Raw genomic sequence first — 288358 nt, 5'->3', positions numbered from 1 at the left:
TCAGAAGGCTTCTAGGGGTGCTTCCTGGGCAGTGCTGCACACTGTGCAGTACTGCCATTCAGTGTTTCCATCCTCTGCATGCAGACACTGAACTTTCCTCATAGATATGCATTGATTCAATGGATCCTTATGAGGAGATGCTGATTGGCCAGGGCTGTGTTTGACTTGTGCTGGCTCTGCCCCTGATCTGCCTCCTTGACAGTCTCAGCCAATCCTATGGGGAAGCATTGTGATTGGCTCAGACCAACACTTCTGATGATGTCAGCAGACAGCAGGCAGTTCATGGACAGCGGCAGCAGCTGCAGACTTGAATACAAGTAAGATTTTAATATATTGAGGAAGGCAAGGGGGGCCAGGTGGGTCTAGATGGTGTTTTTAACACTATAGGGTCAGGAATACATGTTTGTGTTCCTGACCCTATAGTGTTCCTTTAAAAAAAAAATTTTAAATAAAATAATAAGAAGAAAAAGATAGAAATGCATTTCCAAAATTATATACCTCTGTTTAAACATTTCTTATTAAAATAAATATGTTCTGTATAGGATAAATATTATGAGTTAAAATGGTTACATTCTGGGGGGTGGAGCCTAACTGCCGATCTAACCAGACGCATCTGGATAGAGTTCTGGGAAAACTGAACCTATTTACATACTTCCAGCGACCAAAATCGACTACTCAGCATCTACAGTTCTACAGCACTCACACCAACCGTGGGAGCTCTAACTTAACTCACTCGAGGTGGTTTTGCTTACTTTCAGCGGTTCCGGGCACAGACAGAGTTGCGGACTACTGCGCGTGGGCACGAGGGAGGCTGCCGATCCCTCTGCCCTTGGACTCTCTGCTTGTTGCAGTAACCGTTGGGGCATTCCTCTCCTCCCCCCGCCGGTGAGGGACATCCCGGCACCAACATCTCTGGTGCTGTCGAGCCTGGAGGCAAGCTTGCCCACTTCAGCCACAAGACAGGCCCTCCCAATAAGATGGTGGATGTCCCCTACCTCCTCTATGGTGGTGACCAACAGCCACAAGTCCTGACTGGGCTGGACGGGATATCAGTCGCCAGTTGCTAACTCTCGTCCCACAGCGAGAGCCTACCCCTACTACACCTCCTGAGACAGAGGCTTACTCTAAACATGCCAGGAGGCCTACCAGTGAAAGGTCCAGGAAGCCGCGCAAACCCTTGCCTCACGCAACGACACAAGATGAACCACGCCATTACAGCTACCTGAGATCACTAAGAGCAGACGGATCCTTGCAGCTTCAGCAGTTGTCACAAAGGCAAGCACACGGCTCCTACTACTCTTATCTGACCAGACAATCCACTAGATACGGGCTGGTGCTTCTTTGACCCTCTACTACTGACCGGGACTGTACACTGCCTCTGATGGGAATCGGCTAGATGGTTTTTCCATCCCCCTCCTCCGGACCCACGCACCAGTAACCAGACCAGCTAATCTAGCTTGTTGTTATCAATAATTTCTGCTGACCAAATGTCTAGTGCAATTGTTAGGTATCATTGTTTTCTTCCTTTGTTTGTCCCTTTGTTGCATTGTGCTAATCTTGTTTTATTACTCTTCTGTTATTATTTATTTTTAAAATATTTTACCAGGAAAAATACTTTGAGATTTATCTCGTTTTCAAGTATGTCCTTGGCATGTCATGGGCATTGTGCCCTCAACCTAGTTACATTTATGCAACCAGTGCCTTTGCCTCCAATTCTAGCCAGTTAACATTCTATGATCCAGCACTGTGTTTCTCTAGCCTGAATAATTACTATAAAATGTGCAGAATAAGCTCTACTATTTTGTTTTCCCACTACATGTTTACAACTGTTTATGTCGCTTACAGTATGAAACGCTGTCATGTACCAACCATGCACAACAAAAATAAAGAATTATATAAAATGTAAAAAAAGAAATAAAAACATTTTGCTAAAAAATTGTTACATTCTGTACATTTTAACAAGTTCAAGCATTTTTTAAATGTAAGTATATTTTTAATATGTATTTGCAATATACACTTTAATTCTCATTTTGGATGTTAATGTATTAAATATATACAGATATATTACGCACTTTATATATCACATTGTCTTGTATGGAAACTGACACTTTGTGTGGGCGTAATACGCCCCTTACTTGGTCGTGTGATTAATTAAGATGGTATAAATTAAGTGTGGTTTGGGAAGGAGTTTACATTGCTTGAAGCACCCCAGCCCTCTCTAAAATGAGTATTTCATAGATACAAACTCTTGGGATCCTTTTTAATCCTCAGTGTTGTCCCCCGCGCATGCATGACTGTAACGCACCACCGTCCGTTTCTGGCAGCTGAAGGACCAGGAGTTGAAGAGGACTGGTTGGAAAAACATGGTGGCGCCCATGAGGGATAGCTTCAGGTAAGTATAAATCACCTTTCCCTGCACCCCCGGGCCACCAGTCTAGTGTCGATCTCACCGTGCAAAGAACCCAGATGGTGACAGAACTGCTTTCATTTCTCACCTTTTATCTTTTTTTAGTTTGAGACCATAATGCTTATGTAACTTGTCTTTCCCATTTTAGTTTTAGCAAATATTTATGTTATATTTCTGTGTCATGAACCCCCCTTTTCCCCTCTTTTCCTGTCTCTTCAGACATTAATTTATTTTGACTATATTTAAAACACGCCAGTTATCTAACTGATCTGAAGGCTGCATACGCTTACAGTTACGGGAGTGTGCTGTATATGTGTGTCTGAGGGTGCTGTGTGTGTCTGAGGGTGCTGTGTGCAGTGGCGTACACATGACCCATGGGGCCCCGGTGCGAAAATTGATCCGTGGGCCCCCCCCCTCGCGCTTACTCTGCGCGGGCCGGGGCAGCAACACATGGCGGCGGGCACCTGGTCGCAGGGGTTGCGACCGCGGTATGTACGCCACTGCATGCAGATGCACACACACTTAAAGGACCACTACAGACACCCAGATCACATCAGCTCAATGAAGTGGTCTGGGTGTCAGGTCCCTCTAGTTTTAACCCTGCAGCTGAAAGCATAGCAGTTTCAGAGAAACTGTTATGTTTCACTGAGGGTTAATCCAGCCTCTAGTGGCTGTCTCACTGACAGCCGCTAGAGGCGCTTCCGCCATTTTAAGACACTGAACGTCCATAGGAAAGCATTGAGTAATGCTTTCCTATGGGCGGTTTGAATGCGTGCGCGGCTCTTGCCGTGCATGCGCATTCGGAGCTGAGAGGCGGAGGGATCCCCAGCGCCATGGGAGTCCGGCGCTGGAGAAAGGTAAGTGCTGAAGACACACACACACACTCACTCTCACGAACAAATGCATACACACATTTACTGATAAAGACACACTCACTAACAGACATACATACACACTCACTTACTTACAAAACATACACTCTCACTGACAAACACACACTCACTAACAGACATCAAACAGACTCACTAACACACACTAACACACACTCACACTCACACACTAACACACACTCACACACACACACACACACACTCACACACACACTCACACACACACACTCACACTCACACACTCACACTCACACACACACACACACACACACTCACACACACACACTCACACACACTCACACTCACACTCACACACTCACACACACTCACACTCACACACACTCACACACACTCACACTCACACACACTCACACACACACTCACACGCTCACACTCACACACTCACACTCACACACACTCACACACACACACACACACTCACACACACACACACACACTCACACTCACACTCACACACTCACACACACACACTCACACACACACTCACACACACACTCACACACACACACTCACACACACACTCACACTCACACACACACTCACACACACACACTTACACTCACACACACACTTACACTCACACACACACACTTACACTCACACACACACACTTACACTCACACACACACACTTACACTCACACTCACACACTTACACTCACACACACACTTACACTCACACTTACACTCACACACACACTTACACTCACACACACACTTACACTCACACACACACACTTACACTCACACACACACACTTACACTCACACACACTTTTTTTTTATTTAATCCCCCCAGCCTCCTTACCTTTTGGAGTGCTGAGGGGATTCCCTGGGGTCCAGTGGTGCTGCTGGGCTCCTGGGGGGGCCGGTCACCCGGCGGGCTGGCTGGTCCTGCGGGCGCGCGAGGGAGCACTCTCCCCTGAGTGCTTCCTCTTCAGCTCCCTCGCACGCCGCGTACTGATACCGGCGCCGGAAGATGACGTCATCTTCCGGCTCCAGTATCAGTGCGGTGCGCGAGGGAGCTGAAGAGGAAGCACTCAGGGGAGAGTGCTCCCTCGCGCACCAGCCGGCCGCCGGGTGTAAGCAGGGCCAGCCTCGGGGGGCCCGGAGGTGGCCGGCTCCTGGGCCCCCCAGGAGAAGAGGCTGGCCCAGAGCGTACATACCGGGTCGTAGGGGCGGCCGGGCCCCCTGGTGGGCCGGGCCCGGTCGCAGCCGCGACCCCTGCGACCCTGGTATGTACGCCACTGGCTGTGTGTGTCTGAGGGTGCTGTGTGTGTTTGGGGGTGCTGTGTGTGTTTGGGTGCTGTGTGTGTTTGGGTGCTGTGTGTGTTTGGGGTGCTGTGTGTGTTTGGGGGTGCTGTGTGTGTTTGGGTGCTGTGTGTCTGGGTGCTGTGTGTGTTTGGGGGTGCTGTGTGTGTTTGGGGGTGCTGTGTGTGTCTGAGGGTGCTGTGTGTGTTTGGGGTGCTGTGTGTGTCTGAGGGTGCTGTGTGTGTTTGGGTGCTGTGTGTGTTTGGGGGTGCTGTGTGTGTGAGTGTGAATGTATATTTTATTTACCTTTAGCCTGGGGGGAGGAGGGGTTCCGTTCTGCCTGGGAGGGGGGGTTCCGTGCAGACCCGGTGGAGCTGCTGGCTAGAGCTCCGCCGGTACTCTCTCCTGCCTCCCTCCCTCTCCTGCCGGCGGCCGCCTAGAAGTGTCTCTGGGCTGGTGAGGGAGATCTTTGATCTCCCCACCGGCCCATGGAGACACACAGCAGGGCCGGCGCTCGGGTAGCGCTGGCCCTGCAGAGACTGGCAGGGGAGATCCTGTGATCTCCCCTGCCGGCCTCGGCCCCACGGCCATCGCAGCCCACCGGGCATTTGCCCGGTGTGCCCGATGGCCAGTCCGGGCCTGCCCATGTATCTCATTACTTCTGCCCCATGTGTCTTATTCCCCCAGTCTCCCATGTGTTTAATTTTCCCAGTCCCCCAATGTGTCTCATTCCCCCTGCCTCCCCATGTGTTGCATTCCCCCAGTACCACCATGTGTCTCATTCCCCCACCCATTTCCAATGCTGCTCTCCCGCCGTCCACGACTCGGTCACTCTACAGAGTCAGCAGGATCTTGTTCCCCCTAATGGTAATGCCAGCCCTGGACTTAGAAGGAGCCAGGTGTTTTGGGAATAGTGGCAAAAGGAAAGAAGTCTGTAGCAGGAATGAGCGCTCTGATGAATGTGTATACATTGCCATTTCACCGAAATGCCATGTTCACATTTGCCAGAAAGAAAAGGGAGCCCGTCATTGCATGACTACATATGGGTGGATGGATGGTTGGATGGATGGGTGGATAGACAGGGGTCAGACCGACATAGATGGATAGATATGAGGTAACAGACACTCCTGATGAAGTAACATTTTTAGAGTTATTCCCCAGAGTGAGAATTCTGAGTCAATTTAAAATTTAAGGTCAAAATAGCCAAACTGGAAAAATAATTCTCTAACTCGGTTATGCTTCCAATTCAGTAACTGGCCATAAATTAGAAATTCCCTTTGAATTCCCTTGGAATTCTCCGTTTATTGAATAACTGTGTTTTGAAGATGAAGGGAACACTTTAATTATATTCTTTGATCTCATAGCCAACTTTCTGATCCGCTTCATGTCAGCAGCGCCTCTTAACCAAGTCGCTGCCAAATCACTAAACTGAACTCACAGCTTAGAATTAAAACATTCTAAACCTTTATTGGAGTCATTGCGCTCAGTAAAATGTAGGTTCATCATGGATTCACCCACTGTTGCCATAGGGGCCATTTACAACTTGCCTTTTTGTGTTATCATTGTTTCACACTAATAGACAGTGAATCTGTCTAGCTAATGAAAGCATTAACAGGAGACAGGGAAGGGAAACTGCTATTTCATGCTGGACAAGGGCCCAGAGAAAGGATTATTGCTGTTGTAGACTTGGCTGTTGTGTTAGCCGTGCAATGATGACTTATGTTTAGATCTTCATCTTCCGTGCTGGAATGAGGCACCATCACTGGTAACAGTGCTCCCAGCTATTGACATGATAGTGTGTCTTACGGATATTTGCAGAAAGGAATGTATCTGAATTGCAGATCAATCAAGTTTTTTGTGGGCTACAAATCCCATAATTCTGCCCAGTCAGAGTAGGCTTTCTAATTAGACGAGTCAGGCGGCTGTCTCAGACCTCACACCTATTAGGGCCATGCAGCTACCTAACTCGCCTGTACAGGCTCGGACTGGCCCTAGTACAAACTGGGCAAAGGCCAGGCGGACTATGGCCAAAGACTGAGGCCCATAGGGGAGATCAAATGATCTAATACAGACCCTATCATCCTGCACCCACAGCCACTATCACCCATGCACACAGAATAGTTCCTATCCCCACTACAACACATTACAAACACACTGCAGCCTCTATATAACCCCACACAGTAGAGCCCTATCAATTATCCTTATATACACAATAAAGCCCCGGTATTATCCAGGCAAACTCTACATCCCCCACCATCCTCCCAAATGCATTACAGCCTTTTAAACACTCCATTAAAAACATCCCTCTCCACACACATACAAGCAATGCAAATAACACCATTCACAAGCAGTCCTCTCCACACACATACAAGCAATGCAAATAATCTCATTCACTAGCCACTGTCTAGACACACACATCACAAGCACCACCCCCACCCCACACAATACTACCAGGGCGGGTGCAAAGGTTTTTGGCTACACAGGCGAAGATGCATTTTGCCGCCCCCCTCAAAATATGTATCTTCACCTGTGTGCCTCGCAACCTCTCTTTTAAATTTCTCTCCCCCTTAAGTGTTATATATCTCCTCTTGAATGTATTACCCCTTTGTGAGTGTGTTACACCCCCTTTAGTGTATTATATCACCACTTTAGTGTATCATACACCACTTTAGTGTGTCATACACCACCCTGTATCTCTTATTTGCCCACCAGCCCCTTCCTGTGTCACTGTGCTTTAGTGTGGGGGATAGGGGCAGAATTGTGTGGGATAGGGACTTTTATTATTATTATTATTATTATAATATATATAGTGCCACCAAATACTGTGGTTATGGTGGGAGGGTAGGGGCAGTATTGGCGGGTAGGCACTGTGTCTGGGGCAGCAGTGTGGAAGACTGGGGCTATGGTAGGAGGGAGGAGACAATAGTGTGGAGGAGTGGGGCTTAGAGACACACTCCCTCCCCCTACTCCCTACCTACCTTCTGCTGAACTGGGGTCCAGTGGGCTGCCTCTGAGGGAGTTCCGCTCTATGTCAGCATTTCCCGTATAGCTACCTTGTGTGCCCCGCAATGGTGCATTGGAGTCGGAATATGACGTCACATTCCGGCTCCCAGGACGTCTACAGGGCGTGCAAGGGAGCTATACAGGAAATGTGGACATAGCGCGGAGCTCCCTTGCTGACGCCCTCCTCCTGCACAAGCCAGCCGAGGTACTGGCGCTCGGCCACGCTACAGGAACTAACTGGAAGGAGAGGAGCTTTGTGCACTTCTCTCCTGTCATTCACCTGGATATTTTCCCCCACCGGCCCAGAGCGCCCTAAGGCAGCCGCCTGTGCCGCCTTATGGTAGCGCCGCCCCTGAATACTACATAGACTTCCCACACACACACCATCATAAGCAACATCCATCACATGTGCAACCTCGTAAGAAGCTTCCAAACACATACAACAGGCAGCCTCCATGCACACACCACAGGCAGCCTCCACGCACCGGCCCAGAGCGCCCTAAGGCAGCCGCCTGTGCCGCCTTATGGTAGCGCCGCCCCTGAATACTACATAGACTTCCCACACACACACCATCATAAGCAACATCCATCACATGTGCAACCTCGTAAGAAGCTTCCAAACACATACAACAGGCAGCAGTGGTTTCGAAGCAACAGTCATATTATCAGATAAGGGATGAAGAGGAAAAAATGTAAGTGACTACTTAAAAGATTATTATTTTCTTGTCACATTATCACTGCCGAAACTGTGGGATTGATTTTGTAAGTTCACCTTAAAAAGAAAAGCTGTCAGCGTCCCCTTATTATTATTATCGCCATTTATATAGCGCCAACAGATTCCGTAGCGCTTTACAATATTATGAGAAGCGGGATTTAACTATAAATAGGACAATTACAAGAAAACTTACAGGAAAGATAGGTTGAAGAAGACCCTGCTCAGACGAGTTTACAGTCTATAGGAGGTGGGGTATAAAACACATTATAGACTAAGACACTATAAATTACTGCTGAAATTTTGGACGTAATCTGCTCAACGTCCAACGTTTATATGCTAAAGAAAACACAAACACAAAGTAGGTTTCTATTTGCTTCATTTACATTTTTTTTTTTTTAGTAAAGTTGATAAATGGAACATCTACCCCATCTTAGATGATTTAATTTTTAAATTATACTTGTCAACTATTCAGTGAATATTCACTTTCAAATGTCCTGCTAGAATTGCACTAAATGGTTTCCTTGAAGTCTCTATAACATATTATCCATCCACATGTGTGTGCAATTGTTCTAAGCTTGTCATACTTTTCTCCATGTGTGATGAATATAGCCCCATGCAGCGTGCGTCTGTACGAATCAGTGAATCACTACAGACAGTGATGGCTAATTTCTGACATGTAGCCACTCCCATGATGCTCTGCAGTCATAAGTCAGCAGTCATTGACACAAAAAGAAACATGCCAGGGATTTCTCGAGAACCATGTGGATCCAGTTTATAAACTATTTTAGAGATCTGCAAGAGAAATTTAAACTATAAATACTACTAGGAAAATGTGAGTTAAAAAAGAAACCAGGACAAACAAAACATAAAAAAAGATAATTCAGAGATAGTTTGGATAAATCTCGATACTCCTTGGTTCTGATTTAATATAAAAGGTAGATTTGGGGGCATGCCTGGACCAGGGAAGAACTGGCGGTAAATTCCCAGATGTAGAAAAACCCTCTGCTTTGCTGGATTTAATGGCAATAGCATTTAATGTAGTTCTTCATCTTTGGGAAGACCACCTATGGTCTAAACTCTGTATACTATAAAGCATATATTGCATAGCTACTAAAGAAAATAAAATGTATTATACATTGAAAGGATATTCATGAAATAACAGAGCACATTCATCATCAGCTTTTATGTCGTAATTAACACCTTCATCGTCATCATCTCGGAGTTTGGCAGTTTTTGGCTTTCTGCACATATTTATATAACGTAAGTTATCAAAATTCCCACTTTAGGGAATAATTCTTTGTGGGAAAATCTGTTAATAAGCCAGTTCACACCAACAGTTATGAGGTATTAGAGAATTTAGGAACATGAAGAAATAAAAGTAACAGGAGAGGGGTCTGATTCATAAAGAGGGACTGCGTTTTCTAGAATTGAACATTACATTTGTTTGTTTTTTATTATTAAATCAATTCCAGTAGGATGAAAGTGGCATATGAATAGCAAGTGCTTAGTGGTGAGACCCCATGCTAAAGGTTTTTCTGAAGCGGGTGTTTAGAGAATAGTAGACTTGGAGATTCATTTTAATCTTAAGTGCAATTCAGCTATGTTTGGGACAATGGGTCAAATTCCTGAAAGCCGAGCGGAAATGTGCAAACAAGCCACGCAATAGGTGTACATGTTCATTTAGATTCATGATTGTGAATTATGCCTGTAGCAGAAAATAAAAAATAATAATAAACAACAAAAAAACTAAACTAAAATGGTTTTGTTTGTTTTTCATTTACAGATCAAGTGAGAAGTGAACAAAAAAAGGGGGGGGGGGTGAGCTGTAAAAAAACAAAACAAACAAACAAAAAAAATATTGCAAAACACATACATAATATATATAATGCATCTAATTTGCAGTATAATGATTGGTCTATTGCAAATCAGGTTTTCACTATCAAAAACAAGTCAAGAGCATAGACCCAAAATCAGATGTTTTTTCTTGCTTGTCTTGTTAAACTCATCTAGCAGTGTGAAATTCTTGTCTATTATTATTATTTAAACGTGCAGTCTCTGCATACGTGTTATTTGATGGATGTCTTTTACGATTGATAACTGCTCTGTGGATGGGACGATATCCTTGTTATGATTTGCACATCAAAAATAAAGAATATTTTTGGGGGCGGAGCTAGCAGCGGTGCTGCACGGAGGCAAAATCAGACAGCTCCGGCTGACTAAATCAAATCTCGCCTGAATCCAAGCCCACACACGCCATTGGTCAACCTAACACCCAGCAAAAGGCACAGGAGGTACACCCACACCGATTGATGCCCCTTTTTCTCCCCAAAAATGCGCCCAGGCGGAGACGCAGGCACAGGGCCTACACCACGCTAAAGACCCCAGACTGGGGAGCCCTCCTAGGCGGAGTATACGACCACTGGGAAAAAGCTGCCCGGCTCACCACCAGAACACGAACCGGTGGCCCAGATGCCCGCCATGGGACGGCGATCACAGAAACAACACCCTCCGGCTGTTCACCAAGACATAGGAGCCCTGTTCCAGAAACAAGCGCCGCCAAAGATGGCGCCCACGGAGAGCACCCCTGCCTACACACCGGCCAATACACCCGAACAACGGGACTTACAGAAGAGGGGTAAAACACTCCCCACATCTCAAATACCTACAGAAGCCGCAGAGGACGCCAGAGGACACGACCTAAAAAATCCTAAGATTTTCACAAGGTACTAGCAGCCGAACTCGCAGTACTGAGAGCAGACATGCAAAACACAGCTAACAGAGTGAGGGCCACTGAAGAGGACATAGTGGACATCCATGCTGACCTCTCCCAGGTACATACAGAGGTACAACAGCTTACCAAGTCCCACCAAGCACTAGCCCTGCAGCTTACCTCGCTAGAGGACAAACACAGATGCAACAACGTCAAAATCCGTGGCATACCAGCCACTATCTCACCCGACGAATTGCCTCATTATGTGAGACGGTTGTTGGCAAGCATCCTACCCCAGGCCATTGCAAAGAGATTGGCAACGGATGGAGCGTCCAGGGCCTCACAAAATACAGACCGAGACGTCATACTGCGCTGCACTACATCCCAGGACAGGGGACGCATCATGGCAGCACTGAAGGGCAAAACGCCGCTGCCATTCGAAGAAGCACAATTGACCTTTTACCAAGATCTGACACGATCAACCCTGCAATGGCGCAAAACACTGGCACCGCTCACCACACAACTGAGAGCAGCTGGCGTAAAGTACCGCTGGGGAGCACCGGGAACCCTCATAGTGTCCCACCAAGGACAAACTCACACCCTCACCTCTCTCTCCGAGGCACCATCACTTCTCACAGCCCTGGGACTACCAACACCATCATCAGCCCCACCGAGGCCCACCTCTACGAGGGTCGGGGACCCTGCCACGACCAGACCATTCACCCCAAGAGCGGCAACCGAAAATCAATCCGCAACCTGACAACACCGGACAGTCGGGAGGGTCATATTGATACTGACTGAGAGAAACCTGAAGCCCGCCGTGGCAGCTAATGCCCCAGTTACCGTTACTTATGTTGTTAAAGTTTTTATTTTTAACTCTGCTAACACCTCCAATTGACTTCTTATAAACCAAACCAGGAGCCCACTACGCAAGCTCCTTTACCCCTAGCAGCAACACTAACAGGCGAGACATCCCCCCCTCCCCCGCTATGCCCCTTAGGTTAGGTGTACCAAACGAACCAAGTGTTTACACAAGTCGGAACACACAGATCCATCAGGGAACTCACCCCCTAGATTAACAGGGCCTAATAGGCCCCCTAAACACTTGGCCCCTCTTCCCCTCAGTGATAAGCCTACAGCAAGCAAACTCCCTGGTCGGCAACCAACCAGTGTAACTAGCACATACCAACCACCTCCACCAGAGAGTTTCACTTACCAAGCACAACACCTAAGGGCATGTCACTTGCTATCACCTACTACAAGCACCTACTCAACCCCTGTCCTCCTACTCAGCCTCTGTCCCTTTACTCAGCCCATGTCCCTTTACTCAGCCCATGTCCCTCTTCCTCAGCCCCTGTCCCCTTCACTCAGCCCCTGTGCCTCTCACTCAGCCCATGTCCCCTTACTCAGCCCATGTCCCCTTACTCAGCCCCTGTCCCTCTTCCCCAGTTGACTCTTGTTTGTTGTCGAATGATTATTAAGATTACATTAATAGAAAACGGAATAATAATAAAATTCTTATCTTCAGAAAAATTAGTTTTGAAAAGAAAACGAGAGCTTCTTACACTGCTTCGCTTAAGAGAAAGACGAATCAGCTTCATATACCGATTCAACAGACGGCGAGAGCAAAGACGACATTTATGCTGATGGCATCACCGAAAAACAGTGTCATGATTTATACGCACATTCAGACAATGACAAGTTGGAGTTTGATGGATTTGAATAGGCCGAACAATGTTTGTGCTATTTTGGAGGACATGAATAAGAATTCCCTGTAATAAATTACTACCTTAGCATTAAGATTCGTTACAGTTAATAAATGAAATGTTCCTGTTCATTATTGCTAATTTTTTAATCCAGTTTTTAGCTGACATGTTTGATTGTTCCAGGATCTATACCTAGATAAAATCTGACAAAATTATTAAAATAATAGAATTTCATAACTTACTCTCGACGTATCCACGAGTCATAGCATATTTCACAATTGTTGGTCAAAAAACTCCACTCGATTTATAGACGAGATTGAGTTATAGATGAGTATATACGGCACATAACAGACTATCAGACTATATACCACACAGTCACTATATGTACAAATTACTTATTGGTGAAGAAAATACCAAATACCATGTGAGAGAGAAATACCAAATTTTAAAAAATCCCAACGTTTCCGCTGAAAGCCTTTATCAAGGAAGCATACAAACTCAGGGACTATTGTGTGTTCGATATATACCCATAAACGAACAAATAACCAGCATGTATGATGGGTGGCCACCCACTGTGTAAATCCCACCCATCCACAATCACATGATAGTAGATGACAGAGTTTACAAACTCAAAATGCTTTCCAGAGTAACGGTGCCCCCAGAGGCCAAAAGTAACCCAAAATAAAAGAAAGCAAAACAAATAAATAAAAAGAACTAAAATCAAGTGCCACTGCTACAGAATAAACCAATAGATCCATGAAAGAGAGAAAATAATAATAAACAATAATATATATATTTTTTTTTTAAAAGACAAATATAATAATGAAAGACATAAACAAGGAATGGTAATAAAATTAAAATGCACAATAGGTACACATAGGGAATACATGATTTTATTAAATATATAATGCTATTATTTTAAACACACCTGAGTGAACACAATGTCTCATAGTCTATCAGATATCCAAATAGAAACAATAATCTACCATTATTTGATACACTGAAATAACCAAGAATTCTAAGAACCCCAAAAAATCAATTCTAGAAGAAAAATATAAAAAAACACAATAGTAAAAAAATAAGAAACAACAAACAACAAACACAGAAGGAGGCAGCAAGAGAAATACCAAAATAAAAAAAAATAAAAAATAGAACATATCCAAAAGACTATTAATCCAATATCCATCCTATCTAAAAAGGATTAAAGTTGGATTCCTCATTCAAACCATGAGGAAAGAAGGTGTTTCATTTGTATATCCAGTGTAGTTTGGAACCCTTGAGAGAATGTATGGAACTTTTGTGTTCACCTATACAGACAGTGAAGGACCTCTAGATCTGGCCAGACATATACCACTCTGCAGGAAAGGCTGGTAGGGAGACACGAGTACCAGGAGCCTTGGCCAGTGTCCTCTGTTTCTGCAGCTCTGCTGTTAAGACTGACTGGACTACAGTTATAGAGGGAGTAAATCTCAGTGCTGTTCCAGGTCCTCCAGTGTCTGTGTGTGAGGCTGGACAGGAAGTGGAAGGGATCACTGCCCATCTACCACTAACAGCCTCTCTCACAGGAAAAGTCTCATAGTACAACTTTAACCGCTCTCAAGCCTTTTAACTACTTAACACTAAACACCTCATGTAATTAAACCCTCTCTATCCTTAAACCCCTTTTTACCATAACCAATTCAAACATTATATTAAACCCTGCATGCATTTACACAGCTGCATACTCTCATGTACATAATACATTACGAGCAGAAATATACACATACATACATTTATACATATACAGTTGTCAAATATAAATATGTTTTTAGGCCTGTAATGTCCAGTTAATAAATTCATTATACTTATTTTATACCTTATTTTGAGGTTGGGGAGCGCCTTAGAATTTTGTGCCTATAGGCACCTGACATGTAAATCCGGCCCTGTCTACACGTAGCTCCTACACAATGATCTGTGCTCTGTGCCATTCCCCCACCCCCCTATGCCACAGCTGGGGCTTAACAAGTGATGAGTAGGGGAGTCACGTGTGGATGGGGGACTAAAGGTACTCCTGCACTATGCCGGCTTTCTATGGGGAAAAATTGGAAATCGATCAACATGGGATTTTTTTTTCTGTTTTTTTTCTGAAACAACAGACATAGGAACATATAAAGAGGAGAACGTATAGATCTCAATTACTGTGGGCTCAAAAAACAGCAGTGAGATGACCAGGTGCCTTTCAAAACTTAGGACAAAGTAGCCGAGCTTGAAATAATTCTTCAGCTCATCTGTATTTCCAGCTGAGAAAATTGACCTAGATCAGATTATTTTAGCCGACATTTTGCAAATTAGTTTTTCTTTCACTACAAATTGGAATTTATTAAATAAACATCTTAATGCTAAGGTAGTAAACGGTGAATTGTGTTAAACTGAAAATATAATTGCTAAAATGCTTAAACGAAACAGCTGGAATTTTTTTCTATTTTGGCCTAATTTGTTTCAGTTTAGTATTTAACTTCCCACAATGCATTTCTTAAGGATTTGCTCACTAAATATTGAATTTTAGTGAATCAAACCCTGAATTGGAAAATTACAGCTAAATTAACCAAGATGAGACTATACCTGATCTGCCTGGCCTGAATTATGCAGTTTATTTATTTTTGTTACATTCTTTGTTTTGATTATTTAGGGTTCAGTACAAGACAAAGGATGTTGGTAGGTTAATGAGACATATCGTTAACATGTTTGTCATGCAGCATTAAATCTTACAGGTAGGAACTTAGAGGGCACAATAGTAGAAGACTGGTGTTACTAACAGACCATAGTGTCGTATCATTGCTAAAGTGGTTGTGTTTACATTTGGCCCAAGGCCTCGATGTCTGGGAGGTGGTATTCCCTCACCATGCATAATGCCAGTGTGATGAAGTCGCTGCGTTCATATATGGCCCGAGATCTCGTAAGGGAGAGAGAGAGAGAGAGAAGCGAGAAAAAGAGCAGAAAAAAAAGAGAAGAAAAAAAAAGGGAGAGGGGTGGGGGTAAGGAGGAGGGGAACCCCCACGATTCAGTTTCATTTTTAATTCCCCACAATTCTTGGTTTACCATATAAACGCCTACGTTGTTTATTAGATTATGCACAATGAATTGCATAAACTAATCGATTCATTCTTGATTTGCCAAACTAATTGATTCTTTCATGCAAGGATTAACAGGAATTTGATTCGTTCAGCAAGGCTGTACAGGATTTGTGTACATGTCTATTGTTTACCGAAATAGAAACATAGAAACATAGAATGTGACGGCAGATAAGAACCATTCGGCCCATCTAGTCTGCCCAATTTTCTAAATACTTTCATTAGTCTCTGGCCTTATATTATAGTTAATATGCAGATTTGATTTGAGATCTGTAATATTAGGCCCGAAATAGCAAGAAATCTAGGTCAGAAATCTTGGCCCAAAATTTGCAATTTCCTTATAAATTCTCCCCAAATCCTAGTTTAGTGAATAAGCGTGTCTGAATGGGACACTTATAACCTGGGGGTAGTCACATACGTCCTTATTGTAGTAAACTGAATTACAGCCAAGATATCAAAGCTGTGACTATACGGAGTTGGAGATTTTCCCCCCAATCAGCTAATATAGTCCAAGCTTTGTAATTTAGATTTCAAATTGCCACAATAGAGGCTTTAGTAATTAACCCTTTCGACTGTAAGCTCGTTTGAGCAGGGTCCTCTTCAACCTATTGTTCCTGTAAGTTTTCTTGTAAATGTCCTATTTATAGTTAAATCCCCCCTCTCATAATATTGTAAAGCGCTGCAGAATCTGTTGGCGCTATATAAATGGCAATAATAATAATAATAATAATAACAACAACCCTGCATGTTATATCACTGTCCCAGACAGCCTATTCTACAACCAGTCAATCCAGAGCGAGTACATACGGTAAATGTGGATACTCTAGTAGCTAACTATATTCACGTTTAAATAGTTAAAATAATTAACAACACAATTGAAGCAAATAATTCAGTTGACAGACATATTAAGCATTTTTGCATCTATTTAATAAATAGTTAAAAAGTATAATAGTAAAATAAATGACAGAATCGACGAACCATAAAACACAGATTCTCAAAACATAAAAGGAATACATTATTTAATCCACACACAAAAACAGCCACCACACCCACCAGAACTTCCTTAGCGAGAATGTTACTAACTTAGAATGACACTTTCCAGCCCTGCCCAAACCCACCTTTTCTTCCTGTTTGTTTGTGCAACCTGCCCTTTTATTAACCTTAAACTGTCCACGATTAACCCTTTCAGGTTAATGCACTAAAGTGTGCGTTTTTAGGAATTCAACGTGAAAATCAAATTTACTCCAAAATAACCAAAGTGGACGTACGGCTGACTTGTACATTGTTTCAAGTTTGGCTTTTGTGGCACAACATTTTTAATTACAATTTTAACTTAAAGTTTTTTGTTTTTTTTTACTAAATTGTGAATTGTCGCAAATTTAAATCTGAGTGGCAAAATTTAGACAAAAATCGCTGATTTGGGGAAAAAAAGCAGCAATAATCAGAGCTTGGAAAGTTTAGCTGGAATTGTGCAATTTAGACTTTAATTCTGTACAGTATGGAGTTTAACGAATAACGCTACAAATTCATTTAATCTGAATTTCCCATTGTAGGCCCAAATAACTAAAGTGGTAAAATTGTGTAAATCGACTATGCTTCCTGATTGACTTTTTTGGCCTACAATTTTACTTTGAATTTAATTAGAATTCCTGACAATTCACACATCAGTGAATAACTCTGAAAAAAATCTCTGAATTATTTTTCCTGAAACTGTAATTTGTGTTTCAGATCATTAGAACTCAGAGTTTAGTGAATACATGTTAATGATAGAATCCTGAGCATTTATTGCAAATGTAACCTAGAAGGAACTAAATTATCAAAGCAAGTAACAGTTGGCACAGAATTAAAGAAGCTCTCATAGGCTCTAACAGGATTTTATTAACAAAATGAAAAAAATTGAGAAGCTTAAAGAATTATAGGGTTAGAAATTACAACTGATAAAATGTAGCCAGATTAAACAGGAATCTGTGAAACTGTGAATGTATTTATAACTGTGTTCCATTTTATTATAAAATTAGAATTTTGCTCAAGTCTGGCTAAGAATGATGAGAATTGCAGTCTACAGCTGGTGCAATGTAATTATCTGCTTGTATCCCAACAGGCAGATGGACATATTTTATTTTACCTTATAGCCACTGTTACCATTAAAACTACAACTCCCAAAATGCACCACGAGGCAGACTAATTTGTTAATGATTTATGATAAACTCAAAATAAATGCAGCTCACTTATATCCTACCCTTGGCCATTTATGCCTACATCTTGAAAAGGTAATGTTCAATTCTCTGTTTAGTAAATAACTCCCAATACCTATTTAAATAGCCCAAATCGTCTGTCAATATGTTGTAGCACAGTAATTAAACGGTTTTAAACTAATTAGCAGAGTAATTAAACTAATAATTATTTCTTAAATCTTAAATTCTGATACTTTGTTGCAAATAAAAAATGTAAAGAATGTCTCATTAAAATCATTGGTTTAACATCTACACAGTATCTGCTAAATGATATTAATATGTTAGCAGATACTGATAGAATGTATGATCTATAAACCATTTAATTGATCAGCAATAATGTAACGAGGAGGGGAGATTCCCTGCCTAACTCCTTTATCGAATTCTCACAGGACCTGGTTTAATGACACATACGCTCATACATAGATTTACACAATACACAATCACATCTACACATATTTACAGACAGACAGACAGACAGGGTATGGGTTTAGGTGTATTGTAAGAATGGCTCCAAAACTACTTGGTTTAAAAGATGCGTTTACAGTTAAAAGCAAAGGATGAATTCATTATTCAGGTAATGATTGTAGAATGCTGAGACTATGTGAGACTGGCAGCATGAATGAGATCCAGTGATAATCGATTGCAATACCTATAACGCCCAAAGCATGTTATGGACAGATTCTAAACACAGAGGGAGGGGGAGAATTTAACTATTAAAGAGCAAGGAGGGTGATGGGGCAGTCTCATAAATTCACCTCTCTATAGTGAGTCTCACTGATTCATCATATCTCCTGCTCAGTAATAACGACACATGGTAGATATAGGCGTTATATGTGTGTGGATGGGCAATATATAAACACAAATATAACACAACGTTACTATGTATTTCTTATTATAACTGAGCAGATCAGAGATGGAATCCGCTAATCTACTTGTTTGTATTTTACATTTTATTATTTTGTATTTTTTTATTACAATGTCCATGTGCACACTGTCAGTGGAATCTCCCGTGCAGACAGTATACATACACTGTGAGCTATGAGCTTCGAAACCCAACTAACAAAAGTTTCACAATATTCACAGGGAGTGTTTTAAATGTTACAATTTGGTTCTAGACTAGTTTCCATGGATTTACAATAAAAATTAAACAATTGCAAGCAAAGAAATGTCTGTGCATTTTAACTGTAATAATTCAAAGATCTGTCTCTATAGGAACCCTGGAATATTGAATCACGTATCAATACTATTTCATAAAAATATCAGTCGTTACACAGACTTGTTACTGTCAGTCAGCATGTAAAGCTGTTTTTAAAGAGTTAATTTAAAGCTATAGTGTCAGGAATACAGATTGTATTCCTGGCACTATAGTGTTCCTTTAATCCCCTTTTTCGTTGTTTTTTTCTGCAAAGTAAAATATTGTTATATAACATGTATATATCTATCTATCTAGTTAAAGAGCTGAAGCATTATTCCCTAACTGGCCGACAGGGGGCGCAGCAGATTTAGTCTTCATTCCTCTTTCCAGTCGAAGATAAATATACAGTATGTGACGTCTGACAGCAAATTAGCATTTATTACTTTAACTCTTCACGTTCGGGATCATTTTAATCTATTTTTTTATGGTTGATTTTATAAGTATATGATTTTTTGTTTATTTCTTTTAAGACTATTTTTTATGAAAATAAAAAAAATTCAAAGCTATACGAGTATACATTTAAAGAGCAGTTTTCAGATTGCCTGCATATAACTCATCTCGTTAGCTATAAATAATTTATATGCGTTTGGTGAATTAGTGTGAATTTTAAAAAAAATCAGACGTTGTGCTAAAATGATTATTATTCAAATTTTAGGCCGGGTCGTCAACAGTGTAACTTATTGACTAATAATCGTTCACAGAAAAATCAATTGAAACTGGTACATTTAGAATAAATATTATCGTACGTGAATGATAAACTGATGAACTATTTACATAATAAAATGACAGAAAGATTAATCTAGGTTATAGATCATGCAATATCCATAGAAAATATTATTTAACAGTTGCATTATATTATTTTTTAGGGTTATTGAATATGTTGGAGAACTGTTGTGATATTGAGAGAGATGTCTACAAATTCATAAAATTAATCATTCTCAAGTTTTAGTCATATTGCAGTTATAATAAGACAAGTTATATATGTGATAGCTTTAATTATTAAGAGATATAATTGATTGACAGCATTATCATTTAGTTTTTCTGTGTGGTTGTTTTAAACAGTTCACCATACAGATGTGTCCCTTTACTGTACAGAGGTGAAACGAATCTCTGAGCATTATATGTATTGTAAAATGTAGCAATCTTATATTTATGTATCACTTGAGTTTGTCTCAGATCAGGACTGCATACTATTAGCACTCATTATACCACTGTAAAACAAGTTCAATCTTTCTACTTACCTGATGTCATTAGGTTTGGAAGGCATTTAATTTATTATCAGAATATTAAGTATTACAGAATATTAAGTATTAAACATACATTTTTAAAAAAAATGCTAATTATGTTTGCTTTTATTTTTTTTAAATCTACCTCTCAAACACTGTTATACCATTTGTAATTCTCGGTATAGTAAGAAGTGGGTGTTAAACTTTCATAGACCTAAAGAGTAATTCTTGGGCAAAGTGTTAAATGCACAATTGCAAAAATGACATGCATCATAAACGTTCCATTGGTTGCTAAGGTGATTGCTCTACATTTAGAACGTTGGCCAGAGATTGCTCCCTAGAATTCTAGCTCACAGAGTGTTACATTATATCGGAGTCAGAATGGATGTGTCAGCACAGAACAGCCAGTACAAAATAACAAACACGTACAAACCAATTGCATCTGGAGGTAGAATTCGATTTTTAGGCTGCTAGTTATTAATGATCTATGATTTGGAGATCCTAGGCTATATCTATCTATCCTTGCTGTGTGTGTACTGGTCTCCTATTCTTTTTCATTGCTGTTTCCAGAACCCCTTGTATTAGATTGTGTGCACACTGTATACTTGTACATGGATACGTCACGGCGATCAGCCTCCATTTCACCAAGGCAAATCATTAAACACATGGGCTTCCATGACAGCAATAAAATGTGGGATTGATTGGCGCATTGCACGCCCTGTGTACTCGATTTAAACGTGTTTACGAGGCTGGCAGTGTGACAATGCTACACAGAATACACAGAGCTAGCCAGTCTGCTCCATGTCGGTGTTGAGAAGAAAGCGATCTTAAAATGGCTGCTGTGCACCTCCTGTGTCTGTCAGCACCCAGCAAAGGGCACTGCCTGGGATCACTAATACAGACTGGGGGCCGGGGGACACCCCACAATCAGCCTTTTTTTTTTTTTATAAACTAGTAAAATATCTATTCTTATTTATACAGATATCATACATTAATAAATAATATTATATATACATAAATAATATTATAAATAATTATAATAATATTTTATTTCTCTCTCTGTAAGCCCATAAATTGTAGTGACAGATATAAAGCCCAGGACAGCTGTACACACAGGCCAGTAACAAAGTGCTCTTTGCAGACAGGTGCTAACTTCCCGAGGGTATCTGAACTAGTGTAGGGAGCATGTCTGCATCGATTTATCCATCATCAGCACTAAAGCATGCCTTGATCACAGGCTCGGGTTATTATATATCTGTATACTGTGTTCATATTATCACAGGGATCTAACGCTGCTCCTATTATATAATGGGGTGCAATTTTATTCCAAGGGTGCCTGCTTCAAACATCAGCTAAAAGTATTTACTAGTTAGTGTGTCCTGGTTAGTACAGCGAGGTCCATCATGACATTGGGCAATACACGAAAAGCGCTGCCCTGTAGTATTTGCAATTTATATGCTATAAGTGAATAAATCAATTGATTAATCAATGATGGATCTTAATTAAACTGATGTGGATCTCTCACTTGCAGATCAAAAAATTAACACTGTACAAGGCACGCAACTTTCTGCCAATATATCTTGTTAGTTATCATAAACATGTCAATTATTCTATGGGTAAATAAACATGGTCCATGAAACCCTAAATCGCAATTGTTTATTTTATTTGAAATATATTTTTAGAGATCATATTTGGCTCTGTGGCTTTTTACTAGAATTTCAAAAAAACTTTTTATAGTTCTGTCCCCAAACGTAATTCAGTTTAAAGGGATATAAACCAGGTCACGCGTGGAAGCATAGTTGAGGATAAGTTAATCTGATCGTCTTGATCTGATGTGTGACTGTTATCTGGTCATGTGCATTTTTAGTGTGTATTTCCCTTTGATGTGCACACTAGCAGTGACATAGCCCATGTGCCCTGTTCAGCTCTATGTACACAGCCAGCGGGCGATATTACTATACGCTGCTCCAGCCCGCCCTGGGGGGCAGTTCGATGAGTGGAACGCCGGGATACACAACGTTCCATTTTAGAACGCGAGCCTGGATGGCCGCGAGGGGCCCTGTGAGCTCCAGGAAGGGGCCGTTTTCGCGGCGCTGGCTCGCATTCGGGGTTAAATTAGAGACGAATAAAGCGAGCCAGAGAGCTGTCTGGGAAAAAGCAAAGAGAAAAAGGAGAGGAGAGGGGCCATGGCGCCTGCGCAGAGTGCCTCCATGTGACGGTGCTGCTTCCTAAAATGACAAGGGCCGCTTTGTTAAGGCCGCAGGCTTCCAAGAGCCTCGTAATTCTCCTTTAACCCGCTGTGTGCCGAGGGAAACCGCAATTCGTTGTTTAAAAAAAAAATAGATTTTAAAATAAGTGTAGGCGGGCTTTGCAATGCCATGATCCCACCTGAGTGGGGTTTCCACATAGGGCTAATCATTAAGGTACAAATAGTCGGCAATGCAAAGTGAATTCTAAATATAATCACCAGCCGAATTGGGGAAATCAGATCGGCTGTTTTGCCTTAGAATGTGGATTTCCTTACTAAACATATTTGAATCAATGGCCCTGGCAGTATGTGCTTCCTCTATCTCAGAAACAAAGTATATTATTCAGAATATTCTCACATGGAAACCATCAGAGCTTGACAGAGACTCAGCCACTGTTTGTTTCCCACTAAATATCCTTTATCTGAGTCTCTGCTCGAGTTCAGTGACCCATGTGTAAGGCTAGCCTTTCTTGCTGGGACTGAAACATTATGTTCATAGTTCCATCCTAATGTCTGATTATTTGGATTTTATTCTTCCTACAAACTATGTATACATTTATCTGAACTTCCCCCAACAATAAGCTGATGAAGCAAATTTAGTGTCCTGTAGGTTTGTAAATGATCCCTTTTCTTTAGCCAATAAAAGTATCACTTATACAATATTTTGTTTTTTTTCTTTTCTCTGTGTGCACCAGTTATATATATATATATATATATATAATTTTAATATTATAGGTGTTTGTGAACTATGTATCCTATGACACTCAGCCAGCGTTCAGGCCTACGTAAACACTTGCAACAATTAAATTAGCCAATCACTGATATTCATATAACCAGTAAGGGTTACTGGGCTCATGTCATCGCATCGTCCAGCAGTATTATGGTTAATATAAATATTTTAACAATATATTTTAAATTCTGCTTTCCTCATTGCAATTCACTCTTTGAATGCACCGCAGTTGTTTCCTAGCGTGAATGAACACACAACCATGACACTTTTTTTCACACACCTGAAATCTTGTCAGACATGTTTAGATGTAACCAAGTACTAAAAATAAACTTAAACTTGTGAAATAGTGTCACTGTGACGCTGTTACTTATGCAACTGCTCTCTATTGTTACAGAATAAAATACATATTGTTCTAGAGCTCTTAAACAATGCGATTACAGAACATGTGCTATCAAATCTAACATAATGTATTAATAAGATAATGAGAGCTTTACTCAGCTTTACTATACATAAAACCAGATAAGACATCACTATTACTCAAGCCACTAATGTTAGGAAAATGTAGCAAATATTAACATAAAATGTAAAATAAAAATGGTGATTCGGTCTTATATAGGATCGTATAAAGTACACCTATTTGGGGTAAATCCTTGTATTTCTAGAATTAAAAGAGGATTCTGTAATTATTCACAATGAACATTGCTGGATGTCTGCGTTAACAGACATAAAAAAAAATACAAAATTATTGTAATAAAAAGTTCATCTTTTGATTGTAAGCTCGTTTTTGGCAGGGCCTTCTTTTATTATTATTTTATTATTTATATAGCGCCATCAGATTCCGTAGCGCTGTACAATGAGTGGACTAACTGACACGTAATTGTAACCAGACAAATGGATGCACAGGAACAGAGGGGTTGAGAACCCTGCTCAATGAGCTTATTCTTCACCTGCTATTCCCGTAGGTCAAAGATGTTGTTTACTTTGGTACGTTGCAGCTATATGAAGCTATGTGAAGTATTGTAATTATCCATGTATCTCACTCCCTTTTATTTATTTATTTTAAGGCAAGTAGTTTCTATTTTTCATTGCATTTTAAATAAGTATGTTTGCAACAGTTTACGCACAAAATAAAATTAGGATTCGCTTATGTTTTTAAAATCTTAATTCGAGGAGAGGAAGAATTTGTTTAATAAGCTCGATAGACAAGGCAAAAATTACAATTATTTAAATTGATATTTTTTTCCAATTATTGTGAAATGTATACATTTCTCAATTAATTGAAGTTAGTGTTCTTCCTTAAATACTGTGTATGCATACATGTCGATCTTTCTATCTGTACTGGTATTTGATGCATATAAATGTACTGATTTGAAGCTGAAGTGATAACGAATGTCCAAGCGGGATCGCAAGTTACAGTTTAGCGAGCAAGCAGTTAGTTTAACATATTGAGAAAAAAGAAAATATTGCTTTTTGGGGGCCTAATCCAATATAGTTACAAAATTACAAGTTGCAACACTTAAATGTAACTGTTGGGAATTTCTCAAAAGCAACATAATTGTATTATATCATAAATAAAAAAATAAAGTCTGAAAATATCTGCAATAAAGAATAGCACATCTCGGTTCAGTTGGAAAAAAGCAACAATTTATCCAGAGCACATTTTTGGGATCCTTTGTGTGAATATTTTTAAAACTGAATATTTTAATCAACAAGATAATCATTTTCTACAAAGCATCATGTTGTTATTTGGATGTTAAAGTCTGATTTTCATCCAAGTCTCTTGAACAGTATTTTCTAGACTAAGCATTTGGTTTGAAATGAATTGTAATCCGTCTGTGATTTAGACATCCAAATCCTATAATTCCGAATCACTATATAACCAAGTTAATTTGATTTGCCGAAAAAAAAAGCTATATTTATATTTTAAATAGATATATCATATTTTTATGGTTGGAGTTACTGTTCTTCCTTTGGTCACTATTTTCACTTGAACTGTGAACATAATGGGAGGAAAATGTGCCTGTCAATGTACTGCACAATATGCATATTATTTATATTTTGCAGTACACTAGGCCTTTTTCTCTCCCTGTTTAATTATCCGAGTCATTTTTCCTGTAACGATTGCATGGCCAAAAACCGAAACACCATATAAATGAATATTGGACCACCCAGGCTCAATTTTTTTTCAGACAAATCAGTTTGGCTAAACAAAATAGTTTAATTGTGCACAAGTGTAGAATGTTATAGACAGAAAGATGGGCCTTGAACATCTCTTTTAAGAATAAACTCGATCCCCCCATCCTCAAGTCAGTACCCTCTGAACATGCATTGCATTTTAAATTATATTCATGTAATGAATTGCCAAATTTATTGAAGATTAAGGTGAGGGGTAAGGTAGGGTAAGTGTAGAGTTGGAGTTATATGATGCATTTAATAATCAGGACTGATATATGACTCTATTTTGTGTTTTTTTCTCTTTAGTTGCACTGGGTGTATAAGCATTTTTAAAAGCAAAAGTGCTACATGTCCCCCCCACCCCCACCCCCACACACAAACACTTTTTATTCTAACATAATGTTTTTTTAGCTATACATATAGGATATTGAAAGAAAGCCATGTCTGTCCTTTAAAAAGAACAATATCTATGGTTGTACTTAAAGGGACACTATGGGCACCCAGACCCTTTTATCTCTTAAAGTGGTCTTGGTGCAGTGTCCCTGTCCCACTTAATCCTGGAATGTAAAACATTGTAGTTTTTGAGAAACTGCAATAATTATGTAGCAGGACTAAGACTGCCTCTCGTGGCTGTCGACGTATCTATCCTTCCTGTTAAAATACTTAAATAAATAAATAAAAATGGATGCAGCTCAAGGGAGAGGATGAGAACAAAGAGACCACATAGAGACCACACAGATCAAACATTAAGTCCTCCAACACATACAGATCAGGCACCAGTGACCATTACTACCAGTGACTTTTATTTGCCGCAGAGTTCTTCATATGCATGCCCTGCCGTGGCCTCTCCATGTTGCCCCTGTGCTAACTTTCCTCTGCTAAATTTCAACATGATGTATCTCCTATACAATAACCGACTTGTATATTGGTTTCTCTTTTGTACTAACCTATACTATTGGACACTTTCCTAACTGATATGTATTCTCACTTTAATAAAAACAAGTTAAAACAACAATATAATTCATAGTGTGACTGACACTGTGCTACGCAGTGCTCCTAATCACAATTTTAACGTTAAGGGCAGGAGATGACGAGATAGAGGCCATGCTATTCACTCTCCCAGATCAAATTAATTGTAGCTACTGCTTAGGAGTGCCACTGAGACCGATATCAGACAGACTGTGACAAGTGTGACCCAGTGCTGCCCTAAGATTAAAAGGACCCCAGACCTATCACTAACGCTAATTTAAAATTAAAAAATAATTTCAAGGCTGAAGACTGAAATTGGAAGATTCCTAACTTGGGTTGGTCACATAAATCTTTCACAGCCATGCACTGAGAGAATTGTGCAGTCGGGATATTGCTGAAGACAAATTGGGTAATTTTCCTGCGACCGCATACACTGCAGTGTGAAATTCACTGTGAAAACACAACATATGTATGGGAAAATTGAAAAAAAAAAGATATAATTTTAAAATAAAAATAATATCCCTACATCATTGTATGCTCATTGTAAACCAAGACCTGTAACTGTTAAATATTTTTAAAAATCGAGGCATATGAGGTACGCCAAAAAATAACCAAAAATGAAAAGTCTATTTTGAGATGTTTTTTATTTTATAGGCAAAATTTTAAATACTGTGGTATCAACAGAAAGACCTCTCTGTCATTTACAGAAATAGATGCACAAGTGCACTAAACGAGACAGAATTTAATTATTGCTGTACAAAAATATGGGAAAATGCTCTGATCCGAGGGTAAAAAAATAATCCTGGCCCCTAAGGGACTACAATCTAGAATGCAGTGAACTCTGAATCACCCAAGGATTTGGCTGTAACTGATCAATATTTAAAGCCTCACCATGACTTGCCCTGTCATCATTATCATTTCTTTACTCCTGGTGAGACGTAACAGCAGCAAACCCAAAACACTACTCTAGAATTACGTCTTTAGAGGGTTTTTTTTTTAGCTCTCTTGTCCATTAATTATTGAGTCATTGGAACACACCTGACCAAGAAACTTCTGATCAGCCAGTTGTACAATAATTATTATTGTAGGTCTATGTATAAATATTACATGCATGGTTTATGTATGTCAATACCCTATAATTAAAGCTGATGGCCAGGACTTAATCCTCTTAATTATTGCTTCATTTAAAATTCAGTGTGCAGGAGAACAGGGGAGGGGAAAAAAACAACAAAACTCGTTACGCTGTCTAAATGCTTATAGAATTCTATGTATATCTAAATAATGTGAGTGTGTATATTCTTCAACTAGCAATCCAATTATTTGGCTTTCAATACTTGAGCATGGATGTTGTTTTATCTATAGAATCACAACAGAGACACGTGCCCACACCTTGTCCTAATATTTCTATATTACATTTTCATTACCATTGCATAATCTGTACAATATGTTGCTGGTTTATAAAAAAAAAACCTATGATAATACAAAAAAAATCTCATTTTAGGAAATATTTTAAACTACCCTAAAAACTATTTTGGACATTTGATCCCCACTGGCAAACTGATTTAGTGAACCATTCTTATTACAAGTAATATCTTATGTCGATGCAGAACATTTAATGTGAAGCAGATCCCTAAAATTACAAATAGTCTGTAAATTGATTCTCTCCATATTTGGTAAAACATAAAAACCTATTTCATTTTTCTAACTCTTCCAATTCCTTAGCATGTTCCATGCTAGCGCTTTGTATCACAGAAGCACTCCAAACATATGTTCTAAACCCCTTTGCAGGATTAGTTTGGTACATGTCATTATGGGAAGGTGAAAGGTCATGGCCACTACAAGTGATCTGTTAAAGGGACAGCCTCTCGCCGCATTGCTAACTCTAGAAGTAGATGCCTCTGTTTAATCCAAGCCTAGTTAAATAAATAAACCCGGACATTCCCTCCAAATAAAGCGTTCTCCACTTTAAGGCCTTATTAAGAATATTTAAAATGGGAGGGGAATCGATAAGAGTCAAATATTTGTTTCTTACGGATACAGCAACCACCGCAATTAAATATCGTCATGAAATATATTTTCACACGAATTTTCATTGTAATTGTATGCGAATTGGCCTCTGATTGGCCTCGTATGGTGGTTGTCCCTTCACTGATTGGATTTAAAGCTGCAATAATCAGAACTTTGATTGGATTTTATACTGAGCAATCAGAATTTGGATTGCATGTCAAGCTTCAGTAATAAGAGGTTCGAGGAGTGTTTGTAATTCAGTAAAATCGCTCCTGGCTGGTCAAAGCGTTACTGTGCTATTAAGGTATCCATTTGCAAATAGTTTTAGCGCTGATGTAATCACTGCAGTGAGCAATTATCGCAATTATGGGTTTATTATAAGATTTTTTATTATTTTTTTTTATTCTTTATTTTTGTAGTGCAGGTGATTACATACAGCTTGTCATGCCACAATAGCATTTAACAAGAAAGTCAGGATACATAGCTTACATGGTATAAGGCATTGAGTTAGTCTTGCACTATTTATTTTTATTTTTTTTAATTCTTTATTTTGTCTTGACACGACATGTTACATACATGGACTTGCACGGATTAAACATGAGTTAGCGTGGTTCTACATGGGTTAACAGAAAAATAACATGTTTTGATACAATCATTCAACGGACATGCCATGGGATCTCTGGAATCACATTGTGAACATGTTTTCGTGTTGATAGTTATTATGTGGCTGTTATATATTAACATACAAATCTGTAACTCCGGTCTGTGCGACCCAATCGTGTCTTGCTAGTGTTAGGTAAAGTTCGCGCCCTGCCTATGGCAAGTCACAGGTGTTGTTAATGGCTATACAGCCGTGTCCCTCTTCCGAGGTGTCAGTTGTCCGTATGTCCCATGTGTCTGCTCCCATGAATTCATTACGTTGGTCAAATGTTTTGATAATTCCAATTAAGATTGGAGGAAGAGAGAAAGATAGTGAACAGATTGAGAGAGGGGGATGGTGTTAGGAGGGGAGGTGGGGGGGGGGAGGGTAGCGGGGGATCCACTGCCGGTGCCGATGAGTTGCCATCAGGGCCTGGTTATGTATTAGTTACTCAGGTCGGAGTTTTCCCAGGGTTCCCAGATCTTTTGAAATGTTTTTTGGGTGCCCCTTATTCTAGCTGTCAGGTCGTCCATTAGGTGGACTTCTTTTAGTCTGTTGATGACCCCTGCGATAGGCGGTGTGCCTGGCTTAAGCCAGTCTGAGGTTACTGCCCTCCTTGCTGCTAGGGTAATCTTATGGAGAAGCTTTTGTTCCTCTCTAGTCCAGCCGTCCAGAGTCCTACTTAAAAGGAATAGCCAAGGGTCGAGGTCTGGTGCTCTGCCAAAGACCCGAGTCAGTAGCGTCTGTACCTGTTTCCAAAATGTGATCATCTGTGGGCATTCCCACCACATGTGGACGTACGTCCCCCTCAGTCCGCACCCCCTCCAGCACTCATCCGTAGACGTCTTGTGCATTTGGTATAGTTTAACTGGTGTAGTGTACCTGCACTAATTTTTATAAGGGTATAATAACAGGTTTATAACCAAACTTGTGAGATCGATCTAGAATCCGATTACAACATCAACATTCCTGGTAGGTGAGGTTATCTAGATATTAGGTGAGGTGTGTTAATACAAAAGGTTATCGTTATTCTATTCCTGCTTTGTTTTGGAGCTGCTAAGTAGGATGTGTTCCAGTTTGGCTGCCCTATCTGTGTGTGTGGAATATGCCTTCAGCCACATAGAGGTGAGATCGGTCTGGGCCTAGTGAATTGGTCATCAGGCTAACTGGCAGTGAGACTAGTTAGAGGTGTGCTTTAAAGTAAGATAAGATAAAATAAAGAGGGTATCACTGAGGCTGAGTAATGCTCCGTCAGGTCAAAACAGAAATATAAAACAACGTGTTTACAAGACATGCAACAAAATCTTAATTCAGGATGTTTTTCAACTAGGTATGGTTGAGCTTTGAGTAGTCAGTACCCGGACCTATCCCCCTCTCAGTCCACTTCTATTCAACCGATGCCGTCTCTGGAGGCTTGGTAGCTGCTTCCCACTGAAGGGCAGTCCCTCTGGGGCTCATACTCGTACTCGGGCTGTTGGTGTGTCTTCCACCCCAGTCTCGGCTTTTGGTTAGGATGTGTTCGCAGGGCTGATCTCTCCGCTGCTTGTCTGTGGTGATGCTTTGCTTTTGGGGCCCGCTGTTTTTTCCTCCCCGTTGTCTGGCACGGGCGCTTCTTGTAGCTTGTGTGGATTAGAGGCCGGGGGGTGGGCTGGGTCATAGTGCCTGAAGGGTCGCTTGCTGTTCGGTGCGCCTGCGGGAGTCTGCTTGGTGGTGGGTGAGGTCGTCTCTGGCGACACCATTTCTGTGCTCCTTTCTCCTCGTGGTGTGCGCCTTGGTAGCGTGAGCGTGTAGGCATCATTGGCGGTGAGTGTACCTCTGGGTCTTGTGCCAAAGCTTGTCGGTCATCTATTTTTCGCCAGAAGGCCTCAAATATGGCGTTTAGCCATGCCAGTGTGTCTGTTTCTTCTTTTATGTCAGGTGGCCTGGTTACTGTCGGCGCCAGTTTGGGGTTGACGGGCCCCGTCTGGGAATGCTGCTTCGTTGCTTGGGCGGACCCTCTTGGGACCGGGATGACCCCCGCCGGTCCAATGGGGGGGGGGACATGGGCCCTTAGTCATGCTTACTGCCGTGGCAGACTGCAGGGAAGCGGCCGCCTCCCCCGTGCCCGCCATGCTTGTCGGAAAACTGCTTTTAACACTCACACCCAAACAATGGTCGAAGAACTGTACACTGACCTTTTTAATATTTTTTAATCCGGTGAAATAATGCCGATTGGTGTGTATAATATTAAACTGTAAAAAAGTGTTTTATTGAATAAAAAGACAAAATTCCTATCATTACATGTAGACCCCAATCTACTGCCCTTTATGTTATACTGACATTTACTGAAATTCCAGAGCAGGCAACACTGCTTTTCAATGTGACACATTTTCCCATAAATACCATAATCCTCCCACGTTTGCTGTATTTTCCCAAGTTTATACCTATATTGCATCATTCTCCATGTGGTTACATCACCCTGTATGTCGGGCATCCCTCATTTTGTCATATTGTGCTCTTTAATACTCTCCCTCTCTCTAGATATATATTTGTATATAACAAGTCTTTTTGTGCAAGTTTTTTTGTGCACTTAATCACACACACACACACACGTGACCGCTCCAGGCCTATGGTTTCAAATAGGCCCAAAGCAGCTGTAATATAAATGCTTAGTTTTTATGTATTCATATGAACTATATTGTAGCCACTACAGTGAGTATCACTTTCTATGTATCCCAGGTGTCTTTTTCTATGTGTTAACAGCTCCCCGGTTGCTGCTTAGCTCTCAGTCTGACTCTGTACTAGGTACGATGGCTGTGTTTTCATGTTGAGTGCACAGCCTGAAAAGCAACATAATTTTAATGTCACATAAGTGAGTACCCAGAAGCTGCGTGGACCAATAGTAGGTTTGCAATATGTCATACAGCACTGAAACACTAGAAATATAAATTTGACTTCTCTCTCATTAAGACCATTTACATATTAAGCTTAGGACCTTCAAAATCCTCAACCCAGCACTGTTATTTCATGTCTTGCTACCACATACTGGCGGTGAGCGGATGTGATCCAGTCTGCAGCAGCACCTTTGGGCTGCTGTTTGGGGGGCTTGTGGGGGAGTCAGGGGGAGGGAGGGCCGGGGTAGCTAAAGAGAGGTCTTGAGAGGTCCAGCAGATTGCTATATTTATTATTTTTCTTTTTATATTGGGTAGCTGCTGCATGTAACAAAATAAAAAGACCTAAACAGCGCTTTCGTCTGTCTCCACCTCTGTCTGTAGGTATCCAGGGTAAAAGATGTCCACATCTCGGTTTTCAGCCCCTAAAGCCCTCCCAAACCAGGTCTTCTGACAACAGCATGCAAACTCTAAAGACAAGACATACAACAATGAAATTTGACAGACCGGAAATAATCTTTTCACCTCTTCTCTCTGGCCTTAGATCAGCTAATATTTGACTTTGCAAATAGAGATTATAGTTTGCCTTGTGAAACCTGGTTTTAGGAGTGATCTTCTGATTTGAGTTGTTTTTTTAACTTCAAAGACTGGTTCCCACCCAGTTTTGGAATTTACTGAAGCAGCAAATTGTAATGAAAGTAACCATCACTGAGAATTTGGAAGAAATTTTAAAACATACCTATTGCCTGCTGATATAATTTATTATTATTTATTTTATTGCAATTCTTTGGAATTCAAAACTAACACTTGAGACAAATATATTCTTGCGTTCAGAAATATTAGCCGTCGAATTTAAACTAGCCATCAATGACTGATAAGTGACTATACTATTTTTTTTTTTAACGTAATATATGTTAAATCTTGCAGGTTGTGCTTTTGGAAAAATCATTTAAACAATTTGAAATAGTCTGAAAGTACGGTATGAGAATTCAGCCATATGTATATGCAATATGGTACCCACAAATTAATATTTTTGGAGAATCCCTATTGATACTCACTGTCATCATTGCCACCTTCTAGGGGAGCACAGTTATTAGTGTCTAAAAGGCACAGAAGATGCAGGTATAGTGGGGCAGTGCTAGAGGGCAGGTAACAACAAAAACACGAAGCATGCTTATATAGCTAAAAATCTAAATCATGTTCATTGTGAACCAGTCCCAATTTTCCCCCCGCTCACAGAAGACAGACTGACAGACATCAAGAACACTTTATCCATATGCCAGTGAGCAGGGAGCTCACAAACCTGGGCAAATGACAGGTCCATATAAACTTTAAAAGGTCATAATTTCCAGAGAAATAGTATATGTCTTTCAATCATTCGTTGCTCTGCATAATGTCTCTCCTTGGCTGGCAAGCAGCGGGTAGAACTACTGTCGCACTGTCAGGTCATTAGCCAGGCTGACATTCTATGCCTGGGGCAGTTATGATCTTACTGAACAAGGCTGTAATAGTGCTTGTAACAGCCGTTGGAGGAATCAAGCTGTACAGGGCCTTCCAGGATGCACACACCAGGACCGAGCCACACTCTTTTGGCCTGTATGACACATAGGAGTTTTCATGACATTTTTGAGCCTGCTATTACTTGTCTTCCTGACTTGTCTGATGGACTAGTTGTTTTGGTTCGGTGCTTTTATAGTGAAGCAGACAGTCATCTTCAAGCCACTGCTGAGATTTGGAGGGGGTTGTTTTAATGATTCAATGCATACTTTTTGGGGATCTGTTTTAATAATGCAATCCGTACAATTGGGGGATTTCTTTTGATAATGCAATATCTAGTAATGTTTATAGGGATGATATTGGAGGCCGAAGACCCAAATGTGTTTTTTTTTAAGCCCTTGATCTCTACAGGTATTGAAGGGGCAGTAGGATAGTTTATTTATTTATTACATGAAGCAGTTCATTCTCAAAGCAGTCTCTGATATAAATAAAAGATCACTAGTATAGTTCTCCTCCAGGCTACTAAAGGGTGAGGGGATGATGCCTCCAGCTGATAGTCAGGAAGATTGCTGGGCAGAAGGACTGCCCTTTACCCCTTCTCCATTGATTATAGTATGTCCAGGCAGAATTGCATTGAATACCTGACAACACAGCTTATTCTTGTTTCTGGCTGTTGTTTGGTATTTACATCCAGGCTTTAATAGTTGGTAGCATTTGTGTGGAGAGGTTGGCATATGACTGGCATAGAATAAACCCTGACTACATTTGGAGGAGGAGCTGGTTTTGATTATCAGTTAAGCTCAAGACTTAATTCTTGGATAGTTTTCCACCTATGAGTTTCTAGCAATGTTGCTATGGGAGGCCCAGCAATGGGAGGTATCGGGGCAGTTGTTTCTTGTTATGGAGGTTGTGACATCTGAAAATGAGCCTCACCCCTGCATTCATTATAGACTGTAACATTGCAAGTTGGGAATATGTAAGACCACTGAAAAGCGGATTACAGTAGTCAAGGCAAGACAGGACAAACATGGATAAGCACCTTTGCCGTATCAGGTGTTCAATAGGGTCGGATGCTCGCAATGTTTTTGGGATGGTAGCGGAGGGATTTGGCGATTGATTGGACATGAGAGGTGAAGGAGAGGTCGTGAGCCTGCGAAGTAGAGCAGATAGTAGCGCCATTGATTTGGAGGGAAACAGAGAAGGGAGTAGCAACACTTGAGGGAGGGAAGATTATAAGTTCTGTTTTGGACAGGTTAAGTTTAAGGAAATGAGCAGCCATCCAGTTGATGTCCCTGAAGGTGTTTACTGATGACTGCAGGATGAATGGGACAGTGATCATTACATTTATAACATGCTGGTTGATATCATTGGTTATGGAATCAGTGGGAAAACAAGTATGCACGGACCTCTAAATGATCCTTCATATTGTGCAGGTCATACTGAGAGATGTATGATCCAATATGTTACAACTCCAGGAGCCTCCACTTGTCAATGCTACATATTGCATGCTCTACGTGAGGACCATCAACAAAGATCTGTGAGTTTTGTGTGGATAAAAAAGGCTATTATTAGTACTTCCCCGCCAAAAGTTTCGAGCTCCTCACGGCGTTAGTTTGGAACTGTTTTGTAATTATTTTGATGGTATCCACTTCAGTCGTAGATTTTCCCATTCTGGTAGATAACAATTCAGTAAATATCCTCTTCAGTTCGGCCTTGAAACATATTGAATATGAAAAAAGTTTACAAATATGCCTCTAGACACACATACGTATACACACACACACACACACACACACAACCAGTGCTATGATTTGATAAAAAAAATAAAACAAACAATATTGTAAAATATATATATGATGGTAGTCACCGTCACTGGTGATGGAAGACAGACACTATGTGTGGGTCCCCAGATTTCTTTTGTGTCTTAGTTACGCTGTGCCCATTATTGGTGCAGGGTTTGCTGAATGTATTGCTTGCCATTGCCTCTCCTCCTTTTTCCTGTCCTATTGTTTCCCCAGCAGGGCGTTGTCCCAGGAATACTGCCAGAGCAGTTTAAACTAGCTGCCCTGTCCCTCTTCAATCTCCTATCAGCCCTTGCTATTGTCTGACCCCACCCTTCCTTATACTATAGTACTCTATGCAGCCTATTGTATGTAAATGAAGCTATTAGGGACTTAAAATATGTGTGCTATGTTGTTATTTTTTTTTTTTTTAACTTTTACCAAGTGTCGTCTGGTGTTTGGTCCAGGGTGGAAAAGGCGACTGGGTCTGAAGTGCTCCAGGGTCCTTGATAGCTACAAGGAAGCGGACTTGGCGGAGGTACTCGGTTGGAGTACTGGAGCTCCATCACAATATATATACACACACACATATATAGAAACGCAGTTGACAGATGGACACCAGAATGTTAATTTTAGCAGATTTTGTTTGGAAGGTTTAGACCCAGGAGAACATGGGAGATAATCTAACAGTGTACTTATTTAAAAGGATTCTTTTCTTGCCATGTCTTGTATGCATTACACAATGCTTTACATTACTAAAATGAAACAATTTCACATATTTGCGGTGCAGTGGATCTATTACTGTGCGGCTATGATATCCTGGGCCTTCTCTAACAAATGGAAAAAACAACAACTATACTCTTACTATGTGGGCAAAGTCTCAAACCAAAATTCCATGCACCTGTGATATGTTACCTTTATTCCAGGAAAACGAAAATGTCTCAATTTAAATGTGGTTAAATCTAATTACTTTTCCATGTTCTACAGTTCTTGTATTATTGAAAATTTCCATTGTTATCACAACTGAGAGCAATGAAATTGCCCACAATTTCCGGTGCAGGTGATTAGACTTTGTGTTCTGCCCAGAATGAAGATTTTCGTCTATTTCTTGCTGTACTGACAGATTCTACGTGCCACAGAACCTTTGTAAGATTTGACAAGCCTTAGGGTCTTCTTAAATCTGACAATTGAGAGCCTTTCCAAAAATAACCAAACTCTCAACCACATCAGCTCCCACAGGGACAAGGAGCCGAACACCACTTAAAGCCATCTATGACTTAATAGAGATGGATGAAGATGAGGTGCAGAAGCAATTGGAGAACCTGTTTCCTTTCTCCAGACCTGAAGCAGTTAACAGTAGCATTCTCTCTTACAAACACACATTGTTCATTTTCCTTACTCTGGGCAAATTGTATTGATGTTAAACAAAAGGATTCCACAATGTCTAAATCAAATTACCCCCTAAGCTTAAGGTTTTCTGGTTTTGAATGGTTTTAACTTGCAATTGTATAGACAATTATATAAAAATTGAATGTGGTTACAGTCATACAATTACATTCATTTATTTTATTGCAAGCAATTTAAAATGATATATGTGGATTCCTTAAAAGTTCTTTAAGGCCAATTGCAAAGCATTTTGATCAATTACCTTACACTATGTAAATGGGATTTTTGATGTCAGTACATTTTCTTCCGAATTTAAAACGGTATCACTATAATTTACAATAATATACAGTTTAATCCCTTAACCGCCTTGTAGTTTTCATAAAATAAATACATAAATTAGTAGCCAAGAAGTATAAAAAAATGTCCACATAAAAATAGATTTGAAATTGCTAGCAGGATTAGTTAAATGAAATGTGAAAATTGTATGAATGTTTTATTTGCAATACATACATGCTAGACATTATTTGTTATAGACTCTACTGTATGTCTTGACTTGATATAATTCATACAGGTTCCAAAGTATTTATGAAGAAGCACAAATACCATTTTAGTAACCATATAATAGGAGTAATACTGACAAATAATTATTGACAAATAGCTGTTCACGTTCAATAGCTGACCCTGCTTTTATTATAGAAAAAATGTAGATTCCCCAAAATACCATCAGAATTTAAACATTGTACGTATATGTGGGCATTATAGCCATTTATGGTAAACAGAGTTTACCAGGCTAAAACCAGACACCTTTATTATATGGGGCATTGCTGGTTAACAGTGTGTGTGTGTGTTTTCATATACATATTAAGCCCTGGGAATTAATTAGGGCACTAAGCATCCTACCTGTTACTTCTCCTATAACATGATGTGGAAGTATCTGCAGAGTCCCCCCTATAGGCAACAGTCAGCTAGTAATAGGCATGATATGACAACTTGATTGTAAGTTCCCACGGGAATGGGGTCCTCAAATCCTTCTGCATTTGTCAAATTATGTTCTCTCTCTCAGAATTATTGACTTTTTACTTGTACCAAATTTTACCCGGCATGTGTTAGTACTTTATAAAAAAAAAGTATAACCATCATCACCATTACATGAATAGAATCCTTTACTAAGAGTTTAAGATGGATCTACCTTTGGATACGTAAGCATTCACTACCCCTGTGCCTCATAGCCTACACCTCTGACCCATCACTCCAAAGATGGAATAATAACATTGTCACCTATGTAAGTGAAAGTGAAAAGTGCATTCATTCATGCTAAGAAGACTTGCAATTATTTCGACCAGGATTGGTCTATGTCAAGCAGAAGACAGTGGTGTAATCTAATAACATAGTAATCAATAGAGATGTCCCGAATAGTACGCTGGCGAATAGTTCCCGGCGAACATAGCTTGTTCGCGTTCACCACGGACGGCGAACATATGCGATGTTCGGTCCGCCCCCTATTCGTCATCATTGAGTAAACTTTGACCCTGTACCTCACAGTCAGCAGACACATTCCAGCCAATCAGCAGCAGACCCTCCCACCCCCTGGACAGCATCCATTTTAGATTCATTCAGAAGCTGCATTGCTTTTTTTTTTAGACAGAAGTGTGTTATATTTGAGCATGCTAGGCTGAGCGTGCGTATATCATGGCTAGTTGCACTGAGGGACATGGCTAGCTTGGTATCCAACCTTGTGCAAATGGGGAGTTTGCGGTTGTGCAAATGGACTGTTTGCGGCACGTTATTCCAAACAATTTAGGAATGTTAGGTGATTTATGCCCTTTATGGATTAAAACCAGACTCTCCATCAACTATGTAATTTTCCATGGGAGTTTTGCCATGGATCCCCCTCCGGCATGCCACAGTCCAGGTGTTAGTCCCTTTGAAACAACTTTTCCATCACTATTGTGGCCAGAAAGAGTGCCTGTGGGTTTTAAAATTCGCCTGCCTATTGAAGTCTATGGCGGTTCGCCCCGTTCGCGAACATTTGCGGAAATTCGCGTTCGCCGTTCGCAAACGTAAAATTTTATGTTCGAGACATCTCTAGCAGTCAATGTTTGTTTGCATTGTTGCCATACATTGACAGGTATATAGTACACCTAACAAGTATTGCTACATCTGAACTGCCTGATACTACATGTAGATGCTTCTACTCGGATATATGCTCAAGAATTATGAAAATCTGCTACTCACATCTCTGGAACCCTACTTTAATTCTTCTCTAATAATTCCACCCACAAGACTAACACAGGATGAAGGTATCTATCTATAAAAACCCTTGCAGATCCTAATCAATCATTTTCCCTATTGGTATTATTGCATCCACCCTGAAAGCAATCTGCCGTAACCCATGTGTTACCCATTACCCATAAGTAAAAGTGGAAAAGGAATGGCTGGAAGGCACACAAAAGTTACCATATAATTTAATGCCAACAGTTCAATATCTCTCTAAAAGATTTCTAATTCTTGTAGTTGTTCTATAATAAGGAAGAATTGAAAACAAGAGAGAAAAATACAGCAAATTTATGAGTATAATATATTCACCCCATCTTGCATCTAATTTTGTATTTCCAATAGTCTGATTTACTTTTTTCCTTATGTTGTTTCTCTGGTATCACTCTACTCCCCCACATACAAACAACTCACCACCCTTGATTGAATTTCCCATTGTGTAATGTTATGTTTGGTTTCAAAATAGGCTTTGTCAGTGGTAAATCATCTTTCCCCGTGTTATTGTAGATTATTTCACTGAATTTGTCTTCTGCGTTCTTTGCTAAACATATGGTAATTAGTCATGGGGGTACATCAAAATAAGGAAAAATTGTCTCAGAAAATAATTGCACATGACACAATGAGTTGTAGACAGAACCGCAGGCCACAAACTTTTTCAACATTTAGCCAGTCTAATATCTACTTGTTTTTTTTACTTTTCTTTCAGCTGTAAGTAAATGGCTAAAGGGGATGCCCTAGACCAGGCATAGGCAACCTTCGGCACTCCAGATGTTTTGGACTACACCTCCCATGACGCTTTGCAATCTGAATAGTAGGAACTATCATACTGCATTACGCAGCTCTTATCTGTGGCCTTTAGATACAGGTCTATCTCTTATTTGCTTTTCATCTAATACTTTTTCTATAATTTTTTTTTTTTTAAATCAGACACAAATTGTATGTAATCCAATGTATTGTTTAGTGTCTTGGAGAATTCAATGCCTTAATCCCCTAAACCCATCTGTCTCTTCCAGGGGAGCCATGAGTATAAGAGGTGGGTTTCAAACTGACCATTAGCGTGACCCAAGTGTGTGCAAATATGACCAATGCTGTGACCCAGGTGGGCGCAATGTTTCACAGTGGAGAAATCCAAATCGGTGCCATGCTGTCTATTGCAGTTATATCAGTGTACCATTCCAGGAATCTCGGACCAGTTACATATCCGAATTGAAAAATAATTGGGGGGTTGGAAGTGTAATGTTGTGATATAGCTCTCATAAACCAGGGGTCAGGTAGTCAGTAAAGAGGGCAGAAATAGGAACACAGGAAGGTTGAATCATGGTATCTCCTATTCAGGAACTCTGGGACACAAGTAGAGTTACAAAACTGAAATGTAGAATGTTCTGTTGAGGCAGAGGTCCCTCCAAATAGGAATGGCTCAGGCCAGTCATTCTAACAATAGGCAGTTTTTCTGCATAAAAAAACCCAAACCATAAAATATGGCTTATACCAAGTCATCCCTGGTACAGGTACCCTAAATTAATCCTCATAGTTGTATTCCATTACGGCATGCCCTTCCACTACGGGTTTAGTCGTACAGCTCAGGAGTAAAGTGCAAGAGCAATTTGCTGTCAAGTGCATCTTGGAACAAAAAGGGCGTTGGGGCATGAAATGGGGCATGAAATGCAGGAAAGGTGCATTTGGGGCCACTGGTTTGGGAAAAATTGCACAGGAGTAATGAATTAGGGAAACAGCGTTTAAAAAAATAGGTCATATGGCATTGTGGAGATTCATTGGGAGAATATAGCTCTCCATGTGTTGAGGTCTGAATTGCACCAGATCAGCACAGATATCTCTAGTAGCAGGAGCATCTTAGCCAACAGAAAACAGATTTAGTATAAGCATCATATAGACCTGGAACAGGCTTTCATGATTACTCTCGGTACCTTTCGAGGCACCCTATGTATGTGTTGGATCTGCAGCCATCCATAACACTTGTAATGTAAACATTAAAACGTCTTAGGGTTAGGGTACAAACAGTGAGGTTCAGTTGGTATTTATTGATGAGAGATGAAAATCCAGAGACAAATTAAATTAACCTATTGTTCCTTATAATAATCTTTGTGCCTTATGACTTGAACTATAAATATATATTTAATACTCACTTGTATTTCAGAATGGTTGTCTATCTGTTTCTGTTACCAGTCATACTGAAAAAATATAATTATTTTTATATTTTCCTGCTAAATTCATTATTTTTTACCAGGATGATAAAAGTCCACTAAACGCATTATATCTGGGAAATCAGCCTCAATATAAATCCCCCCCCCCCCCCCCCAACTCATTTTAAAAAATAATGTATTTAATGCCAGGGTCTCTTCAACAAACAAACTAACTATTGCTGCCTCATTCAGCAGAAATGTGGAACTTTCCTATGAATGCAACAGGCAAACAACTCCTAACCCAAAAAACAACAACAAAGAAATACAGATAATATATGCTGATGACACATGTATGATAGGAAAACACAATGCAGAATACAATAATCATATTTAGAGGTTTTTTTTTCATCCTCACACAGTATTGGGAAATACATCTTCCAGGCTGCCCGAGATTCATATGATTCAAGCTCCTGGACAGCAGCTGCAAATTGTGGCTACCGTCTCTAAGTCCAAACCCTTTCATACTGGATTCACATCATGTATGTCTAAGTGCTGCACAAAGATTGACACATGTCACATTGTACTATAGATTTTATCTCATGGTGTGATGTCATACTGTGCTCTGTGGGATTTGAAGACACAAAGCTACTTACAAAATGTTTTCAGCTCAAAATGGCAATCTTCTGCGAACAAGTGTTTTATAGTTACTGGCAAAGGACTAAGGCCCAGAATTAAAACCTGAATGACAATAATATTACACATAAACCAAATCATTAGTCAGCTGACACATTTGTATTCAGTTACTTATTTTTTGGCCAATTAAAACTATAAAACATATACATTCTTTTTTTTATAATTACATCTCACAAAGTCTATTGAAAGTAAATAGCTTACTAACAAAGTATTGGTATTGGAACGGAGCATTAAAGGGACACTATAGTCACCTGAACAACTTTAGCTTAATGAAGCAGTTCTGGTGTATAGAACATGCCCCTGCAGCCTCACTGCTCAATCCTCTGCCATTTAGGAGTTAAATCCCTTTGTTTATGAAGCCTAGTCACACCTCCCTGCATGTGACTTGCACAGCCTTCCATAAACACTTCCTGTAAAGAGAGCCCTATTTAGGCTTTTTTTATTTCAAGTTCTGTTAAATTAAGATTTTCTTATCCCCTGCTATGTTAATAGCTTGCTAGATCCTGCAAGAGCCTCCTGTATGTGATTAAAGTTCAATTTAGAGATTGAGATACAATTATTTAAGGTAAATTACATCTGTTTGAAAGTGAAACCATGCAGGCTCTGTCAATCATAGTCAGGGGAGGTGTGGCTAGGGCTGCGTAAACAGAAACAAAGTGATTTAACTCCTAAATGACAGTGAATTGAGCAGTGAAATTGCAGGGGAATGATCTATACACGAAAACTGCTTTATTTAGCTAAAGTAATTTAGGTGACTATAGTGTTCCTTTAAGGTTTCATTATGCTGGATTTTGTGTGTATATACCTCAGAAAGTGAGAGATTTGGACATTCTGTTTAGTGAAAACAATCATTATTTTTCATATATACAACATTACTCTCTGTGGCTTATATAAAACAGCAAATCCATCAATATAAGCAAAACCATAAATACATTCTGTATGTTTTATTTTATTTTTAACTTTTCCTCTCCAAAATTGTTATATTTAATTTGAAGTACAATATATTTTAACAAATATCTTATTTTTATGTATGAACAGGTTTACATAATTACCAAAATAAAAAGGGAGGGAATACAGCTTGAGGCAATTATTGTTATGTCATTTGTAATGTGAAATCGTATAATGCACCAAACATATCATATACAAACAACGTTTTAATTTAAATCTTTAAACCTGCTTTGTTAGATCTTAAAGTTTAAAGGGAAAATTGTGGTAGGAAAACAAAGTTGTGCCCACCTCTCTCGCCTAGAGGTGACGGTAAACCGTACAAGGTAACTATCAAAGTTTATAAAAAATGGCAATAATTACAATTGCAGCGTTAAGGGGACAGGGACACTGCACTTAGACCACTTCAAGGAATTGAAGTGGTCTAGGTTCCTATAGTGTCCCATTAATGATGCTATGTGTTGAAGCGAGAAAAATAATGACATTTACCAGCGCCACTATTAGCCCGTTTTAGTGGGCATGATCCAGTGTTAATTTTGGTGGCAAATTTCAGTTTATTTTTAGTTACAGTCTTTTGACTAAAAAGCCATTTATGTTTTAGTCGTCTTTTAGTCATCAGAATGGTTTTAGCCCACTAAATCTCCAGTAGATTTTAGTCAGCACAACTAAAATCTAGTGGGTTTAGTTAAAGCCTCTGTCTCTTTTGCCCATTCCCCTGCCCCTCTGTCTCTTTGTGCCCTCCCAGCCCCTCTAGGTATCTCTCTCCTAAGCCCTGGTCTGTCTCTTTTGCCCCTTCCACAGCCCCTCTGTGCAGTGCTAATTTTGGCGGCAAATTTCAATTTAGTCATAGTTTTTTGACTAAAATTTTTTTTTTCGTTTTTGTCGTATTTTAGTCCTCTGAATTGTTTTAGTTTTAGTTGACTAAATCTCAAAGATTTTAGTCGACTAAAACGTGACTAAAATTGTTAGTCGACAAAATTAACACTGGTATGATCCATGTCCTTTGGGAGGCCTGCTATGGCTTCCCCACTTCTGGCACAGCTCTCTCCCCATTCCCCCCACAGCCAAACAGTAATCTATACATTTGCTAGCATCATATAGTGAAGAAACCTGAAGAGAATTTGCCCATGGTAAGTAAAACATGCTATGACTGGTACCCTTTAAGTCGTTGTCACACGTGTAATTTAAGGCAGGAATCAATGCATTGTCTACATATAAAACACATACAAGACATACTCCTTTTATTTATTTATTTAAATTAATCTGTGAACAGTAAGTTAAGGCGAGTTGATAACTGACTTGCAAAATTATGAATATAATAAACAAGGTGAAAACAAAAATACCTGGCTCAGCAGATAAACTACTTTTCCCTAAAGTTTATTTAATATGTGTAAGCCCCATGCCAATAACTGTATAAGGGATACTCTGTGTGCTTCTATCACTTCCACTGGGATGTTAATTGAGGCATTTTTTTTTTTTTTATCATTCTAATATCAATATAGTATTTTCTCTAAATACTCCCATCACTAATATTGTGTCTTTTATTTTGGTGTAGCCAATTTCATCTTTAATTTTATCAGATCCTTAATGTTACCTCCATTCTGATATCTTTCGTCATGTTGCTATTTATTGTTCATCAAACAGTGAGGGGACATCAGCTATTGTCGTAGGCCAATCCACATTTAAAGACAGAATTGAAACATGAAATAAAAATTACACATGTAACATGTGTGGGTTGGTACCTTGGGCTGTGGATGCTGAAAATATGCATGGCTCGGATGATTTTTTTAATACTAAAATATTATGTCCTTTAAATGATTATTTTTGCTGAATGCAATCTAAAACTCTAGATAATAAAACCAGGATTATTTTATTTTCCTAGAGGATATGGTACTGTACACTTAGGCCTATAAGATCAATGAAAGTTACACATTCAATGATTGGTTTAATGGCACGAGCCTTAAATCGGACTTGTCAACATATACACCTGAACTAAACTATGATTTTGCCTTCAGTCAATGATATCTTTTTTATGCATATTTGTTCAACATTAGATTTGTGGAACCGTTTTTGTTGTTTAATAAATAAAAGATAACATTATTATTAAAAATACCCATTTCTCTGTTAAAGCAGCAGGTAGAAACTCTTATTGCATTCCAAATACAATTGTTATTATTTATAAAGCACCAACAAATTTGCAGTGCTGTACAATAGGTGGACTAACAGACAAATATTTGCAACATGAGGAGTTGGATACTCAGGAACAGAGGGTGTTAAAGGCCCATGTGCAAATGAGTTTAATTGCAAAATCAGATCTGTTTTGGGTAACCTCCAGTATACAAAAAAAAGATATAACTATAATTTATAAAAATTCTCATGATAAGAATTTGATGTGCTACAGAGACAGTAAGAGTATTAAGCACTAAATGATTAAAAAAACACACATTACACAATTCTGAGTGTGCAGTTATTTAGAATGTTTAATTAAAAAGGTTGTGACTTGGATTAAATAACTGGCTGGTAATGTTCCACTCTCTCCAGAAGGGTCTGTGAGTATCCAGGAGAATAATATCTTAAAAAAAATAAAAATACAAGAAACAGATTACCGGTAAGTTTTTAAATATATTTAAAATATACGTACATCGGTCATGTTTTCTCACTCACAGAAAGATAAATTACTAACTTTCAAAGGCTTTTAAAGTGTACATGTCATGGTACAAGACTGTTTATGTGAAATTAAAGAAAACAAAAAAACAATGTACACATTGTACAGGCAAATCAATAGATTTGGAGAAAAACCCATTTATAAACATGTTTCATCCTCACCTGGCAAGCACCTCTTTGGCATAGTCAACATTGACCTCTATGATGAGTAATTGACAGACAGGAAGAGTAGGAGAACCTTTCTACAAGTAGTTCTCCTACTCTCTGGCACAGCAACCACACCTGTAGTGTTATTGTTGTGGTTACTTTCTAGCAAGTGTGTCTAAACTCACTTAAAATATTGTTTTGAAAAAGAAATTATAGTCTGATCATTTCTTTGTCAGTGGGCAAACGTTCAAAACCAGCAGGGGATAAAATACTTTTTTCCCTTACTGTGTGGGTGTATATACATACACATATACATACACCGTCACACTAAATAAAACCTAATAGAAATATTTTACTGGAGCTTTGCTTTTTGTAATGATGGGTGTTGCAGATGTGTCGCTCTGATTTCCTGTGATGCAAAACATGTTAATGGGAATGTTTAGAACAGGTAGATATGGGAAAGCATATGGTATTTGTTGGTGATGGGTCTATTATTAGGAGGTATTAAGCATAAAATATGATAGGGGTTTATATTGGCATAGTACATATTAGGACACAATGATGGTCCATGACAGTAAGGTGAAAGGGATTTAAGTGTTCACAGAAATGTAAATTATATTTGTGCAAATTAAAAAGTGGGAAACAGGGAGAATAGATCTACCTTTATCTTGCCAAATGACAGGTAATGAGGCAGTAGAATGCTAAAATGTAATTCTCCTTATAAAATAGACCCTTTCCCACTTATAAAATATGATATATTTTTGGACTAATCATAATGTGATTCACCTATCCGAACAGGAAAGCTCTGTAAAATGTCAGTAAAAGGATGAAAATTTGATAAAGGCACTGTACAGAAAATCCTCCATACCTGACAATCTCTTCGGGGTAACAGTTATTGATCGTATTGATGTACTCCTGCAGAGGTGAGCCGGGATCTGCAGATATCTCTTGAATCTTTTTCAGCCCACCACTTGTTACAAATAGACGCCTTGCTTTGCTGTCATGTGGAAGAACCTTTAAATAAAATAAATTCAATATTATTCAAGCGCACAGCAGAAGCAGCAATCTGCTAAGCAGGCCCTGCTGCAAAACGGGATAATTTTTTAACCCCTTAAGGACACATGACATGTGTGACATGTCATGATTCCCTTTTATTCCAGAAGTTTGGTCCTTAAGGGGTTAAACTATTATTATTGTGCAGACTATTGGATGACTGCCTGAGAATCTCAGGACAGTTACAATTAAATTAAAAGTTTTTTTTTTCTTTTTAATGATCAAGGATATACTGACAACAGATGAAAAGATAGGAGCCCCCGAGGCTAGCTAGCACCATATTCTGGCAGTGTGCGTTAATGAAAGAGAAAGAGGAAGCAGCGTGTAGTAATAAATGACACTGTGATGTCAGCACAATATGAAGGCCTCACCTATTGTATTGTGTCATGTTCTGAGAACCTCATCCTAAGAAAGACACAGGCAGAGCGAAGACCATACAGATGAAAGGTTAAATGAAAGGAAATATTTAAGACCTAAATGACAGCTGAAAGAAAGAAAGAAGTTAAAAAAGAAGGAGAGAAATAAAATAGATCAGAGGCCGAAGCAGAAAGTCTGGTTAAGAATAGAGAAAAAACACAGTATGAAAAACAAACAAAGCAATGTGATTAAAACATCTGTCTGAGCATGCATTGCTAGTCTAGGTAATACAAGCGATAAGGCAGGGGAGACTGTGGGACATAAATAAATAGAAACCATTGCGAAAAAAATCTCCAGGCATATTTAACCCTTTCCTTCACAGTATGCATACAGATAATGGAATGGTTTGGCTTGTACACTGGACAGATGCCTTTTTTCAATTTACTTAAGAATTTCTCTTTAAGAAATGTAAATATATATATATATTTTTTTTTTGAGAATCATGGCACTTTTTTTATGTATTTTAACTTAGCTGGTTAGACAAGGTTATGGCTTGAGCTTCACAATATCAATAAGATACATTTGCTTGGTTCATATTACGTTAGCTAGACTACAGTATGCTTATTAGGATAGTGAATACGCTTAAAACTTAAAGCATGTTGCATTATATTTTTAGGAAAGGTAAACTTTTGCATATCAAGCTTAGCACAAATTATAAAATAGTTTCAGCAACGGTTAGATCAGCACATCATTTATAAGGTGAGGCAGATGAGTTACTGGGATAGGTTAACAGACTGACTGCTTGCAAGTTGCTAGTTCCACCAGATTAATTTCTAAGGTATATCTTAGTGGAGTTTGAAGAAAAAAAAAAAAAAAGAGTGAGTAAGAAGGAGAATTAGAGTGCATGCTGTTAAACATGGAAATAGTGTGCAACCACTGGAGTTGTGTGGGTTCCTGCAATCTTAGATGTTAATGTTAGGCATCACAATGTTAGGCCGTACAATATGGATGCTGTGTATGTTGGTCTGAAATTAATGAAAATAAACAAAATAATTACACAGTAGGTTCTATAACTATATGTGGTGGACAGGCACCATGCCAGAGATAAAGTCCCAGTCTCCATTCAACCTATGCCCTGCTGAGGTATAGCAAAGTCCTTGCCTGGTAGACTTTGCAGGCTTGGTAGCACCTGAGAGCATCCATGGTTGTAACTTATGCCCTGCAGTATCCGCGCGGGCCAGCTCTCTGCGCTCCGATCTTGTGGGGAGCCGAGCTTGTGAGACTGTGTGCCGCGGGGTCCTTGATAGCCGCAATCCGCTTTTTTTTATGCCCTGTCCGGCAGGTCCCTGGTTCTTCGCTCGGGTCCGGTCAGGACACGGGTATAACTTGCATAGTGAATGTAGCCTTGCTCTCCCCGTTTTGCAGTGAAACACTTGTGGGGTAAAACGATGGGCTCTGTGTGTCAGTCGTGTGGGTTTTGGCTGGGGCTTTGCATTTTGTCTTTTGCCCGCTGGAAGATGTTGGTTTGAGGGCTTGGAAGCTGTTGTCTTGGGTAGGTGGTGTGTACTGGGGTCTGGGGCCTGCGATGTCCTTGTGGCTGGGTGTGCTGTGGGATGGGCAGGTTTCCCATTTTGTGCACCTTTTTTAGTAGGCCCCTTCACCATCCGTAGTTGGACTTCCCTGCCTCCTGGCTGTGATTTGATTGTGGTTGCTGAAAGTTGTCGCTGCAGCTTCAGCCAGAAGTGCTGGAAGATTTTCTCTAGCCTCCTCAGGGAGTCCGCAGCGGGGTCAAGCGATCTCTGCGCCGGGCTTTCGACACGTGGTCGCCAGGGACCGGCATCCGCCATTGTGGAGCGGCAGGATTAAGGCAGTGCCGCTTGACAGTAGGGCGAGTGCGAGCAAAGTCTCTGAGGGGACCGGGTTGACCCCAACCGGTCTAGAGGGGGGGGGGGGGGGTAGGAGTGCCACAGATCCGGACCCTGTCCTGAAGCACAAGGGGATTGGCCGCTTCCCCTCCGCTCCGCTCCAGGTAGGCCGCAGCAAGGATCCCAGGGTCTTGGTAGGAGAAATCACACGGGTGATGTATCAGTTAGCTTCCCTGGGTTCCCCTGACCTTAGGTACGTTCATAGGCTTGCTTGGCTGCCGTTTCTGCCGGATTATAGCGCTTATTTTAGCTAAAAAGTCAGGAGCTCCAGCATACTGCATCTGGCTCGCTCGAAGGTCAGGCTCCGCCCACCGAAATGTAAATATTTAACATATTATATACTACTTGAACTATTTACCCACACAGACACTTAAAACTATCATAGGACTTAACGCCTGCATACATGTGGTTCATTGCTGGAAGTTCTGTATTTTTCCAATTTATTGTCAGGATTGCATAGTTTTATAAGCTGAAAAAATACTTTTGTCCATCTAGTTCAGCCTTTTTCACATGAGATTTTGCTGTTGATCCAAAAAAAAAAAAAAAAAAAAATCCTTCTTCACCCAAGAAGGGCAGTGATAACACTATTATTATTCCACATATTAACGTTTTACAACGGACACAGGCTTGTTTTATATTTCCTCTGTATCGATAAAACCAATAAAAATTTCTATACATAAATATTATGTTTTTGTAAGTATTTATCCAGTTGCTGTTTAAAACGTCTGTACTGACTTGGATAAAACCACCTCTTATTGTTCTTACTGTAAAGGCCCTTTTCCTTTGCTTAGACTAAATCTCTTTTCTTCCACTCTAAATGGGTGACCTTGTGTCCTATGTATAGTCCTGTTTATGAATAGATAGGATGATGTTACACAGAAGGGTTTATTCCCTGTTGGTTAAACGGGGAATTGTAAATTGCCAAATATCCTACTTACCCTGACTGGAATCCTATTCATATTATTTGTCCATAAATGCTATTACCTCCCCAACTGGACACCGTATTCACAACAGGTTCACAAAGTGAAATTAGATGGAAAACCATTCTTACATACATACAATGCCTATATTTTACAATGATGTCATTAGTTCGTAGTTGTAGCAAATACAGTTTTTTCCAGAAACCGGTTAATTTTTTCATATTTTTTGTGTGTTTGTTTTTGTAATAGAAATCATCAGATATTACATAGCATTTTACAATATGTTGTAGACTGTTGCTAACTAAATATGTAGTAGAAATATTTTGAAGGAAATAACGAGAATACATATTTTTTATGTTCCTACCCCAATGTATGAGAAGAGAATGCGACATAATGTTTTTTTTTTTTGTTCCTCTCTGCAAGGAACAAGAGGTCATTAAATGAATAATGATACTATAGGCTCACTAATAAAACTGAATGTTGCAAGTATAAAACAAATCTGTATTTAATGAATCACTTTCGCCAGCAATACTTTCTGCTCTTCAGCGTTAAAGCAGCGTGAAGTGAATTGCTTTCTTATGTGTTGCAGATATATTCTGCATTGATGGGATTAAGGTACGTGTAAGGTTAAGGGCGCTGTCAAGATTCTCCTAGAACAGGCCCCTCTTACTGCTGGGATCCAGGATTAACCCTTAGAATGCCATTAACCCTTAGAATGCTGTTCCTCTCTAGCATTCAAAGGAATGAATGGTCGACCAAGGCACATATAGTAAACATGTTTTGTTTGTGATGATCACAATATAACGGTCATTAACTGCCTATCCGGTGGAGAGAAAATACTATGCCACATACTATATATATATATTTTTTTAGCTTCTGAAGAGGGAAGACTTTATAAAAAGGGTTCTTTAATCTCATGCAATTTGCTGTCAGTTTGTTCATGGTCCTATTGCTTTAAAAGTCAGCGATCCAAAAGGAAGTTCTTTCCAAAGAATAAACTTATTTGAGTAACAGACTTTAAACTTATGTATTTTCCAATTGGTGTAACATACTAAGTATTAAAATACAAAAACAAATGAGTATCCAAAAAGCAAGTTTTTAAAGGAGCACTACAGGGTCAGGAACACAAACATGTATTCCTGACCCCATAGTGTTAAAACCACCATCTAGCGCCACCTGGGCCCCTCATGCCTCCATATATATTGCAAAATCTTACTGTATTCAAGCCACAAGCTGTAACTCTGCATGCTGTGTGCCTAAAAGAAAACAAGCAGTCTGATGACATCAGCAGAAGTGGTAGCCTGATCCAATCACAATGCTTCCCCATGGGATTGGCTGAGATTGACAAAGAGGCAGATCAGGGGCAGAGCCAGCATGATTCAAACACAGCCCTGGCCAATCAGCATCTCCTCATAGAGATGAATTGAATCAGTGAATCTCGATGAGGAAAGTTCAGTGTCTGCATGCAGAGGGAGGAGACACTGAATGTGTGGATGCATTTTAGGCCGCCATGACCCAGGAAGGATCTCTAACAGCCATCTGAGGAGTGGCCAGTGAAGTTATCACTAGGCTGTAATGTAAACACAGCATTTTCTCTGAACAGACAGTGTTTACAGCAAAAAGCCTGAAGGTAATGATTCTACTCACCAGAATAAATTCAATAAGCTGTAGTTGTTCTGGTGACTATAGTGACCCTTTAAAGCGAAACAGATCTATATACACAGACACATACAGTAAACTAATTTATTAGTATTTGACAATGCTACAGGAAATGTACTAATTTATTAAAATAATTTAATTAAAAACGCTAACAAGGGAAATAGGTATAATGAGTAAACATGCTTCTGACAGTTGAAACTTCACACCCATAAGATGGAAAAGTTGTAATTAAAAATTATTTAAAAAACAAAAAGAAACGCTCTGTTTTACTAGATGTATGAACACAGCCACATCAGACCACTTTATATGAAGCGTTTACACCAGGAAATGGCCACATGGACCGGTAGTTTTAAGGTGAATTAGGACTGAGTGCTTAGGGTTAGAAGATATAGGGAAAGATGTTTCAAGCTAAAGGAGCACTCCAAGCATCATAACCTCTAAAGTGTGCTGTAGTGGTTATGGTGCCAGATAAGTTATAATAATAACATGTTTGTAAATGTTTCTACTTCTTACACTAGAAGGGTGCCAAGGCTTGCTGTAGTGGTTATGGTAATTGGTGTTCCAATTCAAGTTAAGGGTAAGAGAATTAAGGTTACAGCCCTGGCATGGTGATTTAGACCTGGAAGGCAGTAATCCTCCTCTGCCAGGTCACTTTCTTTACTCCTATTCTTCCTCTTGGCAGTATTGCTGTGTGTAAGGAGAGGAGTGGGTGTTTTGTAATAGAAACAGGAGTAAGGAGACCGGGCAGAGTTATACCTGCCTGTCAAATTTGGATCACTATGCTGCCTGGCCATACCGCTATTCAGTCAGCACCAGTAAATGATAATGGGCTAGTTGGAGACATGATCTGATCTTCCCACTTGGCCCTCAGCCAGAGATAATTAAGAGCCAATGAGGCCAGTTTAGGCCGCATTTATATCCTAGATAAATGAAACTCATTGCTGTGCTGCAATATGTAACGTATTAGGATTCCTTTATTAGCAATAGTCACCTTAAGTAAACTAAATAGTTATACCAAAAATATATGTGTGCTCCAGGAAAGTTCATAGAACATAAAAGGTCAACTCCCATAAACATAACTAAATACCATTCAGGCCTGAAGAATAGATGGATGCAAACAGTTTGACTTCTTACACTGGAAGGCCTCCAAGGCACTAAATGAAGTAATAAATCATGGCAAAAAAAAAAAAAAAAATGATGTCAGCAGGTTAAATATTGTATACTGGGTACTCAAAATATAGAATATTAAGAGAGAGAAAAAAAAGAGAAGCAGGTGGGACTATTCAAACTCATCTATGATTCACACATAATGATGCAACTGGCACCAATCTAATTAGAGATCCCTGAATTAGAGATTCCTGAGCTTGCCTACCAAACTGCCGAGCAGTATAAAGAATGGATATGCTGCTGGAAGAAAATCCAAGAATAAATCGAGGAGAAGACCGAAGAGTAACTATATCACCATAATTTAGTAACTTCTTAATGCTAGAACACATATATTACATAATGCCAGTTAGCCCTTTTCGTGTACTGGCGCACACCATGAAGATGTGATATATAACCTAAAAGTATGGCAAAGCTAATAACCTTCCTATAATTCATTCATATCTGAGGAGCCACCATACCTGTATGGCTCCGAGAGAAGCAGTCCTAACAAACTAGTTGTCACAGAGTTCCAATTTTTTTTCTTCCATAAAGTTAAAGGTGAAAGAAAAGGGAAGCGGGTTCAGGAATGAAAATTAATTAGCTATGAAGATTTTGAGTCACTTACTTTCTTTGAATTTAATGAAATCAGTTGTACTAAGATAAACACATTCCTAGTTTTTAAACCATTCACTGTTTTTAGGGGGAGTAGGGATGGGAAGTTGGAGATAATGGCATAAAACATTAAGTCTTTAAAAGGTACATTCCAAGCACCAATACCACAAGAGCCGATTATAGTGACTTTATTGTGGGGTGCTTCTCCCCCTTCCTCCCCCAGGGGAGCTATGGTAAGTGAGAAATTGTTACTATTTTAGATACGTGTTTACTGATAATTGAAAATTGATAAATAAAGGTTCCTAACGTCTATGCAATTTAATTAGGTGAATAGTATGGAATAGACAAAGCCTAACAAGAAGAAAACAAAAAGACCCTCCCAAGTAAATCTGTATTCATTTTAACAACTGTTTTAGATTTCTCTTAACTAAGGGGAAAAATAGATTACATGTGAACGCCTCAACAAGACGGTCATTCATTATTTCTGGCTAAAAATTGGAGAAGAACAGTCGGATGCTACTGCAGTATTCCTGTTTGTAACAAACTACTGGCAGTTATCTCCTGCCATTTAACATTGGTTGCATTCTCTTAAATTTATGAAGCGTCAACATATTCAGAGCCTCTGTACAGTGAGGAACAGAGTTACATGTTATAATGGCAGAGGCACACAAAAGATAATGAGCGTGCTACCCATAACAGAACAACTGTGACCTATCAAAACAAAAGGGATAATTAACCTAATTTAAAGAGACACGGCAATATCTTTTGCCACTCAACGGCTTAATCACCGTACAAAGACAATATCATTACCAGCTTATTTATAGAGAAGCAGCATAGTCTGTATGTATAATGAGATTTTACATTCATGAGTCACAGTAGAACATTTGATGACACAGCTATGTCACAAGTATCTCACAGGGGTTAAATTTCATTTTGCTCAAATCAAAATGAGATTTCAAAATCTTTAGATTCCATTCTCTTGCAAGCATAAAACTCAAATTTTCAGTATGTGTGGATTTTTAAATTTACATCTTATATTTCTAAAAAAAAGCTGTATGGTATCAAGTCTCATGTTAAGGAATATGTTAGTACGTTATAAAAGAGGAATAATAAACAATGAAGCAGGAAAAACGAACAGACATTCACATTCCTTCTGAGATGCAATTAATCGATTTAACTCCTTCACGAACAGAATGCAAACACATCACTGCTTTAGGTGCAAAACAAAATCTATTCAGATAAAAACCTTTGTTTAGTGGCACTGTATATAATGTTACTCCTTCCACCTCTTGCACAATACTGGAGTGAACAATGTGTTTGGGCTCCTCAACAGATTTCTGGGAGGAGGAGGGAGTAAAGAGGGCTCTGGGCACAGATTAGAGAATAACTGCAGGCTACAGTATGAGTCTGCTATTCTGTGAAATACCGATCGCTAGTTCTTGACAAGCAACTGTATCTACTGTATGTGGATACTGTGCCTACATGCAGTCACAGACAGACATGAACATTCCTAACCTACCATCCAGACTTAAATACTACTTACAACCGCAAAACACTTCATCATCACTTTGTATTTGGGTCACTCTTTATCCGCAGTATGGTGTGTCTGTGTGTACGTGCACAGTTACTGTATATTTGTTTTGACGTTTACTTTGTATGTGAATGCAGCACTGTTGTTGTGTGAGTAGATTAGGTCTGTGTATGTGTATGCAGAGATGTTTGCATGTGGACTGCCATTGTGTCTGTGTGTAAATACATGTGCATTGCGGCATATGTGAATGTGTGTGTGTTGAGGGAAGCTACATGTTTGTATGAAAATATAATTATGTTTAGAGTTTTGAATCTGTATTTAAATATATACATGTAAGGTTCTGGGCGTGCATGTCAGTATGTGTATGTAGTATGTGACTGTAAATTTACTTGGGAGGTTTTGTATCTATGAAATGTATGTAAAAGTTATTTGTATGTAACTATGTATGCAAGATAGTGTGTGAGTGTTTGTGCAGCCAGACTTATCTGTAAGTATATTTTTGTAGTTTTGTGTATATATGTTGGTTGTGTTAACATATATAAACATTACGATAGACACAATCACTTGTATGCAAAATGCAGGCATACACCTAAAGGCACATATACAAAATACAAAAAGCGGATTAAAAAAGGTACATGGAAAAACACAAACACACACAAGAAATTAGAGATTTTTTTCAGCAGATACCCCTTCCTACCTGTACATGGGTAGCTATGTTCCACAGAGATGCAGACAGACCAATAAAGAATTAATTCTTCTCTCTCTACATCTCATGAACCCTCTGCTCTGTATGAATATCAGTGACACGATAAGATCTTCCCTGCCTGTGCAGATAGACATGCTACATACAGCCTCTCTCACACTCAGCATATACCACTGCACCACAACATGATTCTGGAGAGGGAAGAACTGAGGGGGAGGGGACAGCATTTGTGTATGAAAACCTGCAAGATATTTAGAACAGTGTACATTGGAACATGTGCAGCAGTATATCAGAAAGCACATGGATCCATATTACTGTCAGACAGCCTGAGTATTGCCTACCCAGTTTGCAACATCTGCTTCTATTTTTATTTTTTTTAATTATTGCGGGCGATTAAAAAGATGGCAGTTAAAATCTGCCCACTGCAAGCCACAGTTTCTCCTAGTAAACACTGATGAAGGAAGCCATTAATACTTATCTCTGCCAAATGAACTTTGTAATGTTTTCTGCCTTGAACAATATAAGTTCAAAAATTCCCCTTTTACAACTCTATGATCCTTCCCATAATTCCTCCACCTACTGACCGTTTTTTAATCTGGGGTGATTGGCTTCATAACATTCAGCACATAAGTTGATTTGCACTCAGTTTACCGTTTGTGTTTTGTAAGAAATAAAAGATGTGATGCCAAATAATAATTATTAAAAACATTAAAACACACAAGATTTAATTAGCCAATAAGTGTTTTCGATTTTGATTGAATCCAATGAAGTTGGTAGCAGAAGGCCCAGAATACTCTGTATCTACATATTTGAAAAGAAGCAAGATATGGACTTCTACCAAATGAAGCAAAGAATGCAGCAATGAGACTTTCCAGAGTATTTTTGGCGTGAGACTCTAAATAACTTTCTACAGAGCCATTTTTTATGTATTTGCATCTGCAAGCAATGCATTGTATGGACAACCTAAAAAGGTTGTGAGTTCACACACTCCCAATTATTTGCCTAATACCTCAATTAGATCTTTACAACCCTGGTCCAACTTATCGCCCTATCTGCTGCCTGTGTTTTACAACTTCTGCTATCACTAAATCTGTTTGACTTTTATTGCACTCCTGGAACAAATTCACACTTTTTCTCAGTCCAATCTGTTTTAACTCCGTTCTGACCAAAGGAAAAACCTCCATCCTTTGGCATACTTTGTTTTATTTACAATATTGACTTTACTAATACCGGCCTTCACTCCGCCTGCATCTTCAATTTTTAGAGGACTCTGTTTAATCCTAATAAAGCCATAAAGATTTTTGGAGGGACAAACAAGTCCTTATCGAAACGGTTCAGTTAGTAGTTTATTTTTGTTGGACTTTATTACTAGTTTTAGTATTGGGAATAAACCAGGAAATATGACAATATTTACTTAAAATCTCTATTATATTATTTCAGAAAACAAAATGATAATAAAAAATAATTGCTTTAGGTTTTTTCACAGGACTCCCAAATTAAATATAACACACACACACACACACACACACATTTATGGAATCTATATATATATATATATATATATATATATATATATATATATATATATATACATATATGAGAAGGAAAATACCGGGTCCGGCACTCAAGGATTTTCATATGTTTAACCCCTTAAGGACACATGACATGTGTGACATGTCATGATTCCCTCTTATTCCAGATGTTTGGTCCTTAAGGGGTTAAATATGAAACATATTTGGAAGTCTGTGATTGGACAGCCACAGAAAGTCTGAGCAGGGATAGAAAGGGAGGGCTTGCAAAGGCTGCAGACAAGAGATCTGCAGCTTTTGCAATCTGTTTGTAAATATATCCACAATTTATGCACAATTAACCTCTTAAGGACGGATGCAATTGTACAAGTTCAAAACAAAACCTTGAATTTGCACTCTATGTCTGTTCAACCGTAATTCACCTCTTTCATCAGTCCTGATGAAAGCTCCCTAGAGGAGCTGAAACTTCGATTTATCCTTTGCAATAAATGAAGATTTAAACATATGAAAATCCTTGAGTGTCGGTATTTTCCTTCTCTTATGGTTCAGCCACCAGAGCACCAGGTATCTTTTGTTTTGTTATAGTTGGAGTGCAGGGGCTTTCTATATATATATATATATATATATATATATATATTTTCCCTCCACCAAATACATTTTCAAATATCAACATAAATCAAAAGGTTGCAGTCATGTATTTGTATTGCCCAATAAGCAAACAGTAGATTTTCTAATAATACATAATAATAAAGAGAGGTGTTTTTCAGTAAGAAAAATGGTGCAGCTGCAACATGCTTGTTGCCTTCTAATAAAAGAGGTTAGTGCAAGATAAAGGACTCCCACTGTCCTTAAAACACGTCCTTAGCATGATATTTAAAAATATAAATAAAAAAAAATAAAGATCAGTCGGAGTATGATCGTAGCATTTCTTAAATTACTTAATTCTGTGCCATCCTGTTCTGTATCGAACTCAAAATACTGGAATGGAAGAATTGTAGGTCAATGACCCCTTAAGTTAAATTCCACTTTAATCCAGTTATACAATACAAAAGAAAAATAAGAGGCTTATGGTTACACTTTTATATAATCTAATAACGATTAGACCAAAACAGGCACACAGAAAAAAACGTCTAACTTCAATACGTCTCAAAGATTTTCAGCTCAACTATTTTAACCTAAAAGTTGCAGTTCCCTAGTAAAATCCTACAAGTTGCCAGTATAATGAATAACCGAATGAAATCATGACATACCGTGTCTTTAGGAAGATCTCCAGCTGTTTCAGAACTACAAAACCTTATAGTTCTCTGACATGGGGGTTACCTTTAGCTACCCCTTTCTAAGATTCCTTGACACGACCATACCCAGTGGTTTATTTTGGGCGTCATATGCTAGATATGTCAGATGGTTACAAGTCCATATCTACCGTGACAACGGAATATGGAATAAGATGTCATACACTGAACAGGCTACTCTTTTTTTATCAGTGGATATTTAGGGGAATTGTAATTATTCTTTTTTTTGTATCATTTTCTTTTTGATATCCATTTATAAAAGTCACCTTTATGTTTTTCCTACCAGTTTGTCTCACCCACAACAAGAAGTACCGGTATATATTATTTAATGTAGTAAATAAGAACACAATAATGTAATTAATTAGACAGTAATTACATGTGTTATATTCTTCCCTAGTAGCACATGGAGTGATGGAGGTTGGCATGCACAGAAAAACAAACATGAAAATTGTGCTCTGGGATTCCACCCTGAACCTGGCTGCATGTCTCGATCTAATACAGGCCTCTCTATGAGCCATATTGGATGGAAGCCACTTTACACATTTAACCACATCCATTCCTATGGGGGCATAGAACACAGTGCACAAAAAAAAAATCCTTTTCAACTTTTCTGTAATTGAAAGAGTTAAGTCATGTTTGCTGCCCTGGTTGCAGCTGTAGTCTGCTGTTACCTAATGAGACAAAAAAAAGACTCCTTTAATAACCCATCTTTCTTTATTAAAGAAATGATTTCATGGCCTGCAATGCCCCAAGGCAGCATTCCACTTGTGTGGAGTGTGCATGTGCACAGCCCAACAATTATTCCGAGTTCATAACTTTCAGTGCCTCATTAAAACAGGGAAACCTAGCACTGAGTTTTTGTGCTAAGGGAAGCATTAAATCTTCACAGTGTTTTCACTGCTGAGAGCCTACCTGAAAATTGCACAGCTGAAGCTTTCAAACTCACACGCACTGCAGAGCAAACACAGCTACAATTCTACACGTTTTAGAAGAACATTAAAAGGGACTCTCTAAACTTGTGCTGTTAAAACTTGTGCTGTTATTGCCTCACAAACCTTATGTACAGCACTGTGCAATCGTAGTGATTCCTAAATAATGATAATAAAGACTACAGCTTATTGGAGTGGTTAGAGTACAGGGATGCTATGCAGCTCCTCCAGTTAAAGTTTAACTGTTTTCAAGTTGTTTGAAACAAATCAGTAGGGATTGCACCATATATACAAAACACTTCCACAATTACAGACAGCAAAAAACAACCACAAACAAACCCAGAACATTTCACCTACACAATGATGAACATGAGGTTCACTGAAAAGGGCACAATTGGGAATTCAAATTAAATGACACTGTGCACAGATTATGAATAAATACCAGTCTTAACCTCCCTGGCGGTATGATTATGTCAGGAATTTTGTACCAAAAGCGGTACCATTTTTTTGCATGGAAATTTGGTGTTATGTATTGTAGGCCAGTAATTACTTTCTTAAACCTGACCAAAAGTACTCTCAGATGTGATAAAGTTCGAAACATAAAATCATGAATTATAATCTAATAAATAATATACCGGTTCCCATTTTCTGTTCCTGGAAAACTTGCTATGCAGAGTAGCTGATTGCTGCTCGTTGTAGCGATTTGTCTCCGTGACAATCTTTTCAATGACGTCATCTGTGAGAAATAATTTTAGGTATGCCAAAGGATCATTGTGCTCAACGTCTACCTTCATCCCAGGTGATCCAGTAAATGGAAATCTTGGCGGCGGTACCTCATCCATACCGCAATCAATAAGGCACCAAGTGCGCACATCACTGAGCTCGGGTGCAGAATCGTCGCTGTCGCCACTTCTCTGGTCACTGTCAGAGTCGGATGACGACTCTTGCCACGAATCGCTATCGCAGTCGCTCAATTCTGCAAGGGGCTCTGTGTCGCTGCCGCTGTCACTCATCTGATCCAAACCCGCTTTGGAGATGCTAAAGTGACGCTTTGATGCCATGGTAAAAAATTTATTTTATGGGCAGAAATTACAGCAAAAAGGGCAGGCAGGGCAGTGTAGGATGATCAAAATTCAAATCTGAGGTGATACTGTGTCAAATCTGAGGTGATACAATGTAATCTGACCGGATTTCACTGTATCACCTAACTTTATGTTTGTGTGTCACTTTTATGCTTGAAACATTTGAATTACCCGCCCAGTTCCGCCCCCATGAGCCTCTGCGGCTCACAGAGACGGAACCAGGAAGTCAGATGGAGGCATCCGCCGGGGCTCTCACCGGCAATCACAGCGCGGGGACATCGCTGGATCGCAAGGAGAAGGTAAGGAGACTCCGCTGCCAGCTCTGTTATCTACCCCGAGCGTGACTCGGGGTTACCGCTTCTGGCAGCGAAAATTAACCCCGAGTCACGCTCGGGAATACCGCTAGCCTGGTTAACATTTTTTAGATTTAGTCGACTAAAACCAAAACAATTCAGATGACTAAAATAGGGCTATAACTAAAATGGCATTTTTGTCAAAAGACTATGACTAAAACTAAATTGAAATTTGCCGCTAAAATTAACACTGCACAGAGGGGCTGGGGAAGGGGCAAAAGAGACAGACCAGGGCTTGGGAGAGAAACACATAGAGGGACTGGGAGGGCACAAAGATACAGAGGGGCTGGGGAAGGGGCAAAAGAGACAGACCAGGGCTTGGGAGAGAAACACCTAGAGGGACTGGGAGGGCACAAAGAGACAGAGGGGCTGGGGAAGGGGCAAAAGAGACAAACCAGGGCTTGGGAGAGAGACACACCTAGAGGGACTGGGAGGGCACAAAGAGACAGAGGGGCTGGGGAAGGGGCAAAAGAGACAGACCAGGGCTTTGGAGACTGACACACCTAGAGGGACTGGGAGGGCACAAAGAGACAGACCAGGGCTTGGGAGAGAGACACACCTAGAGGGGCTGGGGAAGGGGCAAAAGAAACATACCAGGGCTTGGGAGAGAGGCACACCTAGAGGGGCTGGGAGGGCACAAAGAGACAGAGGGGATGGGGAAGGGGCAAAAGAGACAGACCAGGGCTTGAGAGAGAGACACACCTAGAGGGGCTGGGAGGGCACAAAGAGACAGAGGGGCTGGGGAAGGGGCAAAAGAGACAGACCAGGGCTTTGGAGACTGACACACCTAGAGGGACTGGGAGGGCACAAAGAGACAGACCAGGGCTTGGGAGAGAGACACACCTAGAGGGGCTGGGGAAGGGGCAAAATAAACATACCAGGGCTTGGGAGAGAGGCACACCTAGAGGGGCTGGGAGGGCACAAAGAGACAGATGGGCTGGGGAAGGGGCAAAAGAGACAGACCAGGGCTTGGGAGAGAGAAACACCTAGAGGGGCTGGGAGGGCACAAAGAGACAGAGGGGCTGAGGAAGGGGCAAAAGAGACAGACCAGGGCTTGGGAGAGAGACACATAGAGAGGCTGGGAGGGCACAAAGAGACAGAGGGGCTGGGGAAGGGGCAAAAGAGACAGACCAGGGCTTGGGAGAGAGACACACCTAGAGGGGCTGGGAGGGCACAAAGAGACAGAGGGGCTGGGGAAGGGGCAAAAGAGACAGACCAGGGCTTGGGAGAGAGACACACCTAGAGGGGCTGGGAGGGCACAAAGAGACAGAGGGGCTGGGGAAGGGGCAAAAGAGACAGACCAGGGCTTGGGAGAGAGACACACCTAGAGGGACTGGGAGGGCACAAAGAGACAGAGGGGCTGGGGAAGGGGCAAAAGAGACAGGTGAGGCTTTAACTAAACCCATTAGATTTTAGTTGTGTCAACAAATTTTTAGTAGACTTAGTCGACTCGAATCTACTGGAGATTTAGTCAAATAAAACTAGACAAGAACTAAAATAATGCAGATGACTAAAACTAAAATGGCTTTTTAGTCAAAGGACTAGGACTAAAATTAAATTGAAATTTGCAGACAAAATTAACACTGCTAAATACCTGAACCGTCATCATGTGTCCTTATATAAATGTGTTGTGTAACCAGCATCCTACACTCTTTTATTGTCTTTTGGAGTGTACTTTTCTGTTCACGGATAGAGCAACACTAAAGAGTACTACCCTCATGTTCTATTGTGGCCACATAATTGCAAATTTAGATTTTTATTTTTTTTAGACCTGGGCTATTATGCCCTAAAATGTACTACTCTGTTACCGATTCACCACAGTTTATGGTTTGGGAAACATTTGTGTGTCTTCGAGCAAGTATTTTAATTGCTTATGTAGTGCTAGCCAAGATTTTTCTACCCAGAGGGCTTGTTTTAGTGACTGCAAATCTGGCAAGCATTTCATACTTACATGACACTGAATTTGGCAGACGCATGAACTATGATAGATATTTGGGGCGACAGCAATTTGGACCCCTGGTGATAAGTGTTTGATAAGGGCCACTTAAGGGGAAGCAACCTGCCTATATCAAAATGTCCAACTGCAGGGCGCCTCTTCATTTATTATAACTTCATTAGTGTTAACTGTAGAAGTCATCATATTAAGTATATAAATACAGAACACACAATGAAAATAAAATTAATATGATTATCAATAACATGCAAATCTCTATGGAAGAGTATTACAGAAATAATGTCATTAGCAAAAGAACAATTATTTAAATCAGAAAATGTTTTTAGAAAGAGCACTTTACTTAAAGCACTTTAGCTTGCTGAAATGCATTATGTGTGAAGAGTGAAAAAGAAAGAATGAGCAGAATACAATAGAAATTGGCACGTTTATGAATTAACATGGCTTACACCCCCCCCCTGTCTTTCCAGCAGAAAATAAGTCCTGGTAATTCTTGTGTTGTTTTGCTCAGTAGAGCTAAACGCAAGAGGCAGATATTGCCCTGCCTTTGGAAGTCTGTGATTGGACAGCCACAGAAAGTCTAAGCAGGGATAGAAAGGGAGGGCTTGCAAAGGCTGCAGACAAGAGTTCTGCAGCTTTTGCAAGAAGTTTTTAAATATATCCACAATTTATGCACAATTAACCTCTTAAGGACGGATGCAATTGTACAAGTTCAAAACAAACCTTGAATTTGCGCTATAGGTCTGTTCAACCGTAATTCACCTTTTTCATATTAAATGCACCCACACTTATTATATATAATATTGTTCAGGAGAAAATGGGCTTTAATGTCACACCAAATATTTATATAAGAAACAATTAACACCTTTAAGATATTAACCACAGAGAGAGGGATAAGCCTATATTACCTCCATAAGATAACCACAGGGCCAGGACCAGCACATAATGTACACAGCAGCCCTGAGCTGGAAGTTGTACATTAGATGTGCCAATTAAACACAACTATTCACACCATCCTTCTCTGGTCTTTGATAAGCTACAGGAGATATGGGTATCCTTTCAGGGTGGATTGTTTGCTTAAATTTAAAGCAGATATGTCAATTTTTACATATTTCACAAAGAGCCTCGAAACGGACAGATTTGGTGTGGGTTCTTCATGCAGCAGGTCTCTTCAACTCTTGGTGCTTTAGCTGCCAAGAGCCATGTTTGTGCTATACACTTGCACGTGTGCAAGAGTACAAGACTGTACTCTATGGAGGATCCTGCAAGACTGTGGGATTCACCATAGACAATGTCTGAATCCCACAGCCATTTGTGACGTCTGCTGGGAATGGACAAAAGGAGACAGAGGAACTCTTTTTTTTTTTTTGTCAACCCGGCTTCACCATGTCTTATGATATCTTTGTCCATGATATCTTTGGACTGCAGTCTTAATCAGTATTTCATAAAGATAGATTGAAAAATGACAGATCTGTTTTAAAGGGTAGTACCTCACTAATAATAATTAGAGGGGATAGTTCTACTCGTATTTTCTTTTTCTTATGTTTAGTTTATCCCTTGAATTTAAAAAATAAAACTGAGGCCCATTCGTAATTTTTTTGTCATATAATAATCTAGATTTTTTCTAAAGCTGTATTATTTGACAGTTGTCTGTGCTAAATACAGAAAATTACTTAAAAACATTTGACTGTATCAACACATGAAATCCTCACTGTATCCATGGACAATCACATAACAAATGTAAAGTTCTTTTTATGTTCTAAGAAATTATGCAAAAATGAGGGCACTGATTTCCATGCCCCACGTTTAGTATTTTTTAGAATAGAAAACCTTGATAAGCCTCCCCGTTTGCATAGAGAATTTTTTATTTTTGCAAAAATTACAACAACAAACAAAATTCACTTAGATTTTTGTTTTACCATTGCTAGAGCCATGCCATGGGAATTATCAGGAGCCATGGGAGTGATCCGAACCAGGTCATCCATACACAGACTGCTGAAAGAGTAACCCTTCAACAGAAAACCACACAGAGAACTCTGCCTCGAAATCATGATGTATATATACAACTCCTGAGGTTTTACTGTAGGTGAAGTAAATGAAGGAATTGAATAGTTTGCACTGTGCCTCATTGATCTCTAGCTATAGCCTCGGGTGCAGTTATTATTCACGTAAAACAGGAGCATTAAACAAAATAAAAAATTTTTTTAGAACTTGAGAGAACGATACAAACGCAGAAGCTCCAAGTATTAAAAAAAATATATATGTATATATTTTTTTCTCGTTAGTTTATAACACAATTTAACTGTAGTAAAAATACTTAGCCAAATCTTAATGCTGCTTGAGAAAATTGTGCTATATATATATATATGTAATTAAAAATGGAATTCAAAGTTGAGTTGTGATACTGGGGTTAAAGATACAGGAGTGCAGATAAAAGACAGGTCTGATAGAAAATAGACACCATTCTTACAGAGGGGCCTTAATATTTTGTGTAAGGATCACAGAGTTAGGGGGAGAGAGATAGACAAACAAACAGTGCAGGACATGGCACAAGAAAGAGGAGAGTTCAAAAAATACCATTAAGTACACGAATCCATATACTCACATTCAAGAATCCAGAATATGCATGAAGGCATATATATGCAACCTACGCACAGATATACATACATGCGTTGTATGTATGTATGTATATGTGCCTACTGCATATGTATATTGTTGCCTAGTTAATTGCCCATATCAATTCCCAAATCCTTCTTGTGTGTTATCCCTAATCCACGTTGCTTGTGCATTCTTTACCCCGAAGTGCATACGCTAGTTCAGTTGGCATGAGCATCCGCCATCTTATGTGGGACAATGCGTCCTGTTACTTCCAATGAAGCCACAGCTTCATTGGCCCAAGGCAGGTGGGTGCCGGGACACCCCTCACTGGCTCAACTGCCGAGATTCCGCTTTCAGGTAGGGCAGTAACAAAGAGATCAGCACCCTCTCAACGCCTCCACCACCCGGTAGGCCGCTGGAGTGTCCACTGTGTATATCCCTGCTACCATACGGGAGGGCAACATTGCTCTCACAAGCATTAAGGAACCTGTGGCAACAACAGGCTGGAAAAATGCAAGCCAATATTCCCTACAAGGGTCAAATAGAAGATTCTGCACGGAGCCCAAGCGACGTGCGACCGCTCAGCATGGAATTTAGGCCCTGTCACCCCATAACTTTGGAATTTTTTTCACCATTAAATTTTATCTGCCATTTGAGTACCCAGTCGCCCAATCTATCTAAATCACTCTGCAGCAAAGCAATATCCTGCTCACATTGTAATACTTTACATAATTTTATGTCATCTGAAAATGCTAAAACTTGGCTTTCAATGCCTATTTCAATATCATTTATAAATATGTTACATTTAATTAATTGTAGATCTTTAATAATTTTCATTATTTCTTCAAGAGCTGGGTTGCAATCATATATATAATAATTTCAAATTCCAGCACTTAGCCCAATCAAAAAATACACAAAAATATAATGCCTGGGTGCAATACTGCAAAAGATATACATCAGAATGTATATATATACATATATATAAATACATTTGTATCTTGTAATACCTGTTTTATTGGACTAACAGAATTTTTTAATGACAAGCTTTAGGGAGAAACTCTCTTTCTCAATTCTGAAGCATTTCTGAACAAGACGACACATAGAATAGCAAATGTGTAAAATATGGTTCACTGCCTGTATAATTCCTATGCAAGTCCCAAACTACTACACATGCGACTACACATGTCTTAACTAAGCACACCAACATGTCAGTTCACCTAAACCAGCCTACTGGTTCTCTACCCACTATTGTGACATAACTATCTCTTACCTTAATATAAAAATGTGCCTGAATACTAACTGATACTCCATGGAATATATGTTGAATTCCTATGTATTTTGAAACTGCTGTTGTGGCGAACTGAAACAATTTGTTAACTTGTGCACAAAAAAAATAAACATTATAACACCATTTGTTTACAGACATACATTCATAGAATTTGTCCTCACACATCCCACACGACTATTTATCCTTTCTATTTGCGAGACGTCGCTCATCATTTATCGTTTGGGGAACTCAGCTTTTCTCCCTTATTTTACTTATTTATGGCTTATTTATCTATAAATGTTAACCATCTTTTCAATCCTTTAGTTGCTGTAAGTTTACAATTCAGGCTAATTCCTTCTTCCATTCTCAACTGATACGTTATTTGATTTTAAATATATGGCCATGTGGGAATTTCTTGATTTTTCCAATTTCTTGCCAAATAGATTTTTGCTGCTGTCAGTATATGTACAAGTAAATATTTAGCGATTTTATCCATTTTAGGCCAGGTAAGATGTAAGATAAACGATTCTAAGTTGTAATTTATCTGAGGGAGCTCCAAATCCCTTAGGAGATATTTAATCATTTCCCAAAATCTTTTTCATTTATCACATTCCCACCATATATGGGGGAATGTGCCTTCTAAGTGGTCACGTCTCCAGCAGGTGTTAGATGTTACAGTGTACATTTTTTTCAATTTTGTTGGTACCATATATATTTTATTTATATATATATATATATATATATATATATATATATATAAAATCCATTGGTGCCCTGCACACACACTTTCAAGTATATTTATTGATTTAATGCCGGGTGCATCAAAGCCATAGCCAAAGATAATAATAGAATATACAAAAGGAAGGCTTGCACTCACGGTCTGTATAATGAAATATCTTCTTTATTCCAAAATTTTAAAACATTATATAAGTCATCGACGTTTCAGCCATCTATTGTGGCTTTCATCAGGATCAGTTTAGCACCCTGCTAAACTGATCCTGATGAAAGCCACAATAGATGGCTGAAACGTTGATGACTTATATCATGTTTTAAAATTTTGGAATAAAGAAGATATTTCATTATACAGACCGTGAGTGCAAGCCTTCCTTTTGTATAATATATATATATATATATATATATATATATATATATATATACATACAGACACACACACACACACAGCGGTGAATTTGCCGTGAGGCAAACAAGGCATTTGCCTTGGGCAGCAAAAACGTCGCCCCTAAATGCCCAATGCCTGTTAATTTGCTACCAATTTGGGAGGATGTGCTGATCACTAGCCTGACCCCTTGTATTTTTGTGACCAATAGTCTGCCTTGCTGTGTAACTATCTATACATAATGCTTTTTTTGGTTTTAGATGATTGATATCACAGTGGTAGTCAAAAATAATCTATTTTGTGTGAACAAATTACAAGGTTGAAATATAAAAACAAATACATAAAAGGAAAATGTCTTTACATATTATTTTTTTTTTTTATAAAATGTTATAACCAAGGACTAGTATGAAAGCCAGCTGACACATTAAAGAAACAAACATACATTATAACCGTGGATTTGTAACTTGTGCTATCCCTGGACTAGCTAATGTTTTAATATTCAAACTGTGTTAACACTTGCAAGTCATTTTCCTAAAATTCTCATCTGGCAAATTACTCACCATATGCAATGCAAGGCGTGTCTACATTAACAAAACACTGTGAAAAACTCGTGGAGTCTTTCTAATCATGTTGAGACAAAGTTACACACATCTCTTACCTTGCTGAACTGTCCGACAACATGCTTTAGAATATTGGGTGGAGCATCATGCAGTAGAGGTTCTAGGGCTGGCAGATGGGTGCACTTCTGCAAGATATTCTTCAGAGCCTTTTTTGCCTGTCAAGATAAAAACACAAATTAACTAACTTAAAAGGACACTAAAGTCACCAGATCAACTACAGCTTATTGAATTTGTTCTGGTGAGTAGAATCATTACCGTCAGGCTTTTTGCTTTAAACACTGTCTTTTCAGAGAAAATGCAGTGTTTACATTACAGCCTAGTGATAACTTCACTGGCCACTTCTTAGATGGCTGTTAGATACCCTTCCTGGGTCATGGCTGCCTAAAATGCATCCAAACATTCAGTATCTCCTCCCTCTGCATGCAGACACTGAACTTTCCTCATAGAGATTCATTGATTCAATTAATCTCTATGAGGAGATGCTGATTGGCCAGGGCTGTGTTTGAATTGTGCTGGCTTTGCCCCCGAGCTGCCTCTTTGTCAGTCTCAGCCAATCCTATGGGTAAGCATTGTGATTGGATCAGCCTATCACTTCTGCTAATGTCAGCAGGCAGTGGGCAGGTCTAAATGAAACAGGGACAAACTATGCAACTGCAGGCTTGAATTCAAGTAAGATTTTACTATATTTTTATAGTAGCCATTATTGTACATTGCAGAAACGCTTACGGTCAATCGACACTTACTGTGACAATTCACCAATCTTAGTAAATCCCCACTGTGTAGTTTTGAACGGACAAATTAACTTGATTGAGATTTAAGAAATATCTCTCATCCATATCCTGCTTGTATAATTTTGGCTGTTGTGAGTTTTTTTCACACCATCTGCCAAAGTGATCTTGGTGCAAAGGCTGTGTAAACTTGGCTGTTTTGAAATAGTTAATTTTTTTGAAACATCAGGTCATATGGATCAAGTTGGCCAAGATAGCTTGTGTGATACTATAAAAGTAACAGATATTCAGTGTACAATGAATGATCTGAACAAAACACAAGTCGAAAATTATAACTGAATCATGCATCAATCAGTGAGGACAATGTTGTAATAGTGTATGGAAAGGAAGATAAAAAAGGTTTAACCCCTTAAGGACACATGACGTGTGTGACATGTCATAATTCCCTTTTATTCCAGAAGTTTGGTCCTTAAGGGGTTAACTGCAAATACACGATCCTCATTGTTTATACGATTTTTCTTTTAGCACCATATAGGTGTTTTGTGTGTGTCAGGGGGACGACGACGTTATACTAAACTATGAATGTGGTTGGTAATGTTAACAGAGACAATATGGGGTCCCAACCTACAAAGTTACTCTGGTTTAGGGTGCCTGGAAAAAAGAGCAAATTGGAGATGAAGAGGATTAAATAAGGTGGTGAAGTGGATATTAAATACAGTGTGGAGGGAAGGATCAGGTAGGAGTTGGAATGTTCAATATGAACAATAGGTATATATAGCTCAAGTAGAAATGTCTAACACAACAATAATGCGGCTTCTTCTATGTCACTTGGCCTGAGATAATCCAGGGCTCCATTTATAAGTGCAGCAGTCAGAGAAAAGCAAGGATGCTATTATAGTCTGGGGTTGAGAGCATAACACATTTAGCCTGTATGCTGCACCAGGCTCAGCCAATATATGCCCCCCTACCCCCCTCCCTACCAGTCTTGGCTGACCTCACTGAACCCCTATTTGACAAAGCTGACACTACAGCAAGCATAGAAACAAAAATAATGGAAAGGCATCCTGCCGCCCTCCCCAAACTGCTGTGCTAGACCCAGGCCTTCTTGGCCTAGTGGAAAATAAATCACAGGCCATGCGGATTTAGAAAGAAATGATAGTGAACTGAAACGAGTATTGTGAATAAGTGTATATATGAAAAGAGCAGGTTGAAAGCATTAAATTAAAATCTCACAATCAGCATCAGATACATACGAGATTTCATTATTAACCCTATGTGGGTAAGAAACATAAACAGCAAAAAGAAAAAGACTATGTATATATCTTTGTGAAGCTCAGAGATATATAGAGATTATTTATATACCATATTATACCATTGTTGTAAACTTCACAAACATCAGCCCATTTACAAACAACATTTGTATTATATGCTGATAAAACATTTAACATTTATAGAAAATATTAATGATTTATCTGACCACCAATCAGAAGTTCACAGCTTCTATTATGCTGATCCCACCAAGTTAATGACAGACTAGGATTCAACTGACAAAAAAGGAAAACATGTAACTGTTTCATGGTTAGAAATCTTTTAAATGTTTGTATTAAAACTTTAGATATCCACTTTCAAATGCTTTCTTAATCATCGCAAATAAATCCCAGCTGCTTATTCCATAGAAGACTTAGCTTGCAAGAGGCTTGCCAAGACTAGAAAGGCGAGGGGGCACAGATTGGTTGATAGGGAAAACTATCACACAGGAGAAACTGTCAGAGTTAAAATGGGGCAGAACATTTTCAGCGGTCATTTCTTTTTTTGCAATTAGATAGTGTCCCCATGTGACCGTAGCCATGTAAGTAGTGGTACTAAGAAAGAAAACATTTGATTTACATACATGTCAATACGAAATAAAGGGGTATCGTAGTATATAATATGTTATTATTGGACAATTTCAGTTTAAAGGGATTTTAATGTTATGTTAGTTATTTTCCATTTTTAACAAATATGTATTGCTGAGGTGTGAAAAATAATATAAAATGTAGAAACCACAGCACTTTATCCTGCAAGTGGGTTTCTGTATCTTGCCTTTGACCTGGGTACTTGACAATTAGCATAGAGATACAATGTGCCTGGGTACCTGACAATCAGCATAGAGATACAATGTACCTGAATACCTGACAATCAGCATAGAGATACAATGTTCCTGGGTACCTGACAATCAGCATAGAGATACAATGTACCTGGGTACCTGACAATCAGCATAGAGATACAATGTACCTGGGTACCTGACAATCAGCATTGAGATACAACGTACCTGGGTACCTGGCAATCAGCATAGAGATACAACGTACCTGGGTACCTGGCAATCAGCATATAGATACAATGTACCTGGGTACCTGGCAATTAGAATAGACATACAATGTACCAAAGTACCTGACAATCAGCATAGAGATACAATGTGCCTGGGTACCTGACAATCAGCATAGAGATACAATGTGCCTGGGTACCTGACAATCAGCATAGAGATACAATGTGCCTGGGTACCTGGCAATCAGCATAGAGATACAATGTGCCTGGGTACCTGACAATCAGCATAGAGATACAATGTACCTGGGTACCTGGCAATCAGCATAGAGATACAATGTGCCTGGGTACCTGACAATCAGCACAGAGATACAATGTACCTGGGTACCTGACAATCAGCATAGATATACAATGTGCCTGGGTAACTGGCAATCAGCATAGAGATACAATGTTCCTGGGTACCTGACAATCAGCATAGAGATACAATGTACCTGGGTAACTGACAATCAGCATAGAGATACAATGTACCTGAATACCTGACAATCAGCATAGAGATACAATGTACCTGAATACCTGACAATCAGCATAGAGATACAATGTGCCTGGGTAACTGGCAATCAGCATAGAGATACAATGTGCCTGGGTACCTGACAATCAGCATAGAGATACAATGTACCTGGGTACCTGACAATCAGCATAGAGATACAATGTGCCTGGGTACCCGACAATCAGCATAGAGATACAATGTACCTGGGTACCTGACAAACAGCATAGAGATACAATGTGCCTGGGTACCCGACAATCAGCATAGAGATACAATGTACCTGGGTACCTGGCAATCAGCATAGAGATACAACGTACCTGAATACCTGACAAACAGCATAGAGATACAATGTGCCTGGGTACCCGACAATCAGCATAGAGATACAATGTTTTCCTGGACAGTGCCTGGACTAAACGGTTTGTTATTTGCTTAATCTTTAAAATAAATCGATAAGAAAACAGGGCATCATGTGAACAGAAGGGTAACACAAGTTATGGGTGCTTTTCAATGTTTTATTCAGCTGTTTTATATCCAGTGAAGTGACTGTTCCACTTTAAGATATGCTTTTGAAAGTATCCTTCCTTTACAAAGTCAAAAGCAGCCATAAATATTCTTACTGAAGTCAGATAAATTAAATCAGAATAAACCCAGAAGGAGAGTAAAATGACGTTTACATTTTTACATTATTTGCTATTTTATCCCATGCAGCAAGGCTCCATATTTACATGAGGCACGGCGTCACTCAACTTGTAAGTGACTATTGTATTATACGGAATAGTTACATGGGTCCCGATCTTTGCCAGATGTTCCTTCAAAACATGGATCGGAGACTCAAATGACAGTAAATGACGTGCAAATAACAGTAAATGAGTATATCAGCTGGTTAGCAAAGTTTCATAGTGAAAAATAGGGCAGTTATGAGAAGCCTTGAGTGATATATGAACGATTCTTTGGAAACAGCATGTTTCACTGCGATAATGTGATATATAGGTCATGCAGCTCAGAACTTGAAAAAGGACTGTTAAAAATAGATCAATAAAATCTATTACAAACTCGGTATATGTAAAACTATGAGGAAAATATATACGCTGCTATTAAACGTGCTGTTCCCATACAAGTCAAGGCAGTGTTTGTTTCTACATACTCCCTTCTATATGCTTTATATAATACAGTACTTTCAATGAGAGAGGGGCTAGCTGTACGTTATGAAAGCATATACATCTAAACAGGGTGTTTACTCCTCTCCACGCTCAGTCTGGGGACACATACTTACATTCCCAGGGTTAATATTTCAAATCTAAAATATTAAATAGTGATTATACATGCAATCTTTTATGGGTTGACGAACAATATTCATTGACATAAAACTGCAAGCAGGTAAACACAGCTTTTGGTGCTTCTACAAAGACCTTTCAATCATCGTGAGTTTGATTTGGTTCATACATAGTGGGGTCATTTAACCAATCTCCATGTGTCCCATAGTTGCCATGAGTCAATGTGAATTTTATTGGGGGAGAATATGGGGCCAGGGTTCCGTTCAAACGAGCGTTGTGCATCAATTTCGGACAGTACCTCTGTAACAGAGGGAGCGGCGTTTGATTTCCAGGTTCTTGCTATTATTCTTTGCGTTGTCAGCGCTATATTCATGATCAATTTCATCTTGCACTTTGGTATAGTGGCCGGCAAGTCCAGGAAAAGGTATGTTTGAGATGAGAATGGGAGTGTGCACTTCACTAACTGTGCGATTTTGGAGTGTATGGCATTCCAAAAGGGTGGGAGGACACTACACTACCACCACACATTTAGCGCAGATCCCACTTCTGATTTGCATCTCCAGCACAGTGGGGAGGAATTGGGGTATAATTTGTGTATGCGGCTGGGTACCATATACCACCAGTAAAGGGTCTTGCAATGTTGCTCTATGTGAGCTGCTGATTTGATCAGCTTCCTAGGTAGGTTAATAATAAATTCCCAAAAGTTTTTGCGAGTATGTGCAATGCAATTCATCTGCCCAGTGCATAGCCGGGTTGGAGTTTGCAAAATGTAGGTATTGCGATAATAATTTGTAACACATGGAGATTGGATTACATGTTGATAGCAAGGATTGATTAATGCACATTTGTTCCCACTCTGTGATTTTGGCTGTGGAGGTCCGTGTCAGGGTATCTCGATTGGGAGCACTTTTTAAAAAGGACCATAATTGAACGTAGGAGTACTGTGAGAATTTTGGGAGGGTGTATTTATTCATTAAGGGTTCGAACTCAAGAAGAGCGTGTAAATGAAATAATTGGTAAATGTGGGAAACACCTCTCTCGGACCATGGTCTACCATTGAATGTAGGGACGAGGTATGGGAGGGACGCTAGTGGTGTGGCGAGGGAAATCTTAATGTGATTGCAGAGACGGTCTCTAGACTTTTCCCACACTTGGAGAAATAATCTAATATTCTGTAGAGAAGTCGGAATTATTGGGCGCAGGTGCTTTGGTAACCACATTATATTGAAGAGCGTGTGTGGTGATAGCAGGCAGTTCTCTATCTGTACCCACTGGGGGTGAGACCTTGACAATAGGTGCGGGATGCTAGTTGCAATGACAGTTGCATGAAAGTAAGTTTGTATGTCAGGTAGTTCTGGTCACCTTGGGCAAAACGACCATATTAAATGCCGTGATTCGCTCTGTCCAGGACAGAAAAAATGTGTTCCATTTCTTTAAAAATAACCTATAGGAATACCAAGTTTTCACATAATAGCATAACATAGGTCTGTAAGATTTTTGGTGACTGTAATGCCCAGATACTTGATTGTATCTTACCTCCATTCGAATTGGAAAGTTCGATGTAGGTGGGAAAGGGTAGTCTCCGGCAGGCCTTTCAGCAAAGGTTATGTCTTAGATGTGTTAAACGAGTAGTAAGACACTCGCCCGTATGCCTTAATCATTTGCATAATGCTAGAAAGGGATATCTTAGGGTTAGTAACATACAACAGGATGTCATCCGCAAACGCACTGACTTTGATCTCTTGTTCGCAGATTCCGACCCTGGTTATATCATTTTTAAGTTTAATGGATTCCAATAATGGTTCCAAGGCCAGGATATATAAGACTGGGAAGAGGGGGCAACCTTGCCTTGTACCGTTTGTGATTTGAAAAGGGGATGAGAGGAACCCAGCTTGCAGTACTTGTGCCTTAGGGTTAGCGTATAGCGCAAATGTTTTATTTAATTTCTAAGTGCTACTTCCTATTGTGTTTTTATACCCCACTTATTCAAGATTGTTGAAGAAGTTCTTTGAGGGTTCTCATCAATCTATTCTTCCTGTAACATTTTGTATTCTTAGATTTCCTGCATTGTCATATTGTAAAGTTTTGAGGAATATTTTGGCGCAATACAAATGACGATGATAATAACAATTATGATAAGTGGCTGGTCAAATTTCAGAGTTTCTTTTTTTAATCTCATAGTATCTTTGCATACTGATCTTAACTCAATTCCCAGAATCTCTGGAGAAGATGGTCAGGTTTTCATGGTTTAAATCTCATCCCCTTAGTATTGATGGCGGTCATTCTCTGAGAATTTTTAACCAGTCTTAGAACCTACAGGAAGATGGTCACATACTCTGTGTTTTATCTCCAGTGTCAGAGCCTCCAAGATTACTGTAACAATCTCCATGCCATTACTTCAATCTAAAAACGTAGGCCGGGTAGTTACATCGTCTGGGTTTTATTCAGTACAAGAGCTCTGTTATGTTGGCTGCTAGCCAAACTCACCTCGGCAGTGGTCCTTTGTGAAAATAGTTTGGGTGTTCAGTTGCTCACTTAATTTTCTAGCCAAGACATGCTCTAGACCAGGAATCTCAAAATCTGCTTCCCTTCCCCCACTGATGTTGATGGCGTACAACACCTAGAATTATTTGAATGGAACAAATGACCAGAGAATCTTGGGAGGTGTAGTTCAGCAACACCTAAAGAGCCGGAGTTTGAGATGTGCTCAAGAAACTTTTGGTTTCTTACATCCAAATTTTTTCTTTTTGTATTTTGTGTCTTATACTGGATTTGCAAATACAAATTCACCTTGACTATCACCTAAATGATCGTTGACTGTTAAAAACCTTACCTAAAAACGTATTTGGGGCTGTTTTTTGAAAGGGGTGAGTGCCAAGGTCACATATTGTGTATATATTATATACACACACACACACACACACACATATATATATATATACACACACACACACACACACACACACACACACACACACATACATATTATATATTTAATACAATGTTAAACAAATCTGCACACCAGTCAAGCCATAAGACTTGCTTTTCCCACAGAAATCACACAAATCTGTAGTGATGTTACTACTGGAAAGGATTCTGGGTGGGCATATGCAAATTAGTTTAACAAAGAATCACATTTTTGCCTCCTTCCATTATATTTATATATAAATCAGATATTTTAAAAAATGAAAGGTATACAAATTTTAAGTAAGATTGGTGTTACATGGCTGTAATGTTTACAATTGTAAACGTTACAGCTCTGAGGAATCGATAGTTAATATACCCAAGCAGTGTTGGAAAGCTAAATAGGTGAAGTAGGCTATAGTCAACGAGTTGGATGGCAGGATATTAAAAAACAAAACAATAACAACAGTGAAAAAGACAGACTGATCGCCAACTTATATTCTAGACATTACGGTCACTAGAAGAAAAAAAAAATTGCATTTATTAAAGGGAAACTCCAGTGCCAGGAAAACAATCAGTTTTCCTGGCACTGGAGGGTCCCTCTCCCTCCCACCCCCCAATCCCCGGTCACTGAAGGGGTGAAAACCCCTTCAGTCACTTACCTCAGGCAGCGACATGTCCCACGTCGCTGTCTGCTCCTCCCCCGTCGCTCCACCTTCTTCCTCCGTCGGCCAGTGGGCGAGACTGATCCCGCCGCACCCGAGGAGAAGGCGCAAGAGACTGCCGCGGCAGAGGGACCCACTTTATGAAGCACTGCAGGCTCGCTTCTTACCCCGCTTGCGGCCACAAGCCCGTACTGCCCACCCACAAGAGCGGATCTCCCGACGCCCTCGGACCAGACACAAGATCCCCGACCAGCAAAAGGGACGCCGTTGGCGGCAGCAAAAATCAAGACGGGCTGCTAATGGGCCCTGTCCGGAGATGTGTCCCAGGACCATCAAGTGGATGAAGATGGGGAGAAGCCCTCAGGGAGAATCAGGGGGGCTACCAGACTTGCCCATCTTTACACCTACTGCACTCTGGTCCCTCAGCAGACGGTACATCGCTTCCTTAGAGGACTGTATCCTGCCAACTGTGGGCATAGGCTAAAAGGGACTTACTCACAGGGACTGTTTATGTATGTGTCAACTGTCTTCCAAATACCTACACAGTGTAGAGCTGTCCCACTCTTCTATTCCTTAATAGGAATATACATTACCTAGAAATGTTTAGCCTGACATAACTGATACTAGTAGTTAAATGAGCTGGTTGCAGCATGGGTGTACCACTATCCCAACTCTTCATGTCAAGATAATCCTTACTCTGGCAAATTTATTTTCAGTTCTTCGTTTAGACATGCAAACAAAGCTTGAATGGGCTTTAATATAAAATAACCCTATGTTTTAGCTAAGCTACTAGCCTAATGAGAATCTATATACCTGCCTGTTCTTTTAGCTTGATCTCTGTTATTAATATAAAATAGTGCAGCATCTATGACATTGTGTATCGCTTTAAATGTGTCTCATGATATCTCTCCTTCGTCTATGTCATTTATCCAACTATTTGTATTCAACTGCACTACAAAAATAAAGAATTTAAAAAAAAAAAAAAAAGCATTTTTAGTCAGAGTTTATAAAGTAGTATAAAAAGTAGTGTGGAGTTTGTGAGCAACGCTGTTCTTGTCACACAGGTACACGATATCTGACTATATGGTGTTTACGTCCAGAGAGGAATGGGCTTCTTATAGGCCACAGATAATTAATGTTATGGTAAAAGCGTTGAACATTTGTAAATTATCTGACCCACTATGCTCAGTCAAGAAATTTGTTTAAATATATATGTGATTCCAAGTATAGCGATCAAGATTGACAACCTTCAATCTATCCTGTCAGCTTTACACAAATGTAACCAGATCTGTACTAACCATCCAATCACAGCTGCAGCATCAACAGAATAGCTCTTATGGGTACTGACAAAATGATGGGCTCCTTCAAAGCTAGGGTGGAGTGGTCTGCAGATTTGCAAAATAATATAATTGATTGCCTGCTTGCATACAGTTCTTGGAAGGATAACAATAACAGAAAAAAATACATTACACTTTCAGACAACTACTAGATCAAATATTTTGTAGACATATGTAAATGTTCTACACATGTTTTTGGTCTGTTTTTTTTTTTTTTTTTTTAAAGTAAATTAAATTGAAGTGACATTGCATCCTTGCAGAGCCACTGCTTTGAACTGACAATTAAAGGGTTAAAATAATTGTGATACCATCACAGTAGCATGTTTCCCCAATAAAACAAAGTGAAATTAAATCGTATATTCCAGAAGATTACACTATATATTTGGAAACCTCCAGAGAAAGGGATGAGCCAGAAAATCCTTATTAGCGTCAGTGGAGATTTTAGTCTGATACGGCCAATTGTATGAGGTTTAACCCTCTGTGCCCTATTGCAGGGTTATTCACTAAGTCAAGTGAGATTTAAAGTCAATTTCAAATTCAAGATCTAAAAAGTCAGCTATGCTTCCAGTATGCCTAATTTGGCCTTAAATTTGAAACTCAATTTAACTTCTCACTTTAGTAAATAACCCTAACCCATTATCTGAAATAAAAATAAATAAAAAGTAATTATTTAAATATTGAGAAATATTGTTTATGCAATGCTAGATGTCAGTCAGCATAAAACCTGATCGACTATAACAATTGTCAAAACTTCCTGACCACTGCTAAGTATGAATTTTCATCTTTGAATAGTTAGCAATTATGCCAGTAGAGCATCGAAAAATTGCACTTTTATTGACAAGCAGGTTATGTCTATTGCTTCACCTTAGTTCGCTCTCTGGCAGTGAAGGGGTGAAGGTAGCTGGCTGCCAGCGGGAGCAACACTAGCTGGCACTATTCAACTTTTCCCACATGGCTCTGTTAATACAACTAAGCATGATCTATAACAGTCTGTTATTTTAGCACTGGATAGAGACAACTGCTCTGAATTTTGACAAATAAAGTGGTTGTTTTAATGAGGTGGGCATGTATCCACTGGGAACCCGAGCAAAGACCACCAAAATTACTTGTGATGTGTAAGTCAGAATTAAATCCAGGTGTGGGGTGGGGGAGGAACAGCTTGGACAAGCATATGGTTTTAAATGCTGAGTAAGAACAAAAGATTGGACTGGAATATTTAAACACATTATGAACATAAGAATTAATAAAGAAAAAATGTACGTGGTTTCTATTTAGAGAGACCGAGAGGTGGGTATATATATATTTATTTAAATATATATATATATATATATATATACACACACACACACACACACACACACACACACTTGAAAAAGGTTGGGAACTACATATACAAAATTGTAGATTCCAATTCAATTCTCAATTACTTTACAATTCTGGCCTAAACAGGATGGGCCAAAAGTTAAGAGTAGGGTTTGAGGAGTCAATAACTTTCTCATTAATGAACCAATTTCAGTGATATTACATTCAATGAATGCTTAAAGTATGGAGATTTGTTTGACTAAGTATGGAAGATGATATCTTTTAAATGAGCTCCATTTGCCGCCTCGCAAAGTCGGGCTCTTTCAGTTGTATTGTTGATAACATTAGTTAATGTATGAGGCTCTAGCGCTCGAATTTCTGCACGGATATTCTCCTTGAGCTGCTCAAGTGTACGCGGTTTGTTCACGTGCACCTGCTCCTTCAGATATCCCCACAGGAAGTAATTGGGAGCTGAAAGGTCAGGCGAATGTGACGGCTAACATTAAAGTGGCAGCGTTAAGCGCTTTGCGTCAAAATAATGAACCTGCCATTTTATAAATAAAATGCCTCTATTTTACTCATTGCTTCTTATTACTCATGATGAATCTCAAGATCCCAAGACTATAATATGTGCCTGTAAAAAAAATATATTTACCTGTCAAATCCTACTCTGAATTGTGGCCCACCCAATAGCAAATCAGCTGCCAAAGCATGAAAAATGTACAAATTCGTAATAGTATGCACATAGCATGGCTAGTTTCCAAGTGTCAGTAAAAAGTCAGAATTTAAAGGCATAACATGAGAGTGATTAACTTCCCTGTTACTCTGTTACTGTGTTATTTACCCCAACCTAGTTTTATAATGCTTTGCAGTAGTAACATCACTGTAGATTTGTGATTTCTGTGGGAAAAGCAAGTCTTATGGCTTGACTGGTGTGCAGATTTTTGTTTAACATTGTATTAACTATCCACAGACTTCAGGTGGAAGGGGCTTTCAATCACATTTTTTTCCCCACCAAAACTGCTTTGGTTGTTGCTTTGCAAGCACTACCAAGCCTCAATAAGCAAACCAGTAACCAACCTGATGCTGATGATTTGCATTAACAACGAAACAGCTGTCCATGAAGGGTTTACTGGCTTTGCATCTTTTCCCAAGTTGTGTTTTAAAGCTGTTGTTTACAGCAAACACAGACTCAAAGGAATCCATGTTTAAAATGGAATGAGGCTAAAATGTGATTAAACTAATTTGTATATGCCAACCCAGAATCCTTTACGATAGTAACATCACTGCAGATTTGGGATCTCTGTGGGAAAAGCAAGTCTTATGGCTTGACTGGTGTGCAGATTTTTGCTTAACTATATATATATATATATATATATATATATATATAGTACAGATACCTTACATAATAGGTTTACATTACTTTCAAATGTTGATGTTTTATTCAGTAAGTTGAAGTGAAATTAAGTGGTCAATATATCCAATTAAAACTTTAATTTGAATACAGACTTGTTTTTGAGAGGAAATGCAAGATTGCACGTACAGACACACAACAATAACCCCTTCCCAAAAAATAAATTAGTTGTGTTTTTAAGTCTTCAATAGAAAAGCAGGCAAAAAAAGTTTTCATTCTCAAGCAATTTCCATCTATTTCGACATCTATGAAGAAAGGCACGAGGGGTCATTTTCCTCCTCTTATAAATTGGACCAAGTATTGAAATCCCTTCAGCTAATATGAAATCTATGCTTATATAGCCCTCAATGCTTTGACTGGTGCAATGAGGGAGTGTCATAAATAATTTTGCCAAGGGGCATCTGGGATGTAAATCAATCCCTGAACGAATGTCTTTGATTTTATCTTAGCTCATGCCTTGAAAAAGATCTATGGATGCCTGTGAAAGTGTATCTCTTTATTCAAAATACAAGTGTACAAAGGACATTCAAGATGACGTAATACAGTATACATGCTGCTTTATTTCTTATTAGTTTATTATTGATGCCAAAAGATTAATGCATATCTTATTGTATCGCATTGATAATACTACATACTTGTAGACTGGAAAAACAAATGAACTAGCCATATCCCTTAAAGGCATGAAGGGTTTTAGAAGTTTGGTCCAAGGAAACCTGGCCAGCAGAAAGCCACTTGGAGATAAGAGTATTTCTGCTATGCTGCTAGGCAACACATCGCTGACAAGCCTCACACTGCTTACAATACTGACTGTTTTAAAGGAGAGGTTTTCATTATACAACCGTCATTGCCAGATGGGCCCATAGCACATTTTAGCAGAGCAATATGCAGTGTACTCTGGGAGCATCATGGTTAAAACTGCACTGCCAATATTAAATAGAAGATTTAAATTAAATCTACTAATGATAATTATATTTATTTGTAGAGAGCCATAAATAAAAGCAGAGCTTGATCCAGTTCTTAAATGTTATTATAAACCGGATTTCAACATAGGCAAACTAACAAGGTGGAGATGGCCACAATACTGGTGTGTTCTCAAAAATATTCCATGGTTACACATGGGTGTTGTAATTATTATTATTAAATGTATTTGTTCTAAATAGCCATCATATTCTGCAACAATTAGAATGACCTACAAGTAAATTTAACAACAGTCTAGCTCTCATAGGTATATACTTTGTACCCTTCCCCCCTATTTGTACATGGACAATGTCAGTATTGGGGCTATGGTTAACAGAAATATACAAAATGGTGTCTCATATTATCCTAAGAATTTTTAAATTTAGACAGGTGTATAATTAATTACCCTGAAGTTACAGGAACCAGAAAATGTGAAAATACAACCAGAATAGATTTTTTTCCCCTGTAAATTATGTGTTTATTTCTGAACTGTATATCAGATGTTTTTTTGTTTTTATGCCCTACTTAAAAACTAAGAAGAAAATAATTAGAATTTAGGGATTTTGAAAGCTAAACCACACATTGGTCCAGCATAAATAAAGAAATCCATGTATATGAATTTAAGTTAAACTGAAGATAGATATAAAAAGTAAGTAGCACGAGAGGTGAGAACAGACAACAGCTCAATTAGCCTACCCTTCGGTGGGTCCCCTGCTCAGATCTCAAGCTGGTTTTAGCTCATATTGTGCCATTACAGAGAGAACATATCTGAAGTATATCAGACTGGTCCCACCCACACGGGTAGTCCAGATTCAAAATGCCAGCAAGTTCCCTCTGCACGAAAGATACGGCAACCCCAGACGATCGTTTCAACCTTGTAAGGTATCATCAGTGAGGTATAGCCAATATCCCTCTCAGCACAGTGAGGAAGGGATCCACATCTGGATTACCCTTTAAACTTAAAGAGAGAAAAACAAGTAGCAAGAGAGGTGAGAACGGACAACAGCTCAATTAGACTGCCCTTCAAACCAGCTTGAGATCTGAGCGGGACCCACCAAAGGGCAGGCTAATTTGGATAATGTTTTTGGCCTTAAATTTGAAATTCACTTTGAATTTCGGACATTTCTCCCTTTAGTAAATAATCCTGTTAATCTTATTACACAAAATTATTCTTAAAATTGTAATTCATTTTGATAATTGGTGAAAGAGAAAAAAAAAATAATAAAACACAATTTGTATTACTAAATGAATAAAATTCTAGGGCAGTCAAAGGGAACATTCAATGGTTTTGAAGCACAGGATTGCACTTTACATATACGTATTGATACTGGATTTTCAGATGAGAATTTAGAAAGTAAATCCCACAGTTCCTTGTGTACCTACGTTGAAAAAGCTTACAATAGTTAACAACAGAAGTGCAGAGAATATGCAGTTGACATCATCACAGTTATAATTAATAGGGCTATCTACCTTGACTTGCAGATCCTCTGAGCTGTCGGTATCCATGTAAAGGCTAAGTAGTTTTGGTAATACATTCGCTACAGCAACAGCACGTGCATGCTCCGGAGTGTGTCTCCCAATCTGGCCCAGGGACCAGGCAGCAGCCGCCTTTATGTGATCCTCGGATTCTTCTGACAGGCAGATGGCTAATTGTGGTACCCCCTGCAAAGTTCAACACAATTGTTCTTAGTGAAAGGCCATGCAAGCCAAAAGCTACTTCTACTGAGGCATTGTAGCTAAAGATTAGTTTAAAAAATATATATTTAAAAATAATATATATATATATATATACACTACTACAGTCATTAAATCATAATAAATGCTTTTTAGTATGCTCTCTATCTGAGACACGGTAGCAATGTGTACTCGCTCTTAAGTGGTTGCAGGCCTTTTTCTACTTTAAATGTGAACAGCTATAGGTTACGTTCATTTCTTTTTCTACCCTCTAAGAGATGTGTATTAGACTGTTATTCTGAATAATCCTCTCACTGTGCTGGAGAGGATAGATCTAATGGCTGCCGAGGAAGATGACCATTTGTTTTCGCTGATAGGAATGTGTTTCCTTATCATGCTATTATAAACACTTTACATTGAACAAAAGGGAGTCTGAGTTACTGGCCAGCAGCTTTCAGATTAACAAGGAAGAACACAGGCTTCCAGGTGAAAGGATTAAAAGGCAGAGCAATTGTTGATGAAAAAAATAATATTGAGGCTCATTAGTCGAAGTTTAGCCTATACACCCACATTTCATTTTCCTCTTAGGATGATCTCCCATTTGTAACGCTTCCCTTTGTTAATAGTCTTCCATTTCCATTAATGAAAGGACGGGTAGTCTCTGTGTGAATAGCATCCATCACCCTTTATAATTACCATGACCAGGAGACTCTTTAAAGAATTAATTCTTTAATATTTTATCACAAACATTCTGGGTAAGGCCCACCAGTCACTTCTAACATGTTGTAATCACTAATATGATGAGAATGCATCATTAAATCATTGATCTAAAGGGCTGCGCTCGGCACAGAAGGCCATGCAATTCTGCCCCTTCCCTCAATCATTCATTCATTAACATGATTAAATGAGAAGGATATTGTATTGATTAGATTAAGATACGTAGATTTAGATAGCCAAATATAAAAGTGAGTTGCATGCTGGTACATGAATAAGAAAACCAATTAAATATACCCTTATTGTAACCTTCACCATTCCATAAAAAATATAACTTTTTTGCACAAGTAATTCACACATGCAAACATTACAATTTTAAACAATTCCGAAAAATCCATAAACATATATAAATCACATAGATTTAATGTATTTAAATAACACAACTGCTTAAGATTCTTTCAACAATCCTACCGGTGGGCTTCTTCGTGGTTACTTTCTATTGGGGAGGTCAATAATGGACATATAAATGTATCTGTCTATTTGCACACGTTATATATTCTTAATATATATTTTTACATTTTATTTATATTTTTTTTTATATGTATTTATTATATCTTAAGACATTTTAGGTCTGGAACCTCTGTGGGTGGTTCAACATACTGTAACATAATCAAGTGATTTAGATACAGCAGTGAAGTGCCATGTACTTAGATACCAAAATATGTCTAAAGACTGTGGACTTGGCAATCATCAAAACTCATATCTGAGTAAGAGAACACATGCGGGTGGCTAAAAATAATATAAGTATATACTGTATACCAAACCTCAGCTATTGAGAGAGAGAAATAATTAAGGGAATACTGCCAATATCGAAACAGTACTGAGGACATTATATGTTGCCTCAAAGGAAATGATTGATAATTTTGAAATTTGATGGGACACATTCTGGAGACAGTATACACCAGGAGACTAAAGGTTGAGTGGTTGATGGATGTCTCCAGGAGCCAGAAATTGTATTTTACTTAACTTTATGGTTAAGTAATTTAGTTAACATTTTTTTTTTTTTTTTTTTTACTTGTATATCTCTCCCCCCCACCTCCCCCTCCCATTCGTTATTTCAAAGTTACATAGACATGTTGCAGTTGGGGAGAGTGAGACACCACATTGTTCTCTCCTCAACCCCACTTCCAGTATTTTAGTAAGCTGAGAACCACAGCTGTAGCCATTGAGTGCCACTCCCAGTTACCTCAGGCAGCCCTGTACATAATGTACGCAGGCCAATTATTAGATAACTGCAGTACAGGATGATATCACACAGTGCAATATGGCTGGTTTGTATCGCACACTGTGATATCGCATTATACAATGCAACATCTGAAAATACCATCTGCTTCTTAAAACATCGGACAGATTACGGCATACATATATCTAACTATAACTTCCAATGTCCACACCCCTAGTTTACATTAAAGGTAAAATCATCTTTCATTCCACCATTAACTATGCAAATTTATACATATTCTTCTATCCACTTTGTTACTTTCCAGACACTTCCCTCCACCTCTGACAAGTTGATACTACAAACAGATTCCTATTACTCACCTCCCCCATACCCTCAGATTCACCTTATTTAAAGGAAGAAGACACTAACTGTGAAAGTTAAAGAATAACTCAAAAGGTATGGCAAGCTACTGTATGATGGCCTAACGAGAAGAATAGGTTTGTCAAATATAAAAATAAAACCACACATGGTAAGAGAGAAACCATATGTACTGTCCATACATATAATGTGAGGGTGTGTTAGTGTGTTGGTTTGGCAGGTCACCAGATAATTACCAGGATGTTTGTAAGTTCTGCTTTCTTTCTGAAAAGTGCTGAAATTGGAGTCCATGTGCTCAGTTTGATAAACCAATTAACAGTTTAGGGTTCGGATCTCAAAGAAATGGACACGATTAAAGGATTTCATGCCGGGAACATAGGAGTTTCTTATACTGCTGGGCAGTGCTTTCAGGCCATGGAGGATTTCTATGCATCAGTAATCTGACTATTCTAGCGTGTGTTGATATTGTAGGTTTATTCAACTCCGACAGCTGTGCATTTCAAGTGAATAAAATACAATCCCTGTAACACCGCAGCATTAGATGGGCGAGTTTCTAGGCTTCTCCTAGAATGCCTTGCCAAATATGCAAATGAGCACAAACTGCATTGTCACTCTTTTGGTTTTTCTAACGAAAAGCTGTGTATAGAATAGCAGCCTGTTGATAAGAGAAACTGAAAAAATGTGGGTAGGAGATCTGAGAGTGACAATGCTCTATGTGCTCATTTGCATTTTGTTCAGATAATTGTAAGCCTGCTGTGAAAACACAACCATTCAAATCTGCTCTGTATAGTGCAGGTATTTTCCTTGCCTTACTATATGCAGATGTTGCACTTATTTCCACATATTTTATTATTTAGTTAAATCAGTAAGGAGCTTATGTTTCTTTTTTAGACAAATACGGTTAAATCCCATTTTTAGCCTGCTATACAACATTTCTTGGGTTTCAACCAGGCAGCGCGATAAGATCCAATTCTGCAGAAGGTACGATTAAATAAATTGTTCATTGCAAGTCATACAGCAAATTCGATCCCATAGGTATCTTCTATCACACCAAGAAAAGATTAATGTAGGATCTCTCCCCAATTTTTTTTTAAAAGTTGATGTTTAATTACTTTACTGTGGCACTCATACATAACACTGATGAAATCAGGTTGTTCCTTGAACAGGATGCAGGGATGATAATGTTCAGATGTAAGGACTAAACATGTAGAACAATGAGCAGATAAAATACAGCTAATTTCTAGATAGCTGAATGCAGAGTCATTGCTCGACAGACATGAGTCTTGGTAAAAGCCACTGATGATTCTCCATCCTAAAGCTAAAGGGAATCAACAAGTCATGCGTGTGCTGCTCCCTCCCACATGGTGACATGGAAAGGGTGAGAAAAGGCCTCTTGAACTTTATGGTAATTCTGGATTAAACATCCACAAATGTTACTTCCATAGAACGGACCCACATGCTATCTGTAGACAATCTTGCCCTATTTATGAAGGTTAGGTCGAAAGACAGAAAGAGGCACTCAGGTGAATCAGATGTATCCAGATTCTGCCTTGTGTTGCAGGGCTGCTAAATATTCTTAGTATTATCAGCTTTCATGTTGTGGTTTGCACAAGGTCTATTTAGTGTCTATTTCAATATTCAAAAGAAGTCAAAATGTTTTTATTTAATATGACAGAAGCTGAATATTCAGTCAACTTATTCTAGCAGATTGGAGTTCGATTCATTTTGCACCAACATCGAGCTCACATCCTGGGAATCAGCAAACCAAGCGAAAAAGAGCTGTAACATGGGTAAACTCAGGCTGAATTTGTCAGTTTCATTAGAAAAAAAAAGTACCTGTTGGTTTTTAGCTGAACTTGGCAGAAAACTGGGTAACTGAAAGCCTAATAAAGTTCAGCTGGAAACTGAGCTGCCCATAGACTTGGCAAAGAAATGAACAGAGCATGAATTGCACAAGGATTACATTAAATACCCAGTCCAAGAGTGTTTATATTACTTCATTTCAATAAATACAAAGTAAATTGAAGAAAATTGAAGATTTTAGCTAACAATCACCCCTCCCAATGAAAAAACAATACTATTTATAAAGGCTGTCACTTACAAAACAATTAAACAAAATGTAATAAGAACAACAAAAAGCAGACTGAAAATATAACTGACCTTGAAACGCATTTTTGGGTTATACATTTTTTTTTTACAGTTGTAAGATCGTCAAAATATTGCTGACAAGCAATTACCTTCTAGCACACGATAGATATTTCAGGATCTCCTTCATTCTATTATAGCAATTATCAAGTCACTAGGCTGCCTCTGTTTTTTGTTAGTTTTTTTAAAGAAAATTGAACAAGAGTTACTCATTTGTTTATTCTGTACTTGGGGATGAGGAGCATTGGCTCTCACAATAATGTTTGCGATCTCAGCATACTAGCAGGCATTGGGTAACTGTTTCCGACAGTGTATTAAAGGGATTCTATATTGCCAGGAAAACAAACGCGTTTGCCTGGCTCCTGGAGTGCCCCCCTCCCTCGCACTCCTCTCCCTTGGGGCTGAAGAGGTTAAAACCCCTTCAGCCACTTACCTGAATCCAGCGCCGATGTCCCTCGGAGCTGGGTCACGCTCCGCCCACGTTCCTTCCCCGCCGACGTCAGCCGGTGGGGGAGACCTAATGCGCATGTGCGGCAATGGCCATGTGCGCATTAGATCTCCCCATAGGAAAGCATTATTCAATGCTTTCTTATGGGGAAAATCTGACGCAGCAGGTCCAGGAATACGTCCAGCGTCAGATAGCGGACCAAAAGTCCGGAAGCCCTCTTGTGGCTGTCTCTTAGACAGTCACAGAGGGCAGGCAGAGCTGTACCGTAAACATTGCAGTTGCGATAAGTGCAAAAGGGTCACAGCACCCAGACTACTTCAATTAGCTGAAGTGGTCTGGGTGCCTACAGTGTCCCTTTAACATATGAAGTATATTCGTTAGAATGCAATATGACCCAAATTTATTTTTCTAACATACATTGCAGAATATGTTTAAAAAACATATATAGAATACAAATGGTCTTGCCTTATCTTAAGCAACACATTAGATTAATATCTAGCACTTTCATATACAGGAATGGATTAAAATGGTAATTTAATATCTGAAAACAATATTAGGAAACATCTTTCTTAAAATAAAAAGAAATACATTTAAAAAAAACAAAAAAAAAACACACACACACACACACAAAAACTATATGAAAACATATGGACCTTGGAGACGATGACAGCCATTGCAAGGTTCTCTGAATGAGCAGCAACGTAACCCAACATCATGATCCCAGGAAGGCGAACGTTCCCTGTGCAGTTTCCAATGCAGTCAATGACGGCAGCCACTCCCCCGGCATTCACTATGAGCTGGGACAGCTGCAAGCAAACAGGAGAGAAGTTGAAATCAAGAGGAGAAACACAATGAACATCATTTATAAAGAGCAACTCAGGGCCAAAGTTCTAAACAGGGAGTAATTAGTAGGAATATTCCACCCGGTCCTCATGGTGATTGTACCACTTTTAAAATGTTGCCCACAATAGCTCTATACAAATAACCCCTGATGTGTTGTGTGTATAAAAAAGCAGTCATGGGCCAAAGTGCTAAATGTTCAGAAATCCCCGTAAAACGTTGTACTTTTCTGAGAATACAACACATTTAGCACTTTCCCCCGTACATTTCTTCGTATTCTTAATAATATATGGCCTAACATGCCCCAAGCCTGATGAATTGCATGGCAAAATAGCCACATTACAATAATGCTCAAATGTGGCAATTTTGCATCATTGTTGTAATTTATATAGATTAAAGAATCATTCTTCTATATAGAAAGTGTCTTTCTTTTTATACAGTGTCTCTACATGTGTGACCGATTCTCTGTTTCTAATACGTGATAGGTGTATTGCTTTAGAACGCTGAGTTTGTATAATGTGAAGATGCACTGATTCCCTTGTGTATTATAATATTTTGAAACAAACAATTTTTACAGTGCCTTAGAACAGAACAAGTGATGTATCACATAGCATAATTATACACACTGATAAGGAAGAGGGTTATTATCACTAAGCGTTCGCATAATTCATCATTTTAGTAAGAGCTTTCAAAGATAACAATATGTCCCACTTTGAATCCCCATATCGAAATAAGGCTTGCAGTGCCACCAATTATTTGATTGTTCTCCAGACTTATAGTGCTTCAATATGTTGGCGGTTAAAAAAAACAAAAGTAGTAATAATAATAATCATATGTTCTACAGTGCCTAAACCTTTTGTTCCTAAATGACCCAGTAAACTGTTTGAAAGTGGTCTCTATATAACCTGAGCTAATTGATTAATTTAATTTTGCCAGACTGTAGGTTATTTATTAAAAAACATTTTTTTAATACAGTAACACAAATATGGGAGGACTATGATGATCCCTTTTTTTCTCAGATTTATAGTGCTTTTGGCATAAATATGTAATATAGAAATAAAATAAAAAAACAAATTAACAAATGAAAGCTGGTGAAGTTAAAGAAACAGGAGTTTGATTAACAGAAGAACAAATAATAAAATAAAGTATGTTCGTAGAATTATTTAGTCTTTTTTTTAACATGCAAACACAAAAAAAAAACACACAAAAAAAACAGAATAAAATAACGGACTTTTAATCTAGAGACGGGAAAATACTCATCAGCAGAGATGCTTGTTTACATGTGATGTTAAGAGAGTAGCAATTACACTGCTCTGGAAAAGAAATTGTATAATGCTAGTTATCAAGAGGTCGTGACCCAGCACATTTGCTGCTGATGCGTGAAAACATACAATATATAAATTATGATAATTAAAAATAACTGTCTGGCTCCTCCTGTTGTTGGTAAGAGAAAATTAAGATTACAATAAATTAAAGCTTCAGAAGGAAATTTCTAAACCGATTTCATCTTTGTAATTCATAACCCCTTCAGGACCAGGGGTACAGCAAATCCTTTTATATCAGGACATGCCTGACATGTCATCGGTAAGGGACCATTACACTGGATTTTCCCCTTAGGGATAATAAAAAAGAAATTACACTATTTTATACTTACGGTATTTGCAATTCGTTATTTCACCAAACCAAAAGTACTCATCACCATAGCTAAACAAAAGCTCAATATATTATAGTGTCAATAACAGGGTTATTTACTAAAGTGAGAATTAAAAGTCAATTTCAAATTTAAGGCCAGAGTAGTCAACCTGAAAGCATAGCGAACGTAGAGAATTTTTCCAGTTGAGCTATTTTGCCTTTGAATTTAAAATTCACTTCAGTTCACTTTGAATTCTTGCTTTATTAAATAATCCTGTGTGTGTTCCTTTAATTTCACATTTATCATGTTTTTCCCCAAAGTTTATTGTAGTCCATTTATATGTGTAGGGATATTAAATACAGACATGTGTGCAATTTGGCACAAATGTATGTTTACTGGCTCAGATGTCAAAAGCACTGCATAAACAAAGAAATTAAAGTGGCTTCTGCATTGTCGTGGGGTGTTTTTTTGTGTAACCGTCATGTTTATTCAGCAAAACATGGCTAATCATCAACAAAGGCATGCTTTAGTAAAACATACTTATGTGTGCTGGCTGTCTTGGACACTTTTTACTAAACATAACCATTGCAAAAAAATGGTGCAACAACAGAAAAGGACTACTAACAACCCCCCCCCCCCCTCTCCCCACAAAACAAATAAATTAATTAAAATACATAAAGTTGTGTGGCCTGCACCAATATAAAAATAAATGAAAAACTCAGACAATGGAAAGGCAGGGCAAATAGTTATCGATTATTTCATATAGCATAATTCTACATCATCATACCCATTGCATGGTTGTTGCTAAATAAATTGTAAGTCAAGGATTTTGTTTATTTAGGGCTATTCGATAACGATATTATAGTATGTGTAATATCTTCATACTTTGGAAGCTTAAGCAGATCTATGCATTTCTATTACAGCCAGCACAAAAAAAAGAAAACCAAATTAAGAGCGAGACAAAATGGTTAGCGTTTTTTATTTATACATCTCACCCAGTATAGTAAGTGCTCATTAGCCTCGCAGAATCAACACGTCTGCTATCAACTTAGCAACAACCCTTGAGGGCAGGAGGTCCCTTCACCACAGCCCACAGAAGTCATGCTGAGTCACAGTGCTGCGACTACCAACAAAAGGAAGGATTTAAATATCCCACACGTTAATTCATCTGATGATGACTCACATAGAAAAGGATTAAAGTATCATTTTAATTTGTAGTTAACTCCCACCTCCCTCCACACCTCCCAATGATGTACTGAGAACGTTAATCAATGCTGTATTATATGTTAACCCTACGTGTCGCTAATTTGAGCATGTTACCTCAGGAGTGTGTCGTGCAATTTCTCGGATTAGAGTGGCTGCATTTTTCATTACATATTCGTCAGGGTCTTTCAGGCATGTCAATACAACTGGAAATATCTCGGCCTCAACGACCATTTCTGCTAAATCCACAGAATGCTTTGAGATCTGACTGAGGGCAGAAAGTACTTGTCGCTGTGATAAAAAAAAAAATATATATATATATATATATATACACAAAGTACATGTTACTATAGTTAAAACATGGCTCAAAGGAAAAGGAAGAAATTAACTCAGTAGGTAACAACTCAGCTTAATGTCTTATTTGTCGCTCCATTAGACCATGAGCTCCCACACTAGTGCTTGTTTGCAGGGGTACAGAATTTAGGGATTTTCCCAATCATATTCCAAAAAGGAAATCAATCAAATACCCCCACTGGCAGGTATTTGAAAAATCCTGACACCAGTAATTTAACATTCACAGCTGAAAACTGTAAGCATCTCTCAGCCATTTATCTACAGCCATATAAATTAAGCACTGGCACTGCAGCTGTAGTGAATCATGGGGAATAAAGTTCCCAGTAGCTGCCATGCCAATGCATCCATATGCAGTTGCTGATGTAGAAAAATCCATCCAGAACCATTATCCAAGCATGTTCTTTAAAAGGTAAAAATGGAAAAACAGCAGTTTTAATGTAAGAGGAATACTAACCGACTGATTCAATGTTCATAAATTAAAGGTCACAAACTGAATCAAAGCAAGCAATCAAGTGCTGATTCTCACATATTTTAATTCTGATTTGTTTTCCCATTCATATGGTATACGTAAAACAGCCTAGGTTAGAAATAGTGAGTTCCATGAACGACAATGATAGGTAGTCAGTAAATATATAACTACGTGTAGTCACTAAATATATTTGTTTCTGCTGTAAATCTCCGGGTTTTGAGAATTATTGTGCGCATTGCTTATTACTTACTGAATTTATCATTATCAATACTTGTTTAAATTAAATGTTGGGTGTATATTAAAAACATTTTCCAGTTACAAAAATAGGCCTTTTTTGTTAACAGGATTCTTAAAGAACCAAGTCTTAAACCTGCATAATGTACTCCTAAGTGAATGGAAAGAGAGAGGGTGACACTGCTGCTTTAACCCTATATGTACCAGAATAGCATTGTATTACACACTGCTCCGGAGGCTAACACTTTACACTAGTAAATATGTTATTAAATGATCTGTCTTTAGGAATAGATTTTCATGGCAGAGTTTAGAAAATTAAATTTTATGGGCTCTATATAATGTCACTGCTGTAGAAAATATATCTAGTTGTAATATATTTACACATGCACACACAAACACACCATCAATCAATCAATCATATCATAGTATATGCTACAGGGTGACAGACGGATTGGGAACGTAAAGACCGTACGGAGTACAAAGGAAAATCAAGAAAAATACCTTAAGTTTAGCATCTGGATTGAGAATCATTTGAGCTAAGTGGGCAATTGCCCCAGCGTCCACCACGGTCTGTGCTAGCTCTGGAGAATGCTTTGATAGATCGCTCAGGGCTGAAGCAGCAATCCTTTTCAGTGCAATTTCTGGCTCCTGGATACAGAGGACGAGCAGAGGGACAGCTCCTGCATCCACCACAGCCTGTGACAGTTCTGGGGGTCCAACAAGAGGTAATTAAGTAAGCATGGGTGACTGACCCTTGTGCAAGCCATTTTTCACCATGACAAACACAGCAAAGAAAAGAGGGCAGAGTACTCTCAGTCTGGATATCTGCATTTCAAATCAGCCCTCCCAGTTCCTGAAAGCCATGTGGACCAATCCATGGCTGAATGGAATACTGGTCAATAGCTGTACTTCTCTATACATGCACACATTTGAGGTAGATTAGGATGTAATAGTTTGTTATTCTACTGGAGAAAAAAAAAAAAAGTAAGCAGATGTCAACTGTTTAAATCCTGACTAGCCTCCAATAGGTTAGCATTTTATGCATGGATAACTGAGCAGTACAAAGAAAGGTTATTTCACACAGTATAATAAATAGAGGAGGGGTTATCTCGCCTATTTAATAGATTTAAAAATCTGCATCTTATCATCCAACTAGAATCTAGATAATATATTCATTGTATGTTTTTGGATTCAAATAATTGAAGTGAAAAATAAATTCAGAGAAGGCTAATAGTGCATTTACTGTCAATATGTTTGTATGAATAAAAGTGTTCTATTTAGAGTCTTGGTTTTTTTTTGTTTTTTTTTAATCAACATCAGAATTCCTGTAGAGATGTTTAAATTAATATTTTGTAATGAAACAATTTACTTTTGTGTACAGAGACAGTGTACAAAACCAATAACACGTGTGCTATAAAATTAACATTATATTGTTATTTAATGTCGGTTCTCCTCTTGTGATGGGGTATATACCGTAATTAATAAAGAATAAAACTGCAGGCACTTTTTTTTTGTTTAAGCATTTACAAATAATTGCATTAAAGTAGCAGTTAATATGATAAATATTTTTATTTACAGTTTGGTCTAACAAATAAATATTATGGTGTGTATAACATACCGTAGTTATCCAAGAAAAAAAAAACTACCGGTAATTTAGCCACTTAAAAGATAGCAGTGTAATTTATATGTTGAAAGAATATGTACTTACTCAATCTCTAAATACATATAGATGACGCACTAGATTTACATTTGAATAAGAATATGTTGATTACTGAAATTGGCTATTATTATTATTGTTATCATCATCGCCATTTATATTGCGCCAACAGATTCCGTAGCGCTTTACAATATTAGGAGAGGGGGGATTTAACTATAAATAGGACAATGACAAGAAAACTTACAGGAACGATAGGTTGAAGAGGACACTGCTCAAACGAGCTTACAGTCTATAGGAGGTGGGGTGTAAAACACTAAATAAGTCCAATAAATCCATATATCCCTGATTGCAACATAACCTTAAAAGTCTTTGGAATAAATTACTGTTTATTATTGCAGTGAAGCAAACTTCTAAGAGATAAAATGACTGGTTGTGAAACTATACTAGCTTATTACTTAAAAATATGAGTACCTTATATCTGGGGAAAGAGAAAACAATTTATTGTCTTTTTTCATGGCAGACTTACTTGATCTGCCCTGTTTTTCTTACGGTTTTATTATTATTTAAAAAGCGCCAAACAAATTACGTGGACCTGAAAAATGTATTGGACCAGATATAAAAAACTATTTAATGTAGAAAAAAAAGAAATAAATAAAAAAAGAAAAAGCTTTGCTCCTATTCAAAGATGTTTAACAAATAAAAAAAACCAGCTTATAGAATCTAACATTTCCAGAAATGTTCTATTAGAAACCTCTATCTCGGCTTTCATTTTAAAATGAAGCATGTACAGTGAAACTATCTGAGCAACTGTTCATTGACTAGCTAAGAAGACTAAAAAAAAGTCGTGCGAGGTATCACCAAAATACATTATGCTACATTATTGAGCTGGACAAGGGTCAGACAGACTATACATTTATAAAGGAATGGAAGATTTTACTATGAGGTTTAAATGGCAAAGATGGATTTGTTTACACAAGAAAACTGACGCCAAAGAAGGGACATGATGGCTATTAACAAACCTCATCCCATGTTGCTAGAATCCATAATTACATACACCAGTTGTATCTGTTCACAATAAATCAAGGAAAGGCCATGTGTAGATGGAGATATTTTTTAGTTAAGCAGACACTGATGTTTTTTTTGTCCTGTGTTTTAGATGTATTCACAAATTGCTGCAGGGCTTCAGTGAAAATGCTGTCTCATTATCCCAAAGGTGAGGTAATTTGAGTAACTAAAGTGAGTGAACCACAAAGATTTTCAATGATAGGTTGTATGTCAAAAGGACTGTGCATTTTTTAAAGTAATAGCCAAATTATCCAATTACTACTTCAAATGGCAACTTAAAATAGCCATAAAGGGCAAGAGCTTACACATTCTAACATTAGCTGCATTGCATGGGGACTCAAAATAAATTGCACACATACATTATATATATATATATATATATATATATATATATATACACACATATATACACACACACACATAAAGACAGATCAATTGATATAGACAGATAGAACAATAATAGGTAAAGTTCACAGTTTTGCAAAATGGCTTATTTCACATATTTAATATGTGAAGTATTTATGTGGTTAAGGTACGATTTCATGTAAACAAGAGCCCTAAGTGTACAACACAGATAGATTATCCATTCAGAGAAAAAAAATATCCACAACTACCAAAACCACTGCTTCGGACGCCAAATTGTTTTACATATTTAGAATGGATTGACTCTATACTTCAAAAGGAAATTAAAAGCTTGCTATGCATTTTGTTCCAACTTTAGAGTCTCCTTTAGAGTCTTCCTTCCAACCTTAGTTGAATATTGCCTTCAAAACATCCCCTGATAAAGAGAAAGGATACTGGCTGATAAAACCAATTCAGGCAGTTGGATCTGCTCAATGGAGGGGGTCTAGCTTCTCCCCCCTTTTTCCACTTCTCTTCATTTTGATTCACAATAGGATAAACATGCGGGATTGTAACTTTTCTAATTAAGGACTTAACTGCTGTTCACAGCCCTTCTTTGTGTTTTAAATATCTTTCAAACACTTAACTACAACTATCTAAACTCAAACACATTTATAAATATTTGGTATTTTGTACCATAGAGAGCATCAATGCTAAAACAAAAGCCATTTAGGAAGATTGCCAGCAGACATGAATACGAGGTAAAAGCTATTTGCTTTAAGAATAGGCAGAGCAAATTATTGGTAACTTTGACTAACACTGTCATAAAGCACAGGAGCAAAGTCTGAACCACAAGATGTGATTGACATCTTATTCTGTGGGTACCGCTCCTATCCTGTTTTGCTGTGTAAAATGTGCATAGTGATCAAATTATCTGCAGCTAGTATAGTTACATCCGTCTACATCCTCCTTCTGAAACACTTAAATTAAAAAAAACAAAACAAAAAAAAACACACTTTGTGATTATGGAGCTACGCAATGTGTATTTATTTACAAAGTATATAAAGTACATCCCTTGTTTCTCCTGATTAACCCTCACATTGTTCTACATTTACTATTCATTACAGCCTAGGAGAGTTCATTTTTTTCTGAAATTACTATTGTCGGAATTAAATCTGGAGAGGCATACTCAGCCACTCACAACCTACCAGAAGCATTAAACGAAGAATTCAGAGCCAACATGCACATATCAGCACCATTAGAATGAACGCTATAGATCCTGGTGGCTTTGGTAGCAGCCCGAAACCAACAATAATTTCAGTACATTAATTCACAAAATGAAAGGGACTATCCAGGCACTAACACAACATCTATGTACTCTTTGGCTGTTGGCCTACGTAATTAGCTGTGTGTATTTGCATACCCAGTATTCTATCGTGGCCATACCTCATTTGTCTAGCCTCCCTCGTTCGAAAACACTTCCTTTGTGGCAAAACTCCCATAGCTGTTCATGTCTTCCGATAGCACAATAAAGGTTTATATGAGTTATAGAGCAACTAACAGCCTCCGTGTAGCTTTCAAGAAGAACGCTTAGAACTGAACTTTCCAGAAACTCCTGTTTTCTAGAGATTTATGGGCTAAAATCAGCACTTTAAAAACTTCCGTCGAAAGTTATTGAAGTTTTCTGGTTGCCGAATAATTAATCATTAATGTATTAATTTTTGTTATAATTAATTGAAATGCTGGTAATTTTGTTTAAATGCCACAACTTCAAATGAGAATATCCTTTCATCATGTATTATTTTGGACTGGATGTTTTGCATATTTTCTAAATGCATTAACTATACTGTGTATTTAAAAAAAAAATGGATCATTTCTGAACTGAAGTGCCATTTAAATGAAAAAAAAAAAAACCCAGTGAGAGCAGTGGCCCGGAACAAAGACATTTTTAACAATGCTTATCCCATATACCCACCACTACATATAGATTTTCACTACTGAGCACAATATGAAGATTAACGAGAATTGTGGAATTCACATTAAAGTGGTAAGAACATGAAAAAAACTTAAATTGTTGCAAATTTATGGTAAAAATGGAGGCGGTTTCATGCAATGCAGGAAACAGTTAATAATTTGTCTAATGAACCCAAATGGCATAATAGTCGTAGTTTCCTATTCTAACTCTAATACAGAAGGGTAGCTCCACACAAGCAGGGTCTGTTTACTACATGTAACACAGGAAGTGGACAATCCCTTTAAACAGGTTGGTCAAACACTGGACGTTTCTCGGTTACAATAAAACCAGCTAACTCTTTTCCAAGCATATTAACCTATATAAAAAAAAAAAATCTCAAAAAGTTATTGTTTTGTTAAAGTATTTACCAGTAAAGTTATATTTTCATTTCAATGTATTTTGCTATGTGTAGTTTGTAGCTAGGTGCTGAGAATATGCAGTAACCCCATTTTTGTCTCTCCTTTCATGCTGTTATCTTAATGTGGAATGTGAACCTGTCGCCTAAAAACATTTACATTAATCATAATGTATCAAATGAATAATCAAATAATCAAATGAAGCATGAAAAAAATATCCATCTGTTGTGTTTACTTGTTCAGTAGTTAAGTTAAACTAAGGCTCCATTTTCAGAGAGAAACTGCAGCGGTGATTTATGCAGATTCACCACTTACAGGTCATCTCTCTGTCACTGCCTCTAGCACCAATAAAGGCATTCTCTAACCACCACTTATCTTACTGCATATATGGGCCCTTTACACTGATCAGCCACAACACTAAAACCACCTGCCTAATATCGTGTAGGTCCCCCTCGTGCTGTCAAACAGCTCTGACGCATCGAGGCATGGACTTCAAGACCTCTGATGTCCTGTGGTATCTGGCACCAAAACATTATCCTTAAAGGGACACTATAGGCACCTAGACGACTTCAGCTCATTGAAGTGGTCTGGGTTCAGTGCCCCTGTCAGTTTAACCCTGCAATTGTAATTATTGCAGTTAATAATAATCTGCAATAATTACCTTGCAGGGTTAACTCCACCTCTAGTGGTTGTCCAGCTCCGCTAAACATTCAGCTCAGCTGAAACCCTATAGCAAGCATTGATTCAATGCTTTCCTATAGGGTCGTGTCCCCCACGGCTGACGTTGGCAGAGCCTGATCCAGCGAAGCGTGACATGGCCACTGAAATAAGTGACAAAATGGGCTTTAACATTTTAAATGCTACAGGGACAGTGGGCACTGTAGGTACTAGGGTAACTTTGTGTTTTTAGTACTATAGTTTACCTTTAAGTCCTGCAAGTTGCGAGGTGAGACCTCCATGGATCAGATTTGTTGTTCCAGCACATCCCAAAGATGCTCAAAAGGATTCCTGTTTGGGGAAATTGGAGAACAAGGCAACACCTTGAACTCTTTGAAATGTTCCTCAAACCATTCCTGAACAATTTTTGCATTGTGGCATGGTGCATTATCCTGCGGAAAGGAAAGATGCCACTGCCATCAGGGACCAACATTTCCATGAAAGAGTGTACGTGGTCTGCAACAATCTCTAGCTAGGGCAAAGTGACATCCACATGAATGCCAGGACCCAAGGTTTCCCAGCAGAACATTGCCCAGAGCATAACACTGCCTCCAGTGGCCTCCCTTCTTCCCATTGTGCATCCTGCTGCCATCTCTTCCCCCAGTAAATTACGCACATGCACCCAGCCATGCACCTGATCTAAAAGAAGACGAGATTCATCAGACCAGGCAACCTTCTTTCATTGATTCATGGTCCAGTGTTTTGACGCTCACGTGACCTTTGAGGGTGGTTTTGGCTGCAGACAGGGGTCATCTTGGACACTTTGAGCAGTTCGTAGATGCACTGTATATTCTGACACCTTTCTATCATGGCCAGCATTATGTTTTTCAGCAAATTAAGCTACAGTAGCTCTTTGATGTGCTAGGTGGACTAGTCTTCGCTCCCTAATGAGCATCAATGAGTCTTGGGTGACCATGAACCTAAAGGTAGTTCAACGGTTGTCCTTCTTTGCACCAATTATGTATGTACTAAATATTGCATACTAGGAACACCCCACAAAACTTTCCATTTTGGAGATGCTTTGACCTAGTCATCTAGCCATCACTATTTGCCACTTCTCAACGTCACTCTTTTCACGAAATGAACTGACTGGTCATTTGCTGCCTAATCTATCACACCCCTTGACAGGTGCCATTATAAAGATATAATCAATGTTATTCACTTCACAGGTCAGCGGTTTAGTTGTGGCTGATCAGTGTATGTTACTTGTACTAGCACCAAATGAATCAGGGGAAGTATGAGAGAATTATGTTCGTGTTCATGAATGTGTAACATAAATGTCCCATGTTTGGAATGAAGAGGACACAGTAATGAAGCTTTTAGAGTGGAATTATTGACTTGGTAGGTTGCTTTGTATCAATGCAATTTTTAGACTGTTGGATTTGAAACCTAATAGACCTCAATATTCCAGGCTCTCCGTTATCTCAATGCACTAATATTCGCCAGTGATCTTTTCTACACCTTAGCCAATTTTTATGCAACCTTTGTACTGTGATTGCTTTTAGGTGTGCAGATCTATTGATTCCTCTCAGGACACAGACCATATGGTCACTGTCCATTTGCCAAATACATACACAGGAAAGAAATTTTATTTCAATTTTATGGTAGACATCATCCATAATAACTAACATCAGTGTGGCGGTTTATCTTACCACCTGTGGTCAGGTGTTTGATTTTAAAAAGGTAGAGAGCTACAGCTTTAATAAATAACTAAAAGGATATTTAATATTAAATGTGATGTGGTTTGCCTTAATAAATATTGATAGGAATAATCCTACAGATAGCAGTGTTACCACTGTAAGGACAATTTGTACATAACTAAAGCTGATAATTACACATCCGTGAACAATAGGCATTGTGTTAAAAGTTATAGTTCTGTGTAAAATTAACTACACACTTAAATAGACAGGAAAACATTGCTAGTTGGGAGTGCACAGATTTTGAAGTTCTTGAAACCCCTCTTCAATTCTATAAAAACCATGTATTTTCTAGTCCATAAATATGCACCATGTGTTTTTCGGTTGCATTCCATAGTACAGAAAAGATCAATGTAAAGTACAGCAGATAGGAGTCATCACTTGTTATAGTCTACAATGGGTTACTTTCCATCTGAGCATAGATTACTGGTATAACCACAGTGGTTATTAACCCAGTCCTTAAGGCACACCAGCGATCCAAGGTTTGTCAGTATTCCCATTGTAACAAACTGGGAAATGTCTAAATATTGGGCTGCTGTTGAACAGAAGATTAGGTTGGAAAGCACTGACAAAGGCTGGGAAGGATTCCCCCAGTCAAGTGAAAAATTATACAAATGATCATCATCGTATTGCAAATTCTGCCAATATGATGGTTAAAAAGTAGGAATATAAAACAATAAAATAAAATAAAAACAAACATACTTAACCTTTGAAGTTCCTGCATTGCCTGCAAAACATACACAGCATCTACAGTGAGCTCAGCGCAAACAATGAAATGGCTCAGCCAGTCAGCATGTTTTCATTATGTTCAAAGGAAGCAAGCATATCCCACACCTCTGTCCAGCCAGGATTTATGGAACATAGTTATGGTGCAAGGAATGCCCTCGCAATTCCATTATAAGCAGTGGAATTGTTTTAAAATAGTTTAACTGCTTATCTGGGGTCTGCAAGGTAGTGCTCCCCAAATCCTTTACAACTGGACCAGAAGGCTTAGAGCAATCAGGAGATCAGCTGCTCACTCTCATCCAAAGGGTAAGTCTTGCACCACTGGGCTTAGCTGACTCAAGAGAGATTACAGCTCTTACTGAGCTGTAGTAGAGGTATGGAGCAGTGCCCAGCAGACCCAGGTACGAAGTCAAACTATTCTAAAATGGTCTGACTCCTTACAATGAGTTTGAGCCAGGGCACACCTGGCACCAAAATGACGCAATGTAGTGGTTATGGTGCTTTGATTGTTCCTACCCATTAAGAACCAATGATCTATTGAGTTGCGACACATTTAACCCATTCTACCAATTTTTTTTGTAAATCTTTATTTTTGCAGTGCTTATAGTAATTACATGCTTACATATGGTACCCCAACGGCATACCAAACGTAGGTTTCAAAACATTTGTTACATAGGGTAATAGATGAACAGAGCACTTTTTTTTTTTAGTTAATACAAATGAATATCAATCAGTTAAGAGCATTAATTTAACATTTACGTTGAGTGTCCTCGCTTTAGATGGGTGTACATGCTTTACTACGGTTGCTATTGTAAGTAATGATGTCACACTATGGGTATTACAGTAAAAGGTATAGTAGGGCACATAAGATTCTGCAGTGATGGCTACTGGAAAACACGGTAAAACTACACCATAGGTTACATGCAGATTAAAGACACGCTTATGTGGAAGATCACGTTAAGCTAGCTGGCAAAAGCATCTCTGCAGCCCAGATAACATTATACCATGCGGTAAGCAGGGAGACAAGAGTGGTAGCAGGCTTCTTTATGGTAGCCCATCCAGAATCAGTGAGGGGTGGCATAACTGGTTAACCAAAGCGTGAGTTGGTGAGAGTTCCTGCAGGGGGACGTAGAGAGAACAGGTATTACTAGTCCACAGAACAGTCCCATTTGGCCCATGCCGGTTCCTGGCTTGTAGGTCTTAGGTGTCAGTCCGCTGATGTGCGCCCCGGGTCCGCTGGTGGTCGCTGTGGGCTGGCGTCGCTACGTTCCCTTTGGTGGCTGCCCTGCTGTCTAGGGCCGCTGGTCTTCGGCCTGAGGCCTGTGTAGGTGCTCTTGCCTTTTGCCATTGGGCCCATCACCCTGTCCGTGGGCCCAGGCTTCCGCCGGGTCGGTACAGTAGTCGGTCAGTTGTTCGGCTAAAGGTATCAGTGCCGTAACAGCAGGAGTTTCTTCGGCTTCTCCCTGGGTGTATGGCAGGCTGTGGGGGGGAAATTCCTCCCCTGTGAGCGCCCGGCTCAGAAGAAGAGTGAGCGGGCCTCTAAACGGTGGCATGCATAGGTGTGGTAGTTGGAGGGTGACATAAGTCAGGGGCATCTCTGGGTGTGTGGGACCCTGTGTGGCATTACCCCTCATGCAGGAATACAGGAAGGCTGTTGGTCGGCCTGTGCTCGAGGTAGCTTGCTGTGCTCGCATGGCCACCGCCATCTTGTGTGTTGGTCGCGGGTTACCCGTTATCCGTGTCTCCGAGGGTAGAGGAGTCTGGCTCGGTTTGGTTTGGACCGGGATCACCCCTCCCCGTCCGGTGGGGGGGGAAGCAGGACCGGGTCCGCCGGCTCTTCACGCGGGTCGGGCTCCGTCGGGCGGGATAGTGCTGCGGCGGCCGTTCGCTTCACTCACCGCCAGCATGGGTCTCGCCTGGTGCAGCGGGCCCCATCCTCCGAGGGACTAGAACTGCGGGAGCAAGCCTCACCTCGGCTCGGCAGCCCGGTTACATCGAGGGTCGCAGGTAAGTAGTTGCCGGGATTTCCCCTTAAAAGTGCGTTTTGTTGGCTATTTGTGGCCCTATGTGCAGGAGCCGAGCTGTCCTGCGACCGCTCAGCTCGGCGGCCCGGCCCCGCCCCCCATTCTACCAATTTAACCCCGTTTAAAATGATACTATAAGTGCCAGGAATACAAAGCTGGAGTCAGACTTGGGCTGCAACGTAAACATTGCAGTTCTCTGGAACTGCAATGTTTAACATTGCAGCACTAAGGACAATAGGGACACTGTACCAGACCACTTCAATTAGCTGAAGTGGTCTGGGTGCCTATAGTGTCACTTTAAGTCACGGATACATATCATAAGTCTTTTTTCAAAAGAGAAATAGTGCCTTCTTTTGATACCCCATTTGTATAAATAACAGCATTAAATATGAATAACATTCAAAAATTGAAGAAAGGGGTAGGGGAGGGAACATTTTGTCTGTTTTGCACTTTTCTACACAAGTGCAACAAAAGAAAACCAACTCAAAATAGATTCACTAATTATTACTAATTGTTTAAATGTCCAATACGTCAAAGATTTCAATACATTTTTAAAAATTATAAAATAAATATTGGGGCAGGCTCAGAATCGCAGCGTCTGAGGACAAACACTCAGCAGCGGTGATTTAGAGGGCCACGTGCGGAGCTCACGTCGAGGGCTGCACACAGCTCATCTGTCCATCTGGTGACACAAATTGAAGCCCCTGTTGACAGAGTGTCCCTCACGTATACACTGATACCTATAGCTCCCTGGTACCAGGAGGGATTTAATCATTATGGTCTATACCATCAACAGTCCTCAAGGATCGCATGATGTTCTATGCCATCATACAGTGCAGAATTTAAGTGGTTAAAAAAAAAACCAAAAAAAAACCAACAAATGGTATATAATGACTAAAAATAATTCTAGATCACAAATCATCAACATAGGAACACAATTCAGCATTTCATGACCAAATATTTCCCATTCTTTTTCGTCTAATTTCCATTGTGTATGCTGTCTATTAAGTGTCCTAATCTCATCTAAAAGAAAAGGATAACAGAGCACACACTTTTGTACTCCCATTATGGGTTTATTACTTTTTCTTCTCTTGCAATAGAAAATGTCCCCACCAGCCTTATTAAATGTTATTTCAGCTCATATTGTGAGAGTTGGCCCCTGGCCAGCTTCTTGAGTAGGTATAATACGCTCACACAGGTGTAAAATCTCTGGAGAGTTCCAGAATGCAGTATCACAGAAGGATACAATCACATTCTCTGACCTCTGAACTGTGGCACAGCAATTCTGGAAAGCTGTAGATTACCATAAATACCCAGAGCGGACTATGTAGTGCAAGAGGTTTTTTCTTTCTTTTGCAAAAACGCAAATGAGATTAAGCCTAATCCCACTGTTTCTTGTAAAGTTCATATCCATATAAAACCTGTACCCAGTAAAACCACTTCTTCAGTCCATCAAGCTTGCAAATCCAACAAATATCTCGTTTGTAGCACTGTAACAACAGGTGTACTGTGTGTCTGTACTCTGTATAACAATTGTTTCCACTTTATTCTGTACCTTATGATACAGCATTGCTACACTGCGTTCATTAAAAAGGAACTGTCACTTTCGGGAAAATTACAGTTCTAATTTCTCTCAACGTAATAAATACAAAGGTGTTTACTGGAGTTTCACAGTAGTAAGTAAAAAAATGTTTTAAAAAAAATGAACCTCTAGATGCAGCCACCCCCATCTTCATGTGCTATATTGTGCAGGTATTATTATTATTAATATTATTTATAAAGCGCCAACAAATTCCGCAGCGCTGTACAATGGATGTACTTAGCAAAATGCCATAAGAATCCTGGGCTGCTCATCAGGCACTTTGTTCGCATTTGTTCTCATGGCATACAGAGTATGAATTCACAGAGAACCGAGTAATCTGTACTGTATGCCATGCAGGGCCTTGGCATAGAATGTAATAATAAACAATGAAATAAGAAAATGAAAACAAGCTTTTTTAGGCACAACAAATAGCTAACTAAGAAATTTTCCCAATCACTTACTCTTCCCTACTCTTTCTTTTAAATTTATTTCTAATAAAACCATAAGACAAAGTAGGGACTACTACTTTGTCTTATATGTTTTCCTACGCTTGACTTTCTTAGACACTGGGCAGAGCTACAGTGTCAATCCCAATAGCCAGTGACAGTTGCAGGGAGTGGGTTCTGTCTATGGAGGATCCTGCGGTCTCTTCCATAGACCTCAGTGCTCCTGGCACTGCTGAAGAGCACCTGCCCTATTGAGGAAGATGGTTCAGGGACAGGTTTAGGTATGTATTATTTATTTATTACTGCTATTTATAAAGCGCCAACAGATTCCGCAGCGCTGTACAATTAGTGGAGAAACGTACAATATACACAGACAAATACAAGTATAACTCAGATTTCCCTGCCCCCCACCCCCTCCCTTACCAGACCACTGGAACCCCAGCTGTAAAGTCACAGTCTGCAAAGTCCTCAGAGAGTGACAGTTCCGCTTTAAAACCTTTTGAAGCACTAGTGCTTTTAAAGGAGACGGTCACTTCCCAGAATTTTACATAGTCATTATATGCAACAAAGATGTGTGTAGTGAGGATTGGAAAAAAAAATGAAATCTAATAAAGAGTGGAACGATTTATGGTCTATGGTTTATGTAAGTGCTATTTTAAAGGGATATGGAAAAAATGGCTTCTAATTTATTTGCACAGATTGCAGAACAGAGTTTTCATATATATTTTCATTTATTTATAAAATATTTGACCAGGAAAGATGCATTGAGATTTGTCTCGTTTTCAAGTATGGGTCCACAAAACATTGCATCGTTACAATAGGGTACAATAAAATACAAAAACAATATTAATACACAATATATACAAAATTTTACATAGAATAGGTAAGAAATATATAATCAACCATGACAGGTGCATTCTGTTATATATATATATTTATAATTTTAGATGTAAATTGAAGATTTTTCAATTCTAATGAGCATATTGTGTTAAGTATTGAATAGAACTGGGAATGGGAATTGTGAAATATGAAACATGCATTAAAATATCCACACCTAATGTGGAGAGCTTTGGATGCAGAAAAATCACCCAGATTTGCTCGAACCACCTCAACATTTTTTAGCAAAAAAACAGACATTTATTCATAGCCTACTGGCACTACAAATGCTACAATAAGCTGAAGTAGTTATTGCGCTTAAGTGCGTCTATCCTTTAATGTAAAATTATTGCGGCATGGGGATAAGGTACCAACCTGTAATCACCCCAGTAAGCCTGTGAAAATAGTCATTATGGGTTGAAAGACAGTGGTTTGATAGCAGAGAACTCATGCTGGGGCTACCTCTGAGCGTACAGTGGAATTTAAAAACTATTAGATTGTCTACGTCTATCCTCTGTCCGTACTCCCACTCTGATGCTCCCCACCAAAACTTCTCCAGGGCTGCACCTTTTCTGTGGAACTCCCTTCCCTGCCCCGTTAGACTTTCACCCAGTCTCCACTCCTTCAAGAAATCTTTGAAAACACTTCAGGAAAGCATATTAATTAAACTGTTAGCGGGTTTTCATCCACCCCCCCCCCCCCCATGACTCCTCTCCTGCAACTGTCAAAAATAACCTACTAAGTTCTCAGTGAATACTTTTCTAGCAACCTATTTCATTACCCCTACTTATACCCTTTGTGTCACTATACCCCACTGCCTCTAGTATGTAAGCTCATTGAGCAGGGACCTCAACCCTCTGTTCCTGTGCGTCCATTTGTCTGGTTACAATTACATGTCTGTTAGTCCACCCATTGTACAGTGATACGGAATTTGCTGGCACTATAGAAATCATAATAATTATAATAACAGCTGTCAGTCGTCTGGTCAGAGGTTGATCAGGACTATGGTTGCTGCTCTTCTTCCAATTATTGGAGTGGTGATGCTGAGCTCCTTAACCCCTTAAGGACCAAACTTCTGGAATAAAAGGGAATCATGACATGTCACACATGTCATGTGTCCTTAAGGGGTTAAAGATAACACTACAGTGGATACTGATGATACACAAAGGTGGATACCCAAAGGTTCTTCCAGCAACAAGTGCCAAAAACTATTTGTGTGTCCAAATTTGTGTTTTCAGAAAGTTTTTTTTCTTTTGTGGTCATTCTGACACCTTGATTAATCATTGTTGGATATATTCAATTTAGTGTATTTTAAAAAATTCATTAAAAAAAAACAAAAAAAAACATACCTGCATTATGTCTTGCAATATAACCGAGAGCCCAGGCTGCAGCTTCCTTTACTCCTGGGTCAAAGTCTTCCAGGCAAACTACCAGTGTATCCACAGCTCCACAATCCACTATGGCTTGGGCTAACTGAGAAGAGTGTTTGGCAACTGATCGGAGTACAAATGCTGCTGCTTTTTTGTAAAAGCGCTGTGGAGAAATAAAATTGTAAAACCTTACATTGTGGTGTTTTTATTTTATTTTTACAAAAGAAGACATGGCTTTCATTGTCATGTGCTATGATTACACTGCTTTTCAGTGGAAGATATCTTGCTGTGCTCAAAAGCCACCGACTGGTTGAACCGAAAAGGAACCTATTGTCAAAAATGTTATATATTATATTTATAAAGCTCAATCTCTAAATAAAAACCTGCAAGACTTTAACAGCATTCTGTTACCGATCAGCCTATATAGCCTGGAATAACTCAAGTCTATACATGACTCTACATATCTTGTTTTATCATTGCATTCATATCTATATTCCACCTTCATATTTCCCCAGTGATTATCTTTAATATGTTAGGCTGTGTGTAGTTCCCCCAACTCCTACTGTTTCTATATGCCTACATTTAATGCAGTGTGTACTACATATAATGATTTATACCACGCTTCCTAATGTCTGGTGGGGGGGGGGGGGGGGGACAGATTTTGTTATTTTTTCCCCCCCAAAGCCCTTTTTTTGCCAGAGAAAATGGGGAAAGAAAACAAAAGTACTGAATATATGCTTTTACAATGATAGATCATATGTTTATGAAGTGGTGTTCATATATTTAAATTGCCAAAAATGTTTCCAAAAACTATGTAACATGAAGAATTTTATGAAAGCCGTACGGCCAACTCGCGCTTGCAGGACTTCTCACGGATGGCTACCTTCCTATGGTATAGCCTGCCTACCCCCAGACTCTGCCCTAGTCTTCAATCATTTAAGAGGTACCCCCAGAGTAACCTCTACCTCACATACCTGTCTCTTGCGCTCTCCTAAAGGGCAGCACTTTATTCTCTCCTCCAGCTCTGCTTCACTCCCACCTTATTTGATTGCTATTTCCTGTCCTAATGTGTTTTATACCTCACTTCCTATAGACTGTAAGCTCGTTTGAGCAGGGCCCTTTAAAACCTATCGTTCCTGTAAGTTTTCTTGTAATTGTCCTATTTATTGTTAAATCCCCCTCTCATAATATTGTAAAGCGCTACGGAATCTGTTGGCGCTATATAAATGGCAATAATAATAATAAATCCCCAGAGACCCAGAAAACGGTGCCACAAATATATCAGTGATCAATGTGTGTGTTAAAACCAGCAGCTACTGTTACTCCTCCAAATTAAAAAAGGCATGGTTCTAATAGATAGTTATACCTTCATCATCTGTGTTTCAGCCACCAACAGCCATTGCTAGAATTTCCTTGGTCTTCCAAGCTCTCATTTCCATACTAAGGAAAATGGATCCTGTGAGCTAATATACAGTATACTTTCTGTACTAGCAAAACATACTAGATAAAGCACTGGTCTCTTTAAGAGTAGTATTTTAATACACCATTAGAAAAGTACAAGACTTGCTCATATTGACGTGTGTAGATTAACCCTATCGGTAAGGCCTTGTCTGCATCTCTCAAACACATAGTAATAACAGATGCCATGTTCACTATGATTAGCGAGATTATAACCCACTGTATATGTGCTAAAGTCGCATGTATAAACAAAGAAGAGAATGCACACCAGAAACCAAAGGTAATATCAACTTGGTTTAATTACCCAGCAATTGGTCTAAACATATAAATTACAATAACACATAAAGTGGCAACAAATAGGCAAGATACAGCAATCAACAAAAATAATATTACCAAAGTTCTCACAAGCCTAATAGGGCAGAAACACGAATCCAGAAGAACCCCTCAACGTTTCGGCACCACCTGGTTGCCTTTATCAAGGTCGTTCATGTGTTATTGTAATTTATATGTTTAAACCAATTGCTGGTTAATTAAACCAAGTTAGATATTACCTTTGGTTTCTGGTGTGCATTCTCTTCTTTGTTTAACTATTGTTTGTGTTGGTATTAGAGGGAGTACCATTGAGGAATAGCCCCCAGGTTGTTATAGTCTTTATTAACAAATAGTTTCTCCATACTGTGTTTATTGTATGACTGAAGTCGCATGTATAACAGAGTTATGTGAAATACAGGGCCCGGTTTCCTACAAGGATTTAGTGTCCAGCCATCTTGCAGACTGCACCGTTATTGAATTCATGCCAGTTTAGAATTCTTTGATGAACAGTTTATTCAACGAAGCCATAATAGAAACAGTTTCAGTGAATAATCTGGTCTATGAAGCCGGTACTCAAGCAATATATCGGTTATACGGTTATAATAAATTACAAACAGCGAATCAGTTATGATTTGTTCATCTGATCTCATGCATAACATTTAAGCTATACTACCTTTCAAATGTCTACATGATAAAATCAACTGTCACGCTATAGTTGAATGAAGCCTCATGACCAATAAATAAAATGTGCATTTGCACCTCAACCCCCATTCCCATAGCCACACCTCTACTAATCACAAAACACTTTCTTGATTGGCCTCAACATCTGTGTAATGTTGACACAGCTCAGCCAACAAGAGATCAGTGAGAGCTGAGCTGCTCCATAGCCAATCACTGTCCTGCTTTTTTCTTATTAATTGTATAGTATATCAAAGCCGAGCTAACGGGCCAGGTAATGACAGTGAGACATCAGCGCATAGTGATCTCTCATTGGATACACTGTGTACCTTCCAATGAGGCACAGGTTTTGTGATTTGCAGCCAAAAGCTCTCAAATGCAATTAAGTTGTTTTTAATGGGTGTCTTTTTAACACTGATCATACAAATTGTCCATGTAGTTGGTGGAAATGGTAAGATACTAAAGAAAATATTCCAACATCAATGGACTCACACAGGCCCTGCTATGAATACTGTTTGTCTACTGATCTTTAGTCTATAGAGAATTTTCTGTGAGTTCTTTTCCATCCAGTTCCACCAAATGATTATACAAGTTCATGTTTCATCTGAATTGCTTCTTTGTCTCAGCATCCAAAACACTTAGAGCTAGGAATAAAACAAGGCTTATCGTGTTACAATGCAGATATGTTAACGGACTAAGTACATGGATTGAACATTTCAAGATTTTTTTCCTGAATTTCTTGAAGCAACAGCAGCAGCGACTTAATCACGTTAACGTTTTTAATATGTTACTGCAGTCTATGCAAATGACATAGCAAGCAACCTACCCAGACATTGGCAGCCCTTGGCATTCCAGCTGATGTAGATCATAGTGGCGCATGGCACCTGGCATGACATAGGTTACCTCTCTTTGAATTCATCCTTTAGTGACCTTATAATCACAGGAATAGTTCAGGACCACATGTATTAGTAAATTAAAAGCAGGAAGTCAGTTAGTTGGCTAGTCATGCGCTTTCTCCCCATTTCGCAGTTATGACTACATTTGCACTATGACTAGATAGCTTTAACTTTGCGGCAGTACAAATCCCATGATGCTCAGACAGCATTCGATCAGCCAAGTACCGTGGAAACATAAGTCATAACAGCCAGACCAGCTGTTTCTCTCCTAAAGGGATCTTCAGCCTAACTGTAGTCAGTATTTCTGTATGTCAGACCTTTCCAGTAAGAACTGATTGCCACAAGTAAATAATTAAGAGCAATATAGCTCCTCTTGTACACTTGTTCCTCTGCTAATGGGCAGCCAGCTGTACTTTATGTGGAGAAGCACAGCACACACTGCCCACCTGGTTAAGCGCCTCCAAACACAGGAGTCAACAGTTTGTTAGGTGGAGCATTACTAATTACTCAGGCAGGCCAGTATTGTTACTTAATGGAACTAGTAGCTAATGTTCCAAACTGCCTTGGTCCCTTACAAGCATATGATAGGCAGCCTGGCTCTTTGTATGTGCCACCAGGAATCACAAATCTCAATTCACCTCCCATCAGATACATGCAGATCCTTAGCTCAAATCTGCATGTTTACAAATGTATATGTGGATAGATGCTTGTTTAAATGGATGTATGCATGGGTGTCCACGTGATTTGTTTTGTTTTTAAATAAGACTTTTTAGGCAGTAACAGCAGCTATTCTGTATGGTGCATTAGTAACATCACATCCCTCCTTAGACTTTAATTAGAGCAGAACAAAATGTATTTCACATTTTATTTTGAAATAATATGTATTTCACATTATACTGAATATAGCTTGGTTGCTTCATCTAAGTGTTGCTTCTAAGTGTGTGTGGTTGGAGATATTCTGGAGATAAACTGGAGGTAATCTGAGTTATTCAGCAGGATAACTAAAAAGGTAAAATTTGTTTGATTTAAATTATTCACCTCATTGGAATGGCAGACTTAGTTCAGTGTAATAGTTGCTATGCATTTGTTTCACGGTCCACTTTTTGGAGGTTTGGTTGTTGTCTAATCTGTAGACAGTTCTCTATCTTGCGGCAGGAGATTGTATTTTTAAAGTCTGAGATTTGTAAATTATCTGGTAAACAAACTCAGGCTGGAACTGCTGCAAAGCCACTGCCGCAGAGACATAATAGGAATGGCAGATGGATCACTGTAGGATCTGGTAGACTTAGAGTTGTGGATAAAAGGCATATTGCACAGTCTGTTGCTCTACATAATTCATTTTCTGCACTTTCTGAGTGTAATGGTGTTATGGAGACAGGCACTGAGGCTAGTGGTGTTGTGGAGCGAGGAACTGAGGCTAGTGGTGTTGTGGAGAGAGGAACTGAGGCTAGTGGTGTTGTGGAGAGAGGCACTGCGGCTAGTGGTGTTGTGGAGAGAGGCTTGGAGACTATGGTGAGGCCTAATAGAAAGCAGTTGTTGTTGGGGGATTCCATCATAAGAGGTGTGGAGATGGACAATGGTGGTCTTGTGAGGTGTCTTCCCGGAGCTACTGCTCACAGAGACAGGAGACGTATCTGTAATATTGTTAAGTGAGCAAAGCAGGAAGGGGAATTGGATGTACTTGTCCATCTAGGGACAAATTACTTGGCTTGCAATGAGGTTTCAGAGGTTAAGGAAGTTTTTAGTGTTTTTTCCAATGATATACGGCAGGTTGCTTCCACATTGTCATTCTCTGAAGTTCTGCCTGTGCATAACACTCAGAACGACAGGCTGATGCGTATTAGGGACTTTAACTTGTGGCTTGGTGAATGGTGTCGGGAGCAAGGATTTGGCTTTATTTCTCATGGTAGCTCTGTTTGGAATGGAAATAAACTGTACAAAAAAGATGGTTTGCATCTTTCTCAAAAGGGAACAAATGTTCTCAGTGAGCAGTTCAGAGGTTTTGCTCGGATGTATTTAAACTAGGAGCGGGAGGGGGGGGGGCTAAAGGGCGATAAAACATCAATCCAATTGTCCCCCAAAACAAGGACAGAAGGTGCCTGTAGCAAGTGTGTTAAAAAATGATAAGCTTAGAGTCATGTCTGCAAATGCTCGCAGTTTAGGGAATAAGATCCATGAACTTGTGGCAATAATGGCAACTGATAGTGTAGATTTAGTCGCTGTTACGGAGACATGGTATAATGAGAAAAATGACTGGGACATAGCAATACCAGGGTACTCTTTATATAGAAAAGACAGGGAAGGCAGGAAATGGGGAGGGGTGGCCCTGTATGTGAAGGATAGCATAAAATCTAGCCTAATAAAAGTTAGTGAGGTGAACATAGAGTCAGTTTGGGTTGCGTTAGAATTTGGTAATCACACAGTCATTTGTGTAGGTGTGATTTATAGGCCCCCAGGACAAATTGAAGAGTTAGATAATCTACTAGTTAAGGAAATAGCTAAAATGACAATGAAGGGGGAAGTTATCATCATGGGTGACTTTAATCTTCCTGATGTGAATTGGAAAACAAAAATAGCTGCTTGTGCCAGTAGCACACATATTCTAAACTCCCTACTGGGATTGTCTCTAAAACAAGTCATTGAGGAGCCAACTCGTGAAGAGGCCATACTAGATTTAGTGTTAACAAATGGAGATTTGGTATCCAATATTACTGTAGGTGAAAGTTTAGGATCCAGTGATCATCAATCAGTGTGGTTTAATATAAGTGACTGAGTCACAAAACACAAAAACAAAAGTTTTAGACTTTAGAAAAACAGACTTTTCTAAAATTAGAATATGTGTAAAGCAGTCATTATCAGACTGGACCAATTTAAATGGCGTCCAAGAGAAATGGGATTATTTAAAAGTTGCACTACTGAAGGCAACAGAAAATTGCATTAGGCTTGTCAGTAAAAGCAAAAAATTCAAGAAACCACTGTGGTACGCAGATGTGGCCAAAATAGTAAAAAACAAAAAGTTAGCATTTAGTAATTATAAAAAAAACCAGAGTGAGGAAGACAGAATAATCTATAAGATTAGGCAGAAAGAGGCTAAGCAGGTTATAAGAGCTTCTAAATCACACACAGAAGAGAAAATAGCACAGTCAGTAAAAAAGGGGGACAAAACTTTTTTTAGATACATAAATGAGAAAAGAAAAGTAAAACAAGGATTAGTTAGATTAAAAACAAAAGAAGGGGGTGCGGAGCCTGGCTGTGAAGCTGATCAGACGTGTAAAGCCTGAGCTCCTGCAATAATCGAGGAAAATTGGCTTTTTACGCCAAATTATGGGACTTATCAGCCCATATCTGCACATAGACACAAGCAGGGGAGCCCAGCAAGCGGAATCATACCTTTCTTGACTATCCACATTGACAAGAGCCCGAGGCGCCTGTTGCGGCCTACTAGGTCCCGGACAGAGGAGAGGCGGCCGACCTCCTCGCGATCTGGCTCTACAAGCGGACCCGCTGCACTCCTATTCCCCCCCCCCCCCCCCCGGACCGGTGGGGGTCATCCCGGTCCTACCATTGCTGTTAAGCCTGGCTTACAAACTACTTAACATGGCAAGCGAGAAACGGGATACCCAGAGCAAAGCCACAACATGGCGGGGGCCCCTTTTCAAAGATACACGTGGCACGAACCCCCTTCAGAAGACTCCCAGCGATGCAATCATGGAGTTTCAATGGCGACTAGACCTCCACTTCCAAAGCTTCTGGCGCAAGCTTAAGCACCATATGGCACAAGCTGTAGCTAAACAAGGGAGCAGAGAACGGGGAGTCAAGCAGACGGACACCCAAAAGCCTACCTACAGCGAAAAGCACCGTAGTAAAACGGTACAGCCTGTACATAAATGCAAGTATCGACCGCACAGGCAAAGGGCATCTACTTACTCGTCCCATCGTACAACAAAAACCTGCCGAGACTGGAGCAAAGGAAGCGCCGAGCGGCCTCACAGCAGTCAAATAAACGCCTACCTCCACAGCGGATTCCAACCCGACAGCAGAAGCTCATAGCTCTGGCTTCGACACAGGCCCCAAAATGGCGGCGCATGAAGAGGCGCCCATCGCTTCTGAAGCATGCAGCACTGTTGAGAACGCAGCGGCTCCCCAGCCCTCAGTCTCCTGACGCACCACTGGTGATACTGGGGATCTCGACCCGACTGAGAGACTCTGCCATCTGGCCGACCTCGATGGTGGGTGATATGCAGCCCACGTCCAAACGGGACTATGCTATGCCTCTGGAGGGTATTGGCTGATCGGGACACTCGAAACGGCTGCGGACTTACTCGTCCCATGCCTTATATCGTCTTTATATGTAACAGATGAGAACCTATTGTTTTTTCTTGTGTTACCCATTTACTTTTATATTATTTTCTATAATCTACTACTCAGACCACCTTTGTTCGTTAACACTGAGGTCATACCTCACATCAGGCACAAACACTGGGTCCCCCCCAGACGCCTTATCCCCCAATCATACTCACCAGCGGTCTGCTATAGTTATTGCTTCTGCAGCAACTCATAGGCTGATCTGATTAATGTTTAAGTGGCAACCCCTACTAAACTAGAGCAGGATGACCCAATAGGACAACACATACGTGTAAGTTATCTTGCTTTCTGCTACTATTCATTTATAATAGGCTTCACATAACGCTCATGAAACATAGCATGTCACCTTAAGGCCTACCGAGACCAGCTAACAGTGTAGCATCATCCTGACTAGCCAAGCAGCCAGAATGTGCACCTTATTGAGTTGCATCGCAGTTAATCTGTTTCTAATGTCTACCATAATGTGTATGCTGATGTCATTGCTGGCCACCCTGGTAGCTTACAGTTATGTGTGTGTACCTAGCTTGTTCACGCTGCCGAGGCAATGGGCTATGTAACTCTGTAACTCAGCTCATGTTTAAATTTAAATTTACTTATATATTTTCTTTTCGCTAGCTTTCTCCTATGTTTTTCTGTAAGTTACATACATAAGTATTCTCAGACAGACTCATAGCACGCAAGCCTCCTCATGCAGAAGGTTTTAATTAGTTGATCCTCTTCACATGCTAGCCTAGAGGCAAGCACGATACACCCCATAAGCTGAGGGTACAACTCAGCGTGGTCCAACCTGTTGACCTGCCGCTGATACTTCCTAAATACCACCTTTTTAGTTAAACTATACCACTGTTGACTTTACACTTTATGACTTTTTACGTTTATAGTACTTACCACATGTACTGCCTAGGCTTCTTTAGGCTGCTTAAACTGTCACATTGTCATAGACGTATCCAGGCCAGCACAGTGTCACCAGCCATGATACTATAAGCATGCCTCGTTAACTGCTGTGTTGTTTTCTAAAGTCGTACCGCAATTAAGCTTAAAGGTGTACAATTCTTGACCCCCAACGAAAATGGGCATTGGTATAGCCTATAAGCCATCACTGGTCAGCTTATTGTTAGACGACAAGTCACGGCTTTGACTACTTGTTTTAACACCCATATCACAACATACTTGCGCTAGATTACTATAAAAACTTTGTTTTAACCACATATGTTGATCTGTACACGGAAGTGAAATGCTGAACTATTATAAATAGTTGTGCCTATAATCACAGACGAACATAGCATGTAAACTTAAGACGGGCACAACCTAATAATCATTATGTGTCACACACTCCTAGACGACAGCATGCAACTCACTAACACATATACGCCAGTAATGAGTACTGTTATCCTGTTTAGTTTATTTTACTATTACTTCACTTTCTATGTACACTCTCATGCACAAGCCATGCTCCCCTCATATGTTTCTTCTCTACCTGTTTCTCCATGACATGGGCAATATGCTACCATATTTAAAACCAAGCGTGAACCTGAACTACTGTTTTTGAATACTATAAAAATGTGCCTGTATATCAAATGCCATAACATGTCATACCAATGTTTACCTATTCTACCGGATGTCGCTGTTGTGGCACACGCCGGCTGTTTGTTCATTCCGTGCACAACCAAAATAAAGAATTTAATAAAAAAACAAAAGAAGGAAGGTATGTAGAAGAGAATAAAGGTCTAGCTGACTGCCTCAATGAATATTTTTGTTCGGTATTTACAGATGAAAATAAAGGAGAGGGACCTCAGTTAAGAAAAAGGATAAATTAGTTATTTATTACACCTGAGTTTACAGAGGAAGAGGTTCTATTTCAACTGTCAAAAGTAAAGACAAATAAGTCAATGGGACCTGATGGAATACACCAAAAGCTATTAAAAGAGCTTAGTGGTGTGCTAGCAAAACCATTAACAGATTTATTTAACCAATCATTGATAACAGGAGTAGTCCCAGAAGATTGGAAGAAAGGTAATAGGGAGGAGTCGGGCAACTATAGGCCAGTAAGCCTTACTTCAGTAGTGGGGAAAGTGATGGAAACCATGTTAAAGGATAGGATTGTTGAACACCTAAAAACACATGGATTTCAAGATCAGAGACAACATGGGTTTACTTCAGGGAGATCATGCCAAACTAATCTTATTGATTTTTTTGATTGGGTAACTAAAATTTTAGATCAGGGTGGTGCAGTAGACATTGCTTACCTAGATTTCAGTAAGGCTTTTGACACTGTTGCACATAGAAGGCTTATCAATAAACTGCAATCTTTAAGTTTGGATTCCAATATTGTTGAATGGGCGAGGCAGTGGCTGAGCGACAGGCAACAGAGGGTTGTAGTCAATGGAGTATATTCGAAGCTTGGGCTTGTCACCAGTGGGGTACCTCAGGGATCTGTACTTGGACCCATTCTCTTTAATATTTTTATTAGTGATATTGCAGAAGGTCTTGATGGTAAGGTATGTCTTTTTGCTGATGATACTAAGATATGTAACAGGGTTGATGTTCCAGGAGGGATAAGCCAAATGGCTAATGATTAAGGTAAACTAGAAAAATGGTCATAGTTGCGGCAACTGACATTTAATGTGGATAAGTGCAAGATAATGAATCTTGGATGTAAAAACCCAAGGGCAGAGTACAGAATATTTGACAGAGTCCTAACCTCAACATCTGAGGAAAGGGATTTAGGGGTGATTATTTCTGATGACTTAAAGGTAGGCAGACAATGTAATAGAGCAGCAGGAAATGCTAGCAGAATGCTTGGTTGTATATGGAGAGGTATTAGCAGTAGAAAGAGGGAAGTGCTCATGCCATTGTACAGAACACTGGTGAGACCTCACTTGGAGTATTGTACGCAGTACTGAAGACCGTATCTTCAGATGGATATTGATACCTTAGACAGAGTTCAGAGAAGGGCTACTAAACTGGTTCATGGATTGCAGGATAAAACTTACCAGGAAAGGTTAAAGGATCTTAACATATATACCTTGGAGGAAAGACGAGACAGGGGGATATGATAGAAACATTTAAATACATAAAGGAAATCAACACAGGAAAGGAGGAGACTATATTTAAAAGAAGAAAAACTACCACAACAAGAGGACATAGTCTTAAATTAGAGGGACAAAGGTTTAAAAAATAATATCAGGAAGTATTACTTTACTGAGAGGGTAGTGGATGCATGGAATAGCCTTCCAGCTGAAGTGGTCGAGGTTAACACAGTAAAGGAGTTTAAGCATGCGTGGGATAGGCATAAGGCTATCCTAACTATAAGATAAGGCCAGAGACTAATTAAAGTATTTAGAAAATTGGGCAGACTAGATGGGCCGAATGGTTCTTATCTGCCGTCACATTCTATGTTTCTATACATAACAGAGTAAAAAGTATGTTCTTCTGTTCATCATTTCATATCAACTCATAGACTTGGTTACAAACAATTCTCCAGGAGAATAAACTGTGCAAACAGACTATCATGCTGTATGTGGTGATTGGTTTTCAAATGCCCTGCTGATATACTACCATGCCTAGCAACAGAGCTTTAACATGTTATGTTATGGTGGTCTGATCCACACTGAAAATGTACTTTATGCTGTACCAGATGACAATCAATCATCCGCAATATTTATTTAAATTATTTTTTTTTTTATACAAGCAAATATGCTTACTAATAAAGCCTCTGTACTATTTAATAATACCGATAATACACTGCTGTGGTCCAGAAAAATGTAATGACTATAACCACTGCAACATGATGGGAGGAATCCCTGGTGTCGTCCCACACAAAAGAGTCAAACCTTTTTTAAACAGTTTGACACCTAACTGGGTTCCCCATGCACCGGTGAGCCATCCTTTTCTCATTTCTCTGATCTCTTTTAAGCAGAAGTTCCGCTAGTTTCACATTACCAATAACACACTATAAAAAAAAATGATTTGAAGATGTTTGGACAAGATTAATTGGCTGGGAGCATCAGATGAAGGTCTCAGACAATGAAGTCTAAATAAAGACTAAATTATTATTTCTACTATTCATTGCAGACACACTTCTCCATTTTATTGTCTTGTGGCTTTTCCATACATTTTCAATTTATAGCATTAGAATTGATCAGAGCTCTCTTTTGGAATGTCCCTGCAATGTACACAGCTCCTTCCATGGTTTTAATTAATTAAACCACCGTCTATGAAACGTTCAGTATATTATAGAATCATTAATTGAGTAACATAAAACATTAGTCATTAAACATCAAAGTACAAATATTTGTTGATAGGAAAGGCAGCAAAGAAAAAAGCAAACAAGAAAAAAACCAAAAAACAGCTATTTCACAGCATTTATAATATTGCACAGAGAGGAAAAATAATCTCTCGACTCCAAAGGTCATTTTAAAATATTTTCTTTTATGGCCTGTTTTACAACAAACGCTTTCATGTTGTGCTTAGCTGCATCTATTCTGGAGTAGTGATAAAATTTAATTTTATTTTGCAACCACAAAATATGGTATGTATCAGGATTCCATATTTTGCCAGATGCTGTATTTATTTAAAATTCTGCTTGCACTGGTAACAAAGAAAAGAGAAATCTTCTTAAGATGTTTTACTGATGTGAACTTCTTGATTAAAGGGAATAAAGATACTCTCATGCTAAGCAGGACAGAAACATAGAATGTGACGGCAGATAAGAACCATTCGGCCCATCTAGTCTGCCCAATTTTCCAAATACTTTCATTAGTCCCTGGCCTTATCTTATAGCTAGTATAGCCTTATGCCTATCCCACGCATGCTTAAACTTCTTTACTGTGTTAACCTCAACCACTTCACTATACCATGCATCCACTACCCTCTCAGTAAAGTAATACTTCCTGATATTATTTTTAAACCTTTGCCCCTCTAATTTAAGACTGTCTTCTTGTTGTGGTAGTTTTTATTCTTTTAAATATAGTCTCCTCCTTTCCTGTGTTGATTTCCTTTATGTATTTAAATGTTTCTATCATATCCCCCTGTCCCGTCTTTCCTTCAAGCTATACATGTTAAAGGACCACTATAGGCACCCAGACCACTTCAGCTCAATGAAGTGGTCTGGGAGCCAGGTCCCTCTAGGTTTAACCCTGCAGCTGAAAACATAGCAGTTTCAGAGTATGTTATGTTTACACTGAGGGTTAATCCAGCCTCTAGTGGCTGTCTCACTGACAGCCACTAGAGGCCGCTTCCGTGATTCTCATTGTGAAAATCACAGTGAGAAGACGCTGACGTCTATAGGAAAGCATTAATAAATGCTTTCCTATGGGAGGTTTGAATGCGCGCATGCAGCTCGTTTCGCATGTGCATTTGGCACTGATGTAGGCAGGAGGAGGAGCTATAGTGGTCCTTTAAGTTCCTTTAACCTTTCCTTGTAAGTTTTAAACCATGAACCAGTGTAGTAGCCCTTCTCTGAACTCTCTAAAGTATCAATATCCTTCTGGAGATACGGTCTCCAGTACGGTGTACAATACTTCAAGTGAGTTCTCACCAGTGTTCTGTACAGTGGCATGAGCACTTCCCTCTTTCTACTGCTAATACCTCTCCCTATACAACCAAGCATTCTGCTAGCATTTCCTGCTGCTCTGTTACATTGTCTGCCTACCTTTAAGTCATCAGAAATAAATCACCCTAAATCCGTTTCCTCAGATGTTGTGGTTAGGTCTCTCAAATATTCTGTACTCTGCCTTTGGGTTTTTTACATCCAAGATGCATTATCTTCAACTTATTCACATTAAATGTCAGTTGCTACAACTGACCATTTTTCTAGTTTACCTAAATCATTAGCCATTTGGCTTATTCCTCCTGGAACATCAACCCTGTTACATATCTTAGTATCATCATCAAAAAGACATACCTTACCATCAAGACGTTCTGCAATATCACATTTAAAATATTAAAAGAGAATGGGTCCAGGTACAGATCCATGAGGTACCCCACTATTGACGAGCCCATGCTTCGAATATACTCCACGGACTACAACCCTCTGTTGCCTGTCACTCAGCCACTGCCTTACCCATTCAACAATATTGGAATCCAAATTCAAAGATTGCAGTTTAATGATAAGCCTTCTATGTGCAACAGTGTCAAAAGCCTTACTGAAATCTAGGTAAGCAATGTCTACTGCACCACCCTGATCTATTATTTTAGTTACCCAATCAAAAAAATCAATAAGATTAGTTTGGCATGATCTCCATGGAGTAAACCCACGTTGTCTCTAAACTTGAAATCCATGTGATTTTAGATGTTGAGGTTTTGCTAGTACACCACTAATCTCTTTTAATAACTTTGGGTATATTCCATCAGGTCCCATTGACTTATTTGTCTTTACTTTTGACAGTTGCAATAGAACCTCTTCCTCTGTAAACTCACATGCAACAAATGACTAATTTGTCCTTTTTTCCTAACTGAGGCCCCTTTCCTTCATTTTCATCTGTAAATACTGAACAAAAATATTCATTGAGGAAGTCAGCTAGACCTTTATCCTCTTCTACATACCTACCTTCTTTTGTTTTCAATCTAACTAATCCTTGTTTTACTTTCCTTTTCTCATTTATGTATTTAAAAAATGTTTTGCCCCCTTTTTTTCTGACTGTACTATTTTCTCTTCTGTGTGCAATTTGGAAGCTCTTATAACTTGCTTAGCCTCTTTCTGCCTAATCTTATAAAAAAAAAAACACAGAGTGAGGAAGACAGAATGATCTATAATTACTAAATGCTAACTTTGCAGAGAACCACAGTGGTTTCTTGAATTTTTTGCTTTTACTGATAAGCCTAATGCAATTTTCTGTTGCCTTCAGCAGTGCAACTTTTAAATAATCCCATTTCTCTTGGACTCCATTTAAATTGCTCCAGTCTGATAATGACTCCTTTACACATACTCTAGAAAAACAGACTTTTCTCAAATGAAAGTCTTTCGTTTTTGTGTGGTGTGACTCAGTCACTGTTCTTATATTAAACCACACTGATTGGTGATCACTGGATCCTAAACTTTCACCTACAGTAATATCTGATACCAAATCTCCATTTGTTAACACTAAATCTAGTATGGCCTCTTTACGAGTTGGCTCCTCAACGACTTGTTTTAGAGACAATCCAGTAGGGAGTTTAGAATGTGTGTGCTCCTGGCAGGGATGTGTCTATCGCGAGGCAAACAAGGCATCTGCCTTGGGCCCCCCCAAACGCCCAGGCAGATCCCTTGTTTGCCTCATGTCCTGGGGGGCTCAAGAGCTGGCCGGCTTGCCACTTTTAAGCCCCCCAAGGCTGGCGACGGGCAGCATGGGAGCATACTCACCTGAGCTCTTCCTGCTCAGCTCCCTCTGCGCTGCTTAATAAAGCCGGGAGCCGGAATATGATGTCAGACTGGCTACTGGCATCACTAAAGAGCGAGCGAGGGAGCTAAGCAGGAAGATTAAAGCTCCCTTGCCGCCTACTCAGCCTGTCCACCCCCTGCCTGCCCGACCAGCAGCGCTACTGGACAGGTAAGGAATCCACTCCAGGGAGGCTGGGTGGATTTAAAATAAAAAAATAAAAAAATTATGTGAGTGTTGGGAGAAATGTGTATGTGTGTATGTGTCTCTAAGTGTGTGTGTGCGTGTCTGTAAGTGCCTATGGAGCACAAATCCTAAATACACCACTGGCTCCTGGCACAAGCAGCTATTTTGGATTTCCAATTCACATCAGGAAGATTAAAGTCATCCATGATGATAACTTCCCCCCTTCATTGTCATTTTAGCTATTTCCTCAACTAGTAGATTATCTAACTCTTCTATTTGTCCTGTTGGCCTATAAATCACATCTACACGAGGTACTGTGTGATTACCAAATTCTAACGTAACCCAAACTGACTCTATGTTCACCTCACTAACTTTTATTAGGCTAGATTTTATGCTATCCTTCACATACAGGGCCACCCCTCCCCCTTTCCTGCCTTCCCTCTCTTTTCTATATAAAGAGTACCCTGGCATTGCTATGTCCCAGTCATTTTTCTCATTATACCATGTCTCAGTAACATACGTCCTAATACGTCTCTGTGGCAGTGGCTTTGCAGCAGTTCCAGCCTGAGTTTGTTTACCAGATAATTTACAAATCTCAGACTTCAAAAATGCAATCTCCTGCCGCAATGTAGAGAATGGTCTACAGATTAGACAGCATCCAAATCTCAAAAAAGTGGAACGTGAAACAAATGCATAACAACTATCTCACTTAACTAAGTCTGCCATTTTAATTAGGTAAATAATTTAAATAAAACATATCTTAACTTTATTTTTTTTCCCTCCTGTATACCTCAGATTACCTCCAGTTTATCTCCAGAATAGCTCCAATCACACACTTTGAAGCAGCACTTCGATGTAACAACCAAGCTATATTAGCCAAGCTAATGACCACAACCCTTATATAACTCCTAAAAGCACCACCCACTAGGAATGTTGAACACCTGGGTAGGCCTATGCTGATTTGCAAACAATAGCTAATTAGCCAACAATCAATCAATAGCAAGCACCTAGCTATTGAAATCAAATGCCTTACCAATTACCAACAGGAAAGCAAACCTTGTGCAATCAGTAACCTTTTTCTATAGATGAATCTTACCAATTACCAACAGGAAAGCAAACATAGCCCTGTTTTAACATGCATTAAATTGTATCTATATATGTCGCTTGAAGAGAAACTAGCGAATGTAAAGAATGTAATAGATTGAAAGAAACAGTTACTACATTCTTATCCTGAACTAGCAATGGTATCATAGTAGTTGTGTAGATGTTCAGTATGTCCATGTGCTTCAAAACCATTCAATTTGAAAGAAAGAAGGGTTGAAAAACCTGTTGGCATATTTCTCTTTTCTCCTGTACCCTTCCTGACACACTGCACTAGGAAGCAATTATCATGATGTGAAATCATACGGAGTCACCCATAATATGTGCTCAACATGCACAAACACAAATATACTAATACAATGTAATTCACACACACAAATCAAAGTGACAAGACAGGAGCCAAACTTTGAGATATATATATATATATATATATATATATATATATATATATATATATATATACATACATACATACATACATATACACATATATATGTCTAATTGATTTTCTCACCCCTCCTGGTAGGTATATTTATTCATCATTCTTGGGTCCTCTACCAGAGGCCTGGGAGTCTGAGGGATCTGCACAGTATATTAGCTGTTCATAGAACTTCACTCTTCTGGACAGCAATCTCAGATGTTCCACCTGGAAATTGTTGCAGCCACTCGTCCGACTTGGGAGTCACAGCCTTGAGTGCTCATATCACAACTGAGACTACTTCTGCCTTCATTTTCCACATCTTTTGTAGCTCTCCGTTCAGTCCTTAGTATTTGCACATCTTCTCATGTTTCTTCTTCCTGAAGTTAGTGTCACTGGATATTGCCACATGCACCACCACTGAAGTCTTCTGTTCCTTGTATATCACATCGATGTCAGGTTGGTTGGCCAGCACTTGCTTATCTGTCTGGATCTGGAAGTCCCACAGGGTCTTAGCCTTGTCATTCTCAACTACCCTTTATGGTATCTCCCATCTGGAGGCAGGTCTAGCCCATATTATGTGCAGATGTTTCAGTACACAATCCCAGCAACTTTGTTGTGCCTCTCCGTGTATGCTGTTCCTGCTAACATCTTGCAACCGGCCACTTTGTGCTGGATTGTGTCACAGGCCTCTTTGCACAGTCTGCCTCTTGAGTCTTGCTTGGTGTGGTAGATCCCTGCTTCTATTGACCTGGTGCTGAGTGCCTATTCCTGGGCTACTTTCAGTCCTGCCTTTTCCAGCCACTGGTAGGATTTTGTCAAGTGAGCCACAGCCACTATCTCTTGGTGGTACACCCCAGGGTGAGGTTTGTCTTGCCATGCAACCTCCTCCTTTTCTGTATCCTCTATCTGTTGAAGTCTTATGCTTCTCTTAGCAGTTCATCTTTGGGAGACATCTTTGGGAGGTACTTGTGGATGCTCTATGTTTAATCCATGACTGAAAACTTAGACCTGCTTGAATATAATATATAGAACGCAAACTGCACACATGGTATTCAGCCCATGGGCAAAGTGTTTTGATAGTGTTTCAGGCATGTGCAGCTGGTCAATGCGCTGTCCAGTCAACCTGGCACATACTCACTTTTTCAGGAGGTCACGTTCCTTTAAGTTGCGTCCTGTAATGTGAGCCAAGGCACTGGCACTCCACCCTTGCTTCAATTCATACATCCCAATGTTGGGAGGATTGCACATAGTGAGGTATTTGATAGAGAGATCTGCTTCTCCATAACACCATAAGGAGCCCGGACTCATGCATAGACTCACTTACTAAAAAGGTATGTAATAAGTGGGTGCTAGTGCCCTAATTAATGCTTCAAATTAAAAGGAAAGATGGTGGGCTAAGAGACATCAGTTGAGTGCTTTCATTTTAAAGAATTTTTATATTTATCAAATTACACCATTGAATAAAGCATTGAAAATCACGTACAACTTGTGATGGTTAGTTTTCTTCTCAAACGCATGTAAAATATTTATCCATCAACATCATAATCCAGTTCAATCCTAGAACAGCCTGATTGCATTGGAGGATGGGAACATAAACTCGGATGAGACTTCGCAAAGAGCCAAATTCTCAACAATGGTGCAAAGTACCACAAGTTGGGCAATCATACTTGGAAACCAGTGGAACATTCCACTGGTGTCTCCTCCCCTGTTACAACTTTGCACCAGTCTGCAGAACACTGACTGCCTGGGTGGAAAATGTTATAACATTAATAAAAATCTAAAGAAGATTCCTCCTTTCATCCTGAGAAACAGCTGTAATAATCATTGGTGTTTGGGATATGCTTAAAACCCTCCTAAACACTGTGCAAAGGTTAGGATTGGGTAGGAAGTATGAGCTACTCACTAGTGTGGACAGGGCTTAGCTCACAAAACTGCAAATCCAAGGCATTTGCGGGAACTGCAAATGTAAGGCTCTATGTCATTTCTAATTGTTTTTGCTTATTTTTTTTTTATTTATTTTTTTTATATTTGAATGCGCTTTCTATACAATGCATTGAAAAGGGAGGTCAAAGTCAAACTGGAATGTTTCTAGAGGCCTGATTAGCATAATGGGAAATAGTAATGAGACATCCCTGGCCTACACTACTACAGCTTTCAATGCCCATATTTATAATATACAATAAAAATCCTTAGTTTTTGGATCTGGCCTTATTGCTCTCCACAAAAACACCCCAGTTCATTATCATTTTAAAGTGCAGTGTGCTCATTTTTGGATCACAGAAAAGGATTTTCCGCTCCATACACAAAATGCTGCTTTGAGAGTAGGCCAAGGATCACACCAGAAGATTTTCTTCTCCTATTGGACGGATCACAAAGCAAATATGTATAAACGCAGAGCAAATTCTTTACTAACTTAACCAGAGGCAAAACAGCAGATTTCGGCCTAATGTTATAGATGCCCTTTTCTAAATCATCATGCAAATTTAGCCTGCAGCTGCAGAAACAAAGAGGCGGATCTGTGGCTTTGTAAATATTTCTCTCAAATATTGCTTTATTGGCGAGAGTGTTTCTAAGGCTGCATTTATCCCAATGGTGTATTAAAAAGATCAGAAAAGGAAAGGCCATAGACAAATTCATTCAGCTCCACAGAGGCATGTCATTAACACGGCCAGGATGTTCTGGCACCTACAGGGTAAAAGATCACTATGAGATATGCCAGGTCAGTCCACCCCCTACAATATGATTTGGAGATGGAGTAGAGTAAAACATTCAGTCGCAGTTCACTGTCAGTTCTCGGAACCACGACTGAGAAAGTTTCCACTTACTTAGGTTTATTTGCTACAGCTGGCCTGTGTCCAAAATCTCTGGAACTTAGAGTCAGATTAAATGTGTATGTGCTTCAGTAGTTGGGTAGTTTATCATACTGACAATGTTTTCACCATTAACCCTACCTGGGATAAACAATGCACAGTTACCACTGGGAGAGTTAATAAGGCCAATTATGCATGTGTGTGTCCCGATCAATAACCTTAGCTTTAAAACCAAAGGAAAAAAGTTGCGGGAAGTATGGAATTGTACAAATCAATTCTTCTTATTTAATTTTATTTTGTCTAGAGAGTATTAAGGATAAAATAGTCAAACTGTGATTACATCAGACATCATCCAAATTAGCTATTTGCCAAAAAAATAGCAATTACTATTAGGTGAATAAACCCACAAAGGAAATAATATTTTTGCAATATTTTACGTAAAATAGCACATGTATATTACATGTAATATAGTATTTGTGTGCGTTCTTTAATAAGGCATATACACACACGAAGAAAAAGAAAAAATGTTGTGGGAAGTATTAAAAACCAATAACATGTAAGAGAAGTCACAGTATAGAACCTATACTTCAGTTGTTGGATTGAGGTGAATATGCAATATTACATAGATATGAATAATCCTTAATCATTTAATTGGCTTGAAAACAAGATAAAAATAAACCTAGTATAAAACCTCAAAAATCACACGTGGCAAAATCACAAATAATGATAAATATGAAAGTTTCTCAGTATCAGATGATTAAAATTATAATAAGATTATAAGCAAAACCCCATTAAATATATTTATGACACAGAAACATGCATTGTGATTGCCAATATAAATTGACGGCATACGTATATTATGGACAATCACTTTCGCCACTATGGGGGGTGTAAGCACAAACCAGGATAAAAGTCAATCATGCAGGCCGGCACACTAAGGAGGAACCATGCAGAGAGCACCGTTTCAGCTGTCATGGCATTCTGAGTGAGCTTACTTAAAGTTACACTATACGCACCCAGACAACTTCAGCTCATTGAAGTGGTCTGGGTGCTGTGTCCCTTCTGCACTTAGTGCTGCAATGTAAAACATTGCAGTTCCAGACAAACTGCAAGGTTTTCATTGCAGCACTAAGTCTGCCCTCGGTGACTGTCAGACAGCCACTAGGGCGCTTCCGGAATCCAAATGGACGTTTGGTCCGTTAACGGACACTGGACATCCTCACGCTCTGCATAAGTAACTCCAACGTCAGATTTTTCCCATAGAATCAATGTTTTTTTATGGGCAGGTCTAATGTGCTCCAACATTTGCCGCGTATGCACATTAGATCCTGCTCGTCACAAGGCGGAAGTGGGGGCAGAGCTTCAACCCAGCGCCGAGGGACATCGGTGCTGGGACCGGGGGGGAGGGGAGACAGAGAGATCGGTAGTGCCAGGAATACAGCTTTGTATTCCTGGCACTACAGTATCACTTTTAACAACTTTTCCAAATACCAGAAAAAATAAATAAAATAAGCTGTATACGGCTTTTTGTCTCCCCTATGCAAACCTCAGTCAGATAAGAATATTCAATCTGACAGGCAGGAATAACAGTCACTGTAATAGAAATTTGCGTCTATTTAAGGAGCTGTGTCCCTATACCACTAATAAATGCTCAAATTAAATTAATGGACTACCTAGGTAGAGCTTCCAGGGTCACTCCTTCATACCACAGAGTGATACAGGCAGGACAGTATGGTCAGGGGGGTACACTGACATTGAATCTTGAATGTATCTGAAGGTACTCCTAAGCATGTTCAAAAGACAAGATAATCACTGGAATTCAAGCCTTGTCTTCTGCGTTCTGCATAAACCCAATGGACCTTCATTAGGAGGCATAACTGGACAAACTGTGAAAGTAGAAGGCTCCACATATTGCCTAGCAAGCTACAGGAAAACATTGTGGGAATACTGCCAACCCCAAGCACTTCTCAGTGAAATTCTGAGCTATATAGGATTCAGTAAGGGGACCCATTGTCCCTTAGTGGGGAACACATCTTCAACAGCAGGTTTGTAGAAAATAAAATATGTAAATGCATTCAGTGAAACCTCCTCCTGGGAAGAGGACACAGAGCTCCAGACTCTAGAGGACGGGCTAGAGCAGTGGTAGTCAACCTTTTTTTACCTACCGCCCACTAATGCAACTTTTTGGTTGAAAAAATTTCCTTACCGCCCACCAGTTTTCGCGCAAATGCGGAATATTTTTTAGAAAGGAGGGTGTTTTACAAAAAATAAATGTACGTACATTTATCTTTTTATTTCTACTTAATGCAGGTTTATAAGGTTTTTAACTTTATAAAGTTTAATGAGAAAACAATAAAGTAAATTGAAATTACCTTTACTAGTGATTAATGAGATCCTTGAGGTTGATGCTGCGAGACTAAATATTTGATATCTGGTTCGATTTTCGTAAGGAACAAACGAAGGTCTCTTTCAGTGATATTCAGACGACTTCTCTGTTTGCGCATAATATGATTTCTCATATTATCTCTCTATGATTTTTCTTGTGCGTCAGCTCATCTCCTCTCCCTCCTCAATTCCCCTCCCCACCTTTTTTTTCCCCTTTTTTCTATTTTTTAACCTTCCTTGTAGCAATGCCCAGTAGGAAGGCTGAGCTAGGTAGCCCACTTACTATATAGTCCACTATAACAGACAGACACACGTACAAGACACACGTAAAAGACACACATACAGACACACATACAGACACACATACAGACACACATACAGACACACATACAGACACACATACAGACACACATACAGACACACATACAGACACACACACACGACACACACACACGACACACATACACACACGACACATACATACACACACACACGACAAATACAAACACACATACACACACACACGACACATACACACACACGACACATACATACACACACAACACATACACACACACACGACATACATACACACACAACACACATACAGACACAGATACAGACACAAATACAGACACATAGATACACAAATACAGACACATAGATACACACACGACACATACATACACACACACACGACACATACATACACACACCACATACATACACACACACACCACATACAGACACACACACACGACATACATACATACATACACACACACGACACATACAGACACACACACACGACATACATACATACATACACACACACGACACATACATACACACACACACACACGACACATACATACACGACACATACAGACACACATGACACATACAGACACACACAACACACATACAGACACAGATACACACACACGACACATACACACACACACACGACACATACACACATACACACACACAGACACACATACATACACACACATACATACATACACATACACAAGACACACACGACACATACAGGAACACAGACAGACACACATACATACAGACACACACAAGACACACATATATACAGACACACACACACACACACAAGACATACATACAAAGACACACACACACACACACATTATATTTAAGTCACCCTCCTGTTTCCTACCTTTTAGATTCAGGAGGGTGACTTTCCCTGGCGTCCAGTGGTGGCTCAGGTGGATGGGAGTCAGAGTTCCCACTCTGACTCCCTCCTCCTCCTTCCTCCCGCGCGGCTCTCTGTATGCTGGGAGGAGTGACCGGGGAATCACTTCCTCCCAGCAGATTTGATGTCATCACAGGGGGCCCGGTCGCGCTGTTAAAGCGCCCAGCGCTGACCGGGCCCCCTCACAATCCACATCCATCGGGTGGCCCTGACAGCATGGGCCACCCGATGGACCCCTCCATATGCAGCCCCGGCGGTTTGCCGCGCGGGCCGGAGCCGCAATTTGTCACGGCTTTACCCAGTCGCAGGGGTACCGCCGGCTCGCGCCCGTCCGCCCGGTCGTCAGGTCGTCAAAACCTGGAAATCCCTACCGCCCACCTGAAATCCTAAAACGCCCACTAGTGGGCGGTAGGGACCAGGTTGACGACCCATGGGCTAGAGAGTTAAATGCATTCGGAAGCATTAGGACTTTATCTCATCGATCAAAACCTGTGGGCTATCACCATCCAAGTAAAGAAATCTAATGTATAACAGGGCATCTAGTATTAGCTCAAATGCTGTTAATGAGTGTCTAATGTAAATATTTGTAGCATAACAGTACCCACTTATTGACCTCAAAATGCTGCAACTTTGTGTAGGCCTTACTAGTAATCAAAAATGCAACAGGTGCACTAACCAATGACTCATCTTATACTAAAATTAGATACTATATGTAACGGATCCCCTACACAGTGAAGCAGCAATTAAAGCTCTGAGCTACCCAAACATCAGCCAAGACTTGATGAAGGGTACAAGAATACTGGTCTATTATGGCTTAGTGGCCATCTTATATACACAGACCACCAGCAGCCGGTCTCCAAAAAATATTATATCCCTGGAATTGAACGCCCAAGTTGTCCAAATAGCGCTCAGATCCCATGATCACAGCTGAATCGCCACCAGGTTTAAGTTTTGACCAACCGCACGCGTGGCGCCTGCCCAAATTAGTTCCAGAGAATCAGTGGTAGCGGTCAGTCACTTTTGGGAGTTCCATACGAACAAACTGTTGAATAGTTCCCCTGGCTCATAAGTAGCGATTGTTCGTGCGAACAATCCTACCGAACAGCACTCTCCTGGCTTGTCGTGGAAAGAAGCAGACGTTCGTGTGAATTTGCCGGTGTTCGCGAGGTCGAGTGCCCGACTTAGAGTTCCAGACACTGGACGACCCAGTACCGCTGCCTGCTTTCGTGCGACAAGATGGCCACGTGTTTTTCGGTTATACAAACGGCGGCCACACAGAGAGAGCACTTAAGTTTGTGGTTTATTTGAAGTTAATGAGCCAGGGGGGTGGTCAGTGTTCGGTAGATCCATCTACCGAACGCAGGGAAAGTAACCGGGTGAATAAAATACCAAGTTTCTGTCACAGGGGAGATGTGACAAAAAAAGATGTAGGATGTAAAGATCAGTTATCAAGCATCCAAACACTGTGGCTAAACCCTAGTTTACAAATGACATGTCTTGAAATAATAATTTAGCAAACGCAACAATACTTTTGATAGGAGCATTGGCACTGCTATACATCTCTTTAATTAAAAACAAGTACAATTAAAAACATGCGTTCTGATCTTTCTATCTGTTTGTACATGGCTATACATAAAATGCCGATTGTAATGTGTCAAACTGACTGTTTAATTTTACCAAATACACGCAAGTTTAATTAAAGGGGTACTCTAACATGGTTATTCACAAAAGTGAGAGTAAAATGAAAGTGATTTTCAAATTTAAGGCCAAGATAAATCAAACTGAAAGAATTATCAGACTATTATGCTTCTAGTTTGGCTTCTTTGGCCTAAATTTACTTCTAATGCTCACTTTAATAAAAAAAAAAAACAAAAAAAAAACCTGTAAGTGTCAGATAGCTTATTGCAGTACTTATAATAGAAGAAGCCCTTTTTTGGGGTAACATTTTGAAGAAACAGAAAAAGATGAGATATGCTACTTCTACCGCTGGTATTACAAAAAGGATTCACTTCCAAAACGTCAGTTAAAACCAGACACAATAATAGACAGCAAGTGCTGGGCTATCTGAATCAGGATGGACTGCATTACAAAGAAGTGAAGTGCCATTATAATATATTTAATACACAGTGATCATTTTACATTTTTTATTCAATATTAATGTTGTAATAGCAGAGCATCATTCATTTCACTGCTGGCTATCGCCTGATTTCATGGCGGGCTGTCACTACCAAGGTCTACCCAAGAAAGCTCTGGGAAGTATATTGGGTGTCAGAAGGGCCTGCTGGGGAATAAGTGATGGTTTCCCTCTGAGCTGCAGTGAAGGGCACTGATAACCCACCCTGAGGTGTATACATTTCATTTTCTTATTGGTCACCCATCTTGTACAGTATAAGGGCACATGTGTGTGTTTGTTTTGTATGTTGCTGATTCATCTCACAGTAATAACCAGCTGGGTAAAATATATTTTGCGTAAAAATGCCTCACAATGGCCTACACACAGGAAAATGGAAATAATCTAGTAGAAGAAACATATAGACCTAAAACGTATCAAGAATCTACAAGCTGTGCTTGTAATGGAGTAGAAGGAGATACAAAAGGTTTAGAGCATTTTATAGGCAATTCAAGTTGGATTTATTAGGACATTACATAAAAAAAGGCTTAACTAACATCAGGCATGGAAAAAAATTCACTTTAGTGCAATTGTATTTGCTTACATTCTGTTCGGCTAGAGAATACACAAGCTGTGGGAGAATGTCTCCTTTAACAACTGCTTCTGCCAGATCATCATTATAATTGGCTAGCCTCCCGAGAGCCAAAGCAGAGGTCTGCTGGATAGTTGGGACAACGTCCAAGAGCAGGGGCCGTAGCAGAGACATAACGCCTAAGAAACAGGAGAGAAAAAGAGAAATACAAGCTGTATGAGGAGTGCTAATACACTTGATCCTTTGTAAGGTTTACACGTTTTAGAGAGCAATTAAAGAAATATTTCACATAACACTATCTTTATGAGCTACCAGTAAAACATAAAATAGTCTGTGAATTAACAAAACTGAACAATCAAGCAACATTTTGTTCCTGTTTTGGAGTTAAATGAATACCTTCAACTACGCGATTAGCAGTAGGAATTCTAATTACCCAAACAAATATCCTGGTCTTCACCATGAGGAGTAAGTGTGAACAATAATAAGCAAAATATAAAAAGTTAATTTATACCATTAAAATATGTTACAGAAACTCTGGAATTCTCCCAAGTGAAAGACTAAACCCTAAACAGCTTAACATTTTCAGTCTGCAATTCCCTGACACCCTTTTTGCTCATATTTATTTAATATTAGCGGATTAATAGTCTCAGCAGATCTTCTAAGTGGTGTTTACAATATTGTGCGGACATCCTATTTGAAACATTTAAAGAAACACTACGGTGTTAGGAATACAAACCAAGCAAATGTCGCTTCACATGCAGAAAAAAAAAAATGAATGTTAACCCAGGTTAAAGGTGACTTTCAATGTTTTATATTCACTGGTGTAAATTCCAGGGTAATGACCGTTTCCATCTAAATACAGTTTTTTTGCAGGTGAGGTTTGCTTCCTCATATACCTTTAGTCATCCCCTTTTAATATTTTATTTTACTTCTCTCCCCTCAAATATGTCTCCTGGTAATCTCCTATGAGAAATATAATACATCATTTTAGTATCTCTTTCTTGTATTAACTGTTTGACATTTGGTATGTCAGCTCCAAGCCAAGATCTCCAGAACTGGACACAACTTATCTCATCACGTCTCAAAGACCATATATAACTGGCTTTTCCTCTGTTTGGCTACACTGTCAGTTCTCCATAACTCATGTAAAGAAAATTCAAAAGCATCTACTCTGAAGATACAGGGTAGGGAGGAGAGGGGGGATATGATCAATAACACTTCCTGGTTTTCTTCAGGTATCGTATGAGTGTTTTCAATTTGATCACTTTTGTCTGGTAGTTCCAAATCAACACTGACGTGCGAGTAGGTTTCTAAAAGCATGTTCAAATAGCAAACATTTGGGTATATGTGTATTTGTTGCTTTATAAATGTTATGTTATCAAGCTATTTCAATTTTCTTTAGAGGATTAATAAGGAATGGTTAGTTTAAGTGGGATGCAACGTCATCCACATGTCATCAAATAAGGGGAACAGTTAGTGGCGTTTGTTTTGCTTATGCACACACTTTCAAGATTTTCAGGGTGTTGGGCAACCATCAGGCAGATGTTTAAATATTTTATAAGCCCTCTGGTTCTTTATGAATGCCCACATTTTACTCACTTACAACCCTATCCCTGCAACGTTACAGATTTATTCCTGGTAACATTTTGCTATTTGTATTTACAGGTGTTTTGTAACGGACACTATATAAAAACGAATATAGCATTAAGTGGTTAAGAATGTTGTTTTAAATGAAACCACGTAAACAAAATTTCAGGTAAAAGGCCACTTCAATGCACACCGAGGGTGGGGGAAAGATTACAATAATGCACATCTGTGGCTTATTAAAGATGGGATAACAAACTGCACGAACTTCATTTAAATGGCAGTACCATAAAAACATGACTCAACACTAGCAGAAAAAAGTCATGTATAAGCCAGCGCCACTTTTTCCAAAATATTTATTTTTCTTTGGCCGGTAGGAAAGCATTAGGAATTGCATATCATAATACTATGTCGGTATCAGGATTTTAAGAAAGCCAAGAAAATGTATTGTTAGAGATTTAAGTGATCACTTGTTCCAACTTCAGAAATACATGCATCAAATAAGGACATTTATGTAATTTGGAGGTTCTCTGGCCAAAAATAAGAAGTGGCTTTCTACAAAGAAACACATTTTTTTTTTACAAAAAAAAAGGTTATGTAATCCTGATCTATTTTCTAGCAAGGCTGCAACTGCATGGCCGAAACTGGACTTAAGACAAGAATATTAATTTGTTAAAAGTTCAGCTAGCAATCCCATATGAATAAATTACAGTTTAGTTGGGAATCTGCCACAGTAATTAAATCACATCCCAACTTCCGACTGTAATGGTGAGATTCTATCACTGGACTCCGAAGTTGCAAACAAAAATATTTCCCTGGAGGCTCTAAAAAGAATCTGATTTATTATTCTGTACATAATCCAAGTTTGAGGAATCTCGTGTGCTGAGCTCTGTAACCCAGTTCTAACATCAACGTTTTGATGGCCCAAGCGAAGGAGACGCCATAACTGCCACATAGCTCAGAGGAACAGCTGCTTTTCAGACTGAGCGTTTCTCTCTTCCTTGGAGCTCAAAAGATCAACTTCCCTTGTAAAGTGTTACAATGTGCACAGTGGGCTGAAATAGCTCACAAGGAAGCAAACCAGTGTTTAAACCAACTGTTCCTATTAAAGGCCTCTGTAACAAGCCAGCCTTGCCTCTCTTCAATCCACTTTTAACTCTTTCCAAAGACTGCAACACTTCTAACAGTTCAAAAATCTGTTAAGAGAGCTACTTTGATAGTTAAGTGAGATCTATACGTTTTTTAAATTGTATTATCTTTAAAAAAAAAAAAAAAGTGAATGCTTCATATACACTCCTGAAACTGTATGTATCACATGACAAATTTCACGTGGCTGAGATTGCACCCATGCTGATTGCACCCATGCTGTATTTAACATACACAATAAAAATGTAAAAAACAACAACAAACAAACAATTTTTAGTGTTCTGTTTATGCTCTGGAATAATTGTGTACAAATGAGTACTTCAGAAACATCACACTGGCAATGCAATAGTTAATGGGGAAGCATCCAGATTGACAGAGAAATTGTTTCTGGATTAAAATAAAAGAACTTCTGGCATTAGAAGATTTCACAGTATACTGTGTAGGCAGTACCTCTCCAGACTTCACATTAGTTGGGAGATCTTGTTATACAGTCTAAGCCAGTGATGGCGAACCTTTTTGAGCCCGAGTGCCGAAACCGCAATACATGCCAACTTTTTTTCCTTAAAGTGCCAACACGGCAATTGCGTGTGTGTGTGGGGGGGGGGTGCGTGTGTGTGGGGGAGGGTGCGTGTTGTATGTGTAAATGAGGGGTGCTGTGTGTGTGTGGGGGGTGCTGTGTGTGTGTGGGGGGGTGCTGTGCTGTGTGTGTGGGGGGGGGTGCTGTGCTGTGTGTGTGTGGGGGGGTGCTGTGTGTGTGGGGGGTGCTGTGTGTGTGGGGGGAGTGCTGGGTGTGTGTGGGGGAGTGCTGGGTGTGTGTGGGGGGAGTGCTGGGTGTGTGTGGGGGGAGTGCTGGGTGTGTGTGGGGGGAGTGCTGGGTGTGTGTGGGGGGAGTGCTGGGTGTGTGTGGGGGGAGTGCTGGGTGTGTGTGGGGGGAGTGCTGGGTGTGTGTGGGGGGAGTGCTGGGTGTGTGTGGGGGGGAGTGCTGGGTGTGTGTGGGGGGAGTGCTGGGTGTGTGTGGGGGAGTGCTGGGTGTTTGGGGGGTGCTGGGTGTTTGGGGGGTGCTGTGTGTTTGGGGGGGTGCTGTGTGTGTGTTTGGGGGGTGCTGTGTGTGTTTGGGGGGGTGCTGTGTGTGTGGGGGGGGCGTGCTGTGTGTGTGTGTGTGTGGGGGGTGCTGTATGTGTGTGAGAGGGGTGCTGTATGTGTGTGAGAGGGGTGCTGTGCTGTGGGGGGTAAGGGGTACTGTGTGGGGGGTAGGGGTACTGTGTGTGGGGGAGTAGGGGTACTGTGTGTGGGGGAGTAGGGGTAATGTTGTGGAGGAGTAGGGGTACTGCTGGGGGGTAGGGGTACTTCTGGGGGGTAGGGGTACTTCTGGGGGGGTAGGGGTGCTGTGGTGGGTAGGGGTGCTGCTGGGGGGTGGGGTGGGGTGTTGCCGTGGTGGGTAGGGGTGGTGCTGTGGTGGGTAGGGGTGGTGCTGGGGGGGTGGGGTGGTGCTGGGGGTGTGGGGTGGTGCTGGGGGGGTAGGGTGCTGCTGGGGGGGTGGGGTGGTGCTGGGGGGGTACGGTGCTGCTGGGGGGGTGGGGTGGTGCTGGGGGGTAGGGTGGTGCTGGGGGGGTGGGGGGGTGCTGGGGGGGTAGGGTGCTGCTGGGGGGTGGGTGGTGCTGGGGGGGGTAGGGGTGGTGCTTGGGGGGTAGGGTGGTGCTGTGGGGGGTAAGGGTGGTGCTGTGGTGGGTAGGGTGCTGTGGTGGGTAGGGGTGGTGCTGGGGGGTAGGGTGCTGCTGGGGGGGGTAGGGTGGTGCTGTGGGGGTAGGGGTGGTGCTGTGGTGGGTAGGGTGCTGTGGTGGGTAGGGGTGGTGCTGGGTGGTGGGGTGCTGCAGGGGGGTAAGGGTACTTCTGGGGGGGTAGGGGTGGTGCTGTGGTGGGTAGGGTGCTGTGGTGGGTAGGGGTGGTGCTGGGGGAGTAGGGGTGGTGTGTTAGTATCCCACCCCCTCCTTTTTACCTCCAATGAAGTGTGGGGGGGGGCACAGCCATCCCTGGTGGTCCGGTGGTGGTAAGTACTGCAGGGGGAGGGATCTGTGTAGCAGCTCCCCCTGTCCTCCCGCGCGATGCTGTGTGGAGCGTTGCCATGAGCTCCCCCTGTCCTCCCGCGCGATGCTGTGTGGAGCGTTGCCATGGTAACGCTCGGCAACGCTCCACACAGCATCGCGCGGGAGGACAGGGGGAGCTGCTACACAGATCCCTCCCCCTGCCTCCCGACCCGGAAGCAGAATAGGCGCCTGCCGTTTCGGGCAGGCAGGCGCCTATTCTGCAGTGATGGCGGACCTGTGGCCGCGTGCCCACAGAGAGGGCTCGGCGTACCACCTGTGGCACGCGTGCCATAGGTTCGCCATCACTGGTCTAAGCTGACAGTAGAAACATTGTATCTCTTATCTCTTATTAGTTTATAGAATAGATTGTGAAGGAACTTGCTAGGGCAGATGTGAATTTGTATGGTGTGAATTTGTATTTGGCTTGGCCTCTGAGAAGTATAGTATCCAGGGATGCACCAAAATGAAAATTCTGGGCCGAAAAATACAGGATGTCCTTGACCAAAAATGACTCTCTTTCTCCCCCCCCCCCCCCCCAAAATGATTTGTGTAGGCTATGTAGCACAGTCTGCAGCTCACACCAGGCGGAGGACCTGACAAGTCACTCTGCCCTATTTTCAGCGGATTTGATCCGTTTTCGGACTAAATGGGATAGGCCCATTTTCGGCCGAAAAGTTCGGCAGCCAAAATTTCGGTGCATCCCTAATAGTATCTGTTTGTGACGTCCGTCACTGAGAAGGTGGTTTATATTCACTTATAGGCACCTGTGAGCAGGAAGAGAGGGGGAAAAAAAACATTTCCCCAGAATATGTGCAATAACGGAGGATCTAAAATAAGGTGTTTGGAGTGCCCCTTTAACCTAATAACTCGGGTACAATTCAGACCATTATATCCTCAAAAGTTGTAATGCAATGTAAATGGAGATCTTCATGACACCACAAGCCAAGTAGATGGGGGACACTCGTAGCACCCAAACTGTAACTATGCTCATATAACATCTTGCATGAATAAATACCTTAATTAAAAATAATTTTCTTTTACAAGGAAGGAAAACATCATCTAAAACATATCATTTTAAAGAACTTAAGTCTTATGCTTAAAGAAGGCCGTAATGGCATTCGTTTCCTACAATACACTGCTCACAAGTATGCATTACACACATGTCTTGCCTGTTATTTCAACAGTCAGATCATATTTTCTAATTCCATAATGCACAGTACGTGATGTACAAAAGTGAATTAAAAAATGTAACATAAGGTGTGACCAATATTGGGCACTGCACTAATCTCTGGGCAATACACGTTATACATGATCCCGCCTGCCCAAGGTAGCTGCTGCAATTTGCGTCTGATGCTATTAATTCAGTCACTCTGCTATTAAAAGGCTGGTGAGACTGAGATAAAGAATGATTCTATATTCCCATCACCTGTACCAGGATTTCAAAAGAGAGCTGAATTAAGGACAACAGCCACAACTGACAGCTGTTTCATGGAAGTATAACTCTCACAAATCTTGGTCAGATCAGGACATGCAAGTCCTCCTACTCCTAATTAAAAGGAACACAAACATTTTAATCTATTTTTTTTTTTTTTTTTTTGGTAAGTAACAGCTTTATTTAAATGCCTTTCATATGAATAGCAGACAGACTAAAACATATACAAAATACAGTTAAAGGAACAGTGCACGCACAAACACAAACACAGCTTTACATTGAAAAAGGCTACTTGAAATCACCTAATGATCAGCAAATAAATACTTACTTGGGAATCCACTTAAATTTTTAATTTAAAGGACCAGTAAAAGCACCCAGACCACTTTATCTCAATAAAGTAGTCTGGGTGTATTAGCCCTTTAGTTTTTTTTTTTTGTAAATCTTTATTTTATTGAGACATTGAGTTATGCGGTACAGAATGTGAACAAAAATAAAGGAGTTAGTGCATAAGACAAGACGTTAATCAAGTAGTTGGTCATTATACTCATATCTGTCTCATTTTTTGTAAAGTAAACATGCAAGTCTAATTAGTAACAACCAGCTATACCATATAGTGCAGTGTAACAATCAATAGGTAAGTCAACGTAAGTAATATCAAGCTTCTTAGTTATATCAATAATGTTATGGTATGATGGATTCAGGCTAAACCGTAGCTTGAACTATAATCTATTTTTTAATTGTGTAAAATAAATAATATACAGTTTTTATATGGCACTATTACCTTCACCATGACATGCACCCTATATATATATATATATACAATCTACATTGGAATAAAACATTTAAATAAGCACAAGACAGAAAGCAAATGCAATTAGGAAAAAAAGAAAAGTTGTGTAATAAAGTGACAAAAATATTTATAACTAAATACAACATTAATTTGGGATTTTTCTCAAGCCTATATAATAGTGAAAAAAATATTGAAAGAAATAAGAATGGCTCAAAGCAGATTTACATAAATTAATTAATAAAGTGAAAAACACTAAAGGGGAATTATCACTTCTCTGGAACACTCCAAAGTATATATTTGAATGAAAATGTTCAGATTTTTTTGTTGTAGAGCTTGTTTCAAGTATATCATACATTAGAATCAAACCACAAGAGACAAACCAATAAAACTAAATAGAAATTGAAAGGTATACACACAGACACATGCAGTTGTATCCATGAATCCAGTTGTTACCCTAGTAAGGTTTCATTCACCCTGTATTACAGTATGGCAGTACAAATAACGTCCGGTTTCATTCTTTCCCTGTACATTAAACCTCACAAGATTTCCCAACATGTATTTCTAGGTATCTTTAGATCTGGATAATATTTTAAAAGATGGGGACCAAACCTAGGCTATATTTTTGCACGGTTCCAGATCAGAATTTGTAAAAAGTAGACTTTATTGAAAATCTAAAGTAGCTCAATGTCCACTTTGAATGAGGACTCCTTGAGCAAAACTGGATCCTATCTATTTTTTACCAAATTAGATTACGCATTTCACTCAGCATAGACAGTAGGTTTCAAGCAGTGCAGACCTAACTGGGGAAATTTTAAATTTAAGAGGAATTTGTAATTTATTGAGATGATGAACAGAAGAGTCTGCTTGACAGAGTTCCCAATCAGATAACTATATCAACTATATACCTGAATGCATATAAATATTTTTCTTACATCCGCAGTCTTAAGAGAACAGGGAGACGCAATCGTTTGTAAAGATAGCCACCAGCACTTGCAGGGAGAGAACATGGCTGCACATAGGATTGCTGTTCTGCCACAGACATTGGTTTAGCTATTTTATTTTTTCCCCCAAGACTTTAACATTGTAGGCAGACACATGTCAGGTCAGCTTTAACAGCTAAATTGCAATAATATGTTCAACACATTTTTTCCCAGTGCAACTGAATTAATCCAAATAATTTTCAAATAGAACTGAAAAGTCACATACTATTATTGAATTTGAATATTTTCATTCCACTGTATGTGAATCATACATTAACTGTATATTCCACCCAAAGGAAATGTAATTATGGACTCACGGTCTACATTTCTTCCAACTGTCATGATCAATAACAAATATTCTTGTTAAGAGTAACAGAGATTAAAACACTTTTCACTTGTTACAATTACACTATTCATAAACTCATTAAGTCTCTTTCAATGTCGTGCTCTATCACCATGACAACTTTATTAAGTCACATTTTGGGCTGGCTGGAATAAATATTTTTGTGTGCCCCTAGTAGTTTTGGCTTCCATGAACATGCCTCAATTATCTGATTTCTCTGCCAAGATTTTGGAGGAACTTTCCCAAACTTTGCACTGAAAGGATAGCCTGCGAACATTTGTGGTTTGTGGGGCATGGCATCCTTACTCATAAGCCACATAAAACATTGTACAGTTACAGAGATAAATAGCAGAACAGTGTATGTGCCTACGTTAAAACGACTACCTGCGCTTGTAATAAGCAAACCGTGTGCAGAGTGTGATTAGAGAGTGATCGTATCAAAGGGGCACAATAGTGTCAGCACACAAACGTGTATTCCCAATACTATCGTTCTAAAATCACGTTTAGGTAATGGGCCTGCTTGCTTTGGTTTAGAAATGTGATTTCCTAACCTTTTTCCATCAGGGCTCCTCACATCTGGCCCTGCGTCTGATCTGCCTCCTTGGCTAAGATTACCAGAATTGATTATCTCTGCCAATCACAATGCTTTCCCATAGGAGAGCAGTGGATTGGCAGAGAACGTCAATTCTGATTATCTTAGCTAAGGAGGCTGGAAGGGGGCAGAGTCAAACACCACCTTGGCCAATCAGCATCTCCTTATAGAAGTTTAGTGTTTCCATGCAGAGCGTGGAGACACTGCAGCAATGTCCCAGGAAGCACCTTTAGCAGCTATCTGAGGAGTGTCCAACTAAGCTGCAATGTAAACAATGCCTTTTCTCTAAAAAGGCAGTGTTTGCATTAAAAAGTCTGCAGGGGGGGGGGCGGGGCCTGAAGGCCGACCAAGATGGACGCATGATACCGGAGCTCCTCATGCAAAGCTTCCAAATAGCCTGATCCTGGACTCAAACATTTAACTTTTGGCATAAACCTGCACATTAATACCAAGGAGCACCCTACCGAACAAGAAAACCACTTTGCCGGCTTTCTTGGCGGGCAAAACTTCGGCGGCCTGCCGACATACTCGAGGCAGAGGAGGCGGCCGATCCTCTGCCCGAGACTGAAGAGCCCCTGCTGTTGAGCCCTGTCCCCCCCCCTCTGGACCGGTGGGGGTTATCCCGGTCCCCACTGGCACATTCATGTGGACCCCTATGGGTCGCCTGAACACCTAAGTGATACACGAGGCTGTAACCTGCTACCCAAGATGGCTGCTGTACCACAGACTACACAGCCCTTCCCACAAGCAACTACCTATGCTGACCCGCTCCTGCAGGCCTTCGACCGATTGTGCGCCCAGTTCTGGACGAAGCTGAGCTCACGCACGCTCACCACTTTACCTCCAAGCCCAGGCGAACTCCCCCTGCTCGGGTCCGCGGACCAGCACCACGAGGCGGGTCCAGGCAAACGTGGCCAGCATGGGGCATCACAAAGCGGGAGACCCAAGCACCAGATGCAGGGGGCGCACAGCCGTCGCGTCCTGAACCCGAGAAGAGGAAGACAGGGGCCGCGGAGGTGGCCGCGCACTACTCCCCGCCAACGTGTCTCGGCGAGCCGACCTGGAAGAGGCAAGCATTACCTGCATGGCGGGAAACCTGCCGCAACACTGGAGAGCTGGAAGCTTGTTCCTGCAGCTGCCCGACTCAGCACTACAACATGCCGTCCACAACATAATGGACAATCACACATGATCAATTGCCTTCCACCTGCGGGTATTGGCTGAGCAGACCCAAGTAAATATGTCGGAGATAGACTGTTTTATAGGCCAGTAGCTTATGATCCTTGTCCTGTCTCCCCTATGAAGCTAATGTCATAGAACACTCGCTTTAAATAGCTTACCTTAAAATTCTTATGTCGCTTCTCAGAAGGGGTCAGCGCTGTACATTAGCAAGCCATACATGCTGGGGCTGTGGGTTATCAGCACTAACTCTATTAGGGGACCCTAATGGACTGTCTATACTGATTAAGCTACCTAACCAGTGGTATTATTTCCTGTAATTGAGCAACCACAGATCTGTTAGAGCCTTAGGATTCCACTTTCAGTTGGCAAACCTGTTTTATTATTAGCAACCTTATAGTTTAAGCTTGTATACCTAGCCTGGTAATAATCGTTTTAGAGCTAACCTGATATCAAATAGATTGCTAACGTTTAGACAAAACTGCTTAGCTTCGCATGTTTTACGAAAAAGAAAAATTGTGCAAGTTTATCATGCCATGTTTAACCTATGTATGTGTCTTTAAGTAAACGAACGCTGTTGTGGCGCATGACAATGCTCTGTAATCACCCGCACAACAAAAATAAAGAATTTAAAAAAAAAAAAAAAAAAAAAAGTCTGCAGGGACTGACAAAACACACAAGAACAACTACAATAATCTGTAAACTAAGCACACTGCCCATAAAGAGAACTGAGGATAGTCTCACTGGGCTGCAATACAAACGGTTGTCCTTCTTGTAGCGGAACTCCAATACCACGAATAGGTTTCTCTGCTAGAAGAATCGCTGATCAGTTAATATAACTCTCTCTCTCTCAGTAACTATACGACACATAGTTCTGGGAGTACAGCTGTTTTTATTCAGGAAAACTTAGCCTTTTATGCACATACCCCAGCATGGGGTCTCCATTGTCTTGTACATATTGCTCGCCAAGGCGTCTGTGTCCGGGAGATAACAGAGTCACTGACCGGTAAACTTATTATCTCCCAAATGCAGAGAGCTGAACATAAAACATAAAACACCCCAAAAGTAAAATAGTGCTCGGATCCATAAGGAATTGTTCGATCGCCACCAGGGTAAAGTTTTGAACGGCCGGACGAGGACTAAGTCCAAAACCGTTCCAGCGGTCAAATATCAGGAGCTCCTGTGGCCAAACAAAAGCAGGTTCCCCTGGTTCTCTGGGAGCGATTGATCCAAATAGTTTGTAGTACTTCCCCTCCAAACTTCTGGCAGGTTGGCAAGTGGAATAAAACAGTCTTGCAAGAAGACCGGGAGCCGTGTGGTCAAGTAGCCGACGTCGTTCGCGGCCACCCACCGCTGGGGTCATTCGGTCAACAATATGCCCGCCATCTGCCAGGGAGCACATGTTCGGCAGACGGGAAAGAGCCGAACCAGGGGGGCAGTGAATAAGTTCCAAGTGGGTAAAACTTTTACAAGGACAGGGTCGGCCACACCTCTATAGACTATAATATATGTGATCTAGATGTAAAGCACTAGTGGTAGTAGCAATGGCGACTAGCCAATCAGAACATAAGGATTATATAATCTTATTACCCTAGTCAGAATGGAGGCATTATCAACACTATATTTTAATATAATGATCTTTTCATCAAGTTTTGAAAGAAAACTGCTTGTGTGTTAAATAAAGTATATGTAATAGAATCTAAGCCATATAGAAACACCTTGGGTAAGACAGTGTTTGAATTTGTCAGTCATTCTGATGAAGCCCCTACAGTGTACAGGGGGTGAAGCAGGGAAACCATACAGACTGCTGGTTTTAAAACACTGTCTGACCCAAGGTCTATCTAAATGACTGAAGGAACCTGGCATATACTAAGGTAGGGATGAGTTTTTACATATACTTCTGTGACAAACTCCCCTGTCCTCGTGAGTTTGCCATGAGCTCCTGGAGGAGCCTCCTTGCCAGCCTCCTGCCCACCGACTATGGGCCATGTCATTGACTGTAAAGACCCATATTTTATTCCCCCTTGTTCCCCAGGTTCGGCACTTTCCATTCGTACACATAGAACCGAACGCTAACTCCCTGGCGACCGTTTGCATGGACCAAAACCGCGAATAGACTTCAGGGGGACTTAGCTGCGAAAGCCCTGGAACTATATTCGGCATGAAGACTTCGCGGTTCCTGGTTGATCCCCAGCGGCATTTAGCCGCGATTCTATGGAACTTTTTTCGGCTAGGAGACCATGCGTGCGGTCGGTCAAATTATGATTTTCAGGACTGCGTGTCGTCCAGTGCCTGGGGGTGTCAAGAGAGAGTTCCTCATTCGGCTCCAGGAGGGAGCGGTTCCAGGACCCCAGTCAAGCTACGGCGACTGTGGGCCGAAGTGCTGAGATTTGTCCCCTGTTCCAGCTCGGAAGCGGTCCTTCGCGGAGGTACCCAGCCAGAGGTACAGGGAACTCCGCTACAACTTTATTTAACTGAATTGATTTCCTTTAAAACTTGATGAAAGTATCATATTAAAGAATAGCTTAGAGGTGACAGTTGTCCTTTAATTAATGCCTTACCTCCACTGAATATATTATCTAAACAGAAGGCTTTCATTTTTATGAGAATGAAAGCCCTCTTCAAATTAGGAAAGGCTACCTTAATCGTGCCATAAGTATTACAAGAGCCCATCCCTAGCCCGTGCTGGTTTATCAATACTGGGCAAAAGCTTTAATTCAATTCCTCCATAATTACTCTCTACTGTTATGCTTATTCTTAAAGTAGTAAAATGCCTATTACACATGCAGATAAGCAATAAAAGTCACAGTGGGTCTGTACTTTAGGTTGATTGATTATTGGCATCTTCAAAACCACAGTGTCTCTTTGGAATAATTAACAAGGGTGCTATGTCTAACACAAGCTGGAGCACGATTGCACAATCCACAGATAAAACCAAACTTTTACCTGAATTGCTCTAAAGGTGACCTATTGGTGGTTTACTGGCTTTATATACCATATTCCCATAATTTGAGATCATTTCTAAAAGGATTATACAAATATAATCTATATATTGCCCTGGTGAGATCACCAGCAAACGGTATACATTTAAATATCTATTGATCTAAAAAACACTTCTGCCTCCTCCAGGACAAGCAGTACAATGGATGTGCCCAAATCTGTATACCAGCCGTATTTGTGGTTTCCTTTTCATGTGGGACTGGCATGTGGGACTTTAGCACAGAAAGCATACTGTAGACTTATTTAGATAACTGTATTCATTTGAATACAATTAGAAGCATATTAAAGAGCTCTTGCCATATTTGGCAGTCTATTTGATTTACATAAATCAGTACAATTAAGAAACGATTACCAATCTGTAACTGCGGATAGCCTATAAAATACTAATGTGCAAATCAACAAACCTTTGTGGTTTATAGCTATCAATCGTCTTTTTAGCAAAAATACTAAACAGAAAATAATATGAAATATACATTCAGCAATTTTCCAGCTGACTTCACCTCTGCATCCCAATGTCATATCAACGCAAAACCATTGAGTTCTGTCACTGGCCCCAGTTTCACAAGACTCTACACTCAAAGCCACTTCTAATTACTACACAATATGCAATACAGATCTGTGCATTCAGCTTAGCCGTCCATAAAGACATTCTCATTGAATTAAAGTATAATCTATTTTAACTACTGACCTAGAATAAACTTACCACTTATGCGCTACCAATGGCTACCATAACAACCTATATCATACTTATTTGGTTGCAGAAGAAGCAATGGAATTTATATTACATAAAAAATGTAAATGGCAAGAACTGAAATGTTAGCATCACAGGTTGTATATCATAAGTAACAAAGGCAATACATAGAATACAACTGTAAGAATCCCTGAACGGTTATAAATAGTATAATTATTTTCATAACTAAACAGTGAATAAGCTTGAAACACAAACCCACTTCCGGAGTCTTCCAGGGGGGCCAGTTTTACAAATCACACTACAACAAATTCCCATATCCTTACAACGGTCACTAAGCAGGGGTAGGCAACCATTGGCACTCTAGGTGTTACAGACTACATCTCCCAGAATGCTCTCACAGCCATAATGCCGGAAAAGCATCATAGGAGATGTAGTCCACAACACCTGAAGTGACTACTCCTACACTAGAGTATAGCATATAAATGATCCAAACCGTAATGAGAAAAGCCAATGAAATCATTTCAGTACAGTTCCATATTGTCCTTTTGAGAACTAGCAACCCAAAATGTTCTAATAACAGGAAGCTATTATTTCCTAACTGCCAAACAAGAAACAACCATAATGCTTTTTTTAATTTAATATTCTGAGTAGGGGTAATCATTTTGGACACCAACTGAAGATTTGGGATGTTCTCACTCTTTCTTCGCTGCTCCCGAGGTGGTAGGCATCTGTTTTATACTTGATAATACTGCCTTTGTTTACATAGTTTATTGTTTTATTTTGCTCAGTAAGGAATCACTCACTAGAGTATGGAATCGTTTTATTCTGGCATTGCAGCATATTTCTCCCAAAAAGTTGCTTTTTAGCAGGGAGGTCTTTTTTAACATCAATCCTAGGGAAACTACACATTTTACTAAATTTTAAATCCTGCTTTGCCAATGACTCTAGGATTAAGGGAAGAGGGATTTAAGTATATACCATAAATCTGTGTTCACCAATGACTTTGGATAACAGAGTAAGAGTACTTTGCAACTCTCCGACCTGACAGCCGTATTTGCATTGCCCAGAAGACAAATTGCTCTTTGAGTCCATCCACCTCTATATTGTAAATTCATTGTCTTTCATGCATAGTACCTTACAGGCAATTGAAGCCCACAGGAAAGGTTCTCTTCTCCTTTTGCATCAGTCTGTCAAGTTCCTACACTTCCTCCAGCTTACCTCGATCTTCTGCGCTGCATCCCCCTCTCTCCTTGTGGAGAAGCTGGACTAGTACATGTCTCAAGGGTGACGCGGCCTGACCTGTTCTGCGCCACAGCATTAAGGCAAGCCTGCTTCCCTGTAGTAACGGCGCCGTAATCTTCTTGCGGCCCGCAAACTGGCCAGGAAGGCCATCTCCCGTATATAACAGACCTCCTCGTTCGGTTATATTGTGCTTTGTGTAGAGTTCACTTAAGTACTCTTACCTGCATTGGACCCACAGCCTCTTTTCTTGTTTATGAACCAGTGCTACGAGACCTGATCTTTGACTTTAATGACAACGTATAAGCTTATTACCAATCTGCACCATGTATTTGGTACCAGATTTTATATGTGTATGCTACATAATTGATATAGTTTAGCAATACACCACAGCTACCTGCTGCATTATTGGGCTCCTTTCACTAAACCTTACAAAATCCCCCAGTCTTTATACTTACCAATGTTCTTTTTGCTTAAATTGTAAATGTTCTGCAAGAACTGTTAAATAAATACAAACATCCAAAAAATCTCAAAATCCAGAGAGGATTCATCATTATTGGCTTTTTCTGACAAACCAAATATTTTTAATGGACAAAGATGTACCCAACTAAACACCAAATTGTCAAGAAAAAAAAAAAGATTTTGAAGTTTTGGCCTATCAAGCTTCACAACAAAATCACAGTTTAGGCTTGGTTTTACGTTGATAGACATTTTCAGAAATCAACAACATTACCCGAAAAAAAAAAGGAAAACAAAAAAGGCTTATGAAATTTGGATTGTGATTATTTTGATATTTAACCAAAAGTCAGAAAACATTATTGGTTACCAATGTTGGATTGTAATATAGACAAAAGAGAGAGAAAGATGCTAAGAGGTCTCAATCTAAAGCAGGACCTGAGACCCCGTGCATCACCTGGATATAAATATAGCCACGTAGGAAACTAATCTACAAATAAATATGAGTATACCCACAGAAGGTGAGGCCAAAAGAAAAACAATAAAAATAGATATATGCTAAATAAATAAAGTATATACAAGGTAAACTAATACCTACTATACCACCAAAGACCACGAGTTTAGACTTGCACTCTTCCTTTTGGATACAGTGTCTAAATCTGCTCTCGCTGTCTTGTTTCTTTTTCTGGATTGTAATATAGACCCACATTAGGAGCAAAATAAATTTTCGTACCAAAAGACTTACTTGTCATTTTTTAGTGAAGGCACCCATTAAAGTTATTAAAAGGACACTAAAAAGGCAACCATACCACTTCATCTCAATAAAGTGCTCTGGGTGCAGTGATAATGTCATTTTAACCTTGCAATTTAAAACAATGTTGTTTTGCAAGAACGCCAATGTTTACATTGCAGGTTTAACACGCCTCTATTCCTGAAAGGCCCTTGAGGCACTTCCACTACCATAACAGAATCAAACTATAGATCAAATGACTCTCATTGAGATCATTTAATTGGCTTGATGTGGCGATTTGTAGCACGTGTGCACTGCCTTCCCAACGGTTCCCTCTGGGAAAGCAGCTGGATTTACTAAAATCATTTTTCATCGCGATCAAAGAGGTGAATTGGGAAGTCTGTGATTGGACAGCCACAGGAAGTCTGGACGGGGTTAGAAAAGGAGGTCTTTCAAAGACGTAAGACAATAAATCTGCAGCTTTTGCAAGCAGTTTTAGATAAACCCACAATGAAAAATGCATAGTCAAATGCATACATTGGAAGTATATCTAATAAACAGTGATTTCTACTTTAATGGGAGGGTGGGGGGATTTAGGCAGTGAAGTCTCCCTTTAAGGTAAGTAAAGCTCACCTATTTACATTGTTCTGGGTTGGGGGGGCTAATAGGTAGTCCTGTACTATGGCATTAAGTATACATGTTTGCAATTCTAACACTATAGTGTTTAAATATTATTTAACATTATAGATGCTGGTATTGCAGATGTTTGTGAACTATATTTTCCACTATGCCTAAAGACCAGGGTTAGCCATTCCTGCTCTAGAACATCACTGAAACATTGCCAAAATGTGTTAGTTAAGCCAATTATAATGTGAGATCTTTTTTTCCAAGATCCCCCCCACCCCTCAAAAATGCCCTAAGGCTGCAAGCATGTGGATAGGGTTGCTCAACTAAAAACACATTGTCATTGTATTCAGGGGCATAAAATACGGTGGTCTTTCGAATAAAGTAATCATGTATGAAACTTCTGTATTGCTTAAAATACTCAGTATTCTCTGTCTGTTGCTTCCCTGCTGCTTTTACTGCATTAAAACAGATGTATAGCTCTCCCCACGCTGACATGTGGACCCCTATTCCCCAAGGTGAATGGAGATAATCAGACTCGCTTTGTATTTCTCGATGCACTAGGGACATGCACTTATTACAGTACAAGGCTCACTGTCATGTCAGATTGCTTATTTACAGATCATTCAGCTGGTAAATAAGGTGAAAAAAATACAATTTGCAGGAAAAAAAATGATTTTCATCTTAAACCAAACTGTTGACTTTGAAAATGATTTATTTTGCATTAATAAGCAACCCTTGTTTTCAATGGAAAATACAAATTTTCTTGTTATACAAAATATACAATTTAGCGCAAACATAGGACAAATCACAATGACTGTTTGCATTACACAGCTTGCAATCTATTCTGTCACAAACAGAGGGGATATTAGAAGATAGAATTCCTACAGTTGCAACAAAAAAAAGCAGAGCCCTGATATACACACAGTATTAATTTGAATATACTTGTAAACACAAGATAGCGGAATAGGATTACGTGCTGTTTAAATCACAGCCTCAAGTCATTTTCCCAAGTGTAATTACAAATTAAAATGGAGTCATTCACTGTATTTTACATTTGGTACATATAGTTTTTTTTTTTCTCAATTCTTTATTTTTGTAGTGCATAGGTGTAATACAGTCGCGCATGGGGTACCCCAAAGGCAATCCTCCAGCGCATATCAACGTTTAAACAAAGAGGTACATGTTTAGTCTAGCACATTTTTATAAAAGTAGAGTATATAATGAACCTTAACGATTTTCGGTGTTTAGGCATACACATAACATTGCGTGACCTCGCTTCACTTCTAAACATGAAATTAAGATGCTGTGACACGAGCTAGCTAAACTTTGAGGGAAGAACCACTGGTTCCATGCACAAACAAGGTTCAACAGTTAACAAGACATAAGATATGGTGGCTGCATAAAAAGTTACATCCTGTCTTATACACATTTATGCTTAACGATCATCATTTTTGATAGGCATGACATTGAACTGACTACATTATTGGTCATATGGCTTGGAAGAGTTAATGTATATTGTGGATGGGCTGAGAATTGGTGTGTATGGTCTGCCCACTTGATATTAATACGTTGGTAGGCCTATGGTTAGGGTTTAAACAGTATTCACAGTAAGATGTGTTCTAGCAGTATGCCCCCCCATTAGGTGTGCATGTGGTAGATAAGCCTGGTAGATAATACTGGGGTTTCAGACAATGTATATATATGATAAGCCCCTGCGCTGCCATGTTGTGATGGCGAGCAGCCAAGGGCCTTACTCACAGCTCAGTCCCGGAGCCCCGGTCAGCCTATGCCAGCCAGTACAGATCTGTCCGGCATGGGGGTGACCTGTCTGAGGGCGGTATGCTCACTTGGTGAGGTGATGGTGAGGTTGCTTGTGGGTATCGCTTGGAGTTTACCGCTTTTTCTTAAAATCGGGGCCATGCCGGTGTTCAGTTGGTTACGCGCTGGGTGCCTCTTAGAGTATTCTCCGCGTTGCAGCAGTATTCACTCTCCCGGCTGGTTAGGACCTGGTTGCTGTAGTGTGCGCCAGGGTTTACGTCTTGGACTCCGCATTGCTGCACTGGGATTCCCCCTGTGTTGCTGCCTGGCACTGATTCGCCTGCGCCTTGTGCAAGGGCGACCCGGCGGCAGTCGGGGCTTTGGCGCCTTCCGCGGTGTCGATCGGGTGTCCTGGTGTTGGGCTGCTGGCCGGCTATTTGGTCGTGGGTTCTGCCTGGTAGGGTCATCACTGTGAAATGGGGCAGGCTGAAGCAGTCTGCACTCTAGCCGCTGCCAAAACAGTGCAAAGTGTCTGTCAATCTTCGCCAGGACATCATGTGTAGCGTTGGTGGGGCTCTCAGCACCCATGGTTTCCGCCATCTTGGGTGGAGCTCTGTGCTCGCGCTTTGCCCGCAGGCTGGCCTGCGTTACTTTGGCCCGCCTCGGGTCGTCTCCGCTTGGTGGACCGGGATCACCCCCACCGGTCCAGGGGGGGGGGCAGGCTGAAGTCAAATCTCTGGAGGGCCTCAGTGCCGAGGAGAGCGGCCACCTCTCCCCTGCCTCAGTAGGCCGCGCCTGGATCTCCGTGCTCCCTGCTCCGACGGGCCTCGGGGTAGTGTCTATCGATTCAGCGGGGCACCCCCGACGTGGGTGGTGCACCCGTGATGAACTTTGGGCCATGTTGCCCCCGCTTTTTGCCCGCTCGGTTGGAGCTCATGTTAGACACGTCTGCTCGGTATGGTGTCCAGGCTCCGCCCCCCTACTTATATAGTTTTGATACACACACACACACACAACAGTATTACGGACGTCCAGATGTCATGATGAACCTGGTATACAAGTCATGTATACGCCTATGGGTGTACACGCATATATCAGATGATTTCCCCAATTACAAAATGCGTGTCTGTACAAACTAGTTAATATGTGGGTTAATTAAAGGGCAAACTAATTGATCTCTACAAAATCTGCCACATCTCCCCTACTTTTGAGAGATTGTCTTCTACAGGCCTTTGATATGACTTTAGGTCACTTGCCCAAAGGGATGCTAACAAAATGCTCTGCTTACTTCATTCATAATTGGAGGACCACTCCAAGTACTATAACCACTACAGCTTATCAACAAATGCCAGAAAAAAAAGGAAACTCCTAAGCAGGGATTTCTGGTAACTCTTACAATGCAGGGCTCAGAGGACTGGCCGAATGTGAGAACATTTGCCCCTTTCAAAAAAAGCTGAAGAGAGTACTTGGCTTACGAGCTTTCAGTAAGCTGTAGTGGTTAGCCATTGTTGCAAGTAACAAACCTAACTCACAAACTGTCAAACATAGGTGGTGTGTTACAGGCCATTATAAATGTTGTCTTGGGTCCTTAGTAGAACTCACTCAGACAGTTTAACGGACAGATAACCAACAGGCCGAGAAAGGAGTAGAAAAAGATATCTAGCCCACTCTGGGACACTCACTCCGTCCGGCTCCCTCATGAAGTAAAGCCATCTTTCTGCATGAGCATGCTGGGCAGTTGCCTAGGGATGCCCTTTGAGGCCGACATGGGAGATCCTTTCATCTCCCCGGCCAGCCCATTCAGAACCAACCTCGTTGTCTGCCTACCCTGGACAGTAGGGAAATCAAAGATCTCCCTCACCAGCCCAAAGGTACTTCACTGCAGCAGAGTTATGAAAGGACCCGGGAGGCTGTGAGTTCCTCTTGCGAGCAGGCAGTTCACAGCGCCCAGCTTGAAAGGAGAAAAGTTAGCCTGCAGCCAGAGAAGCTGCATGCTAAAGTTCCCTGCCATCACTAGACCACCAGGCAGTGCAATGTACCCTTCCTTGGCCAAAAGGTAGTAAGGGTGGGTGGGAGACATAAATATAATTTTTTTCTTTTAAAATAATAAAAAAAATATGTTTTTAATCAATCACCCCCTCATACACACTGCACCGCTTACACACAGACACAATGAACTGCTCACACACACTGCACTCTGTGTATGTGTATACAAACATATTGCTGACCCTATAATGTTAAAACCACCATCTAGCCCCCCTGGCCCTCTCTTACCTCCCTAAATATAGTAAAATCACAATGCTTTCCCATAGGATTGGCTGAGACTGTGAAAGATCCAGCACAACACAGCCATGGCCAATCAGCATCTTCTCATAGAGATTAATTGAATCAATTAATCTCTATGAGGAAAGTTCAGAGTCTGCATGCAGAAGAAGGAGATACTGATATGTTGTGATGCACACTAGGCAAGACTGAGATAGGAAGCAGCTCTAGCAGCCATCTGAGGAGTGGCCAGTGAAGTTATCACTAGGCCGTAATGTAAACACTGCGTTTTCTCTGAAAAGACAGTGTTTACAGCAAAAAGCCTGAAGGGTATGATTCTACTCACCAGAACAAATGCAATAAGCTGTGTTCTGGTTACTATAGTGTCCCTTTAATAAATATATTAGACAAGGAAGTGGAGCTTGCCTTGTGGTTTAGAGCAACACTGTCAACCCCCTCCCACCATAGAATCATTATGAAATACTCTGACTGTGCTGGAATTTGACAGAAATTCCAATCCAATCAAATTATATACTGATACAATAGGGTCTACTTTTCCTCATTGTTTTTTCTATGCCTGACAAAGGTGGACACTAGGGGGAGGTACCGCCGTCAAGTTCTTCATTTTCCCCCCCAACATCATTAGTGCAGGCTATAGGGAAATTAGCCATGATGTCACAGGCTGGGGTAAAGATTCACTTTAAGCTCCGCCCTTTGTCAAGATAGTCAAGCATAGGAAAAGTACATAAGGCAAATTAGTCACTCCTTTGTCTTATATTTTAAAAAGAAATGGATCTGAAATTAACAAATTAAGACCAGATTCTGAAAGAGGAAACAATAGGAAAAAGGTAAGTTTGGGGTGACAGAGCCATTTTAACAGAAATGAAATGGAAGACATTACATTAAGACACAATAATCACCGTATTGCTAATCAACGAGAAATCACTTTGCAGGGTACTAAATCTTTCCCACTAAGTTTGCCAACTATTGAAGCTTTTTGTCTTGTACATAAAACCTTTCCAATGATGTACAAAATGCACACAGGAGAAGGAGTTTAAAAAGAGGCAATCCAACTCAGACTAAAATGTCAATAAAGGAATGTTTACATTGCAGAGTTAAATCCACCTCTGTCATACTTAAAGCCACTAGGAGCAGTTCCATTGCACTGACTAAGCAAAACTCAGTAATGTGATGCTTAAGCCCATAGGAAAGCATTATACGCATGAATACAATGCATTCCTATGGGGAAGCTTGAAAGTGCGTGCGGCCCTGCCAGCGCATTCTCATTGGGTCCCCAATGCGCCTTTATGAGGAGCTTTGGATTGGATTATCGCAGGGGAGAGCATGCCTCTTCTGTGATGTCACAAGAGGAGGAGAGGAGAGCAGCTCAGAGAGTCTGGTCTCTGGAAAAAGGCAAGTAAAGCCTGTCTGTAGTATCTCTGACTGTCTGCAGCCAAGTTGTAAATTAAAAGCAGCTCACTGTTGGGGCTGAGAATGTATGCATTTATTTTCTAAAGAAGTCTTCCTGGCATAAGGGAGCGTGGCTAAAGAGGTGGCTTATGGTGCAGCAGTCTGCTTTCTGTGCAATATTATTAAGATTTGAGCATGCCAATAAAAAATAAAGCAATTTAATCAGGGGGAAGAAATATCAAATGCATTAGTTGTATTGGTGCTGGAGGGTCATTTAATGCTAGTCTGTTTTTTGTTGTTTTGGGGGTTTCTTTGACAAAAAGGGTGGTCAGTCCTCCAGATTTCTGAAAGAATGTCCTTTGGTCAAATAAGCCAAAAGTTTAATATTTTTGGTGAAATGAGACTCAATACCTCTGATAAAAAACAAACACTGAATTCTAAATTAAGAACCGCACATCAACAGAAAATTAAATGGTAGCAATGACATAATGATATCGCGTGTAATTTTAAAAAGACTAATAAGCAATATGTATATACGATAAGAAATGGTGTACAGAACAAATGTAGGCAATCTACTTCCATAATACATTATTAGGACATTCTGCATAAAATGCACTCACAAAGTAGTAAAAACCAAAATGTACGACCACAACATCTGGAGTATATGTGAAACGCTGCCACAATGAGATTACATTAAGGATTTTGAGAAATACTTGAAAAATATGAAAATATGAACTACAGAGAGTGCCAATTTATAAACAGAACATATAAAATGCTTTATTAAGTCTACAGAAAAAAAAATCCATTACCCAGACTAAGTGATTTTACATAGTGTGGCTGCTACTGTACATGGGTCTGTTGTACTGTTTCAAGAAGGACCCTTTACAATTATAGATCCTTTAGGAATTATTCATATTGATAGAACATTAATCAGCAAGCATGCCTCAAACTACATCCAATGTTAGGTTCAGGTTGTGTTAAAATCCTGCAGCATATAATACGAGGGAATAAAAATATAGAAAAATATTTGAAAAAAATAATCAAAACATAAAAAAAAAAAAAAACAGAACAACATTAGAAAATTTTGAACATCCACATTGAAAAAGTAAAATGGGGAGTAGGGAAAGGGGAATTGAATATGCATTTTACAAACTTGTAGAATTGCAGAAATATGAATATTAAAAAGTGCATTCATGGAAAAAGCTGTAAGTATTAGTTGTTGTAGGTCACTGTAGGTCAATAAACATTTATGGGTGTGGAAATCGACCTGGTTTCTTGTGATAGGAAGGGTGTGCTATACTCCAGAAACATAAGCAGAGTCCATCATATGTAGACACTCTCTCAGGGAAATTATTTCTACAAGTTTTGGAATTGTCAAAATCTTTTTAAAGGTCCTTCAGCTCAATAGATATACTGAAAGCCGGATACAGTTGCAAGTACAGTACACATGCAATGATGTGATGGATTAAAGATCTGAAACGTTTCCCCTCTAATGGCACTATTAACTGGTTATTTTCCTGGGCAAATAGCTAAATATTTTGACAATTTTAAAAATGTAAAAACTAATCCTTAGCCAATCAAAAGATGCAAATTCTTTACTTTCTATCTTCTCCAAGCAAACTGAGAGTCATAAGATTTAGTCAGCCAGTGAATACTTTTATGTAGTTTCACACGGTTTAATTATGGCAGATCATCCAATGATTTTTTTTATTTATTTAATATGTTCTTTATTAAGCCTACAGGGTTTTAGGGAGTAAGAAGTTCTACATATAAAGGGAAGTAATTTCAGCCTAACATACTTCATGTTGGTGTAGTGGTTTGGTGATTTTTCCCAACTTGCAATCACAGAAGCAAGCATGAATTCTGCTTCAAATATAACTCTGCTGAGGACGTCGGGCCATCAGTTCACGAGCTAAAGAGTAGTTGGGTCATGCAGCAGTAAGTCTTAATTTTTTTAAAATAAAATAATATTCTAAATGGCATAAGGTCATTTTTAAGTGGAAACAAAATCACGTTGAGTCTATCAAGATTAGTTATGTCACTTCCTCTCCCTTCATCACTAATGTCTTGATATGCTGCTGAGAAGCTGATCAGGTATAATCATGTCAGGAATTTGGGGCATTTTTGGTAAAAATAAATAAAATAATAATAATTAAAAATGCCCATTCTACATACATACATACATATACATATATATACATATATATATATATATATATATATATATATATACACACTTAGTCTGCCCTTACAGGATTTGTGACATATCTGCTCATTGGTCAAATCTTGAACACCCAAACACATTCCTGCATATTATAAAGTCTCCTATGGCTGTCTTTGGGTAACAGTTGCTTCCCAATATGTGTATCTATATGTTCAAGGTGGCGGAGAGGGCCTGACTGCTTATTATAACAGAGGTTCAGTACATGGGGTTAAATGGTGAAAGTTCAGCAAATCAAGAGGCATAGTCAAATTCCAGGGATAGAGTCTAGCACTTGACTGGCTGTCACTGGGAATAACCTAGTTTAAATCCAGATTATTCATCAAGACGATCTCAGGCGATGAGTGGTGGCTGCCTGGTGGTTTACAGGTGAGTAAAACATTTTTTGGGGGGGAGGGCATAATCTAAAATAGAAAGCTAGATATATTTTTAATACATGTTTAAATGTCATGAAAATAACCTATTTTTGTATAGTATGGTACTGAATTCAGCAAAATAGGACAGTATTACATCTACGCTCTGACACTGAGGCTCTCGCAAGACTTACAGTGGAGCTGAACGGTACAGAGGTGAAGGGAGCTGACAGGAGCTGCAGGAAAGGTAAGTAACAGCTCGCTGCCAGCCCCCAACAGGACCGCCGGGCTTGTAATGAGCCCGGCGGTGCTGGTCTGTATTATGGCAATGTCAGTTGCCATAATACAGACAGTGACTCGAGTATAAGACGAGTGGCGGTTTTTCAGCACAAAAAATGTGCCGAAAAACTCGTCTTATATTCTAGTATATACGGTACAACTTTTTTCACCAAAAGGTTCCTAGCAAAGAAAGAGCTACTTTGTTGTTTTTTCTTTTTTTCCCCTTGTCACTTCCAGGTGCAGCAGACAACGTTCTAACCTTCCCAAAACATCTTTCTGCAGAGTGTATTTGGGTTTAATAAAATCTAATAGGGATCGACCGATTATCGGTCTGGCTGATATTCTGTATTTTCAGCAATATCGGTATCGGCCAATAAAGATATAGATATTGAGGATAATGCAGACCAGGGCAGCCATATCCCCCTCCCAACAACAAAAAAAGATTTTTTTAAAAAGCCCCCCCATTTTACAAACATTACATACCTACACAAACACACACACACTCTGCATTCATTATATACAAACTACACAAACACACAGCATTCACTATATACACATTACACAAACACACTACATTCACTATACACACACTGCACAAACACATACTCTGCATTCATTATATACACACTACACAAACACACACTGCCTCCACCACAAACACACACACTGCATTTACTAATCAAATACTCTCACTGCATGCACTACACACACATATATTCTTAAAAACATTTAAAAAAAAAATTTGACTGGCATGTATATTTTGTGCATTTACCTTAATAAACAAAACAAAAAAAAAGGTTTGCTAAAACAATAAATAAATAATAAACATGTTCAGTTAACAGTACATTTGTGTAGAATAGTTTATTTTTCAAAATGGTAAATGTACAGAATATCGGTACGTTATCGGCTATCAGCCTGAAAGTTCACAGATTATCGGTATCGGCTCAAACAAAAAAAAAAATTAAAAAAAATCAGTTGATCCCTAAAATCTATACATTACATAATGTGTTAATTTAACTGACAGGTTGTGTTTTCAAATTACATGATTCACAGGGACAGAGTAATCCTCATAAACTATTTCTTGGAGACTAATTTTTTTCATGCACTGCCACTTGAAGGAGAAAGAGAAGGCATCTATTCTACCTGTCTGTCCCTCTCTCGAAGTGTCTGATCCAACACATCTGCTGTCTCACGGATGTCAGTTCTGTTGCTTAGGAAAGGAGTGCCTGGTTGTTGGCAGAGTACAAAGCAGACTTGGACAGGAAATTCTCTGGAGTACTTCCTATCACAGTCTCTACTAAGTAGTCTGAATTAATCAGTACTTAGTCAGTCCTTTCTTTAGCAGTAGAGCAGACATCACCCTGACAACGAGCGTCTCAACGTAATGTAATTTTTCTTACAGACAGAGTTGGACCTGGGAATGCATTTGGAGCAATGCCACTGAGTGAATCTGTGTCCTGATATGTCCAGTTGATTGTCATGTAACTGTAAGCTCTTCACTTGTGATCTGCTAGACATGAAACAAACACACTAGGCCTCAATTTCATATTTTTGGATGAGCTATCCCAATAATTTACATTATTAAAATTAACTAATATTCTATTATTTGAAAAGCTTATCCAACAATAATAAATTGAGGCCTTACTCTGCAAGGAATTGGCTTCATGTGAACTGCTAAATTTTATTAGGTCACCTGCATGAACTTATTTTTCCTATTCCTTGACAATTGTGTTTATAATCTAGGAGCCAGCTCAAAAAGTTAGGAGCCAGTTTTTAAAACTAATCTTAAGTTTAATTTTCAACAAGAGAAAAATGCAATTCTTAAGACACAATATAGACACCAGAACCACTACAGCTTAAGGCAGTTGTTCTGGTGTCTATAGCCTGTACCTGCAGACCTTTCAATGTAAACACGGACTTTTCAGAGAAAGTGCAGTGTTTACATTGCTGCCTAGTAACAGTCACTCAAATGGCCACTGGAGAGTCTTTGGTCAGTGTTGCACAATGTGCAGCACCTACATTCAGCGTCCCCACGCTCTGTAATAGGCGCTGAATGTTTCCCCATAGAGATGCATTGTTTACAATTTTCATTTAAAACAGCTGAACTGAAAATACAATAGACTCTGATGATATTTCCAATATGGCTGAATTGGCAAGTATGCAAATATTTCAATAAAAAAAAAAAAAATTACCCATATTTGACTATAATATTTTGATATATGTCTACATTCGGATTTATGATTACATTTTGAAAACTTTTTTTTCTAGTGTTTCTTTTTTTAGCATTTCCATTGTGACATGTGTGGAGCTGCTAGGTATGAAGGTTAGCCTCTGGTGGGAGGAGGGACGCAGAAACCCTTTGACCTATAGCTTTGTGACATCTTTAACTTGAGTTAAAATATACCATATAAAAAAAAAAAACTGATATTATTGTTACTGGCATGTGTAAAGCGCCAAGATAATCCGCAGCAATGTACAATTGGAGAACAAGACAGTACAACATTAAAAAAAACCAACGAGTTGAGATCTAACCGCTGAAGTTCTTTTACAGACATGCCACGGTTCATCAATCGGTAAAACAACAACGCAACATATTATTTGCTCTGTGATTACAAACTGGGAGCACGCTTCAAGCTTATATATTACAAACAAAACTATATTGTTATGAATTCAATGGGTACCATTGAAGAAAAACAAGGTTTCTCTCCAACTTGCGGTTTTATCCGCAACTCTCATTCCTCTTACTAATAGCGAATGAAAGAAACATCTTGGGTAACACTTTAGGCCACTGAACGTCCTGGAAATAGACCAGATAAGCCTCCTTTCTCTGTGACATTAGCTGGTTTGTAACACAGAGATAAAATAGCCAAATTACTTTAAGGAACAAATCCACAATCAATAGCATTGATCACCAATGCCGATTTAATCTACATGTCTGCATTTACATCTTGTAGAAATGGAGACGTAATGATAAATTGTCCAGTAAACCACTGACCTGTTTCTCAGTCTTTTCTTGTAGTACTAAGTCAATGAAAGAAAACTGTGAAAGACAATATTCAGATCTGTTCTCTGTACTTGGAAAGAATGCTCTTAGCGCTGCCCCAAATGTGTTTGATTTATATATCAAAGGAAAATGGAGGAAAAACAAACAAGCAGGGAAAAGCACTCAATTTAAAACATGCTGCGGGCACTGATCTACAAAACTTAAACACAGTCATTTAAAGGGGAAATGTAAGAAATGTCTTTTTTCTATTAAAAATAAAGAAAAGCTGTGTTTGTTTTATGTATTAATTATGTTTAACCCTTTCACAACACAGTTCACCAATACTATGCATTAAAAATTAACTGTCAATTTTTACATTTTGTACAAGCCAGGGGTTGTGCTTTGCAAAATAAATAACACAATTGTGTTTTTTCATTTACATTGTCTGCGAAGTGTCCAGGAACAGCCAGAGAATAGACAGAAAATGAATTAACCACCATATTATATGGCTCTATAAAAAGAATGCTTGATGATGCATACCCTTGCAAGTCTATGCCAAAACACCCGTGAGCGTGCCCCAGAGCACCCTGGAAAGAAGGAGTCACCCTCACCCAAAAGCTCTGCTTTGGGAAGCGTGGTTTATACATATCTTTACTTCAATTCTCACACCAGTGAGAGCTTCCATAGCATTTACTAAGGTGAGGGAATGAGGCATGATCACTTTGAAAACAGTCAGATAGATTTAAAGACACAAGTAATTCTAGAATTTTTACAAGGTGTTTGCAGTGTTAGTTTCCACAACATTTAAACACATGTATTGTTTCTCAAACAAAATGTTTTATTGCTCATCATTTAGTAAGAATAAAATGAATAAAAAGTGGGAAGATTTTGAAAAAGTATGTTTGTCAGTTCTGAATAACCCTAGTAGACCAACATAGTGTTATTTGCACCCAATACACTCTTTAGAAGTGTGCACTACATGGTCAAAAGTATGTGGACACCTGACCATCACACCAATGTGAGCTTGTTGGACATCCCATTCCAAATTCAAGAGCATTAAAGGGACACTGTTTTCACTATGAGCATTTCATCTATTTAAATTGGTTATAGTGCCTGGGATTCCCTGGCACTGTCCCTCCATTCAGTGTTAAGCCATATTAGAGGAGTTTAATACTAAATAAGGGTCCCTGGCCACGCACAGTCTGACTCCTTCTGGAGGTGTGGCTAAGGCAGAGATTACACACTTCCTTCTTGTCATATCCTTTCAGATCGTCTGTTAGAGCTCTAATAGGCTAAAAGCAGGCAGCTGACATTCACAGCCAATCACAGCTGCCCAGGCTAACACTTCCTCATTAGCCCCAGGGATTCTTGTTTAGCTTTAAAATGTTGAATGAAAGGATTGTATCAGAGGACTCCAGACACTATAACCTGCACATGAGCACAGTCACACTGGAATATGAAAGGGTCATCCTCAAATTGTTGCTGACAAGTTAGAAGCACCACATTGTCGAATATGTTTTTGTGCCCTGTAGCATTACATTGGGCCTAGTCCAAAGCCAAAAAACAAGTCCCGGACTATTACCCCTATGCATTCTGATAGGTAGCGTTCTCCTGGATCCATCACACTCAGATTCTTCCATCACACAGTCAAACAGTGAAATGTGATTAATCACTCCAGAGAGCTTGTTTCCACTTTTCCAAAGTCCAGTGGTGGCAAGCTCTAAACCACGCTAGGCATCACACATGTTGACTCTTCTATACAGCTGCTTGGCCTGTGAAATCCATTTCATGAAATACACAATATACAGTTCTTATGCCAATGTTTTTTCTAGAGGCAGTAGAGAACTCTGACTGTGAATGAGCGGCGCACCAGATAATACACACTTCAGTACTTATCATCCTCTGCTATTTGAGTATGTGTAGTCTACCACTTCAAGACTGGGCTGTTTTTTAATAAAGTTTTTTAGATTTATAAAATATTTTATCAGGAAGGATACATTGCGATTTCTCTCATTTTCAAGTATGTTACTCCTAGATGCTTCTATTTCACAATAATAGCACGTACACTTAACAGGGGAAACATTCCACAAAACGTGCATGTGGCAGTGTTACATGTAGTCACTAAGATCTTCATTACGAACCACTGTCCAGCCATTGCTTGTCTATGGAGATTTCATGACTACATGCCTGATTTTATGCACCTGTTTTCAATGATTGTGCCTGAAATACTTATTATGATTGGGTCTAGAGTCCAGGACATACTTTCAGAACATACGTACTTAAAAATTGTTAGGAGTTACACTCTCAAATGGTAGTTTCCATTTGCACTTACAGTTGTTAATTAAACCCATTTTTGCTATGGATTTGCTGCAAGAGGAGCTGAGGAGACAGAAACACACTCCGGTTTATTCATGTAATTGGATAATAGTTGGAAACTGACTACGGAATTTCAAATTTTAGGCCAAATTTATGAATTGGAGAACTGGAAATTCAATTCCTTAGGAAATAAAGTGTTGCAGCCTTCTGCCATATATATTTCATAATTAAATAAATATAATGTAAAATGTTTGCTATTAAATACTGCTATATTGTGATTTCACAAATAATTCATGAGTCCGGCTTGATAAAGAAAAAAGAAGTTCAAAACTTTGCTAATAAGACCTGCACTGGCATAGTAAAAGCTCACATTTGAAGCTAGATAAAATTGCTGGGTTTCTTGAAAATACTAATATTTGAGTGCAGCGGAGCTAACAATAAAAGTATTTCATTACTGTAGGGATCCTGTTTAGGACATGGTTTAATTTTGTCAGATTCTGAAAAAGCACACATTTAAATTACCAGCATTTATATGGCTCCAGCGTTAGAGGAAGTGGTTATAAAGTAAAGAATCATTTATTTATTTATTTTTCTTAAGCAAGGCATGCTTTCGAACAGCATAACATGCAGCAGCCATATTGATTTAGGAAGGACATAAAGGGCTTAAGTAGTCCTCACAGAGACTGACAGAAGTCACTTTCCATGCCAGGAAAGCGAATGCAGCAAGTTTTATAATACGGATGCCCAGCTGTTTAATATGTGAACAGCACCACAAGGCAGCATTGCATCATCAGGAGTTGAAAAAACATACTTCCCAATGGCAAAGGTTAAAATATAGTCAATTGCAGAACAAGATAAAGGGATCCAAGCAAAGGTGAGAAACATCATGCCTACCGCCCATGAAGCACAAAATACTAAATCATGATGGGTCTAAAACTCATCTTTTCACAAAACAAAATGCCTATGAGTCCTTGCAAGGAAAGAAAATGCTCTGAAAAGGGAGAAGAAAACCTTGCAAAGCATTACGCAAGTAATACAAAGGAGAATTAAATGATGTCTGTCCCTGATCCCCTTGGTACCTATATAATAAAGTACCTGCATTCTGCAACGTTTCAATGTTCTGTGGTCTTGTAGCAAGTTCTGCAACAGTTTGAACAAACTGAGTCCTGGCTTTCTGATACTGCTCGAAAACTAAAAGGAAAAAAAAAATAGTTAAAAAAAATAGCTTTATAAAGGAATTACAGTCAATGCTCTGAAAATGTATCAAATAGCAATTCTTCATGGGCCATTCATTTTATTATACTTGGTTTTCAGGGCAACAAGCACATCAAAGCAAAATACTTATCACCAATAATTATTCTTAAAGGGATACTCATAGCACCATAACAACTCTAGTGCTTCAGGAAGTGTAACACCACCTCTGGTGACATCATTAGGGTGCCATTAGTCAGCCCTGAACAACTGAGTTCAAGGTTTGCTAATGTAATTTATATACATGAATGAGTCTGTTGTCAGCACATGCTGCCCGTATCCTTTTCTAAGATCATCCTCTGGCATGTTCTTCTCTTCCAACAGAGGGGAGTGAGATCTGTAGAGAAGGATTTGGCTGAGGGAGAACTTGGCTTTGGCACTGGGATAGAGGTGTTTTTAGCCATTTCGGGGTGAAGGGTTACCAATATAAGAAAAACCAAAACAGTGTTTTTATAGTTGGACTAACGCTTTAATTAAAGACATCCACAGAATCTGGCAGTGTGTGGGGCTCTCATAAACAGAACTGGACAGCCCCACCTGACATTTTAAGTCATAATTCAGGATCTTTTATAGGTTCTTACTATAATTTGAAATTTTGGACAAGAACAAAAAAATACAATTATTACACCTATTATTATTATTATAACTGAATTATAATTATTTAGTTAGTTTATTATTTAGTTCCAACTTATTCCACAGCACGTTACATAATAAATATCATTTTACAGAATATCTGCTACTGTAAGGTGTAATATGATCACCAGGGCCAAACAAAACCCTTTATTTTTATTTTTATTAATAAACATTGGGCACATCTGAGCAATATAAAGATATAGTTCCTTATCTTTGCTTCCCTCCACTATTGTGTATGCGCAATCAGGTATCAAAAGGAGAAATTCCATATGGGCACACAAGCAGCCCCTACTTCCTGCAGGAGAATCAGGTAAGCTCTACAGAACTGAGCAGAACCGTGATAATTGTCCAAGACCATCAGCTGAACACTGTCAGTCAACGAACATTGCCCTGCACCAGCCACGGTTTACTCTGCAGTGACACTCTGCTTCGCATGCAGGAAAAGACGGGAAGCAAGTTAGGTAAGTTGCCAAACCATGTTAAAAACCAGGGCACTCTTACTATAACGTATATTATCATACAAATGTATGTGGAGTAACATGCATTATACATTTCTGAATTAAAGTGCCCAGTATCCATTTTGCCATATATATATATATATATATATATATATATAATCTTCATTATATAGGAATTAAAGGGATACTGTTGTAGCCATGACCGGAGAATGGTTTTATTTGCAATCTCTGCTACCTTGTTCTATACTGTAATTAATGTTCTGTGCTTTTTGTGTTCATTGTCATGACACTGAAGTTGTGTAAAAACATGTGTATGATGTGATACAAGTGTACATGCTAAATTATACCATAATATAATTGTAAAACATTTATTGTAAATTATTTAATTTATTTTATCTATAACAGTTTATTAAAATGTACAGACTAGGGGGGCGGGGCCTGACCATTGAGCCAATCGGATGCACCTCAACTGGGCTCCGAGGGCATCGGTGTAAAATCAATGACTTAAGCTACTTACCTCGCACTATTGTGACCCACCACGACTGGTTGAGACCGGGTGCTCCTGTGGGCTCCAATCTAGCCACATCCGAAGCCAGAACTAGGTGGTCCTCACCCACGGCGGAACTGCGGCCTACAAGCGGCCTACCTGAAGTGGCGTGGGGGAGGCGGCCGATCCCCCAGCCACAAACTTTCCTGAATCGCGGCGCCTGCCAGCGGTTACTCTCCCCCCCCCGGTGGGGGTTATCCCAGGAAATACTCGCGACAACAAGCTACAACACCTGAAAAATAGGCTGCACGTGAAATGGCGGACGGCAGCTCCTCACCCAACATCAGACACCAGGCGTCCTCCACCCTGGACAAACTAGACCAATTGCTTGCCGACTTTTGGGCCAAACTACAGAGGAGGCAACGTCCTCCGACAATCAACGGGCTGACTCCCTCCCTCGCTACACCCCAGATACCGGAGACCCCCTCCAGGGTCCCAACGAGGAGAACCCACGCAAGGCCAAAGGTCTATGCACCTCCAAGGAGGCTGCTGCGATTCCAAAGAGGGAATACGGCCAGAACAAGGCAAGCCCCTGTCCCCAACTCACGCAAGATCCGGCAAGGATTACAACAGGTCCCCCGGACAACCATCAAGAGATCTGGACGCAGCTGTGCACAATCCCGGAGAGAGACTCCCAGAGCAGACATGGCGCCAAAGCAACAGGACCTTCTAACTTGGAGGTACTCTAATCGGCTCACGGGCACGGCTCGGGGAGGGTCGCGGGCCCTATGGCATCAGGACTTACCAGGGGGTTATGTGCCGACCAGAACAGGCATGGGCTGATCGGGACTCTAAACACAGGCCTGTCTCCATGATACTCGGCATGCTGCCACTGATTATGGACTTATACTTCATTCAGGCCACAACTCTGCAGCCACAGTATATTTGAATTTACGTTTGTTTTATAAGTTACTCAGGCATTACACCCCATCTTAACCTATGCCATTATCTAAGCTAGCATGGAATGAATCCTTATAATTGTTTTGCTTTAATATCCCTATATACCATACTTACTGTTACCTACTACTATAACTCTAAAAAAAAAAAAAAAGTGCTGTAACTCAGACATGCATAAGGTTTGCAAACTGATATCTTCCAATGTGATGTTTTGACATGTCTCTAATAAGCTGTTATCTCTGCAATGCACTACAAAAATAAAGAATTATAAATAAAAAATAAAAAATAAAAAAATGTACAGACTAGACAAGGTTTCTACTAACTATCATCATACTGAGATTTGGACCTTTTAACCATTCCCCCTTGTAATACTGGTTTTGCATGAGCAATGTTAATTTCTCTAGATGCTTCAAGTTGCGCTGCTTTTAAAAAAATAAAAAACAACTTTTTTGTACTCTGTTTCTGTTGTGGTTAATAAAAATTTGGAGAATGTTAAAAAACAAACAAACAAAAAAACAAAAAACAGGGCACTCTAGTACCTTAACCATTACAGCACGCTGTTTGGAAAATTGTTCTTGGAGTGTTCCATTAGGTTCATAGAAACCACTTGGCAGCTCCCATTAACTTGTGTTTGAGTAACAATATTTATTTTTATGTAATTGTATGTTTCTTGTAAGACTTAAAGGAACACTATAGAGTCAGGAACACACACACATTTATCCCTCACCCTGTAGTGTTAAAACCACAATTTAGGTGGATTGTCCCCTGTTAACACCCTTAAAAAGTAATAGAACTTACCTTATTTCCAGCACTGCGCGGGTCCCTCTCCTGATCCGTTTCTTTGCAGACATCATCAGAATTTATCATTAGCCAATCCAATGCTTTCCCATTGGAACTCAGCAAGGACGGGGGCGATGCCAAACGCAGGCTTGGTCAATAAGCACCAACTCAGAAATGCATTTAATCAATGCATCTCTATGAGGAAAATTCAGCATCTCCATGCAGAGCGTGGAAATGCTGAACGGCAGTGCTGCACAATGTTCAGCACTGCCCCAGGAAGCACCTCGAGTAGCCATCTGAGGAGTGGCCACTGGAGGTGTCTCCAGGGGGCAATGTAAATACTGCATTTTCATGAAAATGCCTGCAGGGAATGATTATACTCACCAGAACAACAACATTAAGCTGTAGTTGTTCTGGTGACTATAGTGTCCCTTTAACCCCTTAAGGACACATGACATGTGTGACATGTCATGATTCCCTTTTATTCCAGACGTTTGGTTCTGAAGGGGTTAAGCCTCTCAATCAAGGCTGTACCCTTATTCTAGTTTGCTATGTTTAAAACTTTACACATATAATCGATTTAAAATAGGTACATATATCACAAACAACTGAAAATTCACTGTCTTAATTCTAGCCTCTTGAAACGGAGAAAATCATATGTATTTACTCCAAAACTGGGCATATTATTTTACCCTTATAATACATTAAATAGGAACTTTATGGATGTTTTTCAGACATAGGGGAGGAACTCTCTCATGAGGAGTGGCAGAACATCTAGGAGGCCAACGCTAAACTCTCTGTATGTGTCACCCATAAAACAAGAATATAAAACCGTCTTCAGATCACTACCTTAGATAAACATATATCCTCCATGGACCTTCCGTTGGAATCAGTTGACGCTGCCTTCTCATGTAGAACTGCACAATATTCTGACCGATATTAGAGACATGGAACAACTCGGGACACAAATTCGGGATTCTCTAGAATGCTACAACATGTGGGTGTCCTCCTGGATACAGCATCCTCTACTACTGTAAGGTGTGAGGCGGGGTCCCTTCAGTGGAAGTAACATTTTTTTTTCTCTTCTTCTCCCCCCATTCCCTCCTTATCTACCCATTCATACAAGAGAATGCTATGGGTTGAATAATACGGAATTGCAAATGTACAAACTCAGCAACCCCACGTGTCACATAACGTAACATTTTACTTGTAAAGGTAATCTTTTTTGCTTTCATTTGTATTGCTAAAATGGCTTACCATCTATCTGGCTCTAAACTCTAAAATTCCTAAACGAAAAAAAACAAAAAACGCACACTTAGCACACCTTTTCCATAACTTGAAATGTGGCAACAGAAAGGACAATTCAGAGAATATCAGGGCCCAACGATATATTATTTTATTATTTATATAGCGCCATCAAATTTCGTAGCGATGTACAATGGGTGGACTAACAGACACGTAATTGTAACCAGACAAGTGCACGTGCAGGAACAGAGGGGTTGAGGGCCCTACTCAATGAGCTTGAGCATTCTAGAGGGAGTGGGGTAAAGTGACACAAAGGGTAAAAGTAGGGGTGTGAAGTAGGTTGTTAGAAAAGTATACACTGAGGGCTTAGTAGGTAATTTTGACAGTTTAAGGAGAGGAGTCATTGCGGACAAGTGATGAAAACCTGCTAACAGTTTAATTGATATGGTATCCTGAAGAAGTGAGTTTTCAATGATTTTTTGAAGGAGTGGAGACTGGGTTTAAGTCTAATGGAGAAGGGAAGGGAGTTCCACAGAAAAGATGCAGCCCTAGACAAGCCTTGAAGGTGAGCATCAGAGGTGGAAGAGGATAGACGTAGGTCTTCGGCAGAGCGCAGGGGCCTGGACGGGACATACTTGTGTATTAGGGAGGAGTGGTAGGTTGGAGCAGTATTATGTAGGGATTTGTAAGCAAGCACCAGAATCTTGAATAGAGCCCTATATTTTACTGGAAGCCAATGTAGGGAATTACAGAGCGGGGAGGCCTGCTCGATGCACAAGGTCACACAGTCCCTCTCAACAGCTGGGATCAGCTACAGATGGGGCCCCCCCGCACCCTCCTGTTCACCAAAGACCGGACGGTAGACCGAATCACATCGCCGGAGGACTCTGATTCCTTTCTTCAGACCCTAGGCCTAATGCGACCTAACACCGGAGCCCACTTGGCTGCCAGCTCTTAGGACATCTCCCGAATAGTCCCATTTGTGCCTTGCCCAGAAAAAGACAACGGATAAACGAACCAGAAGTACACCCGGTCCTTACCCAACCCCAGAGGAGTAGTGGATGGAGTTGGAAACGTCTCACCGCCCAAACAATTTTTTTTTTTTTCATATTTACTTTCCTTTCCACTGTTATGATTTTCTATATTAGTTAATAACTTCCTAAGCCTCGGCAGGATTATAAATGCAAATTAAAAGCGCAAAGATTTTAAACCCCCCCAGTGCCTAGGGGTTATTAGGCACCATTAGCAATCCTGCTACTCCCCACACCACAACAATCAGGGCCACCTCACAGATCAGGCCTGGCCACCTGAAACCAGAAAACCCACATACCACTGAGATTACTGGCAACACGGAATAAGGTCATCAGGCCCACTCTAAGCTGGGACACAGCACTGATTTGCAGCCACTACCCAATTTTCAAGTTTTCAAATTACATGGTCCTGTACCTACCTCGCGCACCTTCCACCTTAAGATTCCAACAAGCTAGTGGGAGATGGCCTTTCCTTTCATACAGCCCGATACATATTATTATAAATTGTATAGTTTCTTAAAACCCTTGCCCAATTGTCCTATGCACCACTCTTACGCAATGCTTAAGGTTTTCTTTTATGTCACTGCAAATTGTACTTTTTGACATATTGGTGCAAAACAAAAATAACAAATTTTTTATAAAACAAATTTTGCTAAATTAATCTCATTTAGATTAAATTTGCTGCTGCAAACTGGGTCTTCGGTATATAGTCCTTGAATACTTTGGGGCAGACCTCATCAAAAATAAATAAATTAAATCATTAAAACTTTTTCAACAAACCAGGAAAAGCTGCAGATGATATATATGCACTTGAAATTAAAATATATTATATTTTGTGCATTCATAATACATTTTAAATGTGTTATCTAAAATGAACTTAAATGAATGTTATTAAGTGTTGTTAGTTCGCTTGGTGTATTTGTTGTGCAGCTTTAAAGTGTGTGTATATGTTGAGTGTATGTGTAACCATGGTCACATCCTTTGCCTAGCAGCACTACATAAAGCCAGAGTGAATTACAAGTGTCTATGCATGCCTCCATTTCGTAGACACCTCTACTGAAGATTATAATTCTTGTTTCGCTTAATTGTAAACTTATTGTCAAGATGTAATACAAATAAGCTAACCAGGACCCCAGTAAAATGATTTCTCTTCAATTTATAAAGACATGCAAACAGTTAGTGCACTTTCTTCACATGTTAAAACATAAAAGAAATTTCAACATTTCATACTGCCCAAACATATATCAATCTGTGCTTCACAATGTATTTAACCACATCAATGTTGCACATTAAAAGTATTACGTATATTTTTACTTTGAAGTAACTATATAAACTATAGATAGTAAGATTAGGTAGTAATGGGTTTTTTGTTTTTTTAATGTTACATACACAGACCATCTCTCGCTTAGCTGTAATATTGTTTTTATTAAAACATCTTTTTAATATCTCTCACAGCATTATTACGGTTTTACCTTTTTTTTTATTATTGCTCTGCGGAGCTTGCTGTATTGTAGCTTAGTGATAGGATAATGCTAAATAGAGCGTTATTATCATTTATCGCAGCAACATATTCCACAAAGCTTGATAATATGTACTGTATGCATGAACACTGGTCTCTAAAAACCTTCAGTGTTTACTTGTGCCCAGTTAATATGTTTTGTTTCGCAAAAAATAAAATGCAGGCCTTTAAAGGGTTTAAAATATAATCTATGCACCAGGTTGTTAAGAGATATGTAGATGATATTTAAGTTTATGACTTTAGCGTTATTGCTCTATACCATCAGCATGGAGGTATAAGCGACACACAGAAACCTTGCAAGTCACTCGCTGAATTTAATTTTTTTTTAAATTCTGTACGGCTCACGAAGCACTGTTAGAGGGGAGCGATACCCGTAAACCCATGCAGAGAAAATGGCGAACAAAGGCGCAGTAACTACGTTTTATTCTACACGTTTTCTGGCGATTTAGCCAGTAAAACAAACATAGAGTTATTCACTAAAATGAGAATTATTGGGAATTCAAAGAAGTGAATTTTTAAATTTCAGGCCAAAACTGTAAATAAAACATAGCGGACTTGGAAATGTGATCTCCTGACATCTCTCACTATAGTGAATAATAAACTATAACAGTTATTATTGGCATTTATATATAAAGGGGGGGGGGGTTAACAAAAAATGAGACAATTATTATTATTATTATCGGCATTTATATATATATATATATATATATATATATAATGGAGGAATTTAACAATAAATGAGACAATTATTGCTACATTTTACAGGAATAACAGGTTGATGAATAGGTTGCCTGTACATTATCTAACCCTAACACTGAGATATGTGCTGCCATTTAATAAAAAGGTTTAATTCCATGAATAGAGTTTATTTAATGTTATTTAAAGCTGCCCAGGGTGATAATATGGCTATTTGGTGGGTGTTTCAGGGTACAGGCTGTTATAACGAGTTACCTTGGAGGACCTGCCGCTGGCTCATGTCTGCTGCCGTTAGTGACGCTGCTGACCCCGGTACCCGACCACTGCCTGCCTGTCACTCAATGCTGTTAAGAGTCTAACGGTCCCCATAGCAACACCAGCGGAAGCGGACTTTCCCAAGATCTCGGGATGCGGAGGGGGAGCTAAGCCAAAAGACACGTGTAGTACAGGCCACCCCGACGTCAGCTCTCGCTCACCCCCGCATTCCAGATCACATGTTCCGGCCCACGGCTGTCTGGCTGGCTGCGGGGCTAAAAGAGAGCGAGAAGGAGGGAGAGGGTGGGAGGGAGGGGCTGCGTGTCGGTCGCCTTGGCAACAGCAGAGCCAGTTTGAGTGAACGTTGGGCGCTGAGGTCACGGGGCGGTGACGTCACACGCGCTGAGCGGGATTTTCTGCCCGTGTCTGAGGCGCGCGGGTGGAGGAAGAATGACAGTTGGTGCGTTGTGACGCAGTTACCTCAGCAACTGCTCTCCGTTACAAAAACCTGTAGTGTCGGCCATGTTTTACCGTTAAAAAAAACAAAACCCAAAACATATTGTCTGCCGTGTATGTATTAGGCTGCTCGGTATGCGCCCTCAGGGGGTTAATTAATTAAATAAATGAACCGGCCTTCTGCCGAGCCCTGCATGCCGTACCGTGAGCTGCAACTCCCAAGCAGGCGGAGGGGGATGACAGAATAAACCTGGCAGTCACGGCAATGTCGGAAAACTAACGACAACCTCGGTATGACGTCACCGTGTGTGGTGGTGATGACGTCATACATCGCCCAACTTGTGTCCTTGTGTTGAGTTGATTGTGTAAGGGATGGCTGAGGGAGAGTAAATACATACACAAGCACCCTAGGTGAATTGCAGACAACGTTATAGTTACTAGTAGGCATGTGAATTTAAAGTTATTGACAAGAAAAATTTGAAGAAAAAAATATAATGAACAAAATTGCGTCAAAGAATCATAAAATGAAGGGTAGGGTTAGTATATTTAACAGTAACAAGCCTTATATTTACTGTAGTTGGTCATTTATTTCTTCTGAAAGTGGATCAAAGCGGATCATAGTTTTTTTTTTTCTTGAGTTTTTTCATGCAAATACATTATAAAATAAGTAATAAATATAAAATAATAATTTTGTCTAATAGATCTCATATCAGTTAGAGTATTAATTATGGTAGCATAATTAAAATGCAAGTTTAATTTAGGTCAGCATCATGTTGCGGCCTTGATTAAGTACTGTGTTAAAAATCAGTAGGTAACAACCTGGTGGCAAGGTAGCAATAAGTAATCTGATGTGCAACACTTTTCTAAATATTATCTCCTCTTGTCATGTAATCATTTTAATAATACATTAAATTGGAATACCTGTATTCATTTTAGAATATTTAGCTGCAATAATATATTATTCTTAATAGTTATTCCTTATAATAGGTTATATAATTCTAGAGTCTGTTTAATACATGAAACCATGTGTTCAGAAATAAGATCAAGTACTGTATAAAAAAATCCCCTCTTTTGTCTATGTCACTAAAATAAATGTCTATGCTCTAGTAATCCGAAGACATCTTTTTGAGAAACCTATCTCTTTTCAAAGTGAGTTAGATAGACCTGAAATTTAAATAATATATAAATGCAGACATGTATTAATTTGTAGTGTGTAAAAACAAAACTAAATTACAAACTCCGTCTAGATCGTTAAGTAACTACATTTCTGACTTTTTTTCTCATAGTTAAATACATATTTTTATTCTTCAGAACAATATATTAATATATGATATGAAGATATTACATGATATTTGCATTCATGTATTTTTTTTTGTCATTTATTTCCACAAATGAATAAACAATAGTGATTTAATATGCTAATATAATAAAAATCAATGTAGCATTAAGGATTCAGACTTTACTTCCGTGTATAGTTAGTGATCACTAACTTGATTTTTAAATTCTCCAAAGTTCTATGAAAATATACTTAGCATATATTTAAAACATGTCTGATTTATCACATTTATTGATTCCCAACATTATTAGCATGAAAGTGGTGCATTTTAGCCTATCAAATTGAATAGGCCAGAATTGGCAGCTTTTGTTTTGTAAAAGGGCATTTTAAGAAAATAAACCTTCAGAAATTGACTGTTCAATAAAGAGTGAATTTGTAAGAACTTCTGGTGTTTTTTCCAGATGATTTTATTGCATTGTAAGAAACTATGTACAGCTTAAACTAATGAAGTGTGAACGTTACAACTGTGACATTCTTAATATTTGTATTATATAGTTAAAGAAACCTGGAGATTTGTAAATAAATACTGTATATTTTATTATTTTGCAACTATTCAGCAATGCATATTTTTGAAATATATGATAGAGACAAAAAAATTGCTATTTGTTCATATTTTATTATACAGGCTTATTTGGTGAAACATGAAGTTTATTTAAAGATGATTTTCAATTTTCACATTCTGTCAGATTTAGTCATAGAGTTTTTTTCTTTTCCTTTTTGTTAAAGAACAATGCAGTACATGTTTTGTCGACATGCATAGTATTCAAAGCACACACAGCATTACAAAGTAAATATAATTTATATTTTTTGTTTTGCGAGATAAAATATTATTGAGTTGTAATGCAGTCTATTAATGTATTGCACAACCACAAAATGTGTTGAAATTCAATTATATTGCAATGTTCTGCAATATAAAAGAAAAAACAGGAATTTTGGGGTTAGTTTAGTAATCATGGAGGTCTTGATGGTTGACAAGCAACTTACCAAATATAGAAAATAAAAATCTGATTAACTAGCGGTGTTGTCTAATTCCATTGTGTAGTACCTAAATTTTAGTTTACAATTCACCAAATTTCTTTTTTTTTTTTTTGTGAAAAACCCAATAAAATTGGTATTGCATTTATTCACATAAATGGAAATTAACAAAGAAATTTAAAATTTTAGGCCAAAATAACTGAGTTGAAAAAATAGATGAAAAGACATAAAATGTGCATTCCCCATTCTAATTCTCCACTTGTCTCAGTTTAATAAATATGCCACATTTGTATTAGCCCTTCAGAATTTCTCAATTTATTCTGAGAAAGGACTATAATAATAAGAATTACATTTTACCAAATAGATGTTTACTGTAGCCTAAGAATACTTAATCAAGGGTTGGTTGGTTGGTTGGTGTGTTCATTTTTCAGTCAAATGTGGAAACATCAGTGAAACATCCAGGTTATGGGTTTGTTATATTTACCACAACAGAAAAAAAATAGCATAGCTAGTATTCTTAATTTGAAAAAGGTAGATGCTGCTCCTCACAGATCAGATCACAGCTAGAATGTAGTGATTTATTAAGCATGGTATAAACCTGTTATTAGGGACCAGCAGCAGGAGAAGATATAAGATATTCCTAAATTGCATGAAGAGTTAAATGTAAAGTTCTGGTTGACTCACCTTTGCCAAAGCAGGGATATCATAAACATGCGGCCTGTTAGTGGCTGCTTAGGACACGTTTGGAAAATGGCAAGCACAAGCAGCCCTAATGTCTGAGCAATGAGTTTTGGTTTCCTTTTCATTGATTTATTTTTTATGTCCTATTATTTTCTTTCTGTTTTACACTCTCTTTTATTCAATTCTTTTTACATCCTATAATCGTTTCTGGGTTTTTTTGGTTTTTTTTTTATTGATCTGATAAACAAAGATCTACAACCTTTCTATTATACACTTTGATGTTTCTATTAATATATTTGGTTAATGGCTATAAATGTGTTAAAGGGAAAATGCAGACATTATAGTGTTGCTATCAATCCAAACAACAGATTGAAATAAAATGTGCTCAATAGTCAGTGCAGCACACACTGAGTAGGAGGGAGGGAATGGGATGAACACTGGAGAAAAGCACTTTATTGAGATCCACCATGCTCACAGTGCAAGAGAAGTACTTAGACAGAAGGGGGTAGTGAGGGAGTACAGGAGGGCCAACAGAAACAAAGGGGGGTGCTTAGGGCATAAAGGTGGGATGGCAAAAGTGAATTACAATCTGATATTTTGTTGCTTATTGCTATATTTTTCTTTTTCTTTTTAGATGATCTGCCTCTTTTCTGTTTAAGAAATCATTTATTCAAACAATTATTTGTTCAGCAAATAAAGTAAGTACATAATTACTAATTCATTTATTCATTGTAAAAAGAACCAAAGTGACAGTCAATCATTATGGGAAAGCAGGTCCCCATCCTAGGTTCATACAACAAGAATAGTCACTGTGGAGTCAAAGTCTCCATCCAGCTGTATACAAATGTTATGTATGTATTATTATTATTATTATTGGTATTTATATAGCGCCAACTAATTCCACAGCGCTTTACTATATTATGAAAGTTTATAATATGTATATATAGAGAGAGAGAGATCCTTATTAGTATTATGATACAATAGTACCACAAAAAAGAAGGTAAAAGGGGTGACAGGCAAGGTCACCATTAGGGGGTAAAGATGGTACCCAGGCAATGCATTAGAACCAATATGGGCCCTGTAACACTATCTGCATTGCAGATCTCAGACAGAGCAGGACAGGATGCCTTACCTGGTGGTTTATGTTCACTTACATGGGACAGAGGTGTGATACCACCTCTTTTTGAAAACAAAATAAGCAATGCAGAAGTGAAAGGAATAGACCATATCACAAATACCCACTGCACACTAGACCCCAGGAAGGCCACTCTCCTGTTGCAAATGGTAGGCAAAACAGGAGATAATTTTGTGTGTAAATATGCGTCTGGAACGATGTGTATGTGTGTGTACATGTGTCTCTGGTGGGGTGTATCTGACAATATGTGTGTGTGTGGCAGTAAGTATTGTTGTGTGTTTGTCTGTCTGGCAATGTGTACTTAGGTATGCATGTTTGTCTCCATATATGGAGCATGTGTGTACCTGTGTTTGTTAATATATGTATGTCTGTGAGTGTTTCTATGTGTGTGTATCTGGGAATTTGTCTTTCAGCATGTATCTGTGTGCGTTGAAGAATCTGTGTATATATGTATATCTGGGAGTGTGTGTTGGAGTGGCAACAGTTCTGAAAAAGTATCCAAAAGTTCTGATGGCACACCTGATGAGAGGATAAAGGAAATGTTCAAGAATAGAAAATACATATGTGTAATAATGATCACTAAATATTATATAGAAGCCAAAGGATGTTTGTTAAAGGAACACTATAGTCACCTAAATTACTTTAGCTAAATAAAGCAGTTTTAGTGTATAGATTATTCCCCTGCAATTTCACTGCTAAGTTAACTGTCATTTAGGAGTTAAATCACTTTGTTTCTGTTTATGCAGCCCTAGCCACACCTCCCCTGGCTATGATTGACAGAGCCTGCATGAAAAAAAAATGGTTTCACTTTCAAACAGATGTAATTTACCTTAAATAATTGTATCTCAATCTCTAAATTGAACTTTAATCACATACAGGAGGTTCTTGCAGGGTCTAGCAAGCTATTAACATAGCAGGGGATAAGAAAATCTTAATTAAACAGAACTTGCAATAAGGAAAGCCTAAATAGGGCTCTCTTTACAGGAAGTGTTTATGGAAGGCTGTGCAAGTCACATGCAGGGAGGTGTGACTAGGGTTCATAAACAGAGGGATTTAACTCCTAAGTGGCAGAGGATTGAGCAGTGAGCCTGCAGGGGCATGTTCTATACACCAAAACTGCTTCATTAAGCTAAAGTTGTTCAGGTGACTATAGTGTCCCTTTAAGCCAGGTAATACAGTAGTATAAAGGAATTGGCGCTGTTAAGTGGTAGGAGGAACTGGAATATTCAAATTTTATGACAAAGTTCTATGAGGAAACAGGTCCAAGTATTTTTCTGCTTTCACAGATATAACTAATAATTCGGAGAGCACAGATAATCATGAATATATGTGAACACTTTTTAGAGAACCTGGGAGAGCATGTCAGTAAGCTCTGGTCTTTTTTTAGTCATTTGTTGTTGTTTTTTAAACGGTGGGGGTCTATTTATTGAACATTATGTTATTCTGGTTTTGAAAACAACTTGCACATTTTATTAAAAACAATAATCAGTGGGTATATGTTTAATGTAAATGCTGCAAATAATTTAACTCAGCATACACCATTAAATAGCCAAGTGGTAGACAATATTTGACACTCCAGATGTTGTGAACGACATCTCCCTTAATGCTTTGCCAGTAGTATGCCTGTGAGAGCATTATGGGTGATGTAGTCCACAATATCGGGAGTTCCAAAGGTTGCCTACCCCTGATTTAGGCAATCATCCTCTAGTGCATGATTGCCATGTAATAGACAGAAAAATGGATCTTAATCATGAATATCAATAGTGTCAGTAATCTTCAAAGATCTATGCAAAACAAAAGCAGTGCTAGTCACTTGCATGACATTGAACTGACAATGCTCTAGCACAGGGGTAGGCAACCTTTTAGCAGCACTGTGCCGATATAGGGTTGTGATGTCTCGTAGCGTGCCGGTCCAATTTTTTTAAATTGAGGTGTGTGTGCTGCCGTATTCTGCTTGTGTTATATATACTGTAATTGCTTTGTACCGTTGAATATTTGTGAGTATATGAGCTATTATAATGTGTATGTTCAGGAGTAGTTTGTGGTATCGTGTATGATACATATGAATGTGGGCGGTGTATGGGGGCTGCTTGTGGAATTGTGTGTGGATGGATATGTCACGTTGTGTCTTTGGTAGTGTGTGTATGTGTGGGGGCTGTTTGGTGTATTGCATGTGAGAGACTGCATGTGGGGTTGTGTGCATGTATGTGGATTGTTAGCAGGTTACGTTTCTGCGGATTGTGTGTATGTTTGTGGGCTGTTTGTATTATTTGTAAGAGGGGAGGGTTATTGTGCATTTCTGTGTATATCTAGCAGTGCGGGTGGCTTCCCTGGGTTCCAGTGGGGACCAGGCTGGCCAGGAGCTGCAACAGCAGCTGCAGGCTGCTCTACTACAGTGTGGATTCCCATTCACAAGTGCTGGAATGAAGTGATCTGAGATCACTTCCTCTATGTGCTGCAATGCATAAATTAAGGATTGTCCTTCACCACCTTTTTGTATTAGCAGGTATCTGAAGTTTCACTGGGACTCCTAATAGGCCATAGCCTGTTTGTTTCTAGCAGCCTTGAGGGCCGTGCAAAGACACCTTGAGTGCCGTGCAAAGACACCTTGAGTGCCGTGCATGGCACTAGTGCCGTAGGTTGCCTACCCCTGCTCTAGCAGTATCTATTATATCCCAGATGTTTATTTGAAGACATCATCAGCACCCTTGTAAGTAATGTGGTCATGTAAAAGAGGGAGCAATCTCTGGCCTCTGTGCAGCTTTGTGTTATGCAGCTATTGACTTTCATATGAACTATGCTAAGACCACAAATGATTCCCACTAGCGGGAAACCAGCTCATATTGAAACATAATATAATTTAGAGGCTGACCAATTTCCACACACTCCTCTAGCATGTCACTCACAGCAGGAAGCTAGGAACACTGCCAACCTGGAATACAAAATCCAGCTGCCAACCTGGACCTGGAATATAATTCTGTCAACTCTGAATACAGGTTCCCACTGCAGTCCTGGTCTATGCTGTTACATGTCAGTCTATTACAGAATATCACCCTGCCAGGCTTGATACAGTATCTCACTACAGTTCATGAATAGTGTCATACTGCAAGCCTGGAACTGTGTTCCAATACCAGTCTGATCTGCAATGCAACATTTATTAAGTTATTCAATAAGGCAGCAATAGTGGAGATTTCACAAGGGAATTTTAGGCAGGGTGAACCTAAAATATGCCATTGTTGAATATTAACTTTTTAGTAAGCCCCAGCAAAATAGAGCACACTGGAAACCACATGTTTTGTGCAAGCCAAAATGGCACACTATCACTGGGGAGATACAGTAGTGCTCTAAGCATCAGTAAAATACTGTAAAATTATAATGTTTGTGTGTAAGAAGTAAAAGGCAAGTTATGTATTTTGTTTTGTTTTTTTCTCTTTGCTTTATAGAGATTTTTTTTTTAAAAAAAAAAGATGAGCCAGCAGATATGGTAATAATCTATTTAACCCCTTAAGGACCAAACTTCTGGAATAAAAGGGAATCATGACATGTCACACATGTCATGTGTCCTTAAGGGGTTAAGCTACCTAGCCTCACCCATTGAACAAAAAATGTGTATTCCAAAAAGTTACAACAAATTCCTAACATAAAGTATACTTCTGTTCTTCCATTTTTTTTTTTATTTTTTTTTTAGCATTTACTTGTTAAAATCTAATTCCCTAACAAATTATTTTAAAATATGTTTGTGTTTTATATATATTTATTTTAACTTGCTTTAAGGGGCACTCTCTGCAACCTAACCAATGCAGTTCATTTGTGGCCTTCCCACTCCCTACCTCCTATCAGCTGTTGTTCTTGAATATAGTGTCCCACCACCAGCTAGGGATACAGCTAGTCTCTAATAATCACACTGCTAGCTTGTGATACAGAGTCCCACTGCCAGCCTGGAATGCAATGTCATTCTACCAGCTTTTTAATAGACTGTCGCATTCATGCCCTTCCCAGTCACTTACTGAAAGCCTCGCACCCTGCCAACTATGTAAGTTTGGAGAGGGAACAAGCTGCAGCACGGACAGGAAGAGGGAGGCCTTGCAGAGACCTCATCTGTCCCCGGCTGTGATCACTTCCCCAGGGCCGCTCTATGCAAAAGACCAGAGAGGGCGGTGCGCTGCTGAAGTCCAAGCGAGCAAGTTAACCCGGTGGCTGCTGGTGATACTGGTTACTGCCGTTATCGAGGAGATTAAAATGTGTGGTCTTAGGAAAAATAAATATTGTACATACTTGCACTGGGTGTTCTTGATGCACATTTGTGCCACAGTGTGCTAGTCCCATTCTATCGCCACGTGCCCCTTCAAACACCATGCAAAGCTCTTAGTTTGGAGCTAGTATAAAATAAATAAACTCAAAAAACACCATACCATCTGCACATACAATGAACATTGTTTTAAAGAAATATTCCTTCTTTTGAAAAGTCAACACTTGAAACTGGTTTACAAATCTAATTTAAAAAAAAAAATCTGACTGTTTAAAATGAAATAATGCTTAAAAAGCAGTAATAAGGCTGGGTTAACATATTACAGACATGGGTGGCGTGAGAACGAAATTCCAGGAATAGCTAATTATAACAATTACACTGAGCCTGCAAGCTCCTATTAACTCTGTGTGTGCCTGGACGGCGCTGTATATGATGATATAATGATAATAGATTATACCGAGTTACAAAACACATCAAATACTCTCTCTCAGCAGGGCGGGAGAAAACATAAAGCCACACTCATCGGAGTATTAACAGATCATTTCTTTGTTTAAGAATGTTAGAATGAGACATGTAGACATTTTATTTTCGAAGCAACTAGTCATGTTCCTAAATTAATTATGTTCCTTAAGTGTAGAACGTTTTGGAAACAATGTTGATACTTGAGATAATCTGTTAACTTCAGAATGTTTCAGCCAGTTTATAAATAGTGTACATCTATGTAAATTATACTTTAATGGGTTTGTTAATCTAGTTAATCGAATGCATCATTACTGCAAGTTCCAATATATGTTATATGTTCTAACAGTTACAGATGCTTTATATATGATAAAGATACATCTATACGTAACAGCACTATACACAGCTAAATAAATGTGTATTTTCTCTCTCTCCCACACAAACTCTCATACTCATACTACCACACTCTTTTTCTTTACCGCTTTAACTTAGTCTTTGCTAAATATCTATTTATTTATTTTTTTCCTTTATGCATTTATTTTAATATTTTACAATAAGCAATACATAAAACATGTTACATGTTATGTATAGGTAGATAGATAGATAGATATGACTATATGACTGTGTATAACAGACTGTGTGTGAATGGTTATGTGACCTTTATAGTGTAAGTGGAGTGAGCCGGCAGTCTGTGCCGAGCGCCCTGATGTGCGCATGCGCGTTGCTCTATCTGCCCTGAGAAAGGAGAACGCTGCCATTTGATAGTTTTAGTTAAGAGTCATGTCAGCCTTGTCACTGCGTGTTAATAGCTTTCGGTGCTTCACACCTACAGCTCTCCAATAGACTGTGGTCATTAAACATGTTGAAGTGACCAATCTCTTAAATATTTCTGAGAATCTCAAAGAAACCAGCTAATATGTAATTACATAGATCAAGGTATGTAAGTGTGTCACTGTGCTGTACCCGTATGGCGGTGTGATAATAACTACGTAGTTTAAAGCAAACTTATTACCACAGTTTGCAGTGTTCCTATTGATTCCTGTGTTTTTGCTGTGACTTTGTGTTTTTTAGAATTCGAATTAGTTTCCAAAGCTAATGTTTTTTTTTCTTCTGAATAATTTGTATTCAGCAAACTTCTCCAGCTTTTCCAAAACATTTCCCTTTAAAATGCAATGTGTGTTTATAATTTACCACTCGCTTATATGCAAGAGAGATGCAACCGTGTTTACATTAAAAGGGGCTTATTCACAAAACAACTCCTAGCACAAAGTAGGTATTTTCACTTAACCTGAATTAATTTTAATTTTAAACTGACATGCGATTTTTTTAGGCTACAATAGCCACTCTTGTATAGCTGAGTTGGAGAATTTTCCAAATCAGCATTTTTGCCTGGATTTTTAAAATGTTTACATTCCACTACAAATTGATGTTCAGTGAATAAACCCCTTTTAAAGAGTTGGGGGAAGAAATCTCCAGATCACTAAACTCTCCTATTATTACCTATTTTTACAAGTCGTCTGTGAACTCTACATGTTCTCTATATTTGGTACACCTCGAGTCAGTATAACTTATTTTTTATCTAAAAAAAAATTAAAAATCTGAATTTACATATCTAACATAGTTGGCCCCAAAACCGTTAATTTATTTTTTTCTGAGTCCCAAGACAAGTTTGTCCTTGGTATTTCGGTTCCCTCTATTACATCTACTGCAACCTTGCACTCTGGTAACTTACCTAAGAGGAATAGTAAGGATAAACTTCCAAACTAGAGCAATGAGCGAGAACATTTAATTTGTTCCTCTGAAGATTTCACATTTTAATATCTTCCCCAGAAATTCACACGTGTTAGCCTATTGTGTGTTGTTGTTTGTTTGGTTGGGTTTTTTGGGTTGGGGGGTTGTTTTTTTTTATATTTCTTATATCTTGACCTTCCTAGGCCCAAATTTACATATTAATAGTTTGCTGTTTTTTTTTTTAGTAATATACAGACTTATAAGTGAGCTAAATAAGTCTGTAGAAAAGATGATCACTTTGGAATCTCTAATTCTAAAAGCACTTTATTGGTCCATAAAGCTGGCCAAGCATTTAGCCATTTGAAGATGTATAATGATGGGAGAGATTTAGCACAAGTTGTTTTCCAGTATGGGATTAGCATTGCAAAATGATTTTTCACTACAATCACATTGATTCCAGCTTTCCAATGGCAAGTTCCTGGAAGCATTCATAAGATCTCAGAAAGTTTTTAGTAATTGACAATGTGCATGGAACAGTGATTTTTTTAAACACCCTCTTGTTCTTACCTGATTTTTGATGGCCCTCTAAATTATTTTTTTTTTGAAGAAATAAATCAGACTTTAAAACTGAATCTTTTCTTGTAATCAACACACAGCATTTTTTTTAAATTAAAATTGTTACTTTATGTGAATAAATACAATCTATGGCTACAAATAAATTCTATTTATCTTGGGTGCCTATGCACTAACCTGTGAGATGTATAGTTGAGAACCAATGAGCTATACCCATGTTTCCTACATGAAATGTCATCTTACATTTTGTTTTAAACTCTGCGCAACTCACTGCTTGTTCATGAATTATTTTGCTAACTTACTTTTAAAGGCACAGTGTGCATTGTATGTTGGTGCATGGTTACAGCCCAGGCAGCTGATTGTTGGTATTTGTGCTCACTGGCTCTTTCTTTCTTTCCCTCTCTCCCTCTCTTTCTTTCTGTTTTCTTTCACTCTTTCTTTCTTCCTTTTTTCTTTCTCTTTTTTTCTTTCTTTCTTTCTTTCTTTCTTTCTTTCACTCTCTCCCATTCTTTCTTTCTGTTTTCTTTCACTCTTTCTTTCTTCCTTTTTTCTCTCTCTCTTTTTTCTTTCTTTCTTTCTTTCACTCTCTCCCTCTCTTTCTTTTTGTTTTCTTTCTCTCTTTTTTCTTTCTTATTCTTTCACTCACTCACTCTCTCTTTCTTTTTTTCTTTCTGGCTTTCTTTTGTTGTCTCCTTTCTCTCTCTTTCTTTTTCTCTATTTTCTCGTTCCTTTTCTCTTATTACTTCTGTATTGTGTATAACTATATGAGTTCTGTAATAATTAGTACTGATAATCCTACACAAGGAAACTATATATTTCGTGTAACTATGGATGTTAGTGAAGAAAAAAATGTAAAGCTTGGTACTTTATTGGAGATGCTAACATGTAGGAAATGTTATGATGCAGGTGACACGCTCACAGTCGATGTACATTACATATATAATTATATTCGCTCATTTGTTTATCATAGTAACTAGTTCTTGCACACTGCATTGCTTTATTAACAGTGCAGCTTATCTTTTGAAGATATTGGTATCACAAAGAATGTATTATTATCATACGTCATCATTGTTGTCATTACAATGGTAATTCTCACTCGTTCAGTGAAGAATATTGGGATAATATCCTTGTGTCAGGTAAAGTTATCAATACTCATTAATTCATCCTATAGCAATTGTATATCCGTAGCAATGTTTAGGCAGTCGCTATGGGGATCTGATGGAAGCCAAAGGAATAGTATAGCTGTTTGCTCCACCTTTAGGATGTTGCCACAGAAACTCTAAATACTGACTCTAAATCCAACAAATGGATAGACGGCGTTTGAGATGTGTGTTTCTGATGCAACGAACGCGCTTCTGATTCTGCACCTATATCCCTCATTCGCTACAAGAAAATGTTTAACTATGATTTTAAAAATTGCATATTTTAACATATTTATATATCATTTTTTGTACGTTGCTCATACCAACTGCACAACTGCATGTGTCACTTGTGCTTGTTTGGGATTTTTTGCTCCTTGTCTGGGGTCAATGACAGCCTCTGCCTCCATTGGTTGAAATCAGCAATACATAGTAATAGAACGGATATTAAACATAATAATTCACTACAAAGATAACACCCAATTTTGCTGACCCACATCTCACCCTAGGTTTGTTTTGAAAGATGAAATCCCAGGGCATACGTTAACTATAAATAACTCTCCACGGATAGAGCTGTAATTTAGAGCCATAAAAAAGTATTAGAAGAAGTAAACGTGAAATAACCTTTAAGTCATCTGGACGAATTTCTAGTTTATTTTGTTTTTTCCCACGTTAATTTTTCTAATAAAGGAAACATAATTCTCTTGACTTTCTTTGTGTCTCTTTGGGCTTTCTGTGCACCTTCTATACTTGTCCAACGTATTCATATTTTAATTGACTCTGATAAATTATATTTAGATTACCCTGTGATGGTAGTGTGTGTGTGTGTGTGTGTGTGTGTGTGTGTGTGAGTGTGTGTGTGTGTTTAAAAATATATATATAACCAAATTCACATTTATATTAACTTTAAACGCCATTGCTTTTCAATATGCATCATATATATATATACATTTATAATGCTTGAAATAATTTATCAGTGTGCTGTTTACTTGTTTGATATTAAATTACATAATCCTCTCTATGGTGGACTGCAGACAATTCTAATGATTGTGTTATGTCAGATGCCCGAATACCAACTGTTTTGTAATGTGATTGGATGTATTCGGCATTGTCCATGTGTGGTACCTTCTTGCTCTCACTATACCTTAATTGGCCGTCTATTGGGAATGGAGTGAGGATATCTCTATAAAATGAAGTCAGCCTAAGTGTGCGGTTATGTTTTGATTGTATGTTTGGGGAGATTAACATTCAGTGTGTTTGCTTATATATCTGTCGTGTAACATTAAGACTATTAAACAGAGAAACCATTATGCACACAGCAGATTAGAATACATTTTCATTATACAGTGCTGGCGCTCAGTGCACTGCCAATACAGTGTGAACAGCCTTCTGAGCCGGGTACATGTGCAGTACCATGGTATTCTGTGTAAGAATGCATGTTTTTAATGCATTATGTCTGTGGACCTGGGAGTGTGGGAGTACACTGTGTGTATGAGGAGAGCTACAATGAGTGTGTAAACTGAATGAGCGTCAATTTACAGTATGTCTAATGTGTGTGCTTGATTTCAGTGTGTAACTGCAGTGTGTGTAAGAGCGATATGTGTGTGCAATTTCTGTGTCTATTCAATGTGTGTGAGTGCATTACCTGTGTATGAATTTACAGTATTTCTGTGCAATCGTGCGTGTGTGCTAATTCAGTGTGTGAGTGCAGGTGTAAGGGAATGTACAGGTAAAGTGTACTAAGTAAAGCGTGGGTGTAGGTGCGTTAAATGAGAAAGTGCAGTTTTATTAAGTGAAAGCCGTGTGCATATGTCCTGCAGCATTTGAATGTGACGTATTTATTGCATGTACGATATGTATTTTATGGTGTATTAACGCCTATATTCTGAATACATCATTTATTGCAATGTTTAGTATGTGTAGCTAGTGTATATATACAGTATTTATATGGTGTGACTTTGTGTTGCACTACTTGACTGTGACTGTGACAGTGACTGTGTGAATGCAGTGTGTAGTTTTATAAAGTTTACAATGTGTATGGATACAGTGAGAAATGTATGGATGCAGTGAACCGTGTGTGGATTTGTAAAGTGTACAATGTGTGTGTGGATAAAGTGTGTAGATTCATACAGTGAGAAATGTATGGATACAGTGAGCAGTGTGTAGATTTGTAAAGTGTACAATGTGTGTGTGGATACAGTGTGTAGATTCATACAGTGAGAAATGTATGGATACAGTGAGCAGTGTGTAGATTTGTAAAGTGTACAATGTGTGTGTGTGTGTGTGTGTATGCAGTGAGCAGTGTATAAATTTATAAAGTGTACAATGTGTGTGTGAATGCAGTGAGCAGTGTATACATTTATAAAGTGTGCAAAGTGTGTATGGGTGCAGTCAGCAGTGTGTGGATTTGTAAAATGTATAATGTGTGTATGGGTGCAGTGAGCAGTATATGGATTTGTAAAATGTACAATGTGTGTATGGGTGCAGTGAGCAGTGTGTGGATTTGTAAAATGTACAATGTGTGTATGGGTGCAGTGAGCAGTGTGTGGATTTGTAAAATGTACAATGTGTGTATGGGTGCAGTAAGCAGTGTGTGGATTTGTAAAATGTACAATGTGTGTAGGGGTGCAGTGAGCAATGTGTGGATTTGTAAAATGTACAATGTGTGTATGGGTGCAGTGATCAGTGTGTGGATTTGTAAAATGTACAATGTGTGTATGGGTGCAGTGAGCAGTGTGTGGATTTGTAAAATGTATAATGTGTGTATGGGTGCAGTGAGCAGTGTAATGATTTGTAAAATGTACAATGTGTGTATGGGTGCGAGTGAGCAGTGTGTGGATTTGTAAAATGTACAATGTGTGTATGGGTGCAGTGAGCAGTGTGTGGATTTGTAAAATGCACAATGTGTGTATGGGTGCAGTGAGCAGTGTGTGGATTTGTAAAATGTACAATGTGTGTATGGGTGCAGTGAGCAGTGTGTGGATTTGTAAAATGCACAATGTGTGTATGGGTGCAGTGAGCAATGTGTGGATTTGTAAAATGTACAATGTGTGTATGGGTGCAGTGAGCAATGTGTGGATTTGTAAAATGTACAATGTGTGTATGGGTGCAGTGAGCAGTGTGTGGATTTGTAAAATGTACAATGTGTGTATGGGTGCAGTGAGCAGTGTGTGGATTTGTAAAATGCACAATGTGTGTATGGGTGCAGTGAGCAGTGTGTGGATTTGTAAAATGTACAATGTGTGTATGGGTGCAGTGAGCAGTGTGTGGATTTGTAAAATGCACAATGTGTGTATGGGTGCAGTGAGCAATGTGTGGATTTGTAAAATGTACAATGTGTGTATGGGTGCAGTGAGCAGTGTGTGGATTTGTAAAATGTACAATGTGTGTATGGGTGCAGTGAGCAATGTGTGGATTTGTAATATGCACAATGTGTGTATGGGTGCAGTGAGCAGTGTGTGGATTTGTAAAATGTACAATGTGTGTATGGGTGCAGTGAGCAGTATATGGATTTGTAAAATGCACAATGTGTGTATGGGTGCAGTGAGCAATGTGTGGATTTGTAAAATGCACAATGTGTGTATGGGTGCAGTGAGCAGTGTGTGGATTTGTAAAATGTATAATGTGTGTATGGGTGCAGTGAGCAGTGTGTGGATTTGTAAAATGTACAATGTGTGTAGGGGTGCAGTGAGCAATGTGTGGATTTGTAAAATGTACAATGTGTGTATGGGTGCAGTGAGCAGTGTGTGGATTTGTAAAATGTACAATAAGTGTATGGGTGCAGTGAGCAGTGTGTGGATTTGTAAAATGTATAATGTGTGTATGGGTGCAGTGAGCAGTGTAATGATTTGTAAAATGTACAATGTGTGTATGGGTGCGAGTGAGCAGTGTGTGGATTTGTAAAATGTACAATGTGTGTATGGGTGCAGTGAGCAGTGTGTGGATTTGTAAAATGCACAATGTGTGTATGGGTGCAGTGAGCAGTGTGTGGATTTGTAAAATGTACAATGTGTGTATGGGTGCAGTGAGCAGTGTGTGGATTTGTAAAATGTACAATGTGTGTATGGGTGCAGTGAGCAGTGTGTGGATTTGTAAAATGTACAATGTGTGGATTTGTAAAATGCACAATGTGTGTATGGGTGCAGTGAGCAGTGTGTGGATTTGTAAAATGTACAATGTGTGTATGGGTGCAGTGAGCAGTGTGTGGATTTGTAAAATGTATAATGTGTGTATGGGTGCGAGTGAGCAATGTGTGGATTTGTAAAATGTACAATGTGTGTATGGGTGCAGTGAGCAATGTGTGGATTTGTAAAATGTACAATGTGTGTATGGGTGCAGTGAGCAGTGTGTGGATTTGTAAAATGTACAATGTGTTGGGGTGCAGTGAGCAGTGTAATGATTTGTAAAATGCACAATGTGTGTATGGATGCAGTGAGCAATGTGTGGATTTGTAAAATGTATAATGTGTGTATGGGTGCAGTGAGCAGTGTGTGGATTTGTAAAATGTACAATGTGTGTAGGGGTGCAGTGAGCAGTGTAATGATTTGTAAAATGCACAATGTGTGTATGGATGCAGTGAGCAATGTGTGGATTTGTAAAATGTATAATGTGTGTATGGGTGCAGTGAGCAGTGTGTGGATTTGTAAAATGTACAATGTGTGTATGGGTGCAGTGAGCAATGTGTGGATTTGTAAAATGTACAATGTGTGTATGGGTGCAATGAGCAATGTGTGGATTTGTAAAATGCACAATGTGTGTATGGGTGCAGTGAGCAGTGTGTGGATTTGTAAAATGTACAATGTGTGTATGGGTGCAGTGAGCAATGTGTGGATTTGTAAAATGTACAATGTGTGTATGGGTGCAGTGAGCAGTGTGTGGATTTGTAAAATGTACAATGTGTGTATTGGTGCAGTGAGCAGTGTGTGGATTTTTAAAATGTATAATGTATGTATGGGTGCGAGTGAGCATTGTGTACATGCAGTATGAGTACCATATGAAACCCTGTACCCCAATCCGCCCTGAGAGGTGCTGCACACTGCACTGTGATGTTGCTATTGGCAACGTATCAGCTGAGCAGCACCTCTCAGGGCGGACTGCACTGGGCACAAGGAGCTGCTGGCAGCTGCCACGGAAACAGGGGGTGGGGTAACAGTGCAGAGTGCAGCGTGTCCCACTCCCTGGCTCTTCATGCCAGCAGTAGCCAGGGGGAAAGTGAAACTCGATCCGCCCGTGTACAGCCACCAGCGCCTGGGAGCAGAGCCGGGTGGATACTCTCTGCCACAGGCCACAAAATGATCTGCAGGACGAGAGGGAAAATCAGCACTGGGGGAGGGGATTCAGCTAGTGAACCCGGTAGATTCTGGGTCGTGTTATAGTGGATGGTGAGGGGAAGGACTGGGCATAGCTGGCACAGCATGGGCGCATAAAGATCTGGCTTTGATGAGAGGCAAGGGGTGGGATTATTGACCAGGGGCCTGTAGGGGTGCATGGGGAGGGAGAGAGAACAGAGGGGGCACTGGATAGAAGTGACAGGCAGAGAAAGACCTAGCAGGATTGCGAACATGAATATGTGCAAACACTGCCAATAAACACGTCTAGGAAAGTGACACGTCCACTGCCCGGGTGGCTCATACTGACCCTATTAACCCGTTCCTACCAGATCGTGTATGCCGAAACCATGTGCTCTCATCGCGTGCTATAAATGCAGTGAATATTGAAATACAACTGAACATATGCACACCTCTATCAGATAGATAGATAGATAGATAGATAGATAGATAGATAGATAGATAGATAGATAGATAGATAGATAGATAGATAGATAGATAGATAGATATTTCTAGCTTCTCAATGAATACCATCTCACAAGCTCTTCTGAAGTACGAAGTATTCTTCAAATCTGTATTGATCATGAAAGTATCTGAGTGCTTTAATATTCTTTAGATTACATAATCTTAGTTTATAAAACATTATCACTATTTATTGTCAATATATAATACAGTTTAGCTTTGCTGGCTGGACAGATGTGTATAGAACAGTCTAGTAACACTGATTTGTAGAGGTTTAATTCTGATGTATAACTGGTCGTTGGTATATTTGTACAACCTAAATAAATACTTATTGATTGGCTGCCTGCTTTATTAATTGATCCAATGAACATTTTCTAATTCACAGTGAGAGTGGTATATGGGGTTATAATGAAACATTATTATTTTTTGTACATGCAGCTAAGTAAAACTTAGTAACTTGAGTTAGAAAAAACATATTTAACAATGTAAATATTATTGACATTAAGTATTAAGCAATTTTTATAAAATGAATATCTGTGTAGTTTTTTAATTCATAATGCTTTCCATAGAGAGTATAAAACAATGGTCTATACATTTCTATATCTCATATATTAACTCTATTTTTGATGAAAGTCTTTGGAGATAGCCGAAATGTTGAGAGATCTCTAAAGTGTATTATTATTCTTACTATACAAACTATTAACACAGCATTTCTTGCTAGCATGTGCTGTATAACTTAGAACCTAGTGTGAATTAATCAATTTGCTTAAATTACACACAAAATACGAGATGAACATACTATTTCTTTCTAAGGAAAAACAATCAATACTGTCTGTGTTTACTAGGCCTTCGGTACGAGTTTCTGGAAGTCACCGTGTGTAGCTCGATTTAAAGTCTCATTAATGGTCATACAGGTAAGTAAATGGGTGCTAAACTTTTGTAAAATATGTTAGTGGAATAATAGAAAATGTATTTTTTAAATAGTGGGTCTTCTGGAAAGTATGTTAAAATGTTTAACTGCATAGTAGTTTACTTCTTAATGGTTTGTGTTTAAATTTAAGTAACACGTTTGTCAATGGTAATCAAGAAAAGGGTCATTTGTATTGTTTGTTGAATTGAAGGAAATTGTGAAAATTATTATTTTTTTAATGGTGAGCCTTAAGCAACCATTTCAAAGGTTTGCTGTAAATGTAAATTTTGGAAGTTAATATAAAATGTACAGTGTAATGATGATGTATCAATTGACAAGTAGCTAGATTATTGTACACTTCACATGGGAGGTCCTAAACTCCTACACAAATTGCATTTATTTGTATTATTTTAATTTCTGCTGTTTATTTAGGTAGATCTTAATCAGTAATATTAAAATGTTTTGCATTTGATGCAGTTTTTCTAACTTGAAGTTCCTGTGGCATTTATCATGCCATTTAATAATTATTCGAACTTTCTATGAAACTTAAGTTGGTTCTGACTGTATCAAAGTCCAGTATTATACTCTTGTGTCAGAAGATTAAACAAGACAAGCATTAATACACATCCATCTTCTGATGCATTAGTGCTTGTTAGTAATATAGTCAACTGAAAAGCACACAATCATCCAGCCAGAAGCAATAGTAGCACGTTATTGATCCCTTTCACTGTGTTTGGGATTCACATTTACAAAACACTTTTTTTCTGGTGTGCTGTGCTGCAATAAAACGCCTGTAATCATAATAATTTAGTAGGTGAACATCTTGCACTTTTTAAAAATAGCTACATAGAAATAATATAGGCTGTAACAAGACTCAGCTCCATCACTTTCACATAGATCCATTACACAGTTATGCATTTTGACTCAATTTCTACCAAGATCGTATTCATTAGCTTACATTTTAAAGTAACACACCAATTTCAGAGACACACACGTAATAATTCTACAGTATTCTAAAGAGAGATGCTTGGGGTTTTTTTCCAATGAGAAGCAGAATAGCCTTAATAACTTGCTCGGACACTATATGATGGATGTACGTCTCTTAAATGTGACACTTCAGAAAGGAATATTTAAGACGGAATGAAACGTCAGTTGTGTTCCTCTTTTCTTTGGAAGCATTGTTATCACGGTGTTGCTATGATCTGAATGATAGGTAATACAGCAGTGGGTGCACTAATTAGTAATATACGATTACGATCCACACGTTAGGGTACATGTAGTATATCCTATCTGGACCCTAGTCTATCGCAGACCACAATAAATTACACGGTAAGCCGAATTCTATACATTGGCTATAGGTTTCTTTTATTTATTTTTTACACATACTCAGTACTGATAATGGGAAGGGGATATAAGGGTTTTCGGGGCTGTTTTACCAATTATGTTCTCGATCACGGGGGGCTGTTCACATGGCGGGACGCCCAGCAGAATGGGAAGTCAGGCAGCACAATGCATTTAGAGCGCATGCGCAAGATGGCTGCTGAAAACACAACCTGCACAAAAAAAACACAGCTTTTGTGCAGCAAAGTGAGGGGCAACTCCCCCATAAGCCTTCTGCGTGGTGTTCTTTCTCCATCTTAAAGGGAAGCCCCCGACCTCCCGATACACTGAAATTAAACCACCCTTTGAAAAGCTTTTAGTTCCCATTATTTCATGCTTCTGGTATTTAAAAATGACACGATGCTTTAGGACTCGTAATACAGATACAGATAATTTAAAGGGGATGGAAATCTCGGGTTAATAAATACAGAGTGAAAAAATACCTAGCACGTTAAAATCACAGCAAACGATGAGAAGAACATTTCATTTTTGCAGAAAATTTGACAGATGTGTGGAACTGGTATTTTTAGGGTTAACGCGTATTTTGTGTTAAGTTAATAAACTGAATATTTCTAAACCAGACTTGAGCAAAATTGCTTGGATTAAAACAAGAACCTGCATATTTATATGCATATTTTATTATAATGTATTTTTATTTTTTTCACTACATATTGTGCTATGTGCACTTATGCTGGTGTGTTTTTTTGTGCATTTCCCTAAGATAAGGCTATCGGATCCATGTCCAATACCCATATTTAAAGCTCCAATCTGCTGCCTTTTACACAGGTATTGATGGTTGTTCATCGGCACTTTAAATGCCTGTCATCTCTCAGCCACTGGAGTTATCACACACACAAAAAAACTAAATCTGCTTGATAACAGCCAATTGAGCTAAAGGTGATCACTAATTACATAGAAGATGAAGCTGGCCAGCAGAGAGGGAAACACACTGACAAATAGTTCATTTGAATAATTGCTGTGGCAGGAAGAAGCTGTCTCTTGCTGTCTGTTAGTAGCATTGAATAATACGTTGGAAGGAGGGAGAGACTGCCTCGCAAAATGTACTTCATAATGGGGAGGAAATCCGCTTGTAGCACAAGGTATAGTAGCAGCAAGTGCGCTTAGTACCAGCAGCGGAAACAGGAAGCACTTCTCGGTGTAAACATTTCTGGGGATGTGGGATTGTCAGGAGCTTAAAAAGATGTATTCTCCCATCAAGGAATATATATGCCTTCAACAGGCATGCATTAGATGAGAGGTCCCCATATCCACAAGACCAGGATTGCTATTTTTTTTTTTATCGAATTCTGCATTTTAACTGGTTTTCATCTCAGAAGAACTCTATGAATGTGATGAAAAAATATGATTTAAAAAAAATGATTTGCATCACGTTTTCAATAGAGGCGAAATATCGTACATAAAATATACTGGCAGATTTAGGGCAAACAACAATACGTATGCAGATTGAGAACAGAGGGCTATGTACAAAGGTCAATTGCGGGTCGGAATGGAAAAAGTGGAGCAGTCACCTTGGAAACTGTTGGAATGGTCCTCTGAATGATTGCTCCCTCGTTGAAACCTTGAAGCATAACGTCTCCACGTATAATCTGCATTTATTCTTATGATGGGCAGCCCGTTGACATGTATGTAAATGTATTAAAGCAAACACTATTTAAAAGGAAGAACTGGTTAACAAAGGGGTGATGATGGGAGTGGTACTGGAATATCCTGCAGATATTGGTAATGATACGTTTGGATAAAGCAATGACTAACTGGGTTGGGTGCTGTGATTTTTAAGGAGATCAAACAAGAGTGAAGTAAAAAAAAAAAAAGTCTGTGCATCCCATACATAGTCACTGGCTCATTTATCACAAGCAGGGGGACATCGAAAGGTTACAGATGCTGTTTGTAGAGCGCAGCAAGCGATAAACTGTTATTTTCCAGCATTTAGTTTATTTACTAATGAATATTATATTACCAATTCCTCTAATAGCAACAAAATGGAATCTGGTGCTTGTATAATGTTTTACTAGGAACACACTACTGTGAGCTTACATACCTGTCATTGACTTTAAATAATTAAGACAGTATTGTGTATATATAGAAAGTATATCTACATTCTTTTTAAATCCAATGATTATACAAGATGTAGGAAACTGTTTTCCTTGTTAAAACAACTGCGAATTGACATTGCAAGATGTAGGCCTCAAATGGTCCTCTAGTCTGATCAAAAATGTGTTTTGAGTCTTCCACAATTCCCATGTTTCAGCATAAATGCTATTGTTAGTGTTCACCATATTTAGAGATTATTGTCCATCCCATAACCAACTCCTTTCCAGAGACCGTGCATACATTGTACATTTGCCAAACTCTTACAGGTCGGTCGGACTTCGGTCCATCGATGATATACTGGCGAATGTGATGATCCGTATTTAACCAGAGGGGGGAAAGCATTCAATAGATTCCGCATCTCATTTTTGCTTTGTACTCGAGTCATACAAACTACACCAGATGTTTCATTATAATCTAACAGAAAATATATTCTCTGTAAGAGTCTGGACCCCTGAAACTTACCAGGGTGATTTCACATGGAGCAGGCGGTTTATATATTCCAATTCCACCATACCTTCCAATTGTAATGAATGATATGTAAATGGTATGCCATAGTAATACCAATTAATCCATACCATTATTTTCAAGGCTTATATGGGTACATTAATCCACGGAAGTTGTGATTTGGATTCAAGAAAAAAAAAGTTAATTACTCGAAAAAGTACACGTAACCTTTATAGGAAAACCTTAATATACTCTGACATAAACAGACAAATGGTATGCCTAGATTCCTTCTTTATTGTAATCTCTATTTGATAGCCAATAGCATGTGTTCGGTTTGTAATTGCAGAATATAGGGCACACAGAAACAATTTAGAATATATGATGCCAGCATAGTTGAGAAACTTTCCAACGTGGTATTTCGGCCTATTGTTTTACAAGGTGGGCCTCGCTGATAACATCTAATGATGCGTATTCACTAACTAGAGATCGGTGGAGAATTGGACTGCAGAGTTTGGTCCAAATTAGAGCTCGAGAAAGAGCTAGGAAATGTCTCAGTACTTCACATTCCCTGCTTAGTAACTAAGCCTGTTATAAGACCATGCAGAAGTCAATCCTTTCCTTAAGTCACATGGCTCTCTCTCATAGTATAAGTATTAATACACAGTGGTGGCCAGTCTAGTAAAACAGTGGGGTATCTGTAAAAACCACAGCCACTACTTCGCTATAAAATATTCAATACACATTTATCAGCGATTTAAAATACAGTGGGAAACATTTGAATATATATACGAACACACAAATAAATATACATACACAAAAAAACCAGCATTGATTGTAATCATTGTAAAATTATTTCACAAGCTTCCTCACTAACGCCACTAAGCAGAAATTGACACACCAAGGCTTTGTACAAGAATACTGTGTCTATAAAGCACGTTGTCTATTGTTAGAAATGTTGCAAAAAGACAGTGATAGATTACTTAGTATATATTTTGGCACAGCAAGGCAAACATCGATTTTCGATTTGACTGTTCTCAAGTCGGACAAAAGGAAGGGAAAAAAACCATTCACTGCCTTCACTGTACTCCACACACGTTATCAGATCGCTTCCGAGTTGCAGAATTAACCATTGCACTGCGGGTGCACTGGAACTCGAGCAGGAGCTGCTACTTTTCTACTCGGCCCGAGGGGTTCACAGGAATTGCTTCAAAATACATATTATCCCACTGCAAGTGCTGTATCCACATTGCTTAGAACACGTACTTGTTTGAGGAGAACCAGTGTCAGTGTAACTACCGGTAAATGCTGGCAGACAAGAAAACCAGAAAGAAAGAAGAGCTTGGGTTTTCTTTATAAAAATGTGATCTGTAGACAGACGGATAGATGTATATACGAAATATAATAGTATCAACAATACAAAAACAAAAGAAGGCAGACAAGATATATGAAAAAGTAACGATTTAATGACTATAAGCAAGACAAAGCAATAGATTTGTGCTTCTTTTGCAGACCGGAGACAATGAAATGATTAGCCATGGTTTTTAGTACAAACGTTGACCCAGTGAGTTGTAAGTAAATAACTCAGGGACTCATCTGCCACTTACTCTCACACTGTGCCACCACAGACTGTAAATGGACTCCAACTCCCATCATAGTCAGCAATGATTGAGCTAACAGGTTGTGGGGGCACAGTTGTTCATTCAGGTCCAAAATGATTGTTTATCAATAATATAATGTGATCAAAAGACCTTGACCCCCTCCCCCATATGTTCGTAAATATGGCCCCAAATGAAAATAGTCATCAATAATCTACCATACAATGACCTGGGATTGCCTCATCAATTGATTTTTCTTCCCAACAGATGCTAATGAAGTTTTAGACTTTTATTTTAAAATTTGAAAAACGGAGGGTTTATTTTACACCTTGTTAAAAAGATATACAAATAAAACGAATCAGTACCATTATTGCATGGGACCTTTCCAGATTCTAGTTAGCAGAAGGCACAGGTGACCCCCTTTTAAAAATGTCAATACAATAAAAAAAAAAAGAATAATAAAAAAAGCCTGTGCTATCCGCAGGTGTTAAGCTGGATATACTTTAGAAAATGTAACAATGATTTCTGAGTGCATGAAAACAATATCTTCATTATAGTATTATAAATATATCATACAATACTCTCTCCTGTTTTGTCATACCAATATGGCATTTTACATTAAGCTTAATGCCAACTGATTCTTACAAAAGCGAATCATTAAACAAGTCAGTAAAATAAAAAAAAATAAAAAAAAAAAAGGGCAAAATACCCGCTTTTTAGGCAAAGAGATTGTAAAACGTAAGAGCTTACTTATCTTTTGATCGATTCTGTGCAGCAAGGGATTAACCATTATGCTGCCAGAACGGTCACACTTCCCTGGCAGCAAAATTGTTGTTGTTTTTTTGTTTTTTTATTAGACAATGCCAAAAAGAGAGAACAAAACATGGCTAACACGCAATAAACCGCTATTCACAGTGAAATGGCTACATAGAAGAGTTTCTATGTATTTCTCCTTTAAATAGGATGTTTAAGCACTTGGACTGGAGATGACACAGCGCTTTCTAATAGTCCACATAAACAGCGTTAGATCAGGAACACCACAAGATGGGCCAGTTTATCTAATTCCCAAGATATAGACCAAAGTCATTCCAAGGTCAAGGCAATCCACGTACGTCTGGATACATCCACAACGACTTAAAGATACAATCCACAAAGCAGGAGGGATCCACTGGTTCTCTGCGTTTTATTGTACATCCAAGCGGAGAACAGATAGGATTCGGACCCTGAGTAAGAGTCCAATAAAGGTCCAAAACAAATAAGAAGCAGCGAGTACCCATTCAGTGTCGGCAATGCTGTTCAGAAAAATGATGCCCAAACCAGAATCCAGCTTTATATTTCCTTTTGTTGCCAATATAAACAGGAAATAACATCAATCTTGCATTCCATAGAAGGTCCAAAACAAAGTCACCCAAGTCCTCAGAAGGCCATGTCCTGATTTCACTACAAAATATAGGCAACTCAGACAACAACAACAAAAAAAAAGTCACACAATTAGCATCTATAAAGCTGCAAATGACATGAAGAATTACAGTCTTTAAATCCTCCCTGGAACGTTGCTCTGACCGGTGGCCTCTCAGCCAGAAGAAGTGGCAGAAGAACCATTGAGGGATATTTTCCTTACTCTGTTGGTGAATAGGTTCTGGTGGTTGGAGCTTGAGTTGCTATTGGTCCCATTGATGGTGCTGGAGATGTGAGGGAATTGTGGGTGTGGGGACTGTACCGGTGTATTGGGACTTGGCATACAGGATGACGTTGAAGGCATTCCCCCGGCTGGGCTGCCCCCCTTTTCACTGCCTGAGTCACTTTCAAGATCCCCACTGGTGTTATTAATTCTGTCTGCAGGGTGGGCAATCTTCATTCTCTTACAAGTGGGCCTGACCCGGTACTTCAAAGGGAGAGGACCATTCTGAAAAAAAAAAAAAAAATTATATATATATATATATATATATATAAAGCCACACATAAAGGGAGGTGAAGTTTATCCACACATCACCAATCTGATCAAAGGCAAACCATATTTACCCGTCTCCATGTATAGATATATGCAATATCCATTAACGTGTAATAGTCTTTCAGGGGCTCCTCTTCATACATCACATCGATCTGTTAAAAAGAAAATCGAAACAATGTGCTTTAGTTATGCTTTCACCACGTGTTCGGCTTTAAATCGGTGCCATGACTGTTCTGACACGTAGGGCGTTTATTTATTACAAGATGAGATGTGTGAAGTTGGTTAATGGGTTTTCAAAATTTAAACACAAAGAGCACTTTTTAGTCTTAAATTTGCAAAGTTTATTATTTACGTCTCACACGGTTTAGTATCTTTGTCTAGTCTCCCTAATATTTAGGAGTTCATTCTCTAAACATTAATTGAAGTGCCGCGAAAAGCAGAGTTATAATATAAAGAATGCCAGAGTGGGAAAAGAAATCTGAAACATTTGTTTCCCAACGCAGCTGTAAATATTGCACGTGTTTATTTATTTTTTTATTTAATCACTTAAAAAGGACATCGATGTGCACTTACAACTTAGAGCACTAATGTGTTATGCAAAGTCAATATATATATATATATATATATATATATATATTTTACACAAGTGAAAACGGCTAGAAACGGGAGGTTAGAAAGGATATAGTATATGGTGTAATTCCCTCTAACCAGAAATTACCAATAGTCCAGAATAGAAAGGCAGAGCCACAGAACATGGAGGAAAGGAAAACAAAATTGGTCGGTGAAGACTTGTAACAGTTTTTTCACTGAATCACAGTGCACTATTTTAGTGAATAAACCCTTTATGTAATGCAGTCAGGTATATATCCACACACTATGGCCCTCTAGACCTTTAACATATTAAGAGTCATGTCTACCAAGTTATTTCACATATTTGTTTCGGTTAATAATCCAAAAGAGAGCAGAAACACACAATTTCAAGATCTCTAAACTATAGGGGGACAAAAAACCCATTCTACTCAGATTTCTCTTTGGAGCAACAAGCTCTTATATCAAATCTCAAATATTATATCTTTGAATATTCTGGGATTTTTTCGAGTTAATAAATCTCAAAAATCAATGTTCTTTAAATGTGTACAAATATGATAAAACTTCCTTAGGCTGAGAATTCCACACCTAATTCTTACTGCAAAGAATGCAAAATGGATGACTTGTATTTTGTCCTATTTATAAACAGGTTATCAGAGAGTTAATTGCACTGACCCTGTATACATGTCTATAAATATCGTCACTGAGATTCCTTATTTTCCCAAAGTCAGTCAGTTCAAGTTTTCTAGCTTTTTTACATATCTAATGTCCATCTACTTAATGTTATACCTGCCTTTTCACTTGTTCTAATTCCATAATGGACTTCTTTTAAGTGGCTGTACAGGCGTGTAACTGGGTAACCCGGTCTAATCGTCTCTTTGCAGCTCGATACATGTTATTAAGTTTGTAAAGTTACCTGAAAGTTGCTGGGAATGTCCATTTTACTTCTCAGAAATTTTCTTAGATGCATCACTGTCATTGCTGCAGGACAGCGCAAGTATCTCTTGTCATTGGCCTGAAAGAGAATTGCCCCCAACTGGTTAATTACCTCACAGCACACATAGTATCAGATTATATACAGTGGGGTGTGTTCTTTAGAGCTTGCTCCGAGTGGTCAGAGTGATTGCTACAATTTGCAACGAGAGCTTCACTGAAGCCCCCTCTAGGAGGCTGTTGGCCTTGTCACTGCAGCCTGTGCGTGCAGTGCAGCTCAATAGATTCAGTGTGCTGCAGCAGAAGCTCTGCTATTGCGGAGCCAAGACCTTCTGCTGGATAAACAATAAACATAGGGACGGCATGCAATAAAAGATGAGAGAGGAGGGTATCTGCCGTTGATATACAAGACGTTTTTAAGGCTTCCAATCAAAGCACTGGGTTTACAAGTGAAATATGTTCCAATAAATTAAGACTATTACCTCTTCTTTTGATTTGTCTTTTTCTTTGTTACCTTTACAATCCATCCTAAAATGAAAAATATATTTAAATAAAACACAATGTTGGACATTCCTCTTAGTCTTAAACCAATCATCAAGCTGGAGGTAAAAAAGGAATATAAAAACAATCCCACCTCCCCCACAAAAAAATAAATAAATAAACGAATCACTTACCTATTCTGGTCAAAGAATTCGATGGATAAACTTATAATTTCATCGTCTGTAATGATCCTCTTGTCTTCATCTGCCACCTCCCCTCGGTCTTCATTGGAACCATTGGAGGCTAAAAACACAGCCCATTAGCTTAGAGACAGTTTTCCTGCAGGGTTATTTACTAAAAGGGAATTGCTAATGCTAGGCCGAAATATACTCCAATGTAGATATGTAGAGACATATTCATCCAAGTTCTTTTCCCATCTGCATAGAACAAACGTGGGGGAGGGGACCACCTCTGTTACAGAACCATATCACCCCTCAACACAGCTTAAAGGCAGACTACACGTTTAAACTTTATGTCTACCAAAAAAAGAAATTACTAGAAAACATTCGAATTGAAGAAAACATTTGTTCAAGCTCGGAAATCACACTTAACTAAACGGTATTAAAAGAATACATTAGCTATTCTGTGACTTGTGGACTGAAAACCTCTATTTTACAGTTAATATAGTACTCATATCAAAGACTGAGAACTCGCGAGTAAATGCAGTTATATTTAGGGGAAACCATTTCTTAATACACTCCTTACAATATTGAAATTCAGGTACTAGAAGTGACCATGCACTAAACAAGACTTTATTTTACCATCTGCAGAAGGATGGGCAGCATAGAAGTCTCTTCTTCTTTTCATTTCATCTACCAAAAAAAAAAAAAATATTTGAATTTTTAAATTTTTTTTACAAATGGGATTTGTCCTATTAAGCTGGTTGGGTTATATTGTAAAAGTAGAAAACATAATGAAGGGCACTTACTTTTGAAAAGACCTGGTACCAACTTGTACACAATATCTTGGAGAGTTTTATCTGCCCTGGAGTTTGACAAAGAAAAAAAAAACATTCAGTAAACTGTAAAAGATCTTGTTAAATACCTGGCAATTTATATGAAGCCCTAATTCCCCAGTGAATGCTGCAATAACACATACAGCTCTCCAGAAAAGCAGGGGAAGGTCAAGACCTACCTGATATTGAGAAGAGGTCTTGTTTTGTGAACTTGAACATCACAGATAGGACAATATTTGCTCGTCTCCAGATAACGCACAATGCAAGTCTTACAAACTTTAAACAAGAGGAAAGATAAAACAAACGGATTATTACAATAAATGTCACCACAGAATAACGCGTCATCTTTCAAACAAAAAGCGTGCAATCTAAAGCAAAAAGGGGGCGATTCTCAGCGCTTAATGGAAAATAAAGGGAGCTTAATAATTCAAGGTAACTCGCATGGCACTCGAAGAGTTAAAAGGGAGCTCACATTGGATTGTGCAGCAACCCCTCACCCACCCGCGAATTCTTAGGAATCTAGACACAAAAAGCCTTACTTACAGGAATGTAGACATTCAATGATGGTTGTTGCATCGATGAAATATCCTCCACAAAGGACGCACATGAGATGGGGGTTGAGCTCGGTAATTTTGATCCTGGTTGTACGATGCATTTTTGCAGTACAAAGGGGGGTTCTAGAAAAAAGTAAGACAGAATGGATAAGCTACCTGTGGCACCCGGGGTGGAGGGGAGGGAGGAAGGGTGTGGGGGAACACATGAAGAAAGCTGGTCAATAGACAGAGAGGCAGAGGATTCTGGGAAGATCCCCGGACAGACTTGACATTGAAGATCCGTTTCATATGTACTGATTAACACGCCACGCAGAGACCTGACCTCCCACGTTCTAGCCCCGCATAGGGGTGAATAGAATTCCAAGCTCTAGAATGTGTTACCTGCGTCTATTTACTAAAGATACTCTCCGTTTTAGTCTGATATGCAGCACACCTACGTAATTTAAAAAGAAAGCCGACAATTCCCATTTCAAAGCTCTCAAAATATATGGGCACTATTTTGAAAGAGGTCATAAGACTATACAAAGGAAATACAATTTTACAACTGCAAGTTAACCCAATATGAAACAAAAGACAACATATATTTTTATGAAAAGAGGTTAGGCACATAGTAACAGATAGAAGCATTTTAAAATGATACAAATAATAAGCAAAGAAATCAAAACGATTGAAGTCTCAATACATTATTTATAACATTTACTTATAAAACCACCAGCCAACCAGCCACAGAGAAATGTCCACAGCCAGCCAGCCACAGAGAAAAGGGTCACCAACAGCCAGCCAGCCACAGAGAAAAAGGTCCACCAACAGCCAGCCAGCCACAGAGAAAAAGGTCCACCAACAGCCAGCCAGCCACAGAGAAAAAGGTCCACCAACAGCCAGCCAGCCACAGAGAAAAAGGTCCACCAACAGCCAGCCAGCCACAGAGAAAAAGGTCCACCAACAGCCAGCCAGCCACAGAGAAAAAGGTCCACCAACAGCCAGCCAGCCACAGAGAAAAAGGTCCACCAACAGCCAGCCAGCCACAGAGAAAAAGGTCCACCAACAGCCAGCCAGCCACAGAGAAAAAGGTCCACCAACAGCCAGCCAGCCACAGAGAAAAAGGTCCACCAACAGCCAGCCAGCCACAGAGAAAAAGGTCCACCAACAGCCAGCCAGCCACAGAGAAAAAGGTCCACCAACAGCCAGCCAGCCACAGAGAAAAAGGTCCACCAACAGCCAGCCAGCCACAGAGAAAAAGGTCCACCAACCACAGAGAAAAGGTCCACCAACCACACAGAAAAGGTCCACCAACCACAGAGAAAAGGTCCACCAACCACAGAGAAAAGGTCCACCAACCACAGAGAAAAGGTCCACCAACCACAGAGAAAAGGTTCACCAACCACAGAGAAAAGGTCCACCAACCACAGAGAAAAGGTCCACCAACCACAGAGAAAAGGTCCACCAACCACAGAGAAAAGGTCCACCAACCACAGAGAAAAGGTCCACCAACCACAGAGAAAAGGTCCACCAACAGCCAGCCAACCACAGAGAAAAGGTCCACCATCAGCCAACCACAGAGAGAACACCTTTACTACCAGCCCCCCTCCAAAAAAAGAAAGCGTATTTCATTACCTGCCACGGTGGAAGCTCCTTTCTTTTGCCATGTACAGCCACACAGAAAGCTCTACCATTCGCTATCCAGGAGGAATAGTTAGCATCATATCACTGCCAGTCACGGAAAAAGCTCTGATCATCCCCAAACCATTAACCCCCGATAATCTGCCGCTTCCTCATTTCCCCCCCACAGGTTATTGGTCTGGCTGGGGATACATTAGGTTATCAACCAGACTGATTGCAGTTAATAGGGAGCCCGACATTGGTTGCAGACCCACCTCACCACGAGCTGTCCAGCTTGGAGAGGACACCCGGAGAGGAAGGGTTCCAGGAGACAGACTGATTTATTGATGAAAAAGCACATTGTCGTGTTCTGGTGCCGAGCTGCAATCCTCCCGTTACCATAGCAACCTGCATTTACACTTGGCATCTTGCCACCGCCTGGAGATGGGGAGGGAGATCCACCAGCCAGTTACAAGGGGTGCCCAAGGCAAATACCTGCAGGTGGCAAGCATATTAACCCCTATTTGGCAGGGAAGACAAGCAGTGGGGAAAGGGTTAATTGATCTGCGGGGGTGGTCATATGGCTCTGGGGGCATTCGTTTTTAATGCCAATCAGACCTGTGCCAGACCAAAAAATAACGGTTGCCGATCAGCAGCCGAACTGCAACAGAAACAGCAAAACATTCTTTAAAAAGTATCCATAATCAATACAGACAATGGTTCACTAGATCTCAGGGAAACAAATAAAATTAACTAAAAGCGACGTGACAGAGGCACTAGAGGATTAAATGGAAAGGTGTGGGTGTTGTATAGGTGAAGTTATACATTAACTTTCACTTCTATAACATCCACCAACTCACTTAAACACACTGTGAGTGAGCTGTTGGGATAAACATGAAGTGAGGTGTACTAAGATGAACAAGTAGTAATTTGTGAGGGGATGTATAGAAAAGATGGTAAAAACATTAAGCGAGGTATAGGTTTATGGAAGAGTAAGAGGCTGTGAAAAGGGGTAAAGCTCCAGTGAGGTGAAAGTTATGGAGAGCGGTACAAATGCAGTCAGATCGATTTGGAGTGCAATATTGAGAGGACATATTGGATAAGGGTTAATATGCAGTGAGTGTGTGTGTGTGAAGGAGAAGGGCTGACATGCAGTGAGTGAGGCTGTGAAGCAGGGGTGTAAACATGCAGTGAGTGAGGTTGTGAAAGAGGGATGTAAATATGCTGTGAGATTGTAAAGGAGGGATGTAAACTTGCAGTAAGACTGTAAAGGAGGGATGTAAACATGCAGTGAATGTGGCTGTAAAGGAGGGATGTAAACATGCAGTGAGTAAGGCTGTGAAGGAGGGATGTAAACATGCAGTTAATGAGGCTGTAAAGGAGGGATGTAAACATGCAGTCAATGTGGCTGTAAAGGAGGGATGTAAACATGCAGTGAGTGAGGTTGTGAAGGAGGGGTGTAAACATGCAGTGATGTAGAATTATGAAAGGATGCTATGATGCAGTAGGGTAAGGGATGGGGGGGGGGGGGGGGGAGATATCAACGTGATCTCGTATAATTTCCAATAGTGGGGGTTGGCCGGAGGAGAAATGGAGCAGGACTTAAGAAAAGGAGAGCAGCCACATTAGGAGGCATACAGGGTAACAGTGAGAGGAGGGGAGACAAAGGGCTGAGTGGAAATACAAACTGAATACAGCCCTTTATCTGCTCCGGAGAACATAATGGGACAAGGACACCAAAAACCCCCAATCCTGACAGTACTGGGGAACCAGGACTTCCAAAACCACCAGCACTGTCAACACATGGGAGCCCAGACACCCTATCCTCCAATACATTCAGTGCAGGGGAACCGCGACACCCCATCCTCCAATTTGTTCAGTGCTTGGGAATCACACACCTCAACCCATTTGGACAATACTAGAAGTCCAGAGCCAATCACATTCAATCCTGGGAATTATTAGTAGTTACGATACACCTTGGCAAGGTTCTTCTGGTTCTCAATCCGGGAATTCGTTATATCGAGCAATATTGGGCGCACACTTTAGCTCAACCTCCAATTCAGTCATAAAAAAAAAAAAAATGTCAGTCTGTGAAAATAAAGTCTGCATCGTGTGAAGGGAAAAGCACTTTAGTACATACATAGCACTAGGAACTTAAAAGCTGCTTAGAAATACAAAGGTAGAGCACTCAATCATGTTCTTTTCTACAATTTGAAAATGCCCGAATCCTCTGAATGAATGCCCTATACTGTATGTAGTGCTCTTTATAGTAAGTACCGTATGAAAACACAGTATTGGAACAGAGTTCCCAAGGGATCCAACTGCACTAAAACCTTGCCATAGCCAACCTCCAGTTCGGGCAACAATTCACTGAACCTCAGCCTCTATTTCAGGAAAAAGTACACTATCCTGGACAATAATGGAAACAACACCACCAAACCCTACACCAGTCATCCAACCAGAGGGTCCATTGGACCACCGGAAAATCATAGCAATCATACTAAGGCATCCTGCTAACATTTACGTGGATTTACCTATATACACAAATGATTTCGTTTTGTGTTATATTTTAATATCATAGTCAATATACGGTCATATTTAGAGATGCACTGTCAGAAAGCACATATCCAAAGTGTACAATATACCCGCTTATCAGAATATATGAATATTTCTTGGAGTCCTTTCAATGTAGATTGCTGTGGTAACAATCGACTAGCAACATTTAGGCCAAAATAACCAAATAAGACACTTGCAAAACAACAGGAAGGTTTTTCTCTAAGGTCTTTGGTGAGTAGACATAATTCGTGCATAATATAACACAAGCTTTATATAATAAACGGGTTGGTTCACATAATACAAACTCACAGTAATCCCATAGATACATGGGACACAGCAACACCTTAACCAGATTTTGACTGATGAGATGAATTGCCGAGACCCTCATATAAAAAAGGGTCTCATCCCATAAAGTAGTTAAAGGGGCAAGCTGACCCGAGATGGACCTTTGTACTTGCCATCTTTTATACAGCACAGGCCATACTGCATTTCCAGAGCTATTACCATGACTGACTGTCGGTATTTACTTGTTTAGGGAAAATCATGGCTGGCATCAAGTGAGGTAAATAGTACGGGGATCTCCTAATTTACTGTCAACATACATGGGTGGGAGGGAGATATACAGATAATCCCCCACTCATTGCTTGGTATTGAACCATGGATTCTTGGATAAATTCACAGATTTTGTGATCTATATGTCTCAATTCTATAAAAGCAATGCAAATAAAGATGGGGTGTAATTTAGGTAGGTAGGTGCCTGCAGTTCCACAATCAAGTGTCCCATTGAATGTACATGGGCAAGAACAAAAGACAAAACAAAAAAATACCACAAGCCCGATAACAAAAACAAAAACAACCAACCCCCTCCCCCCCCCCCCCCCCCCACAAACTCACGTTGTGATATATTACTATTAAGCAGATCTACATTCTAAGCTAGAATTTAACATTGACAAGAGATGGGAGCACTCAATGTTAATACATCGAATAGAGCAAGTTGGGCATAATTAGGCAAACGTAAAAATCTCTTGGGGGTTAGTACTGCCATTATGCTCATTAAATCGTCAGGATGGCCAAGCATAATGCGAGTCGTAGTCCAAAGCATTTAAAGCGTTAGAATCAAGCTTTCCTCCGACTCAATAATGATTATACACACAGTTCTAAAAGAGGTGCAATCAGTGTGGACGTTCTACAGGTTTCCATGGCGATTGCTATACTTTAGTGCTCTTTGTTCATAACCCCATCACATTACTATTTAACAAGCGGGATTTCGCGGGAGGGGATAGCCTGCCTAACCTGTAAATACGAGGCACACGCGTGATTCGTCCACGGAATGGACAGAAGCTCATTGTAGGCAGTTTGCTGACGAGGTGTGAGGCACCCAGGGCAAACAATGTAACATGGGAAATAAAAAGGTACAAAGAGGGGAACTTGTGTTTTCAATTTCGGGACAGTAAAAGTAAAATAGAGATAAACTCACTAACAAGTCGTCGTTGTAAGAATGATACAGTTAGACTGCCAAAGACATTTTTTTAGTAATACACTCCTTTGTTATAGGTAATATGGGAAGGGGTAGGATTTAGGCGGAACTTTGCAATTTCGGGCAACTATACTTTAATTAAAAGCAATATGACGTTTAACATTAGACCCGGAATAAACCCTTTCCAGGAATAAAAACGACAGTGTTTGTGCTAACCCAAAAGGAAGAAAGCACCCATGGAATTTCTGTTCTTTGTAATTGGCAACTACAAAAGCTTTCAAAGTACCAGGAGAGGTGCAGAGAGTTGTCACTATGGGATCAAACAAGACACTATTCAAATCCTATTGTGCATTCAGATCCAAATATGACGTCTCCATAACAGACCCCAGGCAATATAGTAACTCCATGTACTCGGTCAGAAGGATGTAGACACAACCTGGATTTATTTGGGGTGGGGGAGGGGGCAAACCCCATAAATTATTTTGACTGGCTTTTCTCAAAGACAAAAGAAACTTTGTGTCTACTATTGGTTCTGAAAATTTACCTCCAACAAGGAAGATAATGCACAGCAAGACAGTAAATTAGAAATAATCCCAACAATCAATTAACAAAAACAAAATGCAGATATTATATTGATGCAGATGTTGAACACGTCCAGTGAGCTAGTAAAGACCCACATGAGAATATGGATTTCTAAAATCATCCTTCAGCCCCCATAAAAGAAAGCAGTGACAAATAATGGTTGTTTTTTTCTAAAAAGAACTTTCCACTTAAATCTAATTTTCGGGTAAAAAAAATAAAATAAAATTGATCTGCTTAAGTGAAATTATAATATATTAACGAATATGTTGGGATTAAAGTCAAAATGGGTGCTTTCTTAGGGGCCTGCCAGTGTTTCTGTCATAATGAGTTAAAGCAGGAACAAAACACCCTCAACTGAGTAAAGAATTCATTTTCAATCAACATATCCATCACCCAGACATGTGCATGGTCACTGTTCTATGCAGATTTATTAGTTACACACGAGTTCACAGCCAGTTAGGCAATATTTCAATGATCACAAACTCAAGTCCATTTTTCCATTATATTCTCTACAATATACAAAGTATCAAAGTTCAAATTAGCAATGCTGCAACACTTAATTCTTCAAAAGCACCAGTTTGTTTGTTTTTTACATCTCTGACAGTTTATTTGAATTGATAGGATCAAAGAAACAAATAAGACATGTCAGTGCTGCATTTCTGAGTCCAGGTTATTTAGATATCCGACAAATAGTGATGGGCACACTGTGTCAGACCCAAGCTAAGAACTGGGGATATACGTTTAAACTGGTGACTGATTTATTGCTTTACCTTGGCAGGGGTGTTATTTTGTCGCCTTCGCCACTTTCTAGTTCATTATGCAAATAAAGTAACCAAGAAAAATCCCACTAATTTAAATCCTCTGTTTTTTTCCATAGATTTTATTTTTGGTCAAAACTAAACATCAGATTTTAAAAAGTCGTGCATGTGCATTTCTTGCTGGTCTGCCTGCAGATCTGAGCAACAAGGTTTCATAGTTTAGCAAAAACCGACTATATACAGTAATACATCCCAGGCCAGACGTGTAGGAAATTGTTATTTACTGTCAAACCCAGTACCCCAGCAAGGCTGATCCAAGCAATATCGTTCAGTACAAAGGAGAAGATATATTCATTATGACAACTGGATACAGGATATTAAACAGCCACAAGAAACAAGAAAATACAAACACATCCAATGAAACCGCTTTCCTTTCATAATCAGAAACATTTGTACCCCAAAACATATTAGTGTATGATCGGACATATGCAGGATTGGAAATATTTTTTTGCAAGGCATTGCATGTAGTATGTACACACAAAAACAACCACAAACATATACTGCAAATAACATGCACCACAAAGCACGGTATGACAAGGGGGGGGATTTCTGCCACCTTGACCCATGCAGACTAAACTATTTCTACAGAATATTTGGAGGACATATGCCAAACTGTGACTCTTCTCCCCTGGGAATCAGCACAGGTTATTGTTGTATAAAACATTTCTTCAACTCAATTTGCTTTTTGTCATTGTTTCAACTTATACACTGGAAACCCGCTGTTTTGGGTAACGGGGGGAGCGAGGGAGTAAACATGGAGGAAGGGGTGCAAGAAGGGGAGTCTGAGTACAGATGGAGGATTCAAGGTCAGGAGGCAGGGTAGAAAAACAGAAACAAACAGACAGGGGGTAAGTGAGGGCTAGGAGAGTGGCATGTGAGCAGATAGGAGATGGCACTATTGCCCTTTGCCATGTGCCTCACTTTTCTGAAAACCTTGAACAACCACATCTAGCTACCACAAACCACCTGTGTACCCCATTTCCCCAACCTTGAAAATACTACCCCACCCCCTCCTTTTTATTTGTGTGCACCACCAGACCCCCCACCCCCTCCCTCTCCCCACCTCCTCCTCCCCCTTTCCACACAATCCCCACCCCCCGCCAAGGGGGGCGCCAGCCAGGGGCGGGGTATTCACGTACCTTGGGGTGCAAGACGTGGTGCTGGTTGTGGGGGGTCCCGGGGACAATGCGGTGTTCGGGGGGGCGCTCAGCGGATGAGCAGCAGCCCAGGGGCGGCCATCTTGATCCGAGCTGCAGACGCTGTCAGTACGGGGGGGCAGGGGGTCGGCACTCAGCTCATCCCCCAGCCTTGCGCCTGGCGGTGGGGGGTGTTCCCCGGTCCCCTCCTTTCCCCGTGCCTGGCCGTTCACCGAGCCGCCGATCCCGCTCCTAGTGCGGGGCTCTGATCATGCTCCGGTCGCTTTGTCCTGCTGGCTGCTCCCGCTCCCCGTGCTTCGTATCCCGGCCCTGTATGCCTCGCTGTCCGCCCGCTCTCCGTGCCCGGTTCCCCTCACTGTGCCCCGGCCCTGGCTGCCTAGCTCGGCTGCTCCGCTCGCTAGAGCCTCACACTGGAAACTGACACCGTCCCCAAAATGGCTCGGAGTCCGCCCGCCCCGCGCCGTCACGTGGTCTCATTCCTTAAGGGCGGCCTGGGAATTGGTGCACACACACACATACACACACATTGCACTCACACTCACCGCCTCCTGCACTCAGCCCAGTATTAAATATGAATCCCCCGATCCTGACATAAAATCACATATATTTAATATTGGAATAATATAAAGGGTATTCATGGGAAGTATATTTTATATGCAATTTACAGTGAAGTGATTTGAATAAACTCCTGCACACCCATATGCACTATCTGGGTGTTAATGGGGTTTCTAATAAAATCGTAGGGTTGCCGTGGGAGCCCTTGAATACAGTGAGGGGTGTTTTAGAATGTTGCAGTTTTCGAATATTACAATGATAGAATGTTGCCGTTCTAGAATATTACCAAGTTAGAATGTTACAGGTTTAGAATATTACCGATTTAGAATATTAAAGGAGTAGAGATTGATCATAATATCATGTTAGAACGTTACAGTTTTATCATATTATCATGTAACATTACCACAGAATGTTACCGTTTTAGTACATTGCAACAATATAACGTTTCAGCGTTAGAGTGTTAAATGTTATCAATGCCAAGTCCTTTCTTATTGATCTAGTCTTTACTGATACTGACCGAGGAACAAGAAATCCACGAAAGGGTTTCATTTAAAACTGTGTTGTACAGAGGTAGCGGGTACTAGTACTAAGGGTTGGTTTAAATGTTTAAAAGCTATACCATATATATATATATAGAGAGAGAGAGAGAGAGGGTAACGATATTAACTAACAGATAAGGATTCTAAAATCAATATGTACAGAGCTAATACTGAGGATTAAACGTTAAATCGATGCATATAAGATCCCCACTGATGTTATTATACCTTATTTTAAATCGCTTTATATCAGGAAGACAGCGATATTCCTAGGAAATGATTTATATAGATCAACGTGCAATCAACAAGGGGATAATTGATATCAATGAATACAGGAGTTGCTTCGCTATAAAACTTAGCGCGTGTGTCTGTTTCTTACATGTACATGTGTTCAAAAACGCGACAAGACAAACAATGAATCTGTTTATTTAAAACACCATATCTTTGGTTACCCTGGATGATGGGTAACTCTGCAGGGTGCAGCTATGCTTTTTGCTAATAAATGAAGTCTAGATAGATAATGTATGTGTAGGAAACTTGTGAAGCAGTTTGGGGTGGATTAAAGTTTAAGGATGTTTATCAAATGCTCGCTGTGAAGGAGGTCTGTAGAAATGTAATCCATTCGATACTCGTACACTGGATCCCTTTTGGATTTACCCAAAAATCCAGTTCGTCCTATGTATCTACCGGGATCTGAGCCCCTCAAATCTTCCTCTCGGCGCTGGGCTCAGGGGCCGTAGCTTGGGGGGGTCTATGACTCGCTAGAGAAGGTGCCTTGTGGAGTAATGTGTGGAAAGATCCGGGAGAACGATCCCTCTAATTTTAATTCCCCTTAAGTCACATTGACACTTAATCGCTTTGTCTGAAACACCCTCGGCACACAAAGCGTTAAATATTCAATCTAACAGAAGCAACAAACACCAGGATGGCGTCTCTGTGCCTCTAGAACATTGGTTTTATTGTTGCAGAGAACGCTAAATTATTAGTACAAGTGACGCAATTTCTTGAACGAGACTTTTAACCCCTGCGCTCACTCTACGAATTAGCTGTTAGCATAGCTTGGACTTTACTCCTGTATCAACTGGGAGTCGTATATAGATCATATGCATAACAGGGGGCTGTGCATATTTATACTCCAGAAAAAAGGATCCCTGGCTTTTAATTGCCCTATTTTAGTTATTCTAATATACAATTAAATATTAAAACATTATTCAAATGATACGATCTTAATCCTTAGCCAACCAAAATTATATATTTGTTTTGCTAAAATCCAGCAATTAAAGTAGTAGCATCATTGCAGAGACAGGCTCTGCCCCAGTTTGTACCTCCTGTTTCTTCCTTTATGGATATATAGTATTTTTTTTTTTTAAAGTGTTATTTATTTCTGTCAATTTGTATTGGGGAACAATCGGCATAAAACAGTAACACAATAAGCCGGGTAAAACTTTAGACTATGGTCGGTTTCCAACTTAGGACAAGATTGCAGAACATTGAAAGAAAAACAAAAGAAAGGAACGGGTTTAACCTTTAGGACCCAGAAAGCTTGACCACATTTCAGATACACAAAGAGTTAATTATACAAGGGGTCAGATTACAGTCCTCTTGCAGTGCCTTACAGGATCAATGTGGAAAAAAAATGTAAGAAGATGGCAAAACATATAGATGGGGAAATGCTTATCAATTAACCTCTTAGATGCCAGGTTCCCGAGAAAAATAAAAAATTATTTATTTATTTTTTTAAAGCTTCTAGTTGTAGCAGCCCAGTTAGGTTTAGCAACATAACCAACATGCAATTCGAAAAGAAGAAAAACAAAAAACAAAAAAAAATAAATAAATTTCAGAACAAATAACAATCTTATAAAGTGTAAATTGTTGTTGAAATAAATAAAATCACACAATCTGTTTGGATCATGTTGTTTATTTGCACAAAATAATCATTCACTACACATCTTGTCTGGACTGATTTCCGGATGATGGAGGCCATGGTGGAATGTATATCTTAATGTAACCACAGCAAAAATAAAAAATAGAAAAGATTTTCATTTCACACAAGTATTATTGGACACGTTCGTGTAGCAAACAGAATGTTTAGTAAGAAAGCAAATATTAAGAAACCATGTCAATCCACAAAAAATATTTTATTGAAATGTTTCCCAAGAGAAGAAAATGACAATTGAGTACAAAAACAAAATAAAGTATTTATTTGGGGGAAGTGGAAGGAAAGAGACAAATAAAGATTTGTGGTAGACTCTCTTGCGTAGTAAACAGATGAGCAGGGTTCAGATCTGACTAGTCTTCTCAAGGCTCTTTGCAGCATCCTTAAGTTTGCCAACTAAATCCTAAACAACAAAATATAATAAACAAATATATATATATATATATATAAAAAATCGTTTGAGGTGATGGATCTGTAGTAAAGAGAAAGTGATAACTTCGGAAAGAAAGGTTTGTGTAAAAACATTTCACTACATAAAAGTCTTTGTTAAGACCGAGGTAATCTACAACATTGAACGACAACTCTCTAAGCACACAATCTCCAATCGTTCATAATCCTAAAATGTAGATATAGATATAGGTGTATTCATGAATCAAGATATGGTGTTTTTCCACTGACAGAATTTAAATTGTCCAGTTGAGAAAACAATGTTTTCAAATTTGGTAGAGTTGTGATCTGCTCTTCTGGTTTAATTTGTGTATGTGGGTGATCAACTTACCTAAACTATTTAGTTACACCCTGGAAACCTATGAACTGCACTGCATAGAGAGCAATATTCAAAGAATAAAAAGGACACATTTTTTGATTCAGGTGCACTCATTAATTAATACTAAGCATATCCAAATTCAGCTCCTCTACTTCTTTCTTCTGAAGTTACACATTGCTTAACAGTAGTATACATTACTCAACATATTTACAGTGTTTGCTTGGAGACTTCAAACTACCCCTCAATAGGGCTAACATATAAACCATTTAAGGACATTTATACATACTCACAATCACAAAATATAAAACTAAATAAATACATGCATAAAAAGGAAAACTAAAACAGAACAAGATGAAGTATATGGGATCTTAATACTATCCGGCAAAAAATGGTGTATTTATTTTGTGAATTATTGAATGTGCTCAGAACTCTCAGGGTACTGTTAGCAGGCTGTATGCTCACCTGGCACTGAAAGAGTTAATGCTACCGCGTAAAATCGATCTTAATAGGATGTATGTGTATGAAAATACCTTACTCTGTTGGTAGAGGCAATTCAGGCAGTTATCTTATAGATCCTGTAATACCAGCGCTATGAAATATGTTAGGTTTGTGAATACAACAATCACAGTTATGTCAGAGGGGCTAACACAACAGAGTGTGCTTTGCATTTATTTATTACTGAAACTGTACAGATGAAGATTTAAGCAGTAGTACAGTGATATTTAAATGCCATATAGTAATACTTCCTATTTGGTTTGGAAATCTGAAGCAGAAAAACAAACAGAAATTTGTCATTTAATTCTGTTTTGTATTTTACAAGAGAGCTGTGTTCCCAGTTGCAGTGCTTGGCTTAATTAGAATACGTTTAAAGAAATCCCTTAACCAATCTGAAATAAATAAAATACCTGTAATTGTTCCATAGAGCAGTGAAATCGTACATCTGTTGTCTGATTGGGCTCTGAGCTCTGAGGGAAAGAAACAACTGAAATATATTAAAAGCATCTCCTAAATCAGAGGCTGGCATTGCCTATACTCAGGCTAGACATCATGTTAACATAGATCACATTCACCCACAGTGCCAAGACTGCACAAAACGTAATTACCTCCACATCAAATTGCACTAGGTAGGTGGGGCGGTAGGATTTGTACAGTTGATTTGCCTGGAAAATGAAACAAAGTAACTAATAAGGCTACAGAGCTAAGAATAAAAAACAAAAACAAACACACACACACACTTTGATTTTCCATGTGTTTGGTATTTATTTACCTTTATTTGATATTCAAGACGCCAGGAGACATCTGATACATGTGGGGAGGAAGTACCTATGCTAAAATTAGGGAAATATTAATGAAATCACATCTGTTCCTCTAATCACTCTGCCAAGACTGCTCAATTAGATATCTTTTTAAAGAAGAAAAGGGGCAATGGATCAAAAGAGATGGTAGTGAGTAATGGGGAAACTCACCTCTCAAGAAGGATTTCCAGAGCTTCCTTGTGTTTCTGAAATAAAGGAGATCATTGTAAAATAATGATGCACAGAAAGCAGAAATAATAGAAAAAGCAGAGGTGCATTTTATAAGCAATGCTTTGAACCTGGTATTCTGTCCAAAACTGTTCTGTTCTCTCTTTGTCGAGTTTACAGTCTTCTAGGAATGTGCTGTGGAGAGAAAAGGGGTGAGATCAGACAGCAGATCCAGGCGGTTTTAATTTCAGATACATAGGGAGATGGACAGGTACCTGAATGCTGCTCTGTCTGCATTGTGTTTAACAGCTTCCAGTATACAGGTAGTGGCTGCAGCATGGCTGTGTTTAACGTGGCCTGAGTCAATGTGCTGCAACTCTGGGCAGTCTATAGCAGCACAAAAACAGGAATGGAATGTTGTGAGTACAGACACATTGTCACCACAACAAAGATAGATGGATGGACAGATAGATAGATATAGAAAAAAAATTAGCATGGCGTTTATTTTGCGAATAACAATACACGTTTTTTAAATATCTGTTTACCAATGCACCTAATACTAAATTACAAGTAAAGACAATTAAAAATACACAATATATACATATATTAAAATAGCATTAGTGTTATATATACACACACACACCAATTTAATTAATAGAAGATAATAAATATGCCTGAAAGTATACACCGCGAAATTACAAAAATAAAAAGTAGGCTTTATTGCAGACAGAACACGTTTTAAAAATGTCAACACTGTACTATAGAAAGCACCGTATTCCTATAGTGAGTGCAGGGCGAGACTGGAAAAAAAGGGCCAGAGTGACTAGTTTGGCATTTTAGAATTGATTTATACGTTGTATAGGCAAGGTTTATGTTAGTTAAAAGGAACCCATCGATGTAGAAAATATTGTTAGGATCATTTCTTAAAAAGACTGTATGGAGTTAAACCAGTTAGGTTTTGCATTTGTTGGATACCATTTAGAATAGAAGTTAGTCAACTACTTTTTCATTGCTATCTGTATAATATTTGCATAATAAAATATCTCACTAAGGGTTTTATTCTTTAAAGGTCACCTTTTGTGAACAGGCTAACACAAAATTTAGGCCGAACTCAATAAACAAATCTCCAACATTTTTCTGTTGGATTGATTTTTCAATTCTGCAACTTTGGTCTAATTGTAGCCGTTCGTAAACTCGCCGTTTAGTGAATAGACCCCTTGGTCTGTGTGTTTGAAAGGAGGCATGATACATCTCACTGATGGCGCCATTGCAATGCATGGGATGAGGATCTAACAAGTCGATCGAAGCCAAGTGCAATTCACAGATTTGCCCACTAGTGGTAAATTACCGCACAAAGTATTTAATAATTCGATTCGTGGAATCTTCCTTTCAGGTTCGAAGCTGTGATTGATTACATATAAACGAATATTAAATATAATAGTAATATAGTCTCATGTTCAATAAAGCAAGAACGGTAATGAAATACCAAAACAAAGTTATTTACTTTTTATTTTGAAAGGAGCGTTCCAAAGCCCAAATGTTGTTTCTCCCAATAAAATAAACTCAAAATATATAATAATAATAAACCAAAATTTAAACTATCAACTAGCACAGAAATATATTAGTTAAATCGATCCAAGGCCAGTTTGCGAAATCCATGGGGTATATCTACTAAACCGCGAACTGTGAGTTGAAAAATGAAATGCAAAATCAAGGCTAAAGTTGCTTAGCTATGAGTATAGTTAAATCGGTTTTTAACTTTTTTTTTTACAAATCAGCAATCTTTGGAATTCGGTTTTCAATTTGCTACAATTCGATGTTTAGTAAATAAAACCGGTATTTATCGAACGGTCGATAGTCTAGTTCAGGCATAGGCAACCTTCGGCACTTCAGATGTTTTGGACTACACCTTCCATGATGCTTTGCAGGCATTATGGGTGTAAGAGCATTATGGGAGATGTAGTACACAACATCTGGAGTGCCGAAGGTTGCCTATCCCTGGTCTAGTTCGTCGAAACCGCAGCTCGAAGCAATTATATAAACTAAATATGAAGAACTATTTTTTTTAAGGCAGATTTTCAGTTAGAACCAGGCTTTTAATCTCATCCTTATGATCTGTCACCTTCAACCCATCAAATAAATGTCAAAACCTGGCTGGATCATTCTCAGAGACCAGCAGGCGAATATGTGACACAATAGCGCCAGATTTACAAAGAAAATATTTACCAATACTAACGAATCACCTTTGCAGTTTAGATACATGGCAAGTCTGTTTATTTGTTTCATTTGTAGCTATGGATGATCTACTGAAACTAAGTAGCCACCTCTCCTTTTTATAACTGACAACATGGACAAACATTTTTAAACGCAAACTAAATCTGACAGTCACAAGAACTTTAGAACATCAGAATTCACATGTATTTTTATTATTTGTTTTGAAATAATGTCTTAGCCAATTTAATTATGGTTCCAGTCCTGTTTTGTTGCTAAGTTTCATAGATTAGGACACACAAAAATACATATTATTATGAGATCCAAAAAGGTTTTAGTAATCGACTGCGATATATTAGCTCAAAAGGGCCTTTTGTACACTCATATTTTGCGTTTTATTCACTAATTAGCAACTAGTGATTTGAGAAACGACTAATAACATTTTAGTCAAAGAGCAGTGTTAGTAACAAAAAAAATCTATAAATTCAGCAAAGTTGTTTTTTTCTGCAAGTCTTAATTTGTCTGAATTTAACAAGCTGGTCACCAAACTCATTGGCTTAGTAAATAAAGCTCAGTGTTTTATTTATAATACATCAACTGCTACCCATTAAACATAATTAACCAAGCATGTTGTAACCATCTTAGTAATGTGGCATAAGATGTGCTGGGCTGGCACACTGAGCTCTGCCTAATGAATTTTTAGGCAACATAGACTATAGTTAGGAAAATCATGGGTTAGTAATTGTGGTTACATAGGGATAAGGTCCAAACCATAAGCTATTTTATATAGACATCAATCATAGGAATCTGAAGAAAGCTGTATCATTTGCTGTAACATTCGGATGGGCTCAGAGTTGTTTAATTAGCAAACAGATCTAGAAAATATTATTATGATTGTGGATGTTGGTGCTAGGGGGATATGGATGCAGTACTATCTTGCAGTAAAGCCAGTGATTTAGTGAATATCTATTTCCTAATCCAGAGGAAATGAGTTATTCTGACAGTGTATTACAAATTAAAAGGATAACTAGGCTGGATAATCTATACTCCCGAGTGCCAGATAACCAGCAGAGCTTCAGGGATATTGGACCGTGGTCACACTATATTTGTTCATTATTGCTGTATGTATTTAAATATTGTGTGTGTTGTATGGTACGCAATGATTATCAAATGTACTCTAGTAATAGCTTGTCTAATACCAGGACAAAACAAAATCAATGCCTAAATAGAACACGTGATTCATCGCCTAATACAGAACAAGTGACAACACAACTTAATACGTTGTTGATAAAATGCCCATTGCTTATTAAGTGATATTACAGGACACAAAACCAATTATAAATGACCCAATGTCTAACACTGAACACATACTTCCAACAACAATGTAAATGAACGGTTTACACTTTTCATACAAAAATGTTGGAGGCGTTGAGGGGACTCAAATAAGAAATCTAAATAACGGTGGCCAGCCATGTAAAGACTATTTATTTATTATACAACTTTTCAAAACAGGACATATCTCTTATGTAGTAGCAAAAAATATTGTACAGACGTGTAATCGAGAACAATGCAGTACAATAGTCACAATTCCAATACAAATAACTTGTTTAGAGTGTGCAATACACAACAAAGCTGATTCCCAATACAGAGAATATGCTATAGTATAGAATACAAAATAACTGATCGAACACGTGTTTCAATATTTAAAACGTGTTTTAATATAAAAGGATAAAAAATATGTCTTGTTCAGAATAAGGGTTGCTATGCATATAAGACAGTACGTTTTCCCCCATTGCCTAATACGAAACGTTAACATATTTGATAGAAAACCAATATTTTAATATTTAGTGCAGAATGTTACACTGTGTAATACAGAACGACAACCCAAATATGTATTTGCGAACACATTCTCCAATGTACAATATGAATTATAGTTCAAAGCCATCACACAGAACAAGTGCTCTAATGCTTAATATTGGTGCAATATGTAAAACACCAGTGATCCAATTCCTCAATACTAAAAAAAAAAAAGAGCTTAATGTCTAATACAGAGAAAAATCTTCCAATGTGTAATACAGAACAGGCCCCCTTTACCTAATACAGGAAAACGTTTGCAATGTTTAATACAGAACCAGTGATTTCATGCCAAATACAGAACACATGTTCCAATGTGTAATTCAGAACGATTGCTTAAATATGTTATAAAGAGCAAGTGAACACATTTCAAGCAAATGTTACAATAGGTCATTTAAACCCTCCGACCCCCACCCCCCAAATATAGAAAGGGTTTCAGAATATGCAACAAAAACTGTTCAATGTATAATATACTACAAAACTGTCTAACGCATAACGCAACAATCCTCTGCATTTCTTATAAAGAACAAATACTCATCGGCATGGGACAAATTGTACACATACGAGTATAACTCAGAACAAATATTACAATGTGCCAGAGTAACAGATCTGACAGCAAAAAAACGCCAACAGGCCCAACTAACCTACATATACTATATCGAAAAGAGAACGAAACACAACTGTAAAACCGAAATAGATATGTGCACAATAATGGAGACCTTTTCAGGCCCATAGTACTGTTACAGCAAGGAGTATAGAATGAGTGCTGTGTATACTACAGAACATAACACATAAATGTAAAATGACTAGCAGTGAATGTACTTACCACTATATACCACAACACACACACATATATATATATATATATATACATACATACACACACACACACAACATACACTTGCACACAGGCTAAAACAAACAAATACAGCAGTGTACACAAACTCCTGTACAAACACACAACATTAAACCAAATAGAGCGATAAAGGGCACTAGACGGATATTGGTATTTTTCTATTCTAATCTAAGAAAATAAAAGCAGGAATTCAAAACCAAACGAAACCATATAAATGCCCGGCAGGGACCTGCACATGTGTTTTATAAAGCACATTGGTCTATGATTTATCTTGATATTAGTGGATCATCCTTGTTAATGAGGCCCCATTAGTTCATACAGATGTAAGATATCTCGCTGCGATACGACAGTGTACAAGAACTTTGAAAAGATAGTGCCTTGCGTGTTTCATTTTGTACATACTTGTTGGCCTGCTTATTAAGGTTAAATTTAGCAAGAAGACCTGTTGGTATTCCTGGGAGTGACAAAGAGAAATTAACAGAAGGTCCCAGAAAGTAGATGTCCCAATTTAACCCACAACAGTCTCAATAAGAGTGCAGAATAAAAAAATAATCACATAACACTTAGAGCAGCCACCCAGAGCAATATATAGAGAGGGCACAATTGCCTAGTGGAATTACTCCATACCAGTAGTGTAACCCTCATCAGGTGTAGTTCCACTTATAACTTAGTGTTTGTAGCCTCTATGTTACTGTAGCTAGTGCATCTATCACACGCCATATTATAACGTCCTGTTGTGGATTGTGATATTGATTTGTCCGTTATTTTCCTTGTTATTTAAAGATTAGATTATTGTTGTACACTCCATCAGCACTTCTTATATTTTGTATATATTCTAACGTTTGTAAACTGTGTTCTCCATTTTCAGATTTTTCAAGAAACATATATAAGCAATATGATGGAAACATATCAGCTACAAAACAAACCAAGTTTCCCAGTAAGTGTACTGATATTGTGTCTAATGTATCCAAGTAAAACATATGCTACCATAGTGCAAAGAACTACATGTGGAAAGACGTTCTTTTGGTTTCCATGGTGAATGCTTCTAGTTTAGCACTTCGACTTACAATAACAACCCATTTACCTTAATAAATAAAAGCACTTTATATCCAGGCGTCCACAAACTTAGCTACAACATCCTCTCTACACTAGATCCTTCCCCACACTCAACACCTAAACCACGCCCACAAAATCACTAGATTTCTCACATACTTTCAACCCCTAGATCTCACACACAAAACAGTGAGCCCCTAGATCTTCCACACAAAACACACTCAGCCCCTAGCTCCCACACAAAACACACTCAGCCCCTAGATCTTCCACATCCAAAACACACTCAGCCCCTAGATCTTCCACACCAAAAACACACTCAGCCCCTAGATCTTCCACACCAAAAACACACTCAGCCCCTAGATCTTCCACACCAAAAACACACTCAGCCCCTAGATCTTCCACACCAAAAACACACTCAGCCCCTAGATCTTCCACACCAAAAACACACTCAGCCCCTAGATCTTCCACACCAAAAACACACTCAGCCCCTAGATCTTCCACACCAAAAACACACTCAGCCCCTAGATCTTCCACACCAAAAACACACTCAGCCCCTAGATCTTCCACACCAAAAACACACTCAGCCCCTAGATCTTCCACACCAAAAACACACTCAGCCCCTAGATCTTCCACACCCAAAAGGCACTCAGCCCCTAGACCCCACACAACACAGTCAGCCCCTAGATCCCACACAACACACTCAGCCCCTAGATCCCACACAACACACTCAGCCCCTAGATCCCACACAACACACTCAGCCCCTAGATCCCACACAACACACTCAGCCCCTAGATCCCACACAACACACTCAGCCCCTAGATCCCACACAACACACTCAGCCCCTAGATCCCACACAACACACTCAGCCCCTAGATCCCACACAACACACTCAGCCCCTAGATCCCACACAACACACTCAGCCCCTAGATCCCACACAACACACTCAGCCCCTAGATCCCACACAACACACTCAGCCCCTAGATCCCACACAACACACCCAGCCCCTAGATCCCACACAACACACCCAGCCCCTAGATCCCACACAACACACTCAGCCCCTAGATCCCACACAACACACTCAGCCCCTAGATCCCACACAACACACTCAGCCCCTAGATCCCACACAACACACTCAGCCCCTAGATCCCACACAACACACTCAGCCCCTAGATCCCACACAACACACCCAGCCCCTAGATCCACCACACCCAAAACACACTCAGCCCCTAGACCCCACACAACACAGTCAGCCCCTAGATCCCCCACACAAACACACTCAGCCCCTAGATCTTCCACACAAACACACTCAGCCCCTAGATCCCCCGCACAAACACACTCAACCCCTAGATCCTCCACACAAACACACTCAACCCCTAGATCCTCCACACAAACACACTCAACCCCTAGATCCTCCACACAAACACACTCAACCCCTAGATCCTCCACACAAACACACTCAACCCCTAGATCCTCCACACAAACACACTCAACCCCTAGATCCTCCACACAAACACACTCAGTCCCTAGATCCTCAACACAAACACACTCAGTCCCTAGATCCTCAACACAAACACACTCAGCCCCTAGATCCCCCGCACAAACACACTCAGTCCCTAGATCCCCCCACACAAACACACTCAGTCCCTAGATCCCCCGCACAAACACTCAGTCCCTAGATCATCCACACAAACACTCAGCTCCTAGATCCCCCGCACAAACACTCAGCTCCTAGATCCCCCGCACAAACACTCAGCTCCTTGATCCCCCGCACAAACACTCAGCTCCTAGATCCCCCGCACAAACACTCAGCCCCTAGATCCCCCGCACAAACACACTCAGTCCCTAGATCCCCCGCACAAACACACTCAGTCCCTAGATCCTCCGCACAAACACACTCAGTCCCTAGATCCCCCGCACAAACACACTCAGCCCCTAGATCCTCCGCACAAACACACTCAGCCCCTAGATCATCCACATAAACACACTCAGCCCCTAGATCATCCACACAAACACACTCAGCCCCTAGATCCTCCACACAAACACAATCAGCCTCTAGATCCTCCACACAAACACACTCAGCCCCTAGATCCCCCGCACAAACACACTCAACTCCTAGATCCTCCACACAAACACACTCAACTCCTAGATCCTCCACACAAACACACTCAACCCCTAGATCCTCCACACAAACACACTCAACCCCTAGATCCTCCACACAAACACACTCAACCCCTAGATCCTCCACACAAACACACTCAACCCCTAGATCCCCCGCACAAAAACACTCAGCCCCTAGATCCCTCGCACAAACACACCCAGCCCCTAGATCCCCTACACTAACACACTCAGCCCCTAGATCCCGCACACTAAACACACTCAGCGACTAGAACCCCCGCACAAACACACTCAGCGACTAGAACCTCCGCACAAAACACACTCAGCCCCTAGATCCCCCGCACAAACAAACTCAGTCCCTAGATCCCCCGCACAAATACACTCAGCCCCTAGATCCTCCGCACAAACACACTCAGCCCCTAGATCCTCCACACAAAACACACTCAGCCCCTAGCTCCTCCACACAAAATACACTCAGCCCCTAGCTCCTCCACACAAAACACACTCAGCCCCTAGCTCCTCCACACAAAATACACTCAGCCCCTAGCTCCTCCACACAAAACACACTCAGCCCCTAGCTCCTCTGCACAAACACACTCAGCCCCTAGCTCCTCCGCACAAACACACTCAGCCCCTAGCTCCTCCGCACAAACACACTCAGCCCCTAGCTCCTCCGCACAAACACACTCAGCCCCTAGCTCCTCCGCACAAACACACTCAGCCCCTAGATCCTCCGCACAAACACACTCAGCCCCTAGATCCTCCGCACAAACACACTCAGCCCCTAGATCCTCCGCACAAACACACTCAGCCCCTAGATCCTCCGCACAAACACACTCAGCCCCTAGATCCTCCACACAAAACACACTCAGCCCCTAGATCCTCCACACAAAACACACTCAGCCCCTAGATCCTCCACACAAAACACACTCAGCCCCTAGCTCCTCCATACAAACACACTCAGCCCCTAGATCCTCCACACAAAACACACTCAGCCCCTAGATCCTCCACACAAAACACACTCAGCCCCTAGCTCCTCCACACAAACACACTCAGACCCTAGATCCTCCACACAAACACACTCAGCACCAAGATCATCTACACAAACACACTCAACCCCTAGCTCCTCCGCACAAACACACTCAGACCCTAGATCCTCCACACAAACACACTCAGCCCCTAGATCCTCCACACAAACACACTCAGCCCCTAGATCCTCCGCACAAACATGCTCAGTCCGTATTTCCCACATACACAACACACAGAAATAATACACCCAGCCCCTAGATCCCACATACAAAACATACTCCGTCCCCAAATCCACATACAAATACGTTCGGCCTCAGGATGCCACACACAAACACACTCAGCCACCTCCCACACTCGTCCGCTAGTCTAGAGCCCCCTCCAGACATGCACAACACCCAGATCTCTAACACAGACACACACGCAGCTCCACACTCACTCTCCCAAGATCTTTCCCCCCAAATATACCCACAACAACCCCTAGATCTCACATACATAGACACAAACACATACTCATGGCATAGTCAGTGCACGTAGTACACTCAGCTCCCACACTTTCTATATTCAAAGTACATTTACTCACTTTGCAATTATTATTTTTAGGTGGCATTGCCCCCGGATATAACTGACCCCCTGCAGAGCAGCTATATACCCACCGATGCTGTGCAGGCTGGGTATATAACTGCACTTGAAACCTCCAGCCCATTCATACTACCAGCCTTTTCCCGGTCGCCCGGCAAGTCGCCTGCCCACGTACACCATTTGCCCCGCTAGCCTACTGCGCCCCCCGTTTCCCCCCAGTCCCCGTTTGTCCTGCTAGCCCGCTGCCTGTTTGAGCTGAAATGGTGGCCAGTAGCAGGAAGCAGAACAAAGCTATGGAAGCTGAGCTGCCTGTGTGAGCTTCACTGAGCATGCATTCAAACTCTGACCGCATCATGGTCCAGTCACCGAGTGCAGGGCCCCCTTACTAGCCCGAACCCCCATATCCATGCTGCGGGGTTGACACATTTCCAGGGAAAAGCTGCACAAAGACAGGACCCTGCCTCCATGCCAGCCCCGCCGGATCCTCCTACTACGGCCTTACCTAGGGCTGTGTCTGCGGCCTGCTCCCCGCTCAGGCTCAGGAAAGCCGCCCGGAGCAGAGCCGTAAAGGATTTGGGGCCAAAACGGGCTGAATCCGCTAAGCGGTGCAAACCCCTCTGCAAGTCTTCCGACAGCTCCATTGTGAGCAGAGCGACCTTCCACCCCACCACGTGACCACACCAGCTGACAGCAGCAGCAATACAGGGGACGGTGCAGCATGGGAGCTGAGAATGGGCAGAGAGCCTGCCCTGCTGTGGGCTATTACCCATGGGGAGAGAGAATATCTGCAATCACACACAATTTAACTATAATGTAACTAAAGTGAGGTGCAAAGATGAGATTGAAATGAGAGAATAGGGAGCAAACAGATGAACTCCTTTGTTTTTTGTTCTAAGCTGGAAATTTTGGAGGCATTCAGACATAAATTCTTTCAGAGGTACTCTATACACCTACTACTTTTTACATCTAAGACTTTATTTTTGTCTTTTAACTTCTACATTTTGTAGTCTGCGTGAGACCATACCCTTTGGCTTGCTACAGACACCATTGGAAAGGGAATGGAAAACAGCTGGACAGAGTCAATTGACAGCTATCATTACATTAATGAATGTGAGACATATACTGCAGAGGTAAGCTGAATAATATCAGATGGTGCCTGAGGCTGATGGCAGTTATAGTTCAACTCCAAAGTGGAAAGTTACTATTGTCAAACACAGCTCTAATGTCAGATTATCAAACATGAATGTAGAAAATTGATGGAAGTGCACTCCACCCCTTGCCAAGGAATCCAGGGTGCTTCACTTGATAAGTCCCAGTACCCAAATGGATTAAATATAATAGTAGAAATAGAAAAATGAATCCAGGCACTCCAAATGAATTCCAAGAAAAAGGCAATTTATTGGAACCAACAGCTACAAAGCGACGTTTCAACCCCTAAGGGTCTTTATCAAGCTTGATAAAGACCCTTAGGGGTTGAAACGTCACTTTGTAGCTGTTGGTTCCAATAAATTTCCCTTTTCTTGGAATTCATTTGGAGTGCCTGGATTATCAAACATGGTCAACTATTATTTTAATATGCATATTAAATAATTGGGTTACATGGCACTAAAACAAAAATCTTAATACTTCATTTGTTTGATTTCACTTTTTTCTTATAATTTACATAGTGCACTATAAGTCTCTCTGTGATAATAATGAGTGCAATATAGATCTCTATGACCTTTATATCTAGGTGACCCTTCCATCATTTTATTATAGATGCTTATACAAGCAGGAACCCATACATGTTACATCCAGTGTACTGGTTAAGTTACAGTATATTGTGTTGGATGAGGTTTTTTTATTACTCAAATTATTTTAAATAATTAAGTGGCATTGTCACCAAAATAAACTTTATCTAATATGTTTCCATATGGCTCTCTGTGTCTGAATTTATTTTTTATTTTTTTTCCTGAGCACTCTAGTATTAATAAAAGACATAAAGGAAACTAGGGACTCCTTTTTTCTAGTGTATCGCAGTCAAGCTGCTAGAATTTGACAATGCGCGGAGCTTAACAGGACACTATGGGCACCATAACTACTTTGTCTCATTGAAGTGATTATATTGTCTGGAGTCCACTAGAGCTGTCCTTTCATTCAGCATTTAACTGTTTTAAAATATTTTTAATGTTATACTTCTTGGGCTAATGAGGAAGCATTAACATGTGCAGCGGTGGGCAGCTGTAATTTCATGAGAATGTCAGCTGACCTCATTCAGTCTATAACAGTGCCATTGCAGGTATGGCTAGGTATGGCTACAAGCAAATGTGCAATCTCTGCCTTAAAAACACCTCCAGTGAGGTCAGGGCTATGGGAAGTCAGGGACCCACATTCAGTGTCAAATTGCTCGAAAATAGTTTATCACTGAATGGAGGGACAGTGCCCCCTTAAATCAAGATTCTGTATCAGTTCATATTCATATTTACCCACAATTCATCATTCAAAAGAATCCCACAAAAAGACAAACAGCAGGCATCATGGGAAGAGAAGAACAAAATGGCTGCAGACACATACTGATATCCAGCATAAAAAGGAAAACAATACTACATACTGTATAAATAAAGGCGAGTGGCAAGGAGGGGAGTTTAATAATTAAGATACAAGGGGCATTAGTAAAGAAAAACTGAAAGAAAAAAAACATGACAGAGTTGCATTTGTTTTTCTCTCTACGCTTCCTACCTCTTGCAGTGTTTACTCCCCCCCCCCCCCAACAATACTGATCTATATGATGTCACAAGTTTATCTGTCAGCTTTCTACAGTAGAAATTGGACAATTGAACTACAGTAACCCATAAAACCCTTGCTTTGTCTATAAGCCCTTGCTGTGGTAAAAGTTCAGCAGCACATTAGAAAGTTAATTGAGCTTGACGGTCAAGTGATTTTTTAGTTTGGCAAGGCTCACCTCACCACAGAAGCTGCAAATCCTAGATTTTTGTAGCAAATGCAGGGACTTGTGTGTGTGTGTATATATATATATATTCATATCATTCACTAGTTTTTTCTGTGAAGCACTGACTTTACTGCATTTGTGTACTCATCCCTTGGTGCCAAACTTGCAGTGCATTATCCATACCCACAGTACTCTTTTATTGTTTCTGGAGGTCCGCTGGAGTTGTGTGTGAGTAGCTGGTTTTTTTTTTCACTTTTTGCTGTGGGCATTCATAGCAAGTTTAACATTTTACACCAAAATGTCCTGACTGAAAACATAGCCAAACCAATTCCTTTATTTTGGCCTAAAATTTGAACCTTTAAAATTACACTACCGGAGTTATTCACTAAAGTAAGAATGATCTAAACTTCAAAGTGAATTTGAATTTTTTTAAAAAATCTATTCTCTTTCAGTTTGGCTAATTTGGCCTGAAATTTCAAATTCACTTTGAATTCACAAATCTTCTCAGTTTATTAAATAGCGCTGTCTGAATTCCTAACTATTCAAACGTTAGTGAAAAAAACTTTCAGGGTTATTTACTGAAGTGAGAATTATTATTATTATTGGTATTTATATAGTGCCAGCTTATATCTCAGCGCCTTACAATATTATTCAAAGGGAAGGTCAAAATAGCCAAATTAGAAAAAAATTAATATGTTAGCTATGCTATTATTTTGGTTAAGATGGCCTAAAATTTGAAATTTAATTGAATTCCCACTTTAGTAAATAACCCTGTCTATTTAGCATCCAAACATATTTTTTGTCAATGCTAATGTTTATGTGTGACTTTTAAAGGAGTAATCAAGACAGCTCTCCCTGTTCAAGATTCAATTTACAATGCCAAATGAAATCTATGCCAGAGATCCGTATTGTCAATCTACATTGCTGCCCTTCTCAAAGACAACAGCACTCTTTATAGGTCCAGCTTCATTCCTGCATTATTTTATTTGAAAAGAGGGGGACGGGACTTAGTGCACAGTCTAGACTAGAGGTAGGCAACATTCGACACTTCATGCGTTGTGGACTACATCTCCCTTAATGTTGCCTACCCCTGGTCTAGACATTAAATATATGCCCATTGGCATGTTTAGGCAGGGCCGCTATCAGGGCGTGACAAGCATGACGGCCCATATTATCGCTATATGTGTGATTCTGCAGGCATACTGCCTGTATAGTGAAGAGGGGGCCCAGCATACGCAACTCTTGTGTCAGACCTTTGCAGCAGATTACCATGGCAACGCATTACACAGCATGCACACCGGGCTTACGAGAGTTGAAGAGAGGAACTACCAGAAGCTGTTGGCATTGGCAACATATTTATGCACACTACATCCACTACACAAGCACACACTCCGCATTCACTATACAAACAGCATCCACTATACATTGCATACACTACACAAACACACACACTGTATTCACTAAACACACTGCATCCACTACACAAACACACATACTGCATCTACTACACACACTGCATCCTTTATACATACACACTACATCCATTACAAATATACAATCTGCATTCACTATACACACACACTCTGCACACTGCTTCCACTACACACATTGCATCCTCTACATAAACCTCGTCCACGTCGTACACATACACTGCACATGCACACTGCATCACTATACACACCCTCCTCATCCACTACACAGACACACTCTGCATCCACTACACACAGGCACTCTACGTTTACTATAAACGCACTGCATCTACTACACACCAACTGCATCCACTATACACATACGCTACATTCTTGTGGACAGACTCGTGGCAGGCCTTGGGGGCCCCAGACCATGAGCTGTGTAAGGGGCCCTAGAATTTCTGATGGCAGCCCTGTGTATAGTACAGATCATTGATGTAACTGTACTTGCAAATGTACTTACTTTTTACATCTCCTGGCATTTTTTAAGAAGCTTCACTCTCACAAATACCATCAAGTTCCTAACAAATATTTTCTGTGTTTTGAAAATGGTATGTCTGCTCTATACAATATTCTACCCCCTCACTTTTTTCTTTAAAAAAAAAAGCTGAAAAAAATGCAAATTAAAAGTGTAATCTGAATATGCATCTTTTTATTTTCATGTATCAAAAGACACAAAATTTACATTTTGGTCCAATTTGTATGTGCTCGCTATAAAACCCACATGACAAATACATGTTAATAAACTTCATCTTTTAAACAAAAGTATTTTGTGAATAAGTACATATGGACTATAATGGGTAACGTGCACTGAACATTGCAATCTATATTTTATTCCGTAAACCTGTGGAATAAGCAATTCATTATATGTCCCTTATTAAACCAGCAAATCTATTTTAAAGGAGCAAAGCCAGTCATCAACCTTAACAGTGAATGTTATTCCTTCACTTCTTGATTTATAAGCCCTCTTCACTACCATTGGGTTTTGAGCAATAAACAACTGACTAGCAAAGTGTAGATTAAATGATCCACTGTGCCCCAAATAGCCAAATGAAAAGAAATCACCAGCTCAGCTATTTCTCAGTTCAGCCTAGCCTAAAACTGTCAGTTCATTTGTCAATTCTGCACAATTCTCTATGCGTATTCACCAAAGTGGTTTATTCACTATACGCTGAGCTATGCCAGATTGACATCAGAATGGGAAAATGTAGGCAACGATAGCCAAGCCGTCACTTTAGCCAAGTTGGAGAATATTTCCAAATCAGCTATTTTAGCCTTAATTTAACTTTCTAATTGTATTTTACCAGAATTTGGCGGTAAGTGAATAAACCTGTTACGTGTGAAGTGTTGGTAATTTAAAGTGATATTTCCAAGTCAAATTGTCAGTTATGTTTTCAGTTCAACTATTTTGGCCTAAAAGTGAGTAGTCAATTTGAATTCACTTTGAATTTCAAGCAAATCAAACAAAATATAATTGTCAAATTGTTTAAATTATATTATCAATCAGGCTTGACATTTCACACTAGCAAATATCTCTAATAAGTAATTGTTTAGAGAATTGTGATCAAAACCTTGATTCTCCCACTTTACCATTGGGTTATATAAGAAGCAGTTAGTTGCAGGAGAACATTGCCCTTTTTTGTGTTGCTATACATGTTCATATGTATATTTGTGTTACTGATGATCAGAAAAATCATTTTCAGCTGAGTGAGTGAATGTCTCCTTGTTGTCTATCTGCACTCGTTATTTACCATATGCTGTGTCCGCATTGATAAATAATCTTTCGGAGAAATAAAATGAAAAATCTTTCCCTGTGTCTAAAACTATTTTATTTTTAAAATAACCCTTATGTCATTCACATGTTTGGATTTGTCAATGATAGCTAGCATGTCTACCTACATTATACAATTCTTTTATTCATTGATCAGCTTTCAGGCTCTCATAATCTACCTTTTTAAATAAGATTTTGCTTTTTGATAATTCTCTTTGTCTCTGTCTCTGTCTCTGTCTCTCTCTCTCTCTCTGTCTCTCTCTCTCTCTCTCTCTCTCTATATATATATATATATATAAAACTTGTTTAAAAAAAATATTTTGAATTCTTGAAAGGGATTTGGAATTTCAAAACTTTGGTGCAAGTGGTGTCACACTGTTTTGAAAGTAGAATAAATTGTACATTGTTAAATACATGTCATTTCATTAAACAAAATGTGGAATTCTTATGTTTGATTGAAATTATTTAAAAATTCTGTATAAAAACAGTAAAGACAAATATCACACACTACAAATAAGACTTATGGAAGTGAGATGTCTTGTTTCCAAGGTTTTAAAAAATAAAAAAGGATGTGACATAAATCAGTTACCATAGCAATGTGATTTAAAATGAAACATTGCATTTGATAATAGCGTTACACAAAATAAACTCGCAGTCATCCTGGTTAAATAAATTGTTAATATTTTTGGAAACTATTAATGTGTAGGGTAATCACACTGAGTTTTAATCAGGTACATTTTCATGGGATACCCCGAGGGAAATGAAAAGTCTAGATTTGACTGATTACAACCCTGAAGAATGCATTTTTAAGTTTCTATAAACAAGCAGTGTGATCAGTGGCTCAGAGTAGGAATGATTTATCTAATTAGATGGTTGACAGGATGTATGGTCATATACCAATAGCACAAGTGAATAAAACAATAAGGATGTAACAATGTAGCACGTCTACACAATGGAGTGTTTACTAAGCAGCTGTGAGCTGTGCTGAATTAAGAACTGACCAGAAAACCATCTTTATTGGAATCTGTAATTGTTTTCCCCAGTTCTGCTGTTTTGGTCTGGGTTATGCAATTTGACTGTTAAATCACTACAATTAGCTGTTTAGTGAACAGAGATTTTATAATATGTTCAATATTCTGGTGTTCCCACTTGTGAACAGAAAGCAGACTTTCTTCATATGTGATGATTTTGTGTGGTGGGAAAAAAAGATCTCCTGCAAATTGGGCCAAAGTAGAAAAAAGAAAGACAGGTGGAGAGATATTTTAGTATTAATATACACAATATTTTCTTAAAAAAAGTACTGTCTCACAAATTACAGATTTTCACTAGAGACTGATAGTTATTTACTAAACTGCACTTTGAGGACACAGGCAGGCACTATTATTCACTATAATTTAACTTGTTCGGAATTCAAGATTGGTTTAATTTTGTTAGGCCAAAATAGGCTGTAATTTTTAAATTGTAAACATGTTCTACTTCAGATATTTTCATTTTGGTTATTTGGGTATAAAATCACCCCCCAAAAAACATACTTTACTGAATAACATGTAAGGAAATTGCAAATTTTAGGCCAAGATGAAAATATAGCTGAATTGTAGAATTCTTCCAAGTCTGTTATTTTGCCCTGAATTTTGTAATTACCTTCTCCACATGTCATGGTTTATTGAATAACTGCACAAAAGCCGTAACAAACACATCAGGATGTTTAATCACAATGCTGGCAGCTGTAATGATATTAGAACCAGCTCTAAAAACTTTGCCTAAAATAATCAAAATTTGTCTGAATTGAAGATTATGTTTTTCAACTCCCATGTTATGGCTTACATTTTGCAAGTTATTCTAAACTGTTTGCAACTCGTTCATTGAATAAGATATAAATTCATCATATATTCTTTTCTATCAATTTCTCAGTAATTTCTTCTAAATTTTAAACCCATTTAAAATCCATCAACAAAACATTTGTTCTCGGTGTGCTTAAAACTGTATTCTGGAGATCTCTGGCATTTAAAAATGTGACTAATAATATTCATAAAAATAAATAAAATAAGTAGCAAATTGATATCCAAATGGCAAAAGTAAGGCTAAAATTCTCCAACTCATCTATAGTCACAAAATTGATATTTTAGCACCATTGTTGCTATTCAGAATTCAATTCACTACCATTCAGAGTTTATTGAATAACCCTGCAAATGTTTATTTTCAATTTTGTCTTTTTAGGCCATAAATCTGAAATGGTTTATTAATATTTAAACAGGCAATGAACAGGCATTACCAGATAGTGCCATACTGTTTTACTGTGTATATGTATCAAAGGATTAATATAAATACGGCAAACTACATGGTTCTATCGAACTATAAAATCTACGTATATTTTAATTATTTATCTATCTTAAATAGCTAATGTTCTGAAACTTTATCTTAGTGTTATTTTATTAACAGTGTTCTATAGAAATAAACAAAATTGAAAAAAAAAAAACATTTAAGACAATACTTTTTATATACCCCCTTTTTCTACACCGCAAAATAATTTGAAATTTAACCAATCACCTTGCATCTTTTGTTTTTCCATTTAATATTGTGTTTGTACTTTGTAAATAAATCTATATAAAAAAAAGTTAATTAAATAGTATGCACCACCCAAGCTCTGCTAAAACTATGGTCTTGTAAAGCTGGATGTGGCTATAAATTATCTAGAATTGCTTCTCTAGTTGTCTCGCATGGTCTGGGCCTGTCCCATGGCCATATGTTTTTACTTTACATATAAACAAAATAATATCAATTAACCATTTATATCAATGCACAATTTCACCAGACTGAAAAGAACCGCAAATTTAGAATTATACATCTGCCACTCATGCTGTAGACCTATTTTCCCATAAGGGGTTAATTTGTGAAATAATAACTGATCGATCCCTTGAAGCTGCAGGATAGGTTTAATGAAATCTTTTGCCCAGGCTAATTGAGCGAGTGGAAATTTTGCTGTTTCGTTAAAAGAAAAAAAATAATTCTGTGCAGTAAAAAGAGTGCTTTTGTTCAGCCTTTTCACCATGAACATATGTTTTAAAGACATGGGTGGATGTTATGACTTTTTAAAAAAGAAAAAAAAAACAGCGTTATCCATGTTAAAATACAAAATAATAGTAATAATACAACCTAAAATACCTAACTTTATCTTTGCAGCAGCTCACAGGTTCTGACATCCCTAAACCAAGAATTTGGTGGATTAGGCCCGGGCTAGTCTATACCTCCTATTCATTAAGATGTACAATAGACACAAGAACCTTTCTATTCAATTATTATTGTTTAATTTACTTATGAAATTCTGTCATATTATTGAGCATTGAATAATAGAACGTACATAGAACAAGTGACAAAACAAGACATACAGGGATAAGAGGTAGAGCGGTCCTGTTCAAATTACATAACTTTATTTGTCACCAATATAACATGCATGGTTTATTCTGACATTTGTATATAGAGACCATACATTTTCCTTTATACCTATTAAAAAGGTATTGCCAGATATTGAAAAATAATGTGTTTTGACTATGCATCTATCTTCTATATGTCTGTCTGTCCTTCCTGATAACATTATTTTATGCTCCATCGTCTTTGTTTATTATCATTTATTTTTACTGACTGAGCACCATGGGATTTAGAGTGATCATGCATCTGTTGTCTAAATATTGCACATTACTCCAGTAACAAAATTGTTTAGTTAAAGTCATACATCTAACATTAAATGCAAGCTTTACATTAATATTAAGCTACTGACTAAGAATCCATTAATAATAATTTGCTTTACTTGCATTTAAACACATGTCCATTTTAACAGGAGGAAACAGAGACTGGTTAATATCACTGATTTCCTAAAAATATGTCAGCCTCTTTGTATCCTTTGAAGCATGGCAGCTGTTTTTTCCCCCCTTTCTTTGCTGACTCTTGAAAGGCAATGTATCAAAATTTGTCTGTTGAAAAACATGAAGCACAAACCCTGCAATGAATGAAAGGAGGCAGCAATTTCTGGCATGTTATTACTATGTAACACACAGAATCTTCACAATGCCAATCTTGTGAATCCATAAAATTGTGGTTGTAAATATCACATTGTATTTTAGAAAAAATTTCATCCTGATAGATCGGTGAAGGCCTTATCATTATGCAGAAATGTTAAAACATTTTTTTTATAGATCCAAGATGCTGATACCTGTGTTTTCTCTATTCTTCAGCAGATTGTTTTGGCTACTCCTGCTCCTTACACACAACATTGGAAATTTGTACTTTATTTGATAAGCCTATAGCAGTTTTATTATCCAATATTTCTTATTTTTTTGCTCTAGGAGAACTGAACCAGTTTATAAAATAGTTTGGCGAGTTTCAAGAAAGCAGGTGATATGTATCATCACTTGATCCAACTGGTACTCTCAGCCATTTATTAATTATATGGGAGTTTATTTACTAAATGGCAAATTATAGTAAACTAAGAACCAAATTGCTATATTTAGAAGTTGGAGATTTTTTATAAAATCAACAATTTATGTCTTAATAGCTGAATTTGCAAGTCAATTTTTTAACTCAATACAATTCCATGTTTAATTAATAGATACTACAGCGTTCTATAATAGACCAGGCATTGCAGATGTTTTGGACTACACCTCCCATGATTCTTTCCAGCATTATCGGTGTAAGAGCATTATGGGGGATGTAGTCCACAACATCTGGAGTGCTGAAGGTTGCATACCCCTGTAATAGACCTTGCCCTAAAATGTTGCACAATGCATTAAATAAATGTACAGGAGTGATAGGCAATAGTTTGGGGTTTATTCAATACACAGAGAGTAGTTGTCAGCTGACATCTGACTTGCAAATTTTAAAAATAAGGTGAAATCTTTGAAAATTACAACTGTGAAAACAAATATATTTTGCTTAAAATTGCACCTTGTATAGGCAGGTGCTCTAGCTTGTGAGACTGAATCTGAATGGAGACGAGGGGATTAATCACTGTAAAATAAGCAAACACAATCATGTGACATTAGCATATAGCTTAAAGGGACACCCTAACCACCAAACCACTACATTACTGTTTCTGAGGACAGGCAATGTTTACATTTATCCAAACACACACCTCTAGGCCTATTAAAGACCTTTGATTTTCAAATTCTTCATGTTCAGCATTATCACACTCATGAGAATGCCATATGCTCCTAATACTTTTCATAGAGAACTGGATTCAGTACTTCTCTGTGAGAAGCATTGGATTGAGGGAGTCTGGTAACTGCTGAGCATACACCCTGTGTTTCCAATGCGTCTCTATGGGAAGCATTAGATTGGAGAAAAATCATCAGAACTGGTGACTTCATCTGGGGTGGAGTTGCTGCAGCGAGGAGTCCGTCCTGGCACTCAATTACAGGCAAGTTTTTTTTTGTCAGCTTTTATTTTTTATTTTCTTTATAACAAGTATCCCTGCAATGTAAATTTAAAAAAAATAACTCTCTAAAGTTAGAAGTAAATTGATTTATGTTAATCATTAGTGTTGCTTTGTATGATGCCCGGGGTTCATGCATACACACTAGCTCAAAATTACCTGCACATTCTTGACAAGATAAAATGGTGCTTCTCTTTAAAGCAGACCTAAAGATGGCTGCCACTATGGTGCAACAAGAAGGGTTATTAACAGTTATGTGGGCATTCTAAATTAATACATACAGAGACTCATTCCATGTAATATTCTATTTTGAATACGAATAAAAAATTATGACATTGTTTATATAAGGCCTCTCTGAGCCATAGGGTCACTTAACCCCTTAAGGACACATGACGTGTGTGACACGTCATGATTCCCTTTTATTCCAGAAGTTTGGTCCTTAAGGGGTTAAAGGTATTTTGCCCTTAAAGTATGCAGTTCCCTGTGCTAATTATCCATGATCCTTGGTTTAATGAACAAACCGTAATATATTGAAAAATAAAAAACAACCTTCCCCAAACTCACACTTTGCAGTTGGTTATTTATTATACAGACTTAAAGCCATTGTTTGTGTTAGCATTAAATTTCACAAAATCTCATTTTGCTAAATTCTGCTCGATTGTCCCCAAAACAGAGCTGCTTCTGGTAATGATGTTTAGCAAATGTCTTTAAAGTGCTAAACAGAGAATATTTAAATTCCAGATTTTTTTTTTATTATCGCATATTTATATAGTACTTACAAATTCTGCAGACACATTGAGGAAGGGTATAATAACAAAACTTAGTTTGACAGACAGAAACAAACAGACGTGGTTATTTTAGAAAGCTCTGCCTGCCAGCTATAGATCACACTCTTTAAAGGTCTGTTCACACTGGAGAGTTAGTATTTATAACTGTATTACAGAAGGGAATTGCAATCGTTGCAGATGATTCTAGGCTAATTAAAAAATCAAATTTAAAACCCCCCACATTTTCCTCTTGAAACAGAGTAATTCTATTTTACAGAACAATGGAGAAGGACCTACTCAGCATCCCCGTACAGTAATTTCTAATCATTAACACTGGGAATTTCTAACTGTATAACGCATGATTTCAAGACTGTTAGCTGAATCATCCCTGCTTTGTTTGTCAGTTTGTCTCTGTCTACAAAATTGCAAACAGCTAGCATTATACTTGCATAGATTCATTGTTTTTATATTCTGATGGCATTGCTAGAAAGGTGTATTCCCATATGCTTCCTTTTTGATTTTTATTATTTAGCTATGCCTGTAAAACCAAGTGTCTGTGACAAAGATAAAGGATAGCATACAATCTATGTTTTAAGTCATCATGAGTGAATCAATCTAGAATGTAGGCACCGATATTTTTGCACACAATTTTAAATTAGTTAATATAAATAGATACACTTTAACTTTGTTTGTTTTTTTCAAAATATTAAACTAAAAAATATATCATACATAAAAATTATCAAAATATTAAAATATTAACACATTTTTCAAAATATTTTCAAAGTGTATCCAGAAATATAAAACCATTTGAAATGCTTATCCAAAAATATTAAACAGAGGTCTTAAACATTGTACATTGACATAGGTTAAATGTTCTAGGGATTGCTGAATAGTATTCTTTAAATGCAGTTTCTGTTTTACCCATATATTTATGTGTTATCCATGCATCCTATCTTTCAATTGAATAGTTAAAAAGGTAAAGTAGAAACATTTTGTACTTGGTGCTGTTGTGTTATATACTATATGAAAAGCTAGTGAGATGGCCTTCGAAACATATTATTCTTATTAATTTTGTCATTTAAAAGCAAGTAAGGGAGTATAACGTGATGCTCTGGAAATGAAATCTCAACCAGTGTTTCTATTTACAAACCTACTCATTTACATCAGTCGTCAATCATTGAATATCACAGAGAACCGCTTTATATTCTTTCAGATGCACAGTGACACAACTCCTGCTAAGCTAATATGTCATGAAATGAAGAGAAAGAGGGCAGCACTAAGGAATCTGATGCCAAGTTATTGGTAAACTGATTAAAGTAATTATTGTTTCCTATAGGTTTTAACTTGTCAGCTGAACTATCACCTGTGTGCTTGTTTGCAGAGACTGCAAAAATACACAAGTCACTTTAACATATCTACATAATTTATTGACACCATATAAGTAAATAATTAGAATGACAAATCAGCTCTAAACATTTGCTGTGTATTTGTTTCAGCAACTCTGTCTGAGGCGCGGTGTTACCCATCTAGGAGAGTGCTTACAGATTAATGATTCTTTTATTTAGATGCTGATTAAAATCAATGTAAAACAAAATAAAACTCACTCGTGAGTATTTTTATTGCTTGGGTTCATACCCTACAGTTTAAATATTTGTCACTAAATAAAAGTAAAGACATAGAATTTATTGAACCATTCTTTGTATGTGCCTAAACTCACGGCGCAAAAAAAAAAACCCGACATAAAATATTAATTTTAAAATAGAAAATGGTTATGTAAATATTTACAAAGCTCTTATTTTTTCATATACAAACCATATATATAATGCAATGAATAGTTATTTAAAATACATATCAGTTCATTATTTTAATCATTCTCATTTTGGTTTTAAATTAAAATGTTTCTAATAACATTCTTTTCCCAATTCTCATTTGTTTCATTTCTCTGCTGCTTTAAAAACATGGAAACAACTGATCACACAAGCAAAATTAAGCAATGATGGAAGGCCATTTTTTCTTTTAAGAGCAGAAATTAAAATTTGGGTCTTTCAGAGCGAGTCGATATTGGCTTTGTCTAGAAATGATCTGATTTGAATGTTTCAATTTGTAGGCCCTGCAAACCAAATGACGCTCCAAACATGCTTTTTTACATTAATGCATTCTGCTGCAGACAAAGGATTCTGAATCTGTCTATATTTGAACCAAAAAAAATAGATGACATTTAGGTCAAACGTCCTTTATCAAAATAACACAACACAGTTTCTGTTCTACTTGTGCGTGAATTCCAATTTTTATATCTTTGAGGGAAAAAATAAAACAAACAAAGGAAGCTAGAGTAGATGTATTGCAATTACAGTTTGCATGACAGGCTGTAAGAATTTTACAGATGAATAAGCAATATGTGTTTTATAGGTGCATTATTAAAGGCAATTTATCTCACAGTAACAATCATTATGTAAAATAACCTGTCCTTAATTATTCACAACATTTAAATTCTGCACAGATTAATATTATCTTGCACTTCCTTTAACCCTTTAAGAGCCAGTGGGATAGTAAATATGCTACAATAAATGTCAAAATGTAACAAAAAATGTAATTAAAAAAGAGGTTAATTAATGCCATGCAATTGCCTCAACTGTCATGATGAGAGCATCAGAGAATTGACATTTGCCAGCCAGGAACTCTAGTTCCACTGATGCTGTCGGGGGTGGATTTAGCCCTCGACCCTGACCAACTCATTGGCTGAGATAATCAGAATTGACAATCTCAGCTAATCCAATGCTTTCCTATGGGCTGTGATGTTCAATTCTGATAATGTCAGCCAAGGAGGAGGATCGGGGTCGGTACCAGTGCCGACGGATAGGTGCGGAGCTCAAAAAAAGGTGACTTTGTTAAATATTTAAGGGGATGCCAGAGGGGCTAATTAGAGTTTAGTTTGTGCTCCTGACCCTATATGTTCCTTTTACTATTATATATATTTATTTTAATTCTTTATTTTATACGGGTAGTACAATACAGTTGAGAAAAGCAAAAGACACGTGATGAACATTGCAATTATACAAGAATGATAGGGTCTAGTTGAGAGGTGACCCGTTTTATATTTTTATATATGTAGGTTCTAAAAATGGGATCAATAGTGACATCTGTCTGCTAAACCTGGGCTATATTCAGCAAGATTTGACAGTCCTCCTAGAGGCATAAGTACTAAATAGAAGGTATTACAAAAAAGTGCAAGAGCAGAACGAGAAAAATTACAAGAAAGGAAAAACAAAGACTGGATTCCAGTACACATTCAGATCACTGGGTCACTGGTTCCCCTAGGCACAAAAGTGTTGATTCTGGAGATGTCCCAGGTGTGGCTTGTGCAGGGTGTGTCGGTCTGATCCTGTAGGCATAGCGCTTGGAGGAAGGCCATTCCTTCTAAGGGGCCTATGGCTTTGAAAGGCTTTCCATTTTGCATGACTGTGAGAGCTTCTGTAAAGGACCACCAGTAAGGTAGTCCAGCATCTTGTAGGGTTTTCGTGATTCGCTGCATTGATTTTCGCCACAGTAAAGTGGCTCTGCTTAAGTCCTGAAAGAATGGAAGTGCTTGCGATTCAAATTGTAGTGGAGTCTTTCCTTTCATGGCGCTGAGGAGTCTTTGTTTATCGGCAAGGGTCTGGCAACAGAAGATAATGTCGCGGGAAGCCTTATTCGGCACCTGTGAGGTTTTGGCTATTCGGTATATGCCGTCGAACGCAAATTGTTTTGTGGTTTTTGCAGGTAAGACAGAGGAGTCTGACAAAGTGGGGAAGTTCCTCAGGTGGGAGTGAGTCCACCACTCCACGGATCTTGATGTTTCTATTCTGCTCTCTGTCCTCCAACTGAGCCATCCGGATACCTTGGTGTAATTTTGTGGTTTGGAGTAGTTGCACTGTCTCACTTATGGAAGCCAGTCCCTGCTTCAGATCGAGGACGTCTGCTTCAGTCGCTTGAGCCCTGTGTGTTACTGCTTGCACCTCTGTTTGTATGGCACTCATCCGAGAACATTTGCTTGATGAGTACTAGCAAGTTATATATGTCCTACTTGATGGACGGTGTTACCATCGGCTATTGCCAGGGCCTCCGGCATGGAGAGCATCTCTGCAGGTGGGTCAGCTGCTGTTTCAGGGCATGGTGGTGTCGCACCTCTAAGGGTCAGCATTTGGTCGATGTCTTGGCCCTCTCTGGCGGGGGATTGGGTCGGTTTCTGTGATTTGCGTCCCATTTCTACTGCTGGAGAGGTTTGACTGTGGTATTACAGCACCCTCTGGGCCTGCTTTGTTCCACTTAGCATCACCATGTAGTCGCAGGCTTCCCACACGGTAGGCGTGAGGACCTCTGCGCCGTTTTTTAGCGCTCGCAGGGAAAATGAAAGGCATCCGCCAATTCAGTATTACCTCCCTGACTTGTTTATGCAGTGTTTGGGGCAATTATATCAGGATAGTTCTTGGAGCTTTGGGAAGGTGCGTCTGCCTCAGAGCGCTGCGTTGCTCCACCCCCCATTAACTATTATATTTAACCCCTTAAGGACCAAACTTCATGTCATGTGTCCTTAAGGGGTTAAAGAAATATTCTGTTTTTATAAAATTGCATTCAGCCTTTTTTTTAATCCATATTATTTAAAAATGTGTACATTAACAAGGACTCTAGGCAGGGCATTCCATATTTATATTGTTCTCAGTGTAAAGAAACCTTTCCTATGCTCTAAGCCTAAGCCAGTTCCTGTATTTCCTCTGTACAGTCCTGTTAATTAGCAGATTAACAGAAAGCTATTTGAACTGGCCCTGAATATATTTGGATAATGTTATCATATCCCATCTGACATGACATTTTTTCTAAAGTAAACAAGTTCAGGTTTTCTAGCCTTTCCACATAACTAAAATCTTCCATTCACCTTTTTACTCTTTCTGGTTTTATAGTATTCTTCTTTAAACAGGAACCCAAAATTGCACCACATATTCATGATGGGGTCTAACCATTGATTTATATAGTGGTTACAATTAACCTTTATCATTTATAAAATTAATATTTTTAGCTTTTGAATTAGTACCACTTTTTACCATCTCGTGGATATGTCATTCTGAGCTTGTCTGTCTATCTCTGCACTACCAAAAATAAAGAATGTACCACTTTTTATTGCATAGAATATAAACTCGTTTTAGCAGAGCCCCCTTAATCTGTTGTTTCGGTCAACATTAAAATATATGTCAATATTTGTTGTTTTACTCTCCCAGTGCATAATTGTAAGCTCTGCAGAATATCTTGGTTCTATATAAATGTTAATAATAAAATAATTACATGCTGAATTTTACTGACCTTAGAAATTGCACATTTTTATTTGTTTAGTCTGTTACATGCAAATATTTTCAAATTCTCCTCATTTATTGTTTTCCCTAACTCAGTGCCATTTATGACAAGTCAATTATGCTTTCCCAACTTTGCAATTAACTACTTGAAATCTCATACAATGCCACTTGGCTGCTCTGCAGTGGTGACTCTAGGAATAATATATGGGGGGTGGGGGTGGGTAAGGGAGGCACATAAGTTACATAATAACTTCCACCACTAAATTAAACAACTAATAAAATGAAGTGAGTGTGTGTTTAAGCAGTGACAATGTGTGTGTAGGGGTGACAGTGTGTGTGTGTAGGGGGTGTGACAGTGTATGTGGGGAGTGTACAGTGTGTGTGTAGGGGGAAGATAGTGTGTGTAGGGATGACAATGTATGTGTGTATAAAAAAAATGTTACATAGTTACATAGCTGAAAAGAGACTTGCGTCCATCAAGTTCCTCACATGTTTTTGCTGTTGATCCAAAAGAAGGCAAAAAAGACCTAGTCTGAAGTGCTTCCAATTTTTTCAAACAAACTAGGAACAAATTCCTTCTTGACCCCAAAATAGCAGTCAGGTGTCTCCTTGGATCAAGCAGCTATTACCCTACTAATTAGAAATTATATCCCTGTATGTTATGTTTTTGCAAGTATTTATCCAATTGCAGTTTAAACATCTGAATGGACTCTGATAAAAAACAATTCTTCTGGCAGAGAATTCCATATCCTTATTGCTTTTACTGTAAAAAATTTTTTCTTTGCATTATATGAAATCTCCTTTCTTCCAGCCTAAATGTGTGACATTGTGTCCTATGTATAGCCCTGTTTATGAATAGATTTCCAGATAATGGTTTGTATTGGCCCCGAGTATATTTGTATAATGTTATCATATCCCCTCCGAGGCGCCGTTTTTCCAAACTAAAGAGATTTAAATTTTCTAACCTTTCTTCGTAACCAAACCTTTTTTTAATTTTGTAGCTCGTCTCTGCACTTTTTCTAGTGCCATGATATCCTTCTTTAGAATAGGTTCCCAAAATTGCACAGCATATTCAAGGTGTGGTCTTACCAGCGATTTATAAAGAGGCAAAATTATATTTTCATCCCAAGAATTTATGCCCCTATTTATACATGACAAAACCTTACTGACCTTAGCAACTGCAGATTGATATTGCTGCCTAATTTGTTGTCTATAACAATTCCCAAATCCTTCTCATGTGTGATCATCCCTAATTCACTACCATTTAGGGTGTAAGTTGCTTGTGCATTCTTGACCCTGAAGTGCATAACTGTGCATTTCTCTACGTTAAATTTCATCTGCCATTTTAGTGCCCATCCCCACAATCTATCCAAATCCCTCTGCAGCAAAGCAATATCCTGCTCACATTTTATTACTTTACAAAGTTTTGTGTCATCTGCAAACACTGAAACATGGCTTTCAATGCCTATTTCAAGATAATTTATAAATATGTTAAATAGAAGCGGTCCCAAAACAGAACCCTGAGGGACACCACTTACCACTTTTGTCCAGCCTAAAATTTTTACCATTAATGACAACTCGTTGTACTCTTTCCTTAAGTCAATGTTCTACCCCAGAACAAGAATAATCATCTAGACCAATTAGCCTATTGTGAGGAACTGTATCAAATGCCTTGGCAAAATCCAAGTAGATCACATCCACTGCAACACCCTGATCTATACAATAGGTAAAGTACCAGCGCTGATATGTAGATCTAAAATTCAATACAGTTATACAAAAGAATCCCACTAATATTCAGCTGCTGTGCCACCCCAATCTTATCTTTCAAGAATGCAGTAAAACCAGTGTATGGGTGAAGTGCTATATAAATGGGTAACCAAAGTGGAAAATACCAGGTGATGGAAACCAGAAAGATCAAACAATACCTTCTGTGTTATCAATTTCACAACAACTTTTAACAGGGTTTTTCCTAAAAATATAAACAGAAAAATCCAAACATAGTGCAAACTGTAATGTAAAATGTGTGATATCACACATTTTACATTACAGTTTGCACTATGTTTGCAGCGTTGCTCGGGGTGCTTGCAGCTGTCTGTTTAGGTTGTGCCAGAAGCGGGCAAAGGTAGCTTCTATACGCCGCATAATATCGCTGTGGGTCTCCGTTTCAGGAACGCAGCTCAGTGTGCTTGTCGCCGCCATTTTGGATGTGCCATGTGCTCGGCTTCCCGTGTGCTGCGGTGAGTCAAGCCGTGGATTCAGCCTGTGACTGCTCCTCCTGACGTTTAGATCGGACCGAGATGACCCCCATCGGTCCAGAGGGAGGGGGGGGGTAGGAGGTGGTAACCCCAAGGAAACTCTGTCCAGGTCAGTCAGCGCGGGGAGCGGCCGTCTCCCCGCTGCTCGATCTCCGGCAGGTCTCAGGGTTGTCGGGAGATTCCCCCGGGTGTCCCCAACATGATAGCTGCCTTTTAGTGCGCGATTGTGCCGTTTTTTTTAGGGGATTTCCCCCCAGAAAGTGTGGATTAGAGCAGGAGCTGAGGTTCAGCACAACCGCTCAGTCTGGCTGCTAGGCTCCACCCCCCCCTTTCTTATTTTTAATCTCTTGTTTTACTTCTCTACTAAGCCACATTGGTTTCAAGTTGTTTCTTTTATATTTATTACCCAATGGTACATACTGAGAAATGTACCTTTCTAATATTTGTTTGAATAGTTTCCATTTATCCTCTAGAGCTGCCCTAATCTTATTAAAATTGGCTTTTAAAAAATTATACGTTTTAGTATACCCACGTGCTTTTGCTTTTTTGAGTTTATTTAAAAAATGACCATATTGTGATCACTATTTCCCAAATGCTCCCCTACTTGAATGTTGGTCAAAAGATCAACATTGTTTGTTATAACGTGATCCAGACAAGCATCCTTTCTAGTTGGTGCTTGTACCAGTTGTGACATATAGGTGTCATTTAACACATTCAAAAACCTGATTCCCCTTGCTGAAGTACTATTCACTCTATCCCAATTTATGTCCGGGTAATTAAAATCCCCAATAATTAACGTGTTACCCTGATTTGCAGCATTCTCTAACAGCTGTTCTTCCTCATTAATATTAACATTAGGTGGTTTATAACATATCCCAACCAATAATTGATTTCCCTTCGTTTGCCCCAAGCAGATATCTACCCATAAAGCGTCCCCATTTTCCTCCTCACACTCCACATGCCTAAGATTTGACTTTAACTCATGGTTGAGGGTGACAATGGGTGTTTAGGGGGTGACAGTGTGTGTGTGTGTAAGGGTGGACAATGTGTGTGTAGGGGTGACGGCATGTTTGTAGGGGGCTGACAGTGTGTGTGTGTAGAAGAGTGACAGTGTGTGTGTGTGTGAGAGAGGTGACAATGTATGTGTGTGGATAACAGTGAGTAGGGGCGATTTCAGTGTGTGTAGAGGGGTGACTGTGCATTTGTGTGTGGAGGGCAACCGTGTGTATGTGTGTGTGTGGGAGGGTGCTGGCAGTGTGTGTGGCAGGTGAGGAGAGGTCCAGTGTATGTGTGTGTGTGGGGAGGGGTTGATACTGTGTGGAATGAAAAGTGGGAGGAGGGTGACACTACAGTGTTTGGGGAGGCTGTTTCAGTGAGCAGCCTCCCAACACTAAATTACCTTTTTTTATAAAATAAATACGTTCCCTGGTGGTCTAGTGGCCATGATATTAAATCTGCAGCTCCTCCAGGTGCAGAGCTGCAGACCATGTGTCTCGCCAGGGCTGATCCAGGCTGTGGCTAGCCGTCTGGCTGCTGATGGCAGTTGTGACTGGCTGGCAGGCCTCTTTTCTTATTTTCTTCCCCCAATTCCTTTGTGTGTCTCTTTCTTCCCCTAGCCCTTTGTGCATCAGTTTCTCCCACAACTCCTTTGTGTGTCTCTTTTCCCCCTTCCCCAGCCCCTCTGTGTCTCTTTAGCCCCCCCCCCCCAGTGCTTCTAGGTTCCTCTTTGTGCAACCTGCCCTTCTGTATGTCTCTTTGTGCCCCAAGCCACTCTGTGTGTTTATGTGCCCCCAGCCCCTCTGTCAGGGCCGCCATCAGGGGGTGACAACCATGACTGTTGTCATGGGCCCGGCGGTCCTGGGGGGCCCAGGCACCTAGGCCCCCAATTCCCAATGTGCATACATATATATAGCAGTTATCGCTATATACATGTGTTTTGGCAGTGGCAGAACTACTGAGGGGGCCCATCAGGTGGCCCATGCACTTAGGGCCACCCGATGGGCATATCTCTGAAGGGGCCCGATCAGTGCCGTGGATTTTTAAGAGCTAGTCCGGGCCCCTTTAAGGATCCTGGCACTGGCAGTGCTGGGAGGAAGTGAGCTCACTTCCTCCCAGCTAACACCCGCGCGGGAGGAAGCACCGGAGAGTGTGAAGAGGAGAGGAGGACAGTTAGACCCACACCCACATCAGCCCCAGGCCCCCAGCCAGTAGAGTCCACCCTCCTGCAGCCTAAAGGTAAGAAACAGGAGGGTGGGAGGAAGCATTGGGGAGTGTGAAGAGGAGGACAGAGTCAGACCCACACTCACATCAGCCGCAGCCAGCAGAGTCCACCCTCCTGCAGCCTAAAGGTAAGAAACAGGAGGGTGGCTAAAAAAAAGTGTCAGTGTGTCTGTATCTATGTGTACCTGAGTGTTTGTGTGTGTCTGTCTGTATCTATGTGTACCTAAATGTGTGTGTGTGTGTCTGTCTGTATCTATGTATCTATCAGTGTGTGTATCTGTGTACCTGAGAGTGTGTGTGTCTGTCTGTATCTATGTGTACCTAAATGTGTGTGTGTCCGTCTGTATCTATGTGTACCTGAGTGTGTGGGTGTCTGTCTGTATCTGTGTATCTATCAGGGTGTGTATCTATGTGTTTGTATCTGGTTGGTAGTGTGCACCTGAGTGTATGTTTTTGTTATTGTTTTATTCTTTGATTTTTTTTTTATAGCAGTGCTGCAGCTTTTATGTTCATGGTTTTCTAGTGTCTGTGCTTTTGATTTTTATGTACACTTTTTGTCCACAATAATTTTCACTACTTAGTTGATATTCCCCATTTGTTTTAGTTGTGGCTCTATTTAAATGTTTAAACAGATTGTTAGTTCGTTTTGGTAACTTTGTTGTAATGTATATCTTTTCTATTTGGCGCTGCCTGTCCATGTTGTGTACGTTTTTATCTTGCATAGCCTGTCTTATATTTTATTATGTGCATGGCCCATTTTCGGTCGTTTGCATTTATTTTTTAAAGTGTGTTAATTAGTGCAATATATATATATATATATATATATATATATATATATATATATATATATATATATATATATAATATTTTGCTGGAGCGCTCACGCTTTCTTTGTTTTCTGAGATTCTCAACTAAAGCTGTGTTTATTTGGTGTTATTCTGCCCATAGAATTGATTACTTTATTGTTGTTTTTCTAAATTTTTACACAAATATTTTAATTACATTTAGTTTTTTACGTGTATCTGTTTATGTGTGTCTGTATGTATCTGTGTCAATGTGCACCTGAGTGTGTGTGTGTGTGTCTGTATCGTTCAGTGTGTCTGTATATTTACATGTATGTCAGTGTGTATGTATCAGAGTGTTAGTGTGTGTATGTGTGTATCTGTGTATATATGGGTGCCAGATTGCACCTGAGTGTGTATCTGTGTGCGTGTATCTGTGTGTCTGTATCTGGGTGTCAGTGTGCACGTGAATGTATGTGTGTGTGTGTGTAACCGTGTCTGTATATTTCCATGTATGTCAATGCATGTGCCTGTATCTCCTATGTGTGTGCATGTATGTATATCAGTGTGTGTGTGTGTCAGTGTGCACCTGAATGTGTCTGTGTATATGTTTGCATGTCTATGTATCTATGTCAGTGTGAACCTGAGTATATATGTGTGTGTAACTATGTGCCAATATGTGTAACTGTGTGTCTGTGTATTTACATGTATGTCAGGGTGTGTATCTATCGGTGTGTGTGTGTATACACTACAGACAAATGCACGCTTGCATTCAAACACCAACATTCAAACACACACATGCTCCATTCAATACCATGTTTATACTCAAACACACATACACTGCTGAGTGCTAAATACAGCCCTGCAAATTGTAGATCCCCAGCTAGCAAAGCATTCTGAACTACAACAGATTCAGAACTACATTTGGCCACTTTACACACACTGCATCCACTAAACACACACTGTGCATTGACTACACACACACACACATACACACACAGAGACTCTGCATTCACTCTACACACATACAGCATCCTTGTGGGCATATTCAAGGACGGCCCTGTGGGCGGACTCGTGAGTGGGCTCTAGGGGCCCAGAACTTGAACTTTGTCAGGGGCCCCAAAATTTCTGATGGCATCCCTGCCCTCTGTGTGTGTCTTTGTCCCACCTCAGCCACTCTGTGTGTCATTGTGTCCCCAGCCCATATGTGTGTTGCTCTGTGCCCCCAGACCCTCTGTGTGCCTCTTTGTGCTCCTCCCTCCTGTGCCATCTTTAGCCCCCCACTGCACACTCAGCCCCCTGCCCTCATGTGTCCTTATGTAGCCCCCCTTCCCTCCTGTGCCATTTTTGCCCCCTCCCCTCCTGTGCCCTCTTTAGCCCCACTTCCCTCCTGTCCCCTTATGTAGCTCCCCTTCCCTCCTGTGCTCTTCTGTAACCCTATCGCTATCCCCTCTTGTCCCCTCTGTAGCTCTCCTTCCCTCCTGTGCCCTCTTTAGCCCCTCTCTCCTCCTGTGCCCTTATGTAGGCCCCTCCCATCCTGTGCCCTCTTAAGCCCCTCCCCTCCTGTGCTCTTTTTTGTCCCCTCTCTTTCCTGTGCCCCCTCCCCTCCTGTGCCCTTATGTAGCCCCCTCCCATCCTGTGCCCTCTTAAGCCTCCCTCCCCTTCCTATTCCTTTCTTTTGTACCTTCTTCATGTGCCCTCTTTAACCCCCCCCACCCCTCCTGTGCACTTATGTAGCCCCCTTCCTTTATGTCTGCTCACCTTCCAGCACAGCAAGCCTTCCAGGAGCTCTGAGGGCCGTCATGCATTAGTCGTGGCTTAAAAGGAGGGCATGGTTTTGCACGATGGGGCAGAGCCTACCACAACAATGCACCTCTACTCACAGTACCGGATTTGAATCAGTACCGGATTTGAATTGGGGAGGCACAAGGGGGTCATAATGTAGGGGGGGGCATGGCCTCCTCTGGCCCCCCCCTAGCGATGCCATTGCTGCTCAGGCCTGTAATTTTTAAAATATTTCTGCAGTAAAGTAATAGCTTTCTCACTCTGTTTTACTGTACCAAGTATTGCGTACAGTAATTTGTAAATACTGGCATATGACTTTTAGTGTCTTTTGTAAGTCCATTAATAAATAGGCCCAGAGGAGACCACTGAAGGTGGGGCACAACATTTTCACTCGCCATTAGCCATTGGCAAGTGACAGTTTAGCTCTGATGAGTATGCCATGGACTCTCCAGGCCTGTGGTGGCAAGTCATTTTTAAGATACCATAGGACAAAACATTCTACCCTTGCCTAAGAGGCTCCACTTACCTATGTACAATTGCATGATTTTGCTATTACATGACGAAAAGTCATGATTTTATTAAAGACACGGAGGCGAGTATTGCATAACCCTTTCTTTACTGTCCACCAATAGCAGCAAAGAATACAAACATAATGAAAAAATGAAGAACATACATTAACATAGGCCCCTCCCCGCTCAGGTCCCGGTATATTAGGCAGCACTTCCCTTCCATATCCCTCTTTCTGAAGATGCGACCTTGTAACAATGTCCGAACAAGAACAAGAACAGAGTCCAATAGTCCAAATTAGAGAATCTCACAACAGGGAAGCACGACCAGATGAGCTGTAGGACCAGAGATTATCAGCGGGAAGAGTCCATTCAAGTTGGATAACAGCATGCCATCTTGTTGGATCAGGCTGTGAAAACATAAAGAAACAGGAGCCGAGAGGTTAAGATCGATAATTGCAACTATTGTCAGGTACCAACTGAGGAGAAAAATTTCAAATGAATACAAACCCACATCCTAGGGTGATTAGTAAACCCATCATAACATAAACCTATCCTTGAGACATGGCCCCACTTACCGTACCAAAATATGCGATGTGACTCGTTGCAACATACGAAAAATGGGTGGGGAGACATGAAAATAAACGTGGGCGGGACAATACTCGCCTCCGTGTCTTTAATAAAATCATGACTTTTCGTCATGTAATAGCAAAATCATGCAATTTTATAACAAGACACGGAGGCTCATATTGCAAGTTTAAAGCTGATTAACTACTGCCGTAAAAGAATGTGGGGCCGGGCGAAAGTAAAATTCACGGAAAGTAGATTCCCTAGACCAGTCGGCCGTCCTCATAATATCTTCTAGACGAGCCCCTGCGGTCATCATCGAGGATGCTGAGGCCCCCCGGACCGAATGGGCACCGAAGATCGTGGTATCGATGCCCGCCTGATCCAATAACCATCGCACCCAGCGTGACAATGTGGTGCTAGAGACCGGTCGGAAGGGTGGTCGAAAGGACAGGAACAGCTGTGGGGAAACATGTGAACGGTGAAGTTTGGTACGATCTTCGTATTCACGAAGGCAAGTCACGGGACATAATGCTGGAGAGGCAGGAAAAACTGGATAGGACACCGACTTGATAGAGGTTTTTGTCCTGCGACTGATGTTGAACGTGACCCCGTCCGGGGTGTATGACTTGGCATCGAAGTCCAGGGCTCTAACGTCCGAGACCCTCTTGCAAGATACGAGGCAGAGCAGGCAAACCAATTTGGCAGAAAGTTGCTTCAGGGAGAGTGCTGAGTTAGCGGGCCACGACGAGATAAAGGATAGTACAACGGACACATCCCATGACGTGGAGTAGCGAGGCCTGGGCGGTCGGGAGAATCGCAAGCCCCGGAGGAGCCGGCACACTAAGTGATGTTGACCCGCCGGGCATCCATCGAAACCTTGATGAGTTGCAGAGATGGCTGACCTGTATAGGTTTATAGTCCTGTAAGCCTTCCCCGCCTCGAAGAGGGAGGTCAAAAATTGCAGGACCATGGTTACTCCTTGGATTTCCCAGGGTCCCCGGAGATCCGCCATGCCAGGAGTGGGAGGGAGCCGTCCAACCGGAGCGGTTGGGTCTAGCATCGGGTCTAGCAGCAGATTGTAGTCCCTCGTCATCTCGAGAATTTGGGGGAACCAAGACTGGGTTTCCCAGAATGGGGTCACCATGACTAATTCTGCCCGGTGTCTGCGGGTCTGGAGGAGTGAGCGTGGAATCATGGAAAATGGTGGAAAGGCATATAGGTGGTCCCCGCTCCAGTCTTGCAGGAAGGCGTCTACTGCCTCCGAGATTGGGTCTGGTCTCCAGCTGAAGAATCGAGATAGCTGGGTATTGAGTCGGGAAGCGAAGAGGTCGATAGAAAAGGGACCCCAGAGAGACGATAAACTGGAGAACGCCTCCCTGTCCAACTTCCAGTCGCTGGAGTCTGAAAGATAACGTGACCCCCAGTCCGCTTGGACGTTGTGTAGACCAAGTAGATACTCCGCGTGGACCATCAGGTTCCGTTCCAGGCAGAATTCCCAAAAGTCCTTCACCAGGGTGGCCAACACTGCTGACTGTGTACCCCCCAGGTGGTTGACATATCTCACCGCTGAGACGTTGTCCATGCGTAGACGGATGCAAGTCAGGGCTCTGTCCCTCGCGAAGCTGCGGATGGCGAAGGAGCCTGCCAGAAGTTCCAGTGCGTTGATGTGTAGCCGTGACTCGGCTGCCGACCAACGGCCTCCTGTAGAAATCCCGTCGCAATGGGCCCCCCATCCGTGGAGGCTTGCATCGGAATCGATTGTGAATTCCGGTTGTGGGCCGAAGATCGCCTTGCCGTTCCATGCGGACAGGTTGAGAATCCACCAACGCAGTTCGTCTTTCGTTTCGGTGTCCAGAGACACCTGGTCTGTGTAAGATGCACCGGCTCTCAGGTGTGCGATCTTCAGGCGTTGCAGTGCCCGGTAGTGGAGTGGGCCCGGGAACACTGCCTGTATGGATGAGGCCAGTAGGCCAATGAGCCGTGCCAGCTGTTGCAGGGTGAATTGGGGTCGTACTAGGGCTCTGCGTAACTCCTTGCGTATGGCGAGTATCTTGGACCTTGGCAGGCTCAGAGTCGCCTCCCCTGAGTCCACGAGGAATCCTAAGAATTCCATCCGCGTGGCGGGAGTTAGGCATGACTTTTCCCAATTGATAACGAAGCCCAAGCGGGAAAGGAGGTTTATGGCCAGCCGTAGATGGGCAAGGAGAGTGGAGCGATCTTGAGCCATAAGGAGTATGTCGTCTAAGTATACGATTAGACGAACTTCCGGCTGCGTAGCCATGCCATCACAGGACGTAGTAGCTTTGTGAAGCACCACGGTGCTGAGGAGAGGCCGAAGGGTAGGCATGTAAACCGCCAAGTCTCGTGTTGCCATTGGAAGTGTAGGAGGTCTCGGGAGTCCGAGGCAATCGGCACCGTCAAGTATGCATCCTTGAGGTCTAGCTTTGCTAGTCTCCGTGAAGGAGAAGGTCCCGTAATAGGTGAATACCTTCCATTTTGAAATGGCGGTATCGGACTATGGCATTGATGGGGCACAGGTGTATGACGGGCCTTTCTTTTCCACCAGTAAAATATTGCTTATGACCCCTGTGGGTTCGGGAGGTGCTTTTTCTAAAGCCCCTTTGGTAAGAAGGGTGGAAAGCTCCATGTCGATCCGTCTGCGATCCTGGAGTGAAAAGCAGATCGGTCGAGGAGGGGGAATGTGTACGAAGTTGTCTATCAGTTCTATGTGAAACCCTCGAATGGTAGTCAGTACCCAGGGGTCTGAGGTAATTTGTGACCAAGCTGGCAAAAAATTTCGGAGTCTGCCCCCTACACAAACATGAGAAAAAACATGAGGCTTGAGGTAACTCACCGTAGGGTCGTCTCGAACCAGATTGTCCTCGGAAGCCTCTAGATCGCCACAGGCGTCCTCGAGATGGGAAGAAGGAGGGGCGGGTGTTAGTCTCCTGGTATTGGGTGCGTTGGTGAAAGGAGCCTCGTCCCGTGCCACAGGATTGGAAATAGTTTCGGCCGGAAAGACGGCTCCTGGATCTGCCGGCCCTGGTAGAGACCCGTCCCTGGAAAACTCGCCTCATAGAGGATTGAGCCTTATCCAGGGCAGTAAATGCCCCAACAAAACGCCCCAGGTCTTTTATAAAGGAGTCACCGAAGAGGAGGCCTTGGGCGTCCTTACCGGCTTCTGTTAGGGCGAGATTAGCCAATTTGGGCTCTATCTTAAATAAGATAGCCTTACGTCTCTCAATTGATAATAAAGTGTTAACATTCCCAGCAATACAGATTGCTCTCTGGACCCAACCACGTAGGTCTTCAGGGTCAACCATGCGGTTTTCCGCTCTGGCGTCTTCCGCCAAGTCAAATAGTTTGGCCAATGGGCTGAATATATCCAGGTGTTTATCCTGGCAGGATTTTAAGGCGGATTCGAGCCCCTTACGGGGATTCCAGCCTAGCTTGGTAAGAAATTGTGTCATCTTGGGGTCTACCTCGGGAGTGTCGCAAACTTTGTTAGGCACAACAGGCCTTGGACACTCCGCCCTCAATTTGTTGCGTGCCGCCTTACTAAGTGGGTGTCGCACCCACTTCTCCAAATATGTGGCAACATGGTCGGCCGGGAGCCACTCTGCCGATCTCGGATGGTGTAAATCATCCGGGTCGAAGAGTGGAACGCCCGACGGATCCACAAGGGTGGACTCCGCGGTCGCGGAGTGCCTAGTCCCTGGTTCGCCTCCGGACGTCTCTGCCTGGGCAGAGGGAAGGAGGTCGAAACCTGTTTGAGCGGCATCCGCTTCAGAGTCGCTGTCAGACTCAATCCTAGCCTCCTCACTTGACCCGATTTCTGAGTCGGAGTCGCTCTCTACCTGTGCTCTGGCACATTTCCATAGCCGCACCCGTTCTGCCTGGCGCGGAAAGGCTCTCTTGCGTGGTTGTGACACGCTTTCAGGGGCAACCGAAGGTATGCCAGTCATGGTGTAGGCAGAGGGACATCTAGATTTGTGGGTAGCTTTCCTGGGTATATCTCCCAGTGGGTCCACAGGAGGACGCGGCTGAGGCGTCGTGGAGCCCGAGTAGCGCTCGTCCAAAGGACGTGGCAGGAGGGCCTGGGAAATGGTGTGGGATAGAGTAGAGGACATGGACCCCATGGCTGCCATAATGGCGTCTGTCACTGAGCGCTGTAGCGCTAAGAACTGAGTCCCATCCGAGTGGGTAGTTCTGTCGGAGTGAGCAGGTGAATTACCTGAGGTGACAGGGGCTTCTCTCCTGCTGAGTGGGGCATCAGACTCCCCAGAGGGAGGTGAACCAGAATTTAGTCTGGGTTTAGGCATTTTTGAGAGAGTGAGTATAGCTAGTGAATCAATAATAAATCTCAGGAAAAGTGACAAGGAAAGATTTGGGTTAGTCACCCAGAGTACTAACAAGCAAAAAAAGAAAACGATCTCACCAGGGCCCAGACCAGTGCACACTCTGACAGGGAATAGGGAAGAAGACAGGAAGTTAGAAAATGGCCGCCGAGAATCTTGCGAGATTCACAGCAAAAAATGAAGTAAGGTGAATTAAAAGAGGTGAATTTAATGAATACAAGGTAAGTATAGGACAAAAGTACAAAACTGACGAATGGGCCGTTCACGAGAAACAGGCGAACGCGGCAAACAGCCGAATGGCCCTAACTGCCGAACGGTGAGCGATGTGTGTGCACTATGAAAAACAGCCTGAGAGGGCTTAATTCGTATGCAAACACCGCTGAAAACTGTGAAAAACGTGCGCAAAATGGCACCGATGTGGGGAAAAGAAGCAAGGAAGAAAGTAAAACGGAGAATAATGGAAAAAAGGGGGTCTGGACCCTGGGCACAATAGCAACTACCAAGTATGCAGAGAGGAAAAACAATTAGAGCAAGAAGCAATAAGGTAAATCAGAACAGAAAATGATAAGACAATATTAATAAAATACTAATCAAAAATAATAATAATAATAAAAATATAGTAATAATAGCTAAAGGTATACAGAGTAAACAATTAGGGTAAACAAATAATACTGAGAATAAATTTAAAACGGTATTGAAAGAAGTAAGTATAAAGACAAAGTGACATGTACTTATCTTTGATCGGAGCAGCAAAGAAAGAGGGATATGGAAGGGAAGTGCTGCCTAATATACCAGGACCTGAGCGGGGAGGGGCCTATGTTAATGTATGTTCTTCATTTTTTCATTATGTTTGTATTCTTTGCTGCTATTGGTGGACAGTAAAGAAAGGGTTATGCAATATGAGCCTCCGTGTCTTGTTATAAAATTTAACATTTTCGATTAACAACTGCTGTCTGCGTTGTGTGTAAGCCAATGTGCAATCCAAGAGCATGAATTTCATCTAAACGAATTGCTTTTACAGTAATCATTTGGTGCCAAATTCAAATAGATCACATCCAGTGCAACACCTTGATCTATAGTTCTATTAATATCTTTATAGAATGCAATTAATTTAGATTGACATAATCAGTCTTTCATAAAGACATGTTGATTATGACTAATGACAATATTGTACACAATGCATTTCTGAAAGATTTAAACAGCAGAATGCATATTCCCACACTTACTAAGTACTTGCGGGTGAATGCCATCTGACCCTAGGGCTTTACTTACATTAACTTTATTTGCTATAGTATGTTGTTTTGTGTCATCCAGTCACATGTTTGCTGTTTTTTTGTAGTAGTGACTTGTTTATTTACTGCTTCTTTGCTTTATACAAAAATAACAAATATTTAGAGAGGCTGACACTCTCAGCCAGTTGCACATGGCCCTGCTGGGCATAGCTCAGTAAAGTTAAATTAAAGATTCTTGCAGGAGCTTTCGGCAGCAGAGGTGGCAGCACGTGCCCCATTGTGATTTTTTAAACAGTTCATAAGTGTTTGAACCTCATTATATCTCTTGATTCTAGGGCCATCTTAAACACGGGGCAAAAGGGGCAGCTGCCCCGGGCCCAGTCAGTCTTAAGGGGCCCAAAGCAGCTGCCCCTTTAGCCCTGAGGCCGCTGTGGTGCATGCGGCCCGCGTGGAACTACCACCGCGGGCCGCGCGATGTGGAGGCTTATCGTTTGGCCAATGCTCTAAGGGCCCGGCTGCTTTGAGAGCACGACCGGGCCCCCTGTGATGATGTCAGGATGCTGGAAGGAAGTGACAACCGGTCTCTTCCTCCCAGCATTCACCGAGCGCTGCGCGGAAGGAGGAGAAGAAAAGGAGAGGGTCAGAGTGGCTGCGTGAGTGACTCCCATCAGCCTGAGCCAGCCTCCTGCACTCCAAAGGTAGGAAACACATAAAAAAAATTGGCTGTTTGTATGTATGTGTCTGTTTGTATGTCTGTATGTGTCTGTTTTTATGTATGTATCTGTATGTATGTATGTATCTGTCTGTCTAAGTATGTGTCTGTCTGTATGTATGTGTCTGTTTGAATGTATGTATGTCTGTTTGTATGTGTGTATCTGTTTGTATGTATGTATTTGTTTGGATGTAAGTGTCTGTATGTAAGTGTCTGTATGTAAGTGTCTGTTTGTATGTATGTGTCTATATGTATGCATGTGTGTATTTTCTTTGTATGTATCTGTTTGTATGTGTGTGTCTGTTTGTATGTGTATATGTGTATCTGTTTGTATGTGTGTGTGTGTTTCTGTATCTGCATGTGTCTTTATGTGACCCTGTGTATCAGTATGTGTTTCTGTGTGTCCGTAGGTGTTTCTTTGTATATATGTGTATCTGTGTGTCTCTGTGTCTGTTTGTATATGTATATGTCTATATGTGTATATGTTTGCATGTGTATCTATGTGTATGTTTGTATGTGTGACTGCATGTCTTTGTATCTGCATGTGTATCAGTGTGTATCTGTATGTGTGTCTGTGTATCTGCATGTGTCTGTGTTTGTATCTGTGTGTATCTATGTATTTGCATGTGGGTCCGTGTATGTATCTGTATGTTATTGTGTGTATCTGCTAGTCAGTCAGTGTGTTTGTTTGTGTGTTAGTGTTTCTGTTTATCTGCATGTTTGTCAGTGAGTGTATCTGTGCATCAGTGTATGTAGGTGTGTATCTGTGTATCTGCATTTGTCATTTGTGTCTGTGTATGCACTTGTGTGTCTGTGCATCTCTCTATGTATGTCTGTACCTGTGTATGTGTGCATCTCTATGTATGTCAGTGTTTGCATCTGTATGTGTGTTAGCGTGTGCATTTTGTCTCAGTAAGAAATGAGAGGGCTAAGTGTGTGTGTTTTTTTTATTTTTTGTGTGGGCATTGATGGCATGATTGCATGCTAGGAAGGGGAAGGGCTAGGTCAAGGTGCCCCAATCAAATACTTGCCCAGGGTCCAATCAGTATTAAAGATGGCCCTGCTTGAGTCATCTTCTACCAGATGCCCATCTGAATTCTCCACTTCTTAAGTAACTTACCCATTACTTCTCTGTTTCAATTCTTCTCTTTGTCAGTGGTGTAGTTAGGATTTGGGCTGCCCTAGGCAGGACGGTGCTCGGGCACCCACCCCATACCTCCCCCAATTTAATTTTTTCCCACCCCTTCCTGTCAAGGCCGCACTTTGACAAACGTTCACTCACTGACAGACGCATACCACAGTGACAGACACACACTCTAATATACACTGACAAACAATGACATACACACACACTATTACTTGAACACACACTGACAGACGCACAAACACTGACAGACGCACACACACTGACAGCCAGACATACACACTGACATACACACACTGACAGCCAGACACGCACAATCACTCAGATACACACTGATAGACATACACACAATCACTCACATACACACTGACAGCTCCCCTCCCCTCCCCAAAGACTAACCGATTACTTTTTTTTCTTGTTTAAATCCACCCAGCCTCCCTACCTTTGGGAGTGCTGGGTGGATTTTTTTTACCTGGGTTCCAGTGGGGCTTCTGACAGGAAGGGAGGCAGGCATGTAGGTGGTTGTCCGGCTAAAAATCCGGGCGCACCGCAGAGTGATGCCGGGAGCCGGAATATGACGCAGAGCAGAGAGTTCACTAATCAGTGCTCCCTCGCCAGCGCCGCCCGCCCGGATTTTTAGCCGGACAACAGCCTGCATGGACTGTTAGTTAGCCGCCAGGCTAACAAGGCATTTGCCCAGGCATTTGGGGGCGGCGTTTTTTCCCCCTGGAAAGTGCTGTCCAAGGCAAATGCCTTGTTTGCCTCGGGGCTAATATGTCCCTGCTCTTTGTCCCTACCACTGGGCAAACTGCCTCCTTTCATTCGAACAATCTGTTAACTTAAAGGAACACTATAGTCACCAGAACAATTACAGCTTAATGTAGTTATTCTGGTGGGTATAGTATGTCACTGCATGCTTTTTAATGTAATGCAGAATAGGGACTGTTCCCCCTACATAGGGTCACTTGGCAGATATGGATTGACACCTATCCTAAGGATCCCTGATAAACACTGACACGGAGCCCTCCATGTGTGAAGATGGATTCATTTTTTTTGCGCTCGGGTTTTTTATTTTATTTTTAAGTTCGACGGGTATGATGGCTTTTTATTTGGCCCTTTTTGGGGCTGAAAAATGAAGATTTTAGAAAAAAGAAGACGTTGAATAGTAAGTTGAATTTTACTTTACAGGGTAGTAATTTTATTCCCCCCTCACTATTTTTTAGGGTGAGGGGGGTAGGTAGGGGCTTTTTTATTTGGTTGTGTGACTAGGGGCTTGGGGACACACACTGCATACACACTATACACACACTGCACACACTGTACACACACTACACACAATATACACACACTATACACACAATATACACACACACTGTACACACTATACACACACTGTACACACTATGCACGCACTGCATACACTATGCACACACTACACACACACACACTACACACACTGCATACACACTGCACACAATATACACACACTACACACACTGCATACACACTGCACACATTATACACACTGTACACACTATACACACACTGTACACACTATGCACACACTGCATACACTATGCACACACTATACACACACTGCATACACACTATACACACACTGCACACGCTATACACAAACTATACACACACTATACACACACTGCATACACACTATACACACACTGCACACACTATACACACTATACACACACTACACACACTATACACACAATATATAAACACACTGTACACACTATACACACACTGTACACACTATGCACACACTGCATACACTATGCACACACTATACACACACTACACACACTGCAAACAATATACACACACTACACACACTACACACACTGCACACACTATACACACACTGCACACACTACATGCACTACATACACTGCATACACACTATACAAACACACTATACACACACAGCATACACTATGCACACTCTATACACACACTGCACACACTATACACACACTGCACACACTATACACACACTATACACACACACTATACACACAATATACACACAATATACACACACTGTACACACTATACATACACTGCATAAATATACATTTTTAAAAAATTGCAGCTGTTTTTTACACTTCAAAGTTGGGGAGGGGGATGCCAAATAAAGGATCCGCCCCGGGTGCCAAATGCTCCAGGTACGCCCCTGTATAGAGGGGAGCCATGTTACCCTGTATAAAGAGAGGAGCCATGTTTACACTGTATATAGAGGGAGCCATGTTACTCTGTATATCAAGGTTAGCCATGTTACACTGTATATAGAGGGAGCCATGTTACTCTGTATATAGAGGGAGCCATGTTTACACTGTATATAGAGGGGAGACATGTTTACACGTTATATAGAGGGAGCCATGTTACTCTGTATATAGAGGGAGCCATGTTATTCTGTATATAGAGAGGAGCCATGTTTACACTGTATATAGAGGGAACCATGTTATTCTGTATATAGAGAGGAGCCATGTTTACACTGTATATAGAGGGGAGCCATTTTACACAGTATATAGAGAGGAGCCATGTTTACACTGTATATAGAGGGAGCCATGTTACTCTGTATATATAGAGGAGCCGTGTTTAGACTGTATATAGAGGGGAGCCATGTTACTCTGTATATAGAGAGGAGCCATGTTTACACTGTATATAGAGGGGAGCCATGTTACTCTATATATAGAGGGAGCCATGTTATTCTGTATATAGAGGGAGCCATGTTTACACGGTATATAGAGGGAAGCCATGTTACTCTGTATATAGAGAGGAGCCATGTTTACACTGTATATAGAGGGAACCATGTTATTCTGTATATAGAGAGGAGCCGTGTTTACACTGTATATAGAGGGGAGCCATTTTACACAGTATATAGAGAGGAGCCATGTTTACACTGTATATAGAGGGAGCCATGTTACTCTGTATATATAGAGGAGCCGTGTTTAGACTCTATATAGAGGGGAGCCATGTTACTCTGTATATAGAGGGGAGCCATGTTACACTGTATATAGAGGGAGCCATGTTACTGTGTATATAGAGGGAGCCATGTTTACACTGTATATAGAGGGGAGCCATGTTTACACGGTATATAGAGGGAGCCATGTTACTCTGTATATAGCGGGAGCCATGTTTACTCTGTATATAGAGGGAGCCATGTTACTATCTGAGGTGGTTAACTATGATTGGCCGTGGCATGTTTGTTAGTCTGGCCTGCATGGTTGTCTGGCATGAATAAAAGTAGCATGTTTCAACTATATTAGTAGTTAGACTAGTTTGCACTAAAACATGTGCAAATGGGGAGTTTGCGGTTGTGTAAATGGACTGTTTGCGGTTGTTTGCGGTGCGTTAAACAGGGAGTTTGGTCTGTCACTGTGAAGCGGGCGTAACCCTTACACTACCTGATCGATACAACATCATACCCAATGTTTTAAAGCACGTTATTCCAAACAATTTAGGAGTGTTAGGTGACTTATGCCCTTTGTGGATTAAAACCAGACTCTGCATCAACTATGTAATTTTCCATGGGAGTTTTGCCATGGAACCCCCTCCGGCATGCCACAGTCCAGGTGTTAGTCCCCTTGAAACAACTTTTCCATTACTATTGTGGCCAGAAAGAGTCCCTGTGTGTTTTAAAATTCGCCTGCCCATTGAAGTCTATGGCGGTTCGCGCAGTTCGCCCATTCGCGAACATTTGCGGAAGTTCCCGTCCGCCGTTCGCGAACCGAAAATTTCGTGTTCGCGACATCACTACTGTTTAACTGTGCAATACATGTAAATACAATAACATAAACAGAATATTGTGTTATTTAAACATGGATACTCAGTACAGATTTTAACAATTACTTGAGTTGCCTTATAGTTATTAATAAATCCTTGTTATATAAAAGTAAAGAAATCTACAATTAAATGCAACTTGTGGCTACATAGCGTGATTATTTACAGATTAGGATCAGATTTTCTTGGGTTTTTTTTCGGAACGGTGTAGTTAGATGTTTCATGATCAGCGTGTGGTCACCACAGCATGCTGCAGTTAGCTATTGCATCTTAATTAATAGCATCACTACATTTTGGAACTCTCAGCTATTAGAGTGCTAGAGGAATGAGCAAAATAGTATTTCCCCCTTGTGGTGTTCTAAAGATTAAACCATTGCCTGCAAATGTTCTTCAACCACTGTACTTTTTGTCATTGAGTTAAATGATTATTCATCTCTTGATTGAAAATTGTCCAATACATCTACATCCTGGATAAAGTCTTGAAATTGTTGACCAGCAAGATTCCATGCTTTGTGCTATAGCCTGGCACAAGAATATATAGAATACACTGATCAGGCACAATATTAAACCACCTGCCTAATATCATGTAGGTCCCCCTCGTGCTGTCAAATCAGCTCTGATGTATTTAGGCATGGACTTAACAAGACCTCTGAATGTGTCCTGTGGTATCTGGCACCACTACTTTAGCTGCAGATCCTTGAAGTCCACCAAGTTTCAAGGTGGGGCCTCCACGGATTGGATTTGTTATTCCAGTACATCCCACAGATGCTCAATGGGATTGAAATCTGGTGAATTTGGAGGTCAATGTAACACCTTGAACTCTGAAATATTGCTCAAACAATTCCTCAACAGTTTTTGCAGTGTGGCACAGTGCATTATCATGGAGAAAGAGGCCACTGCCACCAAGGAACACTATTGCCATGAAAAGGTGTACGTGGTCTGCAACAATCTCTAGGTAGGTGGTATGTGTCAAAGTAACATCCACATTAATGCCAGCACCTACGGTTTCCCAGCAGAAGATTGCCCAGAGCATAAGACTGCCTCCATCTGCCTGCCGTCTTCCTATAATGCATCCTGCTGCCTTTTCTTCCTCAGGTAAATAACGCACCCGGCCATCCACCTAATCTAAAAAATATGGGATTCATCAGACCAGGTAACTTTCTTCTATTGCTTCATGGTCTCTGCTCAGCTCCCTCGCGCACCGCAGCGCGATGCCGGGAGCCGGAATATGACGCAGAGCAGAGAGTTCACTAATCAGTGCTCCCTCGCCAGCGCCACCCGCCCGGATTTTTAGCCGGACAACAGCCTGCATGGACTGTTAGTTAGCCGCCAGGCTAACAAGGCATTTGCCCAGGCATTTGGCGGCGGCGTTTTTTCCCCCTGGAAAGTGCTGAACCTTCTATTGCTTCATGATACTTACATCTCTATTAAAGCAGTGTACAGGGGACAACATAGCCACTGTGACCCCTCTGCAGCTACACAGCCTCATAAACAGCAAACTGCAATGCACTGTGTATTCTGACACCTTTCTATCGTGGTCTGCTTTAGGTTTTTCAGCAATTTAAGCTGCAGTAGCTCCTCTGTGTGATCGGACCAGATGGGCTAGCCTTTGTTCCCCATGTACATCAATGAGCCTTCAGCGCCAATGGCTCTGACGCCAGTTCACCGGTTGTCCTTCCTTGGACCACTATCCACTGCATACCGGTAATACCGCACACAACTTGCCATTTTGGAGATGCTCTGCCCCACTTGTCTAGCCATCACTATTGGTCCTTGTCAAAATCACTCAGATCTCTTTGTTTGCCCATTTTTCCTGCTTCCAACAGATGAAATTCAAGAACTGACTGTTCACTTACTGGCTAATATATCCTACCCCTTGACAGGTGCCATTGTAACAATATCATCAATGTTATCTACTTCTCCTGTTAGTGGTTTTTTTGTTGTGGCTGATCAGTGTATATATTATAATATAATTTATTTTTAATGTGTATAATATATATATATTTATATATATATATATATATATATATATATATATATATATATATATATATATATATATATATATTCTGATATATATACTTCTGATATATATGTCAATACTTCTGATCAGGTAGCTGTTTCATATTGTTGAGGGTTATTTGATGATGTAGCAATATTAGTCTCTGAGTCTGAATTTCTTTTTTTTTTAAGACTTCTGCTTTTTGCTTCCTGTAGTTGTATTCATTCCCTGACAATACTGAACAGAACAATAAATAGTCTTGTGGCCTATTGTTGTGAGCATGTATCTATAATAACAAAGGTTTTGATAACTTCACTATTTGACGTAATCGTAGTACAGCAAACAACAGACACCATTCCAGGAATACTCTATTTGCATGTCCGCAGCACCTGCTTTAAATGTATACATTGTAATGAACATTTACTTTGAAAAACAATTGAATCTGATCAATATATTTAGAACATTTAACACTCTCTGTGTCATATACTATTGTAACGCTCAATTGTTGATAAGATGGAAACAACTGCAGATTTCTGAGTTTGATAATGTTTATTACTTTAAAATAAAAAAGATAATCAAATTGAACTGTCTCTTTAATTCCTGGCAGGTTATAACCAGCAGCGGTGTTTGAAGTTGTTTTTAGGATAAGGTAACTTTAACACAACCAGCGAGAAGTTCCAAATTAGGATGCAGATAATTAATAAGTGGAGCAGATAGCGAACCACTTAGATTAAAGATGGTTATATATTAAATTTGAGCCAATCTGGTTTACTTAACTTATGAAGGAGTGATAATCCAAATTGGTGATGGAGGTTCCACAGGGAATCGAGGTTGCAACAGGCAAGAGAATATCCAAAAACAGTCCGAGGTCGTAGGAGAGGAGAAGGAGGGTAAATGATTAAACAGTCCGGGTCCGATACACAGTAGAAGTAAATATCCAGTTTGAAGTTCGCGGGAGCTTTCGAGTTGATCAAGCACTGTGGTGTTGACGCGGACTCTCTATGAACCCTGGGAACGACCACGTCATAGGAGGGGGAGTGGCCGCGCTCCGAGAACCCGGAAGTCCACGGTTAGCGAATGCCGGAAGGTCTGACAGAACCCCCCTCATAAGAAGCAGCCACCGGATGCTGTCAACGAGGTCTGGATGGGTAGCGAGCATGGTACGCGTTGATAAGTCGACGAGCATGCACCGCGGAGGACGACACCCATGAGTCTTCGTCAACTCCGTAGCCCTTCCACCGGACAAGATATTGTAAGGAACCACGATGGATTCGTGAGTCGAGAATCCTCTGAACCTCGTATTCCTCTTCACCTTGTACCAGAATGGGATCAGGAGTGGTATGAACATCCCTCATGAAAGGGTCGGAGTGGTGTGGTTTAAGCAACGACACATGGAAGACTGGATGCAGTTTCATGGTAGGTGGAAGTTTCAATCTAACCACGTTTTCGTTGATGAGTGACAATATACGAAAAGGGCCAAGGAAGAGTGAACTTAGTTTCTTTGAGGGACGGTTGGTAACAATGTTTTTTGAAGAGAGCCATACGAGATCACCAACCTTGTAAGTAGGGGAAGGTCGTCTACCAGTATCGAAAAACTTTTTCTGAGCAGATGATGCATTTTTAAGGTTATCACGTAACTTGAGGAAGAGGGCAGACATGAACGAGTTATGGTTGGAGACGTATGGATTAGAAGAAGGAAGTCCTTGATCGGGGAATGAAGAAGGATGGAATCCAAAATTTGAGAAAAATGGAGTCATTTTGCTACTAGTGTGTACCGAGTTGTTGTATGAGAACTCTGCCATTGGTAACCACGTGATCCAATCATCTTGTAAATGAGAGCAATAACACCGCAAGTATTGTTCAAGACATTGGTTAACTCTCTCTGTTTGTCCGTTGGTTTGAGGATGATAGGCTGAAGATAGTTTACGTTGAATGTTGAGGGAGGAACACATCTCATTCCAGAATTTGGAGGTGAACTGAGTTCCTCTGTCTGATATGATTTCTTCAGGAAGACCATGGAGTTTCACGATGTTGTTGATGAATACTTTTGCAAGTTCAGATGAAGAGGGTAATTTCTTTAAAGGAATAAAATGGGACATCTTGGTGAAACGGTCCACCACCACCAGAATGGTAGTATGATGTTGCGAAGGAGGGAGTTCTACCAAGAAATCCATTGAGATGGACTGCCAAGGTCTTTCTGGAACAGGTAGGCTCAGTAATTGACCGAATGGTGGATGATGGTCAGATTTTGATCTCAGACAGGTTGGGCAGTTTTTGACATAAGATTCTATGGTTCTGTCCTGGCGAGGCCACCAGTAATATCTTTTAGACAGCTCCAGTGTTTTTCTTGTACCAGGATGACCAGCCAGAGGGGAATCATGAATCAAGGAGAGTATTTTATTCCTAAACAAGGGAGGAATGTATAACCTGTCTTTGAAGTAGTACAACCCGTCCTTTTTTGATAGATTGTCTTGTTTGGGAAGTTCAAGATCTTCTTCTTTAAGATGTTTAATATCATCAGTTAATGACGAAATAATACCTATGATTTTAGGAGGTTGAGTTTCGTTTACAGGAAGATCTTGGTGAATTCTGGACAGGGCATCTGCCTTTTTATTTCTGGATCCAGGTCTGTAGATGATTTGAAAATTGAAACGGGAAAAGAAAAGATTCCAGCGTACTTGTCTGGCAGAGAGTGTTTTGTTGGAATGAAGATATTCAAGGTTCCTGTGGTCGGTATAAACAATTACAGGAGTGCGTGTGTCTTCAAGTATGTGACGCCAGTTTTCGAATGCAGCTTTAATGCTTAATAATTCTTTTTCTCCTACAGGATAATTTCGTTCAGCAGGAGACAAAGATCGTGAAAAAAAAGCTACTGGATGAAGAGGATCTTGAGGCGTTTGGTGTTGAGAGAGGACAGCCCCGATAGCTGTATCAGAAGCATCCGTTTCCATGACGTAGAGAAAAGCAGGATTAGGTAGTTGAAGAATGGGAGCACTTGTGAATCTCCGTTTTAATTCATCAAAGGCTGCTTGAGCCTCTTCGTTCCAAGCAAAGGACCGTTTACTGCTATTGAGCAGGTTGAGGGGATGAGCAACCTTAGAGTAATTTTTAATGAACTTCCTATAGAAGTTGGCAAATCCCAAAAAACGTTGTAAGTCTTTAGTATTAGTAGGGGTAGACCAGTTGACAATGCAATCTATTTTGGAGGTATCCATACTTATTGAATGAGGGGAGATAACATATCCCAAAAAAGTGATTTCATTGACTTCAAATATACATTTTTCTGGTTTTGCGTATAATTTGTGTGTTCTTAATCTGGATAATACCCATCTCACGTGTTTTCTGTGTTCTTCAAGGTTGTTGGAGTAGATGAGAATATCATCTAAGTAAATGATGACACAAACGTCTAGGAGATCACGGAAGATATCGTTGATGAAATGCTGAAAGGTTGCAGGGGCGTTACATAGTCCGAAGGGCATGACAAGATATTCGTAAAGACCATATCGGGTTCTGAATGCCGTTTTCCATTCATCATTGGCCTTGATTCTAACAAGGTTATATGCCCCACGAAGGTCAAGTTTAGTGTAGATGGTAGCTGTTCTTAATCTTTCAATCAACTCATTGATCAGGGGAAGAGGGTAACGATTCTTAATAGTTATTTTATTTAAAGACCTGTAATCGATGATGGGGCGTATAGTCTGGTCCTTGTTTCTCACAAAAAACATGCTGGAAGCGGCTGGTGAACAGGAAGGTCTAATGAACCCCTTCCGGAGGTTTTCATCTAGGTATTCCTTGAGGGTTTTTAGCTCTGATTCAGAGAGGGGATAAATATGTCCAAAAGGGATAGGAGCACCAGGAACAAGGTCAATCGGACAATCATAGGGTCGATGAGGAGGAAGTGTCTCTGCTTCCTTTTTACTGAACACATCAGCGAACTCCGAATAGCTGGAAGGTATAGTGGATTCCCTAGTAACATGCAAAATGGGGATGTGTTGTAGACATGTTTTCTGGCAATATGCAGAGTTAAACGTGAGAGAGAAAGGAGCCCAGGTAATAAGTGGGTTGTGAGTCCTTAACCAGTCTATCCCTAATATTATAGGATAAAGAGGAGAATTTATGACATCAAAAACAAGAAATTCAGAATGGACATAATTAGTAGTAGTCCTTAAAGGGACAGTTTCAAGGCGAATGGGCCCCGAGGAGATTAAGGAGCCATCAATAACTCTGACAGAGACGGAATTACGTTTTTGAACACAAGGAATTTTATTTTTTGTAACAAAGGATGAGTCCAGGAACACCCCATTAGCACCGGAATCAATAATGGCCTTAGTCGTAATTCTTTCTTTGTCCCACTGTAATATGAGAGAGACAGAGGAGAAATGAGAGGTTGGTTTAGAAGGAAGTACACTCATTATAGTCGTGGTAGAACCATGCTTACCGCCTCTTGGACGTTTCAATAGGGGACAGTCTGGGACCACATGTTCTTGCGAAGCACAGTACATGCAGAGGTTCAGTTGTCTTCTTCTAGTTCTCTCTTCTGGAGTAAGAGGACTTCTCACAACCCCTATTTCCATAGGTTCAGCGGGAGTTATAGGTTTCTCCGGTGCCTTTGAAGAGGTGAAGGGTTTTTTCCATAGAGAGCTAGTGAGTGATTTCTCAGCTTTTCTTTCCCTAAGTCTTCTGTCGATACTGATTGACAGTTGAATAAGTGTATTCAGTGTAGTAGGTAGTTCAGTTCTGGAGAGCTCATCTTTGACAGCTTCAGATAATCCAATACGGAACTGGTTACGTAGAGTTATGTCATTCCACTGAGTTTCAGGTGCCCATCGTTTGAATTCAGCAATGTAATCTTCAACAGGCCGGTTTCTTTGCTGCAGTGTTCTAATGGTTAAATCTGCAGTCGCTTGTTTGTTTGGGTCTTCGTAAAGGAGAGACATGGCTTCGAAGAATTCATCCAGAGAATCCAATATGGGATCATCATTCTCAAGAAAGGAATGAGCCCAGGCCATGGGTTCACCTCTCAAAAATGAAATAACGGAACAAACTTTAGATCTTTCTGTGGGATATGATCGGGGTTTTAACGCAATCAACAACTTGCAGGAATTGATGAACTCTCGGTATTGGGACCTGTCTCCAGAGAATTTTTCGGGGTTGGAGACAGCAGGGTCACTAGCCGAGTGTGTAACTGTGTGAGGAGTATGGGTTTGCAAGTCCCTTACATAAGTAAGGATTCTTTCATTGGTGATCTGTAGATCTTGCATGCCTTGAGTGAGAGTATCCACCCTTTGGTTTAATCTGGTGATTTCAGAAGTGAGATCTGCTGTATCCATTAATTAGGCTTGATCAATCTGTAACGCTCAATTGTTGATAAGATGGAAACAACTGCAGATTTCTGAGTTTGATAATGTTTATTACTTTAAAATAAAAAAGATAATCAAATTGAACTGTCTCTTTAATTCCTGGCAGGTTATAACCAGCAGCGGTGTTTGAAGTTGTTTTTAGGATAAGGTAACTTTAACACAACCAGCGAGAAGTTCCAAATTAGGATGCAGATAATTAATAAGTGGAGCAGATAGCGAACCACTTAGATTAAAGATGGTTATATATTAAATTTGAGCCAATCTGGTTTACTTAACTTATGAAGGAGTGATAATCCAAATTGGTGATGGAGGTTCCACAGGGAATCGAGGTTGCAACAGGCAAGAGAATATCCAAAAACAGTCCGAGGTCGTAGGAGAGGAGAAGGAGGGTAAATGATTAAACAGTCCGGGTCCGATACACAGTAGAAGTAAATATCCAGTTTGAAGTTCGCGGGAGCTTTCGAGTTGATCAAGCACTGTGGTGTTGACGCGGACTCTCTATGAACCCTGGGAACGACCACGTCATAGGAGGGGGAGTGGCCGCGCTCCGAGAACCCGGAAGTCCACGGTTAGCGAATGCCGGAAGGTCTGACAACTATAATATACTTGTATCACAATTAAGATGAAAAATAGTGTTATGTATTATTCAATTACCAATGTGGTTTTATTTTGACCGTTCTCTCAAGTTCTGTAGTAGTTAACTATTATTACTATTTTTATAATTGTTTCCATTATTGCACTGTTATGTTATATTATAAGAAACTATCCGATAACATGCCTGTCATTTTTCCTCAAGCATATAGGCTTAAATGATGCAGGAATAAATCCATTTCCTCACTTAGGAGCATATTACTTATTTATTATAGTCAATTTGTCAAACACACATTATTTATTATTATTTATATATTATACAATGCAAGGTTACCTGCATATCCAATGAATGTAAAACAAAACCTCACATACATTTCAGCAAATATATATATATATATTGATTTGTTTAACTAGGTAAAAAAAGCTGAAAGAAGCAAGGTGAATTGTTAGTGTCTGATTCACTTAAGAGGTTTGTCTTGATGTGGCAGGTGAGCTTACACTCAAGTGGCCACTGGAGTGATACTAAGAACCTCTAGTTATTTAAATGTGCCTAGGGACTTGGGATAGTGCGCAAGCAATTCATTTTTTTGTTTGTTTTTTATTTATGTATAAGATGTTAAGGTGTACTATAGTCATTGCTGCCATCCAAGAGTAGTGGGAGTTTGGAGTTATTTTTGTATACTTGAATTTCATGTGCTGGAAGCAGGAAAAATGGACTAGCGAAAAGATTTGAGTGGCTTTGGAAAGGGCCAAAATAGCGATGGCTAGATAACTGGGTCACAGCATTTCCAAAATGGCAAGTCTTGTGTAGTGTTTCTGGTATGCAGCAGGTCTTATCTACCAAAAGTTGTTCAATGAAGAACAACCAGTGAACATGGGCTTCCAAGGCTCCTTGATGCAGGTGGGGAGTGAAGGCTAGAACGTAGCCGATCAAACAGCAGAGCTTCTGTAGCTCTAACTTCTGAAAACTGAATGCTGGCCAGGATAGAAGGTGTTAGAATACAAAGAGCATCACAGTTTACTGTGTTTGGGGCTGCATAGCCACATACCGGTCAGAGTGCCCATGATGACCTCTGTCCCACAGAAAGCACCTTCAATGGGGATGTGAGTGTCAGAATTAGAAGTAGTTTTGATGAATCACATATTTCAGAATATGACAAAGAGTTCAAGGTGTTGCCTTGGCATCCAAATTCTCAGCTATGATATGTGCTGGAACAAGATATCCGATCCATGGAGACCCCACCTTGCAACTTGCAGGACTTAAAGGATCTGTTGCTAATGTCTTGGAGCCAGACACCACAGGACAAGTTCAGAGGTCTTGTGATTTCCATGCATTGACCCATCAGTCAATGATGTTTTGGCAAAATTAGGGGGACGTACATAATATTAGGCAGCTGGTTTTAATGTTGTGGCTGATCACTGTATTATATCTTGTTTATCTTTCGTTTGACACCCTTTTTGTATACATAAAGCATTTATTCCCAGTTTTGCATAAAATTATTTCTACAGGACTAGAGCAGGGCCAGATTAAGAGCCCAGTGAGCCTGGTGCAGACAAGTATGATGGGCCTAATTACAGAATCTTATCGACCAAAAACACTAAAACAATCATACCTCCCAAGCGTCATGTATCTGGTGCAGCTGGTGCTGGAGGGAAACTCATAGGATGCAGCTATAAGAAAACACATACCATATGCTGATCTCTCATTTTCATCTTTCAAGTAAATCCATACCCCTTAACAGCAGTGTCCAGTGAAGTAGGACATCAATGGGAGGGGTAAAAGGGTGGGCCACTGATGTGAATCACGTAACCAGAACTGCCAAAAGAGGTGAACATGCCCAAAAAGGGTGCATATCTCACCAAAGAATTAAAAGGCCAGTCTGGCATGAATGCATGTCAGGCTTCCTGCCTCTCATGCAGGCTGGCCAACTAAGGACATACTATACAGATAGCACCCTGAGCTTGGCATAAATGCGTCTAATGATGTGCTCGCTCCACACTTACTAAGGACTGTCCCCTTGCACTTACATGTCCACTTGGCTCCTAACTTTCTTACTAGCAGGTAGAATATCCTGGTATGTAGTCCTGGACAAAGAAAAGGTGTATGTAGTGAGTGTAGAAGAAAGGGGATGTGCCACAGTGTTAGAGAAACCAAAGTCAGCATTGCCTTTACTAATTTCATTCTCAGCCAGTCCACAGAAGTTTTGTTTCTATACACCCCTCTTAAGTGTCCATACTTAAGCAAGAATATGTGAAGGGTAGTGTGTAAAGAAAATCAATGGGCCTATTCCATGGGCATGGGCCTGGACCTACAGCGCTATCAGCCCCTATGTTAATTCGGCCCTGGACTAGAGCAAAAACTAAACATACATAAAATGATTAATTTATTAGTCCTGATTTGGGGGGATACATGATTTTTCTAGTTTTTTTTAAAATTATTTTTTGTTTGCAGTTTGAAGTGAAAGTATAAGGAGAAAGCTATGGTTTTAAAACTAAAAATATTCAGACTTCGGAATTTTGAGCATGCAAGGTTAACAGCATTCACTAAATCCAAAACTGCTTCACAAAATCTGTTTGTAGAAAATGCCATATCGCTCTATCATGTTTACTTTTATCAGCATTTGCTGGCAAAACCTCTGTATATATATTCATTTACATTTTCAACAGTCTCGTCTGAGAAGATTCAACCCATTTATATATGTGTGGGGCACTTTATTTTCATTGTAAATTTGGTAATCCTAATGTAAGCAATAAAAAAAGATTTGTCTTCATATCACAATGGTAGGGCAAAAAACGGGTCGCGAGAGTATTCTGAGAACGGACAGCAACTGAAATAGCCCGCCCTTCGGTGGGTCCCCGCTAAGAACTCAAGCTGATTTTAGCTCATCTTGTGCCATTACAGAGAGAACATATCTGAAGCATATCCGACTGGTCCCACCCATACGAGCAGTCCAGATCCGAAATAACAGCAAGTTTCCTCTGCACGAGAGACACAGCAACCCCAGACAATCGTTTCAGCCTTGTTAGGTATCATCAGTGAGGCATAGCTGATATCTCTCTAGGCACTGTAAGCATGGGGTCCATGTCTGGATTACCCTTTAAACTTATGGAGAGCAAAAAACGGGTCGCAAGAGTATTCATATCAAATGGTATAAACATGTATTCCAACATGAAATAAAGGTTTCTAGTACCTGTGCTTTAAAGAACACTCTAACTTTACAAATAAATATATTATGTGTTCATTTCACCATTTGCATTACCAAACTCTTAATTTTAATTTTTTTTTTTTTAATTCTTTATTTTTGTTTTTCCATGAAATTACAGTCTGGTGTGCTGCGCCACAATAGCTACAGCCAACCGTTCATTCAGTAACATAGAGTGATATGGTATAAGAAATGCAGTGCACTTTGTTCCTTTCGTTCATATTCTAATTAATGTAACATGCTTGGAATCACTACCTCATACAAGCCTACATTTAAAAAATAAATAAAATAAATAATAAAAAAAAAAAAAGTAAAGTGAACGCAATGTGAAACCAAGGGTTAACAGCCATTTTGTTTTTCTTTGCTTAGTAGCAACTGTGAAACAGCCCTAGCATAACATATGTACATGTCAAAGAACTTATTAGTCACAATGTCAATGCCCGTTCACAAATATTCTGATATGTTTTTCTCTTTTCTTTCTCCATCCTGAAAACCCTTCTCTCCCTATTTACTACCATGCAGAATTTTAGCTGACATGTTTCAACTACAGGACATTTCAACAACATTAGATTTCAGTAAGTGCTATTTAGGGTTGACTTTTGTCTTTCAGCTTTTTTACTCCCACAGCCCAAGTCATACGAATAAGACTTTTCTTTTCAATGTAATTCTATACAAGTTAGGTAAATCTTTCACCTGAGCTCTAGAGCGTGATATCAAAGCTGTTGTACGTACTTCTTGAAGGCACTGTACGTTGTTTAAGAAGCAAAATTACCTTGTCAAGGGGTCTTACAGGCTATGACTTTCTATTATCTTGCCGCACAAGAGACATTATTAGTTTTGCGTGCACCAATTCGGTATGAAGCCATGTCTTTTGAGAAAGGCATCAGAAGGTAGAGTATGATTTAACTGTGAGATGTAATGGGAGCAGAATGAGGAAGACTACCCCCAGGGAATATAGTGAGACAAACTAAGTATATTGACAAAGATCTTGGCATTTTCCAGACAGGCATACTACAGAAACACTCCTAGCGTACAGCTATTTCTTTAGATATAATGCATCTTGCAATTTCGGACCAGAATTACCAACCATTGTTTCGACCCTATTGTACTGGAAGAAGTAAAGTTAGTATATGGGCACCTGAATTAATAATATATTACAACAATTAGCTTGCAGCTGTTCTATGGAGTAGTGTAATGGTCTACTTGGTATACGTATTTAAAGACAAGTCATTGACCCCTTGACAGTTACCCTGCTCTAAACTGCACCTACAAATATTTTAATTAGAGAACATGTTGCACCTTTATATGATTGCATTGCTCATTAAAAATGTGTTCTTGCATGGCTCTGAAACATTACACATGTGTGAGAGATCATAACTGAAACTTGTTGAACGTTTCTGAACTAGATCCCATTCTAGTCACAGCACATTAGATGGGAAAACCATGGAGCCAATCCAAGGATAACAGTTATTCGCGTCTGTAGAAGTATATTGTCCATAACATGTTCCTGCTTGACCCCATTGGACTCCCACTGGCTAGTAATCCACTATAGATGGCTAGTGATAATACAGTTCTTGTGTATTTTCAGTTTATCAAAACCAAAGTTCTTGTCATGTTTGAGATTTGCGGAAGAGACCTTAATCTTTCAAATCACAGTGCCCATCCTTTCAAGCTGTGTGTCTAACGTATGTAAAAAGCTTTTAAAAAGTTTTTAATGGGGAAATGGTGTTTACTCTCTTCTCTGAAGGGCGTGTTCATTGCAGAAACAAAACGAGAAATGTGTGAAACCTTAGATATGGCGGAAAAATAAGTATCTCACCTTCTGAGCAGAGTTAAGCAGTTAACTAGGCAATGTGAGGATCTTCAGGAGATGGTTTATGGGGGGTACTGGTGAGCAGGTCTCCGCTCCGTCACCGTTGCGCAAGGGGTTTCTCTTCCCCCGGTGGTGTGTGTGCGGGTTTGTGGGGTCTGGTGCGCCGCTGGCGGCAGACCTGGCATTTGGAGAGTCCTCAAAAAATCTGTCGGGTCTTCCCCTGCGGATAGCGACAGCACTGTGTCTCCATGCGGTACCACCAAGGTGCCCAAAGCACCCCATCTATATTTGACTCCATGGTCTCTGAGGGTCCTGGTGACCGGCATGAATCTGCGTCTTTCCAGCAGTACCGCAAATGGCAGATCGTCGAAGATTCGCACCCGGCAGTTTTCCACCGCTATGAGAGGGGTGTTCCGTGAGGCAGTCAGCACTACCGCCTTCACCGCCGCGCTCCCCGTGACTGCAATAATGTCCCTGGGGGCATCCACCGGGGCTGTAGCGGCCTTCCGTATGCGGAATGCAGAGGCTATCGGTGATTGTCCACCTTCTCCTCTCACCTGCACCTCGGAAGCCACTTTGTTGGTTTGTTGGCGTACTCTAATACTGATTCAGGCCCCACCGTCTCCGGCACCCCTCTGATGCGTATATTTTTCTTACGGTGCCTGGCTTCTATGGCGGTGACGGTGCGGGTGAGTCGCTGGAGCTGCTGGGAGAGGTCTGCGACGGTCGCTCGGGTCTCCGTGAGGTCGGTATCCCTTTTCATCTCTCGGGCCTCCACCGCTCCCAAAGGTGACACAATGCCGCCCATTTCCCCTCGTACTCCGTCCAGGTCCTTCTTCCACACCCCTCGGAGCTCAAGCAGGAGCCTTTTGATGTCCCCTTTGGTAGAGGGTGATGTGTCTGAGTCGAAGTCCTCCTTTTGGTATACTCTGTTGGAGGCCTGTGTCGCCGTAGTTCCCTCTTCGTCAAGGGACAGCTCCGACCCGCTGGAGCTTCGAGGCCTGTCCAGCGCCATTTTAGATTGTGCTGGCCTCTGCGGCCTGTCAAAGGACCGCCTGATGTCGGGCAGCGTGGAAGCCTCCGAAGTCAGTAGTTTACGGTGTTTACGCCCCATCTCACTCTTGGGGGGTTCAGGGTCATCAGGGTTCCAGCTGTAGGATTAGTTTTGCTGGTTTTCGTGGCTTTTTGGGTCTTTTTTTAGGGTGTTTAGCAGGAGCTCCCTGCAAACACGTCTGCTTAGTTGCACGGCTGGCCACGCCCCCTCTTAATTTTAATTTTAATAACAAAATAAATAAATAAAAATCATCCTTTAAACTCACTTTAGGGGGCGGAGCCTGACAGCCACACTGACCGGTTGCACGTGTTATAAACTCTGCACAGAAAAGCCTTAATATAGCAGAAAATGCTGACTGCACTGCGGAAATCAGCCAGCAAAGATAACCATGAGACGGGAAGTTATCGCTGCAATTAAATCTGTTATCTCTCCGAGATCGTCGCCTTGCAAGAGATGGACTCATAGCCAAGGGCGTTCGCAGGAGGAGGCAAGTGCAGATCAGATAAGTTAGACATGGGGAGGCGCAGCCTACAGTTCAGGTAAGTGAGGCATGGGGATTATAGAAAATAATTCAGAACTTCATGTATGAAGTCAGAGTAGGAGGATCTAGTCCCTAACAGTTTTAATTTTTTTTTTTTTAAGTTCCATATCTGCTGTATGTCCTATGTAGTCAGATCCACTATTACCCACTATTACCACATATGTGGACTATGATACATTAGAGCAGGGGTTCCCAATTAATTTTTCCCGTGGAACCCTTTGACATAGTGTATCTAAACCGTGCCCCCCCCCCACTGCAGTATAAAAAATGTACAAAAAAATTGCGCTGTTGCATAAACCTTTTTTTTGTATGTGCACAAAACAAAAGTTTTAAATAATAAACTGATTCAATATAATTTGAGGCAGCATTCTCCCCTGAGCTCTCTCTGCCCAGCTCCCTTGCGCACACAGCAGTGATGCCAGAGCTGGAATATGACGTCACACCGGCTCCAGCATCAATAAGCCGTGTGCGAGGGAGCTGAACAGGAGGATCAGTGCTCCCTCGCCGCCTGCAGTGACCGGCCGCCCAGCAGCCCCACTGGACCCCAGGGAAAGCTGGAATCCCCTCAGCATTCCCAAAGGTAGGGAGGCTGGGGGATTAAATGAAAATAAAAAGTGAGTGTGTATGTGTGTTAGTGTTAGTGTGTGTGTCAGTGAGTGTGTTACTGTGTGTGTCTGTTACTAAGTGTGTTAGTTGTGTGTTAGTTTGTGTGTGTCTGCTATTGAGTGTGTCTGTTTGGTGTCTGTTAGTGAGTGTGTGTTTGTCAGTGAGAGTGTATGTTTTGTAAATGAGTGTGTATGTATGTCTGTCACTGAGTGTGTGTCTGTCAGTAAATGTGTGTCTGTTAGCTAGTGTGTATGCGTCTGTTTGTGAGAGTGTGTGTGTGTGTCTGTTAGTGAGTATGTGTCTGCTAGTGAGTGTCAGTGAGTGTGTTAGTTTTTGTGTGTCAGTCGCAGAAGCGCCTCTAGCGGCCGTCACTGAGACACCTACTAGAGGATGGATTAACCCTCAGTGAAACATAGCAGTTTGTCTGAAACATTGTAAATATAACATTATACACAGTAACTGTATTTAAAGGGATTTGAAGTGGCCATACTTGTCGGAGTCTGTATGTGCAGCTTTTCAGTAAGAAACACTAAACATATAGAGTTAAAGCGCGTCAGGGCTCATTGCTGCTAGTAGCTGATGTTATTCTCCAGTGGGTCCTGGAACTTCAGCGTTTGATCAGGAAAGAACTGTGGCTGGATGAGGCCTACCGGGTGCTACGGTGGTACTCAGTCCAGAGGTGCCCTTGGATGGCTGAGAGTGAAAGGCCAGAGGGCGATGACTATGAGGGCCCTGGTCTGCTATGGGAGGCATTGGAGGAGGACAGTGACTTTGGCAGCACAGAGGAATCTCGATATTGGGGCATCAGGGAATGGCAATTGGATGCACTGGAGCTCCCTGATATTACGGGACTGGGACCAGATATCACCTGTCTGGTCACAATTGAATGGGAGCTGGAACAAGATTACAATTGACTGTTCGACTTGGCTCAGCCGCAGTCCCTCAACCCAGATAATTACCTGGACGCTGTACCCCCTACTAAATTTAAAACAGAGAAAGGACACAAATGGCGCTAAATTGATAAGATCTGGTGCAGCAAAAATCACCAAAGTGTAATGTCACCACTTACACTAAAATGTGATATATTCTGAAAGACAAAGTGATTTGCGCACACAAATGGGACAAGTGTTAGTTTTACCTCTTACATAGGATATTCTTGTGTGTTCACACTACATACAGTATGTATCACCTATAAACAGGTAAATAAAATACACATAGTGTAAACTGTAAAAAACAAATAATGTTTTAAAAGGGATGTATAACATCAAACTCACACTTTTCAGAGCCCATTTAAAGTTGGCTCTAGACTTATAGCGCTTTTCATCTCACTCTTGAGATATCCAGTATGGAAAGGTGTGTGTATCCACAGGAACTTGGAGCTGGTAACTTGAAATGATGTCCCAAAACGTCCAAGGTAGGTGTGTAGTTAAAAAATGTTTTATTCCAAAAGTTTTTTAAAATACAAAATAAATATATATACACAGTGAAAGATATATATATTAGCAGCACAACGCGTTTCAACCTTTCAATAGGTCTTTTTCAAGTGCATCTGATTTTCCAATGGGCTCTAAAGCCCTAATATATGCCAAACAATCAGTTAATTACCTTAATATGTGGGTTAGTTCCCACCCATGTCCAAACATGGTCACAACCGGAAGTGTTATGCCACACTCAATATGGCTACATTTCCGTCTGTGCACTCCTGTTTCCAGCCCCCCCCAACATGTCCGATATTGCATTTATCATTGTTAGTCCGTATTCCTTCAATTTGTTGTTTATTCTTTCGGCCTCCGTTTCTCCGCGTCACTTCCGTTGGTGACGTCGTGATGCAGTCCGATATCGGACTGCATCACGACGTCACCAACGGAAGTGACGCGGAGAAACGGAGGCCGAAAGAATAAACAACAAATTGAAGGAATACGGACTAACAATGATAAATGCAATATCGGACATGTTGGGGGGGGCTGGAAACAGGAGTGCACAGACGGAAATGTAGCCATATTGAGTGTGGCATAACACTTCCGGTTGTGACCATGTTTGGACATGGGTGGGAACTAACCCACATATTAAGGTAATTAACTGATTGTTTGGCATATATTAGGGCTTTAGAGCCCATTGGAAAATCAGATGCACTTGAAAAAGACCTATTGAAAGGTTGAAACGCGTTGTGCTGCTAATATATATATCTTTCACTGTGTATATATATTTATTTTGTATTTTAAAAAACTTTTGGAATAAAACATTTTTTAACTACACACCTACCTTGGACGTTTTGGGACATCATTTCAAGTTACCAGCTCCAAGTTCCTGTGGATACACACACCTTTCCATACTGGATATCTCAAGAGTGAGATGAAAAGCGCTATAAGTCTAGAGCCAACTTTAAATGGGCTCTGAAAAGTGTGAGTTTGATGTTATACATCCCTTTTAAAACATTATTTGTTTTTTACAGTTTACACTATGTGTATTTTATTTACCTGTTTATAGGTGATACATACTGTATGTAGTGTGAACACACAAGAATATCCTATGTAAGAGGTAAAACTAACACTTGTCCCATTTGTGTGCGCAAATCACTTTGTCTTTCAGGCTGTACCCCCTACTGCCCAACCAGCCCCAGGGGTAAGCGACCTTATAGACTAAATTTAATTATATTATCCACAAACTACCTTTCCAGCACTGGCAGAATTAGACAGTTTCTATTCTGCTCCTCTTTACAGACACCTAGTTTCCTGCTTACTCTACAAGCGTAGTTGCCCCTGAAGGCACAGCTTAGGATTTTTCACGGAGCTCTTTTTTTATTATAGCAGTGCAAACTAGCAGGTGCCCTCAAAGACACCGACACACCTGTCCACAGAATCAATCAATCAGATTCCAAACTCTCCACCATGGCCAAGACTAAAGAGCTGTCCAAGGATGGCAGGGACAAGATTATAGACCTACACAAAACTGGAATGGGCTACAAGACCATTGCCAAGCAAAAAAAGTTCAAAATGAGCAGGGGATGAAATACTTTTTTTCCTCACTGTAACGGTATTCTTTTTACTTTTCGAGTGTTACTCTAACCAAAAACAATTTTTTTTGTAAAATAAAAACTACCTGTTTTGATGATAACCCTTTAAACTACTACTACAAAAAAAGTGAGGGGTGGGGCCGGACCGCTATTCTGACCGGTCGCATGTCGGAGAGGCTCCAGAGGAATCGGGCCTTTAAGCCACAATAGGTAGCTTTTCGCACTCGAACAGAGCCTGAAAATACTCACACAGCTGTGGGAGAGGTAGCGGACCCCCCAAGATCAGGAGTTTCGGACCCCCAACGGGAAGCACGAGACTTTGGAGGCTGCGGCCTACTCTGGGGGGAGCGGGTTGGATGGCCGCTGCCCCGTCTCCCTCCCCCACTGCCACTTGTTGAACGCTTGCCGGTTCCCCCCCGGAGCTGACTAAAAGGTGCTGATCACCCAAGGCCCACAGTGTAAGATGGCGGCGGCTCAGAACACCTTACTAACCGCTCTTACGATATAGAACCACACCGATTGCCTAAACGAAGGATGGTGCAGCGAACACAGCACAAAACAACTGCTGACCCCAGCCGGGGAGAGAAAGTGACCAAGAGAGCCACCGGACCCTCTGCCCGCAATACGCGCCTCCCTGGCGGAGATAGGAGTTGGAGGAGAACTATGAGCCCACTGAGCTGACTCGCGAAGCATGTAACTAGCTGGCCAAGCGTCTAACTCGGTAGACCACCAAGCAAAAAAAAAAAAAAAAGCTTTATTACTACCCAAAGGTACACCAGTGACATCTGGAAGAGTCTGTAGTTCCCAATCATCTTGCACCATGCAGATCTGCTGTATAGACCTGCCATGGACTGTAAGTCCCAAGCGACATCATCTGCCCAATCTATAAAAGCACAGAGTCTTCCACAGCCAGACACAGACCGGGGCTTTATAAGAGACAACTGCTCAACACATGCCACCTAAGAACTGACAATTTTGGACGAAACATGCAGCCATACCTTATCCCTACCCACTTCTCTCTGCCAGGTCTCACATGGACACATGTAATAGCACAGACTGCTCGGCCCCAGTGGTTTAAGCCTGTTTCTCTTAAAACGCATGTTATACTATTTGTCCACTTCTTTACTCATTCTTTAATGGTCAGGCAATAAAAAAAGAGTTGAAGGATGGAGATAAGCATCAAGAAAGAGTTAGTTTCTATGACAACAGAGTGAAACTCATCGATTTTTACCACACCATCCCTGTGATTATATTTCCACAGCCATCCCACAGAAACAGGGATTTATTTATTTATTTATTCTTAGGAAACTTTATTGATGTAGCGGGCCACGGGTAACCCGGCTGGTTACCTCTGCTAATTCCTTCTCTCAGCCAGACTGGAACCATTAAAACATGCAGACATCCATTCTCCCAGTAAGCAGACAAAACACAGTTCTGGGAGTCAACTGATGTATTTCAGGCCGTACACGGCTTTTATGCACAGACCCCTACATGGGGTCTCCCACACAACAGGGTCCTTTGTGCCTGAGAGATAATTGCATGAGAAAAACCGATAATTCAGTTATCTCTCAGGTACAAAAAACCTTTACAAAATATACTACCCCAAAAGTACCCCCATCCTAACTAGGAACCCCACAAAAGTTATATCGCCAGGTAGCCCTGATCTGAGTGTATAACATATCCAAATATCACTCAGATCGGTTTAGTGAAATTGGATTGCCACCGCGGTAAAGTTTTGCCTAGTCGGACATGAGAGGATAACCCAAAACAATTCCAGGGAAATAGGTGTCCCAGCTGGTCTCTATTCGGGAGTTCCTGTGCGAAAACCATGCAAGGGATGCTATTGCTTTCAGTGTTAGAATGCAGTGGGTAGTTCCCATCTCCCGAACGTTGTTCGTATAGTTAGTCGCGAAGAAGAACGGGCAGCGGTATAACCTTTACTGGGGTTCATGTGAGTGCTTGAAAAGAGTTCCAGGCACTCAACGACCAAGTTCTGCTGCCCACGTTCAGGAGACAAAATGGCCACCACTCTTTTGTCGACAACCTGCATTTGGTTATTCGAAATGGCGGTCACCCAGGGGAAGCATTTATTAATTACTTCCCTTGTGGTTTCGCACTTAAGTTACTAGGTGGAAACATTCTAATGGGGTACCAGGATGGTCCTCATTCTGGAGTTGAATGTAGAGTGTTCGTATACCATAACACCCGAATGGAAAAAGATAAAAAATATGAACAAACACGAATTTGGTGGTAGGTTCTGCAACTATTGATACTTATAGAGTGAAAAAACTTAAACTTTTAGAGTAAATCCCATGTGTTCCCTATTAAGGGTTAATAAGTATGTAGGGCTTAAAAAAAAATACCCCTCTCTCTCATTAGAGATTTGTTTGACTGAAGCTGAAGCAAGATGAATTCTTATTGTAGGAATCGCCAAAGAGTTTTGCCTTGACATGGCAGGTGGACTTACATATAAGGAGTGGAACAAAAAGCCTCCATTTATCTAAATATGCATAGGGATTTGTAATAGTGCGCAGGTAACTCTTTTATTTGGTTTTTATTGTATGTATTCGGGCTGATGTGTACTATAGTCATTGCTGCCGCCCAGTAGTAGTGGGAGTCTGAGTGCAGGATTTATTTTTGTGTATTTTTAGATTAAATTGGCCTGGCTGAAAAAAATAAAACGTAAAACATTGCTAAGTTGGATTTTTTTTCCAGTTCTGTTTTTCTTGCCCTGAATTGTAACATAGCTGATATTTCACAACAAATCTGACCAAAGTATATAAATGAAAACATATTTAATGCCATAAAAAAAAAAAGAAAAAAAAATAGATTTAGAAGACATTTAAGCAAATAGGTAGCAGGGCAAAAATGTGTAAGTAAATAATCACACAAAAAAATATTATTTTATTTATTTAAAAAGTGTTTACCAAAATTAAATTCATTAATACTTGTTTCATGTTCTACACAGTTAGGAGGAGGTAACATCCAAAGACAAAACAGTTTTAATTTCAGGAATAGCAACTTTCACCCCAAAGCCTCTTTCATTCCAATTATATTAATATATAAGATATAGATACAAAAATAGGCCGTTGTGAATAAAATAAGGCCTACTTTGAGAATCGATGCCCTACATTAAGAGGAATAAGCTTGTACAGAACAGTTATTTAGGAAATGCATGAAAATATATATATATTTTTTAACCCCTTAAGGACACATGACGTGTGTGACACGTCATGATTCCCTTTTATTCCAGAAGTTTGGTCCTTAAGGGGTTAAATAAAAGACGTATATGTTTGCTATAGCAATAAGCATATCTACACAAAAATAATACATTCCCAAAACTATTATCTTCCACCAGATAATTAGCTTATCCAAGTTTAAAGAAATTGCCAGGAAAGACATAACGTGTGAATAGGGAGCACAATTCAGCCCTGCATTAGGGTGTGACGTGGCATATATGGGACAGTCACACACCACTTTGTGCATGCTTTTGTTATCAGCCAGAACAAAGACATTCCATAGAGAAAAAAGGAGAAAAGAGAAACTATGGTTTTTGGTCAGCTTGCAACGTTTGAACATCCCCAAATTCCCTGACTAAAAAGTGTACCGGGTCAGTTAATATCCTAACCAGTGGAATAGGGAAGAGCACCTATGTTAGTAGTGAATAAAGAGTGCAAGGACTCTGGTTCCGCTCCAAAGGTTCTTTGGTAGTTTATATAAATAAACTATATGGTGCAGCTAAAACTGGTGAACTTTTACTTTTACATTGTCGTATCTCACTGGTGAACTTTTACTTTTACATTGTCGTATCTCACTTGTTGTTTTTTTTTAATCTAATGTTAACATTTCAAAATATTATCTTCAGCTTTACATTGACTTGAATAGTTTTTTAAAGTAGCTAATCCTGTGATATGATAGAAAATGAATGGTTACGGTAAGCCATTGTTTATAACAATATGACACACATCGAAGAATACATAAATGAGTGTATAGCTTCAAATTTCAAGTCCTAGGCTACAAGCCTGGACTTAAATGTTACTCGCCATTGCAAGCCTAGAGAGCCCATAGCACGTGAGCTAAATTTGAATTAGCCAAAAGCCAAAGACCTGAGTGTATGTATGTTGCTTTGCTTAAATTAAATATGAACATAGATCACAGGGAACATTAGAAAGCCAATCATTTGTTTATTTGCATATAGTTGAAACCATATCACCAATAACTTACATTACTGTTACTGCAAAACTTATTAAGGCCAATTTCGTGGCCTGCCTCTGTGTTAGCTCATATAGACACTAGTATGCAGAAGGGCATGTCCTCCCAGTCTCCGTATTTAAGTCTCTGTGGACACTTTTGCATTAGATTTTGTTCTCTTTTCATGGTTTTCCACTCCTTTTCATGTAGAGGATATTAATGCAAACCTTTAAATTGATATGATTTTTCCTTTTAACTATCCCGAGCCCTTCAGTGCTAGATAGGCAGCATGAGACGATATACCTTGCAGGTGCTTCTGGCATGGGACATTTTGCAGACTTTGGGACTCAGCTGATTGTATTTCCTCTCATCCATAAGCCAGTGTGGAGGGGAAATTCAGGCATAGCTAGTATAAAGTGACCATTGTTGCGTGTGCCATAGATCTTCCTGGCTTGCAGTGATGAGTACCGTTTCCACCTGTCTAATAGCTTAGGAATTGACATTTTGTGCACTGGTTTATCGGATAAGCCTTCCAGGTCCTTTCACCCCTTTTAACTGATTAGTTGAGTAGATTACATGATCTACACTGTCAAGAAGTGCCCTATTGAAATATTTAAAGATAAAATGACTTATTTATTTATAATTCCACTTATGTGTTGGGTGTTCCTACACAGTTTGCCAGTCTAAATAAGTTTACTGACGTTAAGCTTAAATTTGTTTTAGTTTATGTGCATGTCACTTAATACCATCTTTTCTTTCAGGTGGATGAAAAAAGACAGAAATATTTTTTTCACCTTTGAAATACAAAAGATTCAATATTGTTAGGAAAGCTTTACAAATTATGTATCTCTAAAATTCCTATACACTTCAACGGTGACATCTGTCCATAAATTATTTGGAAAGGTAATTCATTTCGGACCTAACAATATGGTACTTTACAATCTTTTGCACACGTTAAAATTATTTTAAAATACTCAAATATATTTATTTTGCAAGGTAGGTACTAAACAATTCACGCAAATTCTTCTTAAAATGAGTATCAATTGTCCAAGTTCTGTTAATGCCTTTAAATGAACAAGTAACACTTTGAGGACAATGAGGCACTAACACATTTGAGAGGTGACCTGTTTCTGTAAACAAGTAATTATCTATCTTTTATCTGCTAATCTCTAAGAACCTCAAAGATCTGCTACTAATATTGCGCATAATAAAAAATATAGATCCTTGGATTTGTGCAGTGGAGCATTTATATTGCGTTAATCTGAAAAAACAAATTAAAAAAGTTTATACTGATTTAATTGGGCTGGGAACATTTTTTAAACCAGCTGTATACACAATTTGGCTACTTACATCTTAATGTTGCTTATTTGATTTTCATTTTCAGCACCACAGTATTTGGTATGTAACCATACCCAAACTGTTATCATTTAAACTCCATGGTAAAATTAACAAAGAAAATAATAACCTCACTGCACTGACTACCCATCCAGTTTACCCTTTAATGGATTTAAAAACAAAACAAAACAAAAAAACCTTATAACAGACACACAAGGCGACACATTAGCTGCATGGTCGAGTTGACAGGAAGAAGCCTTTACTGCGCCAATGCCACAAAAAAGCCCAGTTACAATATGCCTGACAACACCCTGACATGCCTCACAGCTTCTGGCACACTGTAATTTGGAATGACGAGACCAAAATAGAGCTTTATTGTCACAACCATAAGTACTATGTTCAGAGAGGGG

The 288358-nt window shown here is 39.8% G+C and overlaps 2 protein-coding genes across 3 annotated transcripts; both read right to left on the bottom strand.

Moving 5' to 3' along the window:
• Positions 1-45275: 45275 nt before the first annotated feature.
• SPAG6 (sperm associated antigen 6) lies at positions 45276-173842 on the bottom strand. Its single transcript, XM_063450782.1, has 11 exons — positions 173560-173842; positions 165343-165438; positions 133805-133971; positions 107869-108052; positions 93519-93724; positions 92078-92251; positions 88938-89090; positions 83174-83365; positions 68316-68432; positions 46502-46647; positions 45276-45394 (listed from the first exon to the last, which is right to left on the bottom strand). The coding sequence occupies exons 1-11, from the start codon at positions 173582-173584 to the stop codon at positions 45328-45330; spliced, it is 1527 nt and encodes a 508-aa protein (XP_063306852.1). The 5' UTR covers positions 173585-173842; the 3' UTR covers positions 45276-45327.
• Positions 173843-198371: 24529 nt separating this feature from the next.
• On the bottom strand, positions 198372-227936 carry BMI1 (BMI1 proto-oncogene, polycomb ring finger). 2 transcript variants are annotated; one of them, XM_063452538.1, is made up of 15 exons: positions 227689-227936; positions 217765-217876; positions 217621-217684; positions 217493-217527; positions 217414-217428; positions 216914-216982; positions 204034-204152; positions 203670-203766; positions 203464-203519; positions 203297-203347; positions 202670-202778; positions 202478-202523; positions 201979-202077; positions 200546-200626; positions 198372-200429 (listed from the first exon to the last, which is right to left on the bottom strand). In XM_063452538.1, the coding sequence occupies exons 1-15, from the start codon at positions 227825-227827 to the stop codon at positions 200097-200099; spliced, it is 1425 nt and encodes a 474-aa protein (XP_063308608.1). In that variant the 5' UTR covers positions 227828-227936; the 3' UTR covers positions 198372-200096. The 2 variants fall into 2 exon arrangements, with proteins under 2 accessions (XP_063308608.1, XP_063308607.1); XM_063452537.1 differs by lacking the exons at positions 216914-216982; positions 217414-217428; positions 217493-217527; ... (1 more) ...; positions 217765-217876; positions 227689-227936 and adding an exon at positions 212216-212670 and having other exon boundaries at positions 204034-204167.
• Between the last annotated feature and the right edge of the window lie 60422 nt (positions 227937-288358).

The sequence above is a fragment of the Pelobates fuscus genome, chromosome 4 (genome assembly GCF_036172605.1).
Source record: "Pelobates fuscus isolate aPelFus1 chromosome 4, aPelFus1.pri, whole genome shotgun sequence".
In the NCBI taxonomy this organism is placed as follows: Eukaryota; Metazoa; Chordata; class Amphibia; order Anura; family Pelobatidae; genus Pelobates; species Pelobates fuscus.
Note: the sequence above shows the minus strand (reverse complement) of the source record. Positions and strands in the feature narration are given on the sequence as shown.

What these genes read in the sequence shown, in the direction of transcription:
- SPAG6 (XM_063450782.1), bottom strand. Translation starts at nt 173,584, where the DNA reads ATGAGCCAGCGGCAGGTCCTCCAAG. An exon ending in CCAGCGGCAGGTCCTCCAAG is followed by an intron (nt 165,439 to 173,559) that starts GTAACTCGTTAT and finishes TTTTCCTTTTAG; the next exon opens with TTTTCGAGCAGTATCAGAAA. An exon ending in TTGCACGACACACTCCTGAG is followed by an intron (nt 89,091 to 92,077) that starts GTAACATGCTCA and finishes GTTTGCTTGCAG; the next exon opens with CTGTCCCAGCTCATAGTGAA.
- BMI1 (XM_063452538.1), bottom strand. Translation starts at nt 227,827, where the DNA reads ATGGAGCTGTCGGAAGACTTGCAGAGGGGTTTGCACCGCTTAGCGGAT. An exon ending in GGTACCAGGTCTTTTCAAAA is followed by an intron (nt 203,348 to 203,463) that starts GTAAGTGCCCTT and finishes TTTTTTTGGTAG; the next exon opens with ATGAAATGAAAAGAAGAAGA. An exon ending in ACATTCCCAGCAACTTTCAG is followed by an intron (nt 200,627 to 201,978) that starts GTAACTTTACAA and finishes TCTTTTTAACAG; the next exon opens with ATCGATGTGATGTATGAAGA.